Genomic DNA, 281,050 nt, shown 5'->3' with positions numbered 1-281,050 from the left:
TGGAGTGATGGAAGTCCTCTGTCTCATCCTTTTGTCTGTCCTGCTGGTCTTTACTGGTCCCTAAGCATGTAGGCTTTTGCAAATGAAAGTTAGGAACACTCCTTTGGTTTTCCTTTCTGCTGATCAAATCCTTCCCCTAAAGTAATGGAAGAAGAAAGGCCTAACTGCTTGAATGGAGGGGAGAAGGAGGGAAGTGGAGATTGTGACCATGTGAAATATTAAATATTAAGTTATGCATAAAAATGTACTTTAATATTTAAACCACTAACCCCACCACACCAAATGAAGGATATCCTCACATTGAGCAGTGGTTAATGTATTTTATTAAATTAAGTATGTAATTTGCAAATGGTTTCATAAGAAATTTTAAAAGCAAAGTTATAAAACAGTTTCAATAAAAAAGTACAGAGTTAACAGCAAAATTACATTTTCTTTATAGTACAAATAAAAGGATTTTGTCTCTAATAGACTGTTTGAAAATCTTATAATATATTCTCCAACTGACAGTTGCAATATTATATTTTAATGAGAAGTCTCATGGTTAATTCTCAATCACATGTTAATAAATGGTTTCATCATTTGGACCATAAAAGTCATTTGCTCAACTTTAAGGAAAACAATGTCATCATATAATGTGAAGTTATAAAAAACTCTCCGGGATGTAGATGCATTCTAGCCTTATTTCTCTAATAAATTTTGCAAAGAGACATTAAGTAACACTGTAAACTTGAATTACATTTAAAAATAAGCACCATTTACATAAATTCTACCTAAACTTACTTTACCTTTTAAATGACAAGGTTTTTTGGCCACACAAAACATTTAAATCTGTTTTCTTTACCATGTAAATAAAAATAAGCAATATTTAACCACAACACAGAAAAATTATCAAACTTCACCTCTATTGCACAACAAAAAAGCAATTGGAAAAAACAGCACACATTATTTTTGTGTCTTTTTTATACATTTTGTCATTTTCTTAAATTGAGAGCAGTTAAAACATTGTCAGAGCAATTTCCTGAGTTTCAAAGTTTCCAATTTCCAGCTCAGAAATAAGCAATCTTGCTATTATATATATCTTTTTTCTAAGCATACAAAACACTTGAATTTAAAAAGGACAAAATAAAGGATTGGAAACAATCCAACAGAATTATTTAGCTTTTCTCTCCAAAATGTGTTATAATACACAAGACACTTTAAAGTGTTAAGTCAGGGTTTCTACTATACAATATGTCCCACATTTAAAGGCCTTAGAATTTCAGGCAGTACTGAAACACTAATACATGAATAAATCTCAACTTGAAATAATATAGAGATACATGAACAGCCAATAAATGTAAAACAAAATACTTCCATTTCTCCTGTTTAAGGAAGGAAATGAACAGACTGAAAATACTGTTAAGAGTCCCTTCTGTTCAACCCCGCTTTCCCTGTGGTTTCCACATTAGTGCTCATCGTCCCCTGGGAGATACTGGTAAGAGACTATTGAAAGAATATAATTGTTATTAAAATCTTCCAAAATTACAGAGCTGTTGTATTTCTTAAATATTAATAACTTTGCAAAGAGCCATTCTAGTAAGTCATATATATTAGCACAAATATACCAAAACATACACAAAAACTCTGATAAGCCCCTCATTATCTAGACACACAGGATTTAGAAATGAGTAAAAGAGAAAAATTTGATAATCCTCAAACTCTGTTTACCTTTGGCATACAGGATTTAGAAACAGGCAAAACAAGAAAAGAGCCATTATAAAATTTTCTTTCATAATTACATGTTGCTTAAACTATGCTAGATAGTGGGATAGAAGCCAATTTGATACTAAACAACTTTACAAAAACATTTATAATGCTCAATATTTCTCCATATATTTACGAATGATGATTAAGAAGAAATGCCCTAGATTTACCAAAATAAAGCATAAAACTAGAGTTGGTACAGTTCAAAACATAAGTTCTTTCATTTGATTTCTGCCCACAAAATACCTCACCTCTTGTTCTTTTTGACTGCTCCCATATTAATCATAATTATAATAACTAATATTGAAATAAAGTCTAGTTGAAACACTCAAAAGCGATGTCTTTTTTTTAAACTGGGATGAGGAAATATAAAAACACAGAAAATGAGTATGCAGCTGCACACACTTGAATAATTCTAGGTTTTAGTACTGTTATACACATTTCTTAAATCATATCAATTTATACACAGAAAGGTTTTATTTCATTAACTAACAGTTGTAGTTTTATAATTAAAGTTGTTGAAAGGAATTGTTTTATTTTTAAAACAATTTAAACAAGTATACAACTCTTCTAGACCTCACAAAAAACATGCCAAACTGTTGGCATTTTTAACAAATTACCACAAATGTAACAATGTGAATAATACTTCAACATCAGTTACTATTTCTAAGTAACAAACATATATTTTTATGGAAATAAATTCAATGATATGGCTCTTCTTTTACAAGCATGCTTTCATGATATATAAAAACATGTTTCTGAATTTTATTTTCATTAAAATGTCTGTTCTTCTGGAAATTCTTTCAGTAATAGCGCAATCCTAAATCCTATCACCTCTAGTCCAAATAATTTTTAAGCTTATCAAAAATCAATACAGTTGTTTGCTAAAACTACGTATGTTGAAAATACCCTTCACATCCAAAGTCAGATTTATTTAAGCCAGCGTCTCATATTGGAAAATTATACTTTATCACACTAAACTTGTGTAAAGGAAGTTATAACTGACAAGTATACTAACAGGGCTTTTTAACCTGACCAAGAAAAAAGATGTCAGTGAGTTTCCTTTCAGAAAGTTGGTTCTTTTTAAAAATAAAGGTAAAAAACTTTTAAATTGTAAGAATTTCTTTTATGATTATATTAAAAATGTTTTCTATATCTGTTTTAAGTTAATAGGATTTTGACCTTCTCTAGTTTAGAAATTACATGCCTCAAATACAAAATATAGCTCTTTAGTACTGTCTTCAATAAATATCATTTACACAGGCAGTGCTATAAGACTAGGAGCAGTTCTAGAAGACAGCAGCACTCCTTCTTTGAAAACTTGTCTGCCTATAGAAGGTATAAAACTGCACCATAATCTCAGACCCCAACTTAACTTCTAGGAAATGTACACACCCAGAAAGAAGGAACAAAAGGTAAGCGATCACAACCATATACAAAGAAGAAGTACAACAGAGTGTCTTCCTTCCTGCAGAATATGGCAAAATGATTTTTTGTATTGTTTTGAAATCAAAAGCACTCAAAGGTTTCTGTTAGATCTCCTTTCTTTCTGTACTACTACAACTAGATCTCAAAGCACTTTAAATACCTCTCGTAGAAGCCTTTAAGACTTTATGAAACGTCAAACAACAATTAATATAAAGGTTAACATTTTCTGTCTGAGAAAGTATCAGAGCATTTCAATCTTTAAAACCACAGCTGATAATTTTCTTAGACATCTGGTAATCAATAAAAATTCTCTTTAATATCTTTAATAGACAACATATTTGGCATTTGATTGAGTAAAAATTAAACGTCTCTTGAATTTTGAAAAACATCATGTTTTTCTGTTTATAACTGGACATCACTACTAATAAAACATACATTTACGTAAAATTGACTAAATCACTGCAAATAAAACTAATTTTAAGCTACAAACCTTCACACTTTTTAGTCAAGGATGTTTGTTTTATTTTAGCATGACTTTCAAGCACCCTGGTTTAATTTCAGAGAATCTGCAAAAATGAAAAAAGAGTTAAAGATAAAAATTTCAAATTGATTACAAAATATATCTTGTAACCAATTCTAAGTGCCTATGCTAAACATAATATTCACTATCAAAGCACTCTCCTTTAAGTTAAATCAAGGACTAATATCTATGCTTGTGTTCTTTTTAATCTACTGTCAAAATAAATACATGACTAAGGCTGGGGATTACTCCTAACAGCAATCTTATTACAATTTAAGATTTTTAAAAATTCTCAAGCCTGATTTTGATGTTAATGAATAACAGTAAGCTGTACGAAGGATATGATGATGTCTGAATTACATTCTCTCTCTGCATTATAACAGCACCAAGAAGAAATTTCCATAGGTAAGTCTGATTTATCAGAACATGAAACTCCCTCAGTGTGAAATTTAAAGAAACACCACCAGTCTCTAAAACAGACGATTAATTACAATATGATAATGTTCTAGCCTATTTCTTTTGTAAAAGTAACCCTAAAATGTCATCTGTTTTCATGCTCAGAATTAATGTTACATCTTTCTATAACATAGCGAACATTTTATTACATGACATAAACAAAACAGGCTGTAATAACTGAAACTAGAAGGGAAGGAGGGCACTGGGATTCCTCAGGGAATCTATCCATCAACAAATCTTTCTTCTTGAACTTGTCTTGCCATTGGCTGTTACGAAAAAGGACATTTCATATTTGCCAGCTAAGACTAATAGTGGCACTTAATTTAGGAAGACGTATAAATTCATAACTGACTAGAGATTTCCACTAAAGTTTAAATACATACAAATTATAACCACATTTTAGCAGGAGCTCCAAATTCTTCCAAAATCCACAAACATGTACTTCTTTTCAAAAGAATTAAACAATAACCTTAGGGTGTGAGGAAAAGGGGATGACAGAGGATGAGATGGTTGGATGGCATCACCGACTCAATGGACATGAGTTTGAGTAAACTCCGGGAGTTGGTGATGGACAGGGAGGCCTGGCGTGCTGCAGTCCATGGGGTTGCAAAGAGTCGGACACGACTAAGTGACTGAACTGAACTAAACTAATGATATGTATAATCTAACTATCTTAAATAACATAAAAAAAAAATAATATACTTATTTTCTTTTAAATTTTAAATCTATGATAGAAATAGTTTTTTTCAAATGATTACTTCAAGAACAAACCATTTTTCTTTCATTTCTGGTTTACTAGACATCATAAATCCAGAAAGGATGTTACATATCATAATCATGAATTTGTGGCTAAAATCAGATGGTTAAATTTAGTAAACTACCTTAAAAAATTGTTCTGAGCATACTATTAGTGTTTATTATCTGCATATGGGCAACTGCCATTATCGATAACAGAAATCTATACTCACCTAAAGTTATGGCTTGTGAGGTATTTAATGACGGCTGGTTTGATGCGTGCAACTCCTCCCTGGCTGTGGTTTCCTCTCCCCGTTATCACAGAGAGATAGGGCTTACCACCATTCTGCTTAAATTCTGTTACAACAGGAATTGGAACAGTTAAAATTTATTTATCTTACATTCTCAACAGAAAACAAACCTTTACTCAAACACATATGAAATTGTTTTCATGAGGATTTAAAGATTTATTACTTCAAAAAGTCCTACACTGATGTTTTTAAATGTATGTTTTATCTTCTATACTTTTAAGTATAGAAGCTTCATAGCAATTGATCCACCTAAAGACTTGAGTGGAACTTCTCCTGTCGGGAGAGAGACATGCATGTGCTACTAGAATTTCTCTCTGAAATAATGATGACAACGATAATATTAACGATACTGAACAATTATTACACACATGGAGTCAGGCATCACTTTAAGTGACTTACATTTATTAACTAAGAATCTTTACAACAACTCTACTAAATACTCCGAAGCCAGACAGCTTTGATCTTTATTATAAGCAGCTCTGTCACTAAATGACTGTGTATTGGGACCATGGACAAGTTTCTTAGCCTATCTGTGCCTATTTTCTTGTCAGTAAAATGGGGTATGAGGCAACTGCTTTATAGGCTATCACTCTCAGGAAGAGCCATTAGCAAACCCACTAATTATAGCATGGACTGCAGTGTTACTGTTAAAGATAATCAATTATTAACTTAAGAAAGTCTTCCAAATAGATGATTTTAAAATATCAAATGAACCTGAGCCTCTTAAAAGACCATAGCTCCTGCTTTGGAAATGAGCCTGTGCAAATAAAATATATAAATCTGGAAGTAACAGCTACAATAAAATAGCAACAACAAAAAACCTGTTTATAATATGAATTGATTTCACAATTCAGTAGATATTTGCTCCTCAGTTTTAAATAGCACAAGTTATGACCTTTAGCATAAAATACATGTACCCATAAACATTCCATACTCTGTTCATTAAGTTGCCATAAGACTCTGCTGCTGCTGCTGCTAAGTCGCTTCAGTCGTGTCTGACTCTGTGCGACCCCATAGACGGCAGCCCACCAGGCTCCCGTGTCCCTGGGATTCTCCAGGCAAGAACACTGGAGTGGGTTGCCATTTCCTTCTCCAATGCATGAAAGTGAAAACTGAAAGTGAAGTAGCTCAGTTGTGTCTGACTCTTAGCGACCCCATGGACGGCAGGCTACCAGGCTCCTCTGTCCATGGGATTTTCCAGGCAAGAGTACTGGAGTGGGTTGCCATTGCCTTCTCTGGCCCTAAGACTCTAGCAGATCCACAAACATTGTTTTTCAAGTCTCATATCTCCTAAGGCAATATTTAGTCTGGAATTAAAGTGGACATGTTGCTCTTGTATTTATAATTCCTGTGTAAACTCATCTAAAGCATTTCTCAGATTTGTCATTTCAACTGTAAATATTTCAGTACGTATTTTAAAAGATAAAGACTCTCTAAAAAAAAAACATAACCACAATGTCACAATCATATCTTACAAAGTTAAAAATAGTTCCTTAACGTTTCTAAAAATGGCTAAAAATTTCCCCCAATAGTCTCAAAAACAGTGATTTGTTTGAATCAGGTTTGAAAAGTCCACACATTGTATTTGGTTGATATATTTCATAGGGCATCCCTGGTGGCTCAGACGGTAGAGAATCTGCCTGCAATGCAGGAGACCAGGATTTGATCCCTGGGTATTTGGTTGATATACCTCTTAACTTTTAAAAGGTTCTCCTTCCTGCTGTGTAATGGAGTTTTTCAATTTGTTGGAAAAATGAGATCATTTATCCTAAATATTTACAGTCTGGATTTTGTATCCCCATGGTGTCATCTAACATGTTCCTCTATTCCCTACAAATCTGAACAAAGCAGTAGTCAGATCTAAAGGCTTCATCTGCTTCTGGTTATTTGGGGGCAAAAAGCTTCATGGGTAGTTGTGGTATATATATTTCAATCAGAAGACACAAAAGGGTCAGATTTTTTAAAATAATTCATCCCTAATTTTGACCATCATCTTTTACAACTACAAGCAATGTGGGACAGAGCCACAGATTGTTCCTCTGGACATGTTTCTGTTCAAAAAATACTACCATCTGGTGGTGACCAACCATAATTACAGGTCACCACAGGCAGCGTGCACAGATGGGCTTTGGCTTCCAGATAGAGTTTGTATCTTGGGTCTGGCCAAGTATCACCTTAAGTTATTTAACTCTTTTATTCTCATAATTTTTTCTACTGAAATAAAATTCACGATTTTAAAATGTACAATTCAGTGTGTTTTAGTACATTACAATGTTGTACAACCATCATCATGATCTAATTCCAGAACATTCCATCATCTCAAAAAGAAATTCTGGGCCAGTTAGCAGTCAGTCTCCATCCCTGGCTTTCCAGTCCCAGAAAACAATAATGAACTTTGTTTCTATGGATCCTATTCTAGACAATTTATATAAATGGAAATCATATAATATGTGGCCCATTGTATCTGGCTTCTTTCACACTGCATAATCCTTACAAGGTTCATCTGTGGTGCAGCAGGTGTCAGTATTTCATTCCTTTTTATGGCTTAATTATATTCCACTGTATCAATATACCACATTTTGTCCATTCACCAGTGGATAGACATCTGGGTTGTTTCCACCTTTTGGCTATTAGGAATATACATAAGTTTCTGTGTGGATGAACTGTGTTTTCAATTCTCTTGTGTACAAGCCTGGGACCAGAACTGCTGGGTCATATGGTAACTCTATGCTTAACCTTTCAAGGAATGTCAACCTTTCCACAGGTTGCACCATTTAACATTCCCACTAGCAATATATGACGGTTCCAATTCTCTGTATCCTTAATAACACTTATTATTTTCCATTTTATTAAACTTACTAAGTCATCAGTTTCCTTATCTATAAAATGAAAGGAATACCTACTCTTTATTCAGTCACTTACTCAAAAGGTTTTTAAAGTGTTGAATGGAAAGCAGAATATACGATAATGATTCAATAATTATCTTTGACTCAATTTTTGGCCAAAAAGATGGACATATAATAATCAATTATAGGGACTTCCCTAGTGGTTCAGTGGTTAGGAATCCACCTGCCAGTGCAGGGGACATGGGTTTGATTCCCAGTCAAGAAAGATCCCACATGCCATGGAGCAACTAAGCCCGTGCATCACAACTACTAAAGTCTGCACACCTAGAGCCTGTGCCCCATGAGAAGAGAAGCCACTTCAATAAGAAGACAATGAGAAGCCTGTACACCACAATGAAGAGTAGCCCCTACTCGCGGCAACTAGAGAAAGCTCGCATGCACTATGAAGACTCAGCACAGCCCCCATGCAAAAAGTCACCTATATAAGAAGCTTTTTATAAATACTGTGATACACACGAGTACTAGCAGAAGTTTTTAATAGGCAGCCTAATTTAGTCTGAAAGTCAACAAGCAGTAACGTAGATAAACATAAAGAAATGGAAGAGAAGCAAAACACAAGACAAGGATGAAGATGCAGAGCAGAAACAACTAAGTAGGGATGTGGGGATTTATGCTAAATGAAACATGGTAACCTTATCACAGTGCTAATTATGTAACTAGTCATTCACTATCATCTATTCTGTTGCTGCTGCTGCTGCCAAGTCACTTCAGTCCTGTCCGACTCTGTGCGACCCGATAGAGGGCAGCCCATCAGGCTCCACCATCCCTGGGATTCTCCAGGCAAGAACACTGGAGTGGGTTGCCATTTCCTTCTCCAGTGCATGAAAGTGAAAAGTGAAAGTGAAGTCGCTCAGTCGTGCCCGACTCTTCGAGACCCCATGGACTGCAGCCTACCAGGCTCCTCTGTCCATGGGATTTTCCAGGCTAGATGGCAAACTCCATAAAGATGGGAATTGTATGTCTTTTTCACTGCTTTATGTTTGATGTCAAGAATATAGAAGATCATCAAGTTTTTATTGAGTAAATGATGTATTCATCCTCTATAAACAAAATATTCCCTTTTAATACTTCTATATAGGAATTTTTCTTTTCTCCAGATTAAATAATGTATTTAAGCTGCTCTTAAATTTTCTTTTCTAATCTTTGTTGCTGTTTTCTAGATTTTCTCCAAGATTTTCAAAATTATATTTAAAAAACAAGTGGGGGAGGTAAATCCTCTACTCTATCAAAGAATGTCTGCTAATAAACACAGAAGGAATACAAATTTTAAAACACCATTATGGAACCACCAAGATAACACAGAAGAACTGTACAAAAAGGATTTTCATGACCGAGATAATCACGATGGTGTGATCACTGACCAGACATACTGGAATGTAAAGTCAAGTGGGCCTTAGGAAGCATCACTATGAACAAAGCTAGTGGAGGTGATGGAATTCCAGTTGAGCTATTTCAAATCCTGAAAGATGATGCTGGGAAAGTGCTGCACACAATATGCCAGCACATTTGGAAAACTCAGCAGTGGCCACAAGACTGGAAAAGGTCAGTTTTCATTTCAATCTCAAAGAAAGGCAATGCCAAAGAATGCTCAAACTACCACACAATTGCACTCATCTCACAAGCTAGTAAAGTAATGCTCAAAATTCTCCAAGCCAGGCTACAGCAATATATGAACCACAAACTTCCAGGTGTTCAAGTTGGTTTTAGAAGGCAGAGGAACCAGAGATCAAATTGCCAACATCTGATGGATCATCGAAAAAGCAAGAGAGTTCCAGAAAAACATCTATCTCTGCTTTACTGACTATGCCAAAGCCTTTGACTGTGTGGATCACAATAAACTGTGGAAAATTCTGAAAGAGATGGGAATACCAGACCACCTAACCTGTCTCTTGAGAAACCTGTATGCAGGTCAGGAAGCAACAGTTAGAACTGGACATGGAACAACAGACTGGTTCCAAATAGGAAAAGAAGTACGTCAAGGCTGTATATTGTCACCCTGTTTATTTAACTTATATGCAGAGTACATCATGAGAAACGCTGGGCTGGAAGAAGCACAAGCTGGAATCAAGATTGCTGGGAGAAACAGCAATAACCTCAGATATGCAGATGACACCACCCTTATGGCAGAAAGTGAAGAAGAACTAAAAAGCCTCTTGATGAAAGTGAAAGAGAAGAGTGAAAAAGTTGGCTTAAAGCTCAACATTCAGAAAACTAAGATCATAGCATCTGTTCCCATCACTTCAGGGCAAATCGATGGAAAAACAGTGGACACAGTGGCTGACTTTATTTTTCTGAGCTCTAAAATCACTGCAGATGGTAATTGCAGCCATGAAATTAAAAGACGCTTGCTCCTTAGAAGGAAAGTTATGACCAACCTTGACAGCATATTAAGAAGCAGAGACATTACTTTGCCAACAAAGGTCCGTCTAGTCAAGACTATGGTTTTTCCAGTGGTCATATATGGATGTGAGAGTTGGACTATAAAGAAGGTTGAGCTTCTTTATAAAGAAGAATTGATGCTTTTGAACTGTGGTATTGGAGAAGACTCTTGAGAGTCCCTTGGACTGCAAGGAGATCCAACAAGTCCATCCTAAAGGAGATTAGTCCTAGGTGTTCATTGGAGGGACTGATGTTGAAGCTGAAACTGTAATACTTTGGCCACCTTATGCGAAGAGCTGACTCATTTGAAAAGACCCTGACGCTGGGAAAGATTGAGGGCAGGAGGAGAAGGGGACGACAGAGGATGAGATGGTTGGATGGCATCACCGACTCGATGCACACAGGTTTGGGTGGACTCCGGGAGCTGGTGATGGACAGGGAGGCCTGGTGTGCTGCGGTTCATAGGGTCGCAAAGAGTCAGACACGACTGAGTGACTGAACTGAACTGATGGAACCACCAATAAAATAACTGATTCAGACAAGGATCATAAATGGATGCTAAAATCGTAAGGGAAAATGAGAACAGCTGTATGAAAACAGTTATTCACACAGTCACAAAGAATCAATCACCAAAATTTACTAACTGATTACAAAGGGAGAAAAGGTACATTTACAAAGCAAAATCTGATATGATAGAGTTCCATATCTCAGCTAAGAAATCAAACTTAACACCACCAATAAGGAAAACTGACCATATGTGTCTTATAATGAGTTCACCAAGGATAACCTAACATCACCTATGCAGCATTTTTACCAAGAAAATTTTAAACTGAATCTAGCCGTGAAGAAACAATCAGACAAATTAAAATTGTTCGACAATCTACCAAACGACTGACTTGGAATCTTTAAAAATGTCAATGACATGGAAAACAAAAATTAGACAAAGGAACCACTCTATTATCACAGGAGGCTACTGACTTGGGACCATCAACTGGAACATGTGATGCATGACTGGATCCTGGATTGAGGGTACAGCTCATAAGACCTTTCCAAGACCTTTCCATACAACTAGAAAACACTAAGTATGGCCTGTATATTAGACAACACTTTGTTAACAATGTTAAATGCCTTAAAAGTGATAATGTATTGTGATTATGTAGGAAAATGAATTTGTCCTCAAGTGATAAAACATGCTGAGGTGTTCAAAAACAAAGCACCACAATGTTTAAAACTTATTCTCAAATGGTTCAGCAGAAAGCAATTTGAGAGAGAGAAACAAATGTGGCCAAATGTTGATGACTGGTCAGTCTACAATTCATTCAACTTCTCTGTGAGTTTTAAATTTTTCAATATAAAAAGCTAGGGAAAAAAGATAGTGATAAGAGTAGACATATATGTTGATATGCAAAATAAAAATGCCCATCAATAGACAGATGGGCACATTATGACATGGTCACATAATACTATACAGCAGTTATAATTTAAAAAAAACCAATCCATTAAGATGAGTAGATCCTGAAAACTAGATTGTGTGAAAATAAGGAACTTGGCTGATGATACAGTGTGATATCAGAACATACCATGTATGTTCATTTTTTTAAACTCACAAAAGGAATACTACAAATAGACTGATGATGAATGCAAACTGAAGGGTGTTGATTTCCACCAGGAAGGTAAGAGAAAAAAAAAAAAAGAAGCACATACAGTAAAATGTTACCACTTGTTACTTTATACTCATGGGTACAGAGGTGTTCTTATTTTATTCTGGAACCTTTTGAACATGGTTTGCATGATAAAAAGATGAATTCTCAACCTTTTATATCAATTATATTTAATCAAGTATTTAATAATATAACTGATATGTGTTGAACTGATAAACTTATATAGTATACAACTTTCTAAAATATATACAAAACTAATTAACTGGAATACAGCTATCAATGACAAAGCAGTATGATGGAACCACAAGGAATAACTGAGGCATGGATTTTATGTCTCCACAATAAAATGGAAGATAAAAAGAAAGTCAAGTTGAGAATTCAAAATACCCTAGCAGTGGTAAAAGGAGATGATTCCCTAGTATTAGATGATTCCCTACTATTAGTCTGGGTACTACAAAGATTGAATTCTCCTAAGTGCTACCATCTGGTGATGAAAAGGAAACAAGATGATAAACCAACAAGATACTTTAATGTATATAATATACATAATATGATTTTAAGAGGCAGGCAGTAGCTTTCCTATTGACCTGCAAAGACTAAATACAAGCAGAAAGGGAGAAAGACACACCATTATAATGCAAACACTCAGAAATCCTGAATTTATGATAATTCTATAAAAATCCTATCACCTTATTTACTTCTGTATTTTATTAAATATCTGTTGAGCAACTGACATCTAATAAGTATCTAATAGCTCTAGTAAATGTCTACGAACAAAGATGTGTAATATTCCTGAAAGACCCAGAGAATTCTCAGATTATATCATGCCCTGCCTTTGAGGCCCAACAGTTGGTTTGATATATATACATGCCCAGTAAAACAAAGGAATACAAACATGACTGAAGCAGGAAAATAAAAATGTTAATGGCCAAGGCAGTTAGAATTCTTTCCCAAGGTTTTCTTGAAGAATGAGTCTAATACAAACATCTATCAGTGTGACACACATATCCTTAGCCTGCACATTCAGACTCCCTTGAATTTGCAAGTTATATCAATACAAACAAAGACATACTTTCTATTGAAAATGTGTCATGACTACAGTCTTACCTTCAGTTTTCTGCTGTAAAACTGTTGTCAAATGTTCTATAGCCTCATCCACATGCAGCCCATGGAGGTCTAGAACATTCTGCGGCAGTAGGGAGGCATTGACTTTCTCAAATATCTCCACGGCAGCAAGGTGATTAGCTTCTTTCATCTTCTGCTCATGGAGACTACCCTTTAAATATAAACATATCACCAGTGATCACTTTTCATATCTGCTACTTAGTAGGCAATCAGAAAACAAATAGTGCCCCTAGTAAAAAGAAGAACAAAAAAAATGGAAAAATTAATCTAAAATTTTTTATGCAACGGGGTAATATGCAAAAACACACCAAAAATTTAGGTGGATTTCAGTGAACTAATAACATAGTTCTTAAACTACTGGATCATCATTTCTAACACATCCTCTGATCCAAAAATCATAGAAGAGGGATACAAATAAACAACATCCATCTCAAGAAGGAATCCAGTGGTTTACCTTTTGATAATCCTGAGTCTCAACCCTCTTAACAACTTGGAGTTACCCCTGAAGCCATCCCTTAAGGTCTGCTATTGTTGTTCACTAGATAATACCAGTTTGATACTTTTTCTGCTCAGTCATAAAAAAGTAAGCTACGTGGAACCACAAGAAAACAAAAAGTCAATCAACCAGGTTTCTTTAATAATATGCCGAATGGGGTCACAATGAATTGGACATGACTGAAGTGACAGAGCACATGCATGCCAAATGAGCCTAGGTAGAAATTCTATTTCCCTGAAAGATATTAATGTAAATTTCTTTTTCTGACTATGAAAAGTGATACCTAACTAAAAATTCAAGCATGATAGAAAGCACAAGTCCTCTGTAATCCCACCTGGGAAGGTCAATACTAACATTCTGCTGTGTTTCCTCCATAAAACTTGTAAGTGTTTAGAAGTAGTACTGAATGAGAGAACCCAACCTAAAAGAGATTAGGGACTGTTGGAATTCTCAGACCATACAGTTCTTACGGAACAGGCTACTTTACATCACTTACAGAATATAATCTACATTCCCCAGAATAACTTCATCTAGTCACCGTATGAGTATTATCTCCTTCAAGATTATTCAGACATCATAGATGACAAAGAAAAAAAGAACTGGCTTTCCTCCTTACCTGCTGGGCATAAAATGTGGCAACATTTTTCTTCCCCATCCGATAAGCTTCTTTTGCCTTGCTGTAGCATTCCATCCTCTTCTGCTGGTGCAAGAAAGCCTCTGCCCTGTAGTCATCATACTCGGGGTACTCAAAGTCCTGGAAAGATGGTTCACTTGGTATATCTTCAGTCTCTTTCAATTTCTTTGCCTATAAGGTGTTACACAATAAGAAGAACCCAAAGAAAAGAACACATAATCTTTACCTTCAAAATCTGTACATGAAAACTGGGCTCTACTAATTTTTATCTTTCTTCTTAAAAAAACAGACAATATTTCCCTACTGTCTTCCTAGTAAGTCATGCACTTGTCAACCATCATTAACTTTTTCGTACCATTTTAACCACTCTTATCTAAGGAGATGTTAAAAAGTTCTCTAAAACTATGGAAATAAAAAAATCAAGCCAAAAGAGAGAATTTAAAATATCCAAAGAATAACATTCATTTATCTAATGCAATAGTTTCCAAATTTTAGTTTGCAAACCCATTCATAGGGTCAGTCCAATCACTGAAGGAAGTAATGGCATATTTCAATTTATATTTTAAAAAAAACAGTAATAAAATAATTGAATAATATTCTTTTGAAAACAGAAGAGCATACGGAGTGACCATGCCTGATAGTCGGTAAAAATCGTAAGGAGGTTTATAGGGCAGTTTTCAATCAATTCAACCAACTAGCCACTATGGTAGTGTTGACTTTTTGAGCTTTCTGGAATATGATCAAGTAGCTGTTACCCATATGGAAACTTAAAGAAACTAAACTAAATAACTCTAATTTAAAACATGAGATCATGAAAATAATTATGCAAATTAGCCTCAACACTAAACCAAATAAAAAAGAATAACATAAATGTATCACCACATTCCTAACTCATTACTAGAGTCAAAAATCTGTAAATACATTTTTATTTTTGCAACCAATACGCATGACTCTCCTTTACCTAAGAATATTCATAGGTCCTACATCCTTATGTCATGCTCACTAATAATCATACTACTGTTTAACTATTTCATACTAATGTTTAAATAGTCTATGAGTGTATAGCTTGTATCCTGGATAAAACCAAATATTTTGCAGAGAAGGGATTAAAAAAAAGAAAACACTTTTTATGACCTTTGAAAAGCCATAGTGCCTAATACAACAAACATAAATATTTGCCTTAAAAGTCTCTATTGGTATTTATACTAAAAAATGCAAATCACATTTGGTTCTCTGGGAAGAGAACCTTCATTTCTTATTTTTAAAAAAGAAAAAAGACAGGGAATTCCCAGTCTGTCCAACAGTTAGGATTCTGTGCCTTCACTGCCTAGGCCTGGGTTTGATCCCTGTTCATGGAACTAACATCCCACAAGCCACGTGGCAAGGCCCAAAAAAAGAAAGGAAAAAAGAAGTATATAATGAGAGCTACTCTCATTTTAAAATAAAACCAAAATTTATTTTTATATCCCTTTCATAATGATATGGTTTACTATAACTTCACTAACTAGGGCCAAGTGAAATACATGCTTCCTAAGAATTCACAAGCCTGGTGGGCTGCAGTCCATGGGGTCTCGAAGAGTCGGGCACGACTGAGCGACTTCACTTTCACTTTTCACTTTCATGCACTGGAGAAGGAAATGGCAACCCACTCCAGTGTTCTTGCCTGGAGAATCCCAGGGATGGGGGAGCCTGGTGGGCTGCCGTCTATGGGGTCGCACAGAGTCGGACACGACTGCAGCGACTTAGCAGCAGCAGCAGCAGCATTCTCTTGAAAGCATGATGTACTGTAATATTAAAACCATTTCCAAAGGTAACAAACTTGCAAATTTCATTAACAACTAAAGGGAAAAGGTACTAGTATTAACAAAACACAGTTTTAAATAAGTGTTAGTTTCTGGAACAAAACCAGGAAACCAAAATGTTACTGGTATCATGATACTCTCTTTTAATATCTCTGGTCCTTTAAGGTCCTGGGATATCAAAGACAGACTATTCTGCTCACAAATCTTAACAATATTTTTATCAGTGTTGTGACATCTGCCTACATTTTTTTGAGAAAGACTAAGTATATCTTATCTCCAGTATAACTTATTCAAATTTATGTTTTGGCCAACGTGTACACAATTCACAAACTCTTTCTTGATTCCAACATCTTCTAACCATCTCCCACTTTCAGCAAGCACACTTCCCAATCACTTCCTCTACTGCCGTAATGACCAAGAGTGCCTTGCTCTATTATCAGGAGAAAAAGTAGTCTTTATTCCCAGTCTGGCACTGAAGGTCTCACCATTATCTTGTACTCTTTGAATCTTGTAACATACTACACTTATCCATGATGAACACAGGCATCAGTGGTACCATATACTTCCTGCTCTGTGTACACACTAATAGATAACATACTACACCTATCCATGACACACACAGCCATCAGTGGTACCACACACTTCCTGCTCCATGTACACACTAACAGATCACATGAACACCAAAATTACCCAAGTCCTATCAGCTAAATTCTGGTGAAATAGTCAAAGAAAAAAAGGAGCACACAAGTTTATCCATAAGTGGTCTTATTAACAAGTAAAGCAGGATGATTGAGCACTGTTAAAAAAAAAAAGTCTAAAACTAATACAAGATTAATATATAAAATCAATTGTATTTCTATTTGCAGAGGACAATCCAAAAATAAAATTAAGAAAACAATTTCATTTACAATGGCATAAAAAAAAACACCTAGAAATAAATTTAACAAAAGTCATGTATAATTTATATTCAAAACTACAACACACTGTTGAATGAACTTAAGAGGAACTAAATAAATTGAAACATACTTCCACATTCACAAATTGGAAGACAGTATTGTTAAGATGGCAATACACCTCAAATTGACCTGCAGATTCAATACAATCCCCATGAAAAGTCCAACTGGCTTCTTTGCAGAAACTGACAAGCTCATCTTAAAAGTCACACAGAAATGCAAGGGGACCAGAATAGCCAAAATAATCTTGGGGGGAAAAAAAGAACATAGTTGAAAACTCACATTTCTCAATTTCAAAACTTACTACAAAGTTACAGCAGTCAAGACTATGGTACAGGCATAATGACAGACATATAGAACAATGGAATGAAACTGAGAATCTAGTAAAAAATTTACAGTCAATTCATTTCCAACTAGGGTGCTAAGAAAATTCAATGTGGGAAAAATAATCTTTGCAACAAGTGGTACTGTGATAACTGAATATCCATATGCAAAAGAATAAACCTGAACCCCTATCTCACACCATATACAAAGATCTAAATGTAAGCACTAAAACTATAAAAGAATTTAAAACTATAAAACTAAAACTATAAGAAAACTTGGGTGTAAGTTTGGTGACCCTGGATTAGGCAGTAGTTTCTTAGGTATGACACCAAAAGTACATGCAACAAAAGAAGTGAATTGCACGTGATCAATTTTTAAACTTTTGTGCTTCAAAGTACATCAGCTAAAAAGTGAAAAGACAACCCTTGGAATGGGAAAAAGTCTGCAAGTCATACGTCTGAAAAGGGACTTGCATGTAGACTATATGAAAACTCATACGACTGAAGAAATTTTTTTTAATTGTAATGGGCTATGGATATTAATAGACATGTCTTCAAAGAAGATATAATACAAATGGCCAATAAGCACATCAAAAGATGGTCAATATCACCAGCCATCAGGGAAATGCAAATCAAAATCACAATGAGATACCACTTTTGTATTAACTATGTCTTTTATTTCTTATATTCTGATGCTTTGACATGAGGCCTTGCTAATCCCTAGAGACAAAGCCCCCACCTTGGGGCTAGCTAATTCCTAGAGATTGGAAATAATTCACTTGCTGGCACACTTTATACATGCAAACCATCCAATCTAGAACCCATATCCACAACCATTTCCATTATGGGCTCTCACTCTCTGGCCACCATTCACATACCCTAATCACGGAAGCCAGGTACCAAAAAACTAGGAACACCCCAGAGCCTGCTGAAATTATTCAAACTAGCCAATCCTGAACCTACTTATTACCCTGTTTTGCCAAGTCTTTCCCATAGAAACCACAAAAAAAGGCTCTTGCGCACATTTCCCCATCTCTGTCTCCCTGACCCTGGTGCTTCCTCATGGGGCTACAGATGGTAGGCCATACCTCCTGCTTCCGTAACTATAATAAACTTCTTCCTTCATGTCATTTCCATACCTGGTGTCTTACCATACCTGATTAAAATAAATCCCAGGTATCCATCAAACAACTTCACTTCTACTCAGATGGCTTTAATCAAAAAGACAAGATGATAACAAAGTGTCATAGAGGATGCGGAGAAATTCTAACCCTCATACACTGCTGATGGAAACGTACAAGAATGTAACCATTTGGGGAAAATGCTTGGCAGTTCCTCAAATGGCTAAACCTTTCTGGGCTTCCCAAGTGGCTCTGCCTGCAATCAGGGAGACCCAGGTCTGACACAGTTATACTCTAAGACCCATCATACTGCATTCCATAGTTATTCCATTAAACCTCATACGTTTCATGTGTAGTCTACACAAGAAAAGTTACAGAAATTCAAATGTTTGTCATGTACAAAGACACTGAATAAAAAAACATAATCAGCTATAAATTCATTATTTTGAGCAGATATTATTAGCCAAATATGCTATCATTGGTTAAATTTCCAGTCTACAAAAAATGGTGAGAAATAAACATTAATCTAACAAATCAATTATATTTCATACATAACTATTATTTATCATTATTGTAAAAAACTAAGACACTATACCTTTTTCTCCTTAGACTTCTGTGCAGTATGAGAAGTGATATTCTCATTTTGGTGAACAAATTCTTGTGCTACCACTGTTTTTACAGGGTCTCCTTCAAGAACACAATTTAGAAATTGCACTGTGTGTTCTAATGAATAGCTGTAGAGAGTTGAAGTACAAATATGAGGTCAATGAATTAAAATAAAAGTTATGTGGAAACATTAACAAAGGCAACCTTTAAAACATCTTAGAATAGGAAAAATTGGCTCACTTCTTAGTTTTAAACATCAAAATTAAATGCTCATTGTGCATCTCAAGACTCGAGAATGAACAGAAAGTGTAAAGTTAGAGGCTCTCAAAAATTAATTTTTAAATGAATACCCAAAAGTAACATATTAATAAAATTAATTCATATTCTTATATTTTATTCCAGATAGATTTTCCACAACTCTTTCTTTCATCTTATCACACATACTTAGTCCCCTTTAGAATTCACACATTTCAGTTTCCTTCATACATCAAAAACAGACAATAGATCTTTACGCTAACATTGTATTCTGTCAAATTTCACATTTTACTTAAACCATGGGGTTCCAGTCAGAGAAATTCTAAGCAGAAATATAGAAAGGAAAAAGTAAAAAACTATCCTACCTCCCACCACTACATTATTTAGGCATATTTTCACGGTGATACTATACTATGTGGAATATGAAATTCTACAAAAATTGACAAAAGCCTGAAACACTCATGTTCCCATAACTAAAGAAACTCTTTCCAAAGCAAATTATAAATGATTTTATACTTATTACTTTTTATGACTCTGATCTCTTCCAAAGGCTAGATAATGAAGAGCTGACCACAAAGGACTATTTTTGAAATGCAATACTTATGCAAAATACTGTGATATTTTGCTATTCTTCAATTTATTAAAGCAACCCCTGAAGGGGAATCATTTGGGACTACCAATTCCACTTGAGCACTCCCATCTTACTGCCTAACATATACTCAACAAATAGGAGTTTCTTGGGGGCTAGAAACTACCAGAAATTGTCCACATCCTAACTAGTCCTTAAAATCACCTAGTTTGCCCACTTTTAGGGCTAGAAGCCAGTCTCCAGGTGTTGTTAGGAGTATATGGCTCTGGAAGATTACACTGCAGGCATATAATGCAGTAAGTAATTGAACGTTCTTCAAGCCAGGCTTCAGCAATACATGAACTATAAACTTCCAGATGTTCAAGCTGGTTTTAGAAAAGGCAGAGGAACCAGAGATCAAATTGCCATCATCTGCTGGATCATCGAAAAAGCAAGAGAGTTCCAGAAAAACATCTATCTCTGCTTTATTGACTATGCCAAAGCCTTTGACTGTGTGGATCACAATAAACTGTGGAAAATTCTGAAAGAGATGGGAATCCCAGACCACCTGACCTGTCTCTTGAGAAACCTATATGCAGGTCAGGAAGCAACAGTTAGAACTGGACATGGAACAACAGACTGGTTCCAAATAGGAAAAGGAGTATGTCAAGGCTGTATATTGTCACCCTGCTCATTTAACTTATATGTAGAGTACATCATGAGAAACGCTGGGCTGGAAGAAGCACAAGCTGGAATCAAGATTGCTGGGAGAAATAGCAATAACCTCAGATATGCAGATGACACCACCCTTATGGCAGAAAGTGAAGAGGAACTAAAGAGCCTCTTGATGAAAGTGAAAGAGGAGAGTGAAAAAGTTGGCTTAAAGCTCAACATTCAGAAAACTAAGATCATGGCATCTGGTCCCATCACTTCATGGAAAATAGATGGGGGAACAGTGGAAACAGTGTCAGACTTTTTATTTTTTGGGGCTCCAAAATCACTACAGATGGTGATTGCAGCCATGAAATTAAAAGATGCTTACTCCTTGGAAGGAAAGTTATGACCAACCTAGATAGCATATTAAAAATCAGAGATATTACTTTGCCAACAAAGGTCCATCTAGTCAAGGCTATGGTTTTTCCAGTGGTCATGTATGGATGTGAGAGTTGGACTCTGAAAAAAGCTGAGCACCGAAGAATTGATATTTTTGAACTGTGGTGTTGGAGAAGACCAACACCACAGTTGGTGGTGTGGAGTTGAGAGTCCCTTGGACTACAAGGAGGTCCAACCAGTCCATTCTGAAGGAGATCAGCCCTGGGATTTCTTTGGAAGGAATGATGCTAAAGCTGAAACTCCAACACTTTGGTAACCTCATGAAGAGTTGACTCATTGGAAAAGACCCTGATGCTGGGAGGGATTGGGAGCAGGAGGAGAAGGGGACGACAGAGGATGAGATGGCTGGATGGCATCACTGACTCGATGGACATGAGTTTGAGTAAACTCCGGGAGTTGGTTGATGGGCACAGAGGCCTGGTGTGCTGTGATTCATGGGGTCACAAAGAGTCAGACACGACTGAGCAACTGAACTGAACTGAATCCTTCTTATGAGGGTGAAGCTGACACTACTGCTGAGACAAGTATCCAGCTGTTGGCAGACAAATGGAGGATCACTGAATATCATAATACCTACCCTTGGCACCTGACTGATCAATCATTCTGAGCACTGAAAGTAAGTACTCAGTCCTCTAACCTCGCCTGGGACCCGCAACTCTGGGTAGTTTCACATCAGACCTTCTTGCCCTAGGTTCCCATTGAAGAGAGCTGCCATATGTCAGCACCAACCTTCCTAACCTCCAATGCCTGAGGTATTTTAACACATAATTCTAAGAAAACAGCTGCTCAGGTAACAAAAATAAATAGAAAATCTGTGGACTGAAATAATACCATGAAAAACTTGATTCAAGTGACATATTTAGAACTCTGCATACTCAGCAGAGAATATTCTTTTTCAAAAGCATCTTCATGTAATATTTATAATAACTGATCATGTATTAAACCAGAAAGAAAATTTCAAATTCCCAAAAGCAGGACTCTTTCAGGCTGCATTCTTATACTCCAACACAACAAAACAAAATAAACAGTAACCATCACCACCACTACCATCACCACCAAACTATCAATCCATTTAGAAAATTTCAAACTCTTGGATGAATGAGAAAATCAAACTGAATTAGATTTTTACAGAAAAAAATGAAATTACTATATATCAAAATAAAAATATTACACATATATATCAAAAACATAATATAGAGAAAAATTCATACCCTTAAATATATTTGTTATCAAATACTGAAAGGAAACAAACTAATCAAAGAATTGAAAATATGTCAACAAATTTAAAGAGAAAGGAATCAACAAAAATAGAAAGCAATTACCAAAAATAAAAGCAAAAATAAATGATTAGAGAATATAAAACAGACTTTGATCAATAAACCAAGAGCTTGCTCTTTAAAAGGGCCATTCTGACAAACAGCAAAAACAAAACAGAAAAAAAATATATTAGGAAAGGAAAAAAGGATATGATCAAATACAAAACAATAGTTTTAATTACCACAGAATATTATATACAACTTAACAATAATAAACCTGAAAATCAAGGTAAAACTAATGGTTTTCTAGAAGACAAACCACCAGAAAAGACTCACAGAAAAAAAAAAAAGGCAAATACTTGAATAAAGCAATACCCTTAAAAGATAGTGAAAAGTTCTAAAAGACTTCCCTAAAAAGGTACAACCCCAGAACCTTCAAGGTACTAATTTATTTAAATTTTCCAGAGCAAGTTGCTCAGTCGTGTCTGACTCTTTGTGACCCCATGAACTGTATCCCTCTAGATTCCTCTGTCCATGGAATTTTCCAAGAAGGAATACTAAAGTGGGTTGCCATTTCCTTCTCCAGGGGATCCTCTTGACCCATGAACTAAACCTGCGTCTCCTGCATTGCAGGCAGATTCTTTACCACTGAGCCACCAGGAAAGCCCTTTTATTAAGCCAAATACCAAATAAAACCCTAAAACCAAATCTGACAAAGATAACAAAGAAACAGAAAATTACAGACTAATCTCACTTAACAACTGTTGCAAAAAGCCTGAAATCAATTCTGATATTGCATTAAAAGAAATAAACAAAAATATGAGAGAATTTTTATTCTAGAAATTACTGGTGATTGACATGAAATACACTAATAAACTAAAGAAAAAAATCTGTATTAGAGTCTCCAAAGAGTCTAAAAAGGCACCTATTTAAAACAACTCTTGCTAAAATAGAAATTAAAGGAATATATTAAGATCAAAACTATGTATTACTCAAACCAGAAGCATTCCTAACATAGCAAACATCAAAACACACTATTACGCTACAATATTGAAAATAAAATTTAGGACCAAATGGCTCAATGGAATCAAAGAGTCAATAAAAGAAAATGTATATTTGAGAATGTAAGAAATATTAGTGGTTATATTTTATATCAGTGTGTAAAGATGATCTATCTACCCAGTTTATCATTTGGAAAAAAATTAAGTTAAATCTCTACTTCATACTAAACACACAAAAATGTTAGGTAAAGTTTTTAAATTTCACTATTAAAAATACTGAACGATGGTCAAAGATCCTGTGTGCTACAACTAAGACCTGGTGCAGTCAAATATATAAATTAATAAAAATAAATTAAGGGCTTCCCTGGTGGCTCAGTGGTAAAGAGTCCACCTGCCAATGCAGAAGACATGGGTTCGATCCCTGGTCTGGGAGGATCCCACATGCCTCAGAGGAACTAAGCCCATGTGCCACAGCTACTGAGCCTGTGCTCTAGAGCCCAAGAATCACAACTACTGAAGCCCGTGCTCCGCAACAAGAGTAGCCACCGCAATGAGAAGCCTGCATGCCACAAGTAGAGAGTAGCTCCTGTTCGCCACAACTAGAGAAAAGCTTGAGCAGCAACAAAGACACAGGACAGCCAAAAATAAATAAATAAACAAAATTATATAAAAAATTTTTCTTTAAAAAAAAAAAGCAAATTTAAAAATAAATACTGGAATAAATATGGAATAAATAAATTCCATAATGTTGGGGTAGGACAGATTTTCTCAAAAAGAGTTAAAACTCCGAATCAGTAAGGGAAACAATTTTCTGATAAAACATGAATTAAAAAATGTTTATGACCAATGAGATTTTATCAAGAAAATTTATTATAATCTATATTAACAAAGATAACTACATATAATATATAAAGAATTCTCATAAATGTAGAAAGAAATACAAAGAGCCAAAAGAAGACAGGCAAAAAATAACCAATTTAATAGAAAAAGAAATCAATGGGAGAAAAGCTCAACCTCACTAGTAATAAAAATTTAAGCAACAATGAAATATTTTTCCTACCAGACTGGCAAAAAATTAAAGATTCTTAATGTTCAGGGCAAGTTACACAATCAGTACATATAAGTAATATGGAAAGCCGTTATAAAAGGAAATTTGGCATTAGCTATAGACATTTTTAGTGTATCTACTCTGAACCAGCAATTTCACTTTCAGAAACTAGCTTACTATAATATTCACCCATGCACACAAAATGTATGTTCAATGTTGCTCAGTGCAACATGGTTTCCAACTTTTCTTATAGTCAAAAAGCCTGCAAACAGAGCATGTTTAAACAAACTATAGTACTTTAAGAAATCACTTTCAGAGTACTATGGAATACTCTGTAGACATTAAAAAGAAAAGAGTATTTGTCACAAAGTATGGACAGAAAAAATAACAGCAAAACTACAAAATATTATATAAAACACAATCTATTTTGGTGACTATATATATAGGTACCAAAACAAATAGGTACACATGTGTGTGCATACTTAGTATATGAACATGAGAAAAAATTGGGGAGGAATATGAACCAATTGACAAAAACTCACTTTCTACATTATTGCATTTAAATGGTTTATAATACACTTATATTATTTTTGTTATCAGAAAAATAAAAATAAGAGATTAAAATGTATGACATACACTTTCAATCACATCACAACAAAAACTGCAGACAATTCTTCTAGTACTCACTTGTGGTCCTTGAAAATGTCCACCAGGAAATTTTGGTTAATGGCTGGAAATATCTTAAAGAGTTGCTTCTCCTTTAGCTTAGTGGCACAATCTTTCTCAAACATAAGCGTCTCCCTTTTCTAAAACAAACAAAAAAGACAAAACTCATTCTTATGATGGAATTTACAATACTAGTTATGCTGATCCAAAACCATGGTTATTTCATTGCGAAAACACTAATAATTTAAAAGCAACCACAGACTTTCTTCATTGATTAAAGGCTGAAAATAGTAATGTAAGTATTCTTGCACTGTTTATTTATATCCCATTTTTTACTAAGTATTCGAAGCTGCTTATTAATACACACACAGAATCACACATATACATATATGTGTGTGTATGTGTATATATATACTCTCACATATGACACACATGCTGAGTCGCTCAGTCATGTCCAACTCTTTGCGACGCTATGGACTGTAGCCCGCAAGGATCCTCTGTTCATCATGGGATTCTCCAAGAAAGAATACTGGAGTGGGTTGCCATGCCCTCCTCCAGAGGATCGTCCCAACACAGGGATTGAACACAGGTCTCCCTCATTGCAAATGGATTTTTTACCATCTGAGCCACCAGGGAAGCCCACATTCAATCATATATTACACATATAAAAAGAATGAAGTATATACATATAAACAGGATATAAATAAATGAAGAAATCAGAGAGTAGAGAAAATAAAGGTAAGAATATAGGATAAAGCTAGCAAGAAAATTAGTATAAATAAATGCATGCTACAAAATCCTGTACCATTGCTAAAGGTGGGTCACAAATTCAGTTCTGAGCTTCTCAATGGCCAAAGCAAAGGAAGAAACAAAGATTCTCAGTGTCCACAAAATAAAAAGAAGCCAGCTGCTCAGAAGAACAGCTTTTTCTGGTACTGAGACCTGAGAGAAATTTCTCACATGGGTCCTCATAAAAGGGACACTGTGTGATGCTGTGAACAACGTCCTTAAAAACATATTCTCCTCAATGGGCAGAAACTACAATGTACAAATGAGTTGCAAATTCAGGTTGACAGAAAAATCCACATTAAAAAATTTTTTTCACAAACATATTTATTCCAAAGGAATTGTATGCGAATACCAAGTGTTATTTTTTCAAAGTCGTATTTGGATTGTTTAAATTGCCAAACCAAACAGGCTTTTCTAATATGTGCTAATTTAATTCTAATTAATGATTATAGTAATCGTTTGTAAAGGGACTTCTAACTCTAAGACAATTTGTTGACATTGTGATTTAACTATGTAATATTTTTGTTTATTCCAAAAGTCCCAGTGTCTAAAAAATAACTTCCTATAAAAGTTCAAAGAGTCTCTGAAAATGTAGAAATTACAATAATTTAGGATAGTCCTAGAATAGCTATTGGTTTTGAAACCTAGCCATATTTAAGCCATTTATAATATCAAACAACAACAGAAAAAGAATCACAATAGGTGACAACCTGACCAGTCAAAAAGACTGGTGAAGCTGAAAATATCACATACCACAAGAGTGAGGAAAACAAGCCACCTCAAGAATTTTAAATATTTCACATCTTATTTTAAGATATACATTATAATCTGATCTTACTAAAAAATTCAGTGATTTTTTTTTTAGAAAAACCTCAGTGATCAGATTTACTAGAATCTGCCAGGTCATAGAGTATCTCTAAACTACAAATTAAGGTCTTATCAATTAACTGAAAACAGCAAGGAGATCAAATCAGTCAATTCTAAAGGAAATCAACCCTGAATACTCATTGGAAGGACTGATGCTGAAGCTGAAGCTCCAAGACTTTGGCCACTTGACGCAAAGAGTCAACTCACTGGAAAAGACCCTGATGCTGGGAAAGATGGAGGGCAGAAGGACAAAGGGGAGACAGAGGATGAGATCATTGGATGGCATCAACGACTCAATGGACAAGAGTTTGAGCAAATTCCAAGAGATAGTGAAGGACAGGGAAGCTCGGTGTGCTGCAGTTCACGAAGTCGCAGAGTCAGACATGACTTAGCAACTGAACAACAACATCTTACAATTAATTATCTTCTTCATGCATTATGCCTAATTTTTATTTTATATTCTTTGCTTTAAAAGAATTTAAAGTGTATTTCTCCTTTGGAAAATTCTGAGAAATTACTGAGAAATTTTCCAGAAATTCTCTTACTGAGGCTCTACTTAAGCAGGAATATCTTTAGGATCAAAAGAGTATAGCTTCTATTATCAAATTCACAGAAAGACAAGAAAAATCACTGACAGAAAAAAAAAATTACGTTGAAAAGTCAAAGAAACTTATTTGTTCATCATTATGTGAAGTGAAGTGAAGTGAAAGTTGCTCAGTCGTGTCTGACTCTTTGCGACGCCATGGACTATACAGTCCATGGAATTCTCTAGGCCAGAGTACTGGAGTGGGTAGCCTTTCCCTTCTCCAGGAGAACTTCCCAACCCAGGTATAAGAGATAAAAAGGTAGGTTAGAACCATAAAGAAAAGTTTCAGTAGCAGAAAACAGCATTTCAACAAAAAGTGTCACATCATTTGAGTATAAGTTCTAGGCTTTCCTTATTTTTTATGAAAATCTATTTCTCCAATTAATTACATATGTAAATTGAACAGGATATCTGAAACAACACTAAATTATAAGATCCTACTGAAGAGACTGTTCCTTGGATTATATAAACACGTAAAGTTGGTAACGGTAGCATATTTCCAACTTAATTAACAAGTGGGGAAAATAAATATGAAAGTGGAAGAATCCCATCATTCTTTCTACGCCCCCATTCTATCAATATATATTTCAACCAATACAAAGGTGTTCCTTTGAGCAGTCAAATGAGTAGGAAAAAGAGGGGAAAAGGTTGTAAGATCACCAACTAAGAATTTTTTTTCCTTGAGAACTAAACTAATAATCTCTAAGGTCTTTTCCCTTTTGATTTTGAAATTCTCTAATACTAATTTTCAGAATTCCAAAAAAAGTTAAGAAAAAGAAATGCAAAAGAAACCAAATTCTCTTACGACTTCATATAGTTAGATAGGTTGAAAAAGAACAAAAATTAAATTCAGAGCAAAGCAAAGTATCTGTTTGAACTTGTCTTACTGAAAAGTTAGATAGAAAAAGAAGAGTACTTAATTTAAGATTTGAAAGTTTCTAAAATTTTTCTCTAAAAAATTTTGCTTCAAATATGAACTCTTCAATAGCAAAACAGTCATTTCTTATTACTAACTTATGAATGAAATTATCTTCAAATGAAATATTTCTTTCATGTTTTTCTAGAATGAAAAAATTTACAGAAATAAAATTATAGACAAGAAATATACATCTGCAAAATTAAATCCAAAACAACAGATTTAACATAACTGGCTTACTGTTATAGAATATCAACTAATTTTCCAGAAGTAAAAACCTCCAACTTCAAACTACATTTAAAAACATTTTTCAATTTTAACACTAACTTCAATCAGGTTAAAATAGATTCTAAGACTACAGAAAGTAGAATGAAATGAAAATCACAAACTAAACATATAATCAAACTAGAGTAAGAAACAAAGGCTTAATATTTATACTAACTCATACCAAATCATGCTTTTCCTGTAAGGCAATTTCTTCTGACATTATTTCTCTGAGTGATACTTTTTTAGTTTGAGTGTTCCAATGATCCAATAAGGGTAGCATTTCAGGTGCTGCTAAAGTCTTCAGTAATTTTTTGCCTGTTCTCTGAGATGATTTTTGTTCTGAATTATCAAGACCAATATGCCCAAACAGGGAAGGATCTACAAAAGCAGTATCAATAGTGTCAGACCGTGAATAACAAATGTACAAACTAACAATTATTCTGATGTAAATATATACCTCAGACAGATCCAGAAAACATGACTTTTAACTCTTTGCTTATAATACAGTTTGCAAATTTCAAAATATATCTTCACATAATAAGTATGAAATATGTATAAATGTAGGAATACTTCAAATGAGCAACAATCTGAGTATCACTATAAATCAACCCAATGCTTCCCACTCTTTTTCATATCCCTTCAACAGAGAAAACAGTAACACACATATACACTGATAAACAGAGGAAGCTGCAGCCAGCCAGGAGTGACCAGCTAGAGCAGCTGGTCATCTCTGCCTGGCCACTCCAAGAACTGAAAGGATAAATATTTTTGCAAATCTGTAACCCACTGGAGGCACACAGTAAATATTGAACATTGATATTCAAGAAAAGAAGGAACTGAACATTCTAAGAAGTTCATAACAGTAAGACAACGTATATTTCAGCTTTTCTAAGAGCAACACATTCTGATATACACTTTTGCTCTCCTGGAAAGTGAAGAAATAGCTAATACTATCATCTGAATAACTGATACTATTTGGGAACCTCCAGCTCTCAAATAACTTTGGTTCTTGAAGCTACAATACAGGTCTGGATTAAAGTTAAGAATCTTCACTCTAATAATCTTCAGTCTGGAGTCCTGGTATGAAGTGGGCAGAAGCATCTAGAGAAACTCAAGCACAAAAGCAGGACCTAGAACAGGTCTGCCACTGTGCACTAACCAATTAAGACACTGCATCTAAGAAATCTTCTGGAATCAAATATTTTCAGTTTGGTAGATATACCCAAAAAGCAGGCTTTTATGCTCTAATCATATTAAAATCAATAAAAATTTAAGAGCCAAAGTAATATTTCAATGATGCTATCAAAGACAGGAATATTTTATGCTCTCAAACCAGAACAGTTTTCTATCATTCAGAACAAAATCATTAACAGGAAACACTCTGAATACATGCATTAGAGCACACCTAGGTGCTTCATAGCCTCGTAGTTGAAAAAAAAAATTTTCAACTGAAGTATAGTTGATCTATAATGTTGTGTTAGTTTTCAGTTATAACCTGAAAGTTAAATAATACAAGGACTTTTTTCTTCTTTAAGTTTTATTTTATATCAATATTAAATGTTAAAATTTTTTAAAACTTACCTACAAATCAAAATTCTTTGGTAACATATTTTGTGGAAGTATATTTAAAATGAGTTGAAATTCATACACACACACCAAGTTTCAACATCAAGATAAGAACATCAGAAGTGAAACTATGTGATTTACCTTGCATTAACTTGCCACAAGATACCTCTTCTTGTCTTTGTCGCTCCTAAACACAAAGGCAGAATAGGGGATTGGCAAAGAAGGGCGCATTAGAAAACAAGCTTATGTTATTTTCCTCAGTAATCATTTCTCCTTATAAAACTATCAATCATTCTTGCTAAATCTAATAAATCTAGATAAATATAGATTACATCTATGTATCTCTTCCACTTATAGAGCTCTTATGCTATAATTTTTAAAAAACTGTTAATGAAACTTATTAGCATTTCAAGTCTTTAAAGAACAAAAAACTATTTATGATTTTTTTCCCTAAAATAAAAAATCAATCATATTGAGCTCCATCATTTATTATATAGTTTGGTCAATCTGGATATAATCTAAAACACTGGAAACAGAAAAAATATCAGTAATCTGTTAACTGCTAAAATTCATTCTCTAACTAAAAATTTAATAGAATCTTTGATATAACACAACAGATTATAATGAAGAGCAAAGGTGACAAAATGGACACAAAAGGAGCTCTTTATAAAAAGAAGCCTACCAACCATTACAGATTCTTTCCATTTCTCATGAATCACTTTAGCCAGATTCAGATCTATATGAACCACACAATCCTCAACTGTTAGGGACCCTTGTGAGGAGAGGAAGAAAAGAAAAGAAAATATGACCATTACTCATTATACATATGCAGAAAACATACTGAACTACCTTACACATCATAAAACTAATCTGTATTTTTAATTACTAACCTATGTCTCTAGTTTTAAAACTCTTGGAATATTTTTATGTAGTATGTTATTGTATTCACACTTCTTGGCAGATGCAATTATACAATGTTTCATATACTTAAGTTCTTCATGTCCATTACACTAAATATATTTAGCATGTTCACTTCCATTAAGACTTTCCAATAAGTGTGTCCTAAGGAATTATCTTGCCTTAAGTGTATCTGGAGTAGCATCAAAGGATTAAAAAGATGTATCTGTGCAAACAAGTATGAGGTAAATACCAGAGAAAATTTTCAATATATGCATGGGATGAATACAAACTCTATACTCTCTAGTTTCTTGAAATTATACATTTAAAAATCCTCCACAAACACATGGTGCCAAAAACAATAATGTAGTCAACAGACTTTTACATTTGTTAACATACAAAGTAATTTTAAAATTCAACCTAAACTATCTATATTCTAGTCACAGAAAGATGCACATATAGGTAATAATTTACTTTTTCCTTACCTGAATCAATACCAACAGGGCCAAATAATTCATTGAGCTGAAAAGCCAGTTCAGGGGGCAATGCCAATTCAAGACAGTCTATGGTCAGAGATTTGGTTGTCACTGGAGTGGGATTCAGTGTCTCAGCTTTATCTTCTCCAGTAACTCCAGCTGACAAAGCACTCCCTGCCATTAGAATTGTCTCCATTTCCTGTTCCTCTTCAATCATAAATTCTTCTGTGTTTGGAAATTTCACATAGTCCTTTGGAAGATTTTCATTTTTATTTATTTCAAAAGAGTTAGTAAAATAAGTTTCTTCATGTAACTCAAGATTTGAAGTGCTTGATACAGAGTTCAAAATGTCAGACAAATTCAAAGAAGAAGGTATGTTACCTCCAGTCTCTGCAACTTCTGAATTCTTTTCCATTTCACTCACAGTTTTAGTGGTAGTAGCTTTTAGAGTATCTGGAAAAAACTGCTTCACATTATATAAACCTGAAAGTTCTGTTTGACTATTAGCAAGTACTTCATTACTATTATTTAGCTCTACAGTAGGAAGTATACTTGTTACTAATCCATGTTTTTCAGTAGTTATAGCTCTTATTTCTGCCTGCTCTAAGTTCTCCTTTTTGGAATTACAGGTAGATTGTACATTAGTGTTATTGATATCAATTCCATGGCTAAATTCTGGCACAGAAAAATTAGAATCCTCTAAGCTTCCTCTTTGGCTAATAATTTCCTTCAAATTCAGTCCCAGAGAAAATGGCCCAATTTGTGCTTCATCGTATGATTTTTTTATATTCTCAAATTCAGTATCCTCACATAATTTGGTTTCAGAATCCAATAAAAGGCTTGTGGCCCAAATAATATCTTTGTTACACCTCTCATATAAGTCTTTTAGGGCTTCTAATGAAAAAGATCCAAATAGTTTACAAAGAATGTTAAGATTTTCAGATTCATCAGCATTGGTGAGCTCACTTTCTTCCACATATGTGCTTTTGTCATACATTACCCTATATGGAATTGCTTCTTGAACATCCAATTTTGTGTTAATATTGAAAGTTTTGGGTTTAAATCCATCTAATCTTCCTGTTAATACTCTCAGAGAATCAGAAACACTAATCTTATTTTTTTCTACTTTCCATAAGAGAGCAAAATCCTGTGGTTCAGTCTGGGTACACATGCCTACTCCTATTTCAGGGACTTCTTTAGTCTTTTCTTCTGAAAATTCAGCTAAAGTTTGTGGTCCTATTTTTTCAGGGACAGTTGGCACACTATTGATATAAGGAAGAGACAATGTGTGTTCCCTATGAATCTTTTTACTTGGACAAGTCTTACTCTCATAGGTCATTTCATTGGGCAACATTTCAGAACTTCCTCGAGTACAACCACCCAATGTTTTTAGCTCTTCAGGGCTTGTGCCCCAACAGGCCTCATGTGAAGAGTATAAGGATATTTCATTCATACTGCTGTTGGTTCCAAATTCTAGGCTGGGTTCATTTAAGCCAGCCTTTGGTATTCTTGATCTGTGCTCTCTCTGAGCTAACGAATCGAGGGAAGGCCAGTCACCCACAATGTTGAATGAATCTCTTTCCGGGTTTTTGTAAGTATCATATTCACAGCTACTGAAAGGTTCCGAGGCATCACCACACTGTGACCTGTCGTCATCCTCTACATTTTCATATGGAGGTCCTTGTGGCTGCATACAATCTACACTCACAGATAAACTATTATCTAATATTTTATGTGACTGAGGGCGATTATACTTTTTGTCATTTTGTACAGATGAGGCTTTTTCCATTTTTCGGTTCCTTTTTGTCCTCTGACCAATAGTCTTATCAACTGGCCAGTCACCAACAAAAGACAGCTCGTGTTTTGGAAACTTTTCCAAAGTTGATTTGCTCTTTTGTTTTCCAAAGGCTTTTTTCTTTACTGCCGCTCTTTCTTCCAATATTTCACTAGATAAAGATTTTTCATTTTGATTGGGTACAGGATTTGAAAGACCACAGTCCCCTTGATTATTTTCACCATAACAACTACTTGGTGACATTCTCTCTAACAAACTATCTGCATTGGTTTCACTACACTCTTTTTCAAGAGCCATTTCTACTGGCTCTTCTTTTTCACTTTTGTCTGTAACTTGTACTTCACTTTCAGAATCAGGAAAGTATGTGTTTGGAGCTTCCTGAATGAAAGCATTCTGAATATTGGGATTCATATCACTTATTTCTTTTTTTCCTTTGTTTAAATCTGCGTTAGGGAGATATGCAATATTCTCAGGCAACATATTTTCTTTGGTCACATCAAGTTTCTTCTCTTCAGTTAACTCTAGATGCTTCAAAGACGAGGATAAAACATTTTCTTCTTTTTCAGAAGTAATATCTTCATTGTCTCTTGGGCTGTAAGATTTTTTTTTAAGTATTATAACGAAATCTCTTACTGTTATGATTAGTAATATTAATACTGTTAATATATTTAAACTAAAGAACATTAATATTATGATTTAAACTAAAGAATCTTTCAACTGAAAGACAAGATACCTGATCTTACCCTAATACATGATGAACACACCCCTTTATTGTAATCCCAACACCGAGCACAAGGCCTGGCTTACACGAAGCACTCAAAACTTTTTTTGAATTAAATAATTAACAGGAGATTTTCAGTTAAGGTGTTTATGATGCATTAAATATTAAAGTTAAGGTTCTAAATTTGTTCCCAGAACAGGATACCTCCTGGGCTCCTTTCCAACTTACTAAAGCTTAATACATGTGAAACTAGGTCTGCCTCTGTACCACCTGTCTTTTGCTACCAAGGAAAATGCTTAAGATTGATTTACAAAGTCACAGTCAGTCAACATGATTTGCACAATTAAGTCAAATGAGAGAAAGGGAGGACAGCTCTCAATTGAGATGTCACTTGCTAAAAATATTTTTTAAACCACCCTCAATGTTATTTTCAGACTCAGAGCACTTTTGCCAAATCATTATATTAATACTTTCAATTTCAGTGCATTTTCCTTATTTGTCAACTCATCTTCCTTTCTATACTGCAGGAGTTCTCAAAGACCCACCTCTCCCATGAAGCCTTCCTAAGTGAAATCACACCTAACCAGTTTTCTACATCCAGATGCTATTGTAAGTCCTTTACAAGTATTAATTCATAATCCTTATGAGATCCTTATAAGCAAAGTGTTATTGCCATTTTGCAAATGAGGAGCTGAAATATAGAGAGATCTTATAATCTGTCAAGATTAAGCTTTGGGATATGAAGCCAGGAAATACAGTTAAGGAGCCCATATTCTTATCCATTTTGCAACACTGCAGCATTTATGAATCTTCTTTTCCTAACTCCTTTCCAACAGAGCTTCTCATCCCCTACCATCAAAAAATGTGAGCATTCAGACCTCTCTACATATTTAAGGCTCTTCTTTCCTCACCTACTTATTCAATTGTTTATGTGCCCTAAATATTTTTTAACAGAATCAGTACTATCCTGAACTACAAACTTCCAAAGGCTGTGACTTGTATTATTTAATCATGAGTAATACATTTTTATGATAGTTTGAAAGTATTTTTATTAATATCTAAGAGAATTAAGAAGTAATGTAACTACAAAACAACAACAGGGGGTAGATAAGGTAACATAAATACTGCAATAGCAGCAAGTTAAATAAAGAAGACAGGAATATTCATAGCATAAAGATGGACCTACATAAATCAGAAGACAATGAATCTCCCACATATGTCATCACTCACATAAACTTTTACTTCTCTTGCTAACCATAAGTATCCTGCTCTACGTAAAACTATACCTAAACCTTATAAACAACAAATGCCTAACTTATTTTTACAGTTATTTTGCAGTGATTTTAGAAGTTTCAAAATTATCTTTTTTTTTTTTCTTTTAATTTTTTCTGGGCTTATGGGATCTAGTTCCCTGACCAGGTATCAAACCTGGGCCCACAGCAGTGAGAGCAGAGTCCTAACCATTGGACCACCAGAGAATTCCTTCGAAATTATCACACTTTTTAAATTAGGTTTTTAAATTAAACTTTGGTACATAGAGACTTTAACCTACCTAGTACTTCTGTCACAAGAATATGCACACAATTCAATGCGTTCGATTTTCTCTGGAACTGAAGAACTCATGATTATTGGCACTGAAACAAAACGTTGATAGTGTTCCAACATTCTTGTTATTTTTTCTTTGCTTATCCCATGAATATTACGCCTAAAAATTCCAGGGGGAAAAAAGGGAAAGAGGAACATCAGTAATGGTATTTTTAAAAAATCGGCTCATATAATGTCAAAAAAAAAACATTTCTAATATGTAAAAATATCAAAACTGGTTTATTATGACACAATGTAAACTATTTAATTTTCATTTTCATTTTATTCAGGATGTCCTAAATTACTATTTTCTTAATCATGCCACACAATCTTTTCCAAATATCCTTTATCAAGTTGGAAAAAAACCAGCAAATCTTAATCACTTTAAAAGAACTTATTCACAAGTGCTATTAAAAAAAAAACAACTCATAAGAATATGGCCATCATTTTAATTACTAACTAGTGACTAAAAAATTTCTACTCAGAGGCTCTTACTTACACCAGTACAGCAGACAAAATGTCCCAAAGGACTCTCCTATTACAATAAAATGGGATCCCATATAAATTAAAGTAAACACACACTTTAATACATCTTAAGTTCAAGCGAAGAGAAAAAAAAATTCCTATTTGAAGTTTCTGGATGTCCAAATATGAAATCTGCTATATTTGTGCTTTCACTCATTGTAGTTTATTTCTTTGTTTTTGTTTATAAGCTCGTATACTTAGCTGAATCTAATATATGGGAATCCTTAGGCCTGAAACTGAAAGTGCTTTCATTCATACAGCAACAGGAGTTGCATCTGCCAAGAGGCAAGATGGTATGCTTTAGTTCTTTAAGAGTTTTATCTTAACGAAAACATCTCAATTGCAACTCTCCTGTCTCAGGTTGGATCCAAGTATTTAGTGTCTGGATCCTGGGGCTAGTATCAGCATTTGCCAGCTGGGCAAATCTGGCTTTCATATTTACATACCTCCATCTTGTCTGGTTTCAGATCACAAAGAAGCAAAGAGATAGAAAATATGAAAGAGAGGTTAAGAGACATAGACATAGAGGACAGACCAAAAGGTCTAGTATGTATCTATCCAAGTCCCAGAAAGAGAAGAGAGAGTACGTGGGACAGAAACAATTTAAAGAAAAATGGTTTAAGAATTTTCCAGAACTGATGAAAGACAATCTCCTAATCTCACAAGTTCAACAAATCCCAAGCAAGATAAATAAGAAATCCACAACTAGAAACATAATACTGAAATTGTCATTCACCAAAGATAGAAATCATATTACAAGCAACTAGAAATTTGATAAATGAATTATCTACAAAGAAAACAACCATTAGAATTATACTTGACAATAATAGTAATGGAATCCAGAAGACAGTTAAATGTTATCAATAACAGAAACTGTAAATCTAGAATATATACACTCAGCAAAAGCTTATAAGAATGAGCACAATAAAAGAACTTCCAGATTAAAAAAAAAAAAGTTTGACATAAAGCATGCCTAAATTGTAAAGAAAATTCTAAAAGATGAATGTCAGGCAGAAGAAAATTCTCAGATGAAAGGCCTATGATGAAAGAAAAATTAAGCACAAAGCAATAACTAAATGAGTGAAAACAAATACTACCTGTACATTCTAGACAGTCAGAGCCTGTAAGCTGGAAGGGAGGTTAATTATCAGAGTTAATATGTTTGAAAGTTCTTGTATGTGGGAAGAGGAAGGCTAAGAAAATGGTTTAACTTAAAAGTCTGCATGATAAAACTTTTAATGTAACCACTGAAAGACTTAAAATAGTATATGTAATCTCCAAACTAGTAGAGAAGGAAAAAATGAGCAAGCAAATCTGCATTCAATTTTTAAAAATCCGAAGTAAGGCAAGATAGGAGGAAAAAATCAAATATTTAATTTTCTGTGATAGGAAAAAACAATCACAAAAAATGTGAGATAAATAAAAAGTACACAGAATGAGGCAGTAAGAAACAAGACCAATTATATGAATAACCAAAGTAACTGTAAAAAAACTAAAATATCAGTTAAAAGCTAAAGACAGAGTGAATTTTTTAAAACCCAGCCATACTGGTCATAAGAGATACACCTAAACACAAAGATACTGAAAGGTTGAAAGGAAAAGTGTAGAAAAATTAATAACACTCAAATACTAACTAAAAAAAGTTGGTATATTTCTATTTATATTAGACAATTAGATTTTATAACAAAAATTAATACTAATAAAAGAAAACCAGTGGACAAAGATAAAAGCTTCCATTAGAGTGATGCAAAGATCTTAAGACTATATGGACTTCAAAAAATATCCTTAGTATATTTAAAACAAAAAATAGAATTATAGGGAAAGACTATTATAATCAACATAATAGTGGTAGAGGAAGATTTCAACACACCTCTCACAGTAGATTTTTCTCATCCCTCTCTTAAAGATTAACTCATTAAGCAAAATTTTCAAAAAAGTTATATATAATGTGAGCAAATGAATAAGCATGATTTAATGATATAGTAATACACTATAACCATCATACATTCTTATCAAGCAAATATGAACATTATAACAAACTGATAATGAACTAGTAAAATACATCTTTAAAAATATCAGAGAATTAGTTTGATACAAACCACATAATCTTATCTACTGAAGTAAAGTTGAAAATCAATTTTTTGAGAAGATAAATTTTATATCCATCTACTCAAAAATTCAAAATATAGTTCTAAATAACCCAAAGGTTAAAGAATAAAAGTAACAGTAATGCAAACTAGAAAATAAATGATTAAAAGAAGATATTACACAGTAAAATTCTAGGAGCAGCTAGCATGGTACGTAAGGAAATTTACAGCATTAAATGCTCATACTAGAAAATAACCTGAACTTTCAGTTCAAGCCTTACAAAAATAACAATAAACAAAGCAAAATAGTTTTTTTTTTAAAGCAAAGAAACTAGAATAAAAGAGAAGCAGAAAAGAATTAAACATAAAACAAACGTATAATAGAAAGCTCAACAAAGCAGAGATGTTTATTTGAAAATGCTAATAAAAAATCTGATCTCTAGTGAGAATAAACAAGAAAAAAAGAAAATACATGTAAACATATTAGGATTAAAAAGGGGAACTAAGTATAGATGTAGCAGAGATTTAAACTTGAAGAGAATATCAACCATCTTAATAAAAAGTCAATAAATTTGAAAACTTTGGTATAATGGACAAATTCCAATTGAAACTTCTTACAAAGAAAACACACAATACAGATAGTTTCGTAAGTAAATCCTATCAAACATTCAAACTTACATAAACTCAGAAAAAGAGAAAAAAAGAAAATACTTCCCAACTAACTCTATGAACCTAAAACCATCATACCAAAACCAGGCAAGACAGGGCAAAGAATAAAAACTGTAAGTCAATCTCACTCATTCATGCCGATGCAAAAATCCTAAACAAAATATTAGAAAACCAAATCTAGTAACGTATCAAGAGGATAATAAAAAGGAATAAAATACTGATTCATGCTACAACATGGGTGAACCTTGAAAACATTATGTTAAGTGAAGCTGCCAGACACAAAAGTTCACACATGATTCCACTTACATGAAATGTTCAGAACAGGCAAATTAACAGAGACAGAAAAGCAGATTAGTGATTGCCAAGGGGTAAAGTGGAACTGGGAGTGACTAGCAATCGCAGGTACAGGGTTTCTTTTTGAGGTGATGAAAACATTCATTAATTAGACAGTGGTGATGGTTGCACAATGTTGTAAATATCCTGAAGACAAGCTGTCCTTCAGTTAATACTGAAATCAGTTCAAATTACCAAGAAGAAAATATCCTGACCAAAATTAATTTAGGGCTATCTCTATGGGAATACAAAGCACAAAACAAAATACACTGTCCATGTCCTGAGTAATATTTTCATCCAAATTAAACAATTAAAGAAAAAAGTATAATCTTGTGGGGGAAAGCAGAGTGAGTAGTGAAAAACCCAAACAGCTAACATTTGCTACCTTTTCTGTTTACATGTTCTCCCTTCCCTCCAGCACGGTAAGTCACCAGGCAGCTACCACAATTTGTTCCTTCCAATGGCACATAGTTCAGGTTTGCCAAACCCTAGTCTCTTCTAGTTTCAGATATTGACATTATATTTTTAATAAGTAACAAAGTACTGGCTATATAACACAACTGGAATTTTTCTGTTTAATAACTCAATTTCAGAATAAAAAGATACAAATTCTTCATAAACTGAAAAACAGAACCTACAGGCAATAAAAATTTTGTCAATTTTTAAGTGGCAAAGCCACAATCTAATCCATTTTGTTTTATTCATTATTTACAAGAGGAAAATAATCTAGATGGACTTTCTCTCACTCTCACAAAACTAAAACATTTTATATAAGCTCCAAGTTTTACCTTGCAAGTTCCTTCGGTTTGAATTTCCACCATGTATCCGGTTCCCGGAAAAGGACTTTATATTTATGTTTTTGAGACTACATACAAAAAAGACAAATGCATTTTTAAATAATTACTTCCATGAAATTAAATTTTCCCCAAATTCACAGCATGTTAAAACTGAAAGAATATAAAAGATTATCTATCTTGATGAGTGTGTTACCAGGCAAGATGAAGTCTCTCTGATCCAACAACAAACTTCTAGAAATTTATGCTACTGATAAAAACTTATGTCAGAGTGCAAAATTATATACACAGCAGAATATCTAGTTCATCATTATTTGTAATAGCAAAAGAATACACACAACACAGTGTCTATTAATATGGAACTGGCTAAATAAAGGAGGATATAATCACACAATGAAAATACATACAATGGCTTTTAAAATCCTCTGTTAATGAGAAAATGTTCTTAATGTAAATTGTTAAGAAAGTAAGATACAGAATTTTCACTAGAATAAAAAAAGATAATCTGCATATGTATAGAAAACTTCTGGAAGGAGTCTCAAAAATACTATGAAAAGTATCTACCTCAAGGGAATAGGACTTTAGGCTTTCTTTTTTATGGCTTGAATACCTATCAGAATACATACATGACTTTTATAATTTTAAAACTATTTTAAATGACAACGCATTCTTTTTTTTTTTTTTTTTTGGCCACACTGCACAGCTTGAGGGAATCTTAGTTTCCCAACCAGGGATTAAACAGGCACCCTCGGCAGTGAAAGCATAAAGTCCTAACTACTGGTCTGCCAGGAAATCATGGAATTCCCAATGACAGCTACTGAGAAACTATTTTTCAAAACTCTAGTATTTTGGCACAGCAATGCCAAATAAAAAAAGAGAGAGAAACTATTCTACCTGAACTTTTTCCATCTCAACTGATGTCAATCTTCAGTTACACAGGCCAAAACCCAACTTGATGCCATACTTAATGCCTCTCTTTCACATCCGTATCAATCCAATAAGAAATTCAACTGGCTCTACTTTAAAAATATATCCAGAATTTAATCTCTACTCACCATGACCTTCACTGCTCCCATGTTGGTCTGAACCATGTCATCTCTTTAACTACCACGAAAGCCCTTTAACAAGTCTCCTTCCTGCTTCCATTCTCCCCCACTCCCAAGTCTATTCTCAACCCTGCCCTACAGTGATTCTTTTAACAGTCAGATCATGTCACTACTCTGCTCAAAACCCTGTTATGAACTAATGAATTTATTCTCTCAAATCTTTTATGTGGAAACTCCCATTCCACCATGTGACTGCGTTTGGAGACAGGACCTTTATGGAAGTAATTAGGGTTAAATGAAGTCAAAAGTTTAGGGCACTAGTGTCCCTGTAAGAAGAGACACCAGAGAACTTGTTCTCTCTACCATGTGAGAACACAGCAATAAGAGAACTCTCAACAGAACTTGATCCTCCTGGACCTTGATCTGGGACATCTAGTTTCCAAAATTGTGAGAAAATAAAATTCCTCTTGTTTAAGCTATCTAGTCTATGGTAATCTTTATGGCAACCTGAGCAGACTAATGTATCTTCCATGTCACTCAAGGTAAAATCCTAAGTCCTCACAGAGACCTAGGCATAAGCCCTTACATAAGTCTGCCCTGCCATCTCCCTAACCACCATTACATCTCTGACCTCACCTCCCACTATTGATCCCCTCAGTTTTATGACAAGATGTCAATAGTGGTCATTGCTATTTTCTGTCATTCTGACAGAAAAGTTCAAAGATCAACCCAGACACCAAGGTAGTAGTGACATAATACCCTGTAATGAGCCTGCTCACTTCCATCTCCTCACCTCAGCACCAAATTTCTATAATTTATTCAATGGCTGGCAATAGTCCAGGTCTCTAATTACCTAAAGGGGTATATTTAACTCTTAGAATCAAATTAATTTTAAATGCACACATACACACAGAGAAAAAGAGACTAAGCATTTAAAGACTTTTTCAACTCCCATTATCAATGGACAAATCTTAACAATAAATTATATTATGTAAGAGGATTCTGACTTAGGTCAACCTATATGATAGTCCACAAGGGAAAATACTACTTTGCCATATATTTTATGTGTGTGTGTGCACATACACACACACACATATTTATGTTTAGCCAGTAGAAACTAAGCTACTTGACTGCTCCCTATTTATCCCTAACTTACTATTTTAGCTACTTTTGTGAATGACAGTCAAGACAGTAATAGACTATTATCTCCAATCTATCCCACTCTTCTACACTTTCATTATCTTAATAACAAAAGAAGCAAAAGGTGATCCTCTCCTCTACAGTAATTCCTGCATCTACTTCTTTATGAAGACAAAAGCATTTGGCATCTAAGATAAACAGGAGTCCTTTATATTTCTAAGTAGAGTTGAAAAGAGTCAAGGAATCAGTATTGGAAAAAAGGATTTACATTTTTAATTGTTATATAATAAATAAGGGAAAAGATAACATTATAGAAGGCTGAAGCCTAAATGAAAATCAGAAACATATAATTTGGGGGCTTCTTTATTTACTACATAGGAAAATAAAGTGTTAAAAAATTTTCTAAGATGACAGCAGGAAGCTAAGAAAAACCTACAGAGGAGTCAAGTAAAGTTAAGGGGAAAGCACGTCCCTGTGGTAAATATATTAGTCTAGAAATTAGGAACTCCTAAGGCCAGAAAGCAAACTGAATTTCAGCCTCAAAGAAGTCTGTTTCCTCTACCACGCTGCACAGAAGTAAAATCTCACTTGCTTTCAAAGGAAACATAATTTTCTTTAGCAAAGTAAAGAATCACACCTTCAAAACAGTACAAACACACTAGGCACAGTAAAGGGGGTATAAGCTGGATGTGTTAAAAATACAGAATAGCAAGTATAACATTCATTAACTAAAGAAACAAGCTGAGCTTCAATGTGCCAGACATGTGCTAATCTTGGGAGAATAAAACAAATAATACACATACTCACAAAAGCTTCACTCATCAATTTACTCAACAAATATATATTTAGTATATGCCAGTGCTATACTTTGTAGATTCAATGATGAATAAAACAACAGCCCTACCCTCAAGAAAAATAGATGGCTTAAAGCCAAATTCAGCCCATCAGCCAATATTTGAACAGATTAGGAACTAAGGATATATAAATATAAATATATATATATATATTTTTTTTATGTTTAAAGGATTGTTTAAAAAGAATATGCAACAGACTGCGGCCTGTAAAACCTAAAATATTGACTATCTGGTGTTTTCTAGACAAAAATTTGTCAACTCATGACCTACTGATAAAAACAATGTACTTAGTGCTATAACAGAAATAAGCCAGGGTGCCATGAAAGAAGAGTGCCCAAGTCAGCTTTTTAGTAAATGAATGAATGCTAACTTACTAAAAAGTCAGGACTGTTTGCTTGAATTCACTTAAGTATTAGTATCCCCCCAAAATTCCAAACCCATTATTAAAGACTTATGACAATTTATGGTACAAACCAAAGCAACATATGGTTTCATTTCCCATGCCTGTAGGTTTGTATTATCTATTATTACAGGAGACACCTTCTTCTCAAATGCTTCTTTTGCTGAAAAACAGAAAATGAGAAATCACTTTTAATAACTATGTTTTAAAAAATCTAATCTTATTGATTAGATTTGAAATTTCATAATTTGAAAATCATAGATATGTGCTAATTTTACTCACAATTCTACTTCTAAATACGCTGAAGAAGGAAATGGCAACCCACTCCAGTATTCTTGCCTGGAAAATCCCATGGACAGAGGAGCCTGACGGGCCACAGTCCACAGGGTCACAAGAGTCAGACACGACTTAGCAACTAAACCACCACTACTTCTAAATACTATTTTGAGTATATGAAAAACTAAAGTACAGGAAAATGCTGAATAATAAATCCTAAATACTAAAATTATAATCAGAAATTAAATAAAAACTGGTCTAAATTTGATGTGTATATTAAATGTATAGACAGCATAAATAGGGGGGAAGTTTTCATTAAAACCAATAAAAAGACAATAATCCAATTTAAAAATGGCAAAAGATCTAAATAGAAAGCTCTCCAAAGGAGATAAACAAGTAGCCAATAAACAGACAAAAAGCGATCAGGGAAATGCAAATCAAAACCACAATGAGATACCACGTAACACCCATCATTAGGACAGCCATAGTCCAAAAGATCAGATTAAAAAAAGTTTTTTAATTAAAAAAAAAAAAAAAGACAAGTGTTAGTAAAGATGAAGAAAAGTTGGGACTCTCATATACTGCTACTGAGAATGTAAAATGGTGCTCTTGCTTTGGAAAATAGCTTGACAGTTCCTAGAAAGGTAAAACATAGACAGGTATGTTCATAGCAACATTATTCATAATAGCCAAAAAATGAAAACAATACAAATATCCATCAACTAATGAATGGATAAATGAAATGTGGCATATCCACATAATGGAATATTATTCAGCCATAAAAAAGAATAAATTACTGATACTTTCTACAACACAGATGAACCTTGAAAACATTATGCTAAGTGAAAAAAAACCATTCACAAAAGACCACATATTATATGAGTCTACTTGGATAAAATGTCGAGAATAGATAAACCTATAGAAAGTGAAGTAGTGGTTGCCTGGGGTTGGGAGAGAGTTAAGGAGAAATGAGGAGGGACTGCTAATGGGTATGTGGTCTTTCTGAAGTGATAAAAAATGTTCTAAATTTGATTGTGGTGATGGTTGTACAACAAGGAATATGTTTAAAACTATCTGACTCTTATCTCACTCAATAAAGCTTTTTTAAAAAGTTCTGCCAATTAATTTCAAATTATTATTGCTGCAGTTGTTGTTACAGAAAGGCAAGTTGAACTACTGATAAGCACTCTTCATTCTCATTTAACCTTTATAAGAAATCTAGGGGATTAGTACTATTAAACTCTTTTACAGATGAGGACACAGGATCCTGGAGACTACAAATAACTTGCTTAAGAGCACACAGCTGGTAACTGGCAAATCCAAGACTGCACTTGATCACATCAGACTGTTTTTTATTTTTGTGTTGGTATTTTCATATTCCTGATTTTTACTTTAATATTTAGTTCAAGAAAGAATATAGAAAAATTTAACCATGTCTAAAGATGACAAACTCAAGAATAGCCTTCAAAGTGCATGTATCACAAAAGAAAGGCTAAGTAAAATACTGTCTATATGTCTTAACAAGAATTTCCCATATAAAATTCAAACTATTCATAACTAAACATTTCATGATAAAATCATCTTCAGTGAATAGTTGCACTAATAAGAAAATTGAGGTTTTACCAATAACCTTCCTGCAGGTTTAGTTTGAGGGAAGTCATTTTCCACTCTCACACAATCCTCTACAAAAATTAGGCCAATCTAGGGAAGACTGGTGGAGAAGGCAATGGCACCCCACTCCAGTACACTTGCCTGGAAAATCCCATGGACGGAGGAGCCTGGAAGGCTGCAGTCCATGGGGTCTATAAGAGTCGGACACGACTGAGTGACTTCACTTTCACTTTTCACTTTCATGCATTGGAGAAGGAAATGGCGACCCACTCCAGTATTCTTGCCTAGAGAATCCCAGGAATGGGGGAGCCTGGTGGGCTGCCGTCTGTGGGCGTCACACAAAGTCGGACACGACTGAAACGACTTAGCAACAGCAGCAGCAGGGAAGACTAATGGTTAACAATGCAAATTCTATTTTAGGAAACTGGAACCAGAGCATGCCAGACAACTGTAACCATCTTGAGCTATTTCCAGACCAATGTAGAAAATCTGACTTACTTCTGACAAGATCTCCATTGACTAAATAAAACTTAAACATTTCAGGCAATGTTCTAAGCTATTTTACAAAAATTAACTCATTTAATCCTCATCACAGATCTACGAGACTACCTCCTCCACTTATTATGTAATAAGAATTGCTATAGTTATAATTTTATCTATATTATATAGTTATAATTTAGAATGAAAGTTAATTACAACTTAAAAGTTGTATGTCACTCAAAATAAAAACCCCTGGCGGATTTTTTCCTTTATATTGCTCTTAATATTACCCATCACTTGATGTCTATCCTTACCACGATTCTGGTTCCATTCATGTGCTTCTCCTAAGTATCTTACATCAAACTGGTATTGTCCATTTATGTAAAAATAATCATCAGTACTAAGAATAACTCCACTTGGATTATCCTCTTGCAAAGTCCTGTGAATGATAAACGTAATTATTTTCATTAATTATTCTTCTAAATTCTCTCTCCTGATTTTTGCAAGGTCATAATCCAAATTAAAAATTCAAGTATCATTATTTAAAAGAATAAAGATACTTTATTTCTCAAACAAATCACATTGAAAATCTCTAAGCAGAAGTCTGACTCCCAAGAAAACCGAGGCAAGTCTACTTTGCTTTACGTAAATTATTATTTCGGAAACTTTTAAAATATATTATGAAGTCCTTTGTCCTTACTATAAAGGTATGAAGGTTAACACAATTTTAAATATCAAGAAAACCAGTAACTAACAATGCTTCAAAATTCTTATCAATCACATGCATCTCCCTCATCTGGCCACTTGATACACACAGATCTACCTTACCCGCTCTATGCTGAAGGTCACTTCCAGGTAGGCAAGTACCTTGATATTTAATTCTACTTTAAAAGTAGAGGAAACTCTTAGACTATTCATTTAATCAGCTCAATTATACAAAGTTAAGGACTTCTCTGGTGGTCCAGTGGTTAAGAATCCACCTGTCAATGCAGGGGACTTGGGTTCAGTCCTTGGTCTGGTCCAGGAAGATTCCATGTGCTGCAGGGCAACTAAGCCCATGTGCCACAACTACCGAAGTCCCAAGGCCCTAGGGCCCATGCTCTGCAATAAGAAGTCACTGCAATGAGAAGCCCATGCACCACAATTAGAGAGTGGCCCCCGTGCACTGCAACTAGAGAAAGCCAGCGTACAGCAGTGAAGACCCAATGCAGCCAAAAATACATTTAATTTAAAAAAATTTTAATAAATAATACAAAGATAAGATAGTTTTATAGGGGTTTTCTGACTCCTCTCTTTCTTTTGGTCACATTAGCTTGCAGGATCTTAGCTTACCAACCAGAGACAGAATCCAAAGCGTGAAGTCTTAACTACTGGACCATCAGGAAAGTACCCCATCTCTCTTTCTTGACTCTGGAATTTATCTTCTATATAACTGAGATACATGTAAAAAATAAGCAAAGAGAATCCACAGAGACATAACAGTGCTACCCTCTTGACATATATGTATATGTGCAACTGATGACCACTTTGCTGTACAGAAGAAACTAACACAAAATTGTAAAACAGCTATATGCCAATAAAAACCTATTTTATTTTATTAATTTTATTGTATTGGAGTATAATTTACTTACAATGTTGTATTAGTTTCAGGTGTACAACAAAGTGAGTCAGTTATGCATATATATATATATATATATCCACTCTTAAAGATTCTTTTCTCATATTGAAATATATCTTTTGAATTTGATTTTTATTAGTATCTATTAAGCAAAAATAGGATTCCCTGATAGTTCAGTTGGTAAAGAAACCGCCTGCAATGCAGGAGACCCCTGTTTGATTCCTGGGTTGGTAAGATCCCCTGGAGAAGGGAAAGGCTACCCACTGCAGTATTCTGGCCTGGAGAATTCCATGGACTCTATAATCTATGGGGTCACAGAGTTGGACATGACTGAGCTACTTTCACTCTCACTTTAAGAGAAAGAGGTGCTGTTTTAATCCCTGAGCATCCATCAGTAAACTGTATTCATGAAGCTTACATTGTAGTGAATGCTCACTTGATCTCACTTTCTGAGACTCCTTCATTTATCTTCTCTTTTACCTCTAAGCTTTCCCCTCTGACACTTCACATCTATCTCAGCTATCTTTTAAATTTTTAACCACACTTTAAAGATCCCTTTTCAACTGTTACCCAACTTCTCTCCTTAACTGCTTTAGTATAAATGCTTTTTTAAGGTCTTAAGGTCTTCCACCTTTCCAGGGCAACAAAAGTATTTTTCAAGATAGCCATTCGTAGCCTTCTTTCCAATAACTCTGAAAGTCTTTTTTCATCTTTAATTTTCCTTGGACACAACAGCTTAACACTGTGGACCACTCTCTCTGAGAAAATTCAGCTACCTATCTCTGCACTTCCCAGTTACTTCTCTCTTTTCATTCAAATTTTAGCAAGCTCCAACTTTGTGACAAGCATTTCTTTCTCTTCCTAATCTCTAACCGTAGCTGCTTCTGGCTCTGAGGACTCTGAAACCTACTTCTTCAAACCTGTGTCACAGCTCTATTACCTTTTAAGGTACCCTCTTTTGTTTCAATCTTTCACAAAATGAAGTATCATAACTGACTGTAGTATCTATAATATTATTTCCTATTCTTGTGGTCATTAAATCAAAGAGAAAGCCTATGTCTATAGAAGAATATATTTATAAATATATGAGTAGAATATGTGGAAATTTATTGGAAGATAAATCCAGACTAAGAAAGGACATTAAAAAAACAACCGAAAATGAGCTTATCAAGGTATACATGAGTGTTCCCAAAGACTAGATACACCTAGGATAAAATAGAAAAGACTCAGCTGAGAATAGCAAACCATGAGAGAAAATAGATAAAACTTAGAAGGAAAAGGGAAAAATTGGCAAAAAAAATAAATTAGATGTAAATATTCTGGAATTTAAAGAAGAGGATTGAAAGAACTTTGAAAACAACACCCTTTAACAAGTATCACTGAAAGTATAACGAAGTTGCCTCTATCCCTGACTCTGGTCTCTGAGACCAAGACATCCACAACGTATCTTAACTACAAAAAGCACACAGATGGGATATATGAGATATATGTGGTACTGAGGGTACCACATTTTGCAACGAAAAAAAAAAAATCACTGAAAATTTGAAGTTCTCTGATTACCAATGGTTCATCCTATGTTCTCTTCCTTCATATTATACATTTCTAAACCTTATTTAACAACATGCTACAATTCCAAATTTCCAACTACCAGCAGAATTCTTGTCAAGACTTTCTTGAATTCAAAATCAATTATGGCCCTTTATCTATATAATCAAAGCTGAATTTATCTTTCTCCCACTCAAATTAGTTCTCTTCCACACGAACTTATTTCTTTTGATTTTACAAGCTCACAATCTTGAAACCACCTTTAATTTTTTTCTTCTATTCTGTCTCTCAAAATGATATTCTAAGACAAAAAAATTCAATAAAAACTTCTGGAGAAAACAGTGCTATTAGCTACAAAGTTAAAAAAATTAGTAAACATCTCTATGAAGTAAAAACATCTCACATAGTCAAGCTATTATAAATATTCAAGTTCACACATTACACTCATTTTTTAAACTCAATTAAACCTCATACCTTGCCAGAAAAGATTTTCCTGATCCTGGAAGGCCTCTGAGAAGAACGAGAACTAGTCCAACATAAGATGATGTCTTCTTTCTTACAGCCTGAGAAACTGGAGCTTCTTGTACCTGGTAAGCACTCGCTCCCTCTTTGCTTCTCCACACCTTTGTGGGGGAAGCATGAGAAATCACTGGGGGTGGAAACGCATAGTTGACAGGCCTCCAGTGCGCAGCTGTGGTTACAACAGGAGCCACAAAGCCATGGTTGGCTTGAAAGAGGTCAAAAGCAGGGATCATTGGATTCCACATTGGTGGAGGTGGGGGAGGAGGCAGCAGTAGAGGGAGAGGGGTTAGTACTGGGCAGTAATTCACATCCTTCCCCTTTGGTGGCAGTTCAGTATGTTTGTGTGGCTGGAAACTGAATTCTTCAGAAGGTACAAAAACATCAGGGACAGACGTGGACTTCTGATCTCCACCTGTACCTATTAAACCAATCCCTGGATTTTGGACAGCAAGGTTTAGAGGAGCCTGAAGCTCATTAGCATCCAAATCTACAGGGGCTTGAGAGAACTGAGTCTTAACACACTCAGATTCCGAAAGCTCTTTCTGAATTTGGTTGCTGCCATCCATCAAAGTGTCATTATCTGCATTTAAAGAACTACTGAGAAGAGAATCTTCCAATGCCACTGTGTTATCTTTTGTAAAACTTTTGGACCCATTTGAAACTGAATGTGAAGTTAAGGAATTTGAACTTAATGCAGAGACAGAAAGCTCTAAATTTTCATTGTTCAAATCCATATTTTGGGTAGAAAGAATGGGAGTCATATTACTTGAATCTGAACTTACAAATGAACTCGGGTCACTAAAATTATTAACATCTTGCAAAGGCAAAAATGAGTATGCTTGGTTATCAGGAGAAGAGTTCAATTTCTCAAAAGCATTTTGTATTAAAGAATCTAAATCTTCAGTTAGCTGCATGTCCAAAAATGAATCCATTTTTGAATCTTCACTCTCTTCTTTTGGAGGACATTTTTCCATTATTTCACATTTCACTGCATTTACTTGTTTCTCAGAAGCAATGAAGTTTGTTGAAGACGATTCTTCTATCTTAGCATCAGTGGCTGATAATTCTAATAGACAATCCATGGCATTTTCAACTGTACAACAATAAGAACAACAATAACAACAATAAAATATACCTATATGGATTGAAAACAGTAAAACATGATTTAATTAAAATTCACATAAAATTATACTGACTTTACATTGAATGAAATGTCAAGAAATTTATAAATATTCAAGTCATTTTTAACTTAACATTTTACTAATATATAATTCTGTATAGTGAAAGATTTGAATAATGGAGACATGCAATGTTGTTACTTTCAGACAAACAGTAATAAACTAGGCCAATAAACTGCCATCAAGTAGATATTCTCTGATGAATTTATTGAGTAAAAGAAAAATATCTGGAACTGTATACTTTAGGGTTGTTTATAAAGATACTAAAACCAGTTGATCTAATCAACAAATACTTACCTACTACATGCTGTTTTAAGTATGAAGTATTTTATTTATTAATAAGTATTCTAATAAATCTAATTTGCTTATATGGTCCATACTATGAATTTCACTTAACACAAAAAATGTGCATGAGCATGTACTACATATCAGACATACTTTGTACAAGGATGAACAAGATAATAGTTTTTACTACACTCGAAGGATTTTCGCAGTCTAATGGAAGCAACTGAAGATGTTAGAAGACAATTATAGTATAATATAGATTAAATACTGCACACTCTTAATAATATACAAATGCCTAAGCAGCCTTATAGGAAAGTAAGGAAAGATTTCACATGAGGTGATATGTAAACTGGGAGTTGGAAGATCAAAAAGAAACTTGTCAATACAGAATGGAAAGGCAAACCCAGTCCTAAAAACACACAGCATGTTTAAGCTATTGAGTTTGTTGGAATGCGAGTACACAGTAATATGGCAGATAAGAGAAGGAGATAAAACTGGAAAGGGAAATCAAGTAAAATTGGAAGGGTCCTCTATTTCATGGTAAGAAATACTAATTTTATTTTCCAAGGGAACTTGAAGGGAAACTACCTGTCATAGCATTTGGGCTAGATGTTTTGTTGTCTCAATGAATCTTCAAATTATACTACAAGCTATAGTATTCCCAGCACAGAGATGAAGAAAATGAAGTTTAGAAAGTATATTAACTTAGCCCACGTCACACAGATAATAAGTGACAAAGTCAGGACTGGTGTGTCGACTCCAATGCTGAGCTCCCTCCATTACAACATAAATATAGAGAAATTAGAATTGTTAAGCATCTGAAATCTGAGGCTTTTTCATATTATTTTTGTGTATTAACTTAAGGAAGATAAATGTGGAAACAGCACAGCACAGTAGGTAAAAGCTCTGGTCAGGAATCAGAATGACATTTAAATCCCTACTTGCTGGCATGAACACTTTGAACAAGTTAGTTAACTTTCCTAAGCCTTGATTTTCTCATTTGCAATGTGTGGATAACAAAAGTACCTACCTCATAGGGTTGTTGTGAGGATTAAATGAGATAATCCATGAAAAAGGGCTGTGCACAAGGACTGGCACCTAGTAAGCACCCAATTAGTGTTCCCTTAAGAAGAAAAACAAAGAGGGATTGGAGGGGGCAAGCCTGGCAGAGAGACCAGTTAGAAGACTATAGCAATAAACATGGAAAAAAGGGGGGGAAAAAAAAGGCGGGGCGGGGGGAGCAAATATAAGAAGAATTTCTAAGAAAAAACTACATGATAGAAAAATCACAAAAGATCAACCAAAAAAATTAATGTGTATATAATGAAAAACAGTATATGTAAAAAGAAGTAAAAGATCAAACTATATACATAAAACACAGAAGTTTTTACAGTGTTGAGAAAAATTAAAACAATGGTATAAAACAATGAAAAACACACGAACAATTCACACAATACAAGAACTAATAAACAATCATATATAAAAATGTTAACATTTCTCTTTATCTAAAAAAAAAAAAAACCATTAAAGAAAAAGTAAAATCTTATTCCTAAAATCTTAAAAGAATACCACTCAATGTTGATAAGGCTGTAATGAAACCCTTATACAGTGCTAGTGTCATTACAATTGGCACATTTATTTTATAAGGTAAATTTATTTTTTAATTAATTTTTATTGGAGTATAGTATAGTTGATTTACAATGTTGGGTTATAGTTTTTGCTGTACAGCAAAGTGCATCAGTTATATATATACATATATCCACTCTGTATTTTAATTCTTTTCCAATACAGGTCATTAGAGTATTGAGAAGAGTTCCCTGTGCTATACAGTAGGTCTTTATTAGTTATCTACTTTATATGTAGTAGTGTGTATATGTCAATCTCAGTCTCCGAATTTATCCATCCCCCGCTTTCACCCCTGGTAACCATATGCCACACCTCTTTAGTAGGCAATTCAGCAAATGTTTCCAAGAGCCAAAAACTGTCCTTACCCTGTGACAGAAGAAAATAAAACTTCGGAATCGGGAAAAAGCCAAAAGACGGAAAAGGTTATTCATACCAAGATGTTCTTTGCAATATTAATTATTCATGTAAAACATAGCTATAATTAAATAAATTAGAGCATAATAACCCAACAGAATAACCCAACAGAATATTAGAAAGCTATTAAAAAATATAAAGACTGCGGCCAACTGAAAAAAATACTTATATTCGGTTAAGTTTTAAAAGTAGAATATACAACGTCATAAATGTTATTATTCAAACTACTCAAAACATCAGTATTTATGAAGGAGGTATAGAGAAGATCCTGGAAAAGAAAAATGTTTTTTGTTAGGGTGTAAGGGTAACATACTGATATTTTCCTTGTACTTCTTCATTGTTACTAGTGTACGTGCAAAAATAAATTTTAAACACACCAAAATTAGGAAATATATGTTGAAGCCACAAATAAAATTGTAAACACTATTATTTCTGAGCATCATGTAGACTGCTGAAAGCTGGTTTTCTGCATACATAAAAGGATAGATAAGATAGGCTCACATCATAGACTGTGGAATGTAAAAAAAAAAATTTGAAGTTTACCCCATTACCAAAATTCCCCAAACCTAGAATAATTTTACTGATACTAATCATGGCCAATAGCAATATTAAACATCAATATTTAACTTACTCATCCATTTAAATTTGATAGTTTCCCCTGTCTGCAAACATACATCTAAACAATTTATTACAAGTCATTAATAATTTACTGCACTGAAGACTTTATCAGAACAAAACAAAAACTCAATCCTTACTGGGAAAAAAAAGAAAAAGTCCTATGAGGTACATACTATTATTTTTCTCTTTAACAGATAAGAAAACTGAAACCCAGAGAAGTTAAGAGGTAGAGCTGGAAAATCAACCTAAAGCCAATTTTAAATCACACTGGTCTATTAGCCTCAATGCTTAATCAGCTCTCATTTCCATAATTATAATTACCTTTTCACTCAATAAGTATTTACTGAGGTCCGAGTGAGTCATTTGGTATTTAGGGGCTGGAGATACAGCAGTACAACAAAACAGTTTTTTAAATCCCTCTCTTCATAGAGTACTCCAGGTCAACGGCTCTCAACTGGGAATGATTTTGCCCCTCAGGGAACATAAGATGATATACAGAGGTATTTTTAATTGTTACAACTGCAGGGGTGGGGCAGGGGATGTGCCACTGGGATCTAATGGGTACAAGCCAGAGATGTTGCTGAACATCCTATGATGCCCAGGAAAGACACTCACAACAAAGAATTATCTGGTCCAAAATGTCAATAGTGCCAACCTTTTCGAGAGGGAAGATAAAAAGAAATAAAACATAAAAGATGAAATCTACACATACATCTTATACCTAGAACTATACATTTCTTGAAAGAAGAAACGATGTTTTATTCTTTACATGCCTCATAATACTAAACTTAGTACCTTACCCACAGCAGATTTTCAAAAAGTAATGAACAAAATAGAAATAACGTAGTCATTTTCTTTATTACTACTGGTCATGGCATAGTACATAAAACCTTTTTATAAAATGCAAAGGGTTCAAACTAAACTTTTCTCACCTTTGAAATCACATTCAGAAAGCATCAAATACACTACATCAGGATCCAGATCAGAAAACATCTCTGAGACACTGGTGAAGAGTTCTTCCTGATCAACCTTTGTCTCATACACGGAAGGAAGAGTAGTGGTTGGCTCCTCATGACTAGTAACACTGGATACAACTTCCTTAGAGTTTGTGGTCTTCCGAAAAGGATTTCCCCCAAGATTTTTCCTTCTCCTTGGCATTCTGACTTCCAAAACTAAAATGTCTCCCTTTTCTTATTTAAGATGTTTGATATTTAAGTCATACCTCAAAGAAAATAGGGTTAAATATCTTGCACAATCCAGTAGTAAAAGGACCTAAAATAGAAAGCAAGTTGAAACACTCAGACTATAGTTATAGTTCCAGATCTAAAATTGGAATGACATCTTTATTCAACTCTAAGAAAGTACCATCAACTCTGGTGGGCAGCAAAGCCCAAGAGCAGTCACACAATTTCCCTCTCCAAAATATTCAAGTTTTTCAGGATTGAACATGTTAAAAATTAAGATATTAACAAATGTAATATAGTTTCAGAATGGTGAGTACACTACTTCAGCACAATTACTTCATTTAAAAAAACAAGAACACAGTATTCATAATGAGGATGCCTAATGAACACCTATTTGGATGTCTAATAGGCATCATAAACTTCACATGTCCAAAACTGAGCTCCTTATCACATACTTCACACTTGTTCTTCCTAGTCTTTCCCATCTCAATTAAGGCAACTCTATCCTTCCAACTGCTCAGGTAAAAAATCTTGGAATAATTCTTGACTCCTCTCATCCCACATCCAATTAGTAAGCCAATTTTGTCAATGCAACCCTCAAAATGTATCCAGAATATGATCATTCCTCACCATTTCCATGGCTACCACAGCCTTGCCTGGATTAGTATAAAAGTCCCTTAACCTCCTTGCTTCCATCCTTGCCCCTTCAATCTACTGAGCACAACAACTAGAGTGACTCAGTTAAACCACAGGTCAGATCACACCTCTCTTCTGCTAAACTATCCACCAGCTTCCCATTACACTCAGGATAAAAATCAGAACCCTTAAAATGGCCTATAGTGAAGTGAAGTCGCTCAGTCATGTCCAACTCTTTGCGACCCCATAGACTGTAGCCTATCAGGCTCCTTCCTCCATCCATGGGATTTTCCAGGCAAAAGTGCTGGAGTGGATTGCCATTTCCTTCTCCAGGGGATCTTCCCGACCCAGGAATCGAACCCAGGTCTCCCACATTGCAGGCAGATGCTTTACCGTCTGAGCCACCAGGGTACAGTCATCCCTATTCCTCTTTCCCTTGCTCATGTCACTCGAGCCATACTTCATCTCCTTGTCCTTCAAACATCAGTCATGCTCCATCTTAGAACTTTTATATTTGGTCCCTTCTACCTAAACTACTATTATCCCAGGTATCTAAAAGATGTATTTCCTATCATTACTCAATTGTTACCTTCTCAGGAAGTCAGTTGTCCAACACCACTTACCCTTGTTTTCTTACTTGAATTCTCTCCATATAACTTACCTTCTAAAATAGTATATGTGTTTCATCCACTTGTTTTATTTATTACCCATATTCCAGCAAAACGTAAGCTCCACAAGGGCAAGGACTCATAGATCTGGAGAACTCTGACAATCTACTTGCTTTCTCCTCTTGGATCTATCTAATGAACAATTCAAATGTAACATTATCTAAAACCAACTGATATTTTCTCTGAAACCTGCTCTAAACATTTGGCCTGGCTATAGTCATTCTCCATCTGTATTCCTGTCTCCTAAATGGTCTCCCTGTTTCTACACCTCTTGTCCCCTACAGTCTGTTTTCAATATACCAGCCAAAACGATTTTCATACAACATAAGTCAGAATGAGTCACAGTATGCTTTAAATTCTCAACTGGCTCTCCATATCACTCAGAGTGAAAGCTAAATTTCTTACTATGGTCCACTTCCACTTTTGGCCTTTAATATACTTTTTCCCAAGATATTTGCATTGCTAACTCTTTCACCCCTTCAAATCTCTGTTCAAGTACCACATTCAATGATTTCTTCCTTGATTATCTAATTTAAAGTCATGTTCCCCATTTTTTCTTTCCCAATCTCCCTTTTCTGTTAACCACCCATTGCCCTTAACACCTTCTACATTCCATAAAATTTACCTTTTAATTAAATTTATTGTGTCATAGCTCTCTCCATCTTCCAGGACTGCAATGTCAATATGGCGGCCACCAGCCACATGTGCCTATTTAAATTTAAATTAGTTAAAATTAAGTAAAATTACATTTTATATATAAATATCAGATAAAGTAGATTTTAGAGCAAAAAAAAAAAAATCAGCAAAGATAGAGAACACTATATAATTATAAAGGATCAATCTGACAAGAATTCAGAGCAACCCTAAATGTGTAGGCACCAAACAGAGCTACTAAATTAAGTGAAACAAAAACTGACAAAACTGAAAGGAGAAATAGACAAGCTTATAATTATAGTTAGAGACTTCAACACCCCTCTCTCAATAAGAGTAAACAGACATAAGATCAGCAAGGATACAGAAGAACTCAATAACACCATCATTTAAGGATCTAATCAACACTTTTACACTCCATTCAACAACAGCAGAATGCATATCCTTTTCAAGAACCCAAATAACATATACCGAAATAGACCATATCCTAGACTATAAAACAAACCTCAACAAACTTGAAAGAACTGAAATCATATAAAGTATGTTCTCTGACCACAATGAAATCAAACTCAAAATCAATAACAAAAAGATAATACAAAAATCTCCAAACACTTGGAACATAAGTAATACACTAAATAATCTATGGGTCAAAGAGGAAGTCTCAAGGAAAATTTTAAAATACACAAAAATGAATGAAAATGAAAATATACCATATCAAAATTTGTAAGACACAGCTAAAGCAGCAATTGCAAAAATTTATAGCAAATTTATAACTATAAATTCATACATTAAAAAAGATGAAAAGTCTCATATCAATAATTTAACTTTCCACTACAAGAACCTGGAAAAAGAACAGCAAAATAAACCCAGAGCCAGTAGAAGGAAGAGAATAATAAAGAGCAAAGGAGAAATGAATGAAACTGAAAAGAGAAAAACAATCACTCTAGACCCTGCAGACATCAAAAGACTAAGAGAATACTATGAACCAGTGTACATACAGAAGTCTGACATCTTATATGAAATATTTATTTCTCAAAAAACACAAATTATCATAACTCACCCAACAGGAAATAGATAAAAGCCCTATGATTTTTAATGAAATTTAATTCACAATTTACAAATTCCCCGAAAAAGAAATTTCAGGCCTAAATACCTTCAATGGATAAGTCTATCATATATAGTCTCTTTCAAAAATAGAAGGAACACTTCTTAATTCGTTTTATCAAGTCAGTACTGTTACCCTGATACCAAAATCAGACAAAGCAGTACCAGAAAAAAAAAAAAAAAAAATTACAAACCAATATCCTTCATGAATACAGACATAAAAATCCTTAGAAAATATTACAAACAAAAACCAGCAGTTTATTTTAAAAGAATTATACACCATTATTAAATGAGGTTTATCCTAGAGATACAAGGTTTCAATATTCAAAAATCAGTATAACCCATTATATTAATAGGCTAATGAAGAAAACCTTAGTTGCATGAATAAATTAAGGAAAAAAGTGACAAAATTCAATACCCATTCATGATAAAAACTACCCAAAAAATAGGAATATATGAGAACTTCCTCAAAACCCTACAGAATACATTTCATTTAATAGTAAAATACTATATGTTTTTATCCTAAGATTGAGAACAAAGCAAGGATGTCCACTCTCACCACTCTTATGAAATACAATGCTGGAAGTTCTAGCCTATGAAGTAAAGGAAGGAAAGAAAATAAAAGATATAAAGATTCAAAAGGCAAAAATAAAACTTTTCTATTTGTAGATGACACAGCTATCTATGTGTAAAATCCCAAGGAATCAATAAAATCTCCAACATGAGTTCAGCAAAGGATACAAGATAAATACACAAAAGCAACTGTATTTATATATCCTACCAATAAATACATGAACATTATAATTAAAAATACAATATTATTCACAAATGCTCAAATAATGAAATATTCTGAATAAACCTAACAAAATTTTTGAAAAAGTAGATAAATGGATTTATGAGCTGTTAGACTCAATATAGTAAAGATGTCAATTTTTCTCAAATTGACATATAGGTTTAGCACAATTCCTATCAAAACCCCAGGAAGATTTTTTGTGGATATGGACAAGATTATTCCTAAATTTAAATGGAAAGACAAAGGAACTAGAATAGTTCAAACAATTTTGAAAGAGTAAAAGGATTCTGTTGATTCCATTTTAAGACTTACTATAAAGCTACACTCATCAAAACTGTATGGTATCAGTGGAGGGACAGGCACACAGATCTGACAACAGATTATAGATTAGGAAACAGAAGACACCAACATGAATATGCCCAACTGACATCTGACAAAAATGAAAAAGCAATTCAATGGAGAAAATATAACCTTTCAACAAATGGAACTGGAGCAAATAGACACCCACAGATAGAAAAAGAAAAATCTTGGCCTAAGTCTCACACTTTATTTAAAAAAAAAAACTCAAAATGGATCAAGGACTTAAATCCATAGTAATATAAAACTTTTAGGGAAAAAAAGAGAATCTTAAGGATCTAGGGCTAGGCAAAAACACCAAAAGTATGCTCCATAAAAGGAAAAACTGATTAAACTATACATTATCCAAACTTAAAACTTTTACTCTGTGAACAATCTTGTTAAGAGTATAAAAAGAAAAATGACAGGCTGAAAGAAAATATTTGCATACCATGTATCTGACAAAGGACTAGTATCCAAAATATATAAAAAACTTTATCAAAACTCAAAGTAAAAACAAACAAACAAAAACCAAGTAATTCAACTAGAAAGTGAGGGGGGGGGGTGAGGATTTCACCAAAAGGATATACAGATGGCACACAGGTACAAAAAGAATTTCAACATCATTAGCCATTAAGTAAATGCAATTTAAAACTACAATGAGATATTATAATACTTATACATCTGTTAGGTTGGCAAATATAAATAATAATGACAATAGGAAATCCTAGCAAGGATACAGAGAAATAGGATGGCTCATATGCTGCTGATAGGAATGTAAAATAAAAAAAACCACTCTGGACAGCAGTCTGGCAGTTTCTTAAACTAAATCTGGAACTACCACACAATTAAGTAATTGCACTTATGGACATTTCTAAGAGATGGAAAATTAGGTCTACCCAAAAAGCGGTACATAAATATTTGTAGCAGCTTTATTCATTATAATCAGAAACCAGAAAACAATTCAGATGTCCTTCAATGAGTACACAGTTAAACATACTACGTCACTTCCATCCCAAGAAGTTTAGTCAGTAATAAAAAGAAACCTACTATTGGCACACAAGACCTGGATGAAATTGCAGAGAATTAGGCTGAGTAAAAAAAGCCCATCCAAAAAGCCATGTATTGCATGATCCCCATTTGCTTAACATTCTTGAAATGACAGAAATACAGAAATAGAGAAGATTAACAGTTGCCAAAGGTTGAGGAGGAGGAAGGAAGAGGGAGTAGTGGATGTGGCTATGAAAAGGAAATTTGAGGGATTTTTGTGGTGATGGAAATGTCCTATATCTTGACTGTATTAATATCAATACCCTGGTTGAGATGCCATAAGGCATTTTGCACATGTTTCTTTCATTGGGGGAACTGGATGAAGAGCACAAATTTCTCTGTATTATTTATTACAACTGCATGTGACTCTCAGTTCAGTAGCTCAGTCGTGTCTGACTCTTTGTGATCCCATGGACTGCAGCACAACTGGCTTCCCTGCCCATCACCAATTACCAGAGTTTGCTCAAACTCATGTCCATCACGTCGGTGATGCCATCCAACCATCTCATCTTCTGTCGTCCCCTTCTCCTCCTGCCTTCAATCTTTCCCAGGATCAGGGTCTTTTCAAATGAGTCAGTTCTTCACATTAGGTGGCCAAAGTACTGAAGCTTCAGCTTCAGCATCAGTCCTTCCGATGAATGTTCAGGACTGATTTCCTTTAGGACTGTGGTATGATCTCCTTGCAGTTCAAGGGACTCTCAAGAGGCTTCTCCAACACCACAGTTCAAAAGCGTCAATTCTTTGGTGCTCAACTTTTTTTATAGTCCAACTCTCACATCCATACATGACTACTGGAAAAACAATAGCTTTGACTAGGTGGACCTTTATTGGCAAAGTAACGTCTCTGCTTTTTAATCTGTTGTCTAGGTTGGTCATAGCTTTTCTTCCAAGGAGTAAGCATCTTTTAATTTCATGGCTGCAGTCACCATCTGCAGTGATTTTGGAGCCCCCAAAAATAAAGTCTCTGTTTCCACTGTTTCCCCATCTACTTGCCATGAAGTGATGGAACCAGATGCCATGATCTTAGTTTTCTGAATATTGAGCTTTAAGCCAACTTTTTCACTCTCCTCTTTCACTTTCATCAAGAGGCTCTTTAATTCCTCTTCACTTTCTGCCATAAGGGTGGTGTCATCTGCATAGCTGAGGTTATTGATATTTCTCCCAGCAATCTTGATTTCAGCTTGTTTTTCATCCAGCCCCACAATTTTCATGATGTACTCTGCATATAAGTTAAATAAGCAGGGTGACAATATACAGCCTTGATGTATTCCTTTCCTGATTTGGATCCAGTCTGTTGTTCCATGTCCAGTTCTAACTGTTGCTTCCTGACCTACATACAGATTTCTCAGGAGGCAGGGAAGGTGGTCTGGTATTCTCATCTCTTTCAGAATTTTCCACAGTTTATTGTGATCCACACAGTCAAAGGTTTTGGCATAGTCAATAAAGCAGAAGGAGATGTTTTTCTGGAACTCTTGCTTTTTTGATGATCCAGCGGATGTTGCCAATTTGATCTCTGGTTCCTCTGTCTTTTCTAAAACCAGCTTGAACATCTGGAAGTTCATGGTTCCCGTACTGTTGAAGCCTGGCTTAGAGAATTCTGAGCATTACTTTGCTAGCATGTGAGATGAGTGCAATTGTGCAGTAGTTTGAACATTTTTTGGCATTGCCTTTCTTTGGGACTGGAATGAAAACTGATCTTTTCCAGTCCTGTGGCCACTGCTGAGTTTTCCAAATTTGCTGGCATATTGTGTGCAGCACTTTCACAACATTCATCTTCTAGGATTTGAAAGAGCTCAACTGGAATTCGACCACCTCCAGTAGCTTCGTTCGTAGTGCTGCTTCCTAAGGCCCACTTGACTTCGCACTCCAGGATGTCTGGCTCTAGGTGAGTGATCATACCATCGTGATTACCTGGGTCATGAAGGTCTTTTTTATATAGTTCTTCTGTGTATTCTTATCACCTCTTCTTAATATCTTCTGCTTCTGTTAGGTCCATACCATTTCTGTCCTTTACTGTACCCATCTCTGCATGAAATGTTCCCTTGGTATCTCTAATTTTCTTGAAGAGATCTCTAGTCTTTCCCATTCTATTGTCTTCCTCTATTTCTTTGCACTGATCACTGAGGAAGACTTTCTTATCTCTCCTTGCTATTCTTTGGAACTCTGCATTCAAATGGGTATGTCTTTACAATCTCAAAAAGTTGTGTAAATCAACAAAAAGTTATGTGACTCTACAATCTCAAAAAGTTTAATTTTGAAAAAGAGTATGTAAAACTAAAAATTCAGTTTCTCAGTCATACTTGTTACATTTCAAGTGCTCGATAGCTACATGTGGTTAATGACTATCATATCACATGCGAACTTTTCCATAAGCACTGTTCTAAAATATAAGTTCCATGAGGCAAATGAATATCTCATTTTAGAAAGTTAAAAAGTTTCATTTACAGAAAGTACAAACTGAATGCCATAAAGAAAAAGAAGTACTAAACACATCTAGCCACATTTAAATATAAAATACCTGTATATCAAGAAAAAAGTTAAAATATGTATAACATATAGTAACTGTTTTCAATTTCTTCCCCTTCATCCTTTCTTAAACATGATTTTGCCCTACCATTTCTACCACTATACTAAAAACTGCTCATATCTAAATCACCAATAACCAATGTAGATGATCAAAGTCAAAGATAAAAGGTCTAATCCACCAGGAAGATAAAGCAATTCTAAGTTTGTATTCAACTAGTAAAAGCCCTCTCTCTGTAACTATTATAACAAGGAGGTTCCCACCTCAGCCACTACCCTGCTCCTCACACATACATAGAGGAGAGGAAGGAGAAAGAAAAGGGAGAGAAAAAGCGGTAATAACATAAAAGATTTGAGTCATGTAGTATAACTTGACTTAGTATCTAAATAACACCGAATCCAATAACCACAGAATATTATTTTCAAGGTCATAGAGAATTATGCAAGAATCAATAGCGAAAATGTAACTAGAAAACAAAATTATATGAAAATTAAGAAACATACATCAATACAAAGACAAATTCATTATGTAAATTACATATTAATACTGATTTTAAAAGAATTATTAATAACTATAAATTATAAACAAATAAAAACAGTATACATCCATATATGTAAGATACAATTATAGTCATGCATAGAAGAGCATACAAATACATATATTAAAAAAGAAAGGCTAAAAAAATCAATGATCTAAAATAGATTTATTGAATTTTTATAGCTCCAGAAACTATACGCAAAATACCCTATGTACTCTGTACACCCCAATATGACTGATTGTACATAAACCGTATCCATGCCCTACTCAATCATTTCTTTCCTACCAACTACCTCCCACCAAAAAGTCTCTATCCTCTCCTACCTTTAAAAATTCTAATTCTAAAAAGTTCACATTCCTGTACTGGAAAAACTGTTTGAAATCTGATTTCTCAATGCACCCTGAATTATTAACTCAGAATTCTTAACTGAGTTAATAGGAGAATTCTTAACTCAGGCTGTCCAAACTCCCAGTATTTCCTAAGCAGTTTGTTTCTTAAAAGCAGTTTACATTCACTGTTTCAACTTGCCACTTTCTGTTGACTTCTTGATCCAGTGTAATCTGTCCCCTGCATCTAGTAGTTTTTCTCTGGCTGCCCTTCTCAGTTTCCATCACTGATCTCTTTTCTTCTGTTCGCTCTTTCAAGTATGATTGCTACCCCAGGTTCTATTCCCAACCATCTGCTCCACCACTTTTTTCTAGGTCCATCCAAACCCACTGCTTCCATACCTATGACTCCAGCTAAGAATTCTCTCCCAACTCCAACATAGTTAACTGCTTTGAGGTAGGAGATAAGATAGGCCCTTGGGCTGGACAGTTGGTATTTGTCAAGCAGAGTAAAACTGAAACTCTGTTTCCCTCAGACAGACCAAGGATAAAAGCTACCAGCAAAAGCTGAGCTCTGTTGAAGTGAACAAATAAGATAACCACTCCTGAGTCAAGGAAAACTTCCCTGTCTGCACATGAGTAGGAAGGCTCCTTTGGGGGGTCAAAAAAGGAGAGAGCACCACTCCTCAGTAAGTGTGGACACACCCCCACAGGCCTCTGAGGTAGAATTCAACTTAGCAAAAGTTGCACACACATGTTGGAGAAGGTCCTAGGGCAGGTCAGATGGGAAAAAGGAACAAGATAATTCGCCAAAGGTAAACAAAGACCTTGAAAGACTATCCTATATAAGTGATTTAAATCACCTCTTTATTGTGCTCCTTCTCATACACTTACTCTCCCAATGTGTATTTCTGCCTTGTGTGTGCGCGCGCGCTTGGTCTTACTTCAGTCTTAATATCAACAAGTTTAAAATAAACAAGTGTGCTCTCCCACTTGTGGTGCTGTGTCTCTAATAATAAACTTTTATCTGTTTTTATACAGTTTTTGCCTCCTTGAAACATTCTTGCTTTCACACAGGAGCAAGAGTCAGGGCCATTTTGCTTCTAGACACCAAGGTCTAGTGATTTTCTAGCCTGGTTTTCATCCAGGCTGCTGCTACTGCTAAGTCGCTTCAGTTGTGTCCGACTCTGTGCGACCCCATAGACAGCAGCCATCAGGCTCCGCCGTCCCTGGGATTCTCCAGGCAAGAACACTGCAGTGGGTTGCCATTTCCTTCTCCAATGCATGAAAGGGAAAAGTGAAAGTGAAGTCGGTCAGTCGTCGCGTCTGACTCTTAGCGACCCCATGGACTACAGCCTACCAGGCTCCTCCGTTCATGGGATTTTCCAGGCAAAAGTACTGGAGTCGGGTGCCGTTGCCTTCTCCGTCATCCAGGCTACCCACATTCAATTCTTAGGCAGGGAACTAAGATCTCTCTTCAGGACTATTCACTGATGTCTCTGTGAGTTCAGCCTCACAGACATATCTACTTGGACACTACTTAGCCAACAAAGGTTCGTCTAGTCAAGGCTATGGTTTTTCCTGTGGTCATGTATGGATGTGACAGTTGGACTGTGAAGAAGGCTGAGCACCGAAGAATTGATGCTTTTGAACTGTGGTGTTGGAGAAGACTCTTGAGAGTCCCTTGGACTGCAAGGAGATCCAACCAGTCCATTCTGAAGGAGATCAGCCCTGGGATTTCTTTGGAAGGAATGATGCTAAAGCTGAAACTCCAGTACTTTGGCCACCTCATGCGAAGAGTTGACTCATTGGTAAAGACTCTGATGCTGGGAGGGATTGGGGGCAAGAGGAGAAGGGGAAGACAGAGGATGAGATGGCTGGATGGCATCACTGACTCGATGGATGTGAGTCTCAGTGAACTCCGGGAGTTGGTGATGGACAGGGAGGCCTGGCGTGCTGCGATTCATGGGGTCGCAAAGAGTCAGACACGACTGAGCGACTGATCTGATCTGATCTGATAGGCACTTCAGTCCTAAGAGTTCCAACTTAAAATGCTTCAGTGACTCTACAGCTCCCTAGACCAAGTTTCAACTTTCCAACTGTAAAGCATTCAAGGACTTCTATGATTTGGCCTCTTACCTACCCCTACTCATCTCTTCCTCTAGTCTTCCTCAGGTACCCTCTGCTTCTCCTGTATCTAATTATTTGTTTCCCAAAGTAGACCACTTCACATCTCTGTGCCTCACACATGTTCCACACAAAAGTTCCTCTACCCCATCCTACCCAATCCTTATTTCTTGGCTCAAGTAACTTTCTTTCACGAAAGTTTTCCACTATCCTGAAGTCTGATCTACACAGAGCTGCTGGTGCTGCTGCTGCTGCTAAGTCGCTGCAGTCGTGTCCGACTCTGTACAACCCCACAGATGGCAGCCCATCAGGCTCCGCCGTCCCTGGGATTCTCCAGGCAAGAACACTGGAGTGGGTTGCCATTTTCTTCTCCAATGCATGAAAGTAAAACATGAAAGCGAAGTCACTCAGTCATGTCCGACTCTTAGCAACCCCATGGACTGCAGCCTACCAGGCTCCTCCATCCATGGATTTTCCAGGCAGGAGTACTGGAGTGGGGTGCCATTGCCTTCTCCGACACAGAGCTGCTACTGCACCTTAAATATACCTCTATCTTAGCATCTGTGTACTTGTTTGTTTAGACTGCTAGTCTATAAGCATCTCACAATATGTTCTTATTTAGCAAACAAGAGCTTAATAAATATTTGTTATATGCCAGCAAAAAACAAAAAGTCAATTTAGTTCTTTAAAATATTGGACTTACCATTTCAGTAGCTTGACTACTCAGGTCCATAATACAGGGCATCTCTTTCCCATGAAGAAAATATCTAGGAAAATAAATTTGAAATCAGAAGGGTGGTTAAGATTCAGAATGAATATTCTCTGCCCAGAACTCCTTCCCCCTTACTCCACCAGGGGCCTAATTTCTGCTAACAGACCCCTGGCCAAGTAAGTAAGCACATCACATGACTTAGGCTGAACTAGGCATATACCTCTTCCCCTCAGCTGCAGGAATTGGTCAAGGGACAGGCACGTGACCAAATCTATCTAGAGCCTCTGATGGGAGTAGCTAAGTAATAAGTCTGTGCTCAGGAACCAGGTCCCAACATATGGAGAAGCATACCGGAGTAGGAGAGATGGTGCCAGTGTCACAGATGATAAGTACAGGAAGGACTGAGAATTCCCTGAGAGTCCAGTGGTTAGGACTTTGCACTTTCACTGCCAACTCTGACCGTGGTCAGGGAACTAAGATCTGCATCTTTTCTGTAAAAGCACCTACAAAGTATGCCTTTCCTACTTAGAAAACTTGCATCTATCAGATAGGTCTTTCTCCTCCCTACTAGGTAAACCCCAATATTACTATTTAATTCCCTTTTAATACAATCTACGCAAACCACATCTCTTTTCTTTTGTGGCTACAGCATGTGGGATCTTAGTTCAAGGATGTGGGATCAACCCATGCCCCCTGCAGTGGAAGGGAGAAGTCTTAGCCACTGGAAAGCCAGGGAAATTCCTCATGTCATGGTTTAAGGTAGTCAGTTTACTTCTTTCTTTTGTTACACTCTAACCAGGACACGGTGAGATGACAATGAGCAATTACAATGAGAATGTAGAATGCTAGGGAAAGTAGAGGACTGGCTTCCCAGGAGAGGCATCACCTCTATGGAGATCTGAAAAATAAGTATGAGTTAACAAAACCAAAGGGGAGGGAAGCAGGGAGCAAAGGAAGACGTTCTAGACAGAGGAAAGCTTCTGTACTCAAGTAGATTTAACAAATTTGGCATCTTGAGAGAGAGATGAAGTAACTGAATATGACTAGCAAATTGAGGGCAAAAGGAAAAAGTGACAGGATGAAGAAGTCAACAGATGCCAGATCATGATCCTGAAAGCCAAATTAAGAAGTTCAGACTTTAACCTGAAGGCAATGAAAAGCCATACACACAAAAAAGGTTTTGAGCTGAGGAGTTAAGGGTTTAAATGTGTTAGATTACTCCAGCAACAGTGGGATAAAGTAGATGGGAAGGCAAGACTGGAAGCAGGGATAACCACTTAGGAGGCTACTGTGGCAATCCAGGTAAGAGATGATGCTGACCACTAAGTAGGATAGTAGTCTGGGAATGGAAAAAAGATACAGATTCAAGAGAGATTAAGGAGACGGGGCTTCCCTGGCAGTCCAGTAGTTAAGACGCCAAGCCGCCACTGCAGGGAACGTGAAGGTCAGGGAATGAAGATCCTGTAGGCCTCACAATGTGGCCAAAAAAAAAGGAGAGATACTAAGGAGCAAGAATCCAACAGGGCTCAGTGATCTATTAGAAAATGAAAAGAAGAAAAGGAACAGCCCAGGTTTCTGCCAAGTTATTATTAGCAGTGCCTACTACTTATCAAATTCTTACCACATATGCATTATCTCTTATAATGTTCCCCTAGGAAGAAGAGGTAGTTTGTTTCATATTTTTGGTTTGAGGCTGGGAAAGGGAAGGTTGATAATCACTATAGTTTGGGATATGCTCAGTCTGGGTCACCTGTGAAATACAAATGAACGTGTTATGAAGGTAGACGATAACCTGAGTCAATTTATCAAGAAACGGCTCTGGGTTGGAGACATAAGAATTATCTACATACAGATAGTAACTGGGAGAAATATTTTTTAAGAGTAAATATCTTCTTTAACTCTGAACTTCTACTGCTGGGGGCTCGGGTTCAAATCCTGGTTGGGGAACTAAGATCCCACATGCCATGCAGCAAGGTCAAAAAAAAAAAAGAAAAAAAAAATCTCCTTTATTCATGCCAATATTTATTTAATACCTACACAACTATAGCTTTGGAACTAGAATTAAGGGGGAAAAAATGAGTAAAATTCAGTGAAACTCACAGTTACTATTCGGAAGGGGTAGTTCCATATAGCAGTAAGTGGATAGTGGAAATACTACATTAAAGGTTCAGAGGTAAGATGATGAGTATGTGATTACCTCTGCTGGGGGAAGAAAGCAAAGCAAACTTTACAACATATACCACCTAAATTGTGAAGGTCAGCAGAGAGTTTAAGAGGGGTAAGGCAGGGAGAACAGTGAAGACACTACAGCCAGAAGAAACAAATTCGAAGACAAAAGAAAAAAAATTTTTAAAGATAGCCTGCTTCAGAACAAAAAAAAAATTAAATATTATTCATGTCAGTCTCCCAAGCTAATTCTTAAATTTAATAAATAGAGTGAACATATTTTAAAAAAATTTTAAAGACACATGGGGGAAATTCATTCTAATACTATATCATATTAAAGTAACATTGTGAGATTAAATGATACAGCTACAAAAATCCAATAAAAGATGGAAGGATCATTATTAAAAGTTAAGAGTCCAGATATAATCCTAATGACATTTGGCTTACTCATTGTCTGGCATTGTAAATATATTAAAAATTCAATCTCTTCTTTAATTCCTAATAAAACTACTACCACAGGCATTTAATGTGATCTGCTAAGATCCAATGTTTGATCTGATGAACTGAAATTCTTCCTAAGACTTACAATGTGAGTTTGCATATAAAAAGCTGAATAGAAGAAAGGCAAAGATGGTAGCTCTTTTCTAAAATTCACATTGACTTATAAATGGTTACTGCTTTGCATATCAAAAGATGCATAACCATAGATAATCATGAAGAAAAGGGAGATTTTAAGAGAAAATCCTCACACAGTATTAAAAAAAAATGCCCCTTCACTGACACTATTTATTTAGCCTCTATTGTGTACGGATACTATGCCTACTTCAATAAAGAGAAAACATTCCATAACTTAAGCCCCATTTTTCTATGAAGTCCAGTATTTAGTCCTCTTTGCTACCCCCTTCAAAGCAGCTAAAGTCAACAGGTGCACAAACTGACATTCGTTAAGTACTAAATGCTGATTTGTCCCGGGTTTTGTTTTATACGTCTTTTTTCATGAACTAAAGTGTAGTATTCTTATGGAAAAGCAGCCATTTCTTTCCTATTCTTTTCACCATCTCCATCACCGTAGCCCCCACACCCCGCCGTCCTAGCACGGCCACTTGAATAATAAAGCTCTGGCAAAGGAACAAAAAAATGTTTATTTAATTTGACCTTGCAAAACGGGCAAAGAAAATTGAACCACCTTGATTATCAAAACACAAACACATGACGTTTACATTTCTTAACGCTTTTAAGAATTATTTCATTGAAAATTGAAAGATGAGGGTTAAAATGAGTTACAAAAGAGAGCCAGGCGTTTGAGAGAAAAACAATGGAAATAATAAAAACAGAATGAAAAGGCTGCTGTTAAGATGAAAAAAAAAAAAACAAAACATTTTTTTAAGTGGGGGGCGAGAGGCAGCTGCAAATCAGCCACTGTTTTCTGAGAAGCCAGGTTCATCTCCAAGATTTTCTTCTCTGAGCTCAACCAATCCCCACCTTTTCTGAGTTATCCAGTCTCCAGGCAAGCAGCGCTTCTTGATTGGCTTAAAGATGCCGAGTAGAAAAACCAGCCAATCCTGTCTTGAAGTCAGAATTGTGCTATAGAGACATTACAACCACTGCATGGCGAGAATGTGTACAAACCTGTCCCTGCCACAAATATCAAATTCTAGTTCTAAAGACTGTTGCAGAAAAGAAGATTCTTCCAAGCCAACACTGAGCGTGATCTGGCATTTACACTTTTTAAAATTACTCTCTCTTTCTGAGAGAGAGAGAGAGAAAAAAGAAAAATCAAAAAAAAAAAAAATACCACGTTTTAACCAAAAGAGCTTAAGGAATAAACTGCCCCGGGTCGGATGACTTACTCTACCTAAGACGGATTTTCAAAGGGACCTCTCTGGAGAGTCCGGGTCACAGTAGGGCTCAAGGAGGGAGTCAGTGAGGATCAAAGTTGCCGTGGGGGAGGGTGGTATGGACGACGATCAAAGAGACACAGATACCAGTAACCGGGAATGCCTCCCCACAGTACCCAAAATCAGAACTTGCAGAGTGAGAGGCTGTTTGGATTTGAAGTGAGTAAATAAAACGGCTGTGCTAGGGCTACGTGCTCCGGAGGGTGGCCCCAAGTTCCAAGAAGGTTCCGCCTGGGAAAGCCAAAGGAGCTCGGAGGGCCGCCAGGTCAAGTCCCAACGGGAACTAACAGGGAAGCCCCGGGGGGGCGAGAGGGGTGTGTCAAGGGCCCAGAGGCCCGCTGGGGCCGGGAAGCCAGGAAAGCGGCCACTGCCTCCGCCTTCACCCGACCTCGGGCGGCGAGCCAGGGCCCGCCTCTCACCGACGCCTCACTTCCCTTCCGCCCGGGCGACCGGGCCCGCGGGCCGGACTGGAGACCGCCGCGCCGGACCTCCACGTCCGGAGGTTGGGGTTTCCGTCCCAGCGCCTCCCGCTGCTGCCTCAGGCCCTCCGCTCGGGTTTGGGGACCCCGGGATCCCCTTCTTCCCGACCCTCAGCCCAGCCCCGCCGCTCCGCCTCCCACCCGCCGCCTTTACCTGCTCCAGAAGCAGGCGGAGGGCGTCGAGGCCGGGGCCGCGTCGTCGAGTGTGCGACGCGGCGCCGCGGGTCCGCAGCCCTTTCCCGCCGCCACCACAGCGCTCTCCGGCGCGGCGCAGGGCTGGCGAGCGCGACGGCCGCCGGGGGGAGACGCGCGGCGGGCGCCTGGCGGGGAGACACTGCCGCTCTCCGTCCGGCCGGGGAAGAGCAGCCTCACAGCAGCCAGCCGCGAGAGGGCGGGTGGGCGGCCGAATGGGGAGGGGTCTCGGAGAGCAGGGAAGGGCTGCCACGTCGCCCAGGTGGATCGCTGCTCTCCGCCTCCCCCGCCCCCGCCGGCTTCGGGCCGCGACCTCTGGTTCGTTCTCGGGCTCAGGTGGGGCGCGTCGGCCCGCCCCGCCTTGGTGGCCCCGGTGACCCCGGCCCGCAGGCTCCCGCCTCTCCGTCTCCCCTCAGTGAGCAGGTCCCGGCCTGGCCCATTCTGCCTTATCGGGCCCGCCCTCCCCCGCCTCGAGCGAAAGCCTGACGTGTTTCTCCCTTCCCTTGTCATGGGGTCACACGGAGGAGCAAGCCCTTTCCAATGTGTCGGGGTTTCGAGGAAGGCGGGAGTCGTTGTGAGCTAGGGAACGCAGCAATAGGGGCCTGAAATTTCTGCGGAAATAAACTGCGCGATAACCACAGCCGTGCCTAAAGCCTCTTTCACTCTCTCCCAATCCCCCAAAAGCAAAAACAGAAACACAAGGTCGTACTCGCTGGTCGCGGCGGGCCCGCCAGGTCGCGGGTCCCGGCGGCAAGTTGAGAACGACCGCGAGGCGGACCAGGCGGCCTCGGCGTAGCCTAACTGGGCAGTTGACTCTGGGCGAGCGAGGCCACGGCGGCGGCTGGCGCGCGAACCCCGCCTCCGCGCGCGCCGAGCTGTCCGCGGGAGGTTTCCGGGCGCGCGGCCCGCTGCCCCTCTGCGCGCTCGGGAGTCGGACGCAGCGTGGCCGCTTTGGAGCCGGGAGACAAAGAGGTTGGCCGCGGTCGCGGCAGGGACGGAGGTCTGCCTAGCACCAACCGGCGCGGCCCATGTGCCTTCTGAACAAGCTGATGGAAGCACAAAAAACAGAGCTTGTTTGCAACGTAGGACCGCAGGCGCTGACCTTTGCCCTGCTTAGAGCTTCAGTTTTCAGGTGCCGAGAAAAAGGAAGGAGGTTTTCTTCGCTTTTGCGATCTCTGTGTTGTTAGATTGTCACCCAAGCCTGCTCCATTTTTTTTTCCTCCTAAATTCTACCTTCCTTGGTTTCCTGCTATGTGTTCTATCGTGAAATGTTCAGTGTTTTCGGGTACACGAATTTTTTCCCCCTTGTTTTCTGATAGTGGTGATTATGGTTAAATTCGTTTTTTGCCCCGCCCTCTGTTCCCTTCTCTTTGCAATTACTTTTTGTTCCGTCGTCAGTGTTTTTCGTAGAGAAACGAAATAGTCCCCGGACAGACATGGAAGAGACAGTCTGTCGATGTTGTTATAGTAATTGCTTTAAACTGAATGGAAATTTGGGAGGAAATGTAAGTGAATTTTTATCTTCATTTAGGTCTAATTGGAACACTTAACTAAAGAAAACATTCTAGGGTTTGTTTTTTTTTTAGAATCTCGAAATATTTAAGCAGAGATCTCGGGATGGTCAATTTTCTAATGAAACCAACCACACTGGGAAGGATTTCTACCCCCCCTTTGTGTGATTTTTGTATTTTTGAAAAGTTTCCTTGAGCCCCTGTTTAGAAATTACAATGCAAATACCTCTGTTATTGCTTTTATTAATTTCGAAACACAAAAATGTTAACAAAGTACCCCAAATCGCAATATCTATATAACCTTAACATTATGTTGCCTCCTAACAGCCATTAAAAGAGACTAATAACAGTGTTATATGCCACTTGAGGAATGAAAGAATCCTAGTAATTATAAACTTCAAACAAATCTAGAAAGTTAATTTTGTTCATATGAAATATGTTCAGCACGATACTAAAAACTGGCATTTCTTGTTTTTTCCTCTGATCATTGTTAAGGATTTATCACATTCTTAGGTCTGAACAATAAGAAGTAAAGTATTCTTAACACTGGAAAACATATCATCACCCAGGAAGAAAGCGGGGGGGAAGTGTTTGCTTAGTATATCAATGAAAGAAAAACATAAATAAAAGTTCAGAAAATCAGACTCTAATAAGGAACAAAGCAGTCTTTACTCAACATTCACAATGCTAGCCTTCGTTTGTGAATATTTATAAAGATTCCCTCCTTCCTTATTGGTTTAAATTCTAAGCCAATAGGAAAAGTACAACACATCTTTTAAAGAGTGAGACATAAGCATTAGGTTAAAACATTGGATAAACGGATTGTTTATCATGCTATTCTTATTTCAGATCGTGTATCTTTTAATTCTAAAGAAGAAATTTAAGAATCTTTGAATTATTGAGTATCTTGATGTAACTTAAATAGCAAGATGCTACTCCTGGTCACATTCTGCTCTCTGTAATCTTTCTGTTGGTTTTGTTACAATATTTAATTCTCTAAAATGCTAGGTGAATATGAAGAATGGTGAAATACTACTGCTTAATCTTTTAGATAAATAAGATGAACCCTGGCATTTCTTTAGATGAAAGACCAGCCTTTAAGGAAATAATAAAATTTACATTTTTTTAAATTTCTCAGATTTTTGTAATAAATTTTGTAATTTATTATAAACAAATATTTTATATTTATCTAAAGCATCTTTGATCTGTTTAATGGCTAAATTCTAAGCATGCTTATGTTTAGAACGTGTGATTTCATCTCAGTCACAAATAATCAATGCCACCTTTGCATTTCTATGCTTTGAATTTGTGAGCTTTCGGCTTAATTATAATTATTTGCATATTTATGGTCTTCCCTGGTGGCTCAGATGGTAAAGAACCTGCCTGCAATGTGAGAGACCTAGATTCGATCCCTGGGTCGGGAAGATCCCCTGGAGGAGGGCATGGCAACCTGCTCCAGTATACTTGCCTGGAGAATCCCCCTGGCAGGCTACAGTCCATGGGGTTGCAAAGAGTCAGATACGACTAAGCACAACACAGCACAGCATATTTATAATCTCCCTTAGTAAGTCATCAATTTCTTGAAGATAGGTTCTGTTTCCCATTCAGCCTTGTATTCCTCATTACCAAACTCAGACCCTTATACAGAGCACCCCTTGGACATTTGATGAGTAAAAGAATGACCATTACTCCATGGCACAGTGTATGGCAAATCAAAAGAAAGTCGGTCTCAGGATTTTTTTTTTTTTTTTAATGTGATGACTGACAAATACTTGTTTTCATTCCCAACTCAACAGAATAACATTTTGCAAGAATTTTACTAACAAGTAAAAACCAACATATACTGGAATTCCTGTGTTTTTACATTTTAAATTTGATAGAAACTGGATAGTGAGTTATATTGCCATTATCTAAAGTAAATAATATCAATGGGCTTATCTTTACAAAAAAATTTCTTTACCACACTAAACAGGAGCTACAAGTTCTGTGACCTTGGGAAAATTACTTTAAACCCTCTAAAACTCAGTTTTCGCATCTGTCAAATACATTCATTCATATCTATTTTATGATTAATTAAAATAATGAAAGCATGTAAAAGTCAAAGCTCAATAGATGATAGTTATTACTTGCAGAGATATTGGTGGATTCAATCATGAAAAGAAGTAATTTTCTTTGTGCAATTATTTATGTATAAAAAGGCAGGCATAAAGTGCTGCTTTAAAAATAGTGAGGAAACATATCTTAAAGGAAGGAATAAAATACTAAGAACTAAGGAGATAACTTTAAGAGTTGAAATTTGCCAAGAGAATAGATCTTAAGTGGTCTCAGCACACACATACAACTATGAGAAGTAAAGGGATGTATTAATTGTGATAACGCATTTCACAATGTACCTATACCTATATCAAATTATGTTGTACACTTTCTGTACAATTTTTTCAGTCATACTATACCTCAAGCTATAGTAAGCGGGGAGGTAAGGAGGGTAGGGGAGAAATCAATCTCTGTTGAAAAAATAACAATAACTGACAAACAGAAAAACCAAATCCCTTAGTGTAGCTTCCAAATCCTGCCCCTTCTACAGAAATGGACTTCAAGACCTCAAGCCTAGATCCACTGAGGGGTGCTCTCAAGAACTGTATGTTTGCTTTACCTAGTTTCTCCATAAGTGGATGACCAGAGTACCAGTCAGGCAGTCTCCAGACTTAACAGGGAAAGGTAGAAAAGGAATTGGCAACAGAGAATATTAAAAAAAAATAAAACACCTAAGAGAATAAGAACTACAGAATAGATGGCAAAGACAGCTTCCTTGTGCTTGGGATAATCCTTTTGTAAATGTGATGGTAAGCACAGTACTGTGTCTTTGTGAGTAATTTTCATAGGAAGCCACGCTTCAGTCCAGAAGCGTATTGTGGTAGCTCTAGCTTTGTGTAACTGTGAAATTTCATATGATTTACCAGTAAGGAAATGTTACATCCTATAATCATACCTGTTGACATCTTTCTGTCAGTTGCATTACTTTTCCACTTGTGACAGTCAGACACATCCTACTTCCAATGATGTTGAGTCATTGGGTAACTTCATCGTTCATTTTCACTTCTGGGCTTCCCAGGTGGCTCCATGGTAAAGAATTGACCTGCAGTGTTGGCGCAGAAGACATGGGTTTGATCCCTGGGTGAGGAAGATCCCCTGGGGGAGGAAATGGCAACTCGCTCCAGAATTCTTGCCTAGAGAATCCTGTGGACAGAGGAGCCTGATGGGTTATGATCCATGTGGTCACAACGAGTCGGATATGACTGAGGACTGAGCACATGTGCACATTCTTTACAAATCTAGTTTAAATGTCTCTTCTCCTGTAGTTTTCCAAGGTACCTCAAATATAATGAATTACTACTTCCTCTAAGACCATAGCAATCTGTGTATATCTCTCTTACTCAGTCCCAATGATGACTGTTGGTATATATCTTCATCGAAACTCTTTTCCCCTAGATAAGAAATAACTCCAGTGACTTGAAAATGTCCTCTAAACATTGAAATGTATAGACGCCTTTTAGCGTACCTCCTAGCTCACAATTTCCCCTTTAGCTTTACTTGCCCTCATTCTATAGGGTGGACTTCAGGATATTAAAAAATGACTTCACTTCCCTGGCCATAGTTAATGAACCAGGGGTGGGTGTCTTAATCTAATAGACCCTTCCTGGAAAATTTTAGGATTGAGACAAAATAAAAAATTAGCATTAGTAAAATCAAAGGAAAAATGATGAATAATAGCACAATTCATATCAGAGACAAAGGACTGTTTCCTCTAATATACAAACACTTGGAAATCAATTTTAAGAAGACCAATAACCCAACAGAAGAAAAACTGGGCAAAGCATAAAGAAGGCTCCCCAAAATGTATATATTATATATACATGTATTATGTACTATGCTGCTGCTGCTGCTACTAAGTCGCTTCAGTCATGTCCAACTCTGTGCGACCCTGTGGAGAGCAGCCCACCAGGATCCTCCGTCCCTGGGATTCTCCAGGCAAGAATACTGGAGATTATGTACTATACACAAATTATAAACATACTTCTGATTTTCTATTGCAGCATTAAATTCCAAATTTTGGAATTCTATAAAAGAATGATGGCATTCTCTGAGTGCTGATTCTGTACAATCTCCAGGATAAATTGCTCAGTGAAAAAAGTTTATGCTATGCTGCCATCATATTAAAAAAAAAATGGGAATATGAGAATAGGTAGACAGATGTTATCACATATACATAAAATTTCTCTGGAAGGAGATGGAGCAAACTTGAGAAAGGGAACTGAGTAGCCAGAGGGAAGAGGCTGGAAAGAGTTTTCACTGTATCTTTTTGGAACCAAAATAATCTATTTGCTATTCAAGAAAATAAGTAGGAGTAAGATATTTGGGATCCTAGAGAGATGCAGTTTCTTTGTGCAACTAAGCCAGTGTGGGGTTAACTCAGGAGTTGAGGGCAACTATATTCTGCATGAAGCCTGGGGAGCAAAGGAAGCTGACCTAGAAAGAAGACTGAAGTGGATAAGCAGACAAGAGGGATTGGATATGCAGAGAAGAGGGATTGGGGAGAAAATATTGTCTGGGCTCGCAACAGTTTGGTTCTAGTCTTTCCTGGAGCCAGCTGCATCCCTCCACTTGGTTTCTTTTAAAACATTCCTATATTCCTTTTTTTTCTTCCAGTTTTATTGAGATATAATTGTACACGTTTAAAGTGTACAGCATAATGACTTACATCATGAAATGATTACCACAGTAAATATAACAGACATTCATCATCTCCTATAGATAGAAAATAAAAGAAAAAAATGTTTTTTCCTTGTGATGAGAATTTAGGATTTACTTTTGTAACAACTATTATATGTAACATACACCAATGTTAATTATATTAATCATGTTGTACATCATACTAGTTGTATTTATCTTACAACTAGAAATTTGTACCTTTTGACCACCTTCATCCAGTTCTTCCTTCCCCCAACCCCTGCCTTTGGTAACCGCAAATTAGATCTTATTTTCCATGAGTTTGTTTGTTTAAGTATAATTGTGTGTGTGTGTGTGTCTGACTCTTGGTGACCCCGTGGACTGTGGCCCGCCAGGCTCCTCTGTCCATGAGATTTTCCAGGCAAGAATACTGGAGTGGGTTGCCATTTCCTACTCCAGGGGATCTTCTGACGCAGAGATAGAACCCGCGTTTCCTGCATTGGCAGGCAGATTCTTTATCACTACTGCCACCTGGGAGGCCCCATAATTGACTTAGTAACACTGTTAGTTCCTGGAGCACGACACAGTGGTATGATATTTCTTTACATTACAAAATGCTCACCACAGTAATTCTAGTTACCATCGATCACCACACAAAGATATTGCAGTATTGAGTGTATTCCCCATACTTAAATTTTATCTCCGTGACTCACTTATTTTGCACCTGGAAGTTTGTATCTCTTAATCTCCCTCACCTATTTCACTTACCCCCTCACCCGCATCCTCAATCCCTCAGACAATCACCTATTGCTCTCTGTATTGATGGGTCTTTCTGTTTTGTTGTATTTGTTAATTTGTTTTGCTTTTTGGATTCCACATATAAGTGAAGTCATATCTAACTTACTGCACTTAGCATAATACACTCAAGGCCCATCCACATTGTAGGAAATAAGATTTCACTTTTCTTTCTGGGTAACAATTCCATTGTATGTATACAGACACATGTAGTATATCCATTCATTTATCCATGAATTCTTAGGTTGTTTCCATACTTGGCTTTTGTGAATAATGCTGCAGTTAACATGGGGGTGATGCATTTTCTTGAATTAGGATTTTTGTTTGGCAAAATACCCAGAAGTGTGTAATTGCTGGCTCATGTGATAGTTCTATTTTTAATTTTTTGAGGAACCTCCATACTGTGTTCCATAGTGGCTGCACCAATTTACATTCCCAACTACCCTTTTCTTCACATTCTTGCCAATATTTGTTCTTTTTGATAATAGCCATTCTGACAGGTGTGAGGTGATGTCTCACTATGGTTTTGACTTGCATTTCCCTGATGATTAGTGATGTTGAGCATCTTTTCATGTACCTGCCGGTCATCTGTCTTTGGGAAAATGTCTGCTCGGGTCCTCTGCCCATTTTTTAATCAGGTTGTTTGGTTTTTTGATGTTGAGTTTTATGAACTCTTTGAATATTGTGCATATTAACCCCTTATCAGATATATTGTTTACAAATGACTTCTCGCATTCAGTAGCTGACCTTTTCTTCTTATGATAGTTCCCTTCATGTGCAAAAACTTTTTAGTTTGATATAGTCCCATTTGTTTATTTTTGCTTTTGTTTCCCTTGCCTGAGAAGGCAGATACAAAAAAATATTTCTAAGACCATGTCAAAGATCATATTGCATATGTTTTCTTCTGGGAATTTTATGGTTTCAGGTGTTAAGTATTTAATCCATTTTGAGGTGTTTTTTTTTTTAATGTGGTGTGATAAAGCAGATCACTTTTATCATTTTGCAAGTAACTGTCTCATTTTCCCAACACCATTTACTGAAGAAGTTGTCATTTCCCCATTACTTGTCTCCTTTGTCGTAGATGAATTAATCATCTAAGTGTGGGCTCATTTCTGGGCTCTCTGATTCTGTTCCACTGATCTATGCATCTGTTTTTGTGCCAGTATACTGTTGACTATACTGTTTGCTTATAGTATATAAATATACTATATATTTATAGTTTTAAATCAGGGAATGTGATACCTTCAACTTTCCTATGTTCTTATAATAAATCTCCTTTTTTCGTCCTAAGCTAACCTAAGTTGTTCTCTGATCCAAAGAGTTTAATTATTATAGTGGCATCAAAAAGAGTTTAACTTTTGTAGTAGGTTTTCTGTAAATTCTTGTTAAAATGAAATGTGAAGTTCTTTATAATGAAATCCATTTGGGCTCTTAAAGTTTATACTGTTTTCTTTAAATCTCTCAAATTGAAGAGGATAAGTGAACAAGTTCAGGGCATTCTGAAAGACCTTCACCCAAAGCTAAGGTGGTGTTTGCTGATGGAAAATATAAACGAGGCCTGAAGCCAAGTAACACATTCCACCTGCTAGACTTTCCTCTCAGTTTCCTGCCTGAGAACTGAGACTTCTCAGTTAGTGTTTCCTGATAGCCTGCCTGAGAGATAAGTTCTTAACTTTTTCTAGTTAGGATGCAGTTTGAAGATTGTGGAACATTTTTGGGCTGATTTATATTTTGATAGAAAAGGCACTGGGAAACAGGGCAAGAGCATCAATCCTATGGTGAAGGGACATGGGTGTCATTAATTGAGCATATTCAAATATGAGTTTCCAAGACTTAGGGCTAGTTAATACATTGACACTTACCCTTTCAGAAAGCAGTGTCCATTTCTTTGTTCACATTTTCAAATCTATAGGTAGAACTATCATTTTACTATTTATATCATTCTTCCTAGTACTGCAAAACTAGGAAATACTTCAGAAAATTCATAGAAGGCCCAGAATGCATTTACAGAGCAACTCTTAGAGTTCAACAGCTTGCAAATGAGGCTAAATATAGTTTATCTGAGCGTGGTGACATAATGCACATTCCAGGGATGGCAGCATAGACGCTTCACAAATGTCTATGTACCATTTATATAGGGTGAATTTAAACAGGATGATGAAATTATCTCTCATGTAAAATGTCAAAATAATTATATGTAAGTACTAAGATGTAGAAGAGCACAGTTTATTTCTGTCATTAAAATCCCATTGAAAAGTTAAATACCATTATTTAACTACCAGGAGCTATTCTTTATTCTTTCTCAATATTTCTTGAGAATTTATTATCAAGGGTATTGTAAAATATAAGACACAGGCCCTGTCCTTAAGGAGTTTTGTAATTTTGCTGAGGTAAGACATACAGGTATAAAGCATCATCATTGTTATTTTCCACTAAGAGGAGTAGGATGATGACATGGAAAATAATATGGGCTTACTTTATTTTTTATTATTAAAGAGCAACTTTGAAAGTCTACAGTTGAAACCACCACAGGAATTGAAGGTTGTGATCCCAAGCATCTTGGTTCCTCACCCCATCCTGTCCCCAGTGTGACTCCCAGAGGGCATCCCCAGACTGACACATGGATGGCCGTCTGTACACGTCTACTGGCAATATGGGCTTTTAAACTTGGTTCCCATTTTCAGTTCTGCCATGTCATTAATATATGAGCTCTACAAAGACATTTAACTCCCCCAACCTCAGTTTCCTCAATTAGTAAAGTGAGGATAAGGATGATAACCTTAGAGGACCATTTTAAGAATTAAATGAGACAATATGAATGAAAATAGCTAAGAAAATGCTTAATATATATCAGGTGCTTGATAAATATTAGTTTATTTTTTAACTGAACTTGAAAGGATTTTCTATTTTTCTCATTTTGATCCATTTATAATGAGCTTCAGTTAATTTTAAAATTGAAGTCAGCATACATAAATGAAAATTTAAAAAAATTTTAAACCAAAAAAGGAAGAAAAAATTTTAATATAAATAAATTTTAAAAATAAAATTGTAGTTAGCTAAAAATTTCAACAGCTGGGAGGAGAACCAAAACTCTAATCACTTTAAAACTTAAAGCAATATCTAGAGTTTTAATCAAGTAAACTAGAGAAGGAAAAATAAATATCATTATTTTCCTAGAAAAACCATTTATCATTCCTAGGGAAACGTTATCATTCCTAGGGAAACGTTGTCATTCCAACTTGCTCTCTGAATGTAATATCACCTAAGTGACTTTTCCATGTATAAAATAGTTCCAGAGTTTACTTGGGGTTCCATACAGAATGTATGCGAGTATTTCAAAATATACCCTATATTGGACATTTGTTAATGGAATTTCTCATTATTTGCTTTGATGGGTCACTCAAAAAGCCTGTTCTGAATCAAGATAATTTGTAGGATGATGTCAATGAGTTTCTTCATTTTCTTTTGACTGATTCCAAAATATAGAAGAATTTGATTTGCATAGAACATAGAAATGGGAAGTTAAGTAACAGTAATTTCTCAGAAAGTGACCAACATTGATCAGAGTAACCCTGCTCAGTACACAAATTCCCCAGTCTGCTTCCACTTAATTCAATAAATATATATTCCTGTGATTGATGTTGGAGTCTTCAGGGAGCTCAGTAAATAGCATTGCTCTCCTCTGTCTAAATTGAGAATAAAGGTCAAGTGTAAGGTAAATGAGGGATCAAATATCTCCTTGAACTGATAAGGACCAACTGCAGGCTGCAGCTCATGAGAACCAAACTGACCTGTCACGCAAATCCCTCAATTAGGTAGAATTCCCTACTCTGTTGCACAGACAGCACAGGTCCACAAAGAGTCTTGCATGGCATTTCTGCCTTTATGGCTACCTACTATCATTAAAAAAAAAAAAAAAATTAAAGCCACATTTTATGACTGCACTGATATAGTTCAGTTCAGTTCAGTTGCTCAGTTGTATTCGACTCTTTGCGACCCCATGAATCGCAGCACGCCAGGCCTCCCTGTCCATCACCAACTCCCGGAGTTCACTCAGACTCACATCCATCGAGTCAGTGATGCCATCCAGCCATCTCATCCTCTGTCGTCCCCTTCTCCTCCTGCCCCCAATCCCTCCCAGCATCAGAGTCTTTTCCAATGAGTCAACTCTTCGCATGAGGTGGCCAAAGTACTGGAGTTTCAGCTTTAGCATCATTCCTTCCAAAGAAATCCCAGGGCTGATCTTCAGAACGGACTGGTTGGATCTCCTTGCAGTCCAAGGGACTGCACTGATATAGATAAAAATATATTAATACTATGTATTAAAACATTTTCATTGGCTTACAAGTTCATTTTTTTTTTTTTCCTTCTCATTTTAAATTGAATCAAAACATTTTCAGGGCCCCTGAAACTATCCTGACTCCTAGACACTGGGCCCACTGTGCCTAATGGAGAAATTAGCCCTGGGCAACACACTGGATGAAGTAAATCTTAAATCCTGGAAGAAGCACGTACTCTCTGAGCAGCCTTACTTTCAGGAGAGAAGACAAGAAATCAGGCAACCATGCTTCAGTCATTCTTCCTGAATTTACCTATCAGATGTTACTTTCTCCACTCCTGGATGGGTAAAGGAATAGGAAGCTAGGAGTTACACCTTTCTCAGTTCAGTTCATATAAAAGAAAATATTGGTAGAGAAAAGCAAACCTCTCTTAGCAAGCATTTTCTTACTACTGAAATGATTGTGTTCACTTACTATAATTTGGTAATCCTGGCCTTTATGATTACCCATCTAGGACTTTCCTAGTGGTCCAGTGGTTAAGAGTTCACCTGCCAGGGTTGGATCCCTGGTCTAGGAAGATTCTACATGCGTCCAGGCAGCTAGTGGTCCACAAGTACTGAGCCCTCCCACCTAGACCCTGTGCTCCACCACACGAGAAGCCACTGCAGTGAGAAGCCTTCACACTGCAATGAAGAGTAGCCTCCACCACCACCAAAACTAGAGAAAGCCCGAGCACAGCAATGAAGACCCACTGCAGCCAAAAAAAATTACATTTTTAAAAATAAAAACTAGAAGTTTACCCATCTAATTCTTCTTGCTCCAGATTTCATTTTACCAGGAAACTTTCTGATTATAACTATGGGTGCATGCATGCTAAGTTGCTTCAGTCATGCCCGACACTTTGCGACCCACTGGACTGCAGCCCACCAGGCTCCTCTTTCCATGAGATTCTCCAGGGAAGAATTCTTCAGTGGATTGCCATGCCCTCCTCCAGGGGATCTTGCCGACGCAAGGATTGAACCTGCATCTCCTGCATTGGCAGAAGGGTTCTTTATGACAGGCGCCACCTGGGAAGACCAATTATAGCTATATGGCCTCCCCTATTTTCCTACCAAGAAAGAGTGTATCAAGCAGCTGATAAGGCATACAACCTGCTCTCTGGTTACAGTTATCATTGTAAATTAAAGCATCCTGGTTTACATATTATTTTCACAAGAAATTTGTTGGCATGAGAATTCATGGATTTAACTCATTCATTTAACTGACTTGACTGTGTTGTTGAACTAGAAAAGTTGAGGTTCAAAATATGAACCATTGGGAATTCCCTGACAGTCCAGTGGTTAGGACTCTGAGCTTCAACTGCAGGGCACACAGTTTCCATCCCTACTCAAGAAACTAAGATCCCTCATGCCTCTCGACATGGCCAAAAAAATCTGTATCATTGATGGTGTAATCTAAGGCAACCCTAGAGGACTCCACCTCAGTCGTCAGCAAGTTTTTGTGAGCTGCAGTTCAATTTCCCCATCCTCTAATCACAACATCCTTCAAACTACTGATAATAGTGTATTCTTAAATTATAATAAATGGGGGGCGAAGGAAGAAATACTCTGGCAAAATTTTCCACAACTATTGTTTTCCTCCAGTTCTACCCAATGTCATGGGATTAAGAATGCTTGCTTTTCTTCATGGCATATAATTAAGGGGAAATTATTACTAGTTCTGTGTAAAACAAATCATATTCTTTACAACAAATAATCCACAGGAAATTTTCATTTGGTCTTAACTACCTCCATGGCCAGACAAGATGTCAACCTGGATCAAGATAAGGAAGAACTGGTGACACAACAAAAAAAATTTTTTTTTCACAACAAAATTTATAATGGAATACGTCAGCAGTTATATATGTCTCATTAAACATATATTGAGAGCCAGTAATGTGCCAGTCAGTATGTGCCTAATATAATTGGAGGCTGCAAAGGATTATCTAGCTGCATGTCCAGGAAGAAAAGGAAACAGATTTTTGTGAATACACCGAAATCAGACTGATTATATTCTTTGCAGCCAAAGACGGAGAAGCTCTATACAGTCAGCAAAAACAAGACCAGGAGCTGACTGTGGCTCAGACCATGAACTCCTTATTGCCAAATTCAGACTTAAATTGAAGAAAGTAGGGAAAACCACTAGACCATTCAGGTATGACCTAAATCAAATCCCTTATGATTATACAGTGGAAGTGAGAAATAGATTTAAAGGCCTAGATCTGATAGATAGAGTGCCTGATGAACTATGGAATGAGGTTCGTGACATTGTACAGGAGACCGGGATCAAGATAATTCCCATAGAAAAGAAATGCAAAAAAGCAAAATGGCTGTCTGGGGAGGCCTTACAAATAGCTGTGAAAAGAAGAGAAGCGAAAAGCAAAGGAGAAAAGGAAAGATATAAACATCTGAATGCAGAGTTCCAAAGAATAGCAAGAAGAGATAAGAAAGCCTTCCTCAGCAATCAATGCAAAGAAATAGAGGAAAACAACAGAATGGGAAAGACTAGGGATCTCTTCAAGAAAATCAGAGATACCAAAGGAACATTTCATGCAAAGATGAGCTCGATAAAGGACAGAAATGGTATGGACCTAACAGAAGCAGAAGATATTAAGAAGAGATGGCAAGAATACACAGAAGAACTGTACAAAAAAGATCTTCACGACCCAGATAATCATGATGGTGTGATCACTGACCTAGAGCCAGACATCCTGGAATGTGAAGTCAAGTGGGCCTTAGAAGGTATCACTACAAACAAAGCTAGTGGACGTGATGGAATTCCAGTTGAACTATTCCAAATCCTGAAAGATGATGCTGTGAAAGTGCTGCACTCAATATGCCAGCAAATTTGGAAAACTCAGCAGTGGCCACAGGACTGGAAAAGGTCAGTTTTCATTCCAATCTCAAAGAAAGGCAATGCCAAAGAATGCTCAAACTACCGCACAATTGCACTCATCTCACACACTAGTAAAGTAATGCTCAAAATTCTCCAAGCCAGGCTTCAGCAATATGTGAACCGTGAACTTCCTGATGTTCAAGCTGGTTTTAGAAAAGGCAGAGGAACCAGAGATCAAATTGCCAACATCTGCTGGATCATGGAAAAAGCAAGAGAGTTCCAGAAAAACATCTATTTCTGCTTTGTTGACTATGCCAAAGCCTTTGACTGTGTGGATCACCATAAACTGTGGAAAATTCTGAAAGAGATGGGAATACCAGACCACCTGATCTGCCTCTTGAGAAATTTGTATGCAGGTCAGGAAGCAACAGTTAGAACTGGACATGGAACAACAGACTGGTTCCAAATAGGAAAAGGAGTTCGTCAAGTCTGTATATTGTCACCCTCTTTATTTAACTTATATGCAGAGTACATCATGAGAAACGCTGGACTGGAAGAAACACAAGCTGGAATCAAGATTGCCGGGACAAATATCAATAACCTCAGATATGCAGATGACACCACCCTTATGGCATAAAGTGAAGAGGAACTCAAAAGCCTCTTGATGAAAGTGAAAGAGGAGAGTGAAAAAGTTGGCTTAAAGCTCACCATTCATAAAACTAAGATCATGGCATCTGGTCCCACCACTTCATGGGAAATAGATGGGGAAACAGTGGAAACAATGTCAGACTTTATTTTTCTGGGCTCCAAAATCACTGCACATGGTGACTGCAGCCATGAAATTAAAAGACGCTTACTCCTTGGAAGGAAAGTTATGACCAACCTAGATAGCATATTGAAAAGCAGAGACATTACTTTGCCAACAAAGGTCCGTCTAGTCAAGGCTATGGTTTTTCCTGTGGTCATGTATGGATGTGAGAGTTGGACTGTGAAGAAGGCTGAGCACCAAAGAATTGATGCTTTTGAACTGTGGTGTTGGAGAAGACTCTTGAGAGTCCCTTGGACTGCAAGGAGATCCAACCAGTCCATTCTGAAGAAGATCAGTCCTGGGATTTCTTTGGAAGGAATGATGCTGAAACTCCAGTACTTTGGCCACCTCATGCGAAGGGTTGACTCATTGGAAAAGACTCTGATGCTGGGAGGGATTAGGGACAGGAGGAGAAGGGGACGACAGAGTATGAGGTGGCTGGATGGCATAACTGACTCGATGGACGTGAGTCTGAGTGAACTCCGGGAGTTGGTGATGGACAGGGAGGCCTGGCGTGCTGCGATTCATGGGGTCGCAAAGAGTCGGACAGGACTGAGCGACTGATCTGATCTGATTAGTTTCTGACTCAATGACTGGGATTATTGTCCCCATTTTCACAGGAAATGGAGGCACAGAGAGAAGTAATTTTCCTAAGCTCATATCTAGAAATTGTGATATAATCATGATGCAATCATGACTGAAACCCAAACCTGTTCAGTTCACTAAATATATGAGTCATTACTCTATGGCAGGCCTTCTGGTGGGGATAGGGGCTTCCCTGGTGGCTCAGCAGGTAAAGAATCTGCCTGCAATGCAAGAGACACGGGTTCAATCCCTGGACTGGGAAAATCCCCTGGAGGAGGGCACAGCAATGCACTCCAGTATTCTTGCCTGGAGAGTCCCATGGACAGAGGAACCTAGCAGGTTACAGCCCGTGGGGCTGCAGAGTCCCACACGAGTGAAGCGACTGAGCTCACATGCACACACGCATGCAGGTGGTGGGTATTGAGGATACAGCGGTGGTCTTCCCTTGAAGAACTCCATCAGCTTCCTGCCAGCAGGCCAGTAAACCTACCTACATGGCCACTCATGCTTTCTGCTAGCCCTCCTGGTTCCATGGGAGCAGCATAGCTTTACCTCCTAAGGCTACTTTTCCCCTTGTTTCTAGATCCCACCACTCATCTTTATTTATTTTTTAACTTTTTGGTTTGAAATAGTTTTGGACTTACAGAAAATTACAAAAATAGAACAGAGTTCATATGTACCCTTCACCCAAGCTGTCTCCAGTATTAACAATCTAAATAACCATAGTTCAATGAACAAAACTGGACATTAACGCTGCTACAGTACTGTTAACTAAACTGTGTGTATGTGTGCTCAGTCACTCAGTGGTGTCCAGCTCCTTTGCAAGTCCACAGTGTAGCCTGCCAGGCTCCTCTGTTGATGGAATTCTCCAGGCAAGAATACTGGAGTGGGTAGCCATTCCCTCCTCCAGGGAATCTTCCCGACCAGGAATCAAACCTGGGTCTCCTGCATTGTAGGCAGATTCTTTACCCTCTGAGCCAACAGGGAAGGGGTTTCTCTGATACGTTCTAATAATTAGATTAAAGTTGTGCATTTTGGGCAAAAATACCACATAGATGGGGTTCCCTTGTGGCTCAGCTATAAAGAATCCACCTGCAATGCAGGAGACCCAGGTTCCATCCCTGGGTTGGAAGATCCCCTAGAGAAGGAAATGGCAACCCACTGCAGTATTCTTGCCTGGGAAATCCCATGGACAGGGGAAGTTTGCGGGCTACAGTCCATGGGGTCACAAAGAATTGTACACAACTTAGTGGCTTAACAACAACCACCAACATATAGGCCATAGTATGTTTTAAACACCTATCAGAAGATGCATGATATCAGTACATCTTATTACTGGTGGTATTAATCTTGATCACTTGGTTAAGTTAATATCTACCAGGTAATAAAGTTACCATTTTCTTTCCTTTATATTGATAAGTATCTTGAGGAAGTTACTTTGAGACTATGCAAAAATCCCATCTTTCCTCAAACTTTCACCATCTAACTTTACCATCTATCGATGGCTCTTGCCTACAACAATTATTACTGTTGTATTTGTCTAATATAGATTGGCTATTTCCCTCATTCATTCTACACCTAATAATTGAAAATTTTCTGCAAGGAATAGTTGTTCCTTCTTTCTAATTTATCTAATTATATTTATGTCAATATGAACTCATGGATATTTATTTTACTTTATGGGTTATAATTCAATATTATCATTATTTATTTTGTTTCTCAAGTTATTCAACTTTTGTCATTGGGCGCTCCTTCAGGCTAGTTTCTGTGTCCTTTCGATGTGTCCACTTCCTTTTGCAAGCACTCCCTTATTTTCTGGTATCACAAGATATCCCAGACTCATCCTGCACCAGCCCTAGAATTAAGCACTTCCCCGAGGAGCCCCAGGTTCCTGTTATTAAAGAATGTTACTTAGGAATTCATCTGGATGCTAGATGTGCTCATTGCTACTGGATATTATTGCTCCTAGGCCCTTCTAGTGAACAGAGCTAAGGGATCCTATGTATGTGTATTAATGCACACACTTTTATATTTCTATCTATGTATGAGTTTATTTGACATGAGTTTACTCTGACATCATCTAGTGTCAGAAAATTCTAGCCTTTCCCTGCTCCTTATTTATAATATTTTTCTCCAACAGAGAGGAAGCCTGGCTCTCATTGTCTACAATAGAGACATTTGTTGAATCCTAGTGTACACATGGAGAAGGCAATGGCACCCCACTCCAGTACTCTTGCCTGGAAAATCCCATGGACGGAGGAGCCTGGTAGGCTGCAGTCCATGGGGTCGCTAAGAGTCGGACACAACTGAGCGACTTCACTTTCACTTTTCATTTTCATGCACTGGAGGAGGAAATGGCAACCCACTCCAGTGTTCTTGCCTGGAGAATCCCAGAGACGGCGGGGCCTGGTGGGCTGCCGTCTATGGGGTTGCCCAGAGTCGGACACGACTGAAGCGACTTAGCAGCAGCAGTGTACACATAGAGTAATTAGAACATGCTAACCCATGAAAAGTATGATAGAGATTTACTAAGTAGAATGCAATATTTGTGCATTTTTTTTTTGTCTTCAGTCTTGGAGTATCTGTATACTGTTCACTTGTATTTTTAATATCTTTTTATTGCCTTCTTATCAGCCTTTAAACACCTCAACCCTCTCCTGTATGAAAAGGACTATTTCTCATACTTCATTCTCCTTCCACTTAGTCCTTAGTTCTGAAAGCACTTGAATAATTCTATATTCCCTATCATCATTTCCTCTTATCTTTCTTCACTCTTGAAGTCACTGCACTCTGACTTCCATCTTCACTACTCCCCAGAATCTCCTCCTACTTCAGTCACTTCTTACCTTTGTGTTCCTATAATCAGAAGTCAGTTTTTTGCTTGACATCTCAAAAAAAAAACCACAAAATACAATACGCTGTTGACCTCTTTCTTTGACAATGATGGTAAGCAGTCTTCAGTATTCCTGCTGTTTATCTGGCTGATCCTTGTTGTTCTTTACAAGTTCCTCTTCTTTCTTTTTTCCCTTTCTTATTTATTTACTTATGGCTGCACTGGGTCTTTTTTTTCTTTTTAGGTCTTAAACATTGATGCTTCCCTGATTCTTTTAGCATCCTCTTCCATACTTACCGTCTGGCTCCTGAATAATCTCAATATATCTAATGATTTATAATTACTATCTGTATGAAAATGACTCTAAAATTTGGAACCGCAATTTAGACATTCCCAAGGAGTACCAGAATTATATATCCAAATGCTTATTAGATAGTCTTCATCTGAATATATCATAGGAACTTCAGATTCAACATGTTCAATTATCAACCTGACTTTAGACCTGCTTCTCTTCAATAAGCCTATTTTCAAAATCTTGAAAAGTCTCTTTCCCTTCACATCCAAGTCTTCAGATATAAAGAAATTAATCCTTTTCATGATTTGTTTTAAATATTTTTATTAACCATTTTTTATTGAAGTGTAATTTACAATGTGTGTTAGTTTCAGGTGTACAGTAAAGTGATTCTCATATATATGTGTATATATATATTTTTTCAGATTATTTTCCACTATAGGTCAAGATATTGAATATGGTTCCCTGTCTACACGACAGGTCTTTGTTTACCTATTATATATCAGATCAGATCAGTTGCTCAGTTATGTCCGACTCTTTGCGACCCCATGAATCGCAGCACGCCACGCCTCCCTGTCCATCACCAACTCCCGGAGTTCACTCAGACTCACATCCATCGAGTCAGTGATGCCATCCAGCCATCTCATCCTCTGTCATCCCCTTCTCCTCCTGTCCCCAATCCCTCCCAGCATCAGAGTCTTTTCCAATGAGTTAACTCTTCACATGAGATGGCCAAAGTACTGGAGTTTCAGCTTTAGCATCATTCCTTCCAAAGAAATCCCAGGGCTGATCTCCTTCAGAATGGACTGGTTGGATCTCCTTGCAGTCCAAGGGACTCTCAAGAGTCTTCTCCAACACCACAGTTCAAAAGCATCAATTCTTCGGTGCTCAGCCTTCTTCACAGTCCAACTCTCACGTCCATACATGACCACAGGAAAAATCATAGCCTTGACTAGACGGACCTTTGTTGGCAAAGTAATGTCTCTGCTTTTCAATATGCTATCTAGGTTGGTCATAACTTTCCTTCCAAGGAGTAAGCGTCTTTTAATTTCATGGCTGCAGTCACCATGTGCAGTGATTTTGGAGCCCAGAAAAATAAAGTCTGACATTGTTTCCACTGTTTCCCCATCTATTTCCCATGAAGTGATGGGACCCAATGCCATGATCTTCGTTATATGTATGTATATGTTGATCGCAAACTCCTAGTTTATGCCCCCCCATCCCTTTTGGTAGTAATAAGTTTCTTTTCTTTTTTTTTTTTCTCGTTCTCTCTCTCTCTCTTTTTTTTAATGCACTGCTCAGCTTGCAGGATTTTAGTTCCCCTAACAGGGATGGAACCCATGCTCCCTACAGTGGATTGAAGTCTTAACCACTGGATCACCAGGGAATTCTCATAAGTTTGTTTTCTATGTCTGTGAGTCTACTTCTGCTTTGTAAATTAGTTTATTTGTATAATTTTTTTAGATTCCACATAGGTATAAGTGATTTCATATGATATGTGTCATTATCTGTGTTTCATACTTTGTTCAATGATAATTCTGAAATATGACACATATTGCTAAAAACAACACGATTTCTAGTATTTAAATCATATTAGTCTAAAATTCAAACAAAAAACTGTTATAGCAATGAACTCCTTACATCTAAACTTCATCTCCTGGAGAAGGAAATGGCAACCCACCCCAGTATTCTTGCCTGGGAAATCCCATGGACAGAGGAGCCTGGAGGGCTACAGTCCATGGAGTCACAAAAGAGTCAGACACAACTTTATTGTTATTCAGCTGCTAAGTCGTATCTGACTCTTTATGACCCCATGGACTGCAGCATGCCAGGCTTCCCTGTCCATCACCTTCTCCTGGAGTTTGCTAAAACTCACGTCCATTGAGTTGGTGATGCCATCTAACCATCTCATCCTCTGTCACCCCCTTCTCCTCCTGCCTTCAATCTTAGTATCTAAACAACAACCTGTTCCATTTAGATTGTATTCCTTTCAGTTCCAAAAGTTAGACATTTATGTATTTCAATTTTGTTTAAAGTAGCAACTAATGAGGAAAATCCATCTCTAGTATTCGTTTAATTATATGTCCCAAAGTTTACAAAGCCAAAGATATCTGGACTTTATTTGTGATTTTTATCTCTTTATTGCATTCTTTGTACTTCTCATTGATAAAGTTTCAAGTCCCAGACATTCCAGCTCCTATAAGCCCCAGTTCTCTCTGGTCTTGCACTACTGCTCTCTTCCAGGCACCTTCATCTCTTTCTTTGATCACTGCAACTGACTCCTAACTGATTTCACTTCCTCAGTCTTGCTTACCCACATACAACTAGCCATACCACAGAGCACTCTTTCTAAAATGTAAATCTGCTTTGATCACTTTCCAATTAGAACTCTCCCTTTTGTGCTTCATGACATCATGAAAAAAGTGAGGGGGAAAAAAAAACCCACAGGAGACATTTTTTGCAAATCATATATCTGATAAAGGACTTGTAGCTAGAATGTACAAAATACAATTGCAACTCAATAACAAAAAGATAAGTCAATTTTAAAATGGGCAAAGGGGACTACACTGCTAGTCCAGTGGTTAAGAAACTGCCTTACAATGCAGGGGACTCAGGTTCAATCCTTGGTTGGGGAACTAAGATCCCACATGCCACAGGGCAACTAAAGCTGAGCACCTCAAGGAAAAGCCCTCATGCAGCAATGAAAACCCAGCATATTTAAAATTTTAAAAATAAAATAAATGGTCAAAGAATCTGAGCAGACACTGCTCCCATGATGGCCAATAAACATATGAAAAGGTACTCAACAACATTAACTATCAAGGGAATTGTATTAACCATGTGTTTCTGTTTTTTTGACATTTTGGGGCCTTGCTGATCTTGAAGAACTGCCCCTCCTGCGGTTAGCCAATATTTATAGATAGTAAGGCATGCCTTTCATCTGCAGACTAAATAATCTACAGCCTAAACCCTCAATCATCTCCTTTATCAGGTTCTTATACTCCAGGCTACTATTTCTCTGGAGGTCTCAGTCCAGGAACCAGACAAGCTAGGAGCAGCCCCTTTACCCTGGAGCCTATGGAAATTATCCACCTAGCCAATCTTCGGAGAAAGCAATGGCACCCCACTTCAGTACTTTTGCCTGGAAAATCCCATGGACAGAGGAGCCTGGTAGGCTGCAGTCCATGGGGTCGCTAAGAGTCGGACACAACTGAGCGACTTCACTTTCACTTTTCACTTTCATGCATTGAAGAAGGAAATGGCAACCCACTTCAGTGTTCTTGCCTGGAGAATCCCAGGGACAGGGAAGCCTGGTGTGCTTCCGTCTCTGGGGTCGCACAGAGTCGGACACGACTGAAGCGAATTAGCAGCAGCAGCAGCAGCCAATCTTACTCTACCTCACATGTTCATTCTCACAGAAATCACAGTAAAAGTTCTTGCCTACATTCCCCTCTTCGCCTGACTGAACTTGGTGGCTCCTTCTGCCATGACATGGCTTGCCCCCTCCTCTTGAGATCTCTGAGCATTACAGTTATCTTTTCAATGACAATCTGACCTGTTGACCTTTCATACCTGAATAATAATAAACCTACGTTTTAAAACAAAAATACAAATTGAAAACAAAATGAAATGCCTTGTCACACCCACTAGGATGATGGTTATCAAAAAGATGGACAACAGCATATGTTGGCAAAGGTGTGAAGAAATTGGAATCCTCATACATTGCTAGTAGGAATGTAAAATGGTGCAGCTGAATGGAAAACAGCCTGGCAGTTCCTCAAAAAGTTAAACATATAGTTATGACATGACCCAGAAATCTACTCCTAAGTATACAGAAAATATGCCCACACAAAATCTTGTACATGAATGTTTACAGCAACATTATTCACAATAGCCAAACAGTAGAAACAAGCCAAATGTCTATCAGCTGATAGGTAAAATGTATATCTATGCAATGGAATATTATTCATCCATAAAAAGGAATGGGAGCTTCCCAAGGGGTGCTAGTGGTAAAGAATCCGCCTGCTAATGCAGGAGATGTGGGTTTAATCCTTAGGTTGGGAACATCCCCTGGAGGAGGACATGGCAACCCACTCCAGTATTCTTGCCGGGAGATTCCATGGACAGAGAGACTGGCAGGCTACAGTCCATAACGTCCCAAAGAGTTGGACATGACTGAAGCAATTTAGCACGCATGCACACACTAATGGTAAGGATTTGGTGCTTTTATTATAATACTGCCATGGCCCAGGTTCAATCCCTGGTCACAGAATTGAGATCCCGCAAGCCACACTGACTGCACTGTGTAGTCAGAAAGTAAATAAATAAAATGTTTCTTAAAAAAAAAAAAAAAGTATTGATACATAGTGCAACATAAATGAATCTTGAAAACATGATAAGTAAAAGAAACCAGTCACAAAGTTCCACGTATTATATGATTCATTTGCATGAAAGGCCAGAATAGGTAAATAGAGAGAGAGAAAAAGTAGATTGGTGGTTGCCTAGGGACAGGGAGTAAGAGTAACAACTAAACCTTTCTTTTTGGGGTAATGGAAATATTCTAAAATTGGTTGTAGAAAGAAATGTACAATTCTGTGAATATACTAAAAGCCATTTGTTGAACACTTTAAATAGGTGATTTGCATGGTTTATGAATTATATTTCAATAAAGTTTTGAAAAAGGAAAACTTTTCAATAGCTTCCCACTGCCCTTAAAATAAAATCTAAATCACTAAGATTAATAGGCAATAAGGAATCTGGCTCCAGCTAATTTTTCTAATGTCATCACTCACAAGGCCTTTTCATCAGTCATTACCCTCCTTTTTTACTCTAATTCTAGCCATGCTGAATTTTATTTTTTGTCATCTACCTGAATATGTTTGGTAGTTTTAAAATATGTCTACAAGATCTTTGACACTCATCCTGATAAAAAGTTGAAGCATACTTCTCCCCTTAAATACAGAGTAGACTTAGTGACTCACTTCTAATGAGTAGAAAGTGGTAGAAGTGATTTTTGCATGGCTTCTAAGACTAGGTCATTAGGCACTGCGGCCTCGTTGCTCTCTTTTGGGGAAGTTGCCATATTTCAAAGATACTCAAGCAGCCCCATGGAGAGACTCATGCATAATAATGGGGAACTGAGGCCTTCTGCCAACAGCCATGTGAGTGAGCCATGTGGTGAGCAGATCCTCCAGTCAAACTTTAGCGAGCCTCCAGATGACTGCAACCCCAGCCAATATCTTGATGTAACTTCATGAGTGACGCTGAGCCACAACTACACGATTAAGTCACTTCCAAATTCCTGACCACAGAAACTGTGAAATAAAATTTTTTAATTTGATATTTTATTTTAGTCTGCAAAAACAAAATCAAGCCAAAAAACAAACAAAACCCTTAAAATAGGCTTTTCAAATTATGTAAATTCCTCCTTTCCAAGGAAGCAGAGGGTAGACCAGTGTAGGTTATCCCTAGGGCCACGTGCATCCTGCTACAGCAGCTTGCTCTTGGTTGGGTTTTGATCCTTCTTTGAGTCATATCTGGATCATTTTCCTTATCTCCTTCTTCTCCCCTTTCCTCATCTTCTTCTCTACTGTTTTATCATAATCATGGTCTTCTTCAGTAACTTCTCCAGTCAAGTATAATACTGATCTTGGGATTATATATTCATGTAAAAAATGATGGATGTTTAAGGTGTGCGGGAAGAATAGCTTCAGCAGCAGCATCAGATCTCCACTCTCAGGAACTTCAGGAGGGACAAACAAATTAAAGAAAGAATATTAGAATCTGTTTTAGTTACAGTACAAACAGACCCAAGTCCCTTGTTTCTGCTTCTTAGTGGTTTTCAAAATGACAATTCTTTCCTTTTTTCCAGTCTACGTGGCATCTTGTATAACCCATAATTTCTGGTCCATCAAAAGAAAAGGGATCCGAGTCATCTGGTTATGACCTCATATTATGTGTCTTAGTCAACACTTCACTTGTGAAATATTCACTGGGTTCAAAGTGAAATTTGAAGACAAAATACATAGGCTGGCCTGTACCTAAGGACTTCACTTGAGTACCTTGCGAGTGCTTCTGCGTAGGTTTATCATTTTCCTGAAACATACCACTGAGCAAATCAACACTTAAAAAACAGTCAACCAAAATTCAGGAATTCCCTTGAGGTCCTCTTTCTCTTTATCCTTTTTCTCATCTTCAATCTTGGCCTTTACTTTTAGCCCCTCCAAAATTTCATCTTCCTCATCTGGTTTCCATTCAGTCTTCTTATGTAGGTTCATAAATGATCTCAAATGGCTTATCAGATAGAGGCTGATAGAGAACAGCATACTTTCCTTCAAGATCATAAATTTCCTCTCACAGAATTTGGCTTCTATCTGGACACATTTAACTTGTATCTTGTTAAGATATCTCTTGTTAAGAGAGAACTAATGTAACATGGCATGCTACCTGTCACCTCAAAGCCAAACATCATGAGATATTTACTTCATTAATATCCAGTCATTCTTAGCTTTATCACTTTCAAAATCATTTTTAACGGGCTTTTAAACTACTGATTAGTTCCCTCTGCTATTTGCTACCATAACATACATTCATGCTGCTGCTAAGTCATGCCAGTCATGTCCGACTCTGTGCGACCCCAGAGACGGCAGCCCACCAGGCTCCCGTGTCCCTGGGATTCTCCAGGCAAGAACACTGGAGTGGGTTGCCATTTCCTTCTCCAATGCATGAAAGTGAAAAGTGAAAGTCAAATCGCTCAGTCATGTCCAAGTCTTTGTGACCCCATGGATTGCAGCCTACTAGGCTCCTCCATCCATGGGATTTTCCAGGCAAGAGTACTGGAGTGCGTTGCCATTACCTTCTCTGATACATCCATGAGTTAAATCATTTATATACCCCGACAGACTTAAGTTTAATGAGGTCCCATATGGGATCTCTCTTGTCAGTATTATGTCACTAGCACCTGCCACAATACCTGATATATGGTAAACTATAAATAAATATTTGAGGAATGAATAGTTACATGAATGAATGATTGGATGAAGATATATAAGGAAATAATGTAATGAGATAAAGAACCCATGTGTGCAGAAGCTGCTATGAGAGTACAGAGGAAGGGGATTTAATTCACACCACTCCCTTATGGTGTGAATTTTTGGCAAGTTACTAATCTCTCTCTCTCTCTCTCTAAGGGACAGCTTCCTTATGCATAAAATTAGGATATAGCTCCTGCCTCATAATGTTGTTGTATTTATAAACTAATACCTAGTAGAAAATAAAAATGATAATAACACTTGGGAATTTAGAAAAGAGCTCCATGAGAAATGAATATCTCAGTAGAGTTTTTTTTTTTTTAAGATTTATTTATTTTTTGGCTGTGCTGGGTCTACATTGCTGCATTCAGGCTTTCTCTAGTTGTGGCAAGTGGGGACTACTCTTTGTTGTGGTGTGCTGGCTTCTCATAGCTGTGACTTCTCTTCTTGCAAAGCACAGGCTCTAGGCCCAAGGCTTTTGGTGCTGCATGTGAGCTCAGTAGTTGTGGCACATGGGCTTAGTTGCTCTGCAGCATGTGAGATCTTCCCAGACCAGGATGGAACCAATATCTCTTGCATTGCAAGGAGGATTCTTAACCACTGGACCAGCAGGGAAGGCCCTGGGTAGAGTCTTAAAGCATGAATAAAAATTAGGCAAAAAAGGTGGGGGGTAGGGGTCAGAAATCTAGGCAGAGAGAAAAGCAGAAACAGTTTCAGAGGTTAGAAGTAGCAAAGTGCATGTAGAAAACTCCATGCAATTCAGTATCACCAGAGTATAAAATGCAATGAAGGGAAGTGGCAGAATGTGAGGCTAAAGATGGGAGTTAGGGCTAGTAACATGGAAGACTTCCTCTGTTATATTATGCTTTTGGAATTCTGAAAAAAATTAGGACCATTAAAAGAGAGTGGTTATATTTGCATTTTGAATATACTATTCCAATTAACTTTAGAATCAATAACCTTCACACCCACTGAAATGCTTATAATAAAAAAGATGGACAGTAATAAGTGTTGACAAGGATTCAGAGAAATTGAAACCAGCATGCATTGCCATTGAGAATGTGCAATAGGCAGCTGCTTTGGAAAACAGGCAAGCAGTTCCTCAAAAAGTTAAACAGACTTACCACATGATCCAGCTGTTCTACTCCCAGGAATGCACCCTAGAGAAATAAAAACAATCCATCCTCTCAAAAACACGTGCATGAAGATTGGTAGCAACATTATTCGTAACAGACAAAAAGTGGAAACAACCCAACGTCCAAAATTGAAGAATGGATAGATAAAATATGGTACAGCCATACAATGGAATCACAAAATTTGCCCATAAAAAGAAATGAAATATTAATTCATGCTCCAACACAGATGAACCTTGAAAACATTATGCTAAATGAAAGAAGCCAGGCATAAAAGGCCACATGTTATGATTTAATTTATAAATAAAGTTTAGAATAAGAGACAGAATGTAGATTAGTGGTTGATAGGACTTTTTCTAGGTTAGGGTGGAATAGGGAGTGACTGCTACTGCATAAGGAATTTCTTTTCCAGAATACAAAAATGTTCCGAACTTAAGATTACTGTGATGGTTAAACAATTCTGTGATTATAGTAAAACCATTGTACATTTGGAATGGGTGAATTTTATGGTAATGTAAATGATATCTCAAAATATATCTTTTTATTAAAAAGCCAATACTCTTTCTAACCTATTATTTTGTTACCTGGCTATTACTATTATTATTATATTATAGGTTTCTCTTATATAATGTGACAAAACATATATGCTATGAAAGTCATACATTTTGTTTTACAATATTGCCTTTTGTAGCATTAAATTTTTACTTCTTTAAAATTTCCAATAAAGAAATAGTTTTAAGAGTTCCTACTCACATACTTAAACTTTACTATTATTTCTATCATATTGAAATTGTATCATTTCCCAGGGCACATTGCAACTATAAGGAACATTGGAGGTGGATTTTCCTTATATAGTTGGTACTTTAAACCAAACCTAAAATACATAAATTTATGACTTCTGGGAGCAAAAGAAATAGTCTTAGAAGAATATAAGTATATGTTATTGTTTTGAGTTGAGAAAAAACATAAATTTTTTGTATGTGAGAAATTATTTGCTATAATAGCACAGGGAATATAGTCAATATTTTATAACTATAAGAGTATATTATTTAAGAATTGTGAATCATTGTTTTACACCTGAAATTTATATAATATTGTAAATCAACTACACTCCCCACCAAAAGTAAAAAAAGATTTCTTTGCTACAAAAAAAAAAAAAAATCACCACATAATTTTTTTTTCCCCACTTAAGGTTATTTAACACCACAAATCTTGAAAGATATTTGCTGACTTTCAACAAAGGGGAGATGACTGCAAAGATTCCTGCCCTCTGATGTGTATGCCTTGTATATAGTCCCCTCCCCTTGAGTGTGGACCCAGTGAATATGACAGAGTATTATTCCTGCTATTAGATTACTAATCTATGGCCTTTTGGTTAAACCAACAAAAAGATTATATTTGGTGTGTGTGTGTGTGACTCTTTGTGACCTTATGAACTGTGGCCTGCCAGGCTCCTCTGTCCATGGGATTCTCCAGGCAAGAATACTGGAGTGGGTTGCCATGCCCTCTTCCATGGTATCTCCCCAACCCAGGGATCAAACCTGTGTCTCCTGGGTCTGCTGCTTTGGCAAATGCACAACACCTAGATTTCAGCCTGCTAAGGCCTTGACCAGTTCAGTTCAGTCGCTCAGTCCTGTCCAACTCTTTGCAATCCCATGGACTGCAGCACGCCAGGCTTCCCTGTCCATTACCAACTCCCAGAGCTTACTCAAACTCATGTCCATCGAGTCAGTGATGCCATCCAACCATCTCATCCTCTGTCATCCCCTTCTCCTCCCGCCTTCCATCTTTCCCAGCATCAGGGTCTTTTCAAATGAGTTCAGTTCTTCACATCAGGTGGCCAAAGTACTGAAGTTTCAGCTTCAGCATCAGTCCTTCCAATGAATGTTCAGGACTGATTTCCTTTAGGATGGACTGGTTGGATCTCCTTGCAGTCCAAGGGACTCTCAATAGTCTTCTCCAACACCACAGTTCAAAAGCATCAATTCTGGTCAAGCATCAAGGCCTTGGCCAGAGGACCCAGCAAACTCAGACAAGACTCCTGACCCATGTGTGTTGTTTTAAACTACAAGTTTGTGATAATTTTTTATGCAGCAATACAACTAATACAGAGGAGATAAAATACGAGCCAACTGCCCTTAGATTCTCTCTTTCTCTTTTTTCAATTATGGTATTCAACATCTTACCCTGCTTTCTATTTTTTTTTTTTTCCAGCCATGCAGCATGCAAGATCCTAGTTTCCTGCTGCTGCTGCTGCTAAGTCACTTCAGTCGTGTCCGACTCTGTGTGACCCCATAGACAGCAGCCCACCAGGCTCCCCTATCCCTGGGATTCTCCAGGCAAGAAGACTGGAGTGGGTTGCCATTTTCTTCTCCAGTGCATAAAAGTGAAAAGTGAAAGTGAAATCGCTCAGTCATGTCTGACTCCTAGTGACGCCATGGACTGCAGCCTACCATGCTCCTCCGTCTATGGGAGTTTCCTGACCAGGGATCAAACTCTTCCCCCCTGCAAAGGAAGCACAGAGTCCTAACTACTGGACCACCAGGAAATTCCCTCCCATCTTATCCATTTTTAAAGTGCAGTTCAGTAGTAAGTTTATTCACATTGTTGAGATCTCCAGAACTTTTTCATCTTGCAATTCTGAAACTCTATTCCCATTAAACAACTCCCCTTTTCTTCTCCTCACCCTCTAATAACCACCATTCTACCTTCTGTTTCTATGAATTTGACTACTTTGGATACCTCATTCAAGTGGAATCATACAATATTTGTCTTTTTGCAACTAGCACATTTCACCTAGCAAATTCCTCAAGTTTCACCCATGTTGTAGCATGCGACAGGATTTCTTTCCTTTTTAAGGCTAAATATTTTACTGTGCATATGAGACAGCAGGGAGCAAGGCACAACCTTTAAAAGAATGACAGAACCCGAGGACATGACATAAACTGGTTAGAACCAACTAAGTCCAAGATGGCAGACGAGTCGACTTCCACTAGACCTTGAGCCTCAGTATACACTCACTGTAACACATCAGGATACTAAATGACACACCCACAGGTGCCATGACAGTTCCAAGGCCACCATAAAAGGTCAAATAGTAGGTGGTGGCCCAGTTCTTGGAAATCCCCACCCCTTCCCTAAAATAGCTAGAATACTCCTCCCCACCTCTATAAAAACTGATGACCTGGTGCTTTCTGAGATGGCCACACTCCATCGATGGAGTGTGTATCTCCCTGAATAAACTTTCTTTCACTTTACTATGGTTCGATCTTGAATTCTTTTCTATTCTCAAAGCCAAGAACCCGCACGTGACAGAGGTCCCAAGGGCTTGACCATCCTCTTGTGCCCCACTTTCTTTCCTGCAGCATACCCACCGCATTTTGTTTATGTGTCCATCTGTCGATAAATATTTAGTTTGCTTCCACCTCTTGACTATTGTAAATAATGGTGCAGTGAACATAGGTATGTAAATATCTCTAGGAGATCCTGTTTTCAATTCTTTTGGATATATACCCAGAAGTTGGATTGCTGGATTATACAGTAGTTCTATTTTTAATTTTTTGAGAAACTACCATTATGTTTTCCACGACAGTTGCACCACTTTATATTCCCACCAATAGCACAGTGTTCAAATTTCTCCACATCTTCCCTAATGCTTGTTACTTTCTGGGGAGTTTGTTTGTTTGTTTTCTGTTTTGCTTTTTTGGTTGCCACATCCCTCAGCCTGCAGGATCCTAGTTGCCTAACCAGGTAGGAATCCCATGCTGCCTGGGATTCAGTTCAGTGGAAGCAGAACCACTGAACTGCCAGAGAATTCCTATTTTCTGTTTTTTTTAATAATGGCCATCCTAGTGGGTGTGAAGTGATATCTTACTCTTGTTTTGATTTGTATTTCCCTGGATTAGAGATATTGAGAATCTTTTCATGTGTGTATTGCTTATTTTATATCACCTTTGGAGAAAGGTCTATTCAAATCCTTCACCCATTTTTAAATAAATAACTAATTTATTTATTTGGCTGTGCCAGGTCTTAGTTGGGGCACCCAGGATCTTTAATCTTCATTTCAGCATGTGGGATCTAGGTCCCTAACCAGGGATCGAACCTGGGCCTCCTGCATTGGGAGTGAAGAGTCTTAGCCACTGGATTACCAGGGAAGTCCCCTTTGCCCATTTTTTAATCAAGTTAGATTCTTTATTGTTGAGTTGTAGGAGTTCTTTATGGAGTCTGAATATTAACCACTTGTCAGATATTTGATTTACAAATATTATCTTTCATTTAGAAAGTTGTCTTTTTACTCCATTGACTGTGTCCTTTGAGGCATAAAAGTTTTAGTCTGAAGCAGTCCCATTTGTTTTGGAGAAGGAAATGGTAACCCACCCCAGTGTTTTTGCCTGAGAAACCCCATGGACAGGGGAGCCTGGCAAGCTGCAGTACATGGGGTCGCAAAATTGGACACAACTTAGAAACTAAACCACCATCACCCAGTCCCATTTGTTTATTTTGCCTTTATTGCTCGTGTGTTTGATGTCATATCCAAGAGACCACTCATTCCTAAGTCCAGTGTCATGAAAACTGACTCTTATATCCCAAGCACGTTCTCCAGAGAATTCCCAAGCAGGCCAGTGGTTAGGACTCCACACTTTCACTGACGTGGCCCAGGTTAAGTCCCTGGTTGGGGAACTAAGATCCTGCAAGCCACGCAGCATGACAAAAAAAGAAAAACCACACACACACAAAATGCTCTCCAGATTCAGATTTTTCAAACTACCTGTGATGAAAGCCAAGTTTTCTCTTTCCAATTCAATACTTTCGTAAAATAAAATAAAAGTTAATTACTAGAAGGTGAATTTAAAAAGAACGAAGACATCAAAAATGCAAGCTGATATTTTTATAATTAAATGAAACAAATTATCCTGTCAAATTGCCATAAAACTTTATAAATGCTTGTCCTCAACTTCCATGATTATCTGGCTACATACCCATAATACTAGCTCAAGAATTCACTCCAGTCCACAGTGCACACTCTGAGACTTTTGAGTAGCACTCCTCCAGATCTTCCTCAATGGTATGATATGGCAAATAAAGTAAAATATCCACTGTGCCTTTATGTAGCCATAGTGCCTCTATCGCTTATACACAGAGCATCCCCAAAAAGTTAAGATTTCCTATTATCGCACAAGGGCAAGAATGCCTTCAACCTGACCGATCTCCACTGTGACAATGTACAGTGGTCTAAATGACTCCCCTCCATCACCAAAGTTAGTTAAAACAAGAACTCAAAAGAATAAAGAAAAGTGACTCTCACTGTATCCTAGTTCCCTGTAGCAGCCCAAACACCTTTATCCTCCATTCCCCACTTAGCCAACCAAAATCCTACAATTAGCAAAGAAGGATCCTTTTCAGTATGTAAAAGTAGGTGAGGAACTACTCAAAGAATTTTTACTTCTTTTACTTTATCTCAAGGTTTTAGGAGAGAAATCAACACAAGAGGTTAGAGGAAATGCTTCTGATTCTGTTGATGTCACCTCATCTCAGTAAGAAAAGCTGTGGAACTCATTATTATGGCAGTGCCACACCTGTCCTTTTTGCAACATGTGTCAATAGAGCTCAGGCATCTCAAATATACTGGGAGAAAGTCAATTTGACCCAATCCTGTATTTTGTAGAAAGAGACCAACACTTGCTATAAACAGACTCAGGAGTACCTACAAGGAGAACGTGTTCTTACAAAGACAAAGTGACTGTAAGTGTTACTGTGGAATCTGCCCTGAAGCTGAAAGATGGCACAAGAATAGGCTACTTTTACTTGGATTGTATGTTTATTTGTAGTGGCTTATGGGGGTGAGGGTGGGGCTTCCCAGGTGGCTCTAATGGTTAAGAATCCACCTGCCAAGGCAGGAGATGAAAGAGACACGGGTTCGATCCCTGGTCTGGAAGATCCCCTGGAGTAGGAAATGGTGACCCACCCCAGTATTCTTGCCTGGAAAAATTCCATAGACAGAGGAGCCTGCTGGGCTATGGTCCTCCATGGGGTCGCAAAGAGTCAGACACGACTGAGGGACTGAGCGAACACACACATGGGGGCAAGGGTAGCTGATGCAGAATGTGATATTCCTCTGGGGTCAGGATTTAAGGTGGAGCAAGTAAGTCAGTCTTCTAGGGGGTAAAATTTAAGTGGTGCCCAGAAAACTCAGTAATCAGGATGAATATTATTTAATATAGTATTTAAAAAATAAAACCTGGTGCAAAAACTCCCATAAAAAACCCCAAAATATCACAATGTTAAAGATAGGATCAATATTGCTAAATTACTCTTGTTTCAGGCACCAGCATAGATAGGCACATCACTGCTTGGCACTACCACTGAACAAAGATTACCTGAAGACAGAGCTGCTTTTAGAAAACTATTTCTTTTTGGTTTTTCTGTTTTGTTTTTGTTTCTCAGGAAAATCTGAATAGTCATGATCAAAGCAACGTCTTGGAAGTCACCTCCACAATTCCCAGGATTAAGATGGCTGATCATTGACCTTTCTAACCTCTTCTTTTGAAAATCTCCTACAGAGAACTCCCTGGCGGTCCAGTGGCTGGGACTCTGCTTTCACTGCAGAGGCCCTAGTGTCAGTCTTTGATGGGGGCACTAAGTTCCCGCAAGCCACGCAGTGGGGCCAAAAAAGAAAAACCAGAAATATAAACCTCATCTTCAATAAAACTAGGAAATATTTGTATCCCCAAACCCCAATATAGGAAGACAAAAAGCAGGTGGAATGGTCAGCAGAATTTTGAAGAATACTCTCAAGAAGCAAGACTACCTCAGGAAAGATTGAAACCTGTAGTACCCTGGAAGGTAGTGGTAGGAATAGGGCACTGAAAGCAGTGAGTGGTGTCTGAAAAGACTGAAAAAGTTTTAGCGCTACAAGCCTCACTCTGTCAATCAGGACCACCCCTCCCCCACGCCCACAGTACTTTCTGGGTCGGGGGGCGGGGGGGGGGGGTGGGGAGGCTTTCTGGGGAGCAACAGGCGGGAAGAGGGCAGAGGTGAGGATTTAATGAAAATGAAAGTCTGCATTCTGAACTGAGATTCCCCAGTCCTCTTACCTCACTCTGTGCTACAGCTGCCAACAGCCAGCCTTATCCTTCCCTGCGGATTAAAGGCACTTTTTCTTGATAAACTAACTTGCTACAGAGAAAGTACCTACACACTGACATTTGGGGGACCACACCCTCACCCACAAGCTTGCTGGCTACCTCTTTAATCTAAAAATAAGCCCACAAGATGACAAAACCTACCCACTCACACAGAGCTTCCAGTCAGCTTTGCAGCCATTCATTTGAAAATCTGAACAAACATCCAAGGATCACCAGATCTTTGAGGAAAGTTTCCAACAGTACAGACAGAGACCAAAACAAATAAACCCAGAACGGGTAAAGAAAAACCCAGAGGAACAGATAATGCAGAGGTAGCCAAACATTTCAAAAAAGTAAATTAACATTCTCAAGACGCTAAGATTTTGTATTCCTGAAATAAGACTGAAATTCTCTCAGGAAGGAAGGAAGGAAAGGGAGAGAGCAAAGGAAATGACAGGGAGAAGGAAGAAACATTAGAAAACAAAAGGAGCTTTTGCAAATTAAAAATGAGGGTGAAGTAAAAAATATAAGAAAATTAAAAGGTTAAGCCAGGAAGTTCAACATTTAACCAAGAGTTAAATGGAACAAAATTATCAAGAAAACAGCACAAGAACATTTACCAGAAATAAAGCCCAAGTCTCCAGTTTAAGAGTATATTGACTATACAGATATGGAATCCTTATGTTGTATACTTAATATAACTAATATAATGTTATGTGTCAATTATATCTCATTTTTTAAGAAAAAAAAGACCACATTGAGTGCCCATTATAATAAATTTTTAAAATAGCAACTCAAGTACATATGAACTTGAAATTTCAGAATGCAACGAGATATGATTCTAGAAGCTTTCAAAGGAAGATCACATACAAAAAATTGGAAATTAAACAGTATTAAATTTCTCAGCAACAATGGATGCTAGAAGACAATGGATAATTGTTGTCAAAATTCAGAATTAGAAAACAAATTTTTAACTTAGATATATTTAGGCATGCATAGTATCAAAATGTTTATCTTCTTTTTACCCTTGCTCCAGATGCTACTGGGGGATGCACTCCAGCAAAATAAAAGAGTAAACCAAGAAAGCGTAGGTCATCAGATTCAGAACTCTGGATTGTTCAAGGATGACTGCTGTGTGATAGGTCTAGAAAGAAATCAGTACAGATCCAAGGCTGGGGCCAGACTTCTCTCTAGGAGGGAGGTCTACATGGAGAGGAAATGGCAATGAAAGTGTGAAAAGTGGAATTCACAGTCACTTTACAGAGGAAGGAAGTGGAAGGAAATTCTTCAAACCTAGCTAGAAGTTCAAAGAAAACTAAGCAGAGGGGGGAAAAAAGGAGGGGGTGGGGGAGGTTAATGTCATTATTCTATATTCAGGCTAAGAAGTAAACAGCATAAATGTGTAAAACATATTAATAAGCTAGTGGTATTAAAAACTGGAAAATTAAAGAGGAATGTCATATTTTCCTAAATACAGAAAAACTTTTAGGCATAAAGATATGCTTTACAGTAACTAATTATAAAAGCAAATATTGAAAGCAATCTAAATGTCCAACAAGTGGGGAATAGGTAAATAAATTGTGACTTACCACTTCATGGAATTTAAATTAATAACATTACAATCATTGCTGCACAGCAACAATTCATTATAGAACCTGCCTTGAGAGCAGCTTAAGTTGAAAGAACAGAGAAGAGAATGAGAGTTGCTTGTGTGCTACTGATAGGGATAGAATAGGATAGTTATACACGTAGTTGTAGAAGTCCCAGTAGGGAACTACAGATAGAGAGGGAAACTTAGGAAACTTTGGGAGACCACTGTAAGTTAATGATTACTCAAGCTTTTGGAAGGTGGAATTAAGCAGACTTGCTTAACTCTAAAGCCATAAATAAAAGTATGAGATATGCCCCAGGCCATTAGGTGAAAGAAAAATGTTACCACTCTTCTACTAATATGATAATCCTAGTTTGACCTCATAGGGTCAGACACTCTCCTGCCTGATATGAAGAAGCTAGTGATGTATAAGACTCAAGACTATGTCTACTTGAAGAAGGCTGTCTCTTTCCCTCCCCTTTGACTATAAAACTGTAGCCCACTTAATCCTTGGGGTGGGCTTCCCTCATAGCTCAGTCAGTAAAGAATCTGCCTGCAATGCAGGAGACTTGGGTTTGATTCCTGGATTGGGAGGATTCCCTGCAGAAGGAAATGGCAACCCACTCCAGTATTCTTGCCTGGAGAATCCCATGGACAGAGGAGACTGGCGGGCTACAGTCCATGTGGTCTCAAGAGTCGGACACGACTAAATGACTTTCACTTTCATTAATCCTTGGAGCAGAGCTCCCTCGCCTGCCTGCTTGCATCTCTTACAAGATTTATATTAATAACTCTGTTTCTTGCCTATCACTTTACCCCTCACTGAATTCCTTCTGCACTGAGACACAAAGAACCTGAGCCTCAATAAATCTAGAGAATAGATAAGTGATAAAAAGATTGTGATTTCAAGCCCCAAATAGAGTTTTGGCTGGGTTTGAGTCCCAATCTGAGGTGAAGGGTTTTATTACTACTGTGAGAAACTAAAACCAAATGCCTACAGAAAGATCAATCAAGTAAATCCCCAAACAGGCAGCCTCAGAGCCCCCACGTGGCTAATATTCAGTATTGTCAGGAGGAAGTAGGAAACAGAAGGTAGATGTTTTGGTAAACCTGTATCTGATGGTTTGGGGAAGAAAGACAGGAGGGTTAGTAATACCATGATCTCAAAATTGTACCACCTGGAACAAGACAGATGGCAGGAGCAATGTCAGCCTACCTCAGGAGTGACCTCATTCACTGTGCAATGGGAAATCATTGGGGAAAGGTCTTGGATACATCCAAGATCAGAGGACTCACATTCCCCTTTTCCTAGGACCAGAACCTCAGCCAATCAAAAAAGCTACCCTTCATCCCTAGCAACTCCAGGCATGAAGTCCTGGCTGCTTCCTCATAGGATCAGTGAGGCAAGGAAGCAGGGACCCTGGGTAACCCTACTGATGACTACAAGCCCCAGAGGCTCCAAAGTCATCTGCCCCAACTCTTTGAGCCTTATGCAATATGACTGTTAGATGGCTTCAAGAGCACGGCCCTTTAGGGCTTGAAAAACTGAAAACCTTGGCCTACATTCCCCATCCCCACCCCCAAAACAAGACAAAAACACTCCATGAGTACAGGAGTCTGCATTACATTTTCTTGTCTTAGTTAAGACTGTTTTGAGATAGAAACTGCAGTCAGAAAGTAAAAGTTCACTGTAAGAATACAAGGGAAATCTGTTGAACCCATAGGTTTGAAACATAGTGAGGGAACCAAGAATGCAAAGCTATCACAAACAAATCCAAATGCCCTCTTCGTCTCTAGTCTGTCTGTCCCTTTTGTCTTCCTTACATTCCTCCATCCCTCCCTTTCCCTCCCTGTCTCTCTCTCTGTGCCTTTCCTCCCTCCCCTCAAGGATTCTCCCTCTGTTCTCTCCTTGGGTGGGCTTCATCCTCTTCCCTCCCCCACCCACTGGCAAACCTGGAGAGGCAGTTTTGTCTCCTGCTCAGCTTGCTTTTTCTTAAGAGAAACATACCCCTTCCACACTTCCGCCTCCATTTTATTGAATAAAATTCTCTGTGGTTTACAAACGTCAAGTACTTCTGACTAATTTTGAACTTGCTGGCTCAATTGTCCTTCTCCAGCACCAGTCTGGCAAAAATCCCAGTCCTCAATCAATCCAATAGTTCATATTTTCCATTTGTGTGCCTGTGCTGCTATGAATACCTGGAGAAAACCAGCACCACTATGAATTCATGGTTTCTGGTCTCCACTGGGCTCTTATAACACTGTCCAGGAATTCTCTGACTCCCCAATCCTGTTCACACACCCATTTTCACAGATCTTCCTTACTCTTCTCCTCTCCAATCCTACCGCCTCTCCATCACTAGTACCAAATTTCCATGTTGATTACAATAGAAAGAAAATAGAAGTGGTAATAACAGTAGAGTGTGTGAGTGAGTGAAAGTTGCTCAGTTGTGTCCAACTCTTTGCGACCCCATGGACTGTACAGTCCATGGAATTCTCCAGGCCAGAATACTGGAATAGGTAGTCTTTCCCTTCTCCAGGGGATCTTCCCAACCCAGGGATGGAACCCAAGTCTCCTGCATTGCAGGCAGATTCTTTACCTGCTGAGCCACAAGGGAACCCCAATAATAGTAGAAGGTTGTTAGAAATAATAATAGAGGAGAAACATAATAAAAATAATAAAACTCTGTTAACTCTTATCAGCTAAACATTCTTTGATCTTCTTTTCCTATTAACAAGACAGACATCTCTTCCCTTACCTGAGGCTAATTGTTTTACAGTGCTCCTCCCTTATATATTATTATACTTGCTGAAGGCTCACCCCACCAGCTAACCTTTTTTTTTTTTTTTTGGCACCATGCATAGCTTGTGAGATTTTAATTCCTGGACCAGGGATCAAACCCAGGCGTTTGGCAGTGAGACCACAGAGTCCTAACCACTGAACTGCCAAGGAATTCCCAACATCCTTTAAAATTTTTAATTAACTTTTTTTTTTTTTTTTAAGAAAAGTATGTCTTAAACACAAACTATTTTAGCCTGTGTACTGGAGAGTATTGTGATGAACTAGACAGATATGGCTTCCCTCATGGCTCAGCTGGTAAAGAATCGACCTGCAATGTGGGAGACCTAGGTTCGATCCCTGGGCTGGGAAGATCCCCTGGAGAAGGGAAAGGCTACCCACTCCAACGGCCTGGAGAATTCCATGGACTGTATAGACCATGGGGTCGCAAAGAGTCAGGCACAACTGAGCTACTTTCACCTGTGAACTTTCCCAGAATTCAGACTTTGAGTTAAGAATTAAAATCTGATCTGTTACATAACAGGGAATACAGGGTGCTATGGAAATAGCAAAGAAATTTAATCTTACATAGGAAGTCAAATAAGATCTTGAGAAAGGTAAAATTGAAAGCTGCCACCTAAGGGCTGTATCAAAAGAGTTTAATAAGAAGGAAAAGGTTTAAATGCTCTGGAGCTCTAACCAAAATCTTATCAGAGATTTCCATGAAACTGGACAAACTAATTCTAAAATTGATTTGGAAAAGAATAAGAAGACCCAAAACAATCTGAAGATGAATAAGATGGGGAAAGTTGTCTTGTCAAGTCCTATTTTTAAATTATAATAATTAAGACCTATGATCTTGGTACAGAAATAACATCAGAGCAATGAAACCCTCTGCATGCTGTGCTTTCCTACTCATCCTCAAGACACTACCTGACTGCAACTGCCCCTAGAGAATCTCTGACTGCCCCTCCCTCACCATCTTGACTAGGTTTCATCTTATGGTGCTTCCACGAGTAAGAAGTAAGCACTCTTACTTCTCCATCACAGAACTTAACACATTCTCTCCAATATCTGTCTCCCTATCTGTCTCCCTATTAGGACAGCGACAATTACTCTTTTCCACTGTTGATCCTTAGCCTCCTAGCCTTCCTTTAAGGGAGGACTTAAAGTGCTACCTCGAAGGTGATATAAAGATACTATCCTGACCACACCTCACCAGTGTCTTAACTACTGTTGACTTTGCAGCCACTTTCCCTCCTTTATTGTAGATTTCATCAGTTCTGACCATAGTCATTTTCTCCTAAAGCCAGAAAATTTTCCAAATTTTGACATGTACACAGACATGTCAAAATCCATCACAAAAATTTTTATATATTTATATATTTGGCTGCTCTAGGTCTTAGTTGTGGCAGGCAAGATCTTTAGTTGGAACATGTTGGATCTCGTTCCCTGACCAAGGATCAAACCCAGGCCCTCTGCATTGGGAGCTCAGAGTCTTAGCCACTGAACCACCAGGAAGTCCTCATCAAAAATTTGTCTTTGCAGTTTCTTGACATCCCAATGTTTGAACCGACTTCTTTTCTTCACCTCAGTCTCTCATTCAGAGGTTTATAAGTATACCTTTTAAATTATGAAATCAACCTTTCTGCTAAAGATATTAATGAGGATCATCCAAATGAAAACAGTCAGAGACTATTTATTCAGAGCTTGTAATGGCAAAGTAGTCAGTCACCATCACTTGCTTTTAGCAAGCAGGAAAACTTTATATATATATATATATATATATATACACACACATACACACACACACACATATATATATACACACACACACATATATATATATATGCTTTTCCATTTAGTTCATTACAGGATGTGTAGTTCCCTGGGCTATACAGTAGGATCTTATTGTTTATATATTTTACATATAGTAGTCAGTTAGTTCAGCCGCTCAGTCGTGTCTGACTCTTTGCAATCCCATGGACTGCAGCACACCAGGCTTCCCTGTCCATCACCAACTCCTGGAGCTTGCTCAAACTCATGTCCATCGAGTCCGTGATTCCATCCAACCATATCATACTCTGTCATCCCCTTCTTCTCCTGCCTTCAGTCTTTGAAGGGTCTTTTCCAGTGAGTTGGTTCTGCACATCAGGTGGCCAAAGTATTGGAGTTTCAGCTTCAGCATCAAACCTTCCAATGTATTTTCAGGACCGATTTCCTTTAGGATTGACTGGTTGGATCTCCTTGCAATCCAAGGTACTCTCAAGAGTCTTCTCCAACACCACAGTTCAAAAGCATCAATTCTTTGGTGCTCAGCTTTCTTTACAGTCCAACTGTGTATCTGCTAATCCCATGCTCTTTATTTATCCCTTCCCTTTCCCTTCCCCCTTTGGTAACCATAAATTTGTCTTCTCTATCTGTGGGTCTGTTTCTGTTTTGTAATTAAGTTCATTTGTATCATTTTTTTAGATTCCACATATAAGTGATATCATATGATATTTGCTTTCTCTGACTTACTTCACTTAGTATAATAATCTTGAGGTGCATCCATGTTGCTACAAATGGCATTATTTCATTCTTTTTATGGCTGAGTAATATTCTGTTGTATCTATATATCATGTATTGTTTACTTATTTATCTATTGTTGAACATTTAGGTTGCTTCCATATCTTGGCTATTATAAATTGTGCTGCTATGAACACTGGGGTGTATATATCTTTTCAAATTAAAGTTTTCTCTGGATATATGTCCAATAAGTTCAGGGAGAGGTACCTGCCTAATGATGCCTACTGGAGGATGTTTTTAATTCAAACTAAATTGACTGTGCTCTTTCTGGAGAGGACTCGAGTACGGTACGCTTTGTGTGCTTTTTGCCACAGTGTCCTGGCCAGAGGTCTTGTGCTTTCTATCTCTCATGTTCTCAACTTCATTATTGAAAACCCTAGTCAAATTTCAGCTCTCCCATACTAGGTGAATGTGAAGATTCTCACTTAACTCAAAAACAGCTGCTAAAGAACAGGTGATTAAATTAGAGTCTATTTATATTTCTATGTAGAAAACAAACTTTTTTTCTCATTATGAAAGCAATGCATGCTTTCACCAATTGGAGTCTATAATTGCAAACAGCATAATACAAATTTTGTTAACTTAAAATTCTTTAAAAAAGAATTTATCAGAAATGTGTCAGAGTTGGTCACAGAATCAAAAGGAGAACTGAAGACATGAATACCTCAAAAGATAGCAGCAAGGGCAGCCCCTGGAACCTGGAACTAAATGACCAATACTTTCAAGGGCTGCCTTTCAACAAATATTCTCCAACTACACGCCTGGCACCACCCTGAGACCAGTACAATCAAACACTATCCTTGTCCTTCAAGGGAGGAAAAGGAAGAAGGTCAAGTAAGCCTTTACCAAAGAAGAAAGGCTTGAAACAGGTTTTAAGTTAGAGTTTGCTGGGTGATCAGGGAGACAACAGCAAGAATAATATGCAAAGATGCCAAAAATGATGGATGGCATATAGGGGAGACATAGTATTTAGGGAGGCAGGGAAGGACACTGGAGGACTTTATGTGCAGTCCCTAAAACTGAAGAGAGACTTTGGGGGCTGTGGAGGTTGGGAGTCAGGAGAAGGGTGAGGAACTCAGTCTTGACCATACCTGGACAGGGATGGACCATACCTGGACAGTTGATGAAGATGCCTCTATCTGAAGCTTCAACCACACCAAATCACATGAGAGTCTAAATTTAAGATCAAATAAAGTTGGCCTAAGACTAGCTGGGTGGTGGAAAGTGAAAGTGTCAGTCGATGAGTCATGCCCAACTTTTTGTGACCCCATGGACTGCCAGGCTCCTTTGTCCATGGAATTCTCCAGGCAAGGATATTGGAGTGGGTAGCCATTGCCTTCTCCAGGGTATCTTCCTCACCCAGGGATCGAACCCAGGTCTCCAATATTACAGGCAGATTCTTAACCATCTGAGCCACCAGGGAAGCCCAGCTTGGTGGTGGAATGATTCTAAACAGATCAAAAGACCCAGAGGTTTGATGTAAATTTGGTGAATAAGAATCAAAAATGTAAAAATCTGGACAGCAAAAACAAAAATGTTCTGAGTGAACACCAGAGACAAGAGCTTAATGCTCACAGATGGACTGTGTATAAATTGAGTCAGCTCCGCTTTAGAGCTAGAGATGTTGCAGACATCTTTTATGTCATGAAGCATTTAGACCTAACCATGGGTGATTAGGAAGAAAAGAGAGAAAATGGAGACATTCACCGTTATTTTGAGTATTTACTAATACCAGGCATTGTGCTAGGAATTTTAAACACATTATATAATTTAATCTTCAAAATGATCTTATGAGACAGATACTATTATTTTTCTCTCTTTTATAAGGGAGGAAATTAAAACACAGAAATGCCAAGTAGTGAGTAAGCTATGGAAACAGGATTTGCTGGCTCTTTTTAACTTACCATGATGTGAAGAAAATAATCGGTTCTGAAATTTAGAAAGATCTGTCTAGTGACAGCATGAAAGGAATTCAGGAGAATAAGAGTATGGCCGGGGTGAGGGGGTAAGCAGAGAGGTATGAATGATGAGTGAAGGCAGGGAGCCTAATTAGGAGACTGCTGTGGCGTTCTGGAAAAGAGATGTTTAGGATCTAAGCAAGAGTGATTGCAGAAGGGATTAAAAAACAGAGTAGAGATTAGAGGATGGAAAAAAAAGGGAAAACAGAATTATCATTGACCTCGGTGATTTAGTGACCTCAATCCTAGCCCTGGGGACATGCCATAGCAGGGGGACTGGCTCTGTGCTCAGTGAGTGTGTGTGAGCAGCCAAGTGTTAGGAATCTCTGTGGCACTTTGGGCCAACTATTACAAGTGAAAGAGACTTGTCATTTTGTTGTCAACCTTCAGACACACATACAGGAAATGCAGACAGAGGCTGCGGGGAACAGCTTTTGAGATTGTGGGAGGAGAAACAGAAATGACATATCCTTGGGCACAGGTCCAGATAAACACTATGCTGAACCTCCAGTGTCTTCCTGCTTATCCATGGTAGAGGTTACAGAGGTAGTTATTATGGCAGTGGTAGCAGATCTTCAGCTTCAACGGTACATATTTGAACCAGGTTCCTTTGGAAATTCAGTGGTCAGGATCCCTGCACAGCTCACCAAGCAACCCAAAAACAGCAAATGGATCAGGCTCTCTGGTTTATTTGAGACCATTGTTCTCAGGCCTAAGTAAACCCTTGGGGATATTGGATATATCATGAGTAAGGAAACTCTTAGAAGAAAATAAACTGTCTCTTAACCACAGAATGGAAGCTCCAGCATTTAATTGGAATACTGGGGGGTGAGGGGTGGGGGGTGGGAGGGAAATGTGACTAGCTTAGTGGAACATCAATAAAAGGTTATATTTTAGGCAGAGAGAACAGCATGCACAAAATTCAGGGTTCAAAAGAAAACACTGATTTGAAACTAATTAAACTAATGATACCCTCCTACTTCCACAAGCAAGTTGTTCCTTCTCTTGTATTGTTTATCCTCATCAATAAATGAAGTATAAAATTGGAAGAGTGATGTCAGAAAAAAATTTGAAAGCTTAAGAGGGTTAGGTCATTTGAGGTCTTGCAAGACATGTTAACAAAAATGTCTGTTCATTGTCATCCATTGATTCTGGAAAATTCTGAGTCATTAGCTTTCTGAATATTCTATTTCATTCTATTCTCTGCTTTTGAACCACAGCTAAAAATATATTAGGTCTTCTTGTTCTTTTCTGTATGTCTCAAATTTTTCTGTTTTGTTTCTTTAGCTCTTTACACCATATTCTGTGTATTTACCATATCAATTTAAGTTTCGCAACTCTCTCCTTAGCTGGTTTAATCAGCTGTTAAACTTGTCCATATTTTTTTAAAATTCCAGATACTACATTTTTCTTTTCTAGAAATTCATTTGTGACTTTCTCCTTCTCTTTCTTCTTCTCCTCCTCTTCCTTATTCTTCGTCCATAGAAGATTATTTTTAAAGCTCTTTGTCTTTTTCTAGTCATGTCTTTTTTTTGTTCTAATGCTTTCAATTCCTTATTATATGCCTTTATTATTTTAATGTACACTTCATTTATACTGTCTACTGAATAGCCTAGTTATTTGTGATTCTTGGGGATCTCATTTTGCTGATTATTGTTTCTCTCTTTATCAGTTGAGGCTAGTAGTTTCCCTGTGAGTTTTGTGTAGTAATCTCATGTTCAACTGGGCGTCGTCTCTGAGAATCCTTTGACGCCTGAGTTAAGAGTATGTACCTCCAGAGAAGTTTTTGTGTTTTCTAGAAACACACTAAAAGCAGGCCACTTTCTTCCATCAGCTTCACTGAGGTATAATTTACATACAATAAGATTCAGTAATCTAAAGTGTAGCATTCAATGAGTTTTGAAAAATGTAAACAGCTTTGTAATAATCACCAAAATTAAGATATAGAATATTTCATAACTTCAGAAGGTTTACTTATGCCTCCTTTCAAGTCAATCTTCTTCCCCCACACCTGACACCCAAGCAACCACTGATGTGCTTTATTTTATTATTATTATTTTTTAAACTACTTTTTTAAATATATAATTTTATTTATTTATTTATTTTTGGCTGCGCTGGATCGTCATTGCTGCGTGGGCTTTTCTCTGGTTGTGGTGAGAAGGGGGCCACTCTCCAGTTGTGGTGCCTGGGCTTCTCATTTCTGTGGCTTCTCCTGTAGCAGAGCATGAGCTCTAGGGACTCAAGGGCTTCAGAAGTTGTGGCTCATGGACTCTAGAGGACAGGCTCAATAGTTGTGGCACATGGTATGTGGGATCTTCCCAGATCGGGGACTGAACCCACGTCTCTTGCACTGGCGTGATTTTTTACCACTGAGTCACCAGGGAAGCCCCATTGATTTTTTTATGTCATTATTTTGTTTTAATGCTATGACATGAGAATGAAGCTTCATTTTTTGCTTATGGATATACAACAGTTTCAGCACCATAAGTTGAAAAGATTCTAATTTTCTATTGAATATTGGAATATTGACCTTTGAATGTTGACCATGCATGTGTTGGTCTACTCCTGAACTCTCTAGTCTGTTCTGTTTATCTATACATCTATCCTTATGGCAATATCACACTCTCTGGATTACTTTAGCTATAATAAATCTCAAAATCAGGTCTCATGAGCTCTTCCAACTTTGTTCTTTTACAAGATTGTTTTGGCTATTCTAGATCCTTTGCATTTCTTTATTAATTTAGAACTTGCTTGTCAGTTTCTACATAAAGTTTACTGAGGGACTTCCTTGGTGGTCCAGCAGTTAAGACTCTACACTTTCAACGCAGGAGGTATGGATATGGGTTCGATCTCTGGTTGGAAACTAAGAATCTGCATGCTGTGAGGCCAAAAGAAAAAAAGTTTGCTGAGATTTTGTTTGGTATAAGATTGAATCTATAGATCAATTTAGTGAGAGTTAAGTCTTAACAACATAGCTTTTTCTAATTTATTATGAACAAAGTATATCTATTTACTTAAACAATCTTCAGTTTTTCTTCGAACAATTTTTATAATTTTCAGAATACAAAATCTTGCACATATTTTGTTAAGCACAGAATCCTAACCACTGGACTGCCAGGGAATTCCCTTTCATGATTTTTATTCTATTGTAAATTATATTTAAAATTTTTAATTTCTAATTGATAATAAGAAATACAACTAATGTTTGTGTATTGACCTTATATCCTGAGAGCTTGTTGAAATCACCTATGTAGCTAGTACTTTTTTGTAGATTCCTTAGTATTTTCTGTATGGATGATTATGTTACTCAGAGATCACTTTTTATGTTAAATTCTAATTTGGAGTTCCCAGACAGATACTACCATATTAGTGGTACACATTCAAACTCCAGATCTAAGTGAAATCAGGTCAAGCTAGTAGTTATAAATTAAAAAAGAATGCTTCCTTTTTACTTTCCAGACCCCAGACCAAGACAGAGAAGCTTTCTTGTCCTTTCCCTATGCCAGAGGAATTTTTCTTACTTCACCTGTCACTTACAGTAGCCTTTGAAAGTCTTGGTTTTATTTACCGGACTTAATTCCAGCTCCCTACCTCCTGAGATGTCAAGTCCTTGTTAAAAACCTAAGCCCATTGTTAACATAGTGGGAAAACCACCTCTAACCTTAGGATAGGACTGCCTGACTGCTTGCTTGCTTACGGCTCTGGTTTTACCTTTGTTTTCGGCTCCCAACTATCAGTTATCCACTGATTGCTACATTACAAACAACAGTAAAACTAATGGCTTCATGCAGCTATGATTGATTGTATCTCACACTTCAGTGGGTTGAATGAGGGTTCTCCCTGCTCATTTTGCCTGGGGTCAATGATGAATCAGCTGGAGGGTCCAAAATGTTCTCACTTACATGATTAACAGTCAGTGCTGGCTATTGGTTTGTGCATTTCAGGGTTTTGTTTTTTTTGTTTTTGTTTTTGTTTTCCTTTCTGGCTGCGCTGAGTCTTTGTTGCTGCACACACGCTTTCCCGCTTTAGTTGTGGCAACCAGGGGCTATTCTCTAGTTGTGGTGCTTGGGTTTCTCATTGTGGTGGCTTCACTTATTGGAGAACATGCGCTCTAGGCTTTCAAACTTCAGTAGTGGCAGTACAGGGCTCTAGTTGTGGTGAACAGGCTTAGTTGCCCTGTGGCATGGGATCTTCCTGGACCAAAGATCGAACCTGTGTCTCCTGAATTGGTAGGTGGATTTTTAACCACTGGACTGCCAGGGAAGTCCTATGTCTCAACTTCTCATCCTCCACTAGGTTAAACCAATTTTCTTACATGGCAGCCAGAGCAGTGTTAAAAAAGTACAAAAAGTATTATAAGATTTAAGACCTAACCTTGGAAGTTGTATAATACATTTTTACTACATCCTATTGGTTACATGCAGAGAAGGCACTGGTGACCCACTCCAGTACTCTATACTGGAAAATCCCATGGACAGAGGAGCCTGGTAGGCTACAGTCCATGGGGTCGCTGAGAGTCGGACACAACTGAGCAACTTCACTTTCACTTTTCACTTTCATGCATTGGAGAAGGAAATGGCAACCCACTCCAGTGTCCTTGCCTGGAGAATCCCAGGGACGGCGGAGCCTGGTGGGCTGCCGTCTGTGGGGTCTCAGAGTCGGACACAACTGAAGCGACTTAGCAGCAGCAGCAGCAGCATTGGTTACATGGCATTATATAACAGAATTTGACCAGTCTTTGTCCCTGGTTCCTAGGAGAGAGGCTGTAAATCCTTGGTACTTCTTAAGTACTAATGTTTTTGTTATTTGTGACTTCCTTGGATGCCATCTTAATCTATGTAAAAACTGGTGTGTGTGTGCTCAGTCATGTCCAACCCTATGGACTGTAGCCTACCAGGCTCCTCTGTTCATGGGATTTCTCAGGCAAGAGTACTGGACTGGTTGCCATTTCCTACTCCAGGGAATCTTCCCAATCCAAGGATCAAACCTGCATCTCCTGTATTGGCAGGCAGATCCTTCACCACTGAGCCACCTGGGAAGCCCCATGTTAGTCTTATCTTTTATCTCATAGCAAAGAATATCTTAGTCTATGCTGTGAGATAAAATGACTCAGGATGACACTTGGCACGAGAAAGACCCAACTATATGATTAAGTAAGAAGTTGGGACTTTGAGCCAGTGCAATCTCCAGAAAAGAGAGAGGGGCTGAACATTGAATTTAATCACAAGGCTAATGATTCAGTCAATCATGTTCACATAAAGAAACCACGGTGAAGATTCTAGACATCAAATCCCAGTTGAGCTTCCTGGTTGGTGAACATACTGATTTGCCAAGAGGGTGAGACACCCTGCTTCTACAAGGAGAAGTTATGGAAGTGCTGTGTTCAGATCCCTCCCAGACTATGTCTTTTGTGTTTCTTCATTTGGCTGGTTCTGAATTGTATCCTTCATAACAAACTGTCATTGCAAGTATAGAGCTTTCTCGAATTTTATGAGTCATACTAATGAATTACTGAATCTGAGAGTTCATGGGAACCCTTCATATTTGTAACTAGTTGGTCAGAAATGCAGATGGCTGGAGGACCCCACTTGCAGCTGGTATCTAAAGCCAAGAGTAGTCTTTTGGAGATCACGACCTTTAAGCTGTGGATTCTGACCATAATGCCAAATAATTAGCATTAGAATTGAACTGTATTGAAGCACACCAGTTGGTGTCAGAAGACAAGAGCAGTCTAGGCATAAAGGGTGAGAGATAAGATCATATCTTGTATGCTGCTGCTGCTGCTAAGTCGCTTCAGTCGTGTCCAACTCTGTGCGACCCCATAGATGGCAGACCACCAGGCTCCCCCATCCCTGGGATTCTCCAGGCAAGAACACTGGAGTGGGTTGTCATTTCCTTCTCCAGTGCATGAAAGTGAAAAGTGATAGTGAAGTCACTCAGTCGTGTCCGACTCTGTGAGAACCCATGGACTATAGCCCACCAGGCTCCTCCGTCCATAGGATTTTCCAGGCAAGAGTACTGGAGTGGGGTGCCATTGCCTTCTCCGCATCTCTTGTATACACAGCAGCAAAATCACACTGCAAGGGAAAAAGCATACTGGGATAAGAGGAATTTATGGCCATTAAACTGCAGATCTTTACTTAAAAGAATGTTTGTTTTATTTTATCCAGCACTTCTAGATGTTTTACAGGAGGATTTTTCCAGTTATCAGTTCACAGTATTACCAAAGAAAGAATCTATCTTTATCAATTACTGTATAGTCTCAAGTGCGACAGAGGCTAACAAGGAAAGCCTGAAAAGAAAAACCCTGCCGGTAGCCCAGAAAGACTTATTTGAGAAAAATCGAGAGAATAGTTAGAGAAGATGATGGGATAGTAAGTACAGTTAAATGTATGAAAAGAGTGAATTATCTATGAGACTGGGATGGAGTGTTGACTTCAAGCTAAAAAAAAAAAAAAAAAAAGTAGAAAATAAAGAAGATATATAGCCAAAACAAAAAGACTATAAAATATTCAAGGCCATAAATATACTTTCTGGAAAGAAAATCCCTACAAGAAAGATACTTCTCTATTCAGCAAAAAAAAAAAAAAGGGGGGGGTGGGGGAGAGAAATGATTCGAAATACTATCTTTTTGGACTTCCCTGGTGGTCCAGGGGTTAAGAATCCTCCTGCCAATACAGGGGACACTGGTTGCTGCAGGGCAACTAAGCCCGCATGCCACAACGGCTGAGGCCACGTGCTGCAATTCCTGAAGCCCACACGCTCTAGATCCTGTGGTCTACGAGAGAAGCCACTGCAAGGAGAAGCCCTCACACCACTAGAGAGCAGCCCCTGCTCACCGCAACTAGAGAAAGCCATTATGCACGGCAATGCAGGTCCAGCACAGCCAAAAACAAATGAATAATTAAGTTTTAAAAATCTGTGGGATAGGTCTGAGACACTGCCCGAGGTGGGGAAGGGTCAAGTATCACAGCATGCTGGCAAGGAGTGATTAGAGAAAAATAAAACTATTATCTGCTGTACATCACTGAGTTTAGCCCATTTGATAAACTGATTAAATAAGCAATACTTTTAAAAAAATACTGTTTTTGAAACAGAAATAAAAATTCACTGAAGACTGATATTCTTCACAATGTCATGTTTATACAGTGCTGTTCTTCAATTTAAAGTCACAGACACACAGTCAGTTAATCTATAATATAGGAAGCAAGAATATACAGTGGAGAAAAGACAATCACTTCAATAAGTAGTGCTGGGGAAACTGGACAGCTGCATGTAAAGGAATGAGATTAGAACATTTAGAAGTGAAGTCGCTCAGTTGTGTCCCACTCTTTGCGACTCCATGGACTGCAGCCTACAGGGATCCTCTGTCCAGGGAGTTTTCCAGGCAAGAGTACTGGAGTGGGTTGCCATTTCCTTCTCCAGGGGATCTTCCCAACCCAGGGATGGAACCCAGGTCTCCCGCATTGCAGGCAGATGCTTTACCGTCTGAGCCACCAGGGAAGCCCATTAGAACATTTATTCACACCATAAATAAAAAATTGTATAAATCCAAAATGGATTAAAGACCTAAATGTAAAACCTGAAGCCATAGAACTCCTAGAGGAAAACATAGGCAGAACTCTGACATAAATTGGAGCAATATTTTTTTTTGGATCTGTCTCTTAAGGCAAAAGAAATAAAAGTAAAAATAAACAAATGGCACCTAATTAAAGGCTTTTGCACAGCAAAGGAAATCAACAACAAAATGAGAAGACAACCTATGGGAATGGGAGAAAATATTTGCAAATGATATAACCAACAAGGGGTTAATATCCAAAATATATAAACAGCTCATACAGCTGAAAATCAAAAAGAAACAATCCAATTAAAAAAATGGGCAGAAGTTTTGGATAGACCTTTTTTCAAAGAAGACATATAGATAGGTAACAGGCCCATGAGAAGAAGCTCAACACTGCTAATTATTAAAGAAATGCAAATCAAAAGAACAAACTATCACCTCCTACCTTCAGAGTGGCTATCATCAAAAAGCTTACAAATAGTAAAAGTTGGCAAGGGTGTGGAGAAAAGGGAACGCTTGTATACTGGTGGTGGGAATGTGAATTGATATAGCCACTGTGGAAAACAGTATGGAGGTTCCTCAAAAAACTAAAATGCAGCCAGCATATGATCCGGCAGTTTCACTCCAAAGTGTGTGGGAAAAAATGAAAACATTAATTTGAAAAGATACATAGACCCCAGTGTTCACAGCAGTTCTATTTATTAACAAGATAACCAAGATATGGAAGCAACCCAAGTATCCATTAACAGACAAATGGATAAAAAAAAAGATGAGGTTTATATATATAATGGAATGTTAGCCATAAAAAAGACTGAAATTCTGTTACTTACAGCAATGTAGATGGGCCTTGAGAATATTATTCTTAGTGAAATTAGTCAGAGAAAGACAAATATTGTATGATGTCACTTATGTGGAGTCTAAAAAAGTAAACAAATATACTTAGCAAAACATACATAGAAAACAAACTACTGGTTACCAGTGAGGGGGCCAAGGAAGAGGGGCAAGATAGGGGTATGGGAATGAGAGACACAAACTGTTTAATTCTATATATAAAATAGATAAACAACAAGGATATAATGTATAACACAGAGAATTATAGTCATTACCTTGTAATAACTTTAAGTGGAGTATAATCTGTAAAAAATACTGAATCATTAGGATGTAAATCTGAAACATATATTGAAAATCAATTATAATTCAATTTAAAAAATAAATCAAGGCACAGATATAGTCCTAAAATTGGAGTAACTCCAGTATTTTGGTCATCTGATGTGAACAGCTGACTCATTGGAAAAGTCCCTAATGCTGGGAAAGATTGAGGGCAGAAGGAGAAGAGGGCATCAGAGGATGAGATGGCTGGACAGCATCACCAATGCAATGAACATGAACTCAGACAAACTCCGGGAGATGGTGAGGGACAGGGAGGCCTGGAATGCAGCAGTCCATGGGGTCACAAAGAGTCAGACATGTCTGGGCGACTGAACAACAGCAATCTAGTTATACAATTTTTTTCCTATTGCCAGTTGTTTTGTTATTTTTTCATTTAGTTTTAGGCTGCGTAGCACGTGGGATCCTAGTTCCCCAGCCAGGGATGGATCCTGTCCCCCCCTGCAATGGAGGTGCAGAGTTTTAACCACTGGACTTTCAGGGAAGTTCCTTCCTGTTGTTTGTCAGCTTTTAAAAAGTTTATTTCAGCTCCACAATGGGTTTTAGCAATGTCATATAAACTTTTACAATTGTTGTCAGATTCCTGAAGCACCCATCAGGTTTCTTTCGTGTACATAGTGCAAGATCACAAAGCATCTGAAGATTCCTTGTTCAATGACAAACCTTTAAAACTTTGCATTGTTAACATTCATCAACAGTTTGCAGAGGGAGAGTTCCAGAAAGCCATTCCTACGCTGAGACAATTGGCAATAAGTTAACTGTACATAAAAGTGATTGCAAACCACATAAACGTATTTTGCTAAATCCAAATTACTTTTTTTTAGTTTGGTTGGTTTGGTTTGTCTGGCTTTGTTTTCATTTTGTTTTTTTTTCTTACTGCATCATGCAACTTGTTGGATCTTAGTTCCCCACTCGGGGATGGAACCCAGGCCCTCCACAATGAAAGCACAGAGTCCTAACCACTGAACCTCCAGGGAATTCCCCATTGCTAAATCCAAATTAAATGTACCAAATCCAACTTCCCCTCTGCCAGATCCCCCAGAATACCTAAGGACACTCCAGTCTCTCTCAGAAAAGTGGTATGGAAGGGTAGTCACAGTGCATAGAAGCAATCATCTAAATCTGTTGTGGTTAAAAACTGCAAATTTTACAAACTCTTATGACTGTGTGACTTCACTAGGGTCCTTCCCAGAAGGTACTGAAATTTAAACTTCATTAGTTTTATAGTTAATCCATTTCTACCTACCTTTCTGAGTTGTTGACAGCAGTAAACAAGATATTGGAGATGAAAACTATGAATAACTACACATAGGTAAAATGATGACAATAATGTATTAGCTTAGCCTCAGTCTAAGCTTTGTCCACTATATTTATGTCTGGCAATACCTAGTAACCTGATGGGAAGAGCTGAAAGAATCCTATTTGCCAGAAAGCAGAAAGAGTTCCTGGTGAGAAAATTTATCCTAAGTGAAAAGCCAGGATTGACATATTTGGTTCAGTAACAAAGCTCTTGGTGGCTACAGTAAGAGGTGATTATTGTCTAGCCATGAGCACCATGTCTCATTCCTCTGTGGGAGTCAGTTGAGGGGCGCATCATGAATAAGTACTAAAGTATCTATTTCACTGAAATAACCTTGTAAGTCATTGAGCCAAGGAAAGTTTTTTAGAAAACTTACCAAAACTTCAGTCCAGAACTCAAAATTTTTAAATTCAGAGCAATAGCCTCAAATATTAAAACAGGTCAGTTGACCGAGTAATAAAATACCTTTAATTCTGCCTATGCAGTTTCACATCCAAATACAATAAGAAGCTATTTTAAAAATAATTTTTATATAATTTTATTTATTTATATTGGGCTGTGCTGAATCTTTATTGCTGCATGGGCTTTTCTCTAGTTGTGGCGAGCCAGGGCTATTCTAGTTGTGATGGGAGGACTTCTCATTTCTGTGGCTTCTCTTATTGAGGAGCACAGGCTCTAAGGGGTTCACAGGCTTCAGCAGTTGTGGCTCACGGGCTTAACTGTTATGCAGCATGTGGAATCTTCCCGGATCCAGGAAGGAACCCATGTCTTCTGCATTGGCAGGTGGATTGTTTATGACTGAGTCATCAGGGAAGCCCAAGAAGCTATTTATTTACATGTATTTTATATTGTCATCCATCACTGAAGCAATGACACTTTTATAAAAACTTTTTTTTTTATTGTCCGTTTGTAACACTCTTCCATTTCTCCTGGGTCTTATGTCAAGACAATCCATTTCAGAGTTGACCTGACTGGATAAATACTGGGAAAAGGAAAGAAGAGAGCAACTGATTCTATATTTAAAATTTTTTTTAATAATATTGTAAACATCTAATTCTGCTACACTGTTGATCTTAATTTCTCCTATGTCTGGAATGGTGTCAGATACAATAGTGCGAACAGTTTAATACTTTGTTGTGTCCTGTAAAGTGTCTCCTTCTGCTGCTCCTCTACTTCTGTACATCGCTTGACAAATGTATGGCAAATGTATGGCAAATATATGACAAATATTCACTTCTAGTGAAACAGCAGAACCATGCCTAGGGAAGATAGCAGTGGTATAGCCCAAGATTAAAATCTATATTGTTAGCTAGTCAGGCATAGACACATAATCCAGAATTTTTTTAATCAATTGGACAAGTATTTATCAAGTGCCATCAGGTGCCCGGCACTGTTCTAGGCATTTGAGATACATCATGAACAATATGAGCACAGATTTCTGCCCTCACATGGCTTGCAATCTAGCAGAATGTACACAACAGTACCTTGCTTTAAGTTAGTGTCATCTCCCCAGACTCACAACAGAGTAAGGGTTTGGAAAGGGTCCCTCTAACTCTTTTCACTAGGGCTTCCTAAGTGGCCCAGTGGTAATAAAAGAATCTTTCCTGCAAGTGCAGGAGACTCAGGAGACGTGGGTTCGATCCCTGGGTCAGGAAGATCCCCTGGAGAAGGAAATAGCAACCCATTCCAGTATTCTTGCCTGGGAAATCCCATGGACTGAGGAGCCTGGGAGGCTACAGTCCATGGGATCTCAAAGAATCGGACGAGACTGAGCACGCACTCTTTTCATGTCAGCTTCTCCAGTGCTCGGTGGACAGGGGTTCTTCCATCTAAGTCCACAGAACCACCCTATCAATAAAGAAGAAGCATCCTCCCCCTTGTGTGCTAAGTCACTTCAGTGTCTGACTCTGTGACCCCATGGACTGTAGCCTGCCAGGCTCCTCTTTCCATGGGATTCTCCAGGCAAGAATACTAGAGTATTTCCTCCAGCATTTCCTCCTCCTCCTGGGATAGGCGATCTTCCCAATCCCAGGATTGAACCAATGTCTCATGTCTCCTTTGGCAGGCAGGCTCTTTACCACCAGCACCACCTGGGAAGCCCAATCCTCCTATTTAGCCCCACCCTTCCTTTTCATAACCTGTCATGACACTTGCACCCTTTCCCCATGATCTTATGTCTTCTTCTCTACCTCTGGTACAGGCTGTTCCCCTTTAGATGAGACCTGGACTGTGTCAAATCCTATCAGTGGAGTATATATAATCAGACTTTTCACATTGCAAAAACTGAACTCTCTCATGTGTTAATATTCTGAGGGGGCCTCTGTCTCTCCCTCTGCATACAGTAACACTGCCAAACGCTCCTTCTGTTCCCCATGGTATGTGCTCTGCCCCAAGAAGGGAACAGCATACAGGGAGGAAAAGGATGTCTGTCTTGTCACACTAACAGTGAGAGAATCCGAGATGCAGATAGAGTATAGAAATGAAGTATCTAGAAGATAATAGTTTTCTGTTTTATTGTATGAAAAAAGATACTGTGTTGTAAAATTTGAACTTATTACTATATATTAAATATTATTTATTAAAATGTGAATGTTTTTTATATTTAAGATTAAAAAAGTCAAACCTTTGAAAATTACATTTAAATAATTAGTTCTGATGCTAAAGGAGAGTTTTTTTTTTCCCAACAAGTTGGTGGATACCTTGGGAACTTTGTGTTTGTGTCAGGAGAGAAGTGTATAAATATAAAGAATACTGCTTTGGTACTACTTTCAACAAGATAAACCTTTGGAGGAGATCTTTCCTTTCCTTTCCTTTCAATAACCTTTCCTTTCTCTGGAAATTGCTGTTGGTCTCCCAATCCACTAGTGGTGACTCATCTAGAAAGTATGTTTTAGACATGACCCTGTCCCCCTGGCCCCAGCTGATGAGACCAGTTATGGGCACCTGGAGAGACAAAGCATAAACAATAAACATAATAAGTAATGAATTATTTAGTATGCTAGATGATAAGGGCTACAGGGAAAAGAAAAAAGAAGTAAATGTATTGTCCTTAGCTTTTGTAATTTGAACTAAGAGCTGCTAGTTTAGTCTGGGCTGATCTAAGATGAAGGAGTTGTAAAGAAGATGGATGGTTCTCTTCTGCAAGTCATGTGAACTGAAAAGCAAAGAAAGGAGCCTCTTCAAAGAGCAAAGAATGAAGCAGGTATCAGAGGAAAGTCGATAGCATCCTGATAGTGCCTCAGTTCTTATTTCTATTTCTTTCTTGAGGCCTAGCTGTAATTTTGCTCTTGGGTTCCCTGGGATACCACCCTGTTTCTCCATCTATCTGTCTGCCTCTCTCTCTAGTTCTTGCTTAAACTAGCTACAGTTAGTTTCTTTCATTCCTTGCAACCAAGTGAACTAACTTACAGCAATAATGATAATAATATTGACAGTAGAGCTAACATTTATTAAGCATACACCATGTGCCAGGTACCGTGCTAAGCACTTCAGGTACTTTATCTCATTAGGTGCGGATTTTATCTGTCATGTTTTAAAAATAAATTCATTTTCCAGTCTTAAGCATTCTGAAACTTTTTTTTATCTGAACATACTTTTAGAAATTTTGACAAGTAGGTGAAAATATGAAGAAAGAGAAAGCCATATCCCATAATCCCATTAACAGGAGACAATAATGGTGAATATTTTCTCCTTGCTTATACCTAAGAAAATTCTTCATGCCCCACCATCTCCCCAATTTCATTCTGTCTTTTGTCCAGACTTCTTCTTTCCAAATTAGTAAGTTAAGATAGCACAAAAGCATGCAAATATAATAATAACATAATAACACAGGGAAACTTCAAATTGCCTGTTGACGTTGGGGACTGTATCTTATCCACCTCTGCATCCTCAACATTTACTATTAGAACCTGCACACAGTAAGTGCTAAGTGGATCAAGGTAGCAAAACCCAATTTGACAGAGGTTCCTAACTGGCCTCTCCTGTTGTATTCAAAGCAAAGTCAAATAAAAACCTCAATACATATACAGAGATGAAACTAACTTTCATGGAAAATTCTAGTCTCAGTACACCATGTGCCGGGTACTGTGCCAAGCAGTTCAGGTACTTTATCTGATTAGGTGTGGATTTTATCGCATACACATTTGGTTCAATCAGTCTCTGATTCTACACCCACATTTTGCAAATTTAAGTGTTTTTCAGATTATCAACACTGAAGCACTAGGGGTTATGTTCAAACACCAAATATTTTCCTTTATGTTCACTATCCTATTCTTCCTAAAGAATGAAAATAAACCTGTTGTATTCTAGTAATATAGTCAACTGAGTGAAAACGAGTTTTCTGATTAAGTTTCAATTTGTCAAAAAATTCAATTAACAAGAAACTTCCTATCTCCTGAAAATCATAATAAACCTGTATTATTAGAAGGTGAAACAGCTCTTATTAAATTTTCTACAGATCCACTATTTAATTTTCTTTAATCTCTGGACAAGTCTATGCATAATTGAACTCTGAAGAGTTTTTCCAAAACAGTATTTATCTAGGTAGTCCACATTCCAAAAACTATTCAGTTTCTGGAACTACTTGGAAAAATTCAGAAGGCAAAAGTTACGCAAATTCTTGACACATTCCTTGGACAAGTAAAATGGTGCTGGTACCAGTTCTGATGTGGTTACAGTTCCAGTTAAACTAGAAATTTGATGTTCTGTTACTTAGTCTTATAATCTGCCAATTAGAGTAATGACATTTGATGGTTCTAAGTCAGAAAATACTGCATTGATGAAAATTCTTAGTTAATAAAGTGGACATAATGAAAAGAACCAATTGATTATTAAACAACCAGACATTAACTTTAGTCCATTCACTTTTGTACAACCTCATTTAGTACATTATATATTCTCATCCCTGTACTCCTTTTAAAATTTCCATTTTGTACTTTTCTGTGTTAGCCAATGAATACTTTGAGCCAAAGCTTGGTGGAGCTGTCTGCCAAGCAAAAGTTCCATTTCTGCAGTTTCTACATCTTAGTTGTATAATTACTTAAATATTTTCTTGCATATTATTATTTCCTAAGAATGTGAGAAAATGGGAAAATGAAAATGCAGATTCCACAGATAAATTGAGGCTCATAAACTTAATATAACTGAGAAAAATGCACTTATGGCGTTATAAATGTTCTACAAATGTTCTACATTTTACTTGTATAAGACATAGAACATTTATATAAATGTTCTACATATATATATATTACATTTATATGTATATATATATATACACATATAGACTTGGTAAACTCAGCAGTGACCACAAGACTGGAAAAGATCAGCTTTCATTCCAATTCCAAAGAAGGGCAGTGCCAAAGAATGTTCAAACTACTGTACAACTGAATTCATTTCACATGATAGTACAATTATGCTCAAAATCCTTCAAGCTAGGCTTCAGCAGTACGTGAACCAAGAACTTCCAGATGTACAACCAGCATTTAGAAAAGGCAGAGGAACTAGAGATCAAATTGCCAACATCCACTGTATCATAGAGAAAGCAAGAAAATTTCAGAAAAACTTCTGCTTCATTGACTACGCTAAAGTTTTTTCACTGTGTGGATCACAACAAACTGTGGAAAAATCTTAAAGAGATAGGAATAGCAGACCACCTTACCTGTCTCCTGATAAACGTGTATGCAGGTCAAGAAGCAATAGTTAGAACCTCACATGGAACAACTGACTGTTTCAAAATTGGGAAAGGAGTACGACAAGGCTGTATACGGTCACCCTGCTTGTTTAACTTATATGCAGAGTACATCATGCAAAATGCTGGGCTGGATGAGTCACAAGCTGGAATCAAGATTATTGGGAGAAATATGAACAACCTCAGATATGCAGATGTACCACTCTAATGGCAGAAAGTGAAGAGGAACTAAAGAGCCTCTTGATGAAGGTGAAAGAGGAGAGTGAAAAAGTTGGCATAAAACTCAACATTCAAAAAATTAAGATCATGACATCCAGTCCTATCTCTTCATGGAAAATAGAAGGGGAAAAAGTGGAAACAGTGACAGATTTTATATTCTTGGGCTCCAAAATCACTGTAGATGGGGACTGCAGCCATGAAATTAAAAGACACTCGCTCCTTGGAGGAAAAACTATGACAAACCTAGACAGTGTATTAAAAAACACTGACATCATTTTTTAAAATTATTTTTTAACTGAAGAATAATTGCTTTACAGAATTTTTGTTTTCTGTCAAACCTCAACATGAATCAGCCATAGGTATACCCTCCCTTTTGAACCTCCTTCCCATCTCCCTTCCCATCCCACCCCTCTAAGTTGATATAGAGCCCCTGTTTGGGTTTCTTAAGACATACAGCAAATTCTGGTTGGCTATCTATTTTACATGTGGTAATGTAAATTTCCATGTTACTCTCTCCACACATCTCACCCTCTCCTCCCCTCTCTCCTTGTCCATAAGTCTATTCTCTATGTCTGTTTCTCCATTGCTGCCCTGCAAATAAATTCTTCTGAACCATTTTTCTAGATTCTGTATATATGCGTAAAAAATTCTGACATCACTTTTAAAAAACAAAAACATCACTTTGCTGACAAATGTCCATATAGTCAAAGCTATGGTTTTTCCAGTAGTCATGTATGAATGTGAGAGTTGGACCTTAAAAAAGGCAGAGTGCCAAAGAATTGACGCTTTTGAACTGTGGTGGTGGAGGAGACTCCTGAGAGTCCCTTGGACAGCAAAGAGATCAAACCAGTCAACTCTGAAGGAAATCAACCCTGAATATTCATTGGAAGGACTGACACTGAAGCTGAAGCTTCAATAATTTGGCCACCTGATGCGAAGAGTCAACTCACTGGAAAAGCCCCTGATGCTGGGAAAGATTGAGGGCAGGAGGAGAGGCGGGCGACATGAATGATTAGATAGTATCACCGACTCAATGGACATGAATCTGAGCAAACTCCTGGAGAAAGTGAAAGACAGGCGTGCTGCAACCCATGGGGTTGCAAAAAATTGGACATGATTTAGCAAGGGAACAACATATACAGAACAATTATATATAAACATCTATCTATATAACATTTATATATAAATGTTCTACAAATTTTCTCTTTCAAAAACAAGCAAATGTTAGGTCCAAAAATAAGAGTGATGAAATTTGTTTTACAGAAGGTAAAATGCTTTTACTTCTTTCCAGCTACTAACCCCCTTTAGGACAGATTTTACATATGGCTGGTGTGTGAATTTCCTAAGGCTGTTGTAACAAAGTACCATCAGTGCAGCGGCTTACAACAACAGGAATTCATTCTCCTCTTGTTCTGGAGGCTGGAATCTGGTGTCAAGGTGTCAGTAGGGTGACACTCTTTCTGAAGGCTCAAGGGAAGAATCTTCCCTTGCCTCTTTCCTTAGTTCCGGTGTTTGTTGGAAATCCTTGGCATTCCTTGGCTTGCAGCTGCTTGACTCCAATCTCTGCCTCTTTAATCCCCTGGTCTTCTTCCTGGCCTGTCTTTTTTTTATAACACCAGCCATTGGATTTAGGGCCCACCCTAATCCAGTATGACTTCGTTTGACCTAATTACATCTGCAAAATCCCTACTTCCAAATAAGGTCATGACCTGAGGTTCCAAGTAGACGTTAATTTGGAGGGCGCTATTTGACCCAGTCTGGGCTTTGGTGGCTCAGTAGTAAAGAATCTACCTGCCAATGCAGAGATGCAGCTTTGATCCCTTGTCCAGGGAAGATCCCCAGAGGAAGAAATGGCAACCCATCCAGTATCCTCGCCTGGAAAATCCCATGTACAGAAGAGGCCAGCAGGCTACAGTTCATGGAGTTGCAAAGAATCAGACACAACTTAGCAACTGAACAACAAAATTGACCCAGTCAAGCTAGTTTTGTGGATCATGGTAAAGATTTCATGAAGTCCAATTGTTATTTCTAAATCAGGTCATATTTGGTATTTAAAGTTCAGAAATTTACTCGCATTGTTCAAGTGAAAGAGATTTTACTGTAAGGAAACAACGCTTATGTGGAGTCCAAGAAAAATTGAACAGTTGGGACAAAAATTAGGACAGCTCTGTTTTCCTTAGCATACTCTTATGTAGAAAGCTGAAGACCTTTACTGTTTTACATTGATAATTCAGCTAAAAGTTCCATCTGTTGCTGAGTTTTAGTTCACAGCCTCTCATGATATTTTGTTTGGCTCAGCTCAGTCACTTCAGGCTCAGTCAGCTGTGGGGGAGGGGAGGCATGGCGGGGCAGGGTACAGAGAGAGGCAGGGAAAGAGAAAGAGAGGAAATATATAGCAGATGGAGAAGCTCTATACAGTCAACAAAAACAAGACCAGGAGCTGACTGTGGCTCAGACCATGAACTCCTTATTGCCAAATTCAGACTTAAATTGAAGAAAGTAGGGAAAACCACTAGACCATTCAGGTATGACCTAAATCAAATCCCTTATGATTATACAGTGGAAGTGAGAAATAGATTTAAGGGCCTAGATCTGATAGATAGAGTGCCCGATGAGCTATGGAATGAGGTTCGTGACATTGTACAGGAGACAGGGATCAAGACCATCCCCATGGAAAAGAAATGCAAAAAAGCAAAATGGCTGTCTGGGGAGGCCTTACAAATAGCTGTGAAAAGAAGAGAAGCGAAAAGCAAAGGAGAAAAGGAAAGACATAAGGATCTGAATGCAAGAGGAGAAGGGGACGACAGAGGATGAGATGGCTGTATGGCATCACTAACTCGACGGACGTGAGTCTGGGTGAACTCCGGGAGTTGGTGATGGACAGGGAGGCCTGGCGTACTGCGATTCATGGGGTCACAAAGAGTCGGACACGACTGAGCAACTGATATGATCTGATCTGACGATAGGAACAACTCTTAAAAGAGTTTGCAGGAGGGAGGCAATGATTATCCTCTCTAACATAGTTCCATAAATGAATCTCTTCTGCCTTTACCATAATGAAGTATTTGTCATATGTTTACTTTCCCTTATATTTTAGTCATATAAAACATTAAGAGGCTGGAATCCCAGACTTCATAATAAAAATACACTTTAATGTGATTATTGAACGTTTAATTACCTTGACAATTCTTCAATTTTATAATCACTTATCATCCAAATACTAGCAATTTAAGGAAGGGCTGCAAAGTGGCATTCATGTAAAATATAATTCCAAATAATTTTTCATTTTACTACCACCAATAGAAAAAAATTATCATGGGGAAAGAATTTCTTTGACTTTGGGGGATATAATTTTTTAAATTATTTTTTTAAATTTATTTATTTTTGTGCTGGGTCTTTGTTGCTTTGCCAAGCTTTCTGTGGTTGTGGCAAGCAGGGGCTTCTCGCTAGTCGTGGCGTACAGTCTTCTCATTGCCGTGGCTTCTCTTGTTACACAGCATGGGCTCTAGGGTGCACAGCCTCAGTAGTTGTGGTGAATGGGCTCAGTAGTTGCAGTTCATAGGCTAGTAATTGTGGTGCACAGGCTTAGTTGGTCTGAGGCATGTGGGGTTCTTCGGGACCAGGGGAATCTCCTGCGTTAGCAGGCACATTCTTTACCATTGAACCAACAGGTAAGCCCTGGGGGATAAAATTTCTTTTTAATATTAAAGTGTAATATAAAATTTCTTAGGCTTGTCTTTTTTCTCTCTGGATTTCAGCTTCCCTGAATAAGATTAATCATAACACGTGGTAACAGAGGAACAAGAGATCAAATTGCCAACGATCATAGAAAAAGCAAAAGAATTCCAGAAAAACATCTATTTCTGCTTCACTGACTACGCTAAAGCCTTTGTGTGAATCACAACAAACTGGAAAATTCTTAAAGAGATGGAAATACCAAACCACCTCACCTGCCTCCTGAGAAACCTGTATGCAGGTCAAGAAGCAACAGTTAGAACTGGACATGGAACAACAGACTGGTTCCAAATTGGGAAAGGAGTGCCTCAGGGCTGCATATTTTCACTCTGCTTATTTAACTTATATGCAGAGTACATCATGTGAAATGCGGGGCTGGATAAAGCACAAGCTGGAATAAAGATTGCCAGGAGAAATATCAATAACCTCAGATATGAGGATGACACCACCCTTATGGCAGAAAGCAAAAAAGAACTAAAGAGCCTCTTGATGAAGGTGAAAGAGGAGAGTGAAAAAAGCTGGCTTAAAACTCAACATTCAAACAACGAAGATCATGGCATCCAGTCCCATTACCTCATGGCAAATAGATGGGGAAACAACGGAAACAGTGACAGACTTTATTTTCCTGGGCTCCAAAATCACTGCAGATGGTGACTGTAGCCACGAAATTAAAAGATGCTTGCTCCTTGGAGGAAAAGTTATGACAAACCTAGACAGCATATTAAAAAGCAAAGACATTACTTTGCCTACAAAGGTCAGTTTAGTCAAAGCTTTGGTTTTTGCAGTAGTCATATATGGATGTGAGAGTTGGATCATAAAGAAGGGTGAGCACCAAAGAATTGATGCTTTTGAACTGTTGTATTGGAGAAGACTCTTGAGCGTCCCTTGGACAGCAAGGAGATCAAAGCAGTCAATCCTAAAGGAAATTAGCCCTGAATATTCATTGGAAGGACTGATGCTGAAACTGACGTTCCAATATTTTGGCCACCTGATTCGAAGAACTGACTCCCTAGAAAAGACCCTAATGCTGTGAAAATTTGAAGGCAGGAGAAGAAGCAGATGACAGAGGACAGATGAGATGTTTGGATGGCATCACCGACTTGATGGACATGAGTTTGAGTAAGCTCCAGGAGCTGGTAAAGGACAGGGAAGCCTGATGTGCTGCAGTCTATGGGGTCACAAAGAGTCAGACACGACTGAGCGACTGAACATCACTTGGGTTATAAACACATCCCTTTTTGGCCCATGGATTGCCCTCATTGATTCATCCATCCATTTACCTATCACATAATGAACATATATGAAGCCACCACTACACCCAAGAAGAAAGCTTTAACAAGAACATATCTGTCTATATATTCATTTTCCCATGTGGTCTTCCTGTGTTCCCTGCTTTCCCTTGTACTCCAGGGGTAACCAACATCTTGAGCCTTGCTTTTGAACTTTATAAACAGGTTATCATATTATGTCACTAAGATTTACCCAAGTTGTTTATATCTGTAGTTTCTTTTGTATTTGAAAATATTTAGTCTTAGTTTGCTAAATAATACTTAATTTTGATAAAAACAATTTTAAGAAAGCTAATATAATTAATGATGCAGGTCAGCTTTCACACTTTAAATTGAAAAGAGAGCACATCAAGCCAAAGATATCAGAGAGGATTCAAATAAAGTCTTTAAATTACTATGACAAACAAGTTAATCATTAACATCTTGATCATACTAAGCCAAAATGATTCAGATTTTATATTTTTAGTCATCAGTGAAACATGTAAAATTCATTTCATTCACCACAGATAGATATGGTATTATCCTGTGCCTAGATATATTTGTTCTAGCCAAGCTGTCAGGGATATCTGGAAGACTCTAAAATAAAATACCATTTTTTTAGTTTCACACTAATTATGACATATCATTAAAATTTCTCTGGGACCAGAGGTACATAGAAGTTTCAAATTTGTAATCTGTGAAATTACTCAGGATAAACTTAGCTAGTTACATTTTAAATTGAAAAACAAATAAAGAATTTCAGATAAATAGAAAACACATATTTATAAAATCTGCATTAAATGTCTTAGATATTTTTGCTTTTTTTCTGTTGGTATTTTTACCTTCATTCACTTTCACTATAAACGGCTTTAGTCTCCTATTACCCCAGTTCTTTCTTTGAAACTGCCACTGTGTTCAACCTCTGCAGTATTTAGTGCGAACACAGATTATCCTCTACCCTCATGTTCTGTCAATCACTCCTACAAACTCTGTTCTCTAGAACTGCACTGTCCAATATAGCAACCATTATCACTGTTTAGATTTTTTTAATTAAATTAAAAATTTAGTTCCTCCATTTCATCGGCCACTTTTCAGGCGTTTTGTAGCTGCATGTGGTTAGGACCTACTGGACAAAGCAACTGTGGAACATTTCCATTGTTGTGGTACCCCAGAGTTTGGATCTAGAATTTCTATGTAGGAAGAATTTATGGTTGGTAAGATGATTGGCACCCCACTCCAGTACTCTTGTCTGGAAAATCCCATGGACGGAGGAGCCTGGTAGGCTGCAGTCCACAGGGTCGCGACAAATCGGACATGACTGAGTGACTTCACTTTCACTTTTCACTTTCATGCATTGGAGAAGGAAATGGCAACCCACTCCAGTGTTCTTGCCTGGAGAATCCCAGGGACAGGGGAGCCTAATGGGCTGCCATCTATGGGGTCGCACAGAGTCGGACACGACTGAAGCGACTTAGCAGCAGCAGCAGCAGCAAGATGATTGAAATAGGAGGTTAGGAGTTTGTCCTGAAGCTGCATTGGATGTCATTTTGTATATAGTTTGTATGTTTGTACATGTGTATACCGGAGGGGGGCTGGTGGAAATTATATGAGGGCAGAATACGGCTCACAAAGTCAACCCACTCTTTTATACATTTATTGTTCTAATCACACCAAAGTCTTTTCTTCAAAAAGAAATTGCACCTAATTATCTCCAAGCCTTGTTTCACCTTGTGGTTGTCTCTATTAGCTGTTGCTCTTCCCACAACAACTACTCAGTAACAACTCACTATCCAATGCCCAGCCTCAAATACCCCTCCCTTTGGGAAGTTCCCATAGCATTCCTTTCTAAGGCTCTTAAACAGTACAAGTTAAATCCCTATTGTAGAATAAATCACAGCCTTGCCTCGAATTATGGTACATATGTCTGTGATTCCTCCATTAGACTCTGATCCTGTCAAGAGCAGGAAATTTGTCTTCTTCTTTTCTAAATATTTGCCGAGTGCCTAGTACAATGCCTAACAGGAACTCAGTAACTGTTTGTTAAATTAACTTTTGAATAACTTAGATTCTAAAAGACATCCTGACTAAAGCTATTCCAAGCACAGTAGTCCCCTTCCCAGTTAAAGATAACTTCATCCTTTGCTACACAGGCCAAAAACTTTGGAGTCACCTTATTTTCTTAACTCTTTTTTTTTTTTCATCATATCCACTGTTATTACCCAGTCCTACCATTTCTCCTTGGAATTTTTGCAGTAGTCTTATACTTGGTTATCTTACTTCTACATTTGCATCTCATTTTCAGCCTAGCAGCTAGAGTTACTCCTTCATTTTACATATATTAAAAAATTATGTAGAGCTTAGTATGTCAAAGACTTTGACTGTGTGGATCACAATAAACTGTGGAAAATTCTGAAAGAGATGAGAATACCAGACCACCTGACCTGCCTCTTGAGAAACATGTATGCAGGTCAGGAAGCAACAGTTAGAACTGGACATGGAAAAACAGACTGGTTCCAAATAGGAAAAGGAGTACATCAAGGCTGTATATTGTCACCCTGCTTATTTAACTTCTATGCAGAGTACTGCTGAAGAAGCTGAAGTTGAATGGTTCTATGAAGACCTACAAGACCTTTTAGAACTAACACCCAAAAAAGATGTCCTTTTCATTATAGGGGACTGGAATGCAAAAGTAGGAAGTCAAGAAACACCTGGAGTAACAGGCAAATTTGGCCTTGGAATACGGAATGAAGCAGGGCAAAGACTAATAGAGTTTTGCCAAAAAAATGCACTGGTCAAAACAAACACCCTCTTCCAACAACACAAGAGAAGACTCTATACATGGACATCACCAGATGGTCAACACCGAAATCAGATTGATTATATTCTTTGTAGCCAAAGATAGAGAAGCTCTATACAGTCAGCAAAAACAAGACCAGGAGCTGACTGTGGCTCAGACCATGAACTCCTTATTGCCAAATTCAGACTGAAATTGAAGACAGTAGGGAAAGCCACTAGACCATTGAAGTATGACCTAAATCAAATCCCTTATGATTATACAGTGGAAGTGAGAAATAGATTTAAGGGCCTAGATCTGATAGAAAGACTGCCTGATGAACTATGGAATGAGGTTTGTGACATTGTACAGGAGACAGGGATCAAGACTATCCCCATGGAAAAGAAATGCAAAAAAGCAAAACGGCTGTCTGGGGAGGCCTTACAAATAGCTGTGAAAAGAAGAGAAGCGAAAAGCAAAGGAGAAAAGGAAAGATATAAGGATCTGAAGGCGGAGTTCCAAAGAATAGCAAGAAGAGATAAGAAAGCCTTCTTCACCGATCAATGCGAAGAAATAGAGGAAAACAACAGAATGGGAAAGACTAGAGATCTCTTCAAGAAAATTAAGTATACCAAGGGAACATTTCATGCAAACATGGGCACGATAAAGGACAGAAATGGTATGGACCTAACAGAAGCAGAAGATATTAAGAAGAGATGGCAAGAATACACAGAAGAACCGTACAGAAAAGATCTTCATGACCCAGATAATCATGATGGTGTGATCACTGACCTAGAGCCAGACATCCTGGAATGTGAAGTCAAGTGGGCCTTAGAAAGCATCACTACGAACAAAGCTAGTGGAGGTGATAGAATTCCAGTGGAGCTATTTCAAATCCTGAAAGATGATGCTGTGAAAGTGCTGCACTCAATATGCCAGCAAATTTGGAAAACTCAGCAGTGGCCACAGGACTGGAAAAGGTCAGTTTTCATTCCAATCCCAAAGAAAGGCAATGCCAAAGAATGCTCGAACTACCGCACAATTGCACTCATCTCACACGCTAGTAAAGTAATGCTCAAAATTCTCCAAGCCAGGCTTCAGCAATATGTGAACCGTGAACTTCCTGATGTTCAAGCTGGTTTTAGAAAAGGCAGAGGAACCAGAGATCAAATTGCCAACATCTGCTGGATCATGGAAAAAGCAAGAGAGTTCCAGAAAAACATCTATTTCTGCTTTATTGACTATGCCAAAGCCTTTGACTGTGTGGATCACAATAAACTGTGGAAAATTCTGAAAGAGATGGGAATACCAGACCACCTGATCTGCCTCTTGAGAAATTTGTATGCAGGTCAGGAAGCAACAGTTAGAACTGGACACGGAACAACAGACTGGTTCCAAATAGGAAAAAGAGTATGTCAAGGCTGTATATTGTCACCCTGTTTATTTAACTTCTATGCAGAGTACATCATGAGAAATGCTGGACTGGAAGAAACACAAGCTGGAATCAAGATTGCCAGGAGAAATATCAATAACCTCAAATATGCAGATGACACCACCTTTATGGCAGAAAGTGAAGAGGAACTACAAAGCTTCTTGATGAAAGTGAAAGTGGAGAGTGAAAAAGTTGGCTTAAAGCTCAACATTCAGAAAAGGAAGATCATGGCATCTGGTCCCATCACTTCATGGGAAATAGATGGGAAAACAGTGGAAACAGTGTCAAGACTTTATTTTTCTGCGCTCCAAAATCACTGCACATGGTGATTGCAGCCATGAAATTAAAAGATGCTTACTCCTTGGAAGGAAAGCTATGACCAACCTAGATAGCATATTCAAAAGAAGAGACATTACTTTGCCAACAAAGGTTCATCTAGTCAAGGCTATAATTTTTCCAGTAGTCATGTATGGACGTGAGAGTTGGACTGTGAAGAAGGTTGAGCGCCGAAGAATTGATGCTTTTGAACTGTGGTGTTGGAGAAGACTCTTGAGAGTCCCTTGGACTGCAAGGAGATCCAACCAGTCCATTTTGAAGGAGATCAGCCCTGGGATTTCTTTGGAAGGAATGATGCTAAAGCTGAAACTCCAGTACTTTGGCCACCTCATGCAAAGTGTTGACTCATTGGAAAAGACTCTGATGCTGGGAGGGATTGAGGGCAGGAGGAAAACGGGACGACAGAGGATGAGATGGCTGGATGGCATCACTGACTCCATGGACGTGAGTCTGGGTGAACTCCGGGAGTTGGTGATGGACAGGGAGGCCTGGCGTGCTGAGATTCATGGGGTCGCAAAGAGTTGGACACGACTGAGCGATTGAACTGAACTGAACTGAACTGAACTGATGCAGAGTACATCATGAGAAACGCTGGGCTGGAAGAAGCACAAGCTGGAATCAAGATTGTCGGGACAAATAGCAATAACCTCAGGTATGCAGATGACACCACCCTTATGGCAGAAAGTGGAGAGAAATTAAAAAGCCTCTTGATGAAAGTGAAAGAGGAGAGTGAAAAAGTTGGCTTACAGCTCAACATTCAGAAAAATAAGATCATGGCATCTGGTCCCATCACTTCATGGGAAATAGATGGGGAAACAGTGGAAACAGTGTCAGACTTTATTTTGCTGCTGCTGCTGCTAAGTCGCTTCAGTCGTGTCTGACTCTGTGCGACCCCATAGACGGAAGCCCACCAGGCTCCCCCGCCCCTGGGATTCTCCAAGCAAGAACACTGGAGTGGGTTGCCATTTCCTTCTCCAATGCATGAAAGTGAAAAGTGAAAAGGAAGTCGCTCAGTCGTGTCCGACTCTTAGCGACCCCATGGATTATAGCCTACCAGGCTCCTCCATCCATGGGATTTTCCAGGCAAGAGTACCGGAGTGGGGTGCCATTGCCTTCTTTATTTTGAGGGGCTCCAAAATCACTGCAGATGGTGATTGCAGCCATGAAATTAAAAGACGCTTACTCCTTGGAAGGAAAGTTATGACCAACCTAGACAGCATATTCAAAAGCAGAGACATTACTTTGCCAACAAAGGTCCGTCTAGTCAAGGCTGTGGTTTTTCCAGTAGTCATGTATGGATGTGAGAGTTGGACTGTGAAGAAAGCTGAGCACTGAAGAACTGATGCTTTTGAACTGTGGTGTTGGAGAAGACTCTTGAGAGTCCCTTGAACAGCAAGGAGATTCAACTGGTCCATCCTAAAGGAGATCAGTCCTGGGTGTTCATTGGAAAGACTGGTGCTGAAACTGAAACTTCAGTACTTTGGCCACCTCATGCGAAGAGTTGACCCATTGGGAAAGACCCTGATGCTGGGAGGGATTGGGGAGAGGAGGAGAAGGGGACGACAGAGGATGAAATGGTTGGATGGCATCACTGATTCAATGGACATGAGTTTGGGTAAACTCCGGGAGTTGGTGATGGACAGGGAGGCCTGGCATGCTGCGATTCATGGGGTCGCAAAGAGTCAGACACGACTGAGCAACTGAACTGAACTAGTTACTGAACTGAACCAGTTACTATTCTAGGCACTTTACAAATGTTAATTTATTTATCCTTCACAATGACCCTCTAAAATAAAAACGATTATCCCTATTTTACGGATGAGGAAAATCAGGCACAGAAAGATTAAGTAATTTGTCCAAGATTGCCTAGATCATAGAACATGAATCATATCACTTCTCTTTTTAAAGCACTTCCTTCTCGGAGTATGTGCCGAAGTCTTTTCAAAGGCAGGCCTAAAATGTTGTATGTGGCCTGCATCCCCCCTCTTCTATACTTTATTTTTCCATAACTATTTATTTTTTTGTCTATCTCTCCACCAATAAATTAAGCTCTACCACAACAGGCAGGGATCTTTGTTCTCTTTCCCACTACAGATTTTATTCTCAGTGCTCAAAACAATACCTTGTATAGTAGGCCCTCTTCACATAATTGTTCACAAATAAATGTATCACTTCTCATTTACTGTAAGTGGAAATGTTTTTAAAAAGGAAATAAAAACAGAAATTTCAGAATTCCTGCAATTTAGAATTTATAAGTTCAACCTATTTATGTGTTACGATCTTTAGGGTTTACTATCTTTTGAGTGTTAATAAAATCAAACAGTAGTAACAATGTAGGTAATTAAAATTACAACTTTATGGATATACAAAACTCAATTTAGTAATGGGTAAATTACTAATGGCAAGAATGAAAATAAAAATCACTCTTTATTTAAATGTGACAGATTTTTAAAAATCATATGTGAGAGAGCCTAAAAACAGTGTAGGTTTTGGTCAGTTTAAGAGTTTGGATGAAGCTTTCTTAATGGATTCTGCCCTAAATGTCTAAACAAAGCACTGACTTTTGGGCATAATTCTAGCAAATCAGCAACTGTGGTGTGTTAGATTCTGAGATAATTGCTTCCTTGTATATTACTTGAAAAGCAATTCAGTGAGGGCAGCACCTTTAATATTTTTAAGATCAAACAAAGAATGTGGAAAAGACCAATTAATATCCATCAAGAATAATTTAAATAATCCAGTATCATTTTAAACTACAGCATTGATCAGTTTCAAGAGCTGCAGACTATTTCAAATTATTTTCTCTTTTTAACTTCATCTTTGGAAATTTATATGTGCTCCCAAAGTTCATTTGCTTCAGTTTTTTATTTTAAACTGTTCAAACACCACTGCATTGGGTTTTCCTTTGGATGAAAGAAAAAGCTATCTTTTGGTATATTAAAAAATTTTTTTTAAATTAGTTACTCCATATTCATAAGACTTAGTTATCCAGTTTGTAAACAGGCTTATTTCTGAATTCCAGTCTCAGAAATCCTCATTTTCTAGGTTTGGGAGTGCAGTCCAGGAAATTTCGTCTATTCTTTGAGAACTACTCGACTCAGTGCAATTTACATATTTTGCAGTTTTCAAAATATTAATTTTAGACATGTAAAGAGGAGAGGGCAAACTCTGATGGCTGTCAAAAGAAACAATAATGAGCAGCACACGTTGTGCCATGTTGCAAAACTTTTCCTCAGGTTGCAGATCTGTCCCTAGGGAGGAAATCAGTTTATTATCACCGAGTAATTAACCATTTTTCAACCATTTCCATCCACGTCGTTCAGGATGAATCCCAAAAGTCATGAACTCATCTCCGCGGCAAACGGTAATAAACTCCGTTCATCCAACTTGGCCCCAAAAGGCCGTGGGCGCCCGGTCGCTTCCCGCCAGCCAGGCTCCTCCTCTGCTCGCCGTTTGGGTCCGGTCCTCCCGAAGGCGCTCGGTGCGGCAGGTCTTGGCGCCAACCGGGTGGCGGCGCTGTTTGCCCCGCGCGCCGCCGCTTGAGGCCCGAGGGAGGCGGAGGCAAGGCCGGCGGAGGAAGGGGCGGGAGTGAGGCGCGCTCCCTGCTCTCGCGTGCTCTCGCACCGCTCGCGTGACCCGTCGGTGTGTGCGAGAGGCGCCGGCTGCCGGGAGCACGGACGGCCGCGCGCGCGCCGCTGCTAGGGGCGTCCGGGTCCGGGTCGGAGGACCCGGCCGGCGCGAGGTGCTGGCGGGCGGGCAGCCGGGGTCCGGGGCGGACACACGCGCACACGCTCCCGGAGGAGCCTTCTCCGAGGCTGCTCTTCCTCTGGCAGACGGAGAGCGGCAGTGTCTCCCCGCCCAGCTCTCACTCGCCCCGCGTCTCCCCCCGCGGCGACTGCTCCTCCTCGGCACCGCCAGCCCCAGCGCCGCTCCGGGGCGGGCGGCGGCGGCGGCGGGACCCGCGGAGCCGCTTTGTGTGCAGCCCGGAGAGGGGCGGCGGCGCAACCACCTGACAGAGGCCCGGGCGCTCGATGCACCTTCCGCCCGCATGAGGAGGAGGTAAAGGCGGCGGCGGCTCGGCTCCCGCCCTCGGCTGGGGAGGGAGGGGACGGAAGGGGAGACCGGAGAGGGGGGGCGCAGGACTGAGGCCCGGCGGGGCTGCCTGGAGGTGCTGATAAGGCCTCGGCGGCACCGGACTGCGCCGAGTGGCCGGGGGCGAGAGAATCCTCCGGGGTCCCTGAGCCGAAGTTGAAGGAACAAAATGTGAAGTGCGGAGCCGCGTCAGCCGCTTCCTGGCTTGGGGTTCGGGGTGGAGGGCAGCTTGTTTTCCCCTCCCGCGGGGGTGAGGGACCGAGACACGGGAGGGGCGGGAGTGTGGCGAGGACACCCAGGGTCCCGAAGCTTTGCCCGGCAAGGGCGTAGGTTCCCAGGAGCCGCCGTTGCGTGTAGGTCCCGTTGGGTCCCTAGTTTTGCGGCCTAAGCCGAGCCCTATAGGCCTCGCGTCTCCTTTCCCAGAGGGGACCGGCCGGGTGGGGATTCAAGGCTTCTCTCTGACCGAGCCGGGGCCTTAGGGGCCTCGCTGGGCTCTCAAAGCCTCCAAACTTCGGACCTCGGTGATTGGGGGTGGGATTTCATTGTGAAAGGAGGAATGGGAAACTCCTGGCTCTGCTCGGCGCTTCCCGCGGCCGCCGGTGCCGGGGAGCCCGGAGGGCCCCGGGTTGGCGGGGCCCGCGTGGGTGGGGGCGGCAAGGCGGCCACCAGGGTCTAAGCCCCGGGAACGAGCGGGTAGGGGGGCAGCCGCCGAGCCCCCGGCCTCCCTGGAGAAAGGATCCTTTGCAGATTAGGATTTTTGAAATGAAAAAAGAGGTTACAAAGTCGCCCCTTTCCCGCTGAACTTTTGTTTTCTGACCGATAGAGGCCGGTAGAGGACTGTGAAAGAAAAGTTGTCCCCCAGGATGGACTTCACCGCGCAGCCCAAGCCTGCCACTGCCCTCTGTGGCGTCGTGAGTGCCGACGGGAAGATCGCTTACCCTCCGGGGGTAAAGGAGATCACCGACAAGATCACCACGGACGAAATGATCAAACGACTGAAGGTAAGTTTCTCTGGACAGAATGTTCACACTTCAGACGTTTGTGGTCGGAGGTGCTCTGTCTTGGGGTATTACTGCTCTGCTGGGTCTGGCCTTAAGTTTCACCTACCAGGGTTTTGTTTTGTTTTGTTTTTAAGATATTTTACGTCTTTTCTTTTACGTCCTCTGAAAGGTATTGTTCTGTCTTGGCTGTATCTTTGAATAGTATCTCTGTTAAGGACATAATCATTATGGGAAATTAAAAGGGTTATGTATGTGATATTTTTTAATTTTACTGTTTTTTTCTCTAAGTATAAAAACTCGAGTATTTTTTAAGTTTTTTTGTCTAGAATATTTTTGAGAATACTATTCAAAGTAGCTTGCAGCTTTAAAGGTAGGCAATAATTTGCCTAGGAAGGTTTTCATCAGCTTCTAGGAGACTGATATAAGTGCAAAATGCATTTTAAAAATTATCACAATTTTCTAATATCCAAAAACTTAAATATGTAAGTAGTATGATTAAACTTTAACAGAAAGTACTAACTTTTCAAAAAGGCTTGAAGTAGAGTGATGGCTTATTTCCACATGTTCAAAGGGGTTTTAGGGACAGTGATTATGGCTTATTTTATAAGGCGTCAGCTTATTTTTAAACATGGTGGTCCTAACGTGAAGGTTGTAAGTTTCAACCTTTAGGTAAGTTAATTTTTTGTTTTCTGTTGCATGCTTATAGATTGTGGCCACAGCCTTACAGAGTAAGTGTTACTCTTATTAAGGGATCAGCTTGATGCAGTAATTCTCAACCATGGCATCTTTGACCCCTAAGGAACATTTGGCAGTGCTGAAGACATTTTTTTTTGGTCACCGTTGGGGGCTGGATTGAAATAGGAGAAGACTGGAGACGGGGAGTCCAGCTAGGAGACTGTTAAACTGTAGTCTAGGTCAAAGATGTTGAAATCATGAAGTGGGGCTATGATAGTGGGAATAGAGAGATAGGGAACAATCCAAGAGACATTTCAGAGTTCTACTGATCAGTTGGGAGTGTGTGGAAGGTGAGGAAAGCAACAATATTGGCACCTTGCCAGTCTTCCCCTTGGGCAACTTGTTGAAATGTATTTTAGAAAATAATCTTGCCCCTTTGCTGTTAGAACTTAGTATAGTGCCTGGTAAATGTTTACAGTGTTGTGAGTGATTAATATTTAAAAGTGTTCCTGTAGTTCGTTTTCAAAAATCTAGTTGGATCCTACAATTTGCTGCCCATTTGAAAAGAATAGGACACAATACCTTATATCAAAATAAATCTTGATACTAAAGATTGTATATGAAGTGGGGGTGCTTAATTGATGCTTCTTAAGGTTGTACTATTATTGTTTTAAATTTTTGAGATGCTGAAATATGAATTATGAAATACAGATTAAGTAAAATCGTAGATCTTTCTATTATTTTCATATTAAGAATATGGAAACCTTGAATTCTGGTGATGGATAATCTGGTTTTTAAAAAGTTATGATTGTATATACATCTTCTGTTTGAAAGTAGATTAAATGTCAGAAGTATTTTTTAACTAAATTGACAGTCTAGAATGAGCATATGGTTAGAATATTCATTTGTTATCAGGTCTTTTGGAAGTTAAATTTGATATACATATTAATCAATTTGAATGTCCTATTGCTAAAATGCTGTTTTTTCAAGAATTCTTATAATTTTGTCTTCCTCCTGCCTTTGTAAGGCGATTTTGACTTTGTACTTTTTAGGAAGGAGCTATGCTCACCACTGTACCACCAATGCACGCTGTACTTTTTAGGGATCCATGTTTAGTAAAAGTATTACTGTCTTACTAGTATAGATTTTAAATAATATCTAACTATATTTTTGATAATTTTTGTGTTATTTGTGGGTAACTTGTATAAATTCAGTAGTTTATTATAGCAACAGTGTTAAATATTGTGAGGAAGAGGGCTTAAAGTCTAGTAAAACCCTGGTCAGTAGAATTCAGAGGTGTTTAGTCCATTTTCTTCATTTTTTGAGAATGGAACAAGCATTTAACATTTAGAAGGATTCTAAAAGAAATTCCAGAACTCCTTTTATTTCACAAATAATAAAAGTTAGACCCAAAGTGGCCAAATAACATTTACCAAGATCAGTCATGGGACTGGTTAGTGGCAGAGCCAGGGCAATAGCATCATGTAACTTTTTATTCTTACGGCTGCTTTCTTGTAAGGAATCTAAAGGAAGTTGATCAAGGAAGCTGTGATTTTTATCATGCAGTGGAAAACAGTAAAATGAAAAGGGGAAGGGAATCATTGAGAGTTAACTTGGTCTTTTGCCGGGAAATATGGGACAGCATTTTGTGTTCTTAACATTAGAGAGAAACTATTGTGATGCTTTCAAGGTTTCTTGAAAGTAATTCTTAGAGTATGTCTTTGAAAAAGCTAAGACATACTTTTGTATTTTATAAGTTTTCATGTCTATTTTCAAGGAACTACTCTTGTTTTTACATCTATTACACTACCATTCTGTCAATTCCTTAAACATGCCATGTTCATTTCTGCCTAGACAGATTTTAAATTATGTAACCCATATACGTACTCTTCCTCCCATTTCATTAAGGGAAATCTCTTAGATTTCCTGTTATATGCTCTTTTAATCCCTTCATGTCACTTGTTACAGATGTGATATTACATTTATGCTTGTGTTTATTTGGTTTGTGTCCTCAGCTTCTCTGTAAGCTTCATGAATACCACATCTGTTTGTTTACTTGTGTATCCTCCCAGTGCTTAGTTTGTATGTGTGTGTGCTCAGTCATGTCCAGCTCTTGGCGATGCCATGAATGTAACCTATCAGGCTCCTCTGGCCATGGAATTTCCCAGGCAGAAATACTGGAGTGGGTAGCCATTTCCTACTCCAGGGTATCTTCCTGACCCAGGGATTGAACCTGCATCCCCTGTGTGTCCTCTATGGCAGGTGGATTTTTTACCACTGCACCACCTGGGAACCCTACAGTTAGGTGCTCAACATATATTTGTTGAATGAATGAATAAATAATATGTATTAATATTGGTTTAGAGAAGTATTCTTATTTTTGAAAATGAAGGATGACTTGAAAATATTTTGAATTGCAACTAAGTACTTTATCTGAGATTGCATACTAGAGATGATAAAGTAGATATTTATAATTTTAGAACTAGAAGGTAGCTTATAAGTTATTTGGTTTTGTTCAAATTTTCCAAATAAAGAAACTGATTCTGAGAGGTTGTGACCAACCCTAGTAACATAAAGCTGAAAACTGTCATTAATGATTTTGTTATTTAGATCAGTTATAGAAATATTAAAAGCCATATAAAAGTTACCTGTTTGAAAGGATAGCAGACATTTTTTAATACCAGTGTTACATTAAGCGTCAAGATATGTAGTTCACAAATATCCTTCCTCCTGTTTAAGTAAGGATTCTGAAACGAATGTAGGAGTCCTGTCTTATAAGTTTTGTAACACATTCAAGATACACCTATAAACAGTATTGTACAAATTCCATTAAGTGCTTCTGCCCATGGGCTGTTATACAGTCTATCTCGGGTCACGTATTACAAGGCTATATGCTACATATTATTTTTTCTTCTGTTCCTGCTATTTTCTGAGTGGGAGGCCCTAAAAGCCTTGGTTTTTAAAGGAAGGTAGGTATTAGGATGAAGTTTGTTACTTATATCCATTTCTATTACCTGCTTTCAGAGTTCAGTGCCCCAGACAGGTCTCTAGCTACAACTCCATACCCCAAATACTTACTACCTTGATGCTAAGAATTAGGAAAGATTAAATAATAGAGTTTTATTATTCTGAAAATGTCCCCCATTTTTCTCCCACTAGGTGTTACTTCCGTGTTTTCTTTGTATTTTTCTATAATCTTTCTCTTTGTGTCTGTCATTCTCCCTCTTCCCCATGCTCTCACTTCTGCTTTCTGTAGTCTGGCCTGTGGGATACTTTAATATGAGTTAAGATATGGTAGGCTTGATTTAGGTGGAACACTCCCTTTTCTCATAAGAACCTAGGTTGGAAGAGGGGAAGAATAGATGGCAGGAAGACCATGAATTCTTTCCTTTTCCTTCACCTCAGGTGGACCTCAGAAATACTTGATTGGGTTATAATCATTTTCACTTGCATAAGTGATTTTTTAATTATTCCTACTTGCCACGTGGTATGCTAATTTTATAGGTAGTGTATAATTTCAAGTCTGGATTTCGTCTGTATATTTTATTTTAATAAATGTATTGCAGAAGATTGTGCTAAGAAAATAAGAAATGGAGAGGCAAGATTTCTTAAAATGAAGTCCTAATATCTGGCCAGTATACATTTGTGAAGTAATGCTTCATGCAGTACAGCTTTTATTTTAAATTTCCATTTGCATAGAGGAACTGTTCTAGTTATCAGCTGGTGTGTAACAAGCTACCCCTAAACCTAATAGTTTAAAACAGGAACTTGTAAAAACCTTATTGTGGTAAATAAAATACATATAAAATTTGCTATTTTAATCATCTTTAAGTGTATAGTTCAGTGCCATAGTTCCAAAGTGCAGTGCAGAGTTCCAAAGAATAGCAAGGAGAGATGAGAAAGCCTTCCTCAGCGATCAATACAAAGAAATAGAGGAAAACAATAGAATGGAAAAGACTAGAGATCTCTTCAAGAAAATTAGAGATACCAAGGGAACATTTCATGCAAAGATGGGCACAATAAAGGACAAAAATGTTATGGACCTAATAGAAGCAGAAGATATTAAGAAGAGGTGGCAAGAATACACAGAAGAACTATACAAAAAAGATCTTCATGTCCCAGATAAGATGATGGTGTGATTGCCACCTAAAGCCAGACATCCTGCAGTGCTAAGTCAAGTGGGCCTTAGGAAGCATCACTACGAGCAAAGCTAGTGGAGGTAATGGATTTCAGTTGAGCTATTTCAAATCCTAAAAGATGATGCTGTGAAAATGCTGCACTCAATATGCCAACAAATTTGGAAAACTCAGCAGTGACCACGGGACTGGAAAAGGCCAGTTTTCATTCCAATCTCAAAGAAAGGCAATGCCAAAGAATGTTCAAACTGCTGCACAATTGCACTCATCTCACATGCTAGCAAAGTAATGCTCAGAATTCTCCAAGCAAGGCTTCAATAGTACGTGAACCGTGAACTTGCAGATATTCAAGCTGGATTTAGAAAAGGGAGAGGAAGCAGAGATCAAATTGCCAACATCCACTGGATCATCAAAAAAGAAAGAGAGTTCCAGAAAAACATCTGCTTTATTGACTACACCAAAGCCTTTGACTGTGTGGATCACAATAAAATGTAGAAAATTCTTCAAGAGATGGGAATACCAGACCGTCTCACCTGCCTCCTGAGAAAACTGTATGCAGATCAAGAAGCAACAGTTAGAACCAGACGTGGAACAACTGATTGGTTCCAAATCATGAAAGGAGTATGTCAAGGCTATGTATTGTCACCCTGCTTATTTAACTTATATGCAGAGTACATCATGTGAAATGATGGGCTGGATGAGGCAGAAGCTAGAATCAAGATTGCTGGGAGAAATATCAATAACCTCAGATATGCAGATGACACCACCTTTATGGCAGAAAGCAAAGAGGAACTAAAGACCCTCTTGATGAAAGTGAAAGAGGAGAGTGAAAAAGTTGGCTTAAAACTCAACATTCAAACAACGAAGATCATGGCATCTGGTCCCATTGCTTCATGGCAAATAGATGGGGAAACAATGGAAACAGAAACTTTATTTTGGGGGGCTCCAGAATCACTGCAGATGATGACTGCAGCCATGAAATTAGAAGACAGTTGCTCCTTGGAAGAAAAGCTATGAACAATCTAGACAGCATATTTAAAAGCAGAGACATTACTTTGCCGACAAAGGTCCATCTAGTCAAAGCTATGGTCTTTCCAGTGGTCATGTATGGATGTGAGAGTTGGATAATAAAGAAAGCTGAGCGCCAAAGAATTGATGCTTTTGAACTGTGGTGTTGGAGAAGACTCTTGAGAGTCCCTTGGACTGCAAGGAGATCCAACCAGTCCATCCTAAAGGAAATCAGTCCTGAATATTCATTGGAAGGACTGAAGCTGAAGCTCCAATACTTTGGCCACCTGATGCGAAGAACTGACTCATTGGAAAAGACTGATGCTGGGAAGAATTGAAGGCAAAAAGAGAAGGGCATTGCAGAGAATGAGGTGTTTGGATGGCATCACTGACTTGATGGACATGAGTTTGAACAAGCTCCAGGAGTTGGTAAAGGACAGGGAAGCCTTGCATGCTGCAGTCCATGGGACTACAAAGAGTCGGACTCAACTGAGTGACTGAACTGAGCTCAGTGCCATAAGTACATTCACATTGTTGTGCAGCCTCGTCACCATCCATTCAAAACTTTTCATCATCCTTTCCTGAACTCTGAACCCATTAAACTAGAACGCTATTTCCCACTTCCCCCAGCCCAGGCGACCACTTTCTACTTCCTGTCTTTATGAATTTGACTACTCTAGGAGCCTTGTATCAGTTCAGTTGCTCAGTTGTGTCCAACTCTTTGCGACCCCACGGACTGCAGCATGCCAGGCTGCATCACCAACTCCCGGAGTTTACTCAGACTCACGTCCATTGAGTCGGTGATGCCATCCAACCATCTCATCCTCTGTTGTATAAATGGGATCATATTGCTGCTTTTGTGACTGGCTTATTCACTTGGCATAATGTCTTCAGGTTTATCTGTTCTTGCAGTATGTGTCAGAATTCACATATATAACACCTTTTGTTTATCCTTTCATTCTTTGATGGACACTTGGGTGGCTTCCACCTTTTACCTACAGTCAGCAACTTTTCTTCCTATCTCACAGTTTTGTGGATCAGAAATTTGGGCCAGACTTGGCTTTCTGCTCCACATTATGTACGAGGGTCCCTCAGTGGTATTCAGCTGGTGATTAGACTGGTCTAATGTGTACACACTGGCTTCTCTCAAACACTTGGTGCCATGGTAGGAACAGCTGAAAGGCTGGACTCAACTGGGCCCTTCTTCCTGGGTATTATGTAGTGTTAAGGCTTCTCCACATGGTCTCTCCAGCAGGGTAGTTGAGCTCAGTTTTCCAAGACACTCCGGAGGAATTTGTCAGCACTTTTAAAAGACTTTATTCAGAATTGGCCTTGACGTTTCTACCTTACTCTACTGTTTAACGTATTCATAGCCCAGCTCGCATTCAAGGGGAGAAAAATTGACCTAACTTCTCAATGGAAGAAGTAGAAAAGAATTTGTAACTGTCTTTAATCTACCATAGGAGCTCTCACAACAAATCAAAGGATACTACACTTTGTAGTTACATTCATGCATTTGAAAAACATTTAATCTCAAAAAGCAACAGTTTATACTTTCAGCGAATTTGCTGGATCTGTAAAATGTATTTTACTAAATTGCTGTAACAAGTTACTGTAAGAAAAAAGTTGTAGGAATTCTTTATATGCTAGTTCGGGAAAAATTATGAAGGAGGCTCATGATTTGATCCTAGAACTTGTTTATTATATTACTTGAATTCTTACTAGAAAGTACTACTGGTCAATCATAATGATGATCCCTCCTTCTCTCTTTTTTTTTTTTTTTTTTTTAACCCATTTTAATATCTTCTTTTGAGACATTTTATCCCTCTAAAAATTTTGGAAACATTGCACCTTAAACACTCATATCCCTTCACTTAGATTCACTAGTTGTTAACATTTTGTCACTTTTGCTTTCATGCACACACACACAAACACACGTGGAGGGAGATAGGTGTAACACACTATTTTGTTGGAAAGTTACTTGCATACATCTTGAGATTCCACCTCTGAATGGGTCAGCAGTCTTAGTATAAGCTAATGTCTTAGTCTAAAGACATTCTCTTACTTTATAACAATGATCATTATCATACTCTAGGAATTTAACATCGACATAATGATATCTGTTATACTGTCCATAATAAAATTCTCTCAATTGCCCTAAAACTTATTATTTCAAAATTGAATTTTTCATATCTTTTTTCTTTGTTGTTAAAGTCTAATGGTATATGATATCTATCTTCCTTGTGAAATTGTACCTTTTATTATTAAAAATATTCATCTTTGTTTCATTTAAAATAAATAAAATTTTTTTAAACGGAAAAAAATTGAATTTTTCTTCCTCTGTCCAATTTCCAATATAGGATCCCATGCATTTATCATGTCTCTTTTGTCTCCTTTAATCTAGAAAGGCCTCTCATTTTTGGGGGGAGTGTTGTTCATGACATTTTTTGAAGCATTTGTCCTACAAGAGTTAGTAATCTGTTTTTTCTCATTTCCTTATGCTTAGATTCAAGTTGAACCTTTTTTGCAAGTGTACTATGCAATCAGTGGTATATAGTTACCTTTGCATCATATCAGGAGGCATGTAATGCCAAATTTTGTTATATTGACTATGCTAAGTTTGATCACTTGGGTACAGTTGGCCAGCTCTGCATTGTAAACGTACTTCTCCCGACCATTCTTAACTTTTTTTAAAAACAGTGAACTTTTATTTATTTTATTTTTGGCTGCACTGGGTCTTCGTTGCTGCATGCGGGCTTTCTCTAGTTGTCGTAGGTGGGAGCTGCTCTCTAGTTGCAGTGTGCAGGCTAGGGCACTTGGACATCAGTAGTTCTGGTCAGTGGGCTTAGTTGCTCTGAAGCATATGGAATCTTCCCTGACCAGGGATCAAACCTGTGTCTCCTGCATTGGATGGCAGATTCTTAACTACTGGACCACCAGGGAAGTCCTTACTCAACTGTTTTAGCACCCACTTTGATGGTTATAAAATATTGCCCTTTTTGATTCTATCATTCCTTTCACCTGTATTAGCTGGCATTCTTCTGTAGAGAAGACCCTGCCCCTGTTTAAAAAACAAAATCACTCATAGATTCTTTGTTCAGTGCCTTATAGTCCATTTTATTCCTTTTGAGAGTCAGATTGTCCCAGATGAGCATCCTTGCTTTCCTGTCTTTTCAAACATCTGGTGTCTTTTTGACATGTCTTTCTATGAGTCTTTGAGCACTTCTTTGATTTCTGGTACAAGATGTTCACCTTGTGCTTCCCTTCCCCAGATTTGGATAGATTTTTTCCGAAGAACCTTATTTCCATTTTAGTGGAGAGTGGTGTTTATAAACCAAGGCCTTGGAATGGCCATTGTGTTCACATTATTGTTAGATATGTAATTTCTTCAGGTCTTTCAGTATGTACAGCTAGGGCATATATATACTTTAAATCATGAGTTCATTGGCCACTTTCAGTTGAAATCCAGTATCGGAACGTTTTCTAAACTTCCTCCATCAGCCTTCTCTTACACTATAAATCCTAATTTCTCTTAACTCTGGTAAATTTATTTATACTACTCTACTATAAGGTGCTACTATAAACACAAAAAAATTCAGAACTACTATTTCAGTAACCCTTGCAAGGTTTCTTTGCAGTTCTTTCTGTCAAATTAAGATTGCATAGAGAACCATGCTCATTAGTTATTTGAATTGGAATTTTTTTGTCTGAATGGTTGTTAATCAGTTTTCTATACAATTGGTTTTCTGTTTGTATTCAATTATATGTGCACACACATTTGTTGACTCTTCATTTCTACTGATGAGTATAATCCTTGCTTGACTCTTTATTGGTAACAAAATTTACCATCTTAACCACTTCTAAGTGTTGACAGTACAGTAGTGTCAACTGTACACACATTGTCAATACAGTAGATCTCTGGAACATTTTCATCATGTAAGACTGAAACTATACCCACAGAACAAGTCCCCTTTCTTCTGTGATCCCTTTAGCCCATAGTAGCCACTATTCTACTTTTGGTCTCTAAGAGTTTGACTACTTTAGATACCTCACATATAAGTGTGGAATCATATTCTATTTGTCTTTTTGTGACTGGCTTATTTCACTTAGTATAAAGTCCTCAAGGTTTATCCATGTTGTAGCATATGACAGCATTTCCTTCTTTTTTAAGGCTAGTATTCCATTGTGTGTATCCACCACATTTCTTTATCCATTAATGGAAATGTAGAAAGATCCACCTTTCAGGTATCGTGAGCAGTGCTGCAGTTAACATGGATGTGCATGTATCTCTTTTGAGATCCTGTTTTCAGTTCTTTTGTGTATATATGTATTGCTGGGAATGCAGGATCATATGGTAATTTTATCTAAACATTTTCGGGGAACTCCCCTCCATACTGTTTTCGATAATGGCTGCTTCATTTTACATTTCACCTAGTAGTACACCAGAATTCCAGTTGCTCCATGTTAGTACTTGTCTTCTGTGGTTTTGATAGTGGCCATCCTAACAGATATGAGGTAATGTCTTACTGTGGTTTTGATTTGTATTTCCCCAACAATTGGTGATGTTGAGCATCTTTTCATGCTTATTGGCTGTTTGTGTATCTTTTTTAGAAAAATATATATTTAAGTCCTGTATGTATGTATGTATGAGTTGCTGAGTTGTGTCTGACTCTTTGCAGTCCCATGGACTGCAGCCTGTCAGGCTCCCCTGTCCATGGAATTCTCCAGGTGAGAATACTGGAGTGGGTTGCCATTCCCGTCTCCAATTAAGTTCTTTACCCATTTTTTTTCTTTATCCATTTTTTAATCAGGTTATTTGTTTTATTGTTTAGTTGTAGAAGTGTCTGTATTCAGTTTTAGAAATTACATTGTTCATTCTTTTTTTTTTTTTTTTTTAATTTTTACTTGGTTCAAGAGTCAGAACTATTGAAAAACTACTTCTCAGAAGTCTTCCATCCTTATTCCTTCCACTGCATTTCCACACACCTTCTCTCTGTAGATAATCATTTCCATTAGTTTCTGGTTGATCCTTTCTTTCTGTGTTACTTCTCTTCTTCTCAAAAGATAGACTACCATATATACTCTATTGTACTTTTGTTTTTACCCAATATATCTTAGCAATGACACCATATCTGGAAATCTTCTTTTATTCATTTTCATGATGCTATAGTATTCTATGTGTGTAGAGGTACCCTAGTTTTATTTAACTAATCTCTCAGTGTTGATTTTAGATTATTTGTAATATTTTCCTATTAAAAGTAATGCTAAAACAAATAACCTTGGTACACATTGTTTTGTACTTGTGCAAGTGTATCATCAGGGTAAATGCCTAGGAATGGGATTATTGAACCAAAGGGTACCTTTATGAGTGATTTTGTTACAGGTGGTTAAATTCCCCTTCATACTGGTTGTACCATTTTGTTCTTTTACCAGCAAGTATAAGTGCCCAAGCTCTCAGTAATGTATTGTCAAGTGATGCCTACTTTTAAATTAGTGAATTAACATGTTGCCCAGAAAAGCCATTTTATTGCCTCCTGGCAACAAAACAAATTCTTTTTAAGAATGATTATTTAAGTGCTACATTGAGGTTCAAAGGGATAAGAACCCTATTTAGATTTCATTAAAAACTCAAATGGAATTGAGTAGCTTTTTAAAAAGTTTATTTAAAGAATGAAGGTAGAGATGGAGACAAAATTTTAGTAACAGAGATGATGTTGAAATCAACAAGCCTCACTTAGATCTTCATTCAAGACCTTGAATTAAATAGACATTAAGGTGAATGCCTATTAAAAATCATACATGAAATAAATAACATTGATATGTAGAATGCCAGTACCATAATTTATTTTCCCAATATCAGATATCCATAGATGTCCAAGGCAAAAACTGATTTGTGCTCACAGTAGGCAACTAGGCTTAAAGCATTAAAATGAATTTTATTCTTGTTAGTTTCTATTTTCAGAGTTAATTATTTAAATACTACTTTGGCTGAGGTTGTTGGCATATGGAAGTATGTCCAGTTGAATTCCATGGTCAGAAAGATAAGTGGAGTTTATACATGATATAAAAGCCTAACAAGTTTTTATTTGCTCCAAGACAACAAATCAAGAAGTTTCTAGATAACGATTGAAATAGAAAGCTAAACACAAACATAAGGAAAGAGTTTACTAAATTTCTTTCCATTGCTATTGGCATTTGGTTTTTTACAGTAAGTACAGATCTTCCCAACTGGTACACTTCTATACAGTTACAGACATGCCTAAATACAGGGTCCTCAGCCTTTGGAGATTACAAATATTAGATCTTTTTTTGAATATTATGTGATATTTTAAAAGTTGGAAGCTACCATCTTATATGTGTGTGTGTTTGTGTTGTTTTTAATGTTATAAAATAATTTTTAAGATCAAACACGTAAAACTTCCACCAAAACTAGGACACTGTGATTAGTAGTGATAAACATCATGAGTCCATTAGGGGAAACCAGACTTATACTAGGAATAACACTGAAATAGATTTCCATTTATATGAAGGATATTTGAGCTTATCCTAAAACTTAACCATAAGTTAAATGCCAATTATGTGCTAGGATGGGTTCTGTTTCTTTGGATAAAAAGATACTCAGAATTTTAGGGGTAAGGAAAAGTTTCATGGAAAAGTTGACAGTGGAACTGGGATTTGAAGGCTTAGACTTTGGTAAGCAAATAGGTGGTGAAACGGTTCAAAGAAATGAATGGTAGGGACAAAGACTGAGAGGCAAGCTTGGTGTGTTTGAAGAAAATGAGAAGAATAGTTTTGATAGAGCTAAAGCATCCCAAAGAGAGTAGTTGGAAGGAAAAACTAGTGGAAGATACTGATGAAATTTGTAAAATCCTTAAATGCCAAAGAGAGGAATTTGATTTAAAAAAGAAAAATAGAGCTGAAGAGTGATGTGTCTACATTGTGATTTTGCATGATTAGCAAAGGTAAGGGCCAAAGAGTTTTTTAAGAACATGAATGCCACCCTTTCTTTGAGGCCAGTTTGTAGAGTTTTTTTATCCTCATGTCCAGACCAGATAGTATCTTTGGTTGAACAGTGTTGTTGTCCAGTTGCTCAGTCATGTCCAACTCTTTGCAACCCCATGGACTGCAGCATGCCAGACTTCCCTGTCCTTCACCATCTCCCAGAGTGTGCTCAAACTCACGTGCATTGAGTCAGTGATGCCATCCAACCATCTCGTCATCTGTCGTCCCCTTCTCCTCCTGCCTTTAATCTTTCCCATCATCAGGGTCTTTTCTAATGAGTTGGTTCCTTTGCATCAAGTGGCAAAGTATTGGAGCTTCAGTGTCAGTACTTCGAATGAATGTTCAGGATTGATTTCCTTTAGGATTGACTGGTTTGATCTTGCAGTTGAACAGTAATCGTTTCTAATTGATATTGTCTGAATAAATCTGTTGGTTGCTGACAGTTAGTAGAGTGGTTAGTAGAATTTTATATGCTAGCTCATTATAATATGAATTAGATTTTTATCACATATATTTAGTGCATTTTTTCCAAAATTTCCTAGAATTGCTGTGGTAGGAATTCAAGTAAACATCAATAGTAATTTGATGCCAAATTGTTTTAATATGTGAAAATTAAGTTCAGTGGCCATGTTTAATTTTCTGTAATTTCAGATGTTTGTTGAATTGAAGAGACTTCATGTAGCACTGTAAAATTAGTAAAGCCACCACATCTGCAGTTATTTCCTCCACTGAAGTCTTGAACCATTCAAGGTCATCAGTGAGGGTTTGGATTCAACTTTTCCCAAAGTCCTGTTAATGTTGATATTTTGACCTCTTCCCATAAATCACCAGTGTTCTTAAAAGCATGCAAGATGATTAATCCTTTCCAGAAGGTTTTCAGTCTGCTTTGCCCAGATCCATCAGAGAAATCACTGTAACCTACAAAATGTTAATATTAAGCTTTAAATAATAAACCTTAAAAGTCAGAATTACTCTTTGACTCATAGTCTGCAGAATGGATGTTAGCAGGCATAAAAACAAACAGCTGAGAAAAGAAGCTAAAGGCAAAGGAGAAAAGGAAAGATATACCCATTTGAATGCAGAGTTCCAAAGAATAGCAAGGAGAGATAAGAGTTGGAAGTACTTATAAATGTTACTAATGATAGTTTTACTTTTTCTAAAACAGGAGGCTCAGTAAACATTGACTCAGTGATCAATGCAAAGAAATAGAGGAAAACAATAGAATGGGAAAGACTAGAGATCTCTTCAAGAAAATTAGAGATACCAAGAGAACATTTCATGCAAAGATGGGCTCTATAAAGGACAGAAATGGTATGGACCTAACAGAAGCAAATCTGTATGCAGGTCAGGAAGCAACAGTTAGATCTGGACATGGAACAACAGACTGGTTCCAAATAGGAAAAGGAGTACGTCAAGGCTGTATATTGTCACCCTGCTTGTTTAACTTATATGCTCCTGTATCACTCCTATAGAGGCATCCACAACTTTAATTTTTTAAACCTGGGTTACTTTTTCATTAGTTAGTACCTGTTCGTGGCTAAGTAGTAGACTGCTGTATGAATATAACAATTTGTTTTTGTTGTTGTTGTTTTTGTTTGTTGTGCTGTGCTGGCAGCATGAAGGATTTTAGTTCCTAGAATAGGGACCAAACCCATGGTCCCCTGCAACAGAAGTGTGAAAACTTAACAATTGGACTGCTAGGGAAATCCCTATACCAGTTTGTTTTATACCATTCTCATATTGATGGAAAGAAACTTGTTTACATTTTAGGCTATTTGAATAAAAGTACTATAAATATTACTATATAAGTCTTCTCTTGTACATATCTTAGTTTATGTTGGGTAAATGCCTAGGAGTACAGTCATTGGGTCATAAGGTGAAAGTGTTAGTTGCCTAGTCATATCCAACTCTTTGTGATCCCATGGACTGTATCCTGCCAACCTCCTCTGTCCATGAATTTCTCCAGGCAAGAATACTGGAGAATGGAGTGGGTAGCCATTCCATGCTCCAAGGGGTTTTCCAACCCAGGAATCAAACCTGAGTTTCTTGTATTGCAGGCAGAGTCTTTACCATCTGAGCCGCTAAAGACCCAGGAGTCATAAAGTAGGTTATTTTTAATTTAGTTAGCAGCTACTAGTCTTTTCCCCAAAATAGTTGTTCTGTTTTATAATTCCACTGACAGTGTATGGTAATATTTTATTTTCAAAGAATTTCTCCATACTTTCCACATTGCTTAATTTATCCATATAAAGTTGATGTTTATAATATTTATTAACCATTTAATATATATCAGATGTATAGCTATATTCCCTGTTGCATTTCTCATATTGATTCTCTTTTTTTTAAAATTTAATCATCTAAGAAAGGATTTTTCTTATCTGTTAACTCTTCAAAATCTCAGTTTTGGCTCTGCTAATTTTTCTGTTACTTATTTGTTTTCTGCTCTTATTTCTTTCCTTCAGTGTAGTTTGGATTTTCTAATACAAGTTTCTCAGCCTTAGCACTGTGGACATTTTATACCAGATAGTTCTTTGTTTTGGAGGGATGTCTTGTGCACTGTTGGGTGTTTAGCAGCATCAGACAGATGTACTCACTAGATGACAGTGGTAGGCCCTTGCCAGATGTCTCCAGGGAGACAGAATCACCCTGGTTAGAAAACTGCTGTTCTGATAGAGGCTTTTTAAGCCTATACATTTCTTTCAAAACACTTTGAATTGTATCTCACTAATTTTGATATATTTTTATTACCATTCAGTTAGAAATATTTTCTCATTTTATGATTTTTTCCTTTGACCTGTGAATTATTTAGAAATGTGTGACTTAATTCCCAAATATTTGAAGTATACATATCTGATTATTAATTATTCCTAGTTTAATTTTATTTTGATCAGAAGGCATAATTTGTCTTTGGCTACACTGAGGTTTCATTGCTGTGGGTGGGCTTTCTGTAGTTGGAGGTACTTGCTAGTTGTAGGGCATGTGCTTCTCTTCGCGATGGTTTCTCTTGTTGTGGAGCACAGGCTCCAAGCACACCAGCTCAGTAGTTATGGTGCATGAGTTCAGTTGCCCCATGACATGTGGGGTCTTTGTTTACCAGGGATCAAACCTGTGTCCTCTGCATTGGCCGTGGGTTCTTAACCACTAGACCACCAGGGAAGTCCTAAGCTTCATTTTTAAAGGATATTACTTTTTGGATATAAAATTCTGAGTTTATAGCTTCAGTGCTTTAACGATGTAATCCCACTGCCTTGTGTTCTCTAGTGCTGCAGATGAGAAGTTGGTGGCAGTTTGTATTCTTGTTTCCTTGTATGTAATGTGGGCTTTTTTTCTGGCTGCTTTCGTGGTGTTTCTTTTTCTTTGATGTTCAGCAGTTTCACTGTGATGCCCTGAGGTTTGTGTTTACCTGATACTTGTCCTGCTTTGAAATCACTCAGTTTCCTAGATCTATACATTTATGTCTTTTAGCAAATTTGGGAGCGTTTTGGCCGTTTATATCGTTGGAGTTTTTTTTCTTCTACTCCCTTTTTTGTTTCTAGGATCTACTTACACATATGTTAAATATTTTTTATATAATGCCCTCAGATCACTGGCACTCTTTTTCAATAATTTCTCTCTGTGTTCTGCAAATTGGATCCCTCCTATTGTTTGTTCTTAAGTTTATGTGTTTTTCTTCTGTTATCTTCAATCATAGATACAGCCTGAAAAATGTAAAGTCATGGGGATTTGGGAGATAATGTATGTGATATTATCTGTGTGTTTCCTCTTTTTTAAAATATGTAATTTTTTACATGTTGTAAAGTTCATAAACCTTAAGTATAGCATATTATTAATTTTTACATATGTATACACACATAGCCATTATCCAGATCAAAATGGCACTATAGCAGGCGCCTTTCTATTCCCCTCCCCAGAGATAGACACCCTTCTGGTCTTTACCAGCGTACATCTTGCCATCAAACTTCATATAAAAGAAATCATGTAGTATGCACTCTTATGTCTGAGTTTTTTGCTAAATATTATGTCTGAGTTTCATCCATGTTGTTTTGGGTTGCAGCGGTTCATTTTCACTGTATGAGTATACTAGAATTTACTTACCCATACAATTATTGATAGATATTTGGGTTAATAACTTTTTGTTTTTATGAAGAAACATTCCTTTGAATAATGTACATGGTTTTTAGTAGTGGTAAGGACTCATTTGTCTTCAGTATATACCTGAGATTGGTGGATTTTCTTTAAAGAATCAGATAGTAAGAATTTTATGTTTTGTGGGTCAATAAAACTCTGTAAGTATTTGCACAAAACAACTTAAAAAATTTTTTTTGTTTATTTTTGGCTGTGCTGGGTCTTCATTGCTGCATGGGCTTTTCTCTAGTTCTGAGCAGGGGCTTCTCTCTAGTTACGGTGCAGCGCAGGCTTCTCACTGCAGTAGCTTCTCTTGTTGTGGGACACTGGCTCTGGGATGCATGGGTTTCTGTAGTTATGGCATGTGGGCTCCATAGTTGGTGGCTCCCGGGCTGTAGAGCACAGACTCAATAGTGGTGAACAGACTTGGTTCCACCGAGGCATGTGGAATCTCTGGATTGGGGATCCAATCCGTATCTCCTGCATTGAGAGGCAGATTCTTTACCTCTGAGTTCAAGGAAGCCCAGAACTTTATTTTTAAAAAACAAAATTGAAGACATAATAGTGATTCAGTACTTTTTTTGTAACACAGGTTTGCTGATAAGAAGAATGGAATTCTTTAAGGGAAGAGGTGTGGAGCTAACATTTTACTTAATTGGGCCTCAAAGTTAATGTTCCCTCTTACCAAAATGGATTTCAAGTGCTCACCTACTAATGCTGATCTGTAATGAAATGTGGTATACTTCATTTAAAAAATTTTTTTCACAGATAGCCACTCCTAAATATTGGTGTCAGCTTATGAACATATGATTTTAATTGAGCATATTGATTGCTTGGAAAGCATTTATTGAAGTATTTTATATTTTTCTCGTGATAATTGCCTTTCAGCTTTTCATTACATTTCATACTAATAGCTTTCAGTGGAAGAGTTAGGTGGAAGTTCCTCAACTGCAATTTAAAATGGACTTTGAAATGTGGAAATTACCTATGTGTGTGTGTGTTGAGGTCCTAAGAGTTCTGCTGGAATTGCAGTTTGAGCTTGGAAATGTAGATCTATGTTTTTGTTACAACTTTTGGTAGCACAGGAAAGAAAAGCTTGACATTTCTTATGATTCAGTAGTGGGTGTTCCTTGTTGAAATATGTAAGTTTTCACATATATGTACTTAACAGGCTTTTAGTTACAACTTGAAGTCATTGAGAAACAACCCCATACTTACAACCAAAGCTACTTTCTAAAGCCATTCAGTGTTTAAAAATACTAACAAATGCTATCAATTAAGTGGTGTTGAGTGCTGAAAGAAGCTGAAGACTAATCGAGTGACATTCACAGGACTAGCAAGAAAAACAAGAAAGGAGTCTCTTTTTCCTCTTCCTGCCTTCTTATCACTCTGCTTTCTATTGAAGATGCTGACGCAGTGAGCAGTGCATTTTCCTGAATTTGTCTCAACATCAGAGAACAGACTATATAGATAGAGGAGGTGGATTTGGAATTGAGAGACATACAAATACTTAGCATACTGTTCTGATAAGTGAACTTCTGTAGAACAAGACTAATTGTTTCTTGATTTTGTCTAACAAGATACAGCCCTGTATGTGTTTGTGTGGGGGGCTATGCATGCTTAGTCGCTCAGTCATATCCAACTCTTTGCGACCCCATGAATGTAGCCCACCAGGCTCCTCTGTCCATGGGATTACCCAGGCAAGACTACCAGAGTGGTTTGCTGTTCCTTCTCCAGGGGATCTTCTTGACTTAAGGATCCATATCTCCTGCATTAGCAGGCAGACTCTTAGGTGACAAATACCCAATTCTGGGTGAGGTCAATTGCTTTGTTAGTTAAAACTGTTCCATCTCCATAGTCTTAACTCAAGGATTGGCAGACCTAAATTTTATACTTGTACATATGTAAGGGAAAATAAAATTGAAATAACTTGGCTGTTATTCCTAAAAATCTTTAGATTCACCATTTGACCCTTCTAAATCTTATTTTCGACTAGATGTTGATGTTTGTGTTTTTCTATACAGTGTAATTGTCATCAGAAGTATTGTTGTTGTTCAGTTGCTAAGTTGTGTCTGACTCTCTGATCCTGTGGATTGCAGCACACCAGGCTCTTTTATCCTCCACTGTCTCCCAGAGTTTGCTTGGTGATGCTGTCTAACCATCTCATTCTCTGCCACTCCCTTCTCCTTTTGCCTTCAGTCTTTGCCAGCAGCAGGGTCTTTTCCAGTGAGGTCAGCTGTTTGCATCAAGTGGTCGAAGAATTGGAACTTGAGCTTCAGCAACAGGCCTTCTGATGAATAATACTCAGGGTTGGTTTTCTTTAGGATTGACTGTTTTGATTTCCTTGAAGTCCAAGGGACTCTCACGAGTCTTCTCCAGCACCACAGTTCAAAAGCATCAGTTCTTCCATGCTCAGCCTTCTTTATGGTCCATGTCTCATCAAAAGTATTAGTGATACAGAATATCTTTGAAAAGTGCCCCACTATTATTTCAGAGATGTTCTTCCAAGTCATTAAATACCTAATACTGTAGGATATGGTACTAGTGCTTTTCTAGATACTGTCACGCATTGTCAGCACAAGGTTTTCAAACAGAAGTTTGTGTAAGTACAAGCAATAGCACTTCTTAGGATTCCTTCTTGCTGTCACTTTTTTGAAGATCACTGTAAGACACGAGTATCAGACTTGTTAAAATTTGGGTCTTAGAAGAAATAAATAAATTTTAATTTGTCACAGACCATGTATGCCAGACACTAGGCTGGGAACTTCATGTCTTTTATTTCTCAATATCTTAACCTTTTGTATTTATTTATTTGGCTGTGCTGGGTCTTATGGAGAAGGCAATGGCACCCCACTCCAGTACTCTTTCCTGGAAAATCCCATGGACGGAGGAGCCTGGTGGGCTGCAGTCGATGGGGTCGCAAAGAGTCGGACACGACTGAGCCACTTCCCTTTCACTTTTCACTTTTATGCATTGGAGAAGGAAATGGCAACCCACTCCAGTGTTCTTGCTTGGAAAATCCCAGGGACTGGGGAGCCTGGTGGGCTGCCGTCTATGGGGTCACACAGAGTCGGACACGACTGAAGTGACTTAGCAGCAGCAACTGGGTCTTAGTTGCAGCATGTGTGATCTTTCAGTTATGACATGCAAACTCTTAGTTGTAGCACGTGGGATCTAGTTTCCTGCCCAGTGATCGAAACTGGACCCTCTACATTGGGAGCACAGAGTCTTACCCACTCTACCAGGAAAGTGCCTATCATAATCTTTTACGATTATACTATTGTTTCATAGGCACAGAAAGACTTAAGTAATGTATTCAGGTCACATATCCATTGAGAGGCAGAACAGAGTTCACACAGATGGTCTGAATAAAGCCAAAATTTAATTTGTGTTCTTTTTATGCTGTAAGGAAATCAGTTTGAGAGATTAGGGTAGAATGAGTATGTACACTCATCAATTCTTAGCATTGTTGTGTTGGTGGACTCAGCCAGTAGAAACATCTCTGGAATGGAGATTGACGATCAAAAATTTCCAAAGTCTGGGGTGGGTATAGGTGTGATACTGTTAGAATTTGACTGAAATGGCTATTCTTGGCTGTATACAGATAGAGAGGTAAGTAAGGCAGGAGGGGCCTGTAAAATATGACTGACGATTTAGAATTCATATTGAAGGCAAAGAGTAGATTCAATGAGAATTAAAAAATGAAGGAGTTAGGGGGTAGAATGTTCTAAAAAGACATTTTTTTTATTTTGGCTGCACCATGTGGGATCTTAGTTCCCCGACCAGGGATGGAACCTGTACTCCCTACAGTGGAATTGTGGGGTCTTAATCTCTGAACCACCAGCTGCTGCTGCTAAGTCGCTTCAGTTGTGTCTGACTCTGTGCGAGCCCATAGATGGCAGCCCACCAGAATCCCCCGCCCCTGGGATTCTCCAGGCAAGAAGACTGGAGTGGGTTGCCATTTCCTTCTCCAGTGCATAAAAGTGAAAAGTCAAAGTGAAGTCGCTCAGTCGTGTCCGACTCACAGAGACCCCATGGACTGCAGCCTACCAGGCTCCTCCATCCGTGGGATTTTCCAGCCAAGAGTACTGGAGTGGGGTGCCATTGCCTTCTCCTGAACCACCAGGGTAGTCCCTAAAAAGGAAATTTGTTAAGAAGTAAAATGGTTTATAATGAGGTTCAAGATGTGGCTCAAGCAGGATAAAGAGGGAAGATGGAGATGCTTTTAGTAATTCTGAGATAGCAGGTGTGAACTATTTGAGGCAAATTGAGGTATGCAGTCACTATGAAATAAGGAACTATAATGCTGGAATAGTAATTGGGTCTTTGATCTAGAATGAATTGTAATTTTAAATTGAGCATCTGAATATTTACATCTAAATTCTGAATCATCTTGTTATAAACCACATAACCTGTGTAAAATCCTTTTCTTTGAAGTTTTTTCCTCTGTTGAGAATAGGTGTATTTAGTCTCCTTACCTCCTTCCCAGTCATAGTTAAGGGTTATGTAGTAATACTACACATACCACAAGCCAATGTGTTCCCCCCCACCAGTGTTCAGTTTTGTGGTCTTACAATTCCCTGAGACTTTTTCACACTGGGAAAGGAATGCATTTTGCCTTGCAGAAGATTGTCCTGTCTTTGAACGCTTGCGGTCTCCCTTAGTTTCTCTGGGTGACTTTTTTTTTGCTTCCCTGTATGCTTAAAACTTATTGGAGGAAGAGAAATACATGCTGTACATGTCAATTCCCAGTGGTTATATAGAAAAAGCCATGGGTAGCTTACTTGGCTTACGTGGTGTCTAGGGCAGTTACGTGTCTTCCCTTTCAGTTATTCTCTTTCCTGATATTGGAAGATGGCTTATGAATCACAGCTCTCCCAGTAGAACATTTTTCATTGCTTTAAAGGGACCTTGACATTTAAAAGAATATTTTATGGAAAGGTCTGAGAATTTTCTCTCTCCAGTTCATTTTTATTCATCTGTATTTTATTTTTTTAAAAAACCGCTTTATTGAGAAGTAATTCATATACCATACAGTTTACCTATTTAAAGTGTAAAATCACTGGTTTTAGTATATCCACGGATAAGTGCAGCCTGAGCTGCAAGGCTTGCAGGATCTTAGTTCCCTAACCAGGGATTGAACCCATGCCTTTGGCAGTGAAAGCGCAGAGTCGTAACCACTGGACCACCAGGGAATTCTCTAGAGAAATTTTATCTCCTCCAAAAGAAACCCCATACTCTTTAGCTGTTACTCCTATATGCCCGTCCAGCCCTAACTAATCACTTTCTGTTTCTGTACATTTCCCTGATCTGCACTATCATATAATTGAAGTTATATAACATATTGGTATTTCAGGATTAGTTTCTTTAACTTAGCGTAATGTTTTCAAGATTCATCCATTTTGTAGCATCAATATTTCATTTCTTATATTCATTCCATTATATAGATGTTTGAAATTTTATTTATGCATTCATCTGTTGATGGAAATGTGGGTTGTTTCCCCCTTTTGGATATTAGGAATGATGCTGTAAGTATTCATGTACAAGCTTTTGTGTAGACATTTTTACTTTTGCCTGTAAGAGTGCAGTTGTTGGCTCATATGTAACTATTTTAATCATTTGAGGAACTGACAAACTTTTCCAAAGGGTGTACACCATTTTATGTTCTCAGTAGTAGTGTACGAGGTTTCCAGTTTCTCCACATCTTCATGAAGTGAAAGTGAAGTTGCTGTGTCCAACTCTTTGCGACCCCATGGACTGTAGCCTACCAGGCTCCTCCATCCATGGGATTTTCCAGGCAAGAATACTGGAGTGGGTTGCGATTTCCTTCTCCAGCAGATCTTCCTGACCCAGGGATTGAACCCTGCGTTGTAGGTAGATGCTTTACTGTCTGAGCCACCAGGGAAGTCCTGGTGTAATTATCTGTGTGATTGACTTTGATTCTAGCCAACCTAGTGAATGTGACGGAGAAGGGAATGGCACCCCACTCCAGTACTCTTGCCTGGAAAATCCCATGGACGGAGGAGCCTGGTAGGCGGCAGTCCATGGGGTCGCACAGAGTCAGACACGACTGAGCGACTTCCCTTTCACTTTTCACTTTCATGCGTTGGAGAAGGAAATGGCAACCCACTCCAGTGTTCTTGCCTGGAGAATCCCAGGGACGGGGAAGCCTGGTGGGCTGCTGTCTATGGGGTCGCATAGAGTCGGACACGATGGAAGTGACTTAGCAGCAGCAGCAGCAGTGAATGTGAAGTGGTATTTTTTTTTTTAGTTTAAATATTTGCTTGCAGTTTATTTTGGTTTTTCTAAATAGACATTCACATCTGTAAACAATAGGATTTTGGTTTCAGCCCCAACCCCCAGTTCCTTACAAGTTTTTGTTCTCATACATCGGCTAGAACTGCCATTTGTTGTTTAGTCGCTAAGCCGTGTCCGGCCCTGTTGTACTCCATGGACCATAGCACACTAGACTCCCCATGGGATTTCCCAAGCAAGGATACTGGAGTGGGTTGCCATTTGCTTCTCCAAGGTGGTATGTTTTTGTAGTTCTTATTTACGTTTTCCTGATAGCTAATGATGTCAAGAATCTTTTCACGTTTTTATTAGCCATTTTGTATCTGCTTTGGAGAAATACAAAATACTATACAGATCCTTCTTCCATTTTTAAATTGGGTTATTTGTCTTTTTATTATTATAAGAATTACACATACATGTATATAGATGTTTATATATAATCTGGATATGAATTCCTCATCAGTTATGAGATTTACAAGAATTGTCTTCTGTCTTTTCGCTTTTTTGATGATGTCCTTTGAAGTATAAGTATTTTTTATCTTGATGAAGTCCAGTTTATCTATTTGGTTTTTCCTTTTGTTGCTTACACTTAATATCATATCTAAGAAACCATTGCCTAAACCAAGATCACAAAGATTTATGACTGGTAAGAGTTTTTTATAGTGTTAGCTCTTATATTTAGGTCCTGAATCTGTTTTCAGGACCTAATTGTTCAAAAATTTTAATTGGTCAAAGTTTGTTTTGTATATGGTTTGAAGTAAGGGTCCAGGTTCATTCTCTTGCATGTGAATGTCCGGTTATCCTAGCATTTTTTGTTGAAAAGCCTAGTCTTTCCCCATGGATGCCTTTCACACCCTGAACAATAATTAGTTGACCATTGATGTATGGGTTTATTTCTGAACTTTTATTTGCCCCCCACCCCAGTTTTATTGAGATATAATTGACATACAGCATTGTGTAAGTTTGAGATGGACCACATAATGACTTATGTATATTGTAAGATTACCACTATAAGTCTAGTTAACTTCCATCATCTCATTTGGGCTTACCTGATAGCTCAGTTGGTAAAATCCGCCAGCAGTGCAGGACACCCTGGTTCGATTCCTGGGTCAGGGAAGATCCGCTGGAGAAGGGATAGACTACCCACTCCAGTATTCTTGGGCTTTCCTTGTGGCTCAGATGCCTGCAATGTGGGAGACCTGGATTCAATCCCTGAGTTGGAAAGATCCCCTGGAGAAGGGAAAGGCTACCTACTCCAGTATTCTGGCCTGGAGAATTCTGAGGACTGTATAGTCCATGGGGTCACAAAGAGCTGGACATGACTGAGCAACTTTCACCATCTTGTATAGATTAAAAAAAATTTTCCCCTTTGTTACGGCAACTTTATATACCATATTAATTGCTTTTGCTTTGAAGTAAGTTTTGACATTGGGAAATGTGAATCCTACTTTGTTCTTTCTCAGGATTGTTATAACTCTTCTACATGAATTTTAGAATGAACATGTTATCTTCTACAAAGAAGTCTGCTTGGATTCTGATGAGGATTGCACTGAGTCTGTATATCAGTTTGGAGACTTTTGCCATTTTAATAATGCTAAGTTTTGCAGTCCATGAACATGAGATGTTTATTCATTTATTTAGATCTTTTTTGATTTCTTCCAACAATGTTTATGGTTTTCAGAGTGTAAGTTTTGTACTTCTTTTGTTAAACTTTTTCCTAATATAATTTATTCTTTTAATGCTATTATAAATGAAATTGTTTTCTTAATTTTATTTTCAGATTTTTCATTCCAAGCATTTAGAAACATAATCGATTTTTGTATATTTATCTTGTATTATGCAACTTTTCTAAACTTACTAGTTGTAATTGGTTTCAGTGAGTTCCTTAGGAGTTTTTATGTGCAAAATCATATAATCTGTGATTAAGAGATAACTTTACTTTTTCTCTAATCTAGATATCTTTATCTAATCTAGATGTCTTTAGCTTGTCCGACTGCACTGGCTAGAACCTTCAGTATAATGTTAAATAGTAGTGGTGAAAGCAAACATCCCTGTCTTGTTCCTAATCTTCAGTTCAGTTCATTTCAGTCGCTCAGTCGTGTCCGACTCTTTGTGACCCCATGAATCGCAGTACACCAGGCCTCCCTGTCCATCACCAACTCCCGGAGTTCACCCAGACTCACGTCCATCGAGTCAGTGATGCCATCCAGCCATCTCATCCTCTGTCATCCCCTTCTCCTCCTGCCCCCAGTCCGTCCCAGCATGAGGGTCTTTTCCAATGAGGCAGTTCTTCGCATCAGGTGGCCAAAGTATTAGAGTTTCAGCTATAACATCAGTCCTTCCAATGAACACTCAGGACTGATCTCCCTTAGGATTGACTGGTTCGATCTCCTTGCAGTCCAAGGGACTCTCAAGAGTCTTCTCCAACACCACAGTTCAAAAGCATCAATTCTTCAGTGCTCAGCTTTCTTCACAGTCCAACTCTCACATCCATACATGACCACAGGAAAACCATAGCCTTGACTGACGAACCTTTGTTGGCAAAGTAATGTCTCTGCTTTTGAATATGCTATCTAGGTTGGTCATAGCTTTCCTTCCAAGGAGTAAGCGTCTTTTAATTTCATGGCTGCAGTCACCATCTGCAGTGATTTTGGAGCCCCCAAAAAATAAAGTCTGACACTGTTTCCACTGTTTCCCCATCTATTTCCCATGAAGTGATGGGACCGGATGCCATGATCTTCGTTTTCTGAATGTTGAGCTTTAAGCCAACTTTTTCACTCTTCTCTTTCACTTTCACCAAGAGGCTTTTTATGTCCTCTTCACTTTCTGCCATAAGGGTGGTGTCATCTGTATATCTGAGGTTATTGATATTTCTCCCGGCAATCTTGATTCCAGCTTGTGCTTCTTCCAGTCCTGCATTTCTCATGATGTACTCTGCGTATAAGTCAAATAAACAGGGTGACAATATATAGCCTTGACGGACTCCTTTTCCTATTTGGAACCAGTCTGTTGTTCCATGTCCAGTTCTAACTGTTGCTTCCTGACCTGCATACAGATTTCTCAAGAGGCAGATCAGGTGGTCTGGGATTCCCATCTCTTTCAGAATTTTCCACAGTTTATTGTGATCCACACAGTCAAAGGCTTTGGCATAGTCAATAAAGCAGAAATAGATATTTTTCTGGAACTCTCTTGCTTTTTCCATGATCCAGCGGATGTTGGCAATTTGATCTCTGGTTCCTCTGCCTTTTCTAAAACCAGCTTGAACATCAGGAAGTTCACAGTTCACATATTGCTGAAGCCTGGCTTGGAGAATTTTGAGCATTACTTTACTAGTGTGTGAGATGAGTGCAATTGTGCAGTAGTTTGAGCTTTCTTTGGGATTGGAATGAAAACTGACCTTTTCCAGTCCTGTGGCCACTGCTGAGTTTTCCAAATTTGCTGGCATATTGAGTGCAGCACTTTCACAGCATCATCTTTCAGGACCTGGAACAGCTCCACTGGAATTCCATCACCTCCACTAGCTTTGTTTGTAGTGATTCTTTCTAAGGCCCACTTGACTTCACATTCCAGGATGTCTGGCTCTAGGTCAGTGATCACACCATTGTGATTATCTGGGTTGTGAAGATATTTTTTGTATAGTTCTTCTGTGTATTCCTGCCACTTCTTCTTTATATCTTCTGCTTCTGTTAGGTCCATACCATTTCTGTCCTTTATCGAGCCCATCTTTGCATGAAATGTTCCCTTGGTATCTCTAATTTTCTTGAAGAGATCTCTAGTCTTTCCCATTGTGTTGTTTTCCTCTGTTTCTTTGCATTGATCACTGAAGAAGGCTTTCTTATCTCTTCTTGCTATTCTTTGGAACTCTGCATTCAGATCCTTATATCTTTCCTTTTCTCCTTTGCTTTTCGCTTCTCTTCTTTTCACAGCTATTTGTAAGGCCTCCCCAGACAGCCATTTTGCTTTTTTGCATTTCTTTTCCATTGTATGAGTGCTGTTTTGTTCTTCACAAAATCTGACACCCTTTGGTGATAAAAATAAAGAAATTAGGAATATAAGGGAAATTCCTCAACATGGTAAAGGGCATTCATGAAAAATCCACAGTCAACCTCATATTTCCAGGTCCATCCATGTTGCTATAATAACACTGTTGTATTCTTTCTAAAGGCTGAATAATACCCTGCTGTGTGTGTATGTGTATTTGTGTCTGTGTGCCAGATCTTCTTAAGACACTGATTTGTCGATGGGCACTTGGATTGTTTCCATGTCTTGGCAGTTGTAAAGAGTGCCACTGTGAATGTCAGGGTGTGTGTATCTTTTTTATTTTTTGAGTAAAATGACCTTAATGATAATTGGTCATTTTAAGATTAGGGCAAATGATCCACCTTTATCAAGGAAAAGGAAAATTAGAAAACCTAAAGTTAAATTTGGAGACGGAAATGGCAACCCATTCCATTATTCTTGCCTGGAGAATTCCGTGGACAGAGGAGCCTGGTGGGCTACAGTCCATGGGGTTGCAAAAGTGTTGGGCATGACTTAGCAACTAAACAACAAAGTTAAATTAGTATATTAAAGGCATCTATGAAGCAGCCATGTGCTCCTATCTCAACTGTCTACTGTGGCCTTCACCTAACTGCATTATGAGAAAAGTCGTGTGTATGAGTTGGCCCGGGAACATAACCATGTATAGTAGTTACAGCACTGTACCATAGTGGAGTTTCTGTAGTATGCTCTTTCTAAGTCTATGTATTTTTCTCTAGTTATTTTGGATAACCACCCATACTGTACTATACTATGTAACGTATAGATTAAGAATTGTAAAAGGGAGTTAAGAGTGATTAGCCACACTGCCTATATTTGAATTTTTATGCCCTTGAGTTGGTTACCTAGTTTCTTATCTGTTAAATGGGGATGTTAATAATGCCTCCCACAAGATATCATTGTATTAGATAGGTTAATGGTACATTTAAATAACTTGAATTATACCCAGCACATACAAAACTCAATATTAGTCATTAGTACCATTACAAGTAATTTACCTATTAAAAATGTGCTTTCTGAGTTGAGAATTTTCTCTTTTGTATGAGGATCAAACTGTAGAATAATTAGCTGGTTTGTGCCGTGTTGTCATCACTCATTTTATCCTTCTACCTCACAAGTACTTGGAGTTAGAGAATATCTATGGTTACATTAAAACTGAAACTAAAAGCCTCTGAAGCCTCAGTGCACGTGTCAGACTCTCAGTCTTTAAGGCTAATCTTTAGGACCTTATGGATTTCCTCTGTAGCTAAAAATAGCTTCCTTGATGACTGTTACAGTCAGTATCCGGGTTATTTTTAGAACACTAGTATCCAGGGTATTTGTTGAACTCTAATAGTACCGAGTTGTCTTGAAGGTGGGAATAAATGGAGTGAAACATTTCTTGTAATTCAGAAACTTTCATATCTATGTAAAGTGTAGTTTTGTAGTGTATGCTTGTTAAATGTTTTGAGGTTGATAGACTGAGTCTTTAGAATATAACTTGGTTTTGCTTTCAGGAGGAGTATAGCAAAATGTGTAGCATCTAATTTTATTATGCCACACAATTCGGGTATGAAGTAATAACCTTGTCTCATTAAAGAATACTGACCTTGACTGAATATATGACTAACAGAATGAATTGTATCTTCAAGTAGTCTCTGTTGTTTTATTAGAAAATAGGTTATTGAGGTTATTGAATTATAGAGTAATTCAATTTGTTAAAATTGAATTGATGCCCTGTTGTTTATTATTTATTTGGTTTTTGGATTTGACACATAAAGAGAGATCTGACTTACCTCACTTAGCTTTAATCCATCCGTGCATTAAAAGACTAAGTCCTCTTAAGTCCATACATGTTGTTGGACATGGCAAGATTTCATTCTTTTCTTATGGCTGAAGTAATATTACATTATAATACACACACTCTCTTTCTCCCTCTCTTGCTATAGAATCTTTAGCCATACATCCATCGAGGGACATTTAGGTTGTTTCCACATCTTGGCTGTTGTAAGTAAAGTTGCTGTGAACATGAGGGTGCATATATCTTTTCGAGTTAGTGTTATTATTTTCTTCAGATAAATACCCAGAAATGTAATTGCTGGATCACATGATAGTTCTATTTTAAATTTTTTGTCTTATCTTAATATTAGCTCTTAGTCTTGAAATGTGTATTGATTGCAGTGATGTAGTTTAGTCAGTCCGTCAGTCAGTAGTTTAGTAAGTCATGTCCGACTCTTTGCAACGCCATGGACTGCAGCATGCCAGGCTCCCCTGTCCTTCACTATCTCTCAGAGTTTACTCAAACTCTTGTCCATTGAGTCAGTGGTGCCATCCAACCATCTCATCCTCTGTCACCTTCTTCTCCTCCTGCCCTCAATCTTGCCCAGCATCAGAGTCTTTTCCAATAAGTTGACCCTTCACATCAGATAGCCAAAGTATTAGAGCTTCAGCATCAGTCCTTCCAATGAATATTCAGGGTTGATTTCCTTTAGGACTGTCTGGTTTTATCTCCTTATAGTCCAAGGGACTCTCAAGAATCTTCTCAGCACCACAATCCAAAAACATGAGTTCTTCAGCATTCTGCCTTCTATGCATGGCCCAACTCTCATATGCACGCATGACTGCTGGAAAAATCATAGCTTTGACTGTATGGACCTTTGTCAGCAAAGTGATGTCTCTGCTTTTTAATACACTAACTAGGTTTGTCATAGCTTTTATTCCAAGGAGTAAGCATCTTTTAATTTCATGGCTGTAGTCGCCATCCATAGTGATTTTGGAGCCCAGGAAAATAAAATCTGTCACTGTTTCCATTTTTTCTCCATCAGTTTGCCATGATGGAGAAGGAAATGGCAACCCACTCCAGTACTCTTGCCTGGAGAATCCCATGGATGGAGGAGCCTGGTGGGCTACAGTCCATGGGGTCGCAAAGAGTCGGACATGACTGAGCGACTTCCTGACTTCCCTTTTGCCATGAAGTGATGGAACTGGGTGCTATGATCTTAATTTTTGTAATGTTGAATTTTAAGCCAGCTTTTTCGATATCCTCTTTCACTTTTATCAAAAGGCTCTTTAGTTGCTCTTTGCTTTCTGCCATTAGAGTGTTACTATCTGCATATCTGAGGTTGTTGATAATTTCTCCAGGAAATCTTGATTCCAGCTTATGATTGATCCAACCTGATATTTTGCATGATGTACTCTGCATATAAGTTAAATAAGCAGGGTGACTATATACAATCTTGATGTACTCTTTTCCCAATTTCTAACCAGTCTCTTGTTTCCTGTCTGGTTCTAACTGTTGCTTCTTGACCCACATACAGGTTTCTCAGGAGACAGGTAAGGTGGTCTGGTATTCCCATCTCTTTAAGAGTTTTGCAGTTTATTGTGATCCACACAGTCAAAGGTTTTAGCATAGTCAGTGAAGCAGAAGTAGATGTTTTTCTGGAATTCCCATGCTTTGTCTATGATCCAGTGGACGTTGGCAATTTGATCTGTTTCCTCTGCTTTTTCTAAATCCAGCTTGTACATTTGGAAGTTCTCTGTTCACATACTGTTGAAACATAGGATTTTGAGCATTACCTTGATAGCATGTGAAATGAGTGCAACTTACAGTAGTTTGAACATTGTTTGGCATTGCCCTTCTTTGGGATTGGAATGAAAGCTGACCTTTTCTGGTCCTGTAGCCAGAGCTGAGTTTCCCAAATTTGCTGGCATATTGAGTGCACTTTCACAGCATCATCTTTTAGGATTTTCAATAACATAGCTATTGACAAATTAGAATTTTAGAGAGATTTCTGTTCTCAGACTTGATCAACCACTGAAGTCTAAAGCATGTAAAAAAATTATACTAATAGAGTTCATTCCTTCAGAAAATAGGCACTTATCTTAGTTTAAAGACAAATGTAGAAAATGTAGAGCCCTTAGGAGATCACAATCTTCTTAAGGACATATGATTTACTTACTAATAACTGCAGCAAGAAGACACTGTAAGATACTTGCTTTGTACTTGGTACCTTGTTTTCAGTTCAAAGCAGTCAGCAATCCTTTCATTCTAGGCTGGTCAAGCAGGGCTTCAAGAAGAGGAAGTAGAATTTGGTCCAAAACTTTTAAGAGCGGATAAGACGACTGAGTGAATGACAACAGGAAGATTTTAATAAGAGTAGAGTAGAGAGGGGTAGAAGCAATTCTATGACATTTAACATATTTTTTTTCACCAAGTGTTTAGCTCTCTTTTCTGTGCGAAACTGTGAAGCTGCTCAGGATGCTTTTCAAAGATAATGAATAAACCTATAAGTTGCACTTGTTAATACATACAATTTTTGTTGTTCAGTCACTAAGTTGTGTCCAACTCCTTGTGACCAAGTGGACTGCAGCACACCAGGTTTCCCTGCCCTTCACTGTCTCCCAGTTCAGTTCACTTCAGTTGCTCAGTCGTGTCTAACTCTGTGACCCCATGGACTGCAGCACACCAGGCTTCCCTGTCCATCACCAACTCCCGTAGTTTACTCAAACTCATGTCCAGTGAGTTGGTGATGCCATCCAGCCATCTCATCCTCTGTCATCCCTTTCTCCTCCTGCCTTCAATCTTTCCCAGCATCAGGGTCTTTTCAGATGAATCAGTTCTTTGCATCAGATAGTCAAAGTATTGAAGTTTCAGCTTCAGCAGCAGTCCTTCCAATGAATATTCAGGACTTACTTCATTTAGGATGGACTGGTTGGACCTCCTTGCTATCTTGGGGACTCTCAGTGAACACCCTCTTCCAACAACACAAGAGAAGACTCTACATATGGACATCACCAGATGGTCAGTACCAAAATAAGATTGATTGTATTCTTTGCAGCCAAAGATGGAGAAGCTCTATACAGTCAGCAAAAACAAGACTGGGAGCTGACTGTGGCTCAGACCATGAACTCCTTATTGCCAAATTCAGACTTAAATTGAAGAAAGTAGGGAAAACCACTAAACCATTCAGGTATGACCTAAATCAAATTCCTTACGATTATACAGTGCAAGTGACAAATAGATTCAGGGGATTAGATCTGATAGACAGAGTGCCTGAAGAACTATGGACGGGATGGAGGTTCATGACATTGTACAGGAGGACGTGATCAAGACCGTCTCCAATAATAAGAAATGCAAAAAGTCAAGATGTTGTCTGAGGAAGCCTTACAAATAGCTGAGAAAAGAAGAGAAGCAAAAGGCAGAGGAGAAAAGGAAAGATATACCTATTTGAATGCAGAGTTCCAATGAATAGTAAGAAGAGATAAGAAAGCCTTCCTCGGTGATCAATGCAAAGAAATAGAGGAAAATAACAGAATGGGAAAGACTAGAGATCTCTTCAAGAAAATTAGAGATACCAAGGGAACATCTCATGCAAAGATGGGCTCAATAAAGGACAGAAATGGTATGGACCTAACAGAAGCAGAAGATATTAAGAAGAGGTGGCAAGAATACACAGAAGAACTATACAAAAAAGATCTTCACGACCCAGATAATCTCGATGGTGTGATCACTCACCTAGAACCAGACGTCCTGGAGTGCAAAGTCACGTGGGCCTTAGGAAGCATCACTACGAACAAAGCTAGTGGAGGTGATGGAATTCCAGTTGAGCAATTTCAAATCGTGAAAGTGCTGCACTCAATATGCCAGCAAATTAGGAAAACTCAGCAGTGGCCACAGGATTGGAAAAGGTCAGTTTTCATTCCAGTCCGAAAGAAAGGCAATGCCAAAGAATGCTGTAACTGCCGCACAATTGCACTCATCTCACAAGCTAGTAAAATAATGCTCAAAGCTCTCCAAGCCAGGCTTCAACAGTGTGTGAACCATGAATTTCCAGATGTTCAGGCTGGTTTTACAAAAGGCAGAGGAACAGATATCAAATTGCCAACATCCACTGGATCATTGAAAAAGCAAGAGAGTTCCAGAAAACCATCTACTTCTGCTCTATTGACTATGCCAAAGCCTTTGATTATCTCCCAGAGTTTGCTCAGATTTGTATCCATTGAATCAATGATGCTATCCAACCATCTCCTCCTTTGTTGCCTGCTTCTCTTCCTGCCGTCTATCTTTCCCAGCATCTGGTTCTTTGCCAGTGAGTCGACTCTTCACATCGGGTGCAGGTGGCTAAAGTTTTGGAACTTCGGCATCAGTCCTTCCAATGAATATTCCAGGTTGATTTCCTTTAGTATTGACTGGTTTGATCTCCTTGCTGTCCAAGGGACTCTCAAGTGTCTTCTCCAGCAACAGTTCGAAAGCAACAATTCTTTGGCACTCAGCCTTCTTTGTGGTCCAGCTCTCGCATCCATACATGACTGTTGGAAAAATCATGTTTTTGACTGTGTGGACCTTTGCCGGCAAAGTGACAACTCTGTGTTTTAAGACAGTAACCAGGTTTGTCATAGCTTTTCTTCCAAAGAGCAAGTGTCTTTTAATTTCATGGCTGCAGTCACTGTCCCATGTGGTGGGACATTAAACAAATATCAATACATTTAATATGATTCCTATTTCATACAGGGATAATATGATCACAGGGAGTTAGATGGGAAATTAATAAGAAAAGATATCCAGAAAATAACCCAAATATTTGGAAATTAGTGTATTTCTGCATAATATATGCATAAAAGAAGGAATCACAAGGAAAATTAGAAAATATTTTGAACTTAGTAGCAGTGCTTATTGAGAAATTTATTTCAATAAGCTTTTAAATGTTTATATTAGAAAAGAACAGTCTAGAATCAGTTGTAAGCTTCTACCCCAAGAGCCTAGAAAAAGACAGGAGATTAAACCTAAAGAAAGTAGAAAGCAGGACATAGTAAAGGGTAAAAATGGAAATTAGTCAAACAGAAAATGTGCAAACAATAAACTAATAATACCAAAAATTAGTTTTTTGAAAAGATAGTAAAATTGACAAAACCTTTTGTTTGATAAGGTTTCTCAGCCTTGGCTATGTTGACCCTTTCAGGCTGATAATTGTTATGGGGTGCCGTCTTATATGTTGTATGATGTTTGGCTGTATGCTTGGTTTACCCCCCGATGCCAGTAGAACCCCTTCTCCCAGTTGTGACGACTAAAAATGTCTCCAGACATTAGCAGATATCCCCTGGAGATGTGTGGCAAATTCATTCCTCTTTGAGACCACTCTGTGCATGCTGTCACTTCAGTTGTGTCCCACTCTTTGCGAACCTATGAACTGTAGCCACCAGGCTTCTCAGTCCATGAGGATTCTCCAGGCAAGAATACTGGAATGGGTTGCCATGCCTTCCTCTAAGGAATCATCCCGACCGAGGGATTGAACCCACATCTCTTACGTGCATTGACAGGCGGGTTCTTTACCACTTATGCCACCTAGGAAACCCCTGAGACCACTATGTTAGACCCCTCAAGAAAAAAAGACAAAAATTAGCAACATTAGTGAAATAAAGAAGAGACTTCATATAGATTTATAAACATTAAAAGGATAAAAAAGGCATAATATAAGCCAATTCATGCTAGTAAATTCTGTATCCTAAATGAAGTAGATATATTTCTGGAAAAATGCAAACTACTAAAACTGACTTAAGGTGAAATAGAAAACCTGATAGCTTTATACTGATTTTAGAAAACTAGATTTGCAACTAAAAGCTTTCCCACAAATAAAGACGCAAATGACTTCATTGATGAATTCTATTAAACATTTAAGGAAAAAGGCATACTAGTCCTATACAAACTCAGCAAACAGGAAGAGTGAACACTTCCAGTTCACTTTATATGGCCAATATTACCTTGATACCAAAACAAATTACTAGAAAAGAAATCTATGTATCAAGAGACTTCAGTCCAGTCGCTCAGTTGTGTCAGACTCTTTCTGACCCCATAGCAGCAGCACACCAAGAGCCTTAATAAACAACAAAATATGAGCAGAGGAGATCCAGCCAGCAAAACAAAAACAAACCAAAACTAGAAGAAAAAACCCCAAAACATTGCACACGTGCAAAACACAGTGACCACTATGTCAGGTTTATTCCTGGGAGTGCAAATTTTGTTTACTATATGATATTAATTTATTTCAACATATTAGCAGTAGTGTAAGTTGGGAGAACCGCGTTATCATCCCATTGGTATAGAAGTGTCTGAAAAAAATTCAACATGTTGTTCATAAAAAATAACAGCATATTAGGAATACAAGATAGAAAGAACTTTCTCAACCTGATAAGGCATCTACAGAAACCAATTAACATACTTAATGGTGAAAGATGATGTTCTTTCTCAGATCTCAAAAGAGGCAAAAATGTCTGCTCTCACTTTTGCTCTATATTGCTGTGGTTTTGCTAGCACAATAAGAAAAAGATACAAAAGACACACAGATGAGAGAAGACAAAATAAAACTGTCTGTATTTGTTAATGATACTGGATTTATAGAAAATCCTGAGAAGTGCATAAGCAAGCCTCTAGAACCAGTAAAGCTGAGTAGTAGTGTGAAAGGCTTAGTATAGAAAAATTGATTGTACATGTATGTGTTAGGAACCAACAGTTGGAAAATGAAAAGATGTTAAAATTCACAGTAGCGTCCGAAAAGGTTAAATGGTTAGAATAACAAAATATACAAAACCAGTGCACTAAAAACTACGCAATAATGATGGAATGTATTTCTTTTCCACTCAACAAACTGTTAAGTATACGCCAAGCCCAACTCGTTGTGCTGAAGACATAGAAATAGGGTGCTGCCATAGCCCTAGCAGAGACAAATAAGAAAGCAGAAAGCATAGCATTGTGATAGAAATGTGCAGATGGTGTGTGGTGCAATACATGGCATGTCCTTCCAGAAGGATGCAGTGATTGTCCCAATATTCAATCAGTCTGGAAGAGAAAAACCTAAATCATTGAGGACGTAAACCATGTTCATAGTTCAGAGAACACAGTAGTATTAAAACATCATTCTCTTACCACGTTTTACTTTGCATTTGCCTGGCTGTCGATAGAATTTAATCTCCCCCATTATACTGACGGAGATTTTTTTCAAAAAGTACTTAGTCTACCTAGTCATTTTTCCGTTTTACACTTGGGTTTTGTTTTCTTTGCTGAATTCTAGGAGTTCTTTATATATACTAGATAGGTTCTTTGTTGGTTATGCATGTCACAAATATCTACTCTCATTCATTGGCATGTGTTTTAAAATCTTTTTAGTGGTATCTTCTGATGAATGCACATTAATTTTACTTTTATGGAAAGATTCCACAGCTAGTGCTTTTTGTACCTTCTTGAGAAATCCTTCCTACTCAAGATCATAAAGATATTCTATTTTTTAAAAGTTTCTTAGATGTTCCTTTCAAATTTTGATTTTTATCCCACTGGGAACTAATTTTTCTTTTTTTCATAGATTCTAAAGTGGTCTGTCTTTACCATTACTTTTTGGTGTGGAAAATGTTAATTTAATGGTATTTTCTATGTTATAGCTTAGGAGACTGTGAAAACTCCTCATTAATATTTTGAAGGTTCTCTGGATTTTAATAATCAGTTTATTGAATATTTTCTTCATAGTTTTTATACCTAAAGAAAACTATTTAAGTGCAAAAGAAATGTGGAATCAGCTTTTCAGAATAATTTGCCTACCTGAAAAGATGGTCGTGTGCTGATATTTTTCCTTTAAAATATTTCTAACAGTTTGAATATTGTTGATTTGAGGACCACATAGATGTGTTTTGCTTATCCCTCACAATGGTATGAACTTTTTGGAGTTGCTGAAATTCTCAAGTCAGATGATTTCACTTAACATTTTGTTGTGTCCTGATCAACTGAATGATTTTCTATACTAGGTCTGCATTCTCACCTGACAACAATTAACTGAAGCCAGCTCTTGGTTGGAGCCTGTGTTCTCCCTTTCTCCCCAGTGGTTATTTGCCTTGAGTAATAAAGTAATGTCCCTCCCCTTGAGTTGTGACCTCTGCTGTAGACCTGTGTTTAGAATATATTTACTCAAGAATTCTGAACAAATTTCTAGCCAACAGATGTTATATACTGATTGACCTGGTCTCTATCTAGAACTGATAAAGTTTTTTGCCAGAATGGCCATATGGGTCATATTTTTTAAAATATACATAATATATATTATCAGAGTAGATGTTAAAAAGGCATTTCATGAATTATAACAAATTTTATTTAAGTATAGTTTGTGTTAATTTCTGCTGTACAGCAAAGTGATTTGGTTATACATACATATATTCCCAGGATGTTAACTATAGCTCCCTGTGCTATACATATAGTAGCACTTACTGTTGATCCATTCTATGCAGTTTGCAAGTTCTAATCCCAAACACCTGACCTTCCCCGCCCCCAAAGCTTCCCAGTATTTATGTGAGGTAGCCTGGGGCACTGATTTTTGGCCCAGATACAGTAGGTTGATATATAAAGCTATTGAAAAGCCAGCTGCTTAGATGCAGTAACTAAGAGACCCCCCCCGCCCCACCTGCCCCCCCCCCCTTTGTCTTGTTGCCCCTACCAGGGCTGCTGGGAACCTCAAAGTTGGAACACAGTTGAAATAGTTTTTCTGAAATATCTCCAAGCAGCTCAAGTCTTATTGGAAACTTGCAACACAAACCCTTTAAAAACCAAAGTTCATTTTACCTAATCAAATTGACTCCTTACAATTGTGTAATATTTCAAACACTCATAGAGAATAATACAACAAACATTTTTGTACCTCCTTCTCATCTTTATTGAATCTTAACGGTTTGCTTTGTTGTTTGGTGTTTTAAGTAATTTTTTAAGTTGGAATATAGTTGATTTATAGTGTGTTAGTTTCTGCTGTGTAGCAGAGTGAATTATTTAGATATAAATCCACTGTTTTTTTGATTCTTTTCCTATAATAGATCATTACAAAGTATTGAGTAGAGTTCCCTGTACTACACAGTAGATCCTTATTATTTATCTGTTTCATGCACAGTAGTGTGTACAGGTCAGTTCCAATCTCTCCGTTTATCCCTCTTCTCCCCTCTGGTAACCATGACATTGTTTTCTAGATCTGTGACTCTATTTCCCTTTTGTAAACAAATTCTTCCGTACCATTTTTTTAGCTTCCACATATTAAGCCATATTATATGGTATTTGTCTTTCTCTGTCTGACATACTTTACTCACTGTGATTCTCTCTTCAGTTCATCCATGTTGCTGCAAATGGCATTATTTCATTCCTTTTTATGGCTGAGTAATAATTCTGTTGTATATAGGTACCACATTTCTTTGGGGGTTTCTAGGTGGCTCAGGGGTAAAGAGTCCGCCTGCCAAGCAGGAGACACAGGTTTGATCTGTGTGTTGGGAAGATCCCCTGGAGAAGGAAATGGCAATCCACTTCAGTGTTCTTGCCTAGGAAATCCCATTGACAGAGGAGCCTGGTGGGCTATATAGTCCATAGGGTCACAAAGAGCTGGACACCACTGAGCGACTAAGCAAGCACACACCACATTTCTTTCTTTATTCCTTTGTCGATGGGCATTCAGGTTGCTTCCATGTCCTGACTATTGTAAATAGATCTTCAGTAAACATTGGGGTTACATGTATCTTTTCAAATTATGGTTTTCTCCAGGTAATGAATTTGAGTGTTCTTTCCACAAAAAAAAGTTTGCATGCCTACTTTGTGCCAGTCCTATTCTAATCATTAAGGATACAGCTGTTAACAAGACAGTTAAAAATTCTTCTCCTGACAAAAGTTAGGTGAAAGAAATCATTTCTAACACCGCGGAAACATTTTTCTCAGCTATATGTTAATTTGTGTTAAAAATCAAGTGGAATAAACACAAATACTTCAAAACATGTCCAAAGAAATAAAGCTCTGGATGAAGTAATAATAGTGTGATAATAAAATTATTATTTTTAAAAGAACTTCTGGTCCTTGGGAATTGCTAGGATTCAGAACCTTCAGAAAGGAATGCAGCACACACACTGTCATAAAATAGAGACAAGTATCACCTGAATGGCTGAACCTAGGAAAAACAGCACAAGTGTGGAGAACTGTAAATCACGATGCCTTACACATCTCTGATTTAAAAGTTTTAAAGTACGATTAGAATACTTTGTACATGTGATTTTATTTCTCTATCAGTAACATCTCTAGATCAAGCTAAAAGTCTCTTAAAATCAGGAAAAGAATAATGCATCCTCCCCACCCCCAATAAACATTTAACATTATTTGTTAAATTTTTTTTAAAAGACAAGTCTTACTTGAGGTTTCATTTGAACTATTGATATGAGTATGTTTTTCCCATATCCTGTGGTAAATGTATTCTTTTCAATTTTTGCTTTTCCTTTTGATATATATTCCAACTTGGAAAAGTTGCAAGAATAGTACAGAGAGCTCCTGTATTCTCTGGATGTTGACAGTTCCCATTTTTACTGCTCCCTTCTTATAAGCACAAAGCTATGTATAACAAAATCACCCAATTCAGTTCTTTGATTCCATTCCTGATGTTTGTATTTAGACTTATAAGAAATAGTGTATTACAGTCATCCTCCTGTGTGGTGTTTTCCATATTAGGTCACTTACACTATACCTGTCTGTATTTTAAGACAGTGTATGTGATACATTGAAATTGTATTGTAATTAGAAAACCACTCAGTGGGATTTATTCTAGTAACAGAATTAGGAGGAAAGTATCACTTCAGTAGACACGGAAAAAAAAATGTATTTGGAAAAAACTGAGCACAATGGGACTTTACTGGTAGTCCAGTGATTGAGAATGCACCTTCCCATGCAGGGACGAGGATGCAATCCCTGTCGGGGAACTAAGATCCTGCGTGCTGGGCATAGGCAAACAAAAAGAAAACAAACCAGAATTTATTCGTGATTAAAAAGTCTTGTCAAAATAGAAATAGAGGTACAGCTTCAATATTTGACAGTGGTTACTCGTTAGGTAAGGCTGATTTATTTAAAGAAGCATTTTTGATGGTATGAGGAAATGGTTGTGATTGGATAAATGAAAAAGAAATGACTATATGGTTATTTCCATCTTTATGGAGAAAAAAGACCAGCATAAAATACACAAAAATGTAAATAGTGATTATTTTCTGGAGTTGAGAAATTATGTTATTTTTCCATTACACTTTTTTTGTCTTTTAGAGTGATTCTGAAATGTGCATTTGTTAGTTTTATAACGATAAATAAGACCAGAGTTTATTTTATAATTAAGACTTTTAATCAGAAATATAACTGCCTAAAAATATTTATTATTTTTTCTTTTTATTTCTTTAGTGCTTTCTAGTATGAATTGCAAAACCCATTAAAGTGTGAAACTTAATAGTTTTAAGGAGCCTAAATCAAGGCAGCTTTGATAATAAGTGTAAAAGGAACATAATTGATAATGTTACAAAATATCAAATGATTTGCTTGTGCATATGAACAAGAAGAGATAAGAAAGCCTTCCTCAGCGATCAATGCAAAGAAATAGAGGAAAACAACAGAGTGGGAAAAACTAGAGATCTCTTCAAGAAAATTAGAGATACCAAGGGAACATTATATGCAAAGATGGGCTCGATAAAGGACAGAAATGGTATGGACCTAACAGAAGCAGAAGATATTAAGAAGAGATGGCAAGAATACACAGAAGAACTGTACAAAAAAAATCTTCACGACCCAGATAATCACGATGGTGTGATCACTGACCTAGAGCCAGACATCCTGGAATGTGAAGTCAAGTGGGCCTTAGAAAGTATCACTACGAACAAAGCTAGTGGAGGTGATGGAATTCCAGTGGAGCTGTTTCAAATCCTGAAAGATGATGCTGTGAAAGCGCTGCAGTCAGTATGCCAGCAAATTTGGAAAACTCAGCAGTGGCCACAGGACTGGAAAAGGTCAGTTTTCATTCCAATCCCAAAGCAAGGCAATGCCAAAGAATGCTCAAACTACTGCACAATTGCACTCATCTCACACACTAGTAAAGTAATGCTCAAAATTCTCCAAGCTAGGCTTCAGCAATATGTGAACTGTGAACTTCCTGATGTTCAAGCTGGTTTTAGAAAAGGCAGAGGAACCAGAGATCAAATTGCCAACATCCGCTGGATCATGGAAAAAGCAAGAGAGTTCCAGAAAAAACATCTATTTCTGCTTTATTGACTATGCCAAAGCCTTTGACTGTGTGGATCACAATAAACTGTGAAAAATTCTGAAAGAGATGGGAATACCAGACCACCTGATCTGCCTCTTGAGAAATTTGTATGCAGGTCAGGAAGCAACAGTTAGAACTGGACATGGAACAACAGACTGGTTCCAAATAGGAAAAGGAGTACGTCAGTGGTGTATATTGTCACCCTGCTTGTTTAACTTCTATGCAGAGTACATCATGAGAAATGCTGGACTGGAAGAAGCACAAGCTGGAATCAAGATTGCCGGGAGAAATATCAATAACCTCAGATATGCAGATGACACCACCCTTATGGCAGAAAGTAAAGAGGAGCTAAAAAGCCTCTTGATGAAAGTGAAAGTGGAAAGTGAAAAAGTTGGCTTAAAGCTCAACATTCAGAAAACGAAGATCATGGCATCCGGTCCCATCACTTCATGGGAAATAGTTGTGGAAACAGTGTCAGACTTTATTTTTCTGGGCTCCAAAATCACTGCAGATGGTGACTGCAGCCATGAAATTAAAAGACGCTTACTCCTTGGAAGGAAAGTTATGACCAACCTAGATAGCATATTCAAAAGCAGAGACATTACTTTGCCAACAAAGGTCCATCTAGTCAAGACTATGGTCATGTATGGATGTGAGAGTTAGACTATGACGAAGGCTGAGCACTGAAGAATTGATGCTTTTGAACTGTGGTTGTTGGAGAAGACTCTTGAGAGTCTCTTGGTCTGCAAGGAAATCCAACCAGTCCATTTTGAAGGAATCAGCCCTGGGATTTCTTTGGAAGGAATGATGCTAAAGCTGAAACTCCAGTACTTTGGCCACCTCATGCGAAGTGTTGACTCATTGGAAAAGACCCTGATGCTGGGAGGGATTGGGGGCAGGAGGAGAAGGGGACAACAGAGGATGAGATGGCTGGATGGCATCCCTGACTCGATGGACGTGAGTCTCTGAACTCCGGGAGTTGGTGATGGACAGGGAGGCCTGGAGTGCTGCGATTCATGGGGTCGCAAAGAGTCGGACACGACTGAGCGACTGAATTGAACTGAACTGATGAAGCTGCCAGGGCTTCCCAGGTGGCACTAGTTGTAAAGAATCCACCTGCCAATGTAGGAGACAAAAGAGAGTTGGGTTCGTTCTCTGGCTCAGGAAGATCCCCTGGAGGAGGGCATGGCAACCCACTCTTGTATTCTTGCCTAAAGAGTTCCATGGACAGAGGAGCCTGGGGGCTACAGTCCATAGGGTTGCAAAGAGTTGGACTGAAGTGGCTTAGCATGCATGCACATGAAGCTATGAAGTTTTTTTTTCCTCTTTGCTGGGTCTTTGTTATGGAGTACAGGCTCCGGGGGCTTCCCTGATGACTCAGAGGGTAAAGAATCTGCCGGCAATGGAGGAGACCCAGGTTCAGTCCCTGAGTCAGAAGATTCCCTGGAGATCAGGGCAACCCACTCCAGTATTCTTGCCTGGAGATTCACATGGACAGAGGAGCCTGGCAGGCTACAGTCCATGGGGTTGCAAAGAGTCAACTATTGAAGGGACTTCGCACGCGCTCACAAGCTCTAGAGTGCATAGGGCTCAGTAGTTGGAGCATATTATCTTAGTTGCCCCACAGCATGTGGGATTTCAGTTTGCTGACGAGGGATTGAACTCAGTCCCCTGCGTTGGAAGGCAAATTCTTGGCTACTGGACAGGTAAGTCCCAAGCCATGAAATTTTTATCTGAGCTAGATATAACTTTAATAATGAGAGTCTTAAGTTCTTCATAAATGTGGTACAAATGCAGATAATGCATCTGTCAGTAATCCAAATGTTGGTACGTATCCATGCTTGTGGTCTTTACTCAAATTCTTAAATGAAGATGTACATAGTAACTGATTGCTGGTTTGTTTTGTGATGGAGATGAGTAAATATATATACTTTTTCACTGGCTTCTAAATATCAAGAGTTGACTATTTTTTTCTTTTATACATTTTTGCAGATGGTAGTAAAGACTTTTATGGATATGGATCAGGACTCAGAAGATGAAAAACAGCAGTATCTCCCACTAGCCTTGCATCTAGCATCTGAATTTTTTCTCAGGAATCCCAATAAAGATGTGCGTCTCCTTGTAGCATGTTGTTTGGCTGACATCTTTCGAATCTATGCCCCAGAAGCTCCATATACTTCCCATGATAAACTTAAGGTAAATACAACCTTTACAAAATTGGTTATCTTTTATAGTTTAGCTTAATACCCTTAGGAACATAGGTTTCATTTTAGTCACCTTGTCATCGTAAGAAGATTATGTCATAAGTTCTAAAAACAAAATAATTATTTATTCAGTTAGTATTCATTGAATATCCATAAAATGACTGGTATATTTATGAGACATTTGAAAGATACAGATCAAAACGGTCCCTGTCTGCTCATATCTGACCTTCAGGATAGCCGATCTTAAAGGCCAGGTGACTGAGTTGAAGGGATGGTGGATGAATGACACTTTTTAAAACAACTATATAACAGAATTCACACATTCAAATGACTATTTTCCTCTGCAGGTTATTTTATATGCAAAGCTACATGCTCATCTTGATGGTTCTGCCTTTGTTTGAAAAGTTTGAGGAGCTCCTCTTTTGAGTTGATCTCTTAAACTGTTTTCATATTATGAATACTTTCAGATAGCCCATAAATCAGTTTATTCCATATTGATACTATTTGGGGTTAAAACTTCTAAAGAAAGCTTATTAAGAAACAGAGCACTGTTGTGAAAAGTACAGTCCCTTGGACCAGTCTATTATTGGTTTTGTTCCACACAACTTTGTAGTCACACATCAAATTCAAAAATAGGTCTTGAAAATTATTATTTACATCTAGGGAATTGTAATGGAAGTACTTCATATCAAAGTACTTTAACTGAAGATAATTACCATGATACAATATAGTCAATAAAGTGGAAGTTCTGTACTAGAAGAAAGGGTAACAAGACATAGAACCTATGATTCTCTCAGAATGAGAAAGCCTAAAGATATGTGGCAGTAATAATCTTTATTTTTGCTTCTAAAGGATGTAATTTTAAATGATTTGCTCTTTTCCAGATATTTTGAGTAATGGACTAGGCTAGTCCCAAGGATAATTTTCTTTTATTGTTATCTTTAATAGAGAATGTATATATAGACTGTTAGAATATTGTGAAAGTGATAAGTATTTGTGTTTAAATTAATATATTTTATCATTTTTTAAAACAGGACATATTTTTGTTTATTACCAGACAGTTAAAAGGTTTGGAGGATACAAAGAGCCCGCAGTTTAATAGATACTTTTATTTATTAGAGGTAATATTTTTTTTATTTAATAAATACCACTATTTCATGTTGTAGGAAATTCTTTATAGTAACTTTATAATGTAAAATGAATCTTTTTGTTTGTTTTATACAAAGCCCACTTAAGAAAATGTCATTTACAATATGTTTTTTCATTCTTCATATCTTCATATTCCATGGGCAAAACTGTTACATTGAGACTTTATTTTCATGTTTTTATTCTTTTCTAATCCGAAAGGAGATTAAATCAAATTAATTTTCACTGCAGTTAATATTTTGTATGTATATATGTCCTACCAACCTCTGACAGTTTAGTATTTTTCAATAAGAAAAGGTTAATACCAACGGATACATATCTTTTTAAAGGTCAGAGTACGTGACTGCTGAAACAATTGTAGTTTTATATGTTGGGGTGTTATAAGCTTTAATATAGATTTCTAATTCTAAAAACTAAATTTTATTAATGAGCCTACTTTTGTGTAACTATTCTCTGTATGTGTGAATAATTTATTTATTTATTTATTTAAGAATTTAGCATGGGTTAAATCGTATAACATCTGCTTTGAATTGGAAGATTGCAATGAAATTTTTATTCAGCTTTTTAGGACTCTCTTCTCAGTGATCAAGTAAGTTATTTTTTAAGCTTTCTGTTTGTCTCTCTTTCTTGTTGTGCATATTGAATTATCATGTACTGTGTATTTACACTAAGATCTTTTAGGTAAAAGGAAATGTTTTCCTTAGAAGACTTAACATAAAGAGGAAAATAATTATGTTGTCTGAAAACTCTGTCTTTATACTGACATTTTAAGTTATGGTATCAAATGTATGTTGTTGTTTAGTCACTGAGTCATGTCTGATTCTTTGCGACCCCGTGGACTGTAGCCCACCAGATTTCAATCCAGTGCTTTATCTTGGTGTGTGTGTGATTTTAGTCCAGTACTTCGTGTGTGTGTGTGTGTGTGTGTGTGTGTGTGTGTGTGTGTGGTTTCATTCTAGTGCTTCATCCTGGTGTGTGTGTATGTGTGAGATTTCAATCTAGTGGGTGGGTGTGTGTGTGTGTGTGTGTTTGAGATTTCAATCCAGTGCTGTGTGTGTGTGTGTGTGTTTTAGTAAACCAAGCATTGTTATGAGATGTGTTCTATAGCATTACATTATATACAAGCAATATATCTCAAATATATTTTAAATTTTCTAATAGCCACATTAAGAAAGGTAACATGAAACAAATGAAATTTATTTAAATAATTTATTTCAACATGTGGTTCTATCCAGACTTCAGTAGGGCAGTAGCCAAATGGCTATTGCATAGCGACTTCGGTATTGAATAGCACATTTCTGAAGTTTTCTGTAGGTTTCTAATGAATACTATTACGTATTTTTCTTTTCCTTAGTTAGAATGGTAGGAAGAGAATATAACTTGGGATAAAGTGGACCAACCTAGTCTAGTGATAGAAGCTTATGAAAAGATTGCATGAGAAAAAACTTTCTTTGACAACTAACTGAAGGTCCTTAAGTGAATGATAGACTGTATAAACTATACCTTTGTGTTGGTTAGCTTTTGCTTCATAACAAAGCAACCCACAACTTGATAGTTTAAAACATACTCCATTTTATTTAGCTCATGATTCGGCTTGGTAGTTCTTTTTGTCAGGGTTGGACTTGCTCCTGTATTTGCAGTCAGTTAGCAGAACATCTGGCAACTGGCTGATGTACTAGGACAGCTGGGTCACATGTCACTCTGTCATCATCCAGCAGGCTAATCCAGGTCTCTTCATACGCTGACTCGGTTTCAGAAATTGCAAGAAGGGCACACCCCACCACAGAAGCACTTTTTAAAACCTCGGCACACTTCATGTTTACTTTTAATTCATTGGCCGAGCAAGGCACATAGGCAAACCCAGATTCAAAGGTTGGTTAGATAGACTCCTATTTTGTTGGGAGGAGTAGCATTTTAAAGACATGTGCATACAGAGATGAGAATAGTTTGTGGCCATTGTTTGCTTTCTGCCACATATGTGCAACTTTTTTTTTTTAATGTTAAAATTACCAACAAAATGAAAAAGAAATTCCTGAGTTGTTATCCTGCCCATTTTATTACCTTGACTGTTCACTTGCTGCTGCTGCTGCTGCTAAGTCGCTACAGTCATGTCCGACTCTGTGCGACCCCACACACGGCAGCCCACCAGGCTCTGCCGTCCCTGGGATTCTCCAGGCAAGAACACTGGAGTGGGTTGCCATTTCCTTCTCCAGACTGTCCACTTAAGTCCACTTACTACTGTGCAGTTATACTTTTTTCTTCTATTACTTTTACATACACATACTTTCTTTGATCCTTTTACTAGTTTTCTTTTCTGAATCTAAAGATCTAAATTTATTCTTGACCTAATTCTTTAATTGAAAAAAATCACAGTGAGGTAAATCAGTAAAATAAGACTTGCCTTTTGAAAGAGGAATTTATTGATTTGTATTTATTGACACATTTACCATATATCTGGTGTTCTTCATTCCTTTGCATATATGCAGGTTTCCATCTTGCATTATTTTACTTTAGTCTGAAAGACTTCCTTTAACATTTCCTATAGTTCAAGTCTACTGCTAATAGAATTCTTTCAGTTTTTCTGTGTCTGAAAAAACCCTTATTCCACCTTCGTTTTTGAAAGTTATATTCATGGTATGAATATTATGTTAATAATACTTTCCTCTCTTCTTTTCTGTCTCAGTACTTTTAAAGATGTTCCTCTATCTTTTTCTGGCTTACACTTTTTAAAATGATAAGTTTTTTTCATTTAAAATCTTTATTTCTCTGTTAATAATGTATCTTCTTTTTCTTTACCCACTTAAGATTTTCTCTGTATTGCTGCTTTTAAGCAATTCAATTATGATGTCTCACAGTGGAGTTTTCTTCCTGTTTGCTGTGCTTGGAGCTCACAGAGCTGCTTGGATATGTGGGTTTATGCTTCTGATTACTAGATGCCTTGTGAGTTGTAAGATTTTCCACTGTAGTTGAAACACACACGTTGTATGACCTGTGTGAATTCCAGGGATTATTCCTTCTACTCCTTTCAAGTGGTTCCTTCCCCAAACTCAAGAGATTTCTTTCCCAGCTTATGCTAATCACTAAGCACCTGAAGACTCAGGGGTAGTCTCTGTGAGCTTGCTCTCTTGAGTAGTTCTTTTCCCTCTGGTATTCTGCCCTGCAAACTGTAGTCTCTCCAGACCCAGATAAACCATTAGGCTCTGCTAGGATCTTCTCTTCCTGTACTGAAGCCTGGAAACTTTTATAGGTAGAAAAAGTAAGCTTCCCTTCTTTCAGCAGCATGTGTATAGGGTCTGATATGTTTTCATATATTTTGTTCATTTTTTTTTTAATTGTTTCAGGTAGAAGAGTAAATCCTGTTATTGAATCTTGGCTGAAACTAATGGAAATAATTTTTAAGTCTGTTTCATTTCTCTTTCCTTCACTCCTTTCCTAGTCACAAATGATATGGATCTGAGACCTAAATACTCTCTTCATTTTTTTGTATCAAGCTGAGTATCTCTGTTCTTCACTGCCTACCTCCCCCCACCACACACACACACACACATACACATACACACACACACACACTCCTATATAGTTGATTTTTGCACAGTCTTGGCCTTTAGTAAGCAAGATATTTGAGAGAGAGTATTTTTCTAAAAGTTGTAGAAAACTGTGAATCTAACAATAGGACAATTTTTCACTAACTTTAAAAATTTTGATCTTTGATTTTACCACTAGGTGCCCAACAAGTGTATTATATATTATTTCAAGCTTATTTTTTAAATATTACAGATAAGAGATACATAAATGATAATAAAATTTAGATTAGTCTTAATTTAAACTTCCCTTTGTCTGTAGTAGTACAACTAAGTTATACCATTCTCTTGATTTGTCTTTGCATATATATTCTGATAAATGTGAAAACGAACAGGTCAAGTCTTTAGTTAAGATGCAGTCAGAGAGGGAGAAGCCTAGATGTTCTCTTGACTTAACAACAATTTTGTGGCCAGTCTTTTTGGGTAAGTTTATATCAGCACTAGACTTATTAATTGAGAAGTCCTGCCCTTGACTCTGCACTAGCTAAGGAAGCAGGACTGAAACTGATTCTGGCTTTATACCTTGTTGATTTTTCATTTGTTTGTTTGAAATTCTTTGAGAGACAGCAGGATGACTTTTTCAGAATCTTAAGTCATGAGTTCTGGTAGCATTTTACATGAGACTTTGGATTTTCAGTATTGTTGAACTAAAACTTCTAGTGGCAAAGATATGCAAGTGTTTACATAGGTCTTTTTTGTGTTTATAGTTCTGTCGTTTGGGGGGAATTATTAAAATCAAAAAGGATGAAAAGCTATCTACATTCTTTATCTTGTACATTTTTTGTTTCCTTAAAATTTTATCATTTTTTAAAATACAGGGGCATGTAAGCAAAGACTTCTTTGAGGCTGACATTTTTGTTTCATTGAATTTAACCCATTCTTTGAATTCTAGGTGTATGGGGCTTAATTAAATTTTTGTATGTGTGAAATAGTTTACAGTGATTCCTTAGCTGTTTTAGCAATAATCACGAGAGGAGCAAGTAAATATGGAACAGCCAAAATTTCTTTGCCATTATTGGTGTGGTTTGCTCAAGTGAAAAATCCTTTACATTTGAGATAGTTACTTTAAACTGGGAAGTTTAATTTTCTTTGGTAAGCCTAATTTGTTTTTTCTTTTTTTTTTTTTTTTTAAAGCAATAGCCACAATAAGAAGGTACAAATGCACATGTTAGACTTGATGAGTTCTATCATCATGGAAGGTGATGGAGTTACTCAAGAATTATTGGACTCCATTCTTATTAACCTCATTCCTGCACATAAGGTCTGTATAGTATGAAGATATTAAAGGTTAATATTTAATGGTAGTACTACACATATGAAAACTTGTTTTTCACCATTTGCAATCCCATGTAATTATTCCCACTGTCACTCTCCAGTCCCAAGTAAATTAAAGTAACACACATAAGTCTTATAGCTTGTTGTCTTTAAAAGACATATTTTCACTTGGTCAACTGCTGCCTCTTCTCTGGAAAATTAAAAATGTTCCAGATTGACCACTCATATCTAGTATAGGAATTGCAAGGGATTGAAGTACTGTCTTGGTTTGGTTCTTTGTTTTAGAAAAGAAAATGTATTTACTACTTTCTAATAGATACCATGAAATTAAAAGATGCTTACTCCTTGGAAGAAAAGTTATGACCAACCTAGATAGCTTATTGAAAAGCAGAGACATTACTTTGCCAACAAAGGTCCATCTAGTCAAGGCTATGGTTTTTCCATTGGTCATGTATGGATGTGAGAGTTGGACTGTGAAGAAAGCTGAGTGCTGAAAAATTGATGCTTTTGAACTGTGGTGCTGGAGAAGACTTTTGCGAGTCCCTTGGACTGCAAGGAGATCCAGCCAGTTCTTCCTGAAGGAGACCAGTCCTGGGTGTTCATTGGAAGGACTGATACTGAGGCTGAAACTCCAGTACTTTGGCCACCTCATGCGAAGAGTTGACTCATTGGAAAAGACTCGGATGCTGGGAGGGATTGGGGGCAGGAGGAGAAGGGGACGACAGAGGATGAGATGGCTGGATGGCATCACCAACTTGATGGACATGAGTTTGGGTGAACTCCAGGAGTTGCTGATGGACTGGGAGGCCTGGAGTGCTGCGATTCATGGGGTTGCAAACAGTTGGACATGACTGAGCGACTGAACTGAACAGATACAGAGTGTAGGAATTGGTATTTCGCCTTAGAACCCATGTCCTACATTTTTCTTAGGCACTTTCAGAAAATGATTTGGGCAAAAGCAGAACCTATATGGTTAATGTTAAGGGGAAAAGGATGTTTAAGAGCAGTCTATTCCTCTCCATTTCCTTTTTCTGTTTCTTTCTGCTAGCTCCCCCTAAGAAAGTGAAGGACTTAGCTTCCCCCGCTCCAGGTCCACCACTGATGGGCACTGCACTCAGGCCTATCCTACTGTTGGTACTTACTTTCCTGCTCTTTTCCTCTAATTGTTCAGTGACTTGTCATCAGATGTCTGATAAATGTGTATCTAATTATACTATTCACAATAAGATGCAACCAATTATAAATTCTTTTCCTGACTGATATATTATTTACATTTTTTAAAAATTCAAATGAGTCTATAATAGGTCAAAATTTTGAGAGTATGGCAGAGAGGTTATATATGTTAGGGAAAATAAGAAAGGAAAAACTTTATGAGGAATAGTGTATTTGGTGTTTGTATTCTAGTTAGAGTGTATTTTTAATGAGTAGAACTATGCCTTTTTAGGAAATAGGTTTTTTTAGTTTTATCAAGATACAAATGATACAGAGCACTATATACGTTTACCTACATTCAGTTCAGTTCAGTCGCTCAGTCTTGTCCGACTCTGCGACCCCATGAATCACAGCACTCCAGGCCTCCCTGTCCATCACCAACTCCCGGAGTTCACTCAAACTCATGTCCATCAAGTCAGTGATGCCATCCAGCCATCTCATCCTCTGTCATCCCCTTCTCCTCCTGCCTCCAATTCCTCCCAGCATCCGAGTCTTTTCCAATGAATCAACTCTTCGCATGAGGTGGCCGAAGTATTGGAGTTTCAGCTTTAGCATCAATCCTTCCAAAGAACACCCAGGACTGATCTCCTTTAGAATGGACCGGTTAGATCTCCTTGCAGTCCAAGGGACTCTCAAGAGTCTTCTCCAACACCACAGTTCAAAAGCATCAATTCTTCAGCGCTCAGCCTTCTTCACAGTCCAACTCTAGCATCCATACATGACTACTGGAAAAACCATAGCCTTGACTAGACAGACCTTTGTTGGCAAAGTAATGTCTCTGCTTTTGAATATGCTGTCTAGGTTGGTCATAACTTTCCTTCCAAGGAGTAAGCGTCTTTTAATTTCATGGCTGTATTTACCATCTGCAGTATGAAATCATTTATTTCATTTAAACATGAATCATTTAGTGAACATCCATTATCTCATAGCTGCAAAATTAAAGAAATAGAAAAAAATTTTTTTTTCTTGCAAATGAAATAAATCTTAGGATTTACTCTCTTAATGAATTTCACTCACGTATAACATATAGCTGTTTTTAAATAGATTTATCATGTTTATGTCACTAGTACTTACGTCTTAGTTGGAAGTACCTTTTGACTGACTTCATCTAATTCTGCCTCCCCACCCCCTGCCTTAACTACAAATCTGATCTCTTTTTTTATGAGTGAGTTTTTAAAGTGTGATTGATCTACATAACTCTTCCTTAGTTGTGGTTACACAGTATTTCTCTGCAGTTCAAAATGATCACCTAAATCTAGTTACAGTGTATCAGCATATAAAGATTTACATAGTTATTGATTGTATTCCCCACACTGTACATTTCATATCTGTGACTCAGTGATTTTGTAGGTGGAAGTTTGTATATGTTAATCTCCATCACCTGTTCGTTTCCTCCAAGATTGCCTTAATTTTGAGCTAATCTTAGTCTTTTGGAAATGGAATAAAAACCTGGAGCAAGTAGCAGGAAGCTATGGCCTGTAGACCAAATCTGGCCCACTGCCTATTTATGTAAATAAAGTTTTATTTGAACACAACCATGCTTATTTGTTTTCATTGTGTCTATGGTTGGTTTCCTGCTGCAACAACCAGAGGTGTGTAGTTGCAGTAGTGACGATATGGCTGGCCAATAAATAAAGCCTAAAATCTATATCTACCATCTGCCTCTTTGCATAAAAATTTTGCTGACTACTAACCTAAGGTATTGGAGAAGGCGATGGCACCCCACTCCAGTACTCTTGCCTGGAAAATCTTATGGATGGAGGAGCCTGGTAGGCTGCAGTCCATGGGGTCGCTAAGAGTCGGACACGACTGAGTGACTTCACTTTCACTTTTCACTTTCTTGCATTGGAGAAGGAAATGGCAACCCACTCCAGTGTTCTTGCCTGGAGAACCCAGGGACGGGGGAGCCTGGTGGGCTGCACTCTATGGGGTCGCACAGAGTCGGACACGACTGAAGCGACTTAGCAGCAGCAGCAGCAGCAGCAGCAACCTAAGGTATAGGATATCCTTGCCTTTTTTTGGAGATAAGTGCAAGATGATGGTGAATGAATCTGTTTGGTCTAAAACTGCAAAGTGTAGAGATGTTAATAGGTATTTTTCAGCACAAGGATTCCATTTTCAATAACTTTAAAAAATTAAATATATCTTTTTGCAGACTTCCTCAGACCCTTTAATTTATTACCACGCATTGGGAATCTTGAGGAATGAAGGCAGTAGTTAGCATTTCAGAAATACAACTGATTGAGAATTTTGCTTGAAGCACTTCCCATGTCTCCTTTTCGTCAGAACAGACATTGATTAGACAGTGAAATACTGAGGATAATGTGTGGGTGTTAAGGGATAAATGGGTGTGATTATCAATTCAGATTGGTTTAGTTCAGTCGCTCAGTTGTGTCTTAACTCTTTACGACCCCATGGACTGCAGCACGCCTGGCCTCCCTGTCCATCACCAGCTCCCGGTTAACAAAACCTAAAAGTCTTAGATTTAGTAAAACTAAACTTAATATAGGGTTGAACTTTTGGCTAATTACCTACTTTTTTTTTTTTGTATTTTAGTTTTTGTTTCATGGTTGTGCTATTTGCAACTTCTGCGTTTATGACGTCTTGACTAGTGGATATTGGGTAAAACCTTGAATGCAGTTCAGTTATATTTTTTGCTTCATATTTTCTGAACTTTGAAGACTTTGATGATCTAGTGGTATTATCTTGTAAATTCATTAATTTGTTTGTAACTTTGCATATTTTTTGTGTTTCAGAACTTAAATAAACAGTCGTTTGACCTCGCAAAAGTCCTATTGAAAAGGACAGTCCAGACTATTGAAGCATGCATTGCCAATGTAGGTATTTCTGCCTATCTTTTTTCTGTAATTTTGTAGTTCTTAATCCATAAAGGTATGAATTTATTAGAACCCTTCACATAAAGACTTATTTAGCCTGTAAACAGTTTCATCTATTTAGAAGAAATATATAAGAGAACTGATATGTCCAAATGTAACCAAATGCAGCATAACTTTATAAGCTTTATAGACATGGTTTTTAAATGGCACAAGATAGAGGATGTTAGGTCTGCAATTCCCACCCTTTCTTCTTTGTATTTTATCTTTTTATCTCCTTATGCTGGTCTTTTTCACTTTCTCCCTTCATCTTTATCTCTGGCTCTCTGTATATATAGTTTCTTCCTCATGTCTCTAAAGTATTCTTCTGAGCCTTTTTGGCTTTCCCTCTTAAATAGTTGTTAATAGAGTAGTAAGTTGTTTTTGACTTTCCTGTATATATTGTTTTGTTTTTACCACAAAGTCAATAAAGTAATTCTAAAAAAATATTATAATTGTGCTGCCTTAATGTAACAAGTTCATTATTGAACATTGGTCAGACTCTTACCTGTTTTTTGACACTTTATATAAAACTGAATTGTTCATTTATGTTTCCACATCTTGACATCATTTTTTTTTACATCATGTTTTTATTTATGATAAGAATGATTGTAAGTGTTCCTTTAAATTCATATATAATTTACCTAATCATTTCCCTCTTGCCTTGCATTTAGGTTTTCTTCAGTGTTTTCTTTAGTACAGTCTTCTTGAATGTAGTATTTATTTACTGTTGAATTGTTTTCTACATATAAAAGTCTAAGTATATTTAAATCTTATGAATTATTAGTATTAATTTACTAAATACTACAGTGAAATTTGTCTTTTTTCAGTCTCAAGTATCTTTTTCTCACTTCTCAAAAATAGCCATTACCAATAGATTTTCATATATCCTTCCAGAATGATTCATATGTGTATGTGTAGTTTAAAATTTTGTTAAAACTCTTTTCCTTATTCTTTTCAAGTTCTTCACAATATTTTCTAACTCTTAATATATGTTGTCTTTCAAAAGAAATTTATCATTTGATGATACTACCAAAAACATGCTCAGATCAGTTGCATACAATTGCCTCTGTAGCATTTTTACATTTTTTTTTTGTTTGTTTGTTTTAAATTTTATTTTATTTTTAAACTTTACAATATTGTATTAGTTTTGCCAAATACCGAAACGAATCCGCCACAGGTATACCCGCGTTCCCCATCCTGAACCCTCCACCCTCCTCCCTCCCCTCCCCTCCCTCTGGGTCGTCCCAGTGCACCAGCCCCAAGCATCCAGAACCGTGCATTGAACCTGGATTGGCGACTCGTTTCATACATGATATTATACATGTTTCAATGCTATTTTCCCAAATCTCCCCACCCTCTCCCTCTCCCACAGAGTCCGTAAGACTGATCTATACATTGGTGTCTCTTTTGCTGTCTTGTACACAGGGTTGTTGTTTCCATCTTTCTAAATTCCATATATATGCGTTAGTATACTGTATTGGTGTTTTTCTTTCTGGCTTACTTCACTCTGTATAATAGGTTCCAGTTTCATCCATCTCATTAGAACTGATTCAAATGTATTCTTTTTAATGGCTGAGTAATAGTCCATTGTGTATATGTACCACAGCTTTCTTATCCATTCATCTGCTGATGGGCATCTAGGTTGCTTCCATGTCCTGGCTATTATAAACAGTGCTGCGATGAACATTGGGGTACACGTGTCTCTTTCCCTTCTGGTTTCCTCAGTGTGTATGCCCAGCAGTGGGATTGTTGGATCATAAGGCAGTTCTATTTCCAGTTTTTTAAGGAATCTCCACACTGTTCTCCATGGTGGCTGTACTAGTTTGCATTCCCACCAACAGTGCAAGAGAGTTCCCTTCTCTCCACACCCTCTCCAGCATTTATTGCTTGTAGACTTATGGATTGCAGCCATTCTGACTGGTGTGAAATGGTACCTCATTGTGGTTTTGATTTGCATTTCTCTGATAATGAGTGATGTTGAGCATCTTTTCATGTGTTTGTTAGCCATCTGTATGTCTTCTTTGGAGAAATGTCTATTTAGTTCTTTGGCCCATTTTTTGATTGGGTCATTTATTTTTCAGGAGTTGAGCTGTAGGAGTTGCTTGTATATTTTTGAGATTAGTTGTTTGTCAGTTGCTTCATTTGCTAATCAATCAATGTTATACACCACATTAACAAATTGAAAAACAAAAACCATATGATTATCTCAATAGATGCAGAGACAGCCTTTGACAAAATTCAACATCCATTTATGATAAGAACTCTCCAGAAAGCAGGAATAGAAGGAACATACCTCAACATAATAAAAGCTATATATGACAAACCCACAGCAAACATTATCCTCAATGGTGAAAAATTGAAAGCATTTTCTCTAAAGTCAGGAACAAGACAGGGGTGCCCACTTTCACCGTTACTATTCAACATAGTTTTGGAAGTTTTGGCCACAGCAGTCAGAGCAGAAAAAGAAATAAAAGGAATCCAAATTGGAAAAGAAGAAGTAAAACTCGCACTGTTTGCAGATGACATGATCCTTTACATAGAAAACCCTAAAGACTCCACCAGAAAATTACTAGAGCTAATCAATGATTATAGTAAAGTTGAAGGATATAAAATCAACACACAGAAATCCCTTGCATTCCTATACACTAATAATGAGAAAACTGAAAGAGAAATTAAGGAAACAATTCCATTCACCATTGCAACAGAAAGAATAAAATACTTAGGAATATATCTACCTAAAGAAACCAAAGACCTATATATAGAAAACTATAAAACACTGGCAAAAGAGATCAAAGAGGACACTAATAGATGGAGAAATATACCATGTTCATGGATTGGAAGAATCAATATAGTGAAAATGAGTATACTACCCAAAGCAATTTATAGATTCAATGCAATCCCTATCAAGCTACCAACGGTATTCTTCACAGAGCTAGAACAAATAATTTCACAATTTGTATGGAAATACAAAAAACCTCGAATAGCCAAAGCTATCTTGAGAAATAAGAATGGAACCGGAGGAATCAACTTGCCTGACTTCAGGCTCTATTACAAAGCCACAGTTATCAAGACAGTATGGTACTGGCACAAAGACAAAAATATAGATCAGTGGAACAAAATAGAAAGCCCAGAGATAAATCCACGCACATATGGACACCTTATCTTTGACAAAGGAGGCAAGAATATACAATGGATTAAAGACAACCTCTTTAACAAGTGGTGCTGGGAAAACTGGTCAACCGCTTGTAAAAGAATGAAACTAGACCACTTTCTAACACCATACACAAAAATAAACTCAAAATGGATTAAAGATCTCAATGTAAGACCAGAAACTATAAAACTCCTAGAAGAGAACATAGGCAAAACACTCTCCGACATACATCACAGCAGGATCCTCTATGACCCACCTCCCAGAATATCGGAAATAAAAGCAAAAATAAACAAATGGGACCTAATTAAACTTAAAAGCTTCTGCACAACAAAGGAAACTATTAGCAAGGTGAAAAGGCAGCCTTCAGAATGGGAGAAAATAATAGCATTTTTACATTTTAAAAGTATTTTTTCTAATTTAATTTTGTTAGAAAGGAGTGGAGATATCTTTTAATTTGTGCTTTGATATTATATTCTCTTTGTTTCTTCTTCCTATAATGCTTTTAAATTATCAGCCTTTGTATCATCACCTTTTCCTTCTCTTTGTCCTCTGATTTAAAATGTTTCTGACTTTCTGGGGTTTTTTTTGGCTGTGCTGGGTCTTTGTTGCAGTGTTCAAGCTTTCTCTAGTTGCAGCAAATGGGCTCAACTCATGGTAGCAGTATGTGAGCTTCTCATTGCAGTGGCTTCTCTTGTTGTGGAGTACAGGCTTTAGGGTGTGCGGGATCAGCAGTCAAGCCTCATAGGATCAGTAGTTGTGCCATACGGGCTTAGTTGCTCCGCAGCATGTGGAATCTTCCTGGACCAGGGATTGAACCCATGACCCTTGGCAGGCAGATTCTTATCACTATACTGCTAGGAAAGTCTCTTTCTGGGTATTTTGGGGGGGAAAAGGCAACTCATCCTCCACCTTCAGTTATTCTTTATTGCTAAATTCATAGAGAAAGTGTGTATGTGTCCACACATGCTCAGTTGCTTAGTCGAGTCTAACTCTGTGACCTCATGGATGATAGCCTGCCAGGCTCTTCTGTCTATGGAATTTTCCAGGGAGGCGTATTGGAGTGGCATTTCCTACCTCAGGAGTTCTTCCCAACCCAGGGATCAAACACACGTCTCTTGAGTCTCCTGCACTGGCAGGTGAATTCTTTACCACTGTGCTACTTGGGAAGCCCAAGTAAAGAAATTACTCAAACTTAAAAATCCAAAAGATTTAGTCATTTAAAATTTTTTGTCTGCTCTAAAGAAATTTCTCTATAAAATCCTCTGCTGCTGCTGCTGCTAAGTCGCTTCAGTCATGTCCGACTCTGTGTGACCCCAGAGACGGCAGCCCACTCGTCCCTGGGGTTCTCCAGGCAAGAACACTGGAGTGGGTTGCCATTTCCTTCTCCAATGCATGAAAATGAAAAGTGAAAGTGAAGTCGCTCAGTCGTGTCGGACTCTTAGGGACCCCATGGACTGCAGCCTACCACACTCCTCTGTCCATGTGATTTTCCAGGCAAGAGTACTGGAGTGGGGTGCCATTACCTTCTCTGATAAAATCCTCTACAATGGATTAAATAAACTATTTAAATTGTTTTTTTTTTTTTTTAATAACAGTTCATTCCTAGAATTGTCATCCTAATTTGAAAAAAAGGTAACAACTCAATTACTTTTAAAATTTTTCATATAACAGTCATAATTTGATGATATTTGGAGATTTGTTCTGTTTTGGTGACTACCCTATTATATATATTAGTAATTGAAACATCGGTTCTTTTTCATCTTCCTCACTTGCATATGGAATGCCTAATTTATAGTTTTCTTTTAACACATTTATAAAAAGCTAGTCCAAGTTTTTAAATTAAATGGATATTTTGTTTTTGTTTCTGTCTCCTTTAGTTTTTCAATCAAGTACTGGTGCTGGGAAGATCATCAGTAAGTGATTTGTCAGAACATGTATTTGATCTGATTCAGGAACTTTTTGCTATAGATCCCCATTTATTATTATCTGTTATGCCGCAGCTTGAATTCAAACTGAAGGTAGGACTGACTATAATTTCTAAGTTCTTTAACTTTTGAGAGAAACATATATGTTATATTGTTTTCCTTTAACTGTAAAAGAATAAAATGTGAGTTCAATTTATCTTATATTTAGTTAAGGTATACATCTTTTTTAATCATTCAAGTAAAACAGAGACTCTCATCTCAGTGATGTTTTTCATTGCAATTAAAATTATAATTTACTTAATTGTTAAACGCCTGATAAACACAGTGATACAAATAACATACGGAAAGTGGAGTTATCCCCAAAATGTATAAAATGTTATTAAATGATATATATTATTATGTATATGTTTTAGAACATCAAATGATATCAGACTCAGTACTCAAAGGATCTTGATTTTAACTATTTGGCCCTTTCATAGTATAGATCAAGGACAAAAATTTTATGTTATGACTTGAGCATATCTGGGAGGCTTTTTTTTTACTGTTGTTTTTTTAAATAGCCAACTAAACAAATTGCCTCAAAAAATATGAAATCTTAACAAAAATACGAAAATCTTAACACTCAGTCCTTTCTCCTTGTTAAACTTTAGAAAAGAACATGTTACATTTTGCTTGATATTCTGGAATTTTTGAAAAATTTTTTTAATATCCAGTATTTTATTTAATCCTTAAATCAGACTGTGGTATATTTAGGACCAACACTACCAATTTTGATTTTTTAAGTTATGGAAAACATAAGATAAATTATTATGAAAAGTTTAAGATGAATCATTTTGTCCATTTACACAGTTAAAATGTATTTGGGATTCGAACTCTGATTTCAAACTCTTAAAACAGGTATAAGATTTGTCCATTTTGTTTTATGACAAGAATTTGCTGTTCACATATGAAAGACATTTTACTAGGTTTCTCAGAAACTGTTGTACGGATAATGTTACACAGAGAACAAAGTTTTGTTTTGTTTTTTAATAATAGGTTTATTTCCACAACAGTCTAAGAGTGGTTCCATACCAAATTATTTTATAAGGCATTAAAATATTTTCTCCCAGTCTAATATATAGAGTTTGAATATGAAAATCAAGCCTCTTTAATCCTTAAACAAGGCTGCTATAATAGATGGTGGGAATGGATTAGGAACTAGACTTCAGGATTTCAATGTGTAAGCTTAATGTAAACAGAATGAAGTTAAACTACATTGGTTGTCCATACCCCATTCTTCTATAAGTTCATTTACTTACATCAGAAGTTAAGAGCTGAATCTGGCCTCCCAAAAATGTTTTATTTGATAAATTTTATTTCAAAATGTCATACAAAGAATTTTCTCTTTTTAAAAAGTTGGTAACATTGAGTGAATGAATAAATTTTAAAATCGGACTTTGTTGAAAACTCCAGATTAAACATTTTCTTTAAGAAAAAAAAAAATCAGATGATTTGACAACGTTTGGCTAGAACTTGACTAGTAGTACCTTAAATGGGTTATGAGCTTGTCTCTACCACAGTTGTCCTCAATTACTCTTCATCTTGTACCCTCTCTATGAAAATTTGATATTTTCATAGGCATACTTTAGCAGTAGGCGCACAAAAAATTTTTTTATAGATTCCTTAATTCCCTTTTTTTAAAATTTAGCACCTTAGTTAATGTTATTTCTATATAGTCTCTTTTAATACAATATGTATAACCCAAGACCATTGATTTTTATGTTTTTCTGTATTCTTAGATAAATTTTTGCCTTTTTAAAACTTTATGTTGAACTAGTACCATATCTAAATAATAGTAATGGAATATTTTATTGTTTTACAGCAAGTGCTATCACCTGTGTTCTTACTTGCTTCTGACTGTAACCCTAGCCTGCACCAGTATTACTTTTCTCATCCCAAGTGAAGAAACAGATTCAGAGTAGTTCAGATACTCTCTCTATAGAATTGTGTGTGTGTGCTTAATTGTGTCCAACTCTTTCCAACCCCTTGGGCTGTAGCCCACCAGGCTCCTCTGTCTATGGTATTTTCCAGTCAAGAATACTGGAGCAGGTTGCCATTTCCTACTCTGAAGAGATCTTTCTGACCCCATGCATCAAACCTGTGTCTCTTGCATCTCCTTCATTGGCAGGTGGATTTTTTTTACCACTTCACCATCTAGAAAGCCTATCTGTATATAATTAGAGTGCCCCTTTTTTGAGTCACCAGTATATGCTAAGCAGATAGCCTAGGAAGTTTTTTATGGCTGTGGTGACTTTCTGTAGATGTATTGCTGAATTGTAGCTACAGCTTCTTTGTAGTGAAAAGTCCTCTAAAGACAATAAAAGTGTTTGAGAAAATGCTTCAGAATCACTGTTTGATTTTACTTTTTATACTGGGCCACTGTCTGCACCTGTGTACACTCTCCATTGCATAGTCCACAGAGTGCTGTTACTCTCTCGTGTTTTACGGGGTACTCTGATAGCTGAGTTACTTAGCAGCAATGGCTATAGTTGTCAGAAAATTTGCCACATTTTACATTATAATTTTTTCATGTTAGCCAGAGATAGACAGGCATTTATATTTATTCCTCAATTTAAAACATTAAAACACAGTCATAATTGCTTTATTTTGGTTGGAGAAAATTTTTACAGAGAATTGTTCTGAATCGATTACGTTAATTAGAAACAGTAACAGAGTTGGTTACCTTTTCCAACTAAGGCTGAAGAAAAATAAAAACTAGGTGGCCTTTTGAATTTCTTTTAGAAAGCCACTGATAAATTATTAATACAGAATTTCTGATTTTTACCCATTCTTTTAATTAATACTTTATATATATATTTGTATTCAAACAATATATTAGGTAATAGCTCAATGAGATAATTTTCACTTAGAGATAGATTACCAATATAGGTATGTATCAGAGACACCAAATAGTTTTTGCACCAGAAAAAAATTACCTTCATTATCATCATATTCCAGTCTCACTCAAGGAACATATTTAAAAATCAAAAAAGGCAGGGGGTGAGTGGTAAGTTTTCATTTAGTTTTATTTCAGTAGTTACATGTGAAATAATCACCAGGCTACTGAAGTGGTTACTTTCAAGTAAAGTAAAATTTCCACTTTTTCTAGTGCTTGAAATTTAAGGGATAGATTGGTTTTTCTTTAAAAAGAAAATAAATTATGTTAGCTAGTCAGTTGAACTTACAAAAGGCAGCACTGTTCTTCATTGTAGTCATATTGCTTGAGAAAGACTTTGTCGAAGAAAATCATTTTTGTAGTTTTAAGTTTTAAACCTTGAATTTTCATTTTTACCTGTTTGATAAGTGTGCCTATCTTTTAACCACAAAACCCCTATCTCTGAAAATTAAAGCATTCTTTAAAAAAAGATGATACCTCCTCTAGTCTTTCTTTTTTACCTTGCTATCTTTTCCCATGAGTATGTATTGACTTTCTGGTATTACTTTAGACACACTGTATTTGAACATTTTAAAAATTGGAAGTTGCTTTTTGTTATTGTATTTGAACACTTTAGAAATTAGCAATTGCTTTTGGTTATTGTCTTTATTTTCCTAGGGAGTGTGTAACTTTTAAAACATTTCATGCACCATGTGGTTTTAGAATAATTCGATATATATTAATGTGGCTTCACTAGTGAAATGAAGGACATTTTTGTAATGTATATTGATTCAGGATAAGAAAATAGGCCCCTATCAAAAATGAAGTTTTGCTTTTTTGTAGTGTTCAGTTCACTTGACTTTATAGATCCTTGTAAGATTCATTCTCCTGTTAAAATGAATTTTTCTGAATCATGACATTCTTCAGTATTTTGTGCTCCAGTCAGGAGGGGATCATTGATTAAAACTTCATATACCGAAAAAAAAAAAAAAAAACTTTCAGATATCAAAACCTTAATTGATATGGGTTTATGTTGGAGATGAAATTGTAGGGCAGAAGTTACTTGTAGGTCTTCCATTCACAGAATTTTTTCTAGGACTCTTAGGGAATGTTAGAATTAAATCATTATCTTCATATTTCTACAGCATCTGTGCAGATTGCAAGCAAGCAGAGAAAACAGGCATAAATTAACAGTTGAGAGGGAATGAAATAAGAGCAAAGGACCTGATGATCTAATGTGGAATTAAATCAACTTCTGCATAGTAAATGAGAGAATACAATATTTTAAAGTTTTCATCATTATAAGCAAAAATAGTGAAATTGCAGCTTCTTGGGACTATTTTATGTTATTTTTTTATAATCTGATGAATAAATCTCAGATTTTATTTATTTTCTTTTTTCTCTTAGAGCAATGATGGAGAAGAACGATTAGCTGTTGTTCGACTTTTAGCTAAATTGTTTGGCTCTAAAGATTCCGATTTAGCAACACAGAATCGTCCTCTGTGGCAGTGTTTTCTTGGACGGTAAGAGAATACAATTCTGTGGACTCTATGTTTTGGAGGCTAGTCAGTATGGCCCACCTGATTAAAACCACATATATCAAACTTCGATATATGTTTTTTTAATACCAATGTTACTGTCTCTCTCGGAGAGTAAACTGAAGAGCAGTTTTTTATGAAGAAAGCTTTTTTTTATTTACCCACATAACAGATTTTAATCTTTCTTGTGTGTGCTAAAATAATGTCATTAGAATAAACATTTGAAGATCTGCAGAGTCTTAAAATTTTTAAATCATGAGATTGAAGACATCATGGTCCAGTCCATGCCATATTTCACTCAAACAGTTTATTTATTTACTGGTGCTTATCCTTTAGATACATAGCTTATCTGGTAGCAAGATGTGTGTTTTAAACAATTCAGTATTGTCTGATTTTGAAATGGAAAATAGCACTGCTCAAAGCTTTTAATGTTCCTTCTAAAGAACTTGGAATTATTGTGTTCTATTCAACTTGATGGTAAGGTTGGAAAATCTATGAAATTTATTAAATTGCTTTCTTGTGTTACATTTACATGTTTCTTTACTTCAAACATTGATTAAAAAGTCAATTTTTATTATTAATATTCTAGAGAACATTTGAAATTCATCATTGTCTAATTCAACTGATTCAGGAAATGGGCTCCAAAATTTTTCTTCAAGTAAACTCACTATAATAATTGTTATAGTAATCCTGTGTTAAATACTAAAATAAATAAGAGACTTCCATGGTGGTCCAGTGGTTAAGAATCCACCTCACAATACAAGGGACACAGGTTCATTCCCTGGGTAGGGTACTGAGATCCCGTATGACACAGAGCAGTTAAGCCCCCGTGACTCAATGAAGATCCTGTATGCTGCCACTAAGACCTGAGGCAGCCAAATAAATAAATTACATATATATAACAAATTGGAGACACTGATATAATGATATCTTATTTGCCCAGAACAGGTCGTTTTGAAGGTCTTGAATATATTCTGACCATTTGATTAATTAAACTTGAATTTATAAGAATTTAGAGGGAATGAAACAGTTCTACTTGTCAGTACATAGACGAGTGTATCTGTCCTAGTGATTGACATTAATATATATAGAAAAACATTTAAACGAAAATGCAAGACTCCATTTTTCACTTGCATAACTTATAAAAACTAAATCAACAGTAAGAGGCTTCTTACACTGAAAATTTCACATTCACTAGTGTGCTAGTAATCGGTCTCTTATTCAGGTAAACAAAGAAGTATTTTTAGCATATCTGTTGTACTAGATTATTTCCCTTAATTATTTAGTAATAAGTGTTTTGATACTTGATCATGAATAGTACTACTCACTTTTCTCTGTTAGTTAGAAAATTATAAATCCTAAATGAAATATTTTATTAAAATGACAGTTGTCTCTGGATAAGAAAGTAGGCGGCCATGGATATTTATGTGTCTATTAAATAACTTTAGTTTTATTGGTTATTTATGAGATCACTTCAAAAATATACATGTTTTCAATGTTTAAAGTCACATTATCTATGATCAATTATATGCCAACAAAGCGGACAACCTAGAAGAAATTAACAAATCCCTAGAAATGTATTGTTTCCCACGACTGAACCAGGAAGAAACAGAAAATATGTACAAATCAATTACCAGTAATGAAATTGTGTCAGTGATTATTGTTGTTGTTTAGTCACTAAGTCGGAGAGGGCAATGGCACCCTACTCCAGTACTCTTGCCTGGGAAATCCCATGGATGGAGGAGCCTGGTAGGCTACAGTCCATGGAGCCGCTAAGAGTCAGACATGACTGAGCGACTTCACTTTCACTTTTCACTTTCATGCATTGGAGAAGGAAATGGCAACCCACTCCAGTGTTCTTGCCTGGAGAATCCCAGGGACAGAGGAGCCTGGTGGGCTTCTGTCTGTGGGGTCGCACAGAGTCGGACACGACTGACGCGACTTAGCAGCAGCAGCAGTCACTAAGTCATGTCCAACTCTTTGCGACCCCATGGATTGCAGCATGCCAGGCTTACCTGTCTTTCATTATCTTCTGGAGTTTGTTCAGACTTGTGCTCATTGAGTCGGTGATGCTATCTAACCATCTCATCCTCTGCCACCACCTTCTCCTTTGGTCTTCAGTCTTCCCCAGCATCAGGGTCTTTTCCAACGAGTCAGGTCTTTGCATCACATGGCCAAAGTATTGGACCTGCAGCTTCAGTCCTTTATTAGAATATTCAGGGCCTATTTCCTTTAAGATTGACTGGTTTGAACTCCTTGGTGTCCAAGGAACTCTCAAGAGTCTTCTCCGGCAATACAGTTAGAAAGCATAAGCATCAGTTCTCTGGCACTCAACCTTCTTTATGGTCCAACTCTCACATCCATGCCTGACTACTGGAAAAACCATAGCTTTGACTATACAGACCTTTGTCAGCAAAGTGATATCTTTGCTTTTTAATACACTGTCCATGTTTGTCATAGCTTTTCTTCCAAGGAGCAAGCATCTTTTAATTTCATGGCTGCGGTCACTGTTTTGGAGCCCAGAGAAATAAAATCTGTTACTGATTCTACTTTTTCCCTTTCTGTTTGCAGTGAAGTGATGGGACTGGGTACCATGGTCTTAATTTTTTGAATGCTAAGTTTTAAGCCAGCTTTTTCACTCGCCTCTTTCACCCTCATCAAGAGGCTCTTTAGTTCCTTTTCACTGTCTGCCATTAGAGTGGAATCATCTGCGTTGTTGATATTTCTCCTGGTAATCTTGATCCAGCTTGTGCTTCATCCTGCCCAGCATTTCACATGATGTACTCCGCATACAAGTTAAATAAACTAGAGTAACAGTATATATCCTTATCTTAGTCCTTTCCCAATTTTAAACCAACCACTTTATCCATGTCCAGTTGTAAGTGTTGCTTCTTGACCTGCATACAGGTTTCTCGGGAGTCAGGAAAGGTGGTCTGGTATTTCCATCTCTTTAAGAATATTGCACAGTTGATTGTGATCCACACAGTCAAAGGCTTTAATGTAGTAAATGAAGGAGAAATAGATGTTTTTCTGGAATTCCCTTGCTTTTTCTATGATCCAGTGGATTTTGGCAATTTGATCTCTGATCTCCCTGACTTTTCTAAACCCAGCTTGTACATCTGGAAGTTCTCTGTTCATGTACTATTGAAACCTGGCTTGAAGGATTTTGAGCATAACTTTCAGGTCAGTTCAGTTCAGTCGCTCAGTCGTGTCTGACTCTTTGCGACCCCATGAGCGTAACCTTAGCGTAACTGTCCAATAGTTTGAGCATTATTTGGCACTGCCCTTCTCTGGAATTGGAATGAAAACTGACCTTTCTAGTCCTGTGTCCACTGCTGAGTTTTCCAAATTTGCTGACATAGTGAGTGCAGCAATTTAACATCATCTTTAAGGATTTTAAAGAGCTCAGCTGGAATTCCATCACCTCCACTAGCTTTATTTGTAGCAGTGCTTCCTATGTCCACTTGACTCCACATTCCAGGATATCTGGCTCTAGGTGAGTGACCACACCATCATGGCTGTCCTGGTCATTAAGACCATTTTTGTAGAGTTCTGTATATACTTGCCACCTCTTCTTAATATCTTCTGCCTCTGTTAGGTCCTAGCTCACTATTTGCAGATGACATGTAATACTACATAGGAAATCCTAAAGATGCCACCAGAAAACTACTAGAATTCATCAATGAATTTGAGTATGTTGTAGGATACAAAAATCAATAAACAGAAATCTTTGCATCTGAATACACTAACAGTGAACTATCAGAAAAATTAAGAAAATAATCCCATTTACAGCCACATCATAGAGAATAAAATACCTCAGAATAAACCTACCTAAGGAGGCAAAAGAACTGTACTTGGAAAACTGTAAGATACTGATAAACCAACTGAAGACGACACACAGAGTTGGAAAGATATAATTGAAATAATTAAATATTGTTAAAGGCAATCTACAGATTCATTGCAATCCTTATCAAAATACCAATGGCCTTTTTCACAGAACTAGGATGAATAATTCTACTAAATGGGAGAAGTTATTTCCAAATAATATACATGATAAGTTGTTAATATCTAAAATATATAAATACCTCATTCAAGTCAACATCAAAAAAGCAAGCAACCTGTTTTAAAAATGGGAGAGGATCTGATGAACATTTTTCCAAAGACGACATATGAAAAGATGCTCAACATCAGGGGATATTTGTATACCTTTGGCTAATGCATGTTGATGTATGACCAAAATCAAACCAATGTTGTAAACCGATCATCAATCAATTAAAAATTAATATATTTTTTTAAAAAGATACTCAACATCACTAATCATCAAGGAAGTGCAAATCAAAACCACAGTGAGATACCACCTCACACCTGTCAGAATGGCTGTTATCAAAACGACTACAAATAACAAGTGTCTGCAAAGATGTGGAGAAAAGGGAACCATTGTGCACTATTGGTGGCGATGTAAATTGGTGCCGCCACTATCAAAAACAGTATGGAGGTTCCTCAGATAATTTAAAATGACACTATCATGTGATCCAGGAATTACAGTCCTGGGTATTTATCTGAAGAAAACAGAAATACTAATCAGAAAAGATAGATGCATTAGCTCCATGTTCACTCTGGCATTATTTATAATAGCCAAGACCAGAAAGCAACCCAGCTGCCCAAACAGCAGATCAGTGGATGAACTAGATGTGGTATATACATACGTGGTGGAATTTTACTCTTCCATGAAGAAGGAAATCTTACCATTTGAGACAACATGGATGTCCCAAACAGAGAAGGACAGATACTGTATGGTTTCACTTATATGTGAAATCTAAAAAAAAAAAAAAAAGACCAAACAACAAAACAAAGACAGTTAAGGAGAACAAACACTTGCCAGAGGGAAAGGGAGGTGGGGGGTGGGGGTGGGGAGGAATAGGGTAGAGGAAATTAAAAGCTAAAAAATAAGTAAATCACATTATTTATGATTAATATTTTTAAATTGCCCAATAAATTTAAAATTTCAGTTACTCAGCTTATCCTTATATGAAGTTCTGAATCTACATACTGAGTTTCATGCTTATTAAATTCTTGCTGTAACCCTAACCCTTATGATTATACAGTGGAATTGAGAAATAGATTTAAGGGACTAGATCTGATAGGCAGAGTGCCTGATGAACTATGGATGAAGGTTTGTAACATTGTACAGGAGACAGGCAAGACCATCCCCAAGAAAAAGAAATGCAAAAAAGCAAAATGGCTGTCTGAGGAGGCTATAAATAGCTGTGTAAAGAAGAGAAGTGAAAAGCGAAGGAGAAAAGGAAAGATATACCCATTTGAATGCAGAATTCTAAAGAATAGAAAGGAGAGATAAGAAAGCCTTCCTCAGTGATCAGTGCAAAGAAATAGAGGAAAACAATAGAATGGGTATTCTAGAATGGGAACAATAGAATCATGCAAAGATGGGCTCAATAAAAGACAGAAATGGTATGGACCTAACAGAAGCAGCAGATATTGAGAAGAGGTAGCAAGAATACACAGAAGAACTACACAGAAAAGATCTTCACGACCCAGATAATCAGATGGTATGATCACTCACCTAGAGCCAGACATCCTGGAATGTGAGGTCAAGTGGGCCTTAGGAAGCATCACTACAAACAAAGCTAGTGGAGGTGATGGAATTCCAGTTGAGCTATTTCAAATCCTAAAAGATGATGCTGTGAAAGTGCTACACTCAATATGTCAGCAAATTTGGAAAAAGTCAGTTTTCATTCCAGTCCCAAAGAAAGGCAATGCCAAAGAATGCTCAAACTACCACACAATTGCACTCATCTCACAAGCTAGTAAAGTAACGCTCAAAATTCTCCAAGCCGGGCTTCAGGAACACATGAACCGTGAACTTCCAGATGTTCAAGCTGATTTTAGAAAAGGCAGAGGAACCAGAGATCAAATTGCCAACATCTGCTGGATCATGGAAAAAGCAAGAGAGTTCCAGAAAAACATCTTCTGCTTTATTGACTATGCCAAAGCCTTTGACTGTGTGGATCACAATAAACTGTGGAAAATTCTGAAAGAGATGGGAATACCAGACCACTTGACCTGCTTCTTGAGAAACATGTATGCAGGTCAGGAAGCAACAGTTATAACTGGATGTGGAACAACAGACTGGTTCCAAATAGGAAAAGGAGTATGTCAAGGCTGTATATTGTCACCCTGCTTATTTAATTTATATGCAGAGTACATCATGAGAAATGCTGGGCTGGAGGAAGCATACGCTGGAATCAAGATTGCTAGGAGAAATATCAATAACCTCAGATATGCAGATGACACCACCCTTATGGCAGAAAGTGAAGAACTAAAGAGGCTCTTGATGAAAGTGAAAGAGAAGAGTGAAAAAGTTGGCTTAAAGCTCAACATTCAGAAAAGTAAGATCATGGCATCTGATCCCGTCACTTCATGGCAAATAGATGGGGAAACAATGGCTGACTATTTTTCTGGGCTCCAAAATCCCTGCAGATGGTGATTCCAGCCATGAAATTAAAAGTCGCTTGCTCCTTGGAAGAAAAGTTATGACCAACCTAGACAGCTTATTCAAAAGCAGAGACATTACTTTGCCAACAAAGGTCCATCTAGTCAAGACTATGGTTTTTCCAGTAGTCATGTATGGATGTGAGAGTTGGACTATAAAGAAAGCTGAGCGCCGAAGAATTGATGCTTTTGAACTGTGGTGTTGAAGACTTTTGAGAGTCCCTTGGACTGCAAGAAGATCCAACCAGTCCATCCTAAAGGAGATCAGTCCTGGGTGTTCATTGGAGGGACTGATGCTGAAGCTAAAACTCCAATACTTTGGCCACCTGATGCGAAGAGCTGATTCATTTGAAAAGACCCTGATCCTGGGAAAGTTTGAGGGCAGGAGGAGAAGGGGACTACAGAGGATGAGATGGTTGGGTGGCATCACCAACTCAATGGACATGAGTTTGTATAAACTCTGGGAGTTGGTGATGGACAGAGAGGCCTGGCATGCTGCTGTTCATGGCGTCACAAAGAGTCGGACACAACTGAGTGACTGAACTAAACTGAATACTGGTGGCTCAGCAGTAAAGAATTTGCCTGCCAGTGCAGATATGGGCTTGAACGCTGAATCAGGAAGATCCCCTGAAGAAGAAAAGGCAACCCGTTCAGTGTTCTTACCTGGATATCCCATGGACAGAGGAGCCTGGTGGCCTACAGTCAGTGGGGTGGCAAAGAATTGTACATGACTTAGCAACTAAATAGCAACAGCAAAAAGGGCAATTACAGGTTGGTTCCAGCCACATGAAACTTTTTTTTTGCTTTGAGGCAGTATGGCACATGGATTGTGTATACTTATTTCTGGGTCTGCCCTTGCTTTCTACCTCACATTCTTCTAGCATTTTTCTCCTGTAAACTTTTCTCAGATAGATTTTGTGCATTTTGAAATTTTGTTTTTTGTTTGTTTTGTGGTATAATTTTAAGCTACAATTTTTGGCTTTTCAACATACATAGTTTGGGTTGGGGGATGTTTTATACTGTTTTGTTTTAACATGGTGAAAATCCTGTTCTAAAAAATACTGTTGTGAAATTATGTATTTTTTAATTTATATTCTTCCTTCAGAATGATGTAACTGTCATTTTAATGACCACCGTATTTTCTAGTAAGTATTGGGAAAAAAAACTTTATTTTTTTAGTAGATATTTATGTACTGTTGATGTACCTTATTTGAAAATAGTTATTTTGCCTTACAACTAATATTTAGCAATCTTTTTCTGTATAGATTTAATGACATTCATGTTCCTGTGAGATTAGAAAGTGTGAAATTTGCCAGTCACTGTTTAATGAATCACCCAGATTTAGCAAAGGATCTCACAGGTAAGGTGGCTGGTCTATTGAAATATGAACGCAATCACACAAATATATTTTAGATGTGGCCTTTGACTTTAACTTGAGTTTTTGAATAGGTTTCACTCTGGCACTGTTTCAGGTCTCTAACAGTCATGGACTAGTAAGTGATTTCATGTTTATACAATAAAATTAAGTTTGAAATCTTCACACTGTAATCTTTTGAAATTTTTTGAAATGATAGTTTAAAGAAGTAGACTCTTCCTTTGAGTAAGTAGATAAGTGATTTCTTCTGAAATAGATTAGTAGAATTTCTCATTCTTCACTTGAAATAAAGCGTTTAAACCTACTTATTTGGTTGTAACAAATAAATAGCTTCTATCAAAATACTTGGGCTTCAGACTCAGTATAAGGAGTCTCAGCAGTAAAGAACCTGCCTGCTTTGCAGGAGACTCATGTTCAATCCCTGGATCAGGAAGATCCCCTGGAGTAGGAAATGACAACCCACTCCAGTATTCTTGGAAATACCATGGACAGAGGAGCCTAGCAGGCCGCTGTTCATGGGATTGCAAGAGTCTTACTCAGTGACTAAACCACCAGAATCAAAATACTGTTTACTGTGGGCTGCCTTGATGGCTCAGTGGTAAGGAATCCGCATGCCAATGCAGGAGACACGGGTCGATCCCTGACCAGGAAGATCCTACATGCCACAGGACAGCTAAGCTTGTGTGCCACAACTACTCAGCCTGTGCTCCAGAGCCTGGGAACCACAACTGCTGAGTCCACATGCCACAGCTGCTGAAGCCCATGCACCCTATAGCTCATGCTCCACAACAGGAGAAGCTACCACAATTAGAACTCAAGAGCTGCAACTAGAGAACAGCCTCTGCCTGCACAACTAGAGAGTAGCCTCTGCTTGGGCAACTCGAGAAAAGCCTGCACAGCAACAAAGACCCAGCGCAAACAAAAATACAAATAAATGTTTTACCAAATTTTTATCAATTTGTCCAAAAATAAACAAAGTGCTTGCCAAAAAGAGAGGAAATAACTTTTTTCGTATCATAATTATCTAAGATTTTTTTTAGCGGTCATAGAATGTTATTTTATATTGTGTAATGCTATAAGAATTTTTATTGTATTTTTTTTAGTCGTTTAATATGTATTGTATAAATCAGGTGCTGCTTTGATTTCAAATCAGGTACTGATTTGACTTTTCCATAATAGTTGGTATAAAATATTATTTATTAACATATAACTTTTCAGTAATAGTATGATATAGTTCATTTTGTTATTATGTAATGGCAACCTCAGAAATTAAATGATTTTAATTTATCCTCATTTTACAATTGTTCCAGTATATAGACATAAAAGCATTAGGTTGTTTTTTTTTTGGTCATTGTGAACATAATGAATATTATAGCTTATATTTAGCTTAATTTTTTCTGTTTCAGAATATTTGAAAGTTCGATCCCATGATCCAGAAGAAGCTATTCGTCATGATGTTATTGTTACTATAATAACTGCTGCCAAAAGAGACCTTGCCTTAGTGAATGATCAGCTACTTGGCTTTGTAAGAGAAAGAACACTGGACAAACGGGTAAAACCTGAGGAATTTTATTCTTTTTTAATTTACTAACCAGTCCATTCTGAAGGAGATCAGCCCTGGGATTTCTTTGGAAGGAATGATGCTAAAGCTGAAACTCCAGTACTTTGGCCACCTCATGCGAAGAGTTGACTCATTGGAAAAGACTCTGATGCTGGGAGGGATTGGGGGCAGGAGGAGAAGGGGACGACAGAGGATGAGATGGCTAGATGGCATCACTGATTTGATGGACATGAGTCTGAGTGAACTCCGTGAGTTGGTGATGGACAGGGAGGCCTGGCGTGCTGCGATTCATGGGGTCGCAAACAGTCGGACTCGACTGAGCGACTGATCTGATCTGATGTTTACATTGTTAGCAAAATACAATAGAAATCATTTTATATTTAAAGTTACCTTGAAAGTCAAATTTAGTTCAGTTCAGTTCAGTCACTTAGTCGTGTCCGACTCCTTGCGACCACATGAATCGCAGCACGCCAGGCCTCCCTATCCATTACCATCTCCCGGAGTTCACTCAAACATTGGATTCTGTAGCTTTTCATATCTTCAGTATGGGTTTTTAGCTCACCTTTACAAAACGAGCAGCAAAATTAAAGTTTTGTTTTACCTTTTCAGTTACATATGAGTTTCAGAATACTGATCATCACCATTTGTTTGCTTTATAGTTAGCATTTGCGGAAGTATCTGTCTTGGAATATCGTACTTCCTGTAAAAGTGGTGTTTCCATATTGCTATGCTAAGCTTAGAGTCTTTGATGTTTAGTCATTGCTGCTGCTGCTGCTGCTAAGTCGCTTCAGTCGTGTCCAACTCTGTGTGACCCTGTAGACGGCAACCCACCAGGCTTCCCCATCCCTGGGATTCTCCAGGCAAGAACATTGGAGTGGGTTGCCATTTCCTTCTCCAATGCATGAAAGTGAAAAATGAAAGTGAAGTCTCTCAGTCATGTCCGACTCTTCGTGACCCCATGGACTGCAGCCCATCAGGCTCCTCTGTCTATAGGATTTTCTAGGCAAAAGTACTGGAGTGGGGTGCCATTTAGTCATTACTCTTTGTGTAATTTCCTGTATGTGGATGCAATTTAAAATGTGGGTTGATAAATGTAGTACTAAGAACAGTAATAGTTGCTAAGAAATAGTGTCAGCCATAAGGGACATATAGGCAAGGCAGGCTGATAAAACATGTTACTTATTAACATCTTTAAAAAAGGTTGCCTTTAAAAGTGTGCTATTTTATTTGAAGCACAGTTTTAAAAATCTCCTACCATCCTGAAACTAATGCAGTTTAGCTGTAATTTCAAGATAGAAAAGCAGTATCTTGCTATAGAAATACATAGCAAGATGCATTCTTTAAATTGTTTTGAAATAGTCATAGGAGACAGAGATATGTAAACACCATTTAACTTGTTCAGCTGTGTCATTAATTCTCCATCTGAAGAGTTTTTTCCCCCTGGCATTAATATAAATGAAATAACACTCCCTATTGCTTAGTTGTTAATTACCACCTCCCCAGCCCCCAAACCCGATTTCAAGTATTGCCATTTTTATTACTTCTTCCTTTTAGAAACATTTCACTTCTACTTCTGTCAGTGTTTGTTTATAATTTCAGGATGAGCTGAGTAAATGATTCTTGCTAACTGAGACTGTATGATATAGTCTTAATAAGGCCTATTGGACGTTTTAGGAACTGTTATTTTGGTGTAATGAATTAAATAACCTAGAGTATAGCCTTTCTCGGAGAAGGCAGTGGGACCCCACTCCAGTAATTTTGCCTAGAAAATCCCATGGACGAGGAGCCTAGTAGGCTGCAGTCCATGGGGTCGCTAGAGTTGGACACGACTGAGTGACTTCACTTTCACTTTTCACCTTCATGCAATGGAGAAGGAAATGGCAACCCACTCCAGTGTTCTTGCCTGGAGAATCCTAGGGACAGGGTAGCCTGGTGGACTGCTGTCTATGGGGTCGCACAGGGTCGGTGGACACTACTGAAGTGACGCAGCAAAAAAAAAATAGCCTTTCTAAATTTTGTTTTCTCTAAAAAGTGGGAATGAATTAAAATCTTCGATTTCACTGCTTACATTCTTTGGTTTCATGTTAGAAATGTCAAAATGCATCTTTTGTTATATGGGAACAGTTTCATTTCACCAAATAAATAATCTAAAATTGAGAAAAGTATACCAAAAAAATTTCAAGAAAGTATTAAATAAACCAAAGATAAGTATACTCTGATTTATTAGAGATAAGTACCTTGTGGTTATTATTGTTCTTTTGTCTTTCTGACTCTAGATTTTTATAATCTCCTTTTCTGTCCACCCTCCTCTGATCACCTTTCTTCCCTTCTCTTAAACCCCTCCAATCTACTTAACTCCTAGTCTTTCATGAATTAGGGTGTGACTAGGTAACTGATTTGCCCTTTAGATTACAAAATAATAAAATTCACTTAAGACTATCACTAAGGTGCTTTCCAACTTTATAATTCAAACATTTTGATACCAAATTTTGCTTTTTTTATAATTGGAGGATAATTGCTTTACAATATTATTTTGGTTTCTGCCATACATCAACATGAATCAGCCATAGGTATACATATGTCTCTTCCCTCTTGAACCTCTCTTCAACCTCCCACCCCAATTTTGCTCTTCTTATTCTGAGTTAATATCAAAAGGGATATAACTAGGATAAAACATTCCAGATGATTCGGCTTTTGTTTGTAGACTGAATTGTATACTTTCTCTTATTTTTTAATCACTCCTAAAACTTGGCCAAATTTTTTTTAGACAGAATCAAATGAGATTTTTGGTAAAATTTATTGTTGCTTGGCTTTGAAGAAAATAAAAAATTGATAGGTGATCTAGTATTTGCACTGGATAATTTGCAAACTAGTCTGTTTTCTAAACAGAAACATAATCAAAATTGTTGTTTAAGTGATTTGTCTTTTATGAAAATAAGTATTGTGCTAATCTATGCACACCTAAATCTGTGCAACCTATTGGAATAAATCATAATTTTTGCCAGGTATTATACTAAAATTTGTTGTCTAGCTCATCTAGTAAACTTTGTACTTTCTAGTGGCGAGTAAGAAAAGAAGCTATGATGGGTCTGGCTCAGCTTTATAAGAAATACTGTCTTCATGGTGAAGCAGGAAAGGAAGCTGCAGAGAAAGTCAGCTGGATAAAGGACAAACTTTTGCATATATATTATCAAAATAGCATCGATGACAAGTGAGTTCCATATGTTGGTAAAATGGATGAATATAAAAGTGTTTTTAATTTTTTAATATGGTTTCTGTTTGATTTTTTTCATAATACTTAGTTTCTAAGTTCAGAAATCACTTTCTGCGTGTTTAGACATATCATGTTTAAATAAGACTATAGCCAGAATTATCAGTTAGCATAATAATTGTGAAATATAGGCAAGAGAGTTGGACTCAGACCAGAGACCAAGTGTTCATTCTACCCCTTATTAGATGAGCCTTCCTTACAGAATTGTCTTACGGATTAAATAATATAATGAATATAAAGACCCCTGGCCCACCACCTGGCAATGTAGCACTGTTTTTTAAGTGCTAGTTATTTTTCCTTTTTGCAACACTGTAAGTACCAATTGAGATATTACTGTTCTTTTTTTTTTTTTTTTTTTTTTTGAGGCATAATTGACGTATAGCATTATACTTCAAGTGTATAAGTGTTATGATTCTATATTTGTATATATTGCCAAATGATCACCTAGTAAGTCTAACTTCCATACCCATATATAGAAAATTCTTTTCTTGAGATGAGAACTTATGTTGTTTTCCCTTTCTGAATGTTACTCATAATTCTCTATTGGATTACAGTAATAATTTTGTTTTTTGCAAAATACTTCACAGTGTTTTATTGAGTTAGACTACTTTGACATTATTGATTATGTATTTCATTGGCTAATGAAGAATCCTTATATTTAATAAGGATTAAATAAGAATAATTTTATAATTATAATCCTTATAATAAGAACCTTTATTCTAGTGATGTTGAATAATAAATATAGGCTTAGCAAGAAGGATATTTGAATATGGTAATGAATTTAGAATGTGCAGTGAAGACAGATCTGCATAAGAGAAGCTGATTTTCAGGATGATGAAGGAAGATCACCTTGATTTTACAGAATGACAACATGGGAAAGGAGCCAGACTGTAATCAGAGGAAATTGATACATTTTTTGAGAATTAGTAATTCTTGATCGTAGCTTTATTTGTAATGTTAAATAATTTCTGATAGCTCCAGACTGATGATGACGAACAGGTGGAACAGGCTTAGCATCCTGTGCTTAGGAATAATATATAACCCTTTTAGAACAGATGTTTCAGGCTGACAAAGTGTAAAGCCACAAGTAACAACTGTAGCTCTAAATTTAAAAATAACTATACTTGTAAGGAAAAACATTGATCACATACTGATCTTTTCCATTTATTTGCACACATGGGTATCACCATTGGTATGGTATCTTTGTATGAGGTGGTTAAAATATAAAATGGCTTTTGCTTCTGAAAAACAGAATAATTTTGTTACTTGGGGTTTTTTTCTCTTTGTTTGTTTGCTTCATAGACTATTGGTAGAGAAAATCTTTGCTCAATATCTTGTCCCCCACAACCTGGAAACAGAAGAGAGAATGAAATGCTTGTATTATTTATATGCTAGTTTGGATCCAAATGCTGTCAAGTAAGTTACTTTTTAAATGATTCTTGAATCTTTTATACAATTATTTATTTAATCATTTCTAATTGCTTCTTCTAGTTGAATCAAGAACCTCAGATAAATATTTATAGAGAAAATTTTTATCTAAATTCAAGTAAATTAAAGCAAAAATATTCCTATATGCATAGATATATTTGGCAACTGAGCAATATGGTTTCAGGAATTTAGAGAAGTCCCCATGTCAAAATTGTCTTTTGTGCACCTGTTGACTGGGATCTAAATCACGTTATTGGAGGTTTACCATACTAAGCCTAAGAAATAAGAACTGGTTCTTTGTCAGGAGAACATGTCCAGATCACTTCTGTGTAGAATAACTGTATGATTGATTGTCGAAACAAGTATTTTTGAGATTGAAAGAAGGCACTATTAATAATTTTGTTCAGACAGCCACCATAACTTAAATATCCCAGGCCACTTAGAATCTGTGGGCATTCCACTTTAATAAAGCTTTTAAAAAAGTAAGTAACTCCTCTTATTGAGAATTCTGATTCTCCTTAATAAGAACCTCAGCTATTACATTTACATATATATATATTACCTTTAATTTCATATAATTTCAAATTTACAGAAAAGTTTCAAAAATAATAACAAAACTTTTAAAATCCCATTTAGTGAAATTCCTAATTTTTGACCATTTGCTTTATCATTTGTGCGTACTTTACATACGTACTTTCTTTGATCCATAGATAGTAATTTGCAGACACTGCATTCCTTTACATCTAATAGATAGGTATTCCTTAATTACAAGGATATTCTTTTATATAACTAGAGTGCTTTCATTGAAAGTCAGGAGGTTTAATATTGATAAAATATTGTATAATCCAGTGTGTATTCAAATTTCCTCAATTGTCCAAATAATGTCCTTTATGGATTTTTGTTCCCTTTCTAGGATTACGTGTTGCATGTTTAATTATCATGTCTCTAGTCTTTTTAAATTTGGAACCATTTCTCAGTTTGCCTTTGTCTTTTATGACTTGGACAGTTTTCAGAACAGTGTTGCATAGGTCAGTTATTTTATATAATGTTCTCTCAGTTCGGGTTCATTCAGTGTTTCCTCATTACTGGGTTGAGATTATGCGTTTGCAGCAGAAAGTCCACAGAGTAACATACCCTATTAGAAGACATCAGCCATCATTTTAAGGATTTGCAAGTAGTTCATAACGTTCACTGTAGATAGTAAATTCCAGGCCAGAGGTCTTGATCTCTGTTTATATTTGGCAAAGAGTACTCAGAAATAAACTAATTTTGAGCACCTGAAATTACAGAGTGGGTTTGTAAGAGAAGAAAATCTGCTATCACGGAGAGAAAAGAATCCAGAGTAAAGAAACTCAATTTAAATTTGGCATGTTTTGAATCCACATCATTTCCAAGAAATTCATTTTTGAAGTCATCTGCACTATTTCATGCATACCTCCTTAGCCTGGCCTTTCACGATCTGATCCTTTTCTATAATACTTTCCAGCTTCCTTATGCTCCCCTACTCACGTTCTGTCCTCCAAGCCTATAAATTTTTTTCACATCCCTGTGTGTGCCGTGTACTTTAATGACATTTTTCTCTCTGTTTGTAGCAGAACTTTCTGGCTACCTCTGCTTAGAATGTCTGAATTCCTTCAGTTTACTTGGCAAGATCCTATTCATCCTTGAAAACTTCTCAAATATTTTCTCTCATAAGAAGCCTTATGTTTACTATTGTAAACCAAACTGTCTTAATCCTAATAAGTAAATTTTCTGAAGCTTTAAATTTTAGGTAGATGTAGAAGAATGGCGTATCTACACCATGCAGTGAGAAAACTAGTAAAGTTGAATAATTACCAGTATTGTTATATTATGTATATTTTTCATATTTATAACTATTTACAGAGCTCTCAATGAAATGTGGAAGTGTCAGAACATGCTTAGAAGTCATGTACGAGAACTGTTGGATTTGCACAAGCAGCCTACAGTAGGTTCATGATTTGTTTAAATTCACAGTTTTAGTCATTGTTAATTTTTCTGTATAATGAAGCAAGCAAAAGGTATCTTAGCTGTTTTATATTCTAAATGTCAGTTAGTTTCTGTGGTTATCCAAGATAAATTTACATTTCACATGAATATTAAAAAAATATTTTTCACCATGAGCACAGAAATGGTGTTTTCTAGTATATCAAGTATTTTGACACTAAGAATTTATAGTTTATCAGTTTTCAAATAATTAGAATTAAATCTCAGTATAAAATTGTATTAGAAGTCAAATTTTTTTCCTCTTTGACTTTTGGTCTGTCATTGTAGTATCAGTATCAAATCAGGTATCAATCCTTTGAAGATTCCAAAGTCAAATTAACAAAGAAATGCTGCCCAGCATTTTCTGAAGGTTGAAAAAAGAAACATAAATAATATAAATGCTTCTAAACATATTTGCTAGAGTAGGTGTACTTAGCCAGGGAACCATGCACAGAGACCCCCTCAGTGGCCATGGATGCCTAAAGCGAGTGTTGTCTTTTTTTTTTTTTGGTAAATGACCATACAGTCTCTGGAATTGCTTAACTCTGCCTCTGTGGTGCAGAAACAGTCACAGATAGTTCATAAATGAATGGGCATGATTGTGATCCAACAAAACTTTAAAAAAAGTGGGAAGTCCATGGGATCATACAGATTCATTAATAAAAGAGTACTCTTGTAATGGAGGAAAGGGCAGTAGGAAGGAAGGTGATACATTAATTAATGGGCCACAGAATAGCTAGTAGAACTATTCAGAAAGAAATTTTTTCTACTTTACACATTTTTAGTTAATTTTATTTGGTGTATAGTTTCACAGTAATTTTGATACGATAATTGTTTTCATTATTTTCTGTTCTGTTTTCTGACAAGATAATTTCCCTATGAAAGTTATATAACTTTCAAAATTTTTAAAATACCTTCCTGCTGGCATTTCCTTTCCTTCTGTTTGTGCTAGTTTAATAGTTGTTACTCCATGGTTGTTTGTTATCTGCATAGGCTGTAGATACGGTAAGCCATTTCCTACTGGGTATATTATGATGGATTTTTTTAACTTAAGAAAATGTACAATACTGAGTGTAGGTTTTCTTAATGAAATTTTGTTAGCACATATGATGTCATTTGTTTCTGTTTTAAATTTCAGTCAGAAGCTAACTGTTCTGCTATGTTTGGAAAACTGATGACCATAGCAAGTGAGTATGTTTATTCACTTTGTAGGTTTATAGCAGACATCAAATAATTTACCCAGTGGAACTATCAGTTTAATACTTATTTAGTAAGAAAAAATAATCCTTAATAATTTTATTTCTAAGACCCATATAGTCTTATCTTTTGGTAGGACAGCAGTATTTTTTAAGACAGCTTGGTTTTAGTTTAGTAGTTTTTCTTTTGCAGTATTGTTTCTTTTTTAATCTTCTAGAGAATTTGCCTGATCCTGGGAAAGCACAAGATTTTGTGAAGAAATTTAACCAAGTTCTTGGTGATGATGAGAAACTGCGATCTCAGTTGGAGTTGTTAATCAGTCCAACCTGTTCGTGCAAACAGGCAGATGTTTGTGTGGTTAGTAAATTATACTTCTGTATTTGTTCTTCTAGCTTTGCTTATAAAAACTTAGATTTCATTAAAATCTGCTTTACATAAATTATTTTATTTGTGTGAATGTAACAGTATTGTGAGCTCTGAATCACCTAGGAGTACATCTGTGGTCGACTTAGTTCTCTTTACTTGTCACTAGTCAGTCAAATTCCAGGAAAAACACTAGAGAAGTAAGCCAGGGAGATTGGTCCTAGGAATCGAGCAAGATAAAATTATTTGTATTTAAAAAAAAAAAAAAATTATTTGTATTTAGTAGACATTTATTAGATAAATCAGAATTTTCTAGTGTGTGTGTATTCTCCCATGTATCAGCATGAGAAAAACCCTTGTCAGTATATCAGCAATAGTTCAGTTGCCATATACACATTTATAAACAAGGTAATTCCTGTTTAGGCTTTTGTCTTCATTCTATTTTTAGACTATTTTATAGAAAACCAGTTGTTGACAATACCCATGGAAAAATTCATTCATTTACTTACCATTTTATGAGACAGTTTCTAATTTCATCTTTACCGTTTACTACTGGTGTGACCTTTAGCAAGTTGTTTAGTATTTTTGAGATTCATTTTTTTCATCTCTAAATGTTAACAATCTCACAGGGTTGTTAAGAGGATATAGATAGATATGGATATAGGTATCTTACCTAATACATGGTTCCAGACTGCCCTTTAGGATTTAAATATTAATAAATTTGTATTTCACATATATGACAGTATTACACATATATAACACAATACAGTATTACATATATATGCCAAACACTATGCTTGGGACCAGGCTTATACAGATGAATAAGAGAAAGAAAGTCATTTCAGTTATTTATGTCTAACTTTGCTCTAGAAAGATAATTATTTAAATATGTGATTAGGGATAAGGACTATAAACAGATGTATATACAAAGTCATTTGGGAGCATGGAATATGTTTTTTTTTTTCCTCAGTGTAATAGGCATACAGGGTCTAGTAGGCATATAGGGACTATAAACAGATGTATATACAAAGTCATTTGGGAGCATGGAATATGTGTTTTTTTTTTTTTTCTCAGTCTAATAGGCATATAGGATCTTAAAAGAGTAGTAATTAGGAAGAGGTGGGAGGAAGCCAGTTTAGGGAAGAGAGCAGTGGATTCTTCCATTGTACCTAGGGATGTGAATGTCACAAGTGCCCAAAATAACCTTGTCTTTGCACTTCTGAATGGGATGGTTTGCTGAGAACATTTAAAGGTTTCATTTACTTCTTGGTATTTAGAATTCCAGTTCCAGAATACTGTGTTCTGCTGGGTATCTACTAATATAATTGGATCATAGAATGAAATGGCTTGAAAAATACCATAGAGATAATTGGTTTAACCACTTCATTTTACAGATAAAGATTACATTTTAAAGAGGTGAAGTTTCTCATCCAGTGTTTCACAGCTAGTGACTGAGCTTCAGGTAGAGTCCAGATCTTAATAGACCCATGACAGTGTTCTTTCTACATATTTCATCATTTGCAAGAACCCAATCAAGTGGTACTTTTTGGTCTGAGAAAAACAGGACTTGAGTTTGAAAAGTGATAGTAACGTGATTCCTGCTATTTGTCAGAACAGATATATCTAAGAGCTTCCAAATCCAGAAAGTATATGCAAAGCAGATGTAAGGAAAACATCTCAGGGTGATTGATGGTAGGAAGCAGGAGACTAGAGATGTAGAAAGTCTTTTTTTTTTTTTGAACGTGTAAAGGAAACTTTATTTGTTGCTGCCTACTTGCCACATACTAATTTGGCTTGTTGCTTATCCCCAGTATAAGCTTACATTTAGGATTATGACAGATATACTTTTTAAAAATAATTGTTATGAGAGATTACCTAAACATTACATACATAAAATGTGGTTTGAAGAATTACTTAAATATATTATTATTTATATACATTGGTATATTTTATATAGTGCTGTCACTGTGCTTAAATGTGATTTACTCTTTTTCCTGTTAGCATTTCCTTTATTTTTCCTGTACTATATGTAATACCATAATTCTTTTCTAATGCCTAGTTCTTTCATTTTTTAATACTGACTATATAGTTTGCCTAGCAATTTTCTAATGGCATAGTTGTTGTTAGACAGTCACTGACTATCGTATGTTAAAGCAAGTAAACTTTATACCAAGTGGGAGAAAACCCCCTCTTTAGGAAGACTTGCACAAAGTAAGTCTGATTTCAAAAGATAATACAAAATTAATGTTAAATATCTATCTGTAGTATAGACCAAAGTGTATAAGGACCTAAGCACTGACTAAAATATTTATTTTCTCAAATGCTGAAACTTTGCTGAGTTAATTACTACTTGCAAAATAAATCAAGCACTTCCTAGTGACTAATAAATTTTCTTCTGAATCTCAGTCCTTTGGATTTTTACTCTCTAATAGCAAACATGGATGCTATCTAATTTAATATGACCTTCATAATTAATTCGTGTCAACATGTCACTGAGGGACTTCCCAGGTGATCCAGTGGCTAAGACTCCTTGCTGCCAATGCAGGGGTCCAGGGTTCATTCCCTAATTAGGGAACTAGATCCCAAGTGTTGCAACTAAGACCCAGCAAAGCCAAATTAATTAATTTTTTTTTTAAGTCACTGAAAGTACAACAGAAATTTGTTTCCTTTATCCCCTTGGACACATTTCCTTAAATTTTTTTTTTTTCATGAAAAAACTAATAAATAGAGTGACTATTATTTGTTATATTGCTTTATAGTTTGGAAAGCAAATGTGCTTTATCTTCTCAACTAACATTTCCACTTATTCATCAGAAATAATCAATGAAAAGACTTGTTATTAATGTAAATTTCTTTCTCTAGTACCCAACACATTATAAATTTAACCTTGTCTTTGGATGATTCAGTCTCTTACAATCATTAAGTCCTTATATTCTTTAGAAACTTGCAGCAATAATATCTTTTCTTTTGCAGGAACTCTTTGATATAATGTCACCATTTTTTAACTCAACTATGATCTTCCAGAACTGAAAAACTTTATACACTTAAAAGTCTTCTCCTCTTTTAAAAAAAAAATTGTTGACCAAAAGAAAAGTTTTTTCAGACTATGAAGTAAACCATTGAAACATGCCCATGACAGTATAAATTATTTTAATTTTTTCAAAAGTGGATACTAAAGGGACTTCCCTAGTGGTCCAGTGGTTAAGACTCTACACTCCCAATGCAGAGGCCCAGGTTTGATCCCTGGTCAGGGAACTAGATCCCACATGCTGCAACTAAGAACTGGTGCAGCCATTAAATAAATAAATGCATATCAGTTGTAAAAATATACAGCATTAAAGATTGTCTACTACGTAGTAATTTCATGAGAGAAATATGAGACAAAAGGCATAAATCATACCATGTTACCCCCCTTTTTTTCCTCTACAGTCTAGATTTTCTAGTGCTTGCCTAATGAGTATATCATTTTAGTCAGGGTATAAAGCAGAGAAAGTTTTTTTTTTTTTTTCTTTTTTTACATCTGATGGTATTAAATCCTTAAATGCTTTTGATGCCTAGGATCATTTTTATTTTGAAAAACATGAAAGGATCGTACTTACAGTGAAACTCTTTCCCTTCCTATAGAGAGAAATAGCCCGGAAACTTGCCAATCCTAAGCAGCCAACAAATCCTTTTCTAGAGATGGTCAAATTTCTGTTGGAAAGAATTGCACCTGTGCACATTGATTCAGAAGCCATCAGGTAAACTAGGAGTTAAATTCATTCATAAATAAAATATAATTTGAAACTACAGTGTTGTAAGTTTAAATTCTGGGTCCCCAAGGAGACCTCAAAAGGTATACAGGGAACCTATATCATGTATCATTCAAGTTGAAAGAAAGACAGGCTCCTTTTCTGATCGTTGGTTTGTTTCATTACTTTTTATTTAATTTTAGAAAGAAATCTTGTGTTTATTTTTAGCTTGTATGTTCTCATTAAAGAAAACCTAGAACATAAGAAAATCTATAGCTATCATCAGCCTTTGAGTTTTCTTAACTCTTTTCATGGCCTCATAAAGTTTTTTAGTATGTATTACATCACTGTTTACTTGAGATATGTGAGAAACAGAATAGCATTATGAAAGGAGCACAAGATTGCCATTAGACTAATCTGCTTTCAGAACACATCTGTTACCAATTTTTGGCTTTAATTTAGTTTTTAATTTATTTTTAACTTTAATAGGGGTATAACATCTCCTGGTGGATGAGTGTGAAAATTAGTAATAATATGTAAAAAATAAGCAGGCTAGCATCACAAACATTGACATCTATTGTCTTTGATTAATTGTTCCCATGATTTCATATGTTTCACTTATTTCTAATGATTTTCAATTGTAAACTTCTGAGAATACTTCTACCTTGTACTAACCATTTTTCCAGCTCATCAGCTATAAATCTTTCCATTTGGGGTTACTGACTAACATTCATTGATTCTCTTTTCTTTGAATTAGGAGACCTGGTTCTAGCCATTACTAGTACGTGACTCACTGTTTGGTTGTATTAAAATGCCAATCATATTAGTTTGCTAGGGCTGCCATGGCAAAATACCACAGACTATGTGGCTTAAACAACAGAAATTTGTATTCTCACATTCTGGAGAGTAGCAGTCCATGATCAAGTTTGATTTCTCCTGGAGCCTCTCCATGGCATGCAGTTAACCTCCTCTTTGCTCTCCTCACACGTCTGTGTCCTGACCTCCTCTTCACATAAGAAAACAGCCATTTGGGATTATGGCCCACCCATCTGACCTCAGTTTACCTTAATTATCTCATTAAATAATTAAAATCTCATCTATTTCCAAGTAGTCACATTCTGAGGTGTCCTGGAGGTTAGGACTTCTACGTATGAATTTAGGGTATTCAGTTCAATCCGTAATGGTGATGTTTGTTTTTTAACTAAGATCTTATCCTTTAATCTTATTAGCAAATAAGAAAGCTAAGGTTCTGAGAAAAACATGGTAGTTTTTTACAGCTGGGTGATAGCAAAAGGTATTTTGCTATTAATTTTTAATAGAGATACCCCACATCCAGGGGCAAAGGAGCAGCCCCAGCAGGATGGTAGGAGGGGCAAATTCGCATTTAGAATCAAACCCCATTCCCGCCGGAGATGCTCAGAGGGCTCAAACCAACCTTGTGTGCACCAGGACTCAGGGCCCTCACAGAGACGGACACGGAACTGTGTCTGAGCGTCTCCTATGGAGGTATGGGTCACTAGCGTAAGCTAGTGGAGGAGATGGAATTCCAGTTGGGCTATCTCAAATTGTGAAAGTGCTGTACTCAATATGTCAGCAAATTTGGAAAACTCAGTAGTGGCCACAGGATTGGAAACGGTCAGTTTTCATTTCAATCCGAAAGAAAGGCAATGCCAAAAAATGCTCGAACTACCGCACAATTGCCCTCATCTCACACACTAGTAAAGTAATGCTCAAAATTCTCCAAGCCAGGCTTCAACAGTACATGGACCATGAGCTTCCTGATGTTCAGGCTGGTTTTACAAAAGGCAGAGGAACCAGAAATCAAATTGCCAACATCCTCTGGATCATCGAAAAAGCAAGAGAATTCCAGGAAAACATCTATTTCTGCTTTATCGACTATGCCAAAGCCTTTGACTGTGTGGATCACCACAAACTGTGGAAAATTCTGAAAGAGATGGGAATACCAGACCACCTGACCTGCCTCTTCAGAAATCTGTATGCAGGCCTTTTCTTGTTTTTAATGGAGTGATTTTAAATATTTAAATACCGTTAAAGGGTACTAAGTGGTATTTTACTGGTAGTCCAGTGGCTAAGACTCCAGGCAGGGGCCGTGGTTTGATCTCTAGTTGGGGAACTAAATCCTACATGCTGCAACTAAGAGTTTGTATGCCACAACTGAAAGTTCGAATGCTGTAACTAAAGATCCCACTGCTGCTGCTGCTAAGTCACTTCAGTTGTGTCCAACTCTGTGTGACCCCAGAGACGGCAGCCCACCAGGCTCCCCCGTCCCTGGGATTCTCCAGGCAAGAACACTGGAGTGGGTTGCCATTTCCTTCTCCAAAAGATCCCATAGGGCACAGCTATTGGTAAGACACGGTATCGCGAAATAAATAAATAATTTTTTTAAGATACTAAAAGAAAAGAGGTTGAAGATAGGTTAAGGGGAATAGAAGTATGATGGAGCACCATCAGTAAGAAAATGGACCAGTAAGAAGAAAATCTTCCCCTATGGTGTTAAAAAATGATAGATACAAATTAAAGGAAGTTATAAAATAGGAAAATTACAGTTTTCCCTAAAAGCTCCATTGTTCTCCTTTAGGTCAAAAGTCAGATAGTCTACTCAGTGGAAGAATTTAAAAAGGAGACCTGAGTTAGAATGATAAAGATTTAGAGCAGTTGTTATAGGATAGGAAAGAAAAGGACACATGGAAGATATCCAAGCAGTTTTGAACATGCATTTGGATTGGTGATGATCTTTTGCTTCATCATACTCTGTGAAATATTTGGAGTATGTATTATTTATCTGATTTACAGATCAGTAATACTGCTTTCACGAAAAGAAGAATTATAGTTCTGGCTTCAAGATTTGGATCTGCCTCATACAACTTTTTGACTTAATAATGGTGATCCCACCCACACTGTAATGAAAGCAAATTATACCTGCCTTGTTTTACACTGTAGTTCCAGGATAGACCCTAAGACTTAGTTCACAATAGGTAGTCAGTAAATACGTATTAAATAAATGCATGCACTGACAATTATGAGTAGTCAGATACATGTATAAATTTTATCACATATTTGTAGTTTTATTTATAAATTCACGTGTTTTATGGGATTTCCTTCTAGTAGCTTAAATCAGAATATTTTTTTCAAAATGGAAATAATTTTTTAAAAAATACATGTCATTGGTGAAAAAGTTGGCTTAAAGCTCAACATTCAGAAATCTAAGATCATGGCATCCAGTCCCATCATTTCATGGCATCCAGTCCCATCACTTCATGGCAAATAGATGGGGAAAGAGTGGAAACAGTGTCAGACTTCATTTTTGGGGGCTCCAAAATCACTGCAGATGGTGATTGCAGCCATGAAATTAAAAGACGCTTACTCCTTGGAAGGAAAGTTATGACCAACCTAGACAGCATATTAAAAAGCAGAGATGTTACTTTGTCAACAAAGTCCATCTAGTCAAGGCTATGGTTTTTCCAGTAATCATGTATGGATGTTAGAGTTGGACTATAAAGAAAGCTGAGCACCGAAGAATTGATGCTCTTGAACTGTGGTGTTGGAGAAGACTCTTGAGAGTCCTTGGACTGCAAGGAGATCCAACCAGTCCATCCTAAAGGAGATCAGTCCTGGGTGTTCATTGGAGGGACTGATGCTGAAGCTGAAACTCCAATATTTTGGCCACCTAATGCGAAGAGCTGACTCATTTGAAAAGACCCTGATCCTGAGAAAGATTGAGGGCAGAAGGAGAAGGGGACAACAGAGGATGAGATAGCTGCATGGCATCACCGACTCGATGGACATGAGTTTATGTAAACTCCGGGGTACTGACTAAAATTAAAAATGCTGACTATAGAGGGGCTTCCTGGTGGCTAAGAATCTGCCTGTCAGTGCAGGAGACATGAGTTTGATCCCTGTTCTGGGAAGATCCCGCGTGCTGCGGAGCAGCTAAGCCCATATGACACACAACTATTGAGCCTGGGCTCTGAGCCTAGAAACTGTAGAATACTGAGCCCTTGTGCCCAAACTACTGAAACCCAAATGCCCTAGAGGTCATGCTCTGCAACAAGAGAAACCACCGCAATGAGAAGCCTGTGTACCACCACTAGAGAGTAACCCCCGCATTCTGCAACTAGAGAAAAGTCTGAGCAGCGACAAGGACACAGCATAACCAAAAATAAAAATTTTTTTTCTAATTGCTGACTATACAAAGTGTTGATGTATACGTAACTAACAGTGTGTTGGTGATGTTGAAAGCAGTTTGTTTTAGCATCAGATTATCTCAACATTGTCTCAACTCAGAAATCCCAATATTAGACATTTGCCTATAAGAAAGTGAAGTGAAGTCACTCGGTCGTGTCCGATTCTTTGTGACCCCATGGACTGTAGCCCACCAGGCTCCTCCACCCATGGGATTCTCCAGGCAAGAGTACCGGAGTGGGTTGCCATTTCCTTCTCCAGGGGATCTTCCCGGCCCAGGGATCAAACCCAGGTCTCCTGCATTGTAGGCAGACACTTTACTGTCTGAGCCACCAGGGAAGCCCCGCGTATAAGAAAGGAAGACGTCATTATGTCTTTGGGTTTCCCTGTTGGCTCAACAGTGAAAGAATCTACCTGCAATGCAGGAAACACAGGTTTGACCCCTGGGTCAGGAAGATCCCTTGGATAAGGAAATGGCAACCCACTCCAGTAGTCATTCCTGGGAAATTCTATGAACAAAGGAGCCTAACAGGCTACAGTTCATGGGGTCACAGGGTCAGACATGACTTAGCAACTAAACCACCACCGCTACTTGTGTTTAAAGTGTAAATACCCAGAAGTCCATCAGTTGGTAATTGGATAAAAATAACTGTGGTATATCTATACAACGAAGTACTTAACAGCAATAGAGAGGAAGTTCATTTCAGTGGTTCACACTGATCCTATGCAACAACATGGAGGAGTCTCAAAAGCATTATGTCACATAGAAGTTGTCAAACACAAAATATATAAAATTTTATAAAAGGTAAAATTCTAGTGGCAGAAAGTTGATCAGTTATTGCCAGAGTAGGAAAAGGGAATTAACCACAGAAGAAGTGTAAGGTAGGTTTTTGTGGTGATGACAGTTGTTTTATGTATATATCGCTACAGTGATTCACCACTTTATTTATACCCACTAGAATGGCTATGATCAAAAAGTTGAGTTGGAAGGAATGTAGAAAAATTGGAACCTTCATGTATTGCTAATGGGTGTAAATGTTGGAGGTGCTTTGGAAAGCAGTTGGACAGTCCTCCAAAAGTTAAGCCTGGAGGTACCGTATGTGTGGGCATGTGCTCAGTCGTGTCCAGCTCTTGTGACCCATGGAGTGTAGCCCACGGGAGTGGGTTGCTGTTTCCTCCTCCAGAGTATCTTCCTGACCCAGGGGAAGATGAACCTTGAGAACTCCATTTATATGAAGTATTCAGAATTGGCAAATATATATAGCAGCACAAAGTAGATTAGAGGATGCTTAGGGCTGAAGGAGTTGGAGGTGAATAAGGAGTGACTCCTAATGGAAATTGGACACAACTGAGCACACACACACCTACTGGGGAAGGGGGTTTGTTTTGAGGTAGGGTGAAAGCTAAGTTTGTTGAATATTTGCCTGTACTGGGAGATCACTAACAAGGAAATGAAATCTCAAGAACGAAGATCGTGTTTGTTTTAACTTAAAATAGTATCTTGTTGAACAGGTAGTTTCTAGTTTGTGGTGGTTAGTTGTATTTGAAAAACTAATAATGTTGAACATTAAATACTTTTTAATTGTTGATTCTGTGTGTGGATATATAGAGAGAGCACAATGCTTCTCATGAATTGCTTTCAATTTCTTTGCTATAAATCTCTAGGAGTGGTATTAGTGATGCAATAAATTAATTATGTGATTAATTCAATGCCTTTGCTCATTATGTGTTTACTATTTGTTTTTTATTTTGAGTGAGTTCTCATTTGTCTATTTAGCAACTGCTATCCTAACGTTTTTCTTAAAATTTCAAATGATCTCCATTTATGGATATGAATATTACATTGCTTATACTTAAAAATACACACTTCTGATACATTTGACAATTTTGTTGCTTTTCATTAGAATTACTGTTATACATGGATGGGAAGATAAACTAAAAATAAGCTCATTTGTCATGTAGAGAGGGAAGTTTAAAAAATCACAAAATTACTTTTTCTTCCAGAAAATATTTAATTTGATGTTCATAGAGTCTGTATATGTCTACTACAATGCAATTAAGATATAGTTACTAATCTAGTAGTGTTACTAATTTAGATTGTCTTATTTTAATAGTGCACTGGTAAAACTGATGAATAAATCAATAGAAGGGACAGCAGATGACGAAGAGGAGGGTGTAAGTCCAGATACAGCTATTCGTTCAGGACTTGAACTTCTTAAGGTATTTTGTCTTAAAACAGCTTGTCTTTTCTGCAGTCATTTTTTTTTTAATTGGCGGAAAATTGCTTTACTATTTTGTGTTGGTTTCTGCCATACAACAGTGCAAATCAGTCATAATTTTATATATATATATCCTTTCCCTCCTGAACCTTCCTCCCCTCACCTCGTCCCTCCCCTTTAGGTCATCATAGAGCACCCGGCTGAGTGGGCTCCCTTTGTTATTTAGCAACATCCCACTGACTGTTTTACACCTGATAGTGTATATTTGTCAATACCACTTTCTCAATTTCTCCCACCCTCAACTTCCCCAGCTGTGTCCACAAGTCTGTTCTTTACTAGGCTCGTCAGTACCATTTTTCTAGATGCCATATGTATTCTGCAGTTATAATATGAATCACCTTAAAGATATGCAAGGGTCAGGCTTTATTTCATTGGAAGTATTCAAAAGATTAAAATTTGTAATACAGCATTTTATAAAAATAACATGTTTTCTGAATTATACTAATGTAATTATTTTACATTATAAAATAATATTTTTGGAGTTTTGCTGTTTCATTCATTCATCATGTGCATGCCTGCTATGCTTATAACAGTATGTGCTAAATGATTTAGTCTTACCTTTCAAATAACCTGCATATTGGTTAGTAGGATTGCTCACAGGAATTACTGTAAGACATCATTTATCTGATTGGGATTTTTTTTTTTTTAACAAATGGTAAACAGATGCCAAAGAGGTCAGAGAATTGAACAATTAGTAAGAGACATAATTTAATCTAGAGGGGGAGCACAGCATCATCAAAGAGAATAATTTAGGACATGTTTTAGGGATTGTGAATGTAGCCTGAGTAGTTAGAATTATTGCTTTGAGGAGTGATGGAAGACAAGATTGTTTCCAGATTGTGGAAATAAAATTTTTTTTTACAGAGGAAAATCATCTTTAAGGCAAACATTTTTAATAGGTTTGATTCAGCTTTTCAAATTTAAATCCTCATTTTTCTCTGAATTTTTAAAACCTCATAAGTAAATATTATCACTCTGAACCCTACCAAAGTTCTCTCTCCACTTTATAACCCATTTAAAAAATTCTTATATAATAAGTTAATGAGGGCTACATACTCCATTCCCCTACCTCCTTATTTTTCTTTTAGGCCTTATTCCATGTGTCAGGCTGACTAAATTGTTTCTGCTTCATGGAAGGTAAACTTTGTAGACACATTATTTCTAACTTAAAGATAGAAATTCCTTAAAGATAGCCTAGAACTTATGTCTTAATAAATAAAGGGAACAATTATTTGTATGTTTGTAATCATGATTAAAATTTTCCAATAATGACTTCAGTTCGTTCAGTTCAGTCACTCAGTCGTGTCTGACCCTTTGCGACCCCATGATTCGCAGCACGCCAGGCCTCTTTGTCCATCACCAACTCCCGGAGTTCACTCAGACTCACGTCCATCGAGTCAGTGATGCCATCCAGCCATCTCATCCTCTGTCGTCCCCTTCTCCTCTTGCCCCCAATCCCTCCCAGCATCAGAGTCTTTTCCAATGAGTCAACTCTTCGCATTAAGTGGCCAGAGTACTGGAGTTTCAGCTTTAGCATCATTCCTTCCAAAGAAATCCCAGGGCTGATCTTCAGAATGGACTGGTTGGATCTCCTTGCAGTCCAAGGGACTCTCATGATTAAAATTTTCCAATAATGACTACTTATGAGTAAATTTTTTGTGATGGATTTCACTTAAAATATTTTCTTATAGAGTATCTTTTGCCAGTGAAATAAAGCCTAGTGTTAGCATTTTGTTCCCATCTATCACTCCCATGAAAAAGGAGCCACATTTCCCACATTCCCCGTATCAGAATAGACTAAGAGGGAGGGAAGAAAACAGGACCAGGGCTGTCGGTCAAGAACTGTTAGCCACAACTCGCCTCCAGGGAGGCTACAAGATACAATCTTGATTGTGTTGCTAGCATATGCAGCTCATGATTTAAAATTTTATTTCTAGTAGAAAACAGTTCTTTTAATGGATTATAACCATTGTGTGAACTTAAAACATTATATCTGTTCCTTTAGGTTCTGTCTTTCACACATCCTACCTCGTTCCACTCTGCAGAGACATATGAGTCCCTGTTGCAGTGCCTCAGAATGGAAGATGACAAGGTAGCAGAAGCCGCCATACAGATTTTTAGAAACACAGGCCACAAAATAGAAACAGACCTACCCCAGATACGGTCGTGAGTATGCTTTTTCTTATGATCAACACAAGAGTTTTCCAAGTGTGGGAATCTTAGGGTCATTGTTTCTCTTAGGAAGATACGGAGGAGGAAAGATGACTTTTATTTAGAAGCTGCTTTTCTGTATCCTCTGTTTTCATCTTTTCTCTGTCTGACTTATCTCCTCTACCATTTGAATATGGGCGGAGGAACAACATAAAACTTTTATTTTAAATATTAATATTAATTATCAAAAGTTACCACAGAATTTAGGATTAATACATCTTTCTAATTTATTTTTCTCCAACTCCAAATTCAGTAGGTACTGCCTTCATATCTCACTCAAGAATTATATAATCAAAGGTGCTTAATGAAGTGTTCATTATTTGCTTAGTTGTTGGTCATGGTTCTTTTCTCTCTCTAGATTACTTCCCCTCTCCTCATACGAATGAAGTACATTTTGGTATTTTTACTTTGGCAGCTTTAAGAGGTTGCCTTAGGATCAGAATTTGTACTGAGAGTGTGATTTAGACATAAGACACGGGAGATGTCTTGGAGGAAGAGCACATTGCTGATAGCTATTATATTCAGATGTTCAAGGTATTTATGTAAATGGTTTGAGGTAAATTCAAATCAAACCCAATTTCCTCATGATATATTAATAGAATAAGAGAATTCATGACTCCTTAAGTTTTTATTGGATTTTTGAGCTAATAGTTTAATTTGAGAAATAATTCAACATTTATTGTATATCCTTTTCATTGTCAGCACTGTAGTGGCTAATATAAAAGATTACCACTATCAGTCTCTGCTGTCAAGGAGTTTATACTCTAGAAATGATAATTTTTATCTTTGTACATTATAGAAAAAATGACACAGTGGGCTAAAGTTACTGTGAATTTTACAAAATGGGAAAATCTATACTTTTTTAAAGGTGAAGGATGTACTTAAAGGAATTCTATCCCAGAAGGAACAGTAGAAGAGGTAACTTTGGACATGACGACTAAAACCTCTTGTTCTTAAGACTTGTTCAGTCGATAAGTGGTATCTGACTCTTTGTGACGCCGTGAACTGCAGCATACCAGGCTTCCCTTTCCTTCATTATCTCCCAGAGTTTGTTCAAACTCATGCCCACTGAGTCAGTGATGCCATCCAACCATCTCATCCTCTGTTACCCCCTTCTCCTACCCTCAGTCTTTACCAGCATCAGTGTCTTTTCCAGTGAATTGGCTCTGCGTATCAGGTGGTCAGAATATTGGAGCTTCAGCTTCAGCATCATTTCTTCCAGTGAATATTCAGAGTTGATTTCCTTCAGGATTGACTGATTTAATCTTCTGTCTAAGGGACTTTTTATGAGTCTTCTGCAGCACCACAATTCAGAAGCATCAGTTCTTCAGCACTCAACCTTCTTTATGGTCCAACTCTCATATCCATACATGACTACTGGAAAAACCATAGCTTTGACTATACAGACCTTTGTCGGCAGTGATTTCTCTGCTTTTTAATATACTATCTAGGTTTGTCATAGCTTTTCTTAAGACTAGTCAGGAAGGAAGGACGGAATTATTGAAAAAGCAGAGAAGCACAACACTGCAGACCTCAATAACAACCCTGGCGGTGTAACTGGATTATAGCACACTAGAAAAACAAGGAGCAAGGTTAAAGTTGACCTATGCATCATCCTTTCATTAGGCTAAGAAGAATTAATAATGTATTTAATGACAGTTTGATCAAAACTCTTACTTTCTTTTGTTACTAACTGGTCTTATTTGTAAGAACCGTTACCTTGGTAAATGAATTTGAAAGAAAGACTTCAACAGTGCTCAGTCAAGGAATGTATTGATATTTGTGCATGAAAATCCTTTTCATTATTCTAAACTGTATGGAGAGAAATATGGCACATTCATAAATTTCAAGGTAGACTTCACACTGACTAGCATATGTTCCAGTTTTTTGATTGATGTGCATAAAGGTTTAGAGTATTGCTGTTTATATCTAGCCTTCCATTATTATAAGACAAGGGTCCCCAACCTCCAGGCCACAGATCAGTACTGATTCCATAGATCAGTACACAGCAGGAGGTGAGCAGCAGGGGAGCAAGCAAAGCTTCATCTGTATTTAGAGCTGCTTGTGTTACCACCTGAGCTCTGCCTCCTGTCAGATCAGCAGCAGCTTTAGATTCTCACAGAAGCGCGAACCCTTCTTTGAACTGCACATGTGCATGCTTCTTTTGAGAATCATCCTGAAACCATCTTCCCCTCCCTATCCATGGTGAAAACTGTCTTCCACAAACTGGTCCCCTGTGCCGGAAAGGTTGAGGACCGCTATTATAGTATGACCCTTTTTCACTATTGCACTTGATTTGATATCATTGACCTTATAATCTATAAAGTAGTAGTATTACACCAGATGTATAGCAAGTATCTTTTCCTAAATTTTTGTTTTGGCTTACAAATTTTCTTTTGATGTAAAAAAAATGCTTAAGTTCATTATAAAAAGCTGAAACTTTAGAAACTATAAATGAAGAGAGTCACTTAACATTTTGATGTATATTTTATATGAATGTTTTATCTTATCCATTTGATGTATATGCCAATTTTTTATATTTTGATAGAAACATGCCATACTTTATTTGCATACTTTCTCTCACTGGTATGTTCTTACCTGTTTTTTAATAAAATTTGACCTTTTGCTACTTTTTTCCCCATGGCTGCTTCAAAACAACTGAAGAGGATTGTGAGAGGAAAGTGGAAAATTTAGGAGTATTTTGTTAGAAGACAAATGTGAAAATATGGCATGGGGCAATTTTAGATTATAAATTAAAGGTGGCTTGTTTACTTCTGCATACTTATGAAGAGTAACATTAAAAAGAAAATTGTTTTCTGGAGTAGCTCTTTTATTCTAGAGGCATTGTATTTCTTATATTGTACTTGAGGATGGGGAAAGGGGCTTTAAATCTTTTTATAGATCAGGAAGTTTAGAAGAGAAGCTTTCTTCGAGCGTACCTCCAAATAGTTACTGATGAAGTAGGAGACAACCAAAAGAACTACTTGTGGTTTATGGGCTTTTTAAAAATAAACTATGATGTTTTTTTTTCCCCAGGACCTTAATTCCCATTTTACATCAGAAAGCAAAGAGAGGAACTCCACACCAAGCAAAACAGGCTGTTCACTGTATACATGCCATATTCACAAATAAAGAAGTCCAGCTTGCACAGATTTTTGAGGTATATATAATTACATATGATGTGTTTTTGTTGATTTTTATTTTTATTCTCTCTGATTTGATGAAGCTAAAGAGTCACTTTTTTTTTTTTAAGTTCTTTAGTCCCAGTCTAAAATATAAATTCCATGGGAGCAGGGACTCTATTTTATTCAGCACTTTAGATATTCCCAGCCTTTAGATCAGACTATATGTTCAAATACTACACATTGAAGGGTGTTTTATGTATTTTGTGTTACATTATTTTACTTAATTTTAGCTTTTTTGGCTCAGTGGTCCATTTAGCTTGAGAAGCTATTATGGACCCGACAACCCTACTTGAAAATTAGTTTTGTTTGCCTTTCCTTATGTATGATCCTTTGCCTGATTCTACTACTAGAAAGGTATTCCTATTGTCATAAACTGAATACAATATGAACAGAACCCAGTGGACTTAAATATTATGATCCATGGTCATTTTAAATATTCCCACAGGACAAGAAACCCACCAACATAACTGACTTAAAAATAAGGCTGATTTGACCGTGGAAGAATTTTCTTGTTTTTATTTTATGTGGGTTTTACTTTTCCTTTTTTTTTACATTGTTTCAATCTTATTAAATTTCAATAGGTGAAATAAGAATCAAGTGTCTAATATAACTGAAGTTACTGTAAATCATCTCTTTGGAACAGATTTTTGGGGGGCACAATAAATTCAGGAGGACTCGGGAACATACACTATTCTGTACAATGTCTATAAAACAAACTAGTAATTTTGACTGTTTTATTTTTATAGCCACTCAGTAGGAGTCTGAATGCTGACGTACCAGAACAACTTATAACTCCGTTAGTTTCATTGGGCCACATTTCTATGTTAGCACCAGATCAGTTTGCTTCCCCAATGAAATCTGTAGTAGCAAATTTTATTGTTAAAGATCTACTAATGAATGACAGGGTAAGTTTCTCATTAAATTTAGAATCATAAGATTAAGACTGTTAACATCTTTATTTGTCACAGAAACAACACGTCTGCTTTTCTCTGTGTATGATTCTCTTTTACTTTTTTTGTTATTTAAAATAACATCTTGCTATGTAGCTATTACTAGAATTTTTCTTTAAGAAAAAATTGAGAACATGAGATAGATGAATCATGAAGTAAAAAATAGAACCCTCAGTATTCAAACTCAAAAAAAAAATACCTGCCAGTTCACGCCTTCCTCTTTCTCCTCCCTCCAGTTGAATACAGCAGTGAAGGCTGCAAGCATGGCCAGTTTCATTTCCTACTCAGTTTCGTATTGTTCTTTGTACTACTGGTAGACAAGGCTGGCCACAAGTGGTGGCTTGATTGTTCATAAATTCTGTTTTAAGATGGTTGTTTTTTGTATGTAGTAAAATATACACAATATAAACTTTGCCATTTTACCCCATTTATGTGTACAGTTCACTTACATTATACACACCCATGTTCTTACTGGTTTTTTGTTTTATTAAAAACAAACAAGTTTGATAACATATGTATACACCCATATACAACAAGGGGTAACCCAGGAAAGCCAAGTACATCTCCACAGTGCTCCAAGCCACCATCCAAAATATACGTCCACATTGTTGTATAACTATTGTCACTACCTGTTTTCAGAACTTTATCATTTTGGAGAGAAACTCTACATCCGTTAACCAGTAACTCCGCATTACCTCCTCCCCACCAACCTCTGGTAACATCTATTCTACTTGCGTGCTTTATAAATTTGCTTATTACCTTCTTATCATACAATATTTATCCTTTTGTGTCTGGCTTATTTCTCTCAGTATAATGGTTTCAAGACTTCATTTTGTGCCACAATAATACTCCATTGTATGTTTAACCTATATTTTGTTTATTCATCTATTGATATATACTTGGGTGTTTTCTACCTTTTAACTGTTGTGAATAATGCTGATATGAACATTGTCCCTGGTTTGGGGGATATATGCCTAGGAGTGGAATTGCTGGATCATATGATCATTCTATGCTAAACTTTTTGAGGGGCTGCTGAACATTTTTCCACAGTGTCTATACCTACATTCCCAGCAGCCATACACAAAGCTTCCATTTTCTACACATCTTGGCCAGCACTTATTCTTTACTTGGTTTTTTTTTTTTTATTCTTTACTTGTTGTAAAGTAGTATCTTGTGGTTTTGGTTTGTGTCCCTAATGGCTAGTGATTTTTTTTTTCATGTGCTTATTGGCTGTTTATATATCTTCTTTGAATATTGAGTTTTTTGCCCACTTTGAATTGAATTGTTTGTTGTTGAGTTGTAAAAATTCTTTATATATTCTGAATATTTATATACTGAATCCAAGAATAAAAAGATTTCCCCCTGTACCTTCTTGTGAGAATTTTTTAGTTGTAACTCTTAAGATCTTTGATCCAGGTTTAAAGTTAATTTTCATATATGATATAACAGTCCAGCTTCATTCCTTTGCTTGTGGCTATATCTAGTTTTGCCAGCACCATTGAGGAGTTGAGGAGACTGTTGTTTTCCCAATAATTGGTGTTAGCACTCTTGTTTAAAATCAGTTGAGCGTATACGTGAAGGTTTTCTGCTTCGTTCTATTGGTCTGTGTGTCCATACTTATGTCAGAACCACCCATGCTATCTTGATTACTATAGATTTGTAAGTTAAGTTTCAAAGTCAGGAAGTTTTAGCCCTCCAACTTTGTTTTTCTTTTCCAGTCCCTATTTGATGGCTTTCTTGTGGGGTTCCTAGAGCACAGTGTTGTTCAGCATGAAACCTTAATGAGAAAAATTTAAAAATTTTTTCTAAAAGTTAAATTTATTCAATTTTCTATAGTCAACAGGTGAGAAGAATGGAAAATTATGGTCTCCAGATGAAGAGGTTTCCCCTGAAGTACTAGCAAAGGTAAAATTGAGTAGAACTCGATGACTGTTATGCTAAAATAAAACTAACACTTAAAAAGCATAAGGTGCTTTATTTTTAAACCAAAAATTGTGTGTTTCTCAAATTGCAGTTGTCCTTGAAGGAAGTTACATATAGATATATGTCAGCATGTTTTGTGGATCTTCCTGCCTTGCTGAAATGATTTCAGTGAGGCTGTTTTACATAGAGATTGTAGAATATTGATGTCAGAAGCACCTCAGGTCTAGCCTCATTACCACTTTTTATCTACAGGCATATGAACATTAATTTGGCAAAAACAAATGACTGTCATCATATTGGTAACTTTTGATAGATGTAAATTATCCGTCAGTAAAGCTAATTTTTAAAGTGGTAGTCTTGGGATTTAAAACAAAACTTCTTTATTATCTTATTTGATAATCTATCTCACCTTGAATAGCTTCATAGGCATCATTTATTCCATCAGTTCCTTTTTCCAGGTTGTCGATAAATAAATGTAGTAAATGATATCTACATTCTTTTGCTAGTTCTTGCATACATTTCATAACAGTCTTGAGTATAAGGCTCCAAGCAATTATGACTACAGATAATTACAAAATCTCCTGGGTTTTTTGATCAAAATAGTTCTTCAGTACTATAAGAAATATTAAAGTCTGTCTAGTTATTTTTAACCACTACAATCTGTGTAGTTTAGTTATTTAAAAAAGAAAAATATCAGTATTTTTAAATGATTTGAAAAGCAAGTGTCCAGGTGTGAAAAGTCTGAATTCAGAAGCCAGAGCCTGGGTATGCTATCTATCATAGTAATGTGTCTTAGGTTGCCTTACTTATTAGAAATAAGAATACCTCCCTCACAGAGTTGTTTGGTAGATTAAATAAAATAATAAATGTACAAATCTGGGGGAAGCACCTGGCATAAACAGAATAAGTATTAGTTCTCATTATTATTATCCTACAGACTTGTTTAATAAAACATGTCTGCTGGCAGTTAAGTAATCTCGTTAATTAACATAAATCTTCCCTTTAAGTGGAATTTTAAGTTGCTTTCTTTTTTTAGCATGTTAATATTTTATAGGTACAGGCAATTAAACTTCTGGTAAGATGGCTGTTGGGTATGAAAAACAACCAGTCTAAATCTGCCAATTCAACTCTTCGGTTATTATCAGCAATGTTGGTTAGTGAGGGTGACCTGACAGAGCAGAAGAGGATCAGGTGAGATTTTTCTTCCTTTCCAATTTTTTTTTGAGCTTCAAGATGTTGGTAGAGCTTACATAAGAATTATTTACTTAATATTAGCTGTTATAATTGCACTGTATGTTTTGTGTTTCAATTATGTACTTACTTCGGGTTTATATCTCAATAATGGTGTATTTTCATTTTTAAAGACTGACCTTTTTCCAGTAAATTTGTAGTCATAATCATTATAGCAGTGTTACAGTTAGCTTCAACATTTGGATCAATTAAACAAATATTTGTTGAATATTTGCCAAACACTAGGAAAAGCATTGCTGTAAAAACAGATAAAATTCAGTTCCTGCCTTCAACTTACCCTGTAAGTATAGTGATTGAACAAGTGTAGTGTTTTGATGCCATGAAAGGAAATAAAAATTTCAGTGTAGATTCAAAGAAGAAAGAGTTGCAGCCTCTTGGTGGTTTGCAGACTATATAAGGTTCTGCAAATGCCAAAAAAAATTTGTTTCCATTTCTACACATGTTCAGTCTTTAAACCTGTGAAATCACCATTTCTTTCTGTACCTTTTAAGATGAAAATAAAAGTCAAATTTTTCATTTACTGGTCTACTTGTGATGCACTCTAGAGGATAGACTTAACTATTCATTTATGCTTTCAGTATTTATTGAACACTATCATGCCAGGTACTGCCAGACCTTTTAAACGTACAATAATTTCTTCCTCTAAGGAATATGCATTCTATTGGAGGAGATAGGAAATGCACAATTACATTCAGTAGAGATGCTGAATGCTTTGATAAACTGGAGAAAACAATCAAAAATGATTTTTATCATAAGCCAAGAGTAGGTTTGCATGAACAGATTGAAGAATAAGGACAGCAAGTTTTAAATTTGGGGAAACCATGTACAGTGTGTCGCAGAGGCTTAATAATGAGCTCTTACAAATCAGTGATAAACAGGCAGGATCCCAAATAAAGATGAAGATTATATATTGCCAGTTTATCTTTAAAAAAATGTTTGACATCACTAAATACAATAAATACAATTTTAACTTAAGTGGAACCTCTTGTCTATCAAATCATCAAAAAGAAATTTTTTAAGCAATCATTACTCTTTGGGATCAGGGAAAACGATTTTCCTCACTACTGCTGTGAATATAAATGGGCATAGTCTTGGCAGGACAGTTTGGCATTTTGTTTCTGAGTCCTTATATTAATGTTATTCTTTGGCTTTATTTTTATGTTCATGAAATTAAAAGAATCATATAAAAATATACATACTAACATGTTCTTTCCAGTGTGTTTTTTTTTTTTTTTTCATTGCAAAACACAGGAGAATGGCCAGTTCTGGAACATGCATATTATGAAATATTAGGCAGATCTTAATTAGACATTATGTATCCCATCGGAGAAGGCGGTGGCACCCCAATCCAGTACTCTTGCCTGGAAAATCCCATGGATGGAGGAGCCTGGTGGGCTGTCCACGGGGTCGCTAAGAGTTGGACATGACTGAGCGACTTCACTTTCACTTTTCACTTTCATGCATCAGAGAAGGAAATGGCAACCCACTCCAGTACTCTTGCCTGGAAAATCCCATGGACTGAGGAGCCTGGTGGGCTGCAGTCCATGGGGTCACTAAGAGTTGGACATGACTGAGCGACTTCACTTTCACTTTTCACTTTCATGCTTCGGAGAAGGAAATGGCAACCCACTCCAGTACTCTTGCCTGGAAAATCCCATGGACTGAGGAGCCTGGTGGGCTGCAAACCATGGGGTCACTAAGAGTTGGACATGACTGAAGCGACTTAGCAGCAGCATGTATCCCATAGTTTAGCTTGGACTCTGGAATCAGAAACTTACTCAACTTCCTGCTCCATTTACTAGTTGTATAAACTTGGATGAATCAGTTTTCCAAGCCTCAGTTTCCCCATCTTCCAGAGTAACATACCCAGATAGTAGCATTAGTAATTTTTTTAAATTCCTGAATCATTTGCCTCAGAAACCATTTGAGAGTCCTTCATTGTTACCAGTGCTCACTTTGATGGTCATGTGGTCCAAGAGTGCCATGTTTTCTCCTCTTGTGGTAAATAATAGTCCCTTGTGGATTTAGGGCAGCTTTACATTTTTTGAAATCTTTAAAATATCAAAGCTATATTATGTTCCATTTAGCAGTTGAAGTAAGAAGATTGTTCTTTCACCACATCAGTGTCACATTTTACTATTTAGATAGTTTAAGCTGACTGGGTGGGGAGTGGGGATTCCTGGGCCTTCTAGATTCCCTTATAAACCTTCCTGTTGGAAAGGAAAGCCTGCCTCAGAGACTAGTACCTGAGAGACACTGGCTCTCACCTCCATATTCTTTCCAATTTTAGATATTTGTCTAATGCCGCCTCCTTTAGGGTACAAATCACTTCCTAATTCATAGCCCTTCCATTTCATCAGACATATCTAGGCTTAAGATTGATTTCTATTATGTCTGTGTAAAATGTGTGTGTGTGCTTAGTTGCTTCAGTCGTGTCCAACTCTTTGCAACACCATGAACTGTAGCCCACCAGTTTCCTCTGTCCATGGGGATTCTCCAGGCAAGAATACTGGAGTGGGTTGCCATGCCTTCCTCCACGGGATCGTCCCAACCCACAGATTAAACTCAGGTCTCCTGCATTGCAGGCAGATTCTTCACCATCTTAGCCACCAGGGAAGCCCCTGTGTAAAATATGTGTATGCATTTAAAAATTGTGGGAAATAGATTTTAAATGATAAGTGAATTTTAATTTCTCAGTTTTTAGTTTCTTTACAGTTCCTAATGTAAATGGTTCTTGCTAGTGTTGCAGTTGGTGCTATTGTAAATGAAAGCAGAGTTCCTTAGTTACAGTAGAGGATCTAAGCTAAAATGTAACTAAAAATGAAGGCAGCCATTAAAAAGAATGAAAGTTTGCTATTTGATACAACATGAATGGGCCTAGAGAGTATTATGCTTAGTGAAATAAGTCAAAGATAATATTGTATGTTATCACTTATATGTGGAATCTAAAAATTAAAACTAGTGAATATAACAAAGAGACTGACAGATACAGAAAACAAACTAGTGGTTACCACTGGGGAGATGGGAGTGGGGAGGAGCAAGGTAGGGGATTAAAAGATACAAACTACTATAAAATATGCTGCAAGGATATATTGTACAACATGGAAAACATAGCCAAGATTTTATAATTAAGTGGAGTATAATCTATAAAAATTTTGAATTGCCATGTTGTACATCTGAATTTAATATAATAAATCAGCTATACCCAAATAAAATAAGTAAATAAAAATGTTTTTAATGAAGGCAGATAAATGTAATATCAGATAGTCACAATGATTTGAGCCTTCTTCCCTCTGTTGAGTTCAAGGACTCAAAGGATCTTTCCCATATTTATACATTATGTCAATTTAAGTGTAAATTATGCTAAAGACCTTAACAGTCAAAAAGGGATCAAAGCGCTTTATGAATGATAATGGTTATAGGAAATGTTTCTTTCTTTCTTGTTTGTTTATAGTAAATCTGATATGTCTCGCTTGCGATTAGCTGCTGGTAGTGCCATAATGAAGCTTGCTCAGGAACCTTGTTACCATGAAATTATAACCCCAGAACAGTTTCAGCTCTGTGCACTTGTTATTAATGTAAGTAACAGTCTTGTTTTGTGATTTACTTGGCCTTCAACATTAAATTTATTAATACGATTATATACTTAATACAGATTAAGTATCCATTTACTCTGTGGATGTATGCACAAAAGGGATTGCTGTTATTACTATTCTAACCAGTTATCTCCCCACAATTTTTACTTTCTTAGTATAATTATATCTTTTTAATGAAGACATTAAAAATGCTTAAAGTGTTCTTTTGTAAATGTTTGCCAGTTTTTAAAAAACTAGGGGTTTTTGTTAATGATTTAAAAAATACTAATATTTTTAAGTAGTTTTGGTTTTGTGCTGCTGTAGGATGAGTGCTATCAAGTAAGGCAGATATTTGCTCAGAAGCTACACAAGGCACTTGTGAAGTTACTGCTCCCATTGGAGTATATGGCCATCTTTGCCTTGTGTGCCAAAGATCCTGTGAAGGAGAGAAGAGCACATGCACGACAGTGTTTACTAAAAAACATCAGTATACGCAGGGAGTACATTAAACAGAACCCCATGGCTACTGGTAAGTAACTTTCAAAGTGCTGTGTGCAAATATATCTTGTCAATGTATCCATTTGTGGAGGGTTTTATTTCTTATATTTCTGTTGTATTGGGTTGGCCAGTAAGTTCATTCATGTTTTTCCAATAAGATGGCCAAGCCAACAGTGTATAACACTGGGACTTTTATAGAATGTTGCTGTTGCAGTTAAGATGTATGTAAAATTTAAGGTTTTAGTTTCTGAGTCCTGTTTATAATGCATATAAGGAAGAACTGCATTTTATAGGATGAGCAGCGTGGCTTGATTTGAACACATTGCTCTGATGTTGGAAAGTAAAGTCCCTAGCTTTGCCAGGGACTCAATCTTAAATTAATCCTTTGTCTTTCGTAGCCTTCAAAATTGAAAAAAGTATTTCAGTATCATCCAGATGATATGTTGCCTCTAATTTAGAAATAATTGAGGGAAAAATGTTAATTGAAGTGGTTAGAACATTAAATTAGGGAGAGATTTTTATAAAAGCTATTATTACTATTGTTAATAATAATGTTTTCACTCTAGAGAAACTATTATCACTGTTGCCTGAGTATGTAGTTCCGTATATGATTCACCTGCTAGCTCATGATCCAGATTTTACAAGATCACAAGATGTTGATCAGCTTCGTGATATTAAAGAGTAAGTCATGTTGATTTTTAAAGAATTTTTAAAAATATTTTTACTTTTTAAAAAAGGCTTAATTTTTATGTTACTGTCCCCATTAGAATAAAATTTTTTATGGTTTTCTTTTATTGTAAATTTTAACTTTCGTCTTACAAAATTGTTTCTGTCTAATAAGTTCTGTTTGGTGGTTTTGTTTGTTTGCTGTTGTTTGCAGTTAGCTTTAGCTGAGTCTTTGAAATAGATTGACTTGGTTTTTATGTTATTTTTATTGTTTGTGTTAAATGGGCTTCAGTTACGTCAGTTTGATCATTTAGAAAGCCATGTGAAAGCCATGTAGGGAAAATTTCTCTCTGTAAAGCTACACTTTCAACCTCAAAAGATGCCTCAAAAGCATGCACACACATAAAAGATACTCTGTGGCAGGACTATGGTAATACAAAATTAGAGATGTTACACCAGTCACAGAGAGGTTTGTCTCTGGTGGAAAGACAGGCAAGTAAACAATTGCAGAATACTTAAGTGTTTTTATGTAAAATAGAACTTTGTATATTGATGCATGGTGAGTAAACAAGTACACAATGGCCTAGAATTATCTACAAATGACTCCAAGAAACTTTAAAGCAGTATTTACTTTGCCATTGATATGCTTTTGCTTTGTACCTTTAAATCGGTCCCTTCAGCTTGTATTTAAATTACTATGATTTTTTATATGGGACATGACACCTTTTAGTTCTAATCTTATTTGAGGTTGTTGTTGTTGTTCAGTCTCTAAGTTGTGTGGTAATCAACATTTATTTCTGCCTCCTGTAGCTCTTTAAGGAGACATAGGTTCTAGTCCCAGCTATGTGAGTAAAAGCTTTACTTCTCTGAGCTTCTCTGCTTCAGTTGCTTTATCCATAAAATACAGGATATGAAATAGGTAATTCCTAAAATGTCTTCTAATTCTGATTTCTGTTTATTTTATAAATATATTTTATTTGCAAATTCTTTTTTTTATATAACTTTTATTTTGGGATTTCCCAGAAAGCACTTTGATAAAGCAAAAAAATAATGTATATGTTCGCCTAGAACACTATGTCTGTGTTAAGCAAACTTTGAGCCCTGTTTCAGTTCAAGGCCATCATGTGGAAAAAGGTTAGACTTAAGAGAGGAGTAATGATGTGGGAAGAGCACTGAAGTCATTCAAGTTAGAACTGAAATCACTGGCACATACTTTTTGATTCTACCTAGTAGGCAATGCTTTTGAATATCTCTGAACATTTCAAGTTACTGTAACTTCTTTTTCTAGTTAAGGTGTACAGTTTCTTAAAGTATACAGTTAGATTATTCATTAGACTTTTTTTTTTAATACAGGGTGTTATCAGATACAAATTTCCCTTTCAGCACTACCAGTGCTGAATCCTATTAGTATAGTATGTTGTGTTTTTATTTGTCTTAAGGTATTTTCTAATTCTTCTTGTGATTTCTTCTTTGACCCGTTGATTGTTTTAAGAGTGTGGTTTGGGAATTCCCTGGCTGTCTAGTGTTTAGGATCCACGCTTTTAATGCAAAGGGCCCAGGTCAGTCCCTAGTCAGGGAACTAAGATCTTGCAAGCAACATGGCCAAAAAAAAAGTGCGAAGTGTGGTTTAGTTTTCATATATGTGTGAGTTTTCCAGTTTTCCTTGTTTTCCTTCTGTTACTGACTTTTAGTTTCATGCTGTTCTGGTCAGAAAAGATACTGTTTTAAGACTTGTGGCTTGCTGTCGAGGCCTGTTAAGACTTATGGTCTGTCCTAGAGAATATTCCAAGTTCACCTGAAGAAACTGTGTGTCCTGCTATTGTTAGTTGGAGTATTCCATCTGTGTCTGATATGTCTGATTGGTTTATGGTGTTGTTCAAGTTCTCTGTTTTCTCTTTGGTCTCCTCTCTGTCTTTTCTATCCATTATTGAAAATAAGGTATTGAAATCTCTTATTGTGGAACATGTATTTCTCCCTTTACTTCTGTCAATTTTTGCTTCATAGGTTTTGGGACTCTGTTGTTAGGTTTGTGTTTATAATAGTCATATCCTCTCCAACACAGTCCTTCTGGGTCTTTTGCAATCCAGTTTGTCTAATTATAAAATAGCTACCAGCTCTCTTTTGGTTACTGTTTGTATGAAATGTATTTTTTCCCCATCCTTTAACTTTCAATTACTTTGTGTTTTTGTATCTGAAATGAGTCTTTTATAGACAAGATATATATATGGATCTTTTTTCTCCCTTAATCTACTCTGCTTGTCTGCTTTTTAATTGGGAGATTTAATCTATTTTCATTTAAAGTAATTACTGATACGTAATTCTGCCATATAACTATTAGTTTTCTCTGTGTCTTATATATTTTTTGTTATTTAATTGCTCCATTACTGCCTCTCATTTTTGTATTTACAGTTGAACTTTACAGCATGAATAGGTTTGAACTGTGCAGGTCCACTTACATGCAGATTTTTTTCAATAATAAATACTATAGTGCTTTAAGATCCACAGCGGGTAGACCCACAGATACAGACAAACTTCATATACAGAGGAACCGATTATACATAATTACTCTTAACATCTTAAAGTTGTAACGACCTATTTTGAATAATAGCAACTTAGTTTCACTAGTGTAGAGATACTCTGCTCTTGTGAAATATGAAATCGCTCCTTTGTGTCCAACTCTTTGCAACTGCATAGACTGTAGCATACCAGCCTCCTCCATCCATGGAATTTCCCAGGCAAGAGTACTGGAGTGGGTTGCCACTTCCTTCTCTGCTCTTATACATCTCTGTTTCATTCCCTTTATATTGTAATTGATACAAATTATATCTTTATATATCATTTCTTTTCACATAGATGTGATTATTTTTATGCTTTTGGTTTATTTACTTGTTTTCAGCTGTGCTGGGTCTTTGTTGCTGGCAGGCTCTTCTCTAGTTGTAGAGAGCGGAGTCTGCTCTCCAGTTGCGGTGCTCAGGTTTCTTATGGTGGTGGCTTCTCTTGCAGAGCACAGGCTCTGAGGCACGTGGGCTTCAGTAGTCGCGGCACATGGGCTCAATAGTTGTGGTTCCTGGGCTCTGGCACACAGGCTTAACAATTGGGGTACAAGGACTTAGTTGCTCTGCAACATATAGGATCTTCTTGGATCAGGAATCAAACCCTTGTCTCCTTCATTGGCAGGCAGATTCTTTACCATTGAGCCACCAGGGAATTCCCTGCATTTGCTTTTTAAATCATATATTTAAAAAGGAGTTACAAATCAGAAGCTCAGTAATGCTGGCCGTATATTTTAGCTTTGTTACCTTTACCAGTTTTTTTTTTTTATTTCTTACGGTTTCAAGATACTGTTTAGTGTTCTTTCATTCCTACCTGAAGGACTGAGTTTGGTATTTTTGCAAGACAGGTCTACTAAAAGCAAACTCCATTAACCTAATGCTAAATTTTCCTTTACAGTAGTCTTTTAAAACATATATATATACTATAGGCAAAGAAGTACACACAGATTATCTTCAAGTGATTTTTTTCTCCTCTTGATAGAGTAAAGCAGTAAGTCCATGGTGGTTGCCTAAAAAATCATCATGGGAACTTAATAATAGATTTTGATTCTAGATTTGGCAATGTAAGTTCCTCAGATGATTCTAATCTTCATCCCAATTTACTTAGAAATTCAGGTGTCACCAGACACTTTATGTATTAAATGACTATAAAATAAATAAGCGGAAAACAGAAAAATGATTTGAAATGTGACTGTTTCGCTGAATTACTCGTTATATGCACACCAGTCTCATAACACATGAAATTCAGAGTTATGTCACAGTAGAATTACATATGAGCCCTAGGTCATAGGATAAATAGCTTACAAATGGTCAAAATGGCAAGACTATGCTGTATGCTGGTTTGCTCGTCATTGCTGGATATTAATACACATTATATTATCTAAATGTTTATTAAATACCTATAGAATGACTCTTCATATGTATGCCTCATGAAACTGTCAGGCTTTCTCATATTAAGCTATATGTTCATGTTTGTTATTTGTGATGTTATATCCTATTTTAATTGAATGTTATTAACAAGATATTTCTATTAATCATTAGAGTTTTATTCTTTGTATACTCGAACAACAGAACTTCCCAGTAAACTATTTTATCCACTCAGCAAAAGAACCTGCAATTAGTCTCTTTATTAAGTGAATATGTTTCATTTAGGTGCCTCTGGTTCATGCTTGAAGTTTTAATGACAAAAAATGAAAATAATAGCCATGCCTTTATGAAAAAGATGGCAGAGAATATCAAGCTAACAAAAGATGCCCAGTCTCCAGATGAATCCAAGACAAATGAAGTAAGATATATATTAGGCCAGTGACTATTAAGAAATTACACGGAAAAAGCAATGTGACCCTTGTCCCACTTGTTTTTCCTGTTGTATAATAAATAGATTACAGAATGCTTATAAAAATATATGCTTATAGTTTATAAATATATGTACTTTTTCTTCTATTACATTGAATTCTAATTTTTGAAGACTGTTTATTACTCTGAAAAAGATACTAAAATATGTACAGAGCATGGGGATAAGAACTAGTGAAATTTATAACTATGCTATCTTAAGAACTAGTAAGTGTTACAGACCAGTAGATATTCTTGTATGTTTCCTTTAGTTTGTTGTTTTTAATGCATACTTGGCATTCATGTTAAAGTAAAATGAAGGGGACTTTTTTGTTCTTGTTACTAGGAAGTTACATCAGAAGAAGTGCCAGAGACAACATGCAGAATGTTCAAGGAATAAGCAATAGCCCCATATTACTGTGTTGATTCCATGTTGGGTAAAACTGGTACCTGTGCTTATTTTGCCCTCCTGAAAGTTAACGTGATTTGTTCCCTCCCTAGAAACTTTATACAGTGTGTGATGTGGCCCTGTGCGTGATAAATAGTAAAAGTGCTTTGTGCAATGCAGAGTCACCAAAGGATCCAGTCCTGCCAGTGAAATTTTTTACACAACCTGAAAAGGTAACTTTCTTCTCTTCATTTTTCTACTGTACTGAACTTGTTTAAATTTGTTACTGTCATCCTGGTGGCAAATACTAGACTGTCTTAACTACAAAGTAAAAAAAAAATACCTCTGTGAGTTTATCAAGAAAGGGGAGACTGTCTTCCAAAGCCTGAAAAATATCATTCTCACCTTACAGAGTAGAGAATACAAATCAAGCTTGGTGGTGGTGTTCCTATGTGAGCTATTCCTTCTGGATATTTCTAATATGTAAGAGGAATTTTCAAATTTCTTAAATTGTTTTCATCTCATCCTGTTAAAACACTGTTAGTATTTTTTCAGACAAGAAATAAAATGGTAGAGTGTAAATTATATACATCTATATATGAAATAAAGTATCAGTATGAATGGAATTGGTCTTGGCAATTGACAGACCTGGATTCGAAGTTAACAGACTTCCCCGGCGGCTCAGCCGTAAAGGATCTGCCTGCAATGCAGGAGATATGGGTTTGATGCCTGGGTCATGAAGATCTCCTGGAGGAGGAAATGGCAACCCACTCCAGAATTCTTGCTGGGAAAATTCCATGGACAGAGAAGCCTGGTAGGCTAGTCTGTGGGGTCACAGAGAGTCAGACACACAGCTAAACCACTGAACACGCACCCAAGTTAACTCTTCTAAGCTTCAATTTCTTCATCTCTAAAATGCAGATGATGATAATACCTGTGAACTATTACTAATATGCCTAGGTCTATAAGAGTTAGTCAAAAGGAAGCGTTAATTAGTGGTATTGTTAATAATGGGGCTTCCCAGGTGGCTCAGTGGTAAAGAATCCGCCTGCCAATGCCGGAGACGTGGGTTCTATCTCTGTGTTCAGAAGACCTCCTGGAAAAGAAAATAGCAACCCAGTCTAATATTCTTGCCCTGGAAATCTCATGGACAGAGGAGCCTAGCAGGCAGTCCATGGGGCTGCAAAAGAGTAGGACCTAACTTAGTGACTGAACAATAATAATAACATTATTAATAATACATAGTACATTTATTCTGCTAGCAACAAATGAAGTTTTCCACGTAAGTAAATTTTTCAGCCAACTAATAGCTCTTTAAATTTTTCCAGCTAATTTGGATTTTAAGACTTTTTTTTTTTAACAGATTGCATTTTATTTATTATCCACTTTAAGGTGACATTTTGAAGTTTTAACTTTCCTGTTGTTTGTTTTTTTAAAAAAATCAATATTTTTAATGGAAAAAATATGGCATTTAAAAATTTCAACAAAAATTTGTATCCAGTTTTCTTTAATGATCTAGTACTCAGAATTTATGCCTGGTTTTAATAGGAATAATAAAGATTGCAAAGTTACTTGCCTTCTAATTGAATTTACTGGTCTTTATAAATACTCCTACATGAGCTCTTGAATTTAAATTTACTTTATTGCTGACCCAGGGCTATTATGACTAGAATAGTACCTATATAGAATTTACATACAGTAGTAGTCCTGTCATCGAGAATTTAAGTTGCTGTTTGTTACTATCTCATTCTAATTGATTTTTGTTTTGATATGAAACTTAGAATCTTTTTAGCCTTCATAATAATACTTAGAGTTTCCATTTTCAGTGAGCATCTTGCCTCATTTCCTTTTCTAATATACTGCTTTTAATATGGTGTAAGTTCAAACACAAGAAAATTAGGGATATTAAGATCATGAGCCTAGTGATATTATAGTATATCTTGATGTAACATTTATTTTGGCTGTATAAAAGCCTTTGTAAGGAAGAAAAGAAAGATACAGCCTTGCCTAGACTTCATATCGAAAGTATGATTTCTTCATAGGCACATTTAAGCCATTTTGTTCTTTTCTATGACACTAGTGTGAAGGTCAACTTAGTAAAAGAAAAAATAATTTTTAAGGTGATTACTTAGAAATGATGAACATCCGGATGATAACAGATCATTTGGCTTCTGTGTCTTGTGGTTTACTCGTGCTATTCCCAGGGTAATTAACAGAGAGAGCCACCACATGATCAGATTGAACTCTTTAAGTTTTGTATAGATATAACTTGTAAGAAAGTATCATCAGTGTCCACGTTTGGTTTAAATTCATTTATTAACTAGTTAATATCACTGCTGCCCAAGAACATTATGATCGCCTTTATTAGATTTTGATGGTGTATTTACCTTTATGATTTGCAGTCTACTTATGGTTCTAAGAAACAAAATATTTTTAATTAAAGTAAAAGATTTTTTTTGTTTCAGTAAGGATAATTTTCTTGAGGGTTCCCTGGTGGCTCAATGGTAAAGAATCCACTGCCAATGCAGGAGAAAGGAGTATGATCCCTGGACTGGGAAGATCCCCTGGAGAAGGAAATGGCAATCCACTCCAGTATTTTTGCCTGGGAAGTCCTATATACAGAGGAGTCTGGGTGAGCTACCATCCATGGATTTGCAAAAGAGTCAGACACAACTTAGCAACCAAACAAAAACAGTTTTCTTGAGATCCTATGTGGGGTTCTTTTAGTGAGTATTAAGTGCCTGATATATGCTTAGTACCATTTTGGGTGCTTTGGGAGCACAGAAGTAAATTCCCTGGTAGTGCAGTGGTTAAAGAGTCTGCACGTCCATTGCAGGGGGCCTGTGTTCAACCCTTGGTGGGAAAGATCCCACATGTGTGACACAGCCAAAAAAGGAAGTAAATTTTATAATAGAGTGTAGGTGAACACAGTTCATTGAGTAAACTGGAAACTAATAGAAGAAGTATGTTTTATTTTAAATGTGATTTAAGGGAATTCCTTGGTGATCCAGTGGTTAGGATTCCATACTTTCAATGCCAATATCCTGGATTCAGTCCCTGGTCAAGGAACTAAGATCCCACAAGCCATGTGGCATGGACAAAAACAAAAAGTAATTTGCCTAATTTATCTCTAAATTTGACTAAGTCTTGTGTGTCACTTGATTTAATTTTAAAACTAAACTTATGGTATGGTTCATGAAATAATGCTTTGATGATTTGATAGATTTCGTAGCATAAATGAACCTGTTACTGTAAGGCATAATGCCTGAAAAGTCTTTTATGAACAATAAAAATATGCATGTTCACTTTTTTTTTTTGATAGGACTTCTGTAATGACAAGAGTTATATTTCAGAAGAGACAAGAGTACTTCTGTTAACAGGAAAGGTATTATATACTAGATAATTGGGGGATCTTTATCTCCTGTGCATATTACTGCTAACCTTTAAACATCCCTCAGGTTTTATGGTTCCTGATTCTTAGACATCATGTTGTGGATTGTAGCATCTAAAGCATTTGTTCTCTTGGACTTTTTTCTGCCATGAACCATTTTTGAGTTAAAACCATGTGTCCTCATCAGTACGGATAGGGTTCAAGTTATTTAGAATTCACAAAGCAAATTTCCCTGAAAAATGATATAATAAATTTAGATGTGTAAGAAAAAAGAAATAATTTTAAAGTATTAATAAGTTAGTTTATATCCTATAAAGGTAATATGCTATCTAAAAGGAAAAAGGAAATTTAATATTTAATAAAGAATCTAAACTGTTAAAACTATATACACTCAGTAGTTTTTTATCTGTAAGGCATTACTATGTCTTACTCAGTATGTATTTCACTGTGTTTTAGGGGCACTTTTTATTTTAATTGAATAATAAAGAATAATTAAATAGTGCATAGTTGTGGTTTTTTTTGCATAGTTATTTTTAAAAGAAGTAATACTTCTGACTTCAAATTATGTTCAGACACAGTATTAAAGAATTATCATTTCTAATAAATTTAGGATTTAACTTCCCAATAACAACTGTCTTAACAATTCCTGGGCTTAAGCAGAACAATAATCCCTTACATGTGTATAAATTTATATGTATTCCTTTTAGTAAGGTATAAAATAACATGCATATATGTAATTTCTAGCCAAAACCTGCTGGAGTACTAGGTGCTGTAAACAAGCCTTTGTCAGCAACGGGAAGGAAACCATATGTTAGAAGCACTGGAGCTGAGACCGGAAGCAATATTAATGTAAATTCAGAGCTGAACCCTTCCACCGGAAATCGACCAAGGCAATTTTTTTTCTTCAGTTGTTTTTGTTATGATCACTCACTACTTGATACATCTTTCAATTCCTTTTCTTAAAGCACATCACAAAAATGGACTTTAGGGAACATCTTAGTAAAAAACATACTGCTGAATTTTAGTATAATTAATGATGGTAATTGAGTGTGTATTACACTTTGGGAAACCATTTAGGATTCTAAATGTATAGAAAAGTTAAATAAAAAAAAAAGAATTTGTAGTACAGTAAAACTAATTTACTTGGAAGTGTGTGTGTATATGTGCAAATTTAACACTTAGGAAAACTGAAAATATAACTCTTTAAACAAATTTATTTATATGCTTTTTAACTCGAGATTTAGTATAGCATGAATAAAGATAACATTGTTAATAACATTTGCCACTTATTGTTAAAGATTCCATGTTTAACATGTCAGGTGTTTACTGTCTTAGCTACTGCATAAAAATTTCCACCTGACCCTACTCTTACAAACACTGAATAATGAGGCTTTTAAAGATTTTATTCTGATTCATGATATTTTAAGAATAAATTCAACTGGTAGTGTTTTAAACACATTTTTAGCAGTAGAATCCAAAGATATAAAAATATTAACGTGGGGCATCTGTGGTTTACGTGGATGGTGGGCGTCAAACACCTCTCCCGTGGCCTTTTCTAGCAGCCCCCTGTCTTACAGAAATAATTAAGAACACAGACTGAAGAAAATGATAGTCTTAATCTGCTGTACTTTTGCTTGGTTTTAGCGTTTTCCACCCCAGCAGATAGGCTTATAGAAGAGTTATGTTGTTTGTTTCTTGACAACTAATCTATCAGGTGACTTTAGGCAGTCATTTCTTTCTTAGATTAGTAAGGTTAAGTGGAAATCAGTAACTTGGTGTAATAGGGCAGTAGGCTGTAGCCACAGATATGAGTCTTGCTAACTTGGCCAGCCTTCTAAGCCAGTCTAAGCCTCCTGTTTTCTTATTGGTATAGAGAGAGAGTAAAGTTTGTATTCATGTGGTCAAATGAAGAAGCTTTGGTTTGTTTTTCTTCAACAGGGAACAGAGTTCAGAGGCAGCAGAAACTGGTGTTAGTGAAAATGAGGAGAACCCTGTAAGAATTATTTCTGTCACACCAGTAAAGAATATTGACCCAGTAAAGAATAAGGTAAATTTTTAAATTTAATGAGTTTCTCCCATGGAGATTCTTACTACAGTTTCATGACAGGAGTGAAAAACCCACGGTCAGTACATTAATGTATACTACATACTATACATGTGTGTACCTATGCTTACTGTGCTTTCTCTCTCCAGAAATGATTCTGTGTTCACTTTCTTCATTTAACCAGAGCTTGTGTGTCACCCATAATGGTATCCTTCTACCGCACTACTTTTCCCAGTGCCTTGAAAGAATAGGACCTGAGGGGTTTTGAGATCTTGTTTTCAAATACTTCACTGACTCCCGCCAGAGATCAACACTTCTTGTTTGTTTAAGTTAAACTTATGAGCTAGCCATAATGTTTGAGTTTTTATGTATTTAACAGCTGCATTCTTTCTTTGATGGTGGATCTTTTATCTATAGCTCCCAATATTCTTAATTTTTTGGCAGGATAGAAAGGAATGTAACATTGGTAGGAGGATAACTTTCCTCAGTTGGAATAGTATAAGAATAGTAATATTTTTTTTCCGTAGAATCATATTTTTGACATACTTTTTTTACACACCATATATTTATGGTATTTATAAGATGTTTTAGGAATTACCCTCAGGTACATAAAATATAGGACTATACAGTCATTCCACAGTAGCTGAACCTTTCCTATCGAAACTCGTTGTCTGAACTCAAACTGAACAGATAGGGGTTTTTCTTTTTTAATGCCCTTATCCTTTTTTTTTTTTTTTTAACTTTACAATATTGTATTGGTTTTGCCATATATCAACATGAATCTGCCACAGGTATACACGTGTTCCCCATCCTGAACCCTCCTTCCTCCCCGTACCATCCCTCTGGGTCGTCCCAGTGCACCAGCCCCAAGCATTTATATACATATTTATTTATTTATTTGGCTACATTGAGGCTTGGTTGAGGCATGCAAGCTTAGTCACCCTGTGGTATGTTGGATCTTAGTTCCCTGACCGGGGATCGAACCTGCATCCCCTGCAGTGGAAGGTGGGTTTTTAACCACTGGACACCAGGGAAGTCCTGATAAGGTTCATTTTTTGGTCAGTCTCTCACTGTCCATACTCCGTGCTCTTTGCTAGCTGAACTTCACTATGTCAGTAGATTCAGGGAACCTCTCAAAGGTGTTTGAATTCAGAAGCCAATAGATTTAGATATTGTGGGATCTTTTTATAGAATTAAATATTCAGCATAAACATGCTTCGATTCAGAAATGCATATTGTTACAGATACTTAGTTAAACATGCTTGTCATGTGTATTAAGAGGTAGTACAGAGATGCAAATGTTTAACTAGTACAAACGGCTAATCTATAACCTTCCCAACCTCTGTGGTAAAATTGTATAAAAGATAAATTGGATATTTAAATTCTAATTTTTGAGGGGCCAAAATGTGACTTCGCTTGACCTGTAATATTATATTGTTTTGTTCCAAACCCTGTTTTAACTTTTTCATACTTCCAAAGAATGTTTTAACGATTCAGTGTTGCCTAAAGAGACATGTCGTGTTTTGGCAAAAGCCTGATAGCTTCCCAGTCAGATCTCCCATAAATTGATATGATCATTTCTTTCCAGGATCTGGTCCTCAGTCTTGCATGCTCAAAACAGTGTGTTGCTAGTATATTAAAAGAAGATATGATCTAAGGGAGTGTTTCTTGCTAACCCGTTTCTCGAAGAGGTTGATATGTAAACCAGTTAATTAGTTATATAAATAAAAACTATCCAACAAGTTGGATATGTATGTTTACAGATCAGAACATTTTCTATTATTCACTCAGTGAGAGAAATCAAATTGTAATATGAAGAATGAATACGAGAGGTGGTTAAAAGAAGTAAGATACTAACATTCCACGGATGCAGGCAAGCAGTACTGCCAGTGTTGCCCTTTAGAGTCTTTCTTCATGCCTGTAGCTGACTGTAGGCATGACTATGCCTTCATGCCTCTTCATTTGGTTTTTGCATGAGTTTGTTATCCATATGCACATATACATAATGTTCATAAATATGTAAATATGATCATGTACATGACTTTTAATACAGTCTTTTTTTCCCTATTAAACAGCCTTATCTTGTGTGTTCAAATTTTTCTCTCCAGAGTTATCATTTTCTTACTTGTATACACATAAATCCTTTCCCCCTTCTTTGTTAGTGCAAACAATGTTGCATTAAACTTACTGGTGATTTTTTTTCTAGGGGCTGAGTTCTAGTAGTGGGATTGCTGGGTCAAGTAGTAAAATACTAGAGATTTTAGATATTTCCATATTGTTTTCTCAGAAAGTTAGAACACCTGACATTTCTACTAAGCGGGTACTTTTTTCTCTACATATCCACCATCAGCAGGTTTTATAGTTCTTTTGAATCTTTTTCTGTTTAAAGTATCAAAACTAATACCCCACTATTGTTTTAATTTTATATTTACTTTTGTTGACCATTTGGATGTACTCTTATGTGAATTGCTTGTTCATATTTGCCCTTTTTTAAATTATCTGTTTTGTTTTTTTTTTTCTGGCCATGCCGCACAGCTTGTGGGAACTTCACTAACTAGAGATCAAACCCAGGCCACCAGGGAACTCAGTAACTCAACTTCTGATGCTGTAGTAGTTATACCTTCTCGTTAACACTCTTGCTTCCTTCTGATCTAGTCACCCAATATAGCACCCAATGTGATCTTTTTAAAAAGATAATTTGGATTCTGTTTGCCCTCTATTTAAAGTCAGTGACTTTTATTATGGACAGAGGACCTTGGTGGGCTACAGTCCATGGGGCCACAAAAGAGTCGGACACAACTTAGCAACTATACAACAACAACTTTTATTAGCACTGAAAATAAAATCAGATTTCTTAAAGGTCCCATAAAGCATTCATGATCTGGCCCATGCTTGCTTCTCCTGCCATACACCAGTCTCACATCACTTCAAGTTACTTAATCTTCCAAGCTCTGTCCTTCTTTGGGTGCTTCATGCTGCCTCTTGCATCTGTCTAGAACACTTTACTTTCCACATGGTAAGCCTTGCTCTGATACTGTTATTCCCCAGAATAATCAAATTGGTGTTTCCTTTTATTTATTTATTTATTTTTTCCTGAATTCCCCTTTCTTTAATGTCTTTAGCACTTAGGGTAATCTGTACTTAAATGTTTGTTTACTCTTTAAAAAAGATTAATCATCTATTATGCTCATCTGTTGAGGACCAGAACAGTATCAGTTTTGTTCCCCAATCTATGCACAGCAGCCACTACATGTAATAGACACTACGTTGAGTGAATGGTTTCTACTTCAGGTTTAACCACACTTAGTCATCTTTATTGGCCTTTTTATTTTGCCCAGGAATCACCATCTTTCACCAGGTGACTTTGCATATCTCTGTCTAATCCGCTGTATACTGTTCAACAGTTTACCCTGTGTGGACCACCTTACTCTTTTTCCTTCATGTATTATCTGTTCTCTTAAGATAAAGTTTACTTTAATGTTTTAAATCCTCAACATGAAAACACTGATTTTTGGATTTTCTAACTTAAGATACTATTTTCATGAGTTTTCATTTAAGTAAATTATCTTGAAACATGAAAGATTTATATGTGTTTCCCAGTCATTCTGAAAACATTTTGAGGGGAAATGAAAGTTAATTAACTGAAAAGATATAGTCTTAATTTTTTGGATGATGATAGTGGTCCTTTGTTTCCCTTGAATCAATTCAAATTATTACAGTTGATTCCTAAATTTCATTTGTATAAAGGTCACTTTCATCCTGAAAACTATTATTCCTCCTAATGTCTGTTATGTCTGTTACACTAAAATCGAATTTTATTAGCTTAAACATTTTAGATGACAATATGTATGCCAAACTAGAAGGAGGAAAAAAAAGAGAATGTTCAGGAAGAAGTAGGTTAATGACCGATCCAATAAGAAGAGACAAAAGTTTGAATGAATGAGTGAAGTGAGATGATAAAGAACTTTCTGTTACAGAACTATGAAAATTATTATAGTTAGACGCATCATAGAGAAAGAAAATAACATTGAATTATGAAAATATCCTCCCTGCTTTTGAAAAGTTGTAGCATTAAGAACATACTAGCAATAAAAAGGACGTTTTTATTTAAAATGAGTGTGAAAGAACAGCTGAGTAGGTTTTCTCATGTAACTGCCTGTACCATTTAATACATATTTACTGAGTATAATATATGCCACGCACTATGGTTAGATACGGAGAAGGCAATGGCACCCCACTCCAGTACTCTTGCCTGGAAAATCCCATGGATGGAGGAGCCTGGTAGGCTGCAGTCCATGGGGTCACTAAGAGTCGGATACAACTGAGCGACCTCACTTTCACTTTTCAGTTTCATGCATTGGAAAAGGAAATGGCAACCCACTCCAGTGTTTTTGCCTGGAGAATCCCAGGGACGGGGGAGCCTGGTGGGCTGCCATCTGTGGGGTCGCATAGAGTCGGACACGACTGAAGCAACTTAGCAGCAGCAGCAGCATGGTTAGGTATCATGTTCAGTCCTTACCCTTAAGGAATTTACATTCCTCGTGGGACATAAGCAGTGAGTTAGAAACCCTGAAATCCCAACTCCTAAAATACTTGCAGAATGCTTCTTCTAGTCAGATCAGTGATATTTAAGGAATTTCTGTTCATAAAATTGTTTTCTGCTCTTCTAGGAAATTAATTCTGATCAGTCTGCCCAGGGCAACATCAGCAGTGACCGAGGAAAGAAAAGAACAGTAACAGCAGCTGGTGCAGAGAATATCCAACAAAAAACAGATGAGAAAGCAGATGAATCAGGACCACCTGCCCCTTCAAAACCCAGGAGAGGACGTCGACCCAAATCTGAATCTCAGGGCAATGCAACCAAAAATGATGATATAAATAAACCTCTTAGTAAGGGAAGAAAGAGAGCTGCAGTCAGTCAGGAGAGCCCTGGAGGTCTGGAAGCAGGTAATGCCAAAGCACCCAAACTGCAAGACACAGCCAAAAAGGCAGCACCGACAGAGAGACAGATTGACTTGCAAAGGTAATGTACTCCATTCTTTCTGAACTTTGAGTTTAGACATTTTGTTTTATTCCTAGTTGCCATCCATAACAGCCAAATACCTAGCCATTTGGGAGTGAAAACTGCCCCCTGGTTTTCCTCAGTAAGTTATGATGGCATTTGTTTTTAATCTCATAACCTTCAGGACAACAATTTGAAGAGAGATCTCCTAAATTAGAATATGGTATTTTGGTATTTCTATTTATTAGCAAGGATATTATTATCTTGGTCTTCTTCACATAGTTGCATGGGGTTTACTAAATATAAACGGCTACTTTTTTGATACAGAAGTCCCAGAATGGAGTAAATAGATGTCATGACACATGAACAAGTATATCTTGCTCTTTAATTCCACTTGTTATAGTAAACTTTAATATACGTCAACAACTTACTTCTCTCCCCTACCCTTCCCAATGAGAATAACCTCACAGCTGCTCGTCTTTGATCATGTTTGGGTTAGGTTTTTAAATTAACATTTATGAAATTCTGAAGTTTTGGGTTATTAAATTTGTTATATTTTAAATGTCTCTAAGTACCTTTTCAGCATCTAATGGCAGCTGATCCAGGCCCAAATCTGACTAAGTAATGGGTGTTTCTTATACTCACTTCCAGTTTTATGGACTAAAAGTAGAAAGCCAATATTGGGGGCAAATTTTCTTATTTTCTCCTCAAACCTGGACCTTTGACCTGTAACAACATACTTAACATTGGCCTCCTTATCTTCATCAGTAAGACAATATGATAATACCTTCCCCAAAGGATTGTTCTAAGAATTAAATGGATCATTAAATAGAAAGCACTTAACAAAATGCCTTTTGTAGAATAAATGCTCAGTAATTAACCACTGTTTTGAATTCTAGTTGCTTTACCCCTTAATATATTTTTAGTTATGCAAAAACTGAAGAAATTTCATTGGAAAAGATAGCCAGAATTCTCTAAAGGGTTTCTAGAATTCTGGCTTTTCCTCACCTGCATAAAATACTACTGATCTCACACCCAGGCCACCTGAGCCACCTGATCTTATCTGTCACAAGCTGTCCTTTTGCCATCTAACCAAAATATCCATGAACCCTGAAATATACTTGAACCCTGAAAATATTTTCAGTAGCAACCAACCTTGTCTCTGAAATTGAGCATTGTAAAACCCATTGCTCTGCTTTTAGTTACACCATTGCCCCCAAAGCATTAAACAAACCCAACAAAAATGGCTTACATGCCAGAAACTGCTCTTGATTTAAAATGGCTTTGGGCCTTCTGAAAAATCTTAAAATATCTCTTTTAAGAGTGAAAAGATACCTTAGAAGTCTTAAGTATGCTAGTTAGTAGATTGGTTGGGCGATGTGTTACACACAATACAAAATTCTTTGTGACAGTGTTCATGATAGTACTTCAGTAGAATAAATACTGTGCACTTATCTTAGAAACTTCTGATTGATTTATTAACTATTAATTCATGGCTAACAAAACATGGAAGGACATTCTGAAACTTTCTGCCAGGCTTCCTTTTGTCTTTTCCATTCTTTCCTGAATCTAATACACAACTCTGCCCTTAAATTCTAGCATTATGACTTTTGTTTGGAAACCTAATTACTCCAGAAACTCTATATTACTCACGATATCCTCTTGCATAGAAATAAACGCATTATAGGCAGATGAGTATTGCTCTTTACACTTCTCATTTGTTCTTCTAACAAATACAGACAGATTAGACTGCCATCGTTGTGCTGGGTGTTGGCAATACATAAGTATCCAAAATAGATAGATTCTTGCCCTCCAAGAATATACTTCCCAGCCAGAAGAGAGCAGAAAAACTTTCACTGTAGGTCTATTGACTGATAAAAACATAAGAATTATTTTTATTACTACATAAAGCAGTGAAATTCTGACTCATGCTACAATATGGATGAACCTTAAAGACATTCATTATGCTAAGTGAAATAAGCCAGACCCAAAAGGACAAACAGTGTATGATTCCACTTACATGAAATCCTAGAGTAGTCCAATTAAATTCATAGAGGCAGAATGAGGTGGTTGCCAGGGGATGGGGGTGGGGGACTAGGCATTGCTGTTTAATAGATACGGCATTTCAGTTTGGGAGGATGAAAATATTCTATTAAAATATTAATCCTAATATTGTTTATTAGGTTGTGCAAAAGTAATTGCAGGTTTGTGTTATTGAACTCTGCTCTTTGATATTCATATACATTCTTAAATAAATGTATTTATGTTTTACATCATTTTAATGTGCATTTCTTGCCTTTTTTTTTTTTTTTGCTAATGACATTGCATTTATTGTAGACTGTAGAAATGATGTTAGACAAAAAGCAAATTCAAACGATTTTAAGTTCAAAATGGGTTGTAAAACAGCGGAGACAACTCACAAAGTCAACAACACACTTGGCCCAGGAACTGCTAATGAACGTACAGTGCAGTGGTGGTTCAAGAAATTTTGCAAAGGAGACAACAGCCTTGAAGATGAGGAGCATAGTGGCAGGGCATCAGAAGTGGACAATGACCGGTTGAAAGCAATCATCATAGCTTATCCTCTTGCAACTACACAAGAAGTTGCCGAAGAACTCGCCGTCAACCATTCTACGGCTGTTTGGCACTTGAAGCAAATTGCAAAGGTGAAAAGGCTCGATAAGTGGGTGGCTCATGAGCTGACTGCAAATCAAAAGTTGTCGTCATTTTGAAATGTCATCTTCTCTTATTCTATGCAACAACAAGGAACCATTTCTCAGGTTATTGTGACAGGCGACAAAAAGTGGATTTTATTTGACAACTGGCAACGACCAGCTCAATGGTTGGACCAAGAAGAAGCTCCAAAAGCACTTCCCAAAACCAGACTTGCACAAAAAAAAGGTCATGGTCACTGTCTGGTGGTCTGCTGCTCATATTCAGCTTTCTGAATACTGGCAAAGCCCTTACATCTGAGAAGTATGCTCAACAATCGATGAGATGCACTGAAAACCACGATGCCTGCAGCCAGGATTAGTCAACAGAATGGTCCAGTTCTCCCTGACAGTTCTCCACCACACATCGCAAAACCAACACTTAAAAAGTTAAACAAATTGGGCCATGAAGTTTTGCCTCATTCACCATATTCACCTGACCTCTCACTGGTTGACTACTACGTCTTTAAGCATCTCTACAGTTTTCTGCAAGGAAAATGCTACCACAGCCAACAGGAGGCAGAAAATGTTTTCTAAGAGTTTGTTGAATCCTGAAGCACGAATTTTTACATACAGGAATAAACTCATTTTTTGTTGACAAAAATGTGTTAGTTGGGAAAAAATGTGTTGGTTCCTATTTTGATTAATAAAGATGTGTTTGAACCTAGTTATAATGATTTAAAATTCAAGGTCTGAAACCACAATTACTTTTGTACCAGCCTAATAGAGATAAATGGCAGTGATTGTACAACAGTTTAAATGTACTTAATGCACACCAAACTGTGTACATAAGAGTGATTAAAATTGTAAATTTTATGTTACATATTTTGTTTCACTTAAAAAATTGTTACAGAAGACTGATAATAGTTAACACTAATACACTGCTTATTATTAGTCAGGCTCAATTCTAAACTCTTTGTTAACCTATTAAGTGCTTAAAACTTCGCTACATGGGTAAGTACTGTCATTATCCCTAGTTTATAAAGAGGAAGAAATCCAAGAATAGAGAGTCCGCGCAGCTTTTGGTCCCTTTGCTTACATGAATAAGCAAAGTAGAGAGGCAGGATTAAAACCAGACATTGTCACTCTGGAGTCCATATTATATTGTCCTATTAAGGTAAAATTTAGTCTTAATTCTATGAGTACTATACATGCATACAAAACTAGTTTAATAGAGGATACTTTGAAAAGACTTTATAACTAATGTAGTTTATATATGTGAAACTTTATTCCATAAAGTGGAAAATGTTTGCATACAGTTAATTTTTAAAATTATTACATAAGAAGCTAGTTTATTAAAATAATCATAGTTTAAATCAAACAAAAACTATAGTCACCTTTTAAACCTATTTCAGAATTCATGCAGAGATAAGCCCTGGCATTATCAGCTTTAGAGAGGGAGAAAACCAAGGGAGAGATCAGATGTTCTTGAAAGTGCCAAACTTAAATGAAGCACGTAACACTATGAGAGCATTGAACGACTGCAGTGAATAGTAGGTGGAATAATGTGTGGGGTTTTCGGTATATTGGTAGAAATAATAGTGGTAATAGGGAAAGGTTGTTAAACGTCTATTTAAGGCAACCATCTTTATAAAGCAAGTACCTGGGGAGGGAGAAGGGTTCAGGATGGGGAACACATGTATACCTGTGGCGGATTCATTTTGATATTTGGCAAAACTAATACAATTATGTAAAGTTTAAAAATAAAATTAAAAAAAAAAAAAATAAAGCAAGTACCAACTGTATGTTAGAAATAAGGAGGTTAGACCTGAAACAGTTACTTTCCCAGGCCACCTGGTTGGTGCTACACAGAGCAGGGGTTTTGAATCCTGGTCGTGTCCCTTATTAACACTGTATTGTTAATAGAGACAGTTCCAGTTGGTAATATTTCTCCTCTAAACCATGAACATTCAGAACTCTTATTTGTTTCTCCTCTTAATGTGTAAAGAGATGTTTTAATGTGTAGCACTTCATGGCAAATAGAGGGGGGAAAGTGGAAACAGTGACAGACTTTATTTTCTTGGGCTTCAAAATCACTGCAGACAGTGACTGAAGCCACACAATTCAGACACTTTCTCCTGGCAGAAACGCTATGACAGTATATTGGTATGGGGAGGGTAGAGGGAGGGGAGTTCAGGATGGGGAACACGTGTATACCTGTGGCAGATTCATGTTGATGTATGGCAAAACCAATACAATATTGTAAAGTAATTAGCTTCCAATTAAATAAATTTATATTAAAAAAAAAAAAAAAAAGCAGACATCACCTTGCCAGCAAAGGTCCATATAGTCAAAGATGTGATTTTTCCAGTAGTCATGTGTGGATGTCAGAGTCCATAAAGAACACTGAGCCAGCATCGAAGAATTGATGCTTTCAAACTGGTGTTGGAGAAGACTCTTAAGAGTCCCTTGGACAGCAAGAAGATCAAACCAGTCCATCCTAAAGGGAATCCACCCTGAATATTCATTGGAAGGACTGATGCTGAAGCTGAGCTCCAATACTTTGGCCACCTGATACAAAGAGCTAACTCATTGGAAAAGACCCTGATGCTGGAAAAGACTGAGGGCAGGAGCGAAATTAGGGTGACAGAGGATGAGATGGTTGGATGGCATCACCAACTCGATGGACATGAGTTTGAGCAAGCTTCGGGAGTTGGTAAAGGACAAGGAAGCCTGATGTGCTGCAGTTCATGGGGTCACAAAGGGTCACTCTAGCAACTGAAGCACCACCACCACCAAGTAAAAGGAGTAGACACACTAAACAGAAGTTCCTTGTGACTCAGCTATTGTTCTCGCCTTTAGCTGGACAAAACACTGGTCAAAATTCTGAAGGTGCCGATTTTATTTTTATTTCATGGGAAACTCTAGCTTTCACCTTCCTGTAAGTTTCTAAACATACTTTTCATTAAGTGCAAAAATTACCTGCAATTGATTTGACATCTTAACCTGTATTTTCTGATTTGATATCTCACCTGTATTTTCCTGAGACCCAGTGAGAATCAGATACAAGTTAAAGCCACATGACTGAACAATTCAGAATACAGAGCTAATATAAACACCTTGAATCAGCCTGTTAAGATTATCAGTACACTTTCAACCATGTAATTAATAAAAGAGACAGGGTTGCCAATGCTGACAGCCATCAAGCACTGCATTTCTGAGCTAAGAATGAACCCAGAGTGGTGGTAGGATCAGGTCATTTACTGCCCTGGCAACTTGAAGTGTAGCCTAGGGTCCTTGCATTGTGGAACCAGAGCTGGGTCTGGATCACTGTGCTAAAAGTAATTTAATTTGGCCCCAGATTTTCAGCTTGAATGTAAGCCTTTGAGAAACAAGGCCGGGCATACTGTGCCTCTCTGTGACCCTAGTATCTAACTCCAGACGCTACTTTGTCAGTCTTTTTCTTTACCTTGCATTACTCTTCACACATTTTACTTAATATCTCACTTCACTGATGGTCCGTTGCTGGTCTGGTCACAACTGTCTTTACATTAACATCTGAAAAGAGCCTTTCCTGGCATTATCCTACCTCCTATATGCCATCTCTCCTTTTAGATCTGAGTGTCAGATCTCCTCAAGGTAGTCAGTCAGTCTACACTGGGTACTACTAGCATCACCTCCAGAAAACTGGCCCAATTTTATTACTTGGTATTTATACTCTTAGCGTATTTTATGATTATTAAACTTTATTGACCACATTGCCAACATCAGTGCCAACATCCACTGGATCATGGAAAAAGGAAGTGAATTCCAGAAAAACATGTATTTCTGCTTTATTGCCTATGCCTTTGACTGTGTGGATCACAATAAACTGGAAAGTTCTGAAAGAGATGGGAATACCAGACCACCCTCCCTGCCTCCTGAGAAATCTATACGCACGTCAGGAAGCAGCAGTTAGAACTGGACATGGAACAACAGACTGGTTCCAAATAGGAAAAGGAGCCCGTCAAGGCTGTATATTGTCACCCTGCTTATTTAACTTCTGTGCAGAGTACATCATGAGAAACGCTGGGCTGGAGGAAGCACAAGCTGGAATCAAGATTGCCGGGAGAACTATCAATAACCTCAGATATGCAGATGACACCACCCTTATGGCAGAAAATGAAGAGGAACTGAAAAAAATCCTCTTGATGAAAGTGAAAGAGGAGAGTGAAAATGTTGGCTTAAAGCTCAACATTCAGAAAACGAAAATCATGGCATCTGGTCCCATCACTTCATGGGAAATAGACGGGGAAACAGTGTCAGACTTTATTTTGGGGGGCTCCAAAATCACTGCAGATGGTGACTGCAGCCATGAAATTAAAAGACACATTCCTTGGAAGGAAAGTTATGACCAAAGTAAATAGCATATTCAGAAGCAGAGACATTACTTTGCCAACAAAGGTCCATCTAGTCAAGGCTATGGTTTTTCCAGTGGTCATGTATGGATGTGAGAGTTGGACTATAAAGCTGAGCGCTGAAGAATTGATGCTTTTGAACTGTGGTGTTGGAGAAGACTCTTGAGAGTCCCTTGGACTGCAAGGAGATCCAACCAGTCCGTCCTAAAGGAGATCAGTCCTGGGTGTTCTAATGCTGGGAGGGATTGGGGGCAGGAGGAGAAGGGGATGACAGAGGATGAGATGGCTGGATGGCATCACCGACTCGATGGACATGAGTTTGGGTAAACTCCAGAAGTTGGTGATGGACAGGGACGCCTGGCGTGCTGTGATTCATGGGGTCGCAAAGAGCTGGACATGACTGAGTGACTGAACTGAACTGATTAACTAATTAATGAAAAGCAATTTTGAGGCCCTAGTATATTTCAGCTACAGTCTAGATGCTTTGTTTGTAACCCCATTAATCCAGCCCTATAAAGCAGGACCCTTAAGTGGTAGCTTCTGCAGCCATTTACATAGCACGGCCATCACTTACTGCAGCAAGTGCACACCCCTCTAGAATTCCTCTTATTAGGTCCTCTCACTGACAACATTGAGTAAATAATAATTTTTAGTATGATTTCTACTTACATAATTCATTTAGTAATTCGGGGTTTTGACTTGTAAACATACCTGTAGGATTTTTTAGGTCCCTTTGGATTTTTGCAATAAATGTATTCCCATCAGCTTCTGTGTGTGTGTTCCAACAAACATTCCTGTTTATATTTTGGGCTGCATTTGAAATTGTTAATTCTTTTGAGAAAATTCCTTGAATTTACTCTGTAGGTTTATAAAACTCAGCCATTTGTATACTGTAGTTGGGAAATAGTATCTGTACAACTGGACACTTAATGTTGGCCTCCTGAGTTTGAGAATGGAGGATTCACCATCTTTTCAGTTATTAGTTCACTTGTTTTTCCTTTGTTTTTAAACTATTATCCAAATGGCAAACAATCCGAAATGTTTTGCACTGAAAATGTGTTTTTTAGGTGTCCTGATTGTTTAGTATGTTTTATTTACCTTTAAGACCAAATTCTTCCATGGACAAGAAAATATCAATAAACACCCATAGAGATGCAATCCTTAAACTTGGGACATATGGGAAAACTGAATTTAAGGAATTTATCAATAGGATAACAGCAGTTTTGGATTAACGTGTTTTGTGTAGTATGCTTAGTATTAGAGTATTCAAGAATCTTGGAATATTTATTAAGCAAAGAATTTACTGATTTCCTGTGCTCCTTTGTATACTGAGAAGGTTTCCTCACATCACAAATTTATATTTTAGAAGTATCCCCTAAATATGTTTCCTTATGTATTAAACAACCATATATCAGTTCTTCAGTATTATAAAATTCAAGTGAATTTTTATCAAAATAATATGAAATTTTTCAGAAGCCAAGTGCTTGGAAGTGATGGCAGTTCACTTTGGGACATAGAACCAAGTCCAGGAAATTCTTCCAGTGACCTGGATCGTTGGTCTGTGAGAGCAGCCAGAAAGATACTGAGGACTCAGAGCTAGTCAAGGGAAGCTTCCTGAAGGTGCAGCAGGCAGTTTGTAGAGGATTCTTTGATATATTATTATATTCTATTATAACAAATTAATACTGTATAAGAATCTTAGATAACTTTTTTTGTTGTTAGCATTGTTACCTTTATAAAAGGTATATATAACATTAGGGTTTGGGAATATAAGTAAACATCCCCCTTATCTTTCTTTCCCAAGTTTGGAATCGTCAAGGAGACACAGTCTCAATGGCTGATTAAAAATGTGGAATGATAAGGAGTTTCCTGGCGGCCTAGTGATTAGGCTTCCTGGTTTTCACTGCCCTGGCCCAGGTTCAGTCCCTGGCCCAGGAACTGAGATCCTGCAAGCCATGACTTTCCACCCCACCCCCAAATGTGGGATGACATAGGCTAGGTAACTACTAGTACTTTGCCCCTAAATTGAACAAATAACCTCACACAGACCAGAACTCCAGCATGCTCAGTTTTCCCCACCTACCACTCCCTCACCCCTTAGACAGCTTTTTTCTCGTCCCAGAGAGGAGTAGATGAAGGGAGAAGAAGAAGAGACCCTATCCCATTACTTCATCCTCCAGGGGTCATAATTTTCCCTCCCTTTATGGGAAATAGAATCAATGGGAGAGTCTTCATAGCAGAATTAAACTAAATTTTCCTCCTTTTTTAGTGCACTAAAGAACAGAACTTAACTTTTTCTGCTTCTTAAATTCATTTTGCCATAGTTGTCTAATAATTTTGGAAGTATTAAAAATTATTTCAAATAGCTTTTAGTGTTTTATTGTAGTAATAAGCAAATTGGGCATTGGGTAGCAATGCTTATAAAAACTTCTTAATTGGTATTTTGTTTTTATATAGTTTAGGAAAAGATTCATAAATCAAGTAAAGTCTCATGTGAAAAATGAAAAAAATGTTTTCAGATTTTAGATAATAACTATAGAAAAGAAATTATGTATGGTTTGTTTTCCTGTTTTTATCTTACTAACATTGTTTTCTTCTACTCCTATCCCTAAGGTAAAAAGAGAAATTTATTTGCAAAGGGAGAAAATGAAGGCCAAACAGAAGCAGGCTCTAGCTTCTGCAAAAACTTGGATTCAGAATGATGTTGAACAGACAATGAAGCTAACTTCAGAACACACTTTCTGCCTTGAAAACTGAAAAAAGCTATTACTTCCTTTTTTCACATGACCACAACTCCTTTGATGGAAATGTACAGCAGAAACTCTTGAGAGAGAGGCTAAAAGCAACTCTTTTCCACCCTCCCCCCAGACTTTTCTTATGAAAAGTCAATAATTAAGCAAATTGCTTAACACTTGGTTCCAGTTCCTGCATATCTGGAGTTTAACGGCATAATACACCATTAATTTCCATGCTGCAGTCTTTATTTTAAAGAAAGTAACAGGATGTCCTTACACTGACAATGAAAATTCATCAATTTTAGAGCCAGGAATTTCCCGTGTTACACAAGAAAAAATAGAAGTCTACTGAATTAATTTTTTAGAAGAAGAGAAATCAGATTAAATGTCTTTTTTTTTTCCTTTTGGAAACTTTTATGTATAATTCTTTCTGCCTGCCTACTTTTCTGCAAAATGAGATGTACAGATTTCAGTTCCCTGCTATGAAAAGTGATGTGGTGGCAATTTTATAAATGTTGCTTTCTGATTTTTATCAGAGTGAGAAAATAATTAAAATTATTATTGATTTCATATCACTTCATATTTTGATTTCCCCTCCATTTTAGTTTAATATAATTTGCAATAAATGTACATATTGTTGTCTGTTTCATAAAGCATATCACTTTAAAGTGGTTTTTACTCCTGTGATTATGTTGGAATATTTGAAATTTTAAAGGAGTAAAAACTGTCCAGCATTTGGTTTTATAATGTTTGTCACCAGATTTTTATTATTGATGTAAAAAAAAGTCAATTCTTTTTAAATAGTTGGACTTTGGCAGCTTTGTAAGGAAAGTGGGAGGTGCTTAGGATTGCTATCAATTTCAGCATTGTGCTGTTGGGAATAAGTGTTTTGCTTTTGTCTGCCAGTCTGGGCTCCGTTTTTATGTTTTTTTTGAAGACAACTATTGCATCAATATATTGTTTCTTGGCATTGTTCAGCATAGGTAATGTGTGCACTTTTCGTGTACACATATTCATATTTAAGTTTTTTGCATAAAATAAATGCTTCTAGATGTCATATGGTAGTCTTTTTTAATCTTTTTATCACATTATGTTTTCCTGTGCAGTTTTTATGTGAAAGGGCTAAAGTTATAAAGAAACAACATGATTACAGTCAACTCTCCATTATCTATACAAAACAGTGACTATGCCTCAGGTTTTGGATTTTGCATAAAATCACGTAATTAATCATAAAATTAAAGTAACAAAGCATACCGTAAGAGCTAATTCAGGAGGAACTCGAGATTGGTCCTTTCTCACCTGCCCCCACTCTCCACTTAAGCCCTTTCCCCAAAGCCCCATCTGAATGTGCTCAGTGTCCTTGCGCACACCTGGCGTGGGTTTGAGGACATAAATGTTTGTGTGATAACTTGGTCTTGACAGGCTGTAAGTCTACGTGAGATGTAAAGAGTGAACATGACCTGTGTCCAAAAAGGATGATAATGTTAAATGTAAAATTTGTTGGTAGTAAATGTCACTTAATGTTCTCATAGGTAATCAAGAGTTGGCTGTATACTGACTGACTGAAAGATGGATAATTCTCTTAAATATGCATATACACACATTTAGGTATTGGATGATGGCTAGGGAACAATGGATACCAGATATTACCTTTTAAAAGGGCAGAAAAAGTTCTACTCTTCCTTATTGCCTCTTCATAATCCTTTAGAAAGATAAGATATTGCCTCCAACATGCTGAAAAAGAATATCTATGCATAAGCATCAGAGAAGTCCCTCAAGCCATCAGTGGGCATGTTCTGTTTAGATGTTGAAGTTCTCTTAGCATCAGACAGCTTGATTCTTAAGGCCACCAATTTGCCACCAATAAAAAGCACACTGGTAGAGGCCGCCTCTCTCTCGTCTCCTTTTAACTGACCATTCAGCATCATAGCTGACTAGATTACCTAGCGTGAAGTCATAGCTAACGTAGTGTAGCAGCCATTCCCATCAGTTATGGCTGCTTAGATTTTTGCAAGAGAGAAGTTAGCTCAAAGGATCTGGTCCATATACAAAATGTAAATGGCCCACCTTGGATTTTTTTTAATACGAAGCAAGTGTCTGGCACTAAGGGATGGGAGAGTAGGACTGAGCTGATGGGGAGGGACTTAAGGGAAATTTGTCATTTTTCCTTTGAAAAAGGAAAAAGTAAAATCTCTTAGGAATTTGGTATTCACATCTCAGAGAAATACAACACAAAGTGCAGACTTATATTTGAGAATTAATGTTAACCCTTTGTGTCTAGTTTGAAGCTTCTTGTATTTGTCTAAAACTACAAGCCAGAATTTTGTATCTCCTTTGATAAAAAGTGTGTATAATGTAAAGTAGTTTTGCATATTCTTGTGCTGCACATGGGCTGAATTTTTAAAAAATTTTTTAAAAGACTTGAAGAGAACCTTGTAATTTGTGTAAATGACAAGTGTAAAATCCTACCATAAAATGCTAAAAATATGCATTGTTTCAAATAAAACCAAGAAATGCAGCATTATATAGTAGTGTGGAACCCTGAGTATTCATGTACCCTCTTGGTATGTCGCAAGCTGATAAAATGTCTTTGCATATTTTCTGTTTAGATTCTGGACTTCGCACATCCCCATAAGGAAACAAAGGCCACCTTCAGACTTCTGACTACATGGCTTACAGTGACTGAGGGAGAATATAACAGGATGAGTTCTTACGGGCATCTGGGAAACTTTAGAAATTGTCTTTTAAGAACTTAAACGTGGCCTTCCATTGAAACTAACCTGTTGATATACCTTTTTATTGCAAATTCTGAACATGTACATTTACTTCAAAAGCTAATTCACAGAGAAAAAGCAGATTACATACATGTATGTGGAATAAGAGGTGGACAGAATGAGAAGTAAGAGAAGCTATCATGACTGGTTTCTGTACTTGACCCTCAATGGGATTGTTATTCCACACGTTGATACTTTTCATTCATATAAATAACGGTCAGTAGAAACCACTAGTGACCAAGTCTCCAGCAGTCTGACAAGAATCTTTGCAACCTGCCTAAATAATGATAGCTTTGCCTACAAGAAGCTAAAAGTTTGCTACAAGCCAGCGACAGTGGAAATGAGTATAATCAGACACTCAATCTGTAAACCAGAGCTCCAATCTTTCATTTCCATTTAAGAGTAATAATATCCTTCACTTGTGCTTATTTCAGAGTCCGACAGGAACACAAGTCAGGCAAGCGGTTGATCAGGACTTGAATTTTGGGGGAGTGATCAGGACTTCAATTTTGGGGGTATTTCTCAAATAACATTTTGTGATTAGCGCTGATTCCAACTTAAGACACTTTCCTCCCCTTCATTCTCTAGTTACTCCTTTCTCTAGGAAACATCCCATGCATCCCTCTAAGAAACAACACTGTATCCATTCTTCCAGAAGCTTGAAAAGGGATCACCTGGAAGTCAGTTATACACAGGAGCACCTTAGTGCAAAGTTCAGATCTGTGGAAACCACAAAAAAAAATGTAAGGGTTGGAGGTAACCATTCCGTACAGACAGCTCAGTGGTGGGGGCTGGCATTAAAAACACTAAGATGCCTTAGGAGGACTAGCGATATAAAGCTAATAGCACAACACGGGCATATATGGCTGTCCAGGTGGCACATGCCTGGATGTGAGACCTCATGGGTGCAGTAGAAGCAGAAAATCCTTACCTTTGCTGCTGCTGCTAAGTCCCTTCAGTCGTGTCCGACTCTGTGCGACCCCCTAGATGGCAGCCTACCAGGCTCCCCCGTCCCTGGGATTCTCAAGGCAAGAACACTGGAGTGGGTTGCCATTTCCTACTCCAATGCATCAAAGTGAAAAGTGAAAGCGAAGTCACTCAGTTGTGTCCGACTCTTAGTGACCCCATGGACTGCAGCCTACCAGGCTCCTCCATCCATGGGATTTTCCAGGCAAGAGTACTGGAGTGGGGTGCCATTGCCTTCTTACCTTTTCTAGAGAAGTGCTATTCTGAGAACTGTTTGAGCATGTAGGTCCCTAAAAATGATTGGGCCGAAACTGACGCAGGAGTCAGCTCTCCAGATTCAGCGTGGCCTGGGAGGAAGTAACCATAGAAGTGGACTAGGGGGCAGATGAGATGGCTGTTTGAACAACATACACATATACCACCTGAGCACTTCCTTGTGCAAAACACTGCTCTGTTCAGACTCTGGAGCAGCTGGTGTGCATGTTCAGTCACTCAGTTGTATCTGACAGTATGTAGGACTATAACCAACCAGGCTCCTCTATCCATGGGATTCTCCAGGCAAGAATACTGGAGTGGGTTGCCATTTCTGACTCCAGGGCATCTTCCCAACCTGGGATCAAATCCACATCTCTTTCATCTCCGGCATTGGCAGGCGGATTCTTCACCACTAGCGCCACCTGGGAAGCCTGGAGCACCTGGTCCCAGCCCCCAAACCTTGGTTGCCCGCCATCCTGAATGCACCCCCATATAAAGCACAAATTCTGTGGCTTCTTTGGACAAACTAGGGTTTTAGTGAGCTCCAAGAAGCAAATTTTGATGGGGACCCAGGCAGCAACCCTTCAAAGACTCAGTTTTATTCTGAACTTTTCCAGAAGAGATCACCTCAATGCCACCTACCCCAAACCCCAAAAATCTCCTGAAACCCTATCCCTCCCAGAAAAGTGTTGGCAGTTTCACCATCTGGCTTTACCTGCCTACAGTGGAGTGTACATTCCAAGAGAAAGGTCAGCCGCAGAGACGAGTAACCTGCCCCTTCGCCACCCACCTCAGGTTAAGAGCTGGAAGGCAGAAGGCTGATACCTTTAAAACTACCTTCTTGTGAACATTTTACAAGGAGGTTCTTTTAATTGCTGTACAACTGACCATTACGAAGCATGTCCTGCCAAGGGAAGCTTAGAATTAGGGGCAGCAGGGCCTGCCTCTTTCCAGAAGTCTATTACATCAATTCCAGCCTCCTGCTAATTCCACTTTTTCATCACAATGGTAACATAAATGGCAATGAAATGTGTCCAAAGGCCTGATTTTCACTAATGTGTATTTTCTCTCATACTGATAATTCTGGCATTGTGTTTTGAAGATCAGAGCTACCTAAATTTTACAGTTCCTATGGAAGAATGAAGGAAATTACAAGCATTCCATAAAAATTAAGTGGAAAAAAGAAGCCACAAAGCAATCAGGCAAGAAAAAGAAATAAAAGGTATTCAAATTGGTAGGGAAGAGGCAAAATTGTCATTCAATACAGATGACATAGTATAATAGAAAACTCCAAAGACTCCACACAAACACTCCTAGAACTGATCAACAAATTCAGCAAGGTAACAGGATATAAGATTAACATACAAAAATTGGTTACATTTCTTTACACAAGCAATGAAATATCAGAAAGGGAATGTGAACAAATAATCCCTTTTAAAATCACATACAAAAAGTAAAAGGAATAAACCTCATCAAGTAGCTAAAAGACTTCCATGCTGAGAACTACAAACATTAATAAAGGAAACTGAAAATGATTCAAAGATACGGAAAGATATCCCATGCTCCTGGACTGGAAGAATTAACCTTGTTAAAATGGCCATCCCACTGAAAGCAATCTACAGATCTAATCTGTTTCCTATCAAATTACCCATGATGCTTTTCACAGAACTGGAAAAAAAATAATCCTGAAATTTATATGGAACCATAAAAGCCCATGATTGCCAAAGCAATCCTGAAGAAAAACGACAAAGCAGGAGGCATAAACTTCCTACACTTTAGACAACACTACAAATCTACTTTAATCAAAACAACATGGTATTCTACAAACACAAAATACAAATACAAAAACAGACATATAGAACAACAGAACAGAGCCCAGAAATAAACCCACACACTACGGCCAGTTAATCTTCCACAAAGGAAGCAAGAATATACAACGGGGAGAAGACAGTCTCTTCAGCAAGTGGTGTTGGGAAGGTTGGACAGTTGCATGCAAATCAATGGAGTTAGAATACACCCCTCACATTATACACAAAAATAAGTTCAAAATGGCTTAAAGACTTAAATATAAGATATGACACCATAAAATTTCTACAAGAGAACATAGGCAAAACATGCTATGGTTCTTGCTTGGTGGTCCAGTGGTTAAGAATCTGCCTGCCAATGTAGGGAACACAGATTTGATTCTTGGTCCAGAAACTAAGATCCCACATGCCATGGATCAACTAAGCCCATGTGCCACAGCTACTGAGCCCACATGCTGCAACCACTGAAGACCACCCGCCCTAGAGCTTATGT

At 37.3% G+C, this 281,050-nt stretch overlaps 3 protein-coding genes and 1 pseudogene across 10 annotated transcripts; 1 reads left to right on the top strand and 3 right to left on the bottom strand.

Moving 5' to 3' along the window:
• Positions 1 to 306: 306 nt before the first annotated feature.
• On the bottom strand, positions 307 to 56,161 carry N4BP2 (NEDD4 binding protein 2). 4 transcript variants are annotated; one of them, XM_024993549.2, is made up of 18 exons: positions 56,073 to 56,161; positions 54,524 to 54,863; positions 49,423 to 50,563; positions 46,100 to 46,224; positions 43,493 to 43,581; positions 39,973 to 40,049; positions 35,539 to 35,691; positions 31,480 to 33,857; positions 30,784 to 30,869; positions 30,239 to 30,284; positions 28,713 to 28,909; positions 25,128 to 25,246; positions 19,189 to 19,327; positions 14,377 to 14,565; positions 13,247 to 13,415; positions 5,116 to 5,239; positions 3,662 to 3,737; positions 307 to 1,482 (listed from the first exon to the last, which is right to left on the bottom strand). In XM_024993549.2, the coding sequence occupies exons 2-17, from the start codon at positions 54,747 to 54,749 to the stop codon at positions 3,692 to 3,694; spliced, it is 5,304 nt and encodes a 1,767-aa protein (XP_024849317.1). In that variant the 5' UTR covers positions 54,750 to 54,863; positions 56,073 to 56,161; the 3' UTR covers positions 307 to 1,482; positions 3,662 to 3,691. The 4 variants fall into 4 exon arrangements, with proteins under 4 accessions (XP_024849317.1, XP_024849315.1, XP_005207963.1 ...); XM_024993547.2 differs by having other exon boundaries at positions 307 to 3,737; XM_005207906.5 differs by lacking the exon at positions 56,073 to 56,161 and adding an exon at positions 51,964 to 52,056 and having other exon boundaries at positions 307 to 3,737; positions 54,524 to 54,612.
• LOC132345501 (uncharacterized) lies at positions 56,126 to 73,616 on the bottom strand. Its single transcript, XM_059887749.1, has 4 exons — positions 70,938 to 73,616; positions 66,232 to 66,295; positions 56,705 to 56,787; positions 56,126 to 56,211 (listed from the first exon to the last, which is right to left on the bottom strand). Exons 1-4 carry the CDS (start codon positions 71,483 to 71,485, stop codon positions 56,208 to 56,210), a joined length of 699 nt encoding a protein of 232 aa, XP_059743732.1. The 5' UTR covers positions 71,486 to 73,616; the 3' UTR covers positions 56,126 to 56,207.
• Positions 73,617 to 95,042: 21,426 nt separating this feature from the next.
• On the bottom strand, positions 95,043 to 96,555 carry LOC112447155 (nucleosome assembly protein 1-like 1; annotated as a pseudogene).
• Positions 96,556 to 142,986: 46,431 nt separating this feature from the next.
• On the top strand, positions 142,987 to 277,281 carry PDS5A (PDS5 cohesin associated factor A). 5 transcript variants are annotated; one of them, XM_059887860.1, is made up of 34 exons: positions 142,987 to 143,401; positions 144,258 to 144,435; positions 187,754 to 187,957; positions 189,000 to 189,086; positions 189,603 to 189,700; positions 193,827 to 193,953; positions 197,936 to 198,016; positions 203,084 to 203,224; positions 207,453 to 207,568; positions 215,359 to 215,453; positions 216,875 to 217,020; positions 220,089 to 220,240; positions 221,603 to 221,716; positions 223,613 to 223,694; positions 224,871 to 224,919; positions 225,147 to 225,286; positions 228,917 to 229,032; positions 230,773 to 231,018; positions 235,341 to 235,446; positions 237,511 to 237,671; positions 240,753 to 240,876; positions 241,648 to 241,806; positions 243,688 to 243,756; positions 244,829 to 244,965; positions 248,480 to 248,603; positions 248,925 to 249,129; positions 249,665 to 249,779; positions 253,970 to 254,102; positions 254,651 to 254,770; positions 257,860 to 257,922; positions 258,673 to 258,818; positions 259,867 to 259,975; positions 264,643 to 264,995; positions 274,636 to 277,281. In XM_059887860.1, exons 2-34 carry the CDS (start codon positions 144,298 to 144,300, stop codon positions 274,637 to 274,639), a joined length of 4,260 nt encoding a protein of 1,419 aa, XP_059743843.1. In that variant the 5' UTR covers positions 142,987 to 143,401; positions 144,258 to 144,297; the 3' UTR covers positions 274,640 to 277,281. The 5 variants fall into 5 exon arrangements, with proteins under 5 accessions (XP_059743843.1, XP_024849312.1, XP_059743845.1 ...); XM_059887861.1 differs by lacking the exon at positions 142,987 to 143,401 and adding an exon at positions 143,523 to 143,610; XM_024993544.2 differs by lacking the exon at positions 230,773 to 231,018.
• Positions 277,282 to 281,050: the final 3,769 nt, after the last annotated feature.

This window comes from Bos taurus, chromosome 6 (assembly GCF_002263795.3).
Source record: "Bos taurus isolate L1 Dominette 01449 registration number 42190680 breed Hereford chromosome 6, ARS-UCD2.0, whole genome shotgun sequence".
In the NCBI taxonomy this organism is placed as follows: domain Eukaryota; kingdom Metazoa; phylum Chordata; class Mammalia; order Artiodactyla; family Bovidae; genus Bos; species Bos taurus.
The sequence above is the reverse complement of the archived record's forward strand: the minus strand, read 5'-3'. Positions and strand labels throughout refer to the sequence as shown.

What these genes read in the sequence shown, in the direction of transcription:
- N4BP2 (XM_024993547.2), bottom strand. Translation starts at nt 54,749, where the DNA reads ATGCCAAGGAGAAGGAAAAATCTTGGGGGAAATCCTTTTCGGAAGACC. An exon ending in AATGGAAAGAATCTGTAATG is followed by an intron (nt 30,285 to 30,783) that starts GTTGGTAGGCTT and finishes CTTTGTGTTTAG; the next exon opens with GAGCGACAAAGACAAGAAGA. An exon ending in AGAAGTCTAAGGAGAAAAAG is followed by an intron (nt 14,566 to 19,188) that starts GTATAGTGTCTT and finishes AACACCTTATAG; the next exon opens with GCAAAGAAATTGAAAGAGAC.
- LOC132345501 (XM_059887749.1), bottom strand. Translation starts at nt 71,485, where the DNA reads ATGACAAGGGAAGGGAGAAACACGTCAGGCTTTCGCTCGAGGCGGGGG. An exon ending in TCCGCCTGCTTCTGGAGCAG is followed by an intron (nt 66,296 to 70,937) that starts GTAAAGGCGGCG and finishes TTATTTTCCTAG; the next exon opens with ATATTTTCTTCATGGGAAAG. An exon ending in GTAGTCAAGCTACTGAAATG is followed by an intron (nt 56,788 to 66,231) that starts GTAAGTCCAATA and finishes AAATTTAAATAG; the next exon opens with GCACATGTGGCTGGTGGCCG.
- PDS5A (XM_059887860.1), top strand. Translation starts at nt 144,298, where the DNA reads ATGGACTTCACCGCGCAGCCCAAGCCTGCCACTGCCCTCTGTGGCGTC. An exon ending in GACCTACCCCAGATACGGTC is followed by an intron (nt 237,672 to 240,752) that starts GTGAGTATGCTT and finishes TTTTTTCCCCAG; the next exon opens with GACCTTAATTCCCATTTTAC. An exon ending in TTGACCCAGTAAAGAATAAG is followed by an intron (nt 259,976 to 264,642) that starts GTAAATTTTTAA and finishes CTGCTCTTCTAG; the next exon opens with GAAATTAATTCTGATCAGTC.